Source organism: Aplidium turbinatum, chromosome 14, assembly GCF_918807975.1.
Source record: "Aplidium turbinatum chromosome 14, kaAplTurb1.1, whole genome shotgun sequence".
NCBI classification, from domain to species: domain Eukaryota; kingdom Metazoa; phylum Chordata; class Ascidiacea; order Aplousobranchia; family Polyclinidae; genus Aplidium; species Aplidium turbinatum.
Genome location: NC_137485.1, coordinates 15,334,397 through 15,588,472, shown reverse-complemented (window position 1 = coordinate 15,588,472; position 254,076 = coordinate 15,334,397). Strand labels below are relative to the sequence as shown.

Sequence of the window (254,076 nt, the reverse complement as noted above, 5' to 3'; positions counted from 1 at the left end):
GAGATTTATAACCTGTAAAAATCAAATGAAATTTAATTTTTTTCAAAATTGTAACCTGTAAAAATCCCAAGGAATTGTGATGATGTAACCTGTAGTGTCCTGAACAAATGAAATAAAATCTGTTTATAAACCTGTAAAAATTAAATGAGATTTATAGCCTGTAAAAATCAAATGAAATTTTAAAAACCTGTGAAAATCAAAAGGAATTTATTTTATTTTGAAGTACTTGAGTTTAAATTTGTTTCTATGACGACATTTGCCGACCAGTTCCGAACGCTTGTTCAAAAGGTGGCCACTATCAGCCTTCAGAATGGCCAGCTTTTCAGCCAAACATAGGCCACAATTGTTACGACCACCACCACTATAGGGTAGAAGGGGGTGAATTGGCCACGGGGTGATTTGGCCACTTTTATGTCATAAGTTCTAGTAAAGGTTTCATCCAGATTGATTTCAGCAACGGTTTGAATTTTCACATATTCAAGGACCACTATGTTGCCAACATTACTACGCAGCCACATGTTATAAATGTGTTTTGTCAGGGATTAGAACGTGTTCAGAAAGTTAAGGTAAAAAAGTTACAATTTGAGTGACTTTGTCCAAAAAGGATCGTTTAGAAGTAAGTTTTATTGAAATTTGGATTGCCTTCCTACAATTTACAGCAAGACTGGTTTCTAACAGAAAATAAAGTAAGACAGTCGTACTTTATTCACCGTTTATGAAAACTCGGTATTTGGTACCAAAGAAGTATTGGGGGTGAATTGGCCAACAAAAATAAAAAATTGAAATCTTGCTAACAATTTGGATGTACGCTCACAAATCGATATAAAAGTTTTGATATTGTTTGTAGTATTCGGTATTTATGTGGCTGTAAAAAAAATGTTGCTTTTTTGTCGTTTTTAAAAAAATGGCCAATTCACCTCCTACGCAGCCATAAGTGCTTAGGCTGCCAGTGAGCGATAACATGAAAGCAAGAAGATAATAACTAGTTCAACAAAAGTTTTATAGTTTAAGTATAAGCAATTCTATAACATATCTATGTTTAGACATGCCAAGAACGTACAGAACCAAGCATAAATATCAGCAATACGATAAGAAAAGTCTTGAGGGTGCAATATCAGCAATCAAGGCAGGCGATCAAACGCCAAGTTCAGCAGCAAGAGTATTTGGAATTCCTAGAAAAACATTAGTAAATAGAATGCGTAGGCCAAATGTTTCATGTCCAGGTGGGTCTACCGTGTTCACTTCACATCAAGAACAGCAAATTGTAAGCAGGCTGCAATATCTAGAAAACCATGGATTTCCCTTAACAGTTGATGGTCTTCTTCAACTTGCCTACGAATATGCTGTAAAATTAAATCGAAAAAACGAATTGAATGCAAAGCTCCCTCTCAACTGGATAAGCAACAAAAAGTGTTCCAGAGATTGGTGGTTTTCTTTTAAACGACGACATCCCACTCTTAGCATAAGGACACCGGAAGGTTTAAGCATTTCTCGTGCAAACGCTTTCAACAGGCAACGGGTTGCATCATTTTTTGACCAGCTTAAACACATCTACGAAGAAAATCATCTCATTGATTTTCCCCAGCTCATATATAACATATATGAGACTGGATTATCGACAGTTCCGAACAATGCCAGAAGAGTTATTGCTACTAAAAGAGCTCGCGTAGTCCAGTCCATTCAAGTTGGAGAAAGAGGGACGCTTACAACAATTATACCTGCAATCAGTGCTTCTGGAGAATGTTGCCGCCTTTTGTAATACTGAAAGGAAAGAAACCTTCTGATGAGATAGTGGAAGGGTTGTCAAAGCAAGACATCACAGTGGTGTCAACTAAAAGCGGCTACATCGATTCGCAAGTATTCTTGGAATTTTTAGACCACTTTCAAAAATACCGAACAAAAATTTATGGAAAGAAGTGCATTCTGGTTTTGGATGGTCACACTTCTCATTTGACAATTGAGGCCATAACGTACGCCATTTCTCACAATATAGAACTAGTTTGCTTGCCACCACATAGTTCACACCGCCTGCAACCTTTAGACACCCATTTCAATAAGTCTTTAAAATCTGTCTGGTCGAATTCAGTTGCTGAGTTTCTTCGCATCAGTTCTAGTTCTTCGCTGACAAGACGCGATTTCTTTGAGTTGTTCATTCCAGTTTGGGAAGAGATGAAGCAAAAACGTGGCCTCATTGTCAATCTTTTGCTCATTGCGGGCTTTATCCTCTCAACAAGCAAGTTGTGCACGACAAAAAGTTTTCTAAATCCGAATCTTTTGTGTTCATTGATCAAACCTCACCTTCAACAAGTTTTAAAAAGGATGACTCATCTTCTTCGATCAACCACCCACACCATCTTATTCGGTCAATCTTTAAAAGTCCTCAAAAGAAAGCTAACCTTACACACACAAAACCACACATTGCGTCAGGACTCAAGAAACTTCAAACAAAGGACAAAACCTTCAAATTTAAGTTAAGTTTCCATCCTACAACACAATCAACAGCAATGCCATTTCCATTGCCATCAACGTGCGTTGGTGAAAACATGAACAGTTTTGAAAATATAAAACCACAAAAGAAAAAGAGCTGTTTATGCTGCGTGTGTGGAGATGATTATTATGCAGCAAGTTCTACAAAAGAAGACTGGCTCAAGTGTCCACACTGTCAGCTTTGGGCATGTGAGATTTGTTTTGGCATCGATTGTTGTTACAATTGCGAAGACGATTAAGGTTGGAGAGGCTGGTGATGCTCAGTAGATCGTTTTGCTGTGTTATATTTTGTTTGTTACTTGTTTGGTTTCCATTGCGACATTTTATCGCTTTTAGGGTTTGTATGACATTTAAATAATTTAAGGTAACACATTGCAAATTTTTGTTAAATTAGGCAAAACAGTTTGTACTTTGTCAATTCGATAAAATACGTTGGCCAATTCACCCCCAAAAGTATTTTGGTGGCTGATTTGTTTGATTTGACTTATCCAACGAGTTTAATTCCAAATCACGTTGCTGTTGGTCATAGTACCATATAGTTTGAAAGACAAATGTATTTTTTTATTTTTTTTGAAAATTTAAGCTAAATAATTTGCAGGTGTGCATTTTTAGCCACGATATATTGAAAATATGGCCAATTCACCCCCTTCTACCCTAAGGCCGAGCACAGCTGTGGATGGACCAAGTTATTTTAGGATCAACACCCTTGTCCTTAAGGTCCCAAACTGCCTTAGATAGTTCGGTGCTGTTTCGTTTAGACCTATCCATGAAGGTACATTTATGGTTGGAAAAACGTTTTTTAAAAGTAGTTTCACAACAACCAATGTAATTAAGAACCTTCGGGCTGTTATCAATGGTAGCTTTGTAAACAATGGCCTTCTGCAAGCATTGCCCATTCAAAGGACAATCTGGCCTCACATGTAATTTGACAAACTGCTATGTATAATTTTAACTGAAAATCTCTCACTAACCTAATTTTGTTTCCAACGACACGTCAAATATTTTAAAGTATATAGATTGATACGTCATTGTGTAAGTAACTTAATTACTCAGCCTCCTAGTAACTAGGCTACTCTAACTGTTCAACAACAAAAACACTGCGATTGTCTTTCTCATGAGATTCACTGAGAAAGGGCACAAGTTGGAGACGAAACTACAAAATTCAATGCATTTGCATTAATCAAAAATATCCTGCATTTTTTCTGTCAAGTCACGTCATGATAAACCCAAAGTAATTCCCAGAATATTCAAAAAATGAAGGGGTGTAGCCTACCAGCAAACATCTATAGGATTGGCACATGATACAAGGGAAGGATCCACAGAGAATAGAAACTGATATGCATAAATCAACAAGTAAATAAAGAAATAACAGTTAACCTCTCAAGTACATGTAGCTCCACACAAAGTGAAATTTACATGACTTTTGACTCTTTTTTTATTTGTTTAAAAATACAATAATGTCTAAAAAGACATTTTAACTAACATTTATATAACATTTATAACTCTTTTATGTTTGTTTAAAAATAATGTCTAAAAAGATATTATTAAAAGATAACTAATGAAAGCGGCCAGTGTTTCGATCTTCCGATCTCTTCAGCGTAGTAAAATGAAAGTGGAAAGTTGTCTTGAGAAGATGGTTTCTGAGGGTGATGTAATAAGCCAATGACAATTGACTTAATTTTTGATTTCAGACTCCAGCGAAACGTAACTTTACTGCCAATTAGAAGATGTGACTTGTTTGAGAAAAGTTGTGCTAAGCAATGACTGGAATTTGTTAAAAATAAAAACTTGAGAAAAAGACAGCAATTTATCGTTAAGCTAGGACATAACAATCATCTGAGATGGATCTAAAATGCAAGAAATTAGATACTAGTGGCACATATAGCCTAAGCATTAAGATTCAAAAAATAAAGGGGTGTAGCCTACCAGCAAACATCTATAGGATTGGTCCATGATACAAGAGAAAGATCCACAGAGGATAGGCTACAAACTGATATGCATAAATCAACAAGTGAATAAAGAAATAACTGTTAACCTCTCAAGTACATGTAGCTCCACACAAAGTGAAATTTACATGACTTTTGACACTTTTTTTATTTGTTTAAAAATAATGTCTAAAAAGACATTATTAAAAGATAACTACGGATAACTAACTACATAAAAGAGTTAAAATGTCTTTTTAGACATTATTTTTAAACAAATAAAAAAAGAGTCAAAAGTCATGTAAATTTCATTTTGTGTGGAGCTACATGTACTTAAGAAGTTGTTATTTCTTTATTCACTTGTTAATTCCCAGCATGATTTTAATACAAAAACAACACTCAGTTGAATACTTGTCACAATCAATATGCGAAGCCTCATGACATGCTACATTATACGTATCTTGACCGAGTGTAGCCTACTGTTTTAATTGCATAACTCTTTCATGTTTCTAATTGCATAAATGTTATTATCGGTTACTGTCCTATACAATGTTTTTAATTGCATTAATATGCAACGTTTTTAATTGCATAAATGTTATTATCGATCTTCTTCTTCTCTCGTTTGACTTGTAGTAGCTTAAATTGGCAATGCCTCCTCGTGCAGCCAAGATACGGTAGTTGGGTCGATTACTGTCCTATACTGACTTTTGATTGCGAAATCCTTATCATGTAATGTATTTCTAGAAGGTTCTGCATACGTGCAAGACCAGTAGCGTAGCCAGGAATTTTGAAAGGGAGGGGGGGGGGGGGGTTTTGACAACCCAGCGGCGGGGGGGTCTGGGGGGCCTCCCCCAGAAAGTTTTGAAAAATTACTTTGAATTTGGTGCATTCTGAGAGCATTTTCAACCAAAATGTGGGTACGAATATTCCTGTAAAATGGTGCTGTCCGGTGGCATAGCAAAATAATAAGATCATGATTTCTTCGGCATTTTTCGGAAATAAAGCTAAGTCTCTATGTTTTCTTGTTGCTAATTCCTAGCTGAGATGTTTGGTATTGGCAAAACTCGCTCTTTTAATGCAGTTTTGTTTAAAATTAGGCATTTTTTTTTTAGACTGAAAGCATCATTCTCAAGCATAAAGAGACTGAAAGCATCATTCTCAATATCGTGACGTCACACGCGTGCCAAAGGGGGGTTGTAACTCCCAACCCCCCCCCCTTGGCTACGCCACTGTGCAAAACGAGAAAGTTCAACTGGATTGAACAATTTGTCAGGTAGTAGGTTGTTATGGCGGTGGGATGGCGCAACGGATAAGACGTTGGCTTTCCAATTATGTAAACTGGTTATTGAAAACACCGCTCACCTCTACCTTCACTGTCATCGACGGGGGAGAGGTCCACATTCATTACGGCCGAGAGGTGGAGGCGGTTCTCCAGTCGCTTGATGTCGGTTCCACCCCTGGTTCTGATGGATTGTCCTACGGTTTCTGGAAGACCCTGAACCCAAGAGGGGGACTCTTGGTCAGCATTTTTTCGAAGCCTGCCTGATCAACCGTCGTGTACCGGACCAGTGGAGAACCAGCAGGATCACACTCATATGCAAAGACCCTGAAGGTGACCTGCACGACGTCAGCAACTGGCGGCCTATCTCCATCTGCCGAAACATCTATAAGATTTACGCCGCCGTATTGGCCCGGCGCCTGCAGCGATGGGCGGTGGAGGAGAATGCTGTCAGCCGAGAACAAAAGGGATTTATGCCCACATAAGGCGTTTATGAACATGTTTGCATGCTCGGCACCATTCTCTCGGATGCACAGTCGCGTAAAAGGCCTGTGTCGGTTGCGTTTCTAGACATTCGAAATGCCTTTGGCGGTGTCCCGCATGAATGCATAGCCAAAATCTTGAGTCTTTTCTAGGCCCCTACAGATCTTATTGAGTGCATCTCTGATATATAGCCTATACGTCGGCAATCATTAATTGTCCCTCTTCCTCATCTAACTTGCCATGGGATGATAAGATTACAGCAGCCCATTCAACGAAGAGTTTAAGGTCAGCAATGCTACCCTCCCTCTGGCTGTTCCCTCTCTGCCATCTCCGCCAAATAAGACGTCAGACTGCAGATGCCCTTTTTATGAGACACTCAGTAGAAATATATGTAAACAAACAAAACTCTAAATTAAAAACCACTTAATCTAAAAGAATTCTTTGTTTTTTTACGCAAAAACATGCTATGGTTCTTTTAGCTTAATCCGTCACATTTCAAGTCTTTTTTAACATCAGCATGAGGAAAGTTGAGACAGGTAGTCTATAACAGCTTTTTGAGGCACCGTCAACCAGGGCTACTTTGAACAATTTTTGCACTTATTTGCTTGTATTTTCACGCGTTTTTAAGTTAGAAAGCTCAGATTTAGCCAAAATTGGGGTTGTGTGTAGACGCTCAAGGAGGTGTACGCAATTTTTAAACAAGTAAAAATTTGCGGCTTTTCCTGCCAAATTTGTGGATGTTCAAAGTTAGGGTTGAGGTATTCTAACTTTGAACACTCACTTATTATGAATATTTTAGGCCCTAATTGAGCAGTTTGTTCAATCTTATATGTCACGTAGCATTATTTTAAACAAGTTTTGCCATTTAAAAAAGTTTCATGATGAAATAACTGCTAAAAAAGTCAATAACAAGCCCCCTACCCCCCTCTCAGCAAAATTTCTAAATTTCTCCAGGACGCGTCTCGTAATATTGATGAATATTATACTGCCCTGGATCATGAAGCAACACTGCACGTTACGTTATCATGAAGCAATATAATTAGCCTACTGCTTTTCTTGCAAGGTTTAATAAATCACGGGACAAATGGTATTAAATTCAATCACGTGAAAAAGCAGTTGTATACAGCGATCAAAACACCAGCCCACTCAATGGTAATGTACAAAATGTAAAAAGGGTGAACTGAACTGACAACAAACACAACAGTTCTTATTTGCATCTGCAGATTGTCATTTATACTTTATTATTACCACAGGCCCGTAGTTGCCGGGGGGGGGGGCTTGGGGGGGCAATGCCCCTCCAAGCTCAAAGCTTTTAGATATTTCCTTGTAGAAACATAAGCATTTTAAAACGTTTGTCTGACAATCTGCTGCGTTTGGGACGCATAATGTCCTTTCCACGCGAAAACATGCGTTCCACAGCCGCGCTGGATGGTATTGGTGTGTTGTATTTCAAAAACATGCCTTGAAAACGTTTACTCTGAAAGGTATCACTATTCTAAGCGTGCTGTGATGGTTTAGCATATATAGCCTAAATCTTTTAGTGAGGTCCACTGCACCAACACCGCTCTTTTCAGGGGCACAGAGCTCTTGAAATAAAGTATCTTCAACCTCCGTGATGACATTCATTAATTTTTCGCTTTCTCTCTCTGATCCCTCGTGCTCGATATTGATCCCTTGTGCTCTTTGTTTCAAAGTTCTAAAAATCCACATTTTCAACTGCTTAAAATATTTATTTTTTGTCCTGAAAACACCAGGAATGGCATTTTAGAGCATATAAAAGTGCAAAATTTTCTGGGGGGGCATGCCCCCAGACCCCCCTAGGAGGCTTGCGCCTTCGGCGCTTGTCCGTTCCTGCCACGTTATGACGTCATATTTAACATCACCATTTACAGCACCCTTATGGTCAAACGTCACGAGCCGCCACTGGTGCATAGCCTTTTACTTCGCAACAGCTTTTGAGCCCCCCCAAGCTAAAATGTATAACTACGGGCCTGTATTACCATCTACCATCTCTGTAGGCTTTCTGATTCGTAAGTAGGTCCTACTCCTCTCTGGTAGGTGGGCACTGCTGGGCATTGAGCAAGCTATCCTCCATATAAGTATGGTGTGTCTGCTGAGTGATTGGGTGTGTCTACGGTTCCGGAAGCTGACGCACAGATGGTGAGTCAAATAAGAAGTTTCCTTTTGTATGAAAAAAACATTAAATTACAAAGTGTAACTCCGTTACCTAAGTTAATGTTTTTACTATGTGGGTAGGAACTAGGAACCTTTGTTGGAAGAACACATTCTTTCACTGCATTCACAGCAAGCAGACGTGTTTTGCTTTGAGCTTTAAGCTTACCTGGAAATTAGCTTGAAGCTTACTTTGCAATGACTGGCGGAAGGAAAGGTTCTGCACTGAAAGACTCTAACTCTGGTGGAAATTTCAGCGAAGCTGACAGAAAACAACTTTGTGAGATTAACAATGCAATGACTAGACTGGTTGAAGAAATTAAAGATTTGAAGAAGAAATTGAAAGGCAGCCAAAACAAGGTAAATAGACTAACAAAGGAAAACTTCAAACTTAAACAAGCAACAAACATGAATATGATTAAAATTGATGAGTTAGAACAATATGGGCGACGGGAAAATATTCGATTACATGACATTCACGAAGACAACAACCAATATGATGATGGTGAGGAGAAGGCCCTAAAAATCGCAAAGTTGTTGGACGTAAACCTCACAAAAACTGACATTCTACGTGCTCATCGGTTAGGTAAACCACGGAATGGTGGAAAATGCCGACCGATTATTGTTCGTTTCTCCAACTACCATAAACGCAATGAAGTGATCAGGGCTAAGTCTAAGCTAAAAGGAAATCAAATCTATAGAGATGCATTCATTACTGAAGATCTAACCAGAATGAAATCGAAACTCCTTAACTATGTCAAGAAAGAATGCGGTGATGAATTTGTGTTGGTTCATACAATGAATGGAAAAATTAGGATGAAGAAATCGGCAAAAAAAGCAGGACGTATCAAAGAAGAAGAAAAAGATGAAGGCACAGGTAATTGGATTCACATTAACTCTCACGAAGACTTATTTAAACATGGACATGATGTCGATTTTGATAAACTTAATTATGTACCACTCTTGTTTAACAGACTTGATCTTTCATCAGATGAGGATGACACTGAGAGTGATTAATTTATGTGATTTGTTATTTATTGCTTGTTGACACATTTACTTGTATTGTAGGAAAAATGGAAACCGCATCTAAACGTATAAATACCAACAACTTCTGTGTTAACTCGCCCACATCAGATTATTGGGCCAACTGCCGCAATCAACCACAAAACAGTAGTCTGATAGGCCTACAGTCGTCTGCGTCTGATGCAATTCAGCCGATGGCTTGTTCACATTTTAAGAGAACGAGTCAAGATGTCACACTTAATCCTGAATGTAGAATCGATTTAAACGCATCGCTTGCTTCCTCTGGCAATACGTCAAACGAATTCGGGCAATTCGATGCTTTTTTCAATGACAGCAAGTACTGGGACACCAACTTATTTAACAATAACCTTGTTCTAAAAAAATTCGATGCTTTATTTTTATTACACATCAATATTAGAAGTCTACAAAAAAATATTGATAAACTGGTTAACTATTTATCTGAATTCAAACAACAACCTGATATCATTGCCATCACCGAAACGAAACTAACTAAAGATCAAATTTGCACCAATATTAGAATCAGCGGTTACGCATTTATCCACTCTGATAGTTCAACCAAAGCTGGTGGAGTGGGTTTGTACATTAAGGACACTCTTGAATTTTCAATTTGCAAACAATTTGATCCAAACTTACCAAACTCTGAAAGTTTGTGGGTAAACGTAGAAACGGGAAATTACCACGTAACGATTGGTGTAACTTATCGTCACCCTGTGTACACTGTGCAAGATGTAGACAGCTTTTGCGAAGCTCTATCAGATATTTTTCAAACTTTAACTTGTAAGAAAAGCCCATTTTATGTATTAGGTGATCTTAATATTGATTTGTGTCAAATATTAACAAACGATTCGTATCGCAGGTATGCGAATATGCTTTTAAGTTTCTCTTGCAAGTGCCTTATTAATCAACCTACTAGATTAACGCCGAACTCTAAAACATTACTTGATCATATTTATACGTCGGACATAAACAATCAGATGTTAAGTGGCATCCTTGTGAGTGATCTCTCTGATCATTTTCCTGTATTTACCCTGATACAGACTCCAATAAAAACAATGAATAATGACCATGTATTTTATGTTCGTGACATGCATAACTTTAATCTTGAACTATACATCGACGAATTAGACCGAAAACTCAATTATAATAATAATCTCAACGATCTTTCAATGCATGAATGCTTTGATAAATTTGAAAGCATTTTCTCTGAAGTAGTAAACAATCATGCCCCTTACAGAAAAGCTACCCGTAAAGAAAAGCGCCTCAAGCTTAAACCGTGGATCAGTCGGGGACTGCTAAAATCAATTAAAACGAAAAATTCCATGTTTAAGCGTCTACATAAAAAATTTGAGCATGCAATGCATGAACGATATAAAACTTACCGTAATCTACTTAACCGTACTATCGAGGCTGCTAAACGTAAATATTATCACAACACCCTAACAGAAAACAAAAACGATTCCAACAAAATATGGAAAAGTATTTATGAATTATCCAGTATCAAAAAGAAAAAAACAACAATGCCCTCTAAAGTAATTACTACAAATGGCAAACCTCTGACGTCTCCAACAGACATAGCAGAGGAACTAAATAATTTTTTTGTTAACATCGGGCCAAACATGGCAAAAACAATTAAACAATCAAAAGACCAGCGTAATATAACTTCGTCTCCAGCCAGTGTCAAAAACTCTCTTTTTCTTGATCCCGCAAGTCCAGAAGAAATACATAAGTTAATCTCTAATTTGAAAGACAAAAAGTCAACAAGGAAATCTGACTGTGAAACTAAATTTATAAAATATGCCAGTCCTGTGATCTCTTTTTTCCTAAGTAAACTATTTAATTTGTGCGTCACTACTGGAGTGTTCCCTGATGCCTTAAAAATTGCTGAGGTTATTCCGGTTTATAAAAAAGGTGATCCTCATAATTCCACCAACTATCGACCAATATCACTGCTATCTCCTTTTAGTAAAATATTTGAAAAGCTTCTTCACACTAGAATTTACACATATCTAGAAAAATTCCACCTTTTGAGTGCTCAACAATTTGGATTTCGTCAAAATACATCCACTGCAATGGCAATAAGCACGCTGTATGACGATCTGTTAAACAATGTGAACCAAAATTTCTATACCTGTTGCATATTCCTTGACTTGTCAAAGGCATTTGATACAGTTGACCACAACATACTGACAAATAAACTTCAACATTGCTACGGAATACGTGGCACTGCTCTTGAGCTGATGAAAAGTTATCTTACCAATCGATACCAATATACCAAATTGTCTAATTCTGCTTCAAGCTTGCAAAAAATCCTTTGTGGAGTCCCTCAGGGTTCGAGATTGGGACCCCTTCTCTTCCTAATGTATATTAACGATCTTCCTTTAATATCTAAATTTTCTACCGTGCTTTTTGCGGATGACACATATCTAGCTTTACGTGGTGAAGACTTGGAATCTTTACAAACAGAAACCAATACTGAACTACAAAAAATTGATGCTTGGCTACGAATAAACAAACTCTCCTTAAACTACTCTAAAACAAGCTACATTTTAATAAACAAAGTACCGTACCTAAGCGTACTGTTGAAACTAATTTCAGGTTGTGTATAAACCAAACAGTGATTGAAAGAGTGAAAACAGTTAAGTACCTGGGAATCCATGTCGATGAAAATCTAACCTGGTCGTCACACATTAAACATTTGTCGCTGCAGTTGGCTCGATATTCTGGAATTTTTTATCGCCTTCGTAACTATGTGTTAGAGGAAACATTGCTTATGTTATATTATAGTCTAGTATATAGTCGTGTTCAATACGGTATTACTATATGGGGTACTGCAGGTAAAACACTAATCAAGGAAGTTGACGTAAGACACAATAATATTATTCGCGCAATCACTAGAAGTACAAAATTCAGTCAAGTCACTAGCTTATACAAATCTTTGAATATTTTACAACGTGAAGATATTTACAAACTCGAAATTGCCAAATTTATGCATAAAGTTTTCAATAATAATCTACCGCCTGTATTGCAAGATCGTTTTATAAAACTTGATAATATTCACTCGCACAACACTCGACAACTAAATAAAATGAAGTATTTTCTTCCACAAATAAACAAATCCGTGGCACACAATCTTCTGACACATCGGGGTACTAAATTGTGGAGTGAATTGGATGAATGTAATAAAATCAAACACCTTGCTTTGTTTAAAAAACTTTATAAAATTACCTTGTTAAGTTCTTATTAAATCGTTAAAATTGTTCAGTTAAATTGTTTTATCTCATGTAACCTCGTATTTGTGTTCTTAACCGATATGATTCATTATATGCTCATGTTTTCCCAGCTGGTCTTGATTCAATATTCTACAAAACCTTATATGTTCAATTCGATTTCGAAGCTACTGTTCCATCCATCATTATGTTTTATTGATACAGTTATAATGTCTGATGCTGCAATGTAAGATGACTGATGACAGGCAGCACCTTGACTTGTTAACCGCAAGGTTGTTCGGTGCTGCCAGACCTTTCTATTGCCATATTTTGATTTGTATGTAATTGTGTTTCTTTATATCGAGTCGTATTAGAAAGGCAAATAAACAATATCTCTCTCTCTCTCTCTTTGTTGACCTGATTTGATATCTTAATAACATAATTTAAACTAAAGTTTGCAAAAAATGTGCTCCAATTTGTGTTTTTAAAAAATAATAATTGCGGCTCAACTAACCCCAGTAGCCTACGTGGCACAACTGTGACGTTGGTTTAAGGCTAAGCAATTTGACTGCTAGCGTTTAAACGCCTGTGAATCTGGTTGCGGTCGTTCGATAAGGCTTATGTTTCCAACAGAAGTTGTTTGAAAAAGGCTACATCAGACACAAAGCACAGTGAATGAAAAAATAAAAACAACTCATAGGCTATCAAACGTTGGCTTAACTAACCAGACTTTCCCCTACGTCTGCAAACACCACCTAAAATTGTTTAATTTCAATAGGCTATATACTATAAAATGTAGATGCTAATATGTTTATAGCCTAATATATAATAGGCCTATATGTAGATTGTAGATGCTGATAAGGTATCCCTACTTTAAAACCATAGTCCAGGGATGGCCAAATAACTTTGGCCATGATGCACTACCGCCAAATCTGGCAACTTAGAGATCCACAATGAGCTGAAGATGTGCATTTTTCCTTTTGTATCATGCAAAAAACATGCAATTATTTGTGTACATCTAAACCAAGGCGTGTGCTATAATAAACAGGTCTGGTATTAGTGAGAAAAATGATAAGTGGGCTTTGATTTCACAATACTATCGAAACGTGGTTTCCTGCTAACTTACTTACAGCAATTCTTACAAGTTCATGAAGATGAGTATTTGTAAGTCGTGTTCCATGGTTGTTTTTCACAAAATTCATTGCTGAAAACAACTAAAAAAAAATTTAAGCAAATTTTAAAATAAATACTTTGAAATTTTTTTCAGAGCCAACTTAAAAGATCCACAAAAAAGTTGAAAAGATCCGGAACCGGATCGCGATCCGCCATTTGGCCATGCCTGCCATAGGCTATCACTGCCGTTGCTGCGACACTCAATTTTATTTAAATGCGAAAGACTGTAACTTAGGCTACATAGCTTTTTGTTTTATATGTCTTTATTTTTAAATGCTCGTGTTTCGATTTTTCTTTTTTTTTGTATTGGTTGAAAGGTTCAGTCGTCCCCGCATGGCTTCATCAATTGGCAGACCTCCAGATGCTTTAGGTATGTGAACCCAACTGGTTCTTTCAACTAATTCATCTATTTTCAACTGTTAGGTTTGGTGGCCGTGCTTAATTTGCTTTCATCTACGTAACCTACAAATCTGTATCGCATGTAGGGGAGGATGAGGTAAGTTGAGCCACTTTTTACTTAAACGCTTCTACTAAGAAAACCGCTTGGTTTACAATAAAAAGTGAAAGTGGCAGCATAATGGTTGATGCTTTGGCCTTAATTTAACAAAAATTTTTTTTTCATAACTCATAAGAATATTGAAAAAAAAACATGTTTTAAATATTACGTCATTTTGGCTCAACTTACCTACCCCACGTGGTAAGTTGAGCCGCGGTGTGAGGAAAGTTGAGCCACTCGTTTTAGTTCAATAACAAAAGCTGTAGCGATGGTAGCCTACATTATAAAATGCTATGCAATTCATGTATTCACGAAATTATTGCCCAGATATTTGTCCCGAATTGTAACATGGACTGTGACGCAATGGTGACGTCATCATTGCGATGCACTGTCATGCTTGAGCGACAATCTCTCATTATTTTTTCTCTATTCACTAACTCGTGTTTTCGCTGCTTGGCGAAAACGTGGTTCGGCCTTTTACGATGTGATAAATCTATCGGACGGACGTATTAGAGTGTGCAGTGACTATTCCACATCACAATTCAACCCGTCTCTTTTTGACAATAAACAATCTTAACTCAACACATGTGGAACTTGAGTCGAAAGTTAGAAAGAAGACAGGTTGGGTAGCAGTTAATACATAGCTGCTACCAGGAAGAAAGAACAACATGTAAAAGGATAAATTTATTTTGTTGTGACCAGGGCCGGATTTAGCTGATGGGGGGCCCGGGGCACTTTTAGATCGGGGGGCCACCCTGCAAAAATTTTTTCAAGCCTACGGCGCGAAAAACCACCTCTGTGTCTACAGTAGCATCAATCCAGCACTGCACAGCATTTTGCAGAAACTTCAAAGGCTGAAAGGAAGAAAAAATAACACAAAATCACATTTTTTCCACGTAGGGGGGCCCTTCAAAAGTCGGGGGGCCCGGGGCACCTGCCCCCTCTTTCCCCCTAAATCCGGGCCTGGTTGTGACTGTTCGACTGTGAAATTGCGCACTTCCCAGACGACAAATCTGCCACTTTTTCGTTGATTAAACGTCAACAGACGTTGAATCAATGTAGTACTAGCAGATCGTGTCAACTGAGCTGCAGAACAGAAAATAAAACGATGAATTATTACACAATCCTGATTAAATAAACCTCCAAATGTGAATTTTCTAAATCAATTTTTGTTGTCTGTCAGATCTAAACTTATTCCATATGCCACTGATCAAGAGAGCAGGAAAACCGGAATTTCTGCTGACGGCAGAAAGTTTCTCCAAGTGGTCGTGTGAGGAAGCTTTAACGACATCCTCTTTAAAAAAAGCACAATCATCGTCTGCTTTAAAGACAAACGACAACTTTTCCTCGGACTTTCCAGGCACTTTTCTTAAAAAGTTGGCCTCAATTTCTCCATCTTCATTGAAGCATTCGATTTTACCAATGTAATGCACAGGTCGGGTTTTCCCTTGCATGTTGCTAGTAGGCTGCAAGTTACACTACAAATAAATTTAAACTTCAATAGACCAATATGGACAAATTATTTCTCCAGACATTTAGACTATTAAAGAGTAAAATACACTTTGTTATCTATTTAATGACTACATATATCATCACTTAACACTGGCAGCTGAAGTGAGGTAAGTTGAGCCACCGGCTCAACTTACCTCAAGGCCGCCACTAAAGTTAAACGGGAATTTCTCCAGTCATATATGAGCTAGCAACCTCACTTTAATAGTTTCTGAATAAGCTAACATTAGTGATTACTGTTAGACATATCAATACTGGTGAATGCCATAGACATTTTGTAAAACTCAAAAAATATTTTTTTTCAAAAAGTTCAAAAAACTTCCCAAAATCACTAAAAACAGTTTTTCTGTCTTTCTACAAGACAAAGACCTATAATCTTTACAAAACAGCTCCATATAAGATAAACGGTCAGGTAGGTGGCAGTAGAAAGTTGATGCGATTTTTATTTTTTGAGTTACGGGGGGTGGCTCAACTTACCCACTGGCTCAACTTACCTCACCTTCCCCTACGTCTAAAACTTCTGTGGTTTTGCCACCTTTTCCTTTTGTTGGTTTTGTTCCCGTATAGCCTTCACTATTTTTAGCGGTGGGATATGGCGCAGAGAATAAGGTGTTCGCTCTTCGCTCTAAAATCATGCAATCCTGGTTCTACTCAGTTCAGTTTGTATTTATTTCTGACCATCACAACGAAAAAACAATGTGACAAACATAGCAGATGTCTAGAAAAGGGTAGAACTAGAAACGCCAAAACGTGGACGTTGTATGATTGGATCGTTCCTGTTACTAAAGCAGGATAATCAGTTTAAAATGTGGCACGGTCGCAACACCTTAATAACTTTTTTAAAAATTTAGAAAAAAAGAGAGAAAGAAAAAGTTGGTAGGCTAAATTTTTTTTATGAGTAAAATAATAAAAAAACAAAACAAGATATAAGACAGTTGCTATATTAATCGACCTTGGTGGGTTATCAAAAGTGCTGATGTACTATGCTCTTGCACGCTCATTAATACAATATGGCATTTTATGTTGGGGTTCAACTTCAAGGTCACAAAAACTGCTCAAGAAAATTTCTACAATGCAAAATCGAATCATTCGCACAATAACCTTTAGCAACAGAAGAGCAAAACTTTCACCACTGTACCAAAATCACGACATACTTCCTATCAGTAATTTGCATAAACTAGAAATTTCTAAATTTGTCTTTAAATTTAAAAATATGCTATTACCTGGCTACTTTGAACCTTACTTTCAAGAAATTACTGAGGTGCATTGCCATGGCACGAAAGCTTCTCAAAAAAATAACTTTCACTTACGTAGTGTCAGCTCAAGAAAAGGTCAAGGCAGTTTGAAATTCTTAGGCCCAAAAATATGGAATGATTTACCTTTAGAAATAGTTGGGGCTACGAGTATTAAAACTTTCACGAAAAAAGTAAAAATTTATTATATGAATGAACTTGGTCCGTGACTGTTTTTATTGTCACAACATTGACGATTATTTCGGATTGAACATTGTTATAGTACTATACGTAGGCTAACTACTCACGAACTTGTGCTACGTACTACTTAACGACTGCAATCTTATTAACTGTACTCAAGTCGGACTATAAACTGACTGATTTTGTTAAAGTATGAATTTATAAAGATAGGCCTACTTTTAGTGTTTTTGCTTCGTCCTATTATGCTAGCAGTTAACAGCGTTGTTGTTTTTGCATAGGTGTTTTTTTCTTCTCAATAATCAATTCCTAACTTACTTTTGTAGGGCATGATATTTTTTGATGTTACAATGAAACCACAGGAATCCACTTTTTTGTTTACATTTTTGCGGAACTTATGCTTATCTTGTTTGCAGCGTAATGCCAATGCTTTACATTTGTCACATTAAAAACATGGGAAGCAGCTGACTCGATGACTAATATAGTCTTTCGCTGCTTCCTGTCTGTTGTTGAATATATTTGTACCGGTTTATATTTGTACCGTATAACTGACTATTTTTCGCAGCAGACAAAATAAAGGTTTCTCTCTCTCTGATGGTCTTGATGCAAGGCCTATGAGAGGGGGTTACGGAGGGTACGGCGTACCCTTGAGGGCCCAAGACTGTGATTTTTGGGGGCCCAAATTGTGACTTTATTGTTTACGTGCAAAAATGTTTGGTTAAAACCATCCTAAACGACTAAATTCAAGCATGAAAGTTGTTATTCTTTAGTCCCCGGGGGCCCGTAATGTAAAAAAGAGCCCGGAAAGGTAATTGAATGCATTGGGTGCAAATTAGGGGCTCAAAGTGGTGATTTAATGCTTTACGTGCAAAATGTTTTTGTTAAATAAGTTACACTCTAAACTAAATCATAAATGTTGGTTATTCTGCTGTCCTGGGGAGGGGCATAGTGTAGCAAAAAAATGGTTGAGAAAACCCCAATTTTTTTCAAAAAGCCCAACCCGCTAGTTTTTTTTTAAAAAACCCGGGAATTTTTGGGATTTTATGTTTTTTAAAAACTATATACTTGAAAAAGGTAGTTTCACACTTATTTCAATTCAGCAGGGGCCAGAGTGAATACTTTTGGAGCAGGAGCGCAGCCGGAGTAAAAAATAGTGACTTCGTTAACCTCCGCTAGGCATATGGTGAATGCAAAAGGTGAAGGTTATTGGTCAGATGATTAATTTGATTATGCTTTAACAAGATGTTATGTTTGAGCCTTGGTGGAGAGCTTGACTTGTTGTACTGGATATATAAACACTCAGTAGCCTAACGTTAACGCAGTGTTTCTCAACCTTTTTTGGCCCAACGCCCCCTTTATAAACTGGTGAAATTTTACCACCATCCAACAAAAACGATTAATTACGAAAAGCAAATATATACGTTTGCGAGCATGAAAACTGGTACTGGTAGGCCTAGTAGTGGTTACGTCATAATGGAACTCACCAGATTTTGTGATATACCGGTACTGAGAAATTACTGAATTTAAATTTTAAATACTGTAAACAAAACTTTTGCAAACAAAACGGTTGGTCAATCAAATACGACGATGGTGTAAGAGAAGTTGTTTGGCTATCTTGCGAGCATGTAGAGTAGATTATCCAGACAATGATGTGACGAAATTGTTACGCTGGTTGGTAGATGGGTTAAACCAGAATGCCCCCTAATAATCAAAACGCCCCCTTAAGCCGAAGTAATCATACTGCCCCTCTGCAAAATGAAAACGCCCCCTGGGAGCGGTACCGCCCCCGTTGAAAACCGCTGCGTTAACGGATTTAACATTTTTTATTAAACACACAAAAAACAAGAAAAAAACTACTAAATCCAACTTTTTCGACACCGCATAGTGTCCTCAGGAATAATTATAGGCCTAGGCTACATCTAAGAGAAATAAATAAATGAGTTTGAAAACTTTACATTAAAGCTGTAGCCTATATACAAGTGACACCACTCAACAGCACCATCAACAACTGACACACGAATTCAATGCAGAACACACAAATTGGCGAGGGACAGATCACATGATATGCACAACACAAAACAGTAAATAATAGTTTTATTGCTGCCTGATAGGCTACTATTATAGGCTACTACGCACAGATGTCCAATTCTGCAGTAAAATATTGTATAGTGAGCAATACGCCTAAGCAATCATCACTCCTTTTGCCCATGAAAAAGGGGACCCGGAGTGAGAGGGGCCCGGAATGACTCTTCGTACCCAGGGCCGTAGCAACAAAGAACGGTGCTCTTGCACAAGACGCCCTGTTGGTCAACCGGAAAAATGATGACGTCACACATATTGGAGTAGACTATTATGAAAGAGGAAGAGCGGGGTGGAAATGCACTGAAACACACCGGAAAGAAATTGTCTCCCATTTATTGATTTGTTGTTCAATTTCAACAAATTTGCTATCGTAGGAAAGCACAAGCATAGATCTAACCAACTAAGTTAATACCAAGTCCCAAAATACTACTAGCTCCATCTAGTGGTCACCTAAACTTGACCATCAAAACTTCAACCAAAACTTCACCAAAACTTCATTTTAAATGATAAACAATCTAAATCAAATCCAATTAAAAGAACATGTTACTGTGTATTGAAGTACTAACTTTCATTTTTATATCTTATTTAATATGCGAGCAATCGTTGTTCGAAGACAGCCCCCCAACGAAGCTTTTGCCCAATGCATTTCAATGACGAATCGATCGTCTTTCAGTTCACGCCCTATGTGATCACGATAATTAATTGTCTCCCATTTATTCATTTCTTGCTCAATTTCAACAGATTTGCTATCGTTGAAAAGCAGAAGCATAGGTCTAACCAACTAAGTTAATACCAAGTCCCAAAATACTTCTAGCTCCATCTAGTGGCCACCTAAACTTGACCAAATGCAAACCATCACCAAAACTTCATTTTAAATGATAAACAATCTAAATCAAATCCAATTAAAAGAACATGTCACTGTTTATTGAAGGGCTAACCTTCATTTTTATATCTTATTTAATATAGGAGCAATCGTTGTTCGAAGACAGCCCCCCAACGAAGCTTTTTCCCAATGCATTTCAATGGCGAATCGATCGTCTTTCAGTTCACGCCCTGCGTGTTCACGATAATTAATTGTCTCCCATTTATTAATTTCTTGCTCAATTTCAACAGATTTGCTATCGTTGAAAAGCACAAGCATATATCTAACCAACTAAGTTAATATCAAGTCCCAAAATACTACTAGCTCCATCTAGTGGCCACCTAAACTTGACCAAATGCAAACCATTATCAAAACTTTATTTGCAATGATAAAAACATTTAACGACAACCAATTAAAAGAACATATTACTGTTTATTGAAGTGTTAACTTTCATTTTTATATCTTATTTAATATGCGAGCAATCGTTGTTCGAAGACAGCCCCCCAACGAAGCTTTTGCCCAATGCATTTCAATGGCGAATCGATCGTCTTTCAGTTCACGCCTTGCGTGTTCACGATAATTAATTGTCTCCCATTTATTCATTTCTTGCTCAATTTCAACAGATTTGCTATCGTTGAACAGCACAAGCACAGATCTAACCAACTAAGTTAATATCAAGTCCCAAAATACTTCTAGCTCCATCTAGTGGCCACCTAAACTTGACCAAATGCAAACCATCACCAAAACTTCATTCTAAATGATAAACAATCTAAATCAAATCCAATTAAAAGAACATGTCACTGTTTATTGAAGGGCTAACCTTCATTTTTATATCTTATTTAATATAGGAGCAATCGTTGTTCGAAGACAGCCCCCCAACGAAGCTTTTTCCCAATGCATTTCAATGGCGAATCGATCGTCTTTCAGTTCACGCCCTGCGTGTTCACGATAATTAATTGTCTCCCATTTATTCATTTCTTGCTCAATTTCAACAGATTTGCTATCGTTGAAAAGCACAAGCATAGATCTAACCAACCAAGTTAATATCAAGTCCCAAAAAACAACTAGCTCCATCTAGTGGCCACCTAAACTTGACCAAATTCAAACCACTATCAAAAGTTTAGTTGCAATGATAAACAATCTAAATAAAATCCAATTAAAAGAACATATTACTGTTTATTGAAGGGCTAACCTTCATTTTTATGTCTTATTTAATATAGGAGCAATCGTTGTTCGAAGACAGCCCCCCAACGAAGCTTTTTCCCAATGCATTTCAATGGCGAATCGATCGTCTTTCAGTTCACGCCCTGCGTGATCACGATAATTAATTGTCTCCCATTTATTCATTTCTTGCTCAATTTCAACAGATTTGCTATCGTTGAACACCACAAGCACAGATCTAACCAACTAAGTTAATATCAAGTCCCAAAATATTACTAGCTCTATCTAGTGGCCACCTAAACTTGACCAAATGCAAACCATCACCAAAACTTCATTTTAAATGATAAACAATCTAAATCAAATCCAATTAAAAGAACATGTCACTGTTTATTGAAGGGCTAACCTTCATTTTTATATCTTATTTAATATAGGAGCAATCGTTGTTCGAAGACAGCCCCCCAACGAAGCTTTTTCCCAATGCATTTCAATGGCGAATCGATCGTCTTTCAGTTCACGCCCTGCGTGTTTACGATAATTAATTGTCTCCCATTTATTCATTTCTTGCTCAATTTCAACAGATTTGCTATCGTTGAAAAGCACAAGCATATATCTAACCAACTAAGTTAATATCAAGTCCTAAAATACTACTAGCTCCATCTAGTGGCCACCTAAACTTGACCAAATTCAAACCAATATCAAAAGTTTATTTGCAATGATAAAAACATTTAACGACAACCAATTAAAAGAACATATTACTGTTTATTGAAGTGTTAACTTTCATTTTTATATCTTATTTAATATGCGAGCAATCGTTGTTCGAAGACAGCCCCCCAACGAAGCTTTTGCCCAATGCATTTCAATGGCGAATCGATCGTCTTTCAGTTCACGCCCTGCGTGTTCACGATAATTAATTGTCTCCCATTTATTCATTTCTTGCTCAATTTCAACAGATTTGCTATCGTTGAAAAGCACAGGCATAGATCTAACCAACTAAGTTAATATCAAACCCCAAAATACTTCTAGCTCCATCTAGTGGCCACCTAAACTTGACCAAATGCAAACCATCACCAAAACTTCATTTTAAATGATAAACAATCTAAATCAAATCAAATTAAAAGAACATGTCACTGTTTATTGAAGGGCTAACTTTCATTTTTATATCTTATTTAATTCTTATTTAATATGGGAGCAATCGTTGTTCGAAGACAGCCCCCCAACGAAGCTTTTTCCCAATGCATTTCAATGGCGAATCGATCGTCTTTCAGTTCACGCCCTGCGTGTTCACGATAATTAATTGTCTCCCATTTATTCATTTCTTGCTCAATTTCAACAGATTTGCTATCGTTGAGCAGCACAAGCACAGATCTAACCAACTAAGTTAATATCAAGTCCCAAAATACTTCTAGCTCCATCTAGTGGCCACCTAAACTTGACCAAATGCAAACCATCACCAAAACTTTATTCTAAATGATAAACAATCTAAATCAAATCCAATTAAAAGAACATGTCACTGTTTATTGAAGGGCTAACCTTCATTTTTATATCTTATTTAATATAGGAGCAATCGTTGTTCGAAGACAGCCCCCCAACGAAGCTTTTTCCCAATGCATTTCAATGGCGAATCGATCGTCTTTCAGTTCACGCCCTGCGTGTTCACGATAATTAATTGTCTCCCATTTATTCATTTCTTGCTCAATTTCAACAGATTTGCTATCGTTGAAAAGCACAAGCATATATCTAACCAACCAAGTTAATATCAAGTCCCAAAAAACAACTAGCTCCATCTAGTGGCCACCTAAACTTGACCAAATTCAAACCACTATCAAAAGTTTATTTGCAATGATAAACAATCTAAATAAAATCCAATTAAAAGAACATATTACTGTTTATTGAAGGGCTAACCTTCATTTTTATGTCTTATTTAATATGCGAGCAATCGTTGTTCGAAGACAGCCCCCCAACGAAGCTTTTTCCCAATGCATTTCAATGGCGAATCGATCGTCTTTCAGTTCACGCCCTGCGTGTTCACGATAATTAATTGTCTCCCATTTATTCATTTCTTGCTCAATTGCCACAGATTTGCTATCGTTGAAAAGCACAAGCATAGATCTAACCAACTAAGTTAATATCAAGTCCCAAAAAGCAACTAGCTCCATCTAGTGGCCACCTAAACTTGACCAAATGCAAACCATTATCAAAAGTTTATTTGCAATGATAAACAATCTAAATCAAATCCAATTAAAAGAACATGTCACTGTTTATTGAAGGGCTAACCTTCATTTTTATATCTTATTTAATATAGGAGCAATCGTTGTTCGAAGACAGCCCCCCAACGAAGCTTTTTCCCAATGCATTTCAATGGCGAATCGATCGTCTTTCAGTTCACGCCCTGCGTGTTCACGATAATTAATTGTCTCCCATTTATTCATTTCTTGCTCAATTTCAACAGATTTGCTATCGTTGAAAAGCACAAGCATATATCTAACCAACTAATTTAATATCAAGTCCCAAAATACTACTAGCTCCATCTAGTGGCCACCTAAACTTGACCAAATTCAAACCACTATCAAAAGTTTATTTGCAATGATAAAAACATTTAACGACAACCAATTAAAAGAACATATTACTGTTTATTGAAGTGTTAACTTTCATTTTTATATCTTATTTAGTATGCGAGCAATCGTTGTTCGAAGACAGCCCCCCAACGAAGCTTTTGCCCAATGCATTTCAATGGCGAATCGATCGTCTTTCAGTTCACGCCCTGCGTGTTCACGATAATTAATTGTCTCCCATTTATTCATTTCTTGCTCAATTTCAACAGATTTGCTATCGTTGAAAAGCACAGGCATAGATCTAACCAACTAAATTAATATCAAGTCCCAAAATACTACTAGCTCCATCTAGTGGCCACCTAAACTTGACCAAATGCAAACCATCACCAAAACTTCATTTTAAATGATAAACAATCTAAATCAAATCAAATTAAAAGAACATGTCACTGTTTATTGAAGGGCTAACCTTCATTTTTATATTTTATTTAATTCTTATTTAATATGGGAGCAATCGTTGTTCGAAGACAGCCCCCCAACGAAGCTTTTTCCCAATGCATTTCAATGGCGAATCGATCGTCTTTCAGTTCACGCCCTGCGTGTTCACGATAATTAATTGTCTCCCATTTATTCATTTCTTGCTCAATTTCAACAGATTTGCTATCGTTGAGCAGCACAAGCACAGATCTAACCAACTAAGTTAATATCAAGTCCCAAAATACTACTAGCTCCATCTAGTGGCCACCTAAACTTGACCAAATGCAAACCATCACCAAAACTTCATTTTAAATGATAAACAATCTAAATCAAATCCAATTAAAAGAACATGTCACTGTTTATTGAAGGGCTAACCTTCATTTTTATATCTTATTTAATATATGAGCAATCGTTGTTCGAATCAGCTCCCCAACGAAGCTTTTTCCTAATGAATTTCAATGGCGAATCGATCGTCTTTCAGTTCACGCCCTGCGTGTTCACGATAATTAATTGTCTCCCATTTATTAATTTCTTGCTCAATTTCAACAGATTTGCTATCGTTGAAAAGCACAAGCATATATCTAACCAACTAAGTTAATATCAAGTCCCAAAATACTACTAGCTCCATCTAGTGGCCACCTAAACTTGACCAAATTCAAACCATTATCAAAAGTTTATTTGCAATGATAAAAACATTTAACGACAACCAAATGCAAGAACATATTACTGTTTATTGAAGGGCTAACTTTCATTTTTATATCTGATTTAATATGCGAGCAATCGTTGTTCGAAGACAGCCCCCCCCAACGAAGCTTTTGCCCAATGCATTTCAATGGCGAATCGATCGTCTTTCAGTTCACACCCTGCGTGTTCACGATAATTAATTGTCTCCCATTTATTCATTTCTTGCTCAATTTCAACAGATTTGCTATCGTTGAAAAGCACAAGCATAGATCTAACCAACTAAGTTAATATCAAGTCCCAAAATACTACTAGCTCCATCTAGTGGCCACCTAAATTTGACCAAATGCAAACCATCACCAAAACTTCATTTTAAATGATAAACAATCTAAATCAAATCAAATTAAAAGAACATGTCACTGTTTATTGAAGGGCTAACTTTCATTTTTATATCTTATTTAATTCTTATTTAATATGCGAGCAATCGTTGTTCGAAGACAGCCCCCCAACGAAGCTTTTTCTCAATGCATTTCAATGGCGAATCGATCGTCTTTCAGTTCACGCCCTGCGTGTTCACGATAATTAATTGTCTCCCATTTATTCATTTCTTGCTCAATTGCAACAGATTTGCTATCGTTGAAAAGCACAGGCATAGATCTAACCAACTAAGTTAATACCAAGTCCCAAAATACTACTAGCTCCATCTAGTGGCCACCTAAACTTGACCAAATGCAAACCATCACCAAAACTTCATTTTAAATGATAAACAATCTAAATCAAATCCAATTAAAAGAACATGTCACTGTTTATTGAAGGGCTAACCTTCATTTTTATATCTTATTTAATATAGGAGCAATAAAAACATTTAACGACAACCAATTAAAAGAACATATTACTGTTTATTGAAGGGCTAACTTTCATTTTTATATCTTATTTAATATGCGAGCAATCGTTGTTCGAAGACAGCCCTCCAACAAAGCTTTTGCCCAATGCATTTCAATGGCGAATCGATCGTCTTTCAGTTCACGCCCTGCGTGTTCACGATAATTAATTGTCTCCCATTTATTCATTTCTTGCTCAATTTCAACAGATTTGCTATCGTTGGAAAGCAGAAGCATATATCTAACCAACTAAGTTAATATCAAGTCCCAAAATACTACTAGCTCCATCTAGTGGCCACCTAAACTTGACCAAATGCAAACCATTATCAAAAGTTTATTTGCAATGATAAACAATCTAAATCAAATCCAATTAAAAGAACATATTACTGTTTATTGAAGGGCTAACCTTCATTTTTATGTCTTATTTAATATGCGAGCAATCGTTGTTCGAAGACAGCCCCCCAACGAAGCTTTTGCCCAATGCATTTCAATGGCGAATCGATCGTCTTTCAGTTCACGCCCTGCGTGTTCACGATAATTAATTGTCTCCCATTTATTCATTTCTTGCTCAATTGCAACAGATTTGCTATCGTTGAAAAGCACAAGCATAGATCTAACCAACTAAGTTAATATCAAGTCCCAAAAAGCAACTAGCTCCATCTAGTGGCCACCTAAACTTGACCAAATTCAAACCATCACCAAAACTTTATTTTAAATGATAAACAATCTAAATCAAATCAAATTAAAAGAACATGTCACTGTTTATTGAAGGGCTAACCTTCATTTTTATATCTTATTTAATATATGAGCAATCGTTGTTCGAAGACAGCCCCCCAACGAAGCTTTTTCCCAATGCATTTCAATGGCGAATCGATCGTCTTTCAGTTCACGCCCTGCGTGTTCACGATAATTAATTGTCTCCCATTTATTCATTTCTTGCTCAATTTCAACAGATTTGCTATCGTTGAAAAGCACAAGCATAGATCTAACCAACTAAGTTAATACCAAATCCCAAAATACTACTAGCTCTATCTAGTGGCCACCTAAACTTGAACTGTTGCCAATGCAGCTGCCAACTGTTGAACTGTTGAACTGTTGAAGTTGAACTTGAACTGTTGCCAATGCTGTTGCCAACTGAACTACAAGCTATCTGTGATGACAACAGTGATGATGAACCATCAGAAGGAGATTATGTGCTGGTGCGGTTTACAGGGAAAAAATTTTTCTTCATTACGTAGGACTTGTCGAGTGTGTAGATGATAGCCTACAACTGGAGAATGTGAAGGCAAGTTTTTAAAGAAGGGAAGGAATGATCCAGTAACTGACCAACCAACATTCACATTCAAAGATGGAGATGAATGCTCCTTTCCCAAAAAGGACATTGTCATGACTCTTCCATTTCCTGAAATCATTGGAACCACAAAGAGGCAAAACAAGCTTGTTTTCCCAGCAGACTTGAATAATTGGATGAATTTGCTTGAGTAGTTGTTGCATTTTATTCTGCTTGATCTTGCAAAAACAATTTTTGTTATACCCTGTAGTAGCTTAATGTGTCTATTTACGTTAAATACTGTATATTGTAGGATAGCTGAAAATGTTGAATGTTAAGTTCCGGTAGCATTTAAATCAGCACATTAATCCATGATAATGGAGAAGTTGTGTATCATCTCGGCAGTGTTAAATCTCAATTTGCCTGAAAACATCTCAATGATGGTTTTCAGCTGCAGTATATACAATTAGGCATATATTGATAGTGGTTCAACTAACCCTATTGTCCGGTTCAACTTACCCCATGAGAAGGGTAAGTTGAACCACAAGACTGATCCTTTTAGGATTATATTTATGTACATAATAAAAGCTGCTACTGCAAATAATCTACTCGTAAACATGCATGATAGGTGTCACAAACTTGTGTCCAAGTATCAGGTTCTTAGTGCCAGTATTTTACGATCTGTGGCGATAATCGCGATAAACGGTTCAACTTACCCCGTTCTCCCCCTACTAAAATGACTCTCACATACCGTGCCTTTAAAAAAAAATTTTGTTTGCCTGTGTTATCTTTGATAGCTCAATGATGAAATCTAATTTTCAAACTTTTCTGTTGAGCCCACTGTTGATGAGCAGTGGATGTGGTTGCGTCTTGCGTGTGATTGGTGAAGTAATCTATAAATCAATCTAATTGTTCTCCAAGGTTAAAACAATGATATCATTACATATTATGCAGTGCATGCACGTAAGCCTACTGTATAATGCTGCAGATTATTTCTCCCAGGTTGGTATTATAACTGTGCGTGTAGGCTATATTGCCTTTTTATTTGTGTGTAGCCTACATCGCCATATTTTGTACAGCGCTACAATTTAACAATTGTGTAATTTGTTTGACCAAATCGGGCCTAAAAACGCAATTTTTTCGGTGTCTGGCACAAAAGGCAATCATGAAAACACAATGCATAAGCGATTTGAAGTATCAGGAATGCAGCAATGCTATGGGAGGTCTGGGAGGCGAAGCCCCCCAGAAGTTTGAATAACTTTGACTACTATACGCCTTTGGGCCCACCTACTTTTAAAATGGTTCCTCCATCCCTGTCCGCCTAGTCAACTACGTTCGAGCAGGTGAGCAATATCACTTGAGCTTGGGATTTGAAGGAATATTTGACAACACTTTTATTTAACCCACCCTCCTTCGGGCACGTTCTTTTGCTTCTCAATGCCTGTAGATATCCCTAGTAAAATTGTGCTATTAGAGAATGCTTCATCGTAATGGTACCGTGGCGGGACAGGGCTACACTGGAGGCAGAAATTCTACGCCACATCGCACCAGGAACAGAGATTCATTCCGATGAATGGGGTCAGTGCCGGTCTTAGGGTATTTCGGGCCCTGTGCGGAATATGCTTTGCGGGCCCCAATGCCAATGATCCAATTCAGTAGCGTAGCTAGGTACTTTGAAAGGGGAGGGGCGGTGTGATCGTCGATGGTGACAATCAGCGGTGGGAGGTCTGGGGGGTCTCCCCCAGAAAATTTTGAAAAATTACTTTGAATTTGGGGCATTCTTAGAGCATGTTCAACAAAAATTTAGATATGAATATTACTGTAATATAGTGCTGTCCGGTGGCATAGCAAAAGGATAAGATCATGCTTTCTTTGGCATTTTTCGGAAATAAAGCTATGTCTCTATGTTGAGTCTGGATGCAACCTATTTCGTCTCCTGAAAAATTCGTACTCCGATTTCGTACCCTGAAATCGTGTAACAAATGTTTTTTTTTTTCGTCCCCTGAAAAGATCGAGAAATTTTGAAATGTTTGCGGCAACTCCGATCAGCGAATTCGGCTATGTCGTGTTTTTTTTCTCGATCTTTTCAGGTTACGAAATGTTCAGGGGACGAAATAGGTTGAATTCGTTGAGTCTCTATGTTTTCTTGTTGTTAATTCCTTTTTGAATTTTTCCATTGAAAATGACAAAATTACTGCATTTTTTGAGTAAATTGCGGGCCCCCTAATTTGAGGGCCCTGTGCGATCGCACGGTTTGCACACCCCAAAGACCGGCACTGATGGGGTGCATACTCTAACTTGTCTAGTGAGCGTTTCTTGTAGTTCTATTTTAAAATGACATACACTAACATGTAAACACTTAACGTGGATTATGTTAAACATTAAATGGATTGGATGAAGTACATAAAATGCATGTAGATTAAACATTTGTGTAGACTAGGTGTACTGAGAGTAAAAATATGTAGGGGAGATGTGGCACCTATGGGACGAATATGACATTATTTCTAATAAAACGTTATTTTAAAACAAATCATGAACTAAAGCAATTTTATTGCAAAGTTTAGTCATTGTTTCATAACATGAAATCAAAACAGTGATGACTGTAGGCTAACATTCTTTATCGTTTTTTTTTCATCATTAAAAAGTGTCAGACAACTGTCCCATAGCCATAAGGGAGTCCTACCCATTACTGTAGCCGCCATATCGTCCATTTGCCAAAAAACAGCCCTTTTCAGGGCTACCTAATGATAAAAAAGAGTTGCTGCCCACATACTTTGTGATGTTTATTCTATTACAAACAAACTAGGCTAACAAAAGTGCAATGTCGCATGAAACAAAATTATTTTTTTAACTTAATAAAAGTTACGTTTGTAACATGATTTTTGTGTGTCAACGTTTAAGGTTTGGACCTATGAATCATTTTGTTTACACACACGGATGCCTTTGGAAAAATGACTTCATGTGGTTATGAAAGAACACGAGAATGCAAGCCCAAGTCATTTCATTACGGTTTCGTTACTTACCTTTGATCCATATTTAAGCCTAGGTTTATTCGGCTTAGCCTATGTGTTGTGAAAAAATTATTTGGCTAAGCATTGAACAAAACATAAGTATCCGCACCCACTGTATCGCTGGTTGTTGTTTCTTTTTATTATTTGCAGAAGTTTCTCCATCCAAATAGGAACAATTTTCTGGTTCCTGCACTTGGAGCTGACATCACTTGCTTCCTCAACCGAACTTTTCCAGTTGATGTCGACTGCGCGCCGAGTGACAAGAATTCTTCCACGACCTCACAAAGGATCAAAGTTCTACACCGCTCTAGAGCACACATCGCTTTCCTATTGATCAGTGTTTGTTAGGCTACATTACTTGATTCGGACAAGCCATTACACCACCAATTAGGCTATTTGTGTGCCTGATCCTAATCCTTTCTATGACTTTAGCATTTTTTCAATATCAATGGGAGGCAATTAATTATCGTGAACACGCAATGCGAGTCCAGAAAGACGATCGATTCGCCATTGAAATGCATTGGGCAAAAGCTTCGTTGGGGGGGGGCTGTCTTCGAACAACGATTGCTCTTATATTAAATAAGCTATAAAAATGAAAGTTATCACTTCAATAAACAGTGACATGTTCTTTTAATTGGATTTGATTTAAATTGTTTATCATTTAAAATGAAGTTTTGGTAATGGTTTGCATTTGGTCAAGTTTAGGTGGCCACTAGATGGAGCTAGTAGTTTTTTGGGACTTGATATTAACTTAGTTGGTTAGACCTATGCTTCTGCTTTTCAACGATAGCAAATCTGTTGAAATTGAGCAAGAAATGAATAAATGGGAGACAATTAATTATCGTGATCACACAGGGCGTGAACTGAAAGACGATCGATTCGTCATTGAAATGCATTGGGCAAAAGCTTCGTTGGTGGGCTGTCTTCGAACAACGATTGCTCACATATTAAATAAAATATAAAAATGAAAGTTAGTACTTTAATACACAGTAACATGTTCTTTTAATTGGATTTGATTTAGACTGTTTATCATTGCAATTAAACTTTTGATAGTGGTTTGAATTTGGTCAAGTTTAGGTGGCCACTAGATGGAGCTAGTAGTATTATGGGACTTGATATTAACTTAGTTGGTTAGATCTATGCTTCTGCTTTTCAACGATAGCAAATCTGTTGAAATTGAGCAAGAAATGAATAAATGGGAGACAATTAATTATCGTGAACACGCAGGGCGTGAACTGAAAGACGATCGATTTGCCATTGAAATGCATTGGGAAAAAGCTTCGTTGGGGAGCTGTCTTCGAACAACGATTGCTCCCATATTAAATAAGATATAAAAATGAAGGTTAGCCCTTCAATAAACAGTGACATGTTCTTTTAATTGGATTTGATTTAGATTGTTTATCATTGCAAATAAACTTTTGATAGTGGTTTGAATTTGGTCAAGTTTAGGTGGCCACTAGATGGAGCTAGTAATATTATGGGACTTGGTATTAACTTAGTTGGTTAGATCTATGCTTCTGCTTTTCAACGATAGCAAATCTGTTGAAATTGAGCAAGAAATGAATAAATGGGAGACAATTAATTATCGTGAACACGCAGGGCGTGAACTGAAAGACGATCGATTCGCCATTGAAATGCATTGGGCAAAAGCTTCGTTGGGGGGGGCTGTCTTCGAACAACGATTGCTCGCATATTAAATAAGATATAAAAATGAAAGTTAGCTCTTCAATAAACAGTAATATGTTCTTGCAATTGGTTGTCGTTAAATGTTTTTATCATTGCAAATAAACTTTTGATAATGGTTTGAATTTGGTCAAGTTTAGGTGGCCACTAGATGGAGCTAGTAATATTTTGGGACTTGATATTAACTTAGTTGGTTAGATCTATGCCTGTGCTTTTCAACGATAGCAAATCTGTTGAAATTGAGCAAGAAGTTAATAAATGGGAGACAACTAATTATCGTGAACACGCAGGGCGTGAACTGAAAGACGATCGATTCGCCATTGAAATGCATTGGGAAAAAGCTTCGTTGGGGGGCTGTCTTCGAACAACGATTGCTCCTATATTAAATAAGATATAAAAATGAAGGTTAGCCCTTCAATAAACAGTGACATGTTCTTTTAATTGGATTTGATTTAGATTGTTTATCATTTAAAATGAAGTTTTGGTGATGGTTTGCATTTGGTCAAGTTTAGGTGGCCACTAGATGGAGCTAGTAATATTTTGGGACTTGATATTAACTTAGTTGGTTAGATCTGTGCTTGTGCTGTTCAACGATAGCAAATCTGTTGAAATTGAGCAAGAAATGAATAAATGGGAGACAATTAATTATCGTGATCACGCAGGGCGTGAACTGAAAGACGATCGATTCGCCATTGAAATGCATTGGGAAAAAGCTTCGTTGGGGGGCTGTCTTCGAACAACGATTGCTCGCATATTAAATAAGACATAAAAATGAAGGTTAGCCCTTCAATAAACAGTAATATGTTCTTATAATTGGATTTTATTTAGATTGTTTATCATTGCAAATAAACTTTTGATAGTGGTTTGAATTTGGTCAAGTTTAGGTGGCCACTAGATGGAGCTAGTTGTATTTTGGGACTTGATATTAACTTGGTTGGTTAGATATATGCTTGTGCTTTTCAACGATAGCAAATCTGTTGAAATTGAGCAAGAAATGAATAAATGGGAGACAATTAATTATCGTGAACACGCAGGGCGTGAACTGAAAGACGATCGATTCGCCATTGAAATGCATTGGGAAAAAGCTTCGTTGGGGGGCTGTCTTCGAACAACGATTGCTCCTATATTAAATAAGATATAAAAATGAAGGTTAGCCCTTCAATAAACAGTGACATGTTCTTTTAATTGGATTTGATTTAGATTGTTTATCATTTAAAATGAAGTTTTGGTGATGGTTTGCATTTGGTCAAGTTTAGGTGGCCACTAGATGGAGCTAGAAGTATTTTGGGACTTGGTATTAACTTAGTTGGTTAGACCTATGCTTCTGCTTTTCAACGATAGCAAATCTGTTGAAATTGAGCAAGAAATGAATAAATGGGAGACAATTAATTATCGTGATCACATAGGGCGTGAACTGAAAGACGATCGATTCGTCATTGAAATGCATTGGGCAAAAGCTTCGTTGGGGGGCTGTCTTCGAACAACGATTGCTCGCATATTAAATAAGATATAAAAATGAAAGTTAGTACTTCAATACACAGTAACATGTTCTTTTAATTGGATTTGATTTAGATTGTTTATCATTTAAAATGAAGTTTTGGTGAAGTTTTGGTTGAAGTTTTGATGGTCAAGTTTAGGTGACCACTAGATGGAGCTAGTAGTATTTTGGGACTTGGTATTAACTTAGTTGGTTAGATCTATGCTTGTGCTTTCCTACGATAGCAAATTTGTTGAAATTGAACAACAAATCAATAAATGGGAGACAATTTCTTTCCGGTGTGTTTCAGTGCATTTCCACCCCGCTCTTCCTCTTTCATAATAGTCTACTCCAATATGTGTGACGTCATCATTTTTTCCGGTTGACCAACAGGGCGTTTTGTGCAAGAGCACCCAAAGAACGTGGCCCCCTCCGAACATAAGTCCGGGGCCCCTTCCAACGCAGAAACTGGAATGTGGTATTTATTTTACACAACATGCAGGGTTTATATTATGTATACTATACACAGTAGAGGGCACAGTTCCGCTAACCGCTAATTAGCGAAGCTCACGCTTTGGTTAGCGGATTAGCATTTTCGCTAATATTTAGAAGTTTTAGCGTAGCCTACTCGTTAGCGAAAGTAAATTTATTGGAAATCCGCTGATTTCTTTGTTGAAAGCTAACTTTTACATTAGCTGCGCCCACCAATGTGTATACAGAGATGGGCGTGATCTTGATCTTGAAGATCACAAGTGATCTTGAAGATCAAGATCGTGATCTTGATCTTCAAGATCACTTTTTTTTGGTGATCTTGATCTAAGATCACATTTTTTTGTGTGATCTTGATCTTGAAGAACAATAAGATCAAGATCACTTTAAAATTGAAGTTTACTTACTAGATAGAGGCATTTTTTAGAACTAATACTTGCAAAGTAATTAGTGGCAACTATTAACATTAAGCCACTGTTAATATGATATGTGTCCAACAAAAGACGATTTAAAGTCTCTATCTAATCTGGTCAGTGTTGCCATTTCAAAATTGAAAAAGTTTTTTGTGTTGGTCATAAAAAAGATGTCAACTTCCGTGTACTTTATGTTGACATATAATAAAAATGATTTAACTTTGTTCGCAATTTCCATGTGTGAATTTTAAAGAAATGTTTGCTTTTATTGACCCAATTTTAGATGTTTCAAAAGTCTAGAATGGCAGTGTTAAAAAATCTGGACTCCAGTCGACTTTGGTCTTGTAAAGTGGTTTATTGTAGCAAATCAACCAGACCAAGACTTGTTTAGGGTCTGAGTATGGAGCGGTTTGTCTGACCGCAAACCTCTGAACTTTTTTGATACCAGACAACAGTATCAAGGTTGCCAGATGGATAAATGGTGCAATAAACATTGACACAATACAGTGAAAGTTAAAACTACTTAGTAACACGTATAAAAACTCCCACATGAGCTAGACAAAAATTTGGTAAAAAATGATGTAGTTCAAAGTTTATTTTTATTTATTTATTATAAATTTTATAAATTTATTTATTATACCGGTAGTAATTATTTTTGCAACATCATTGATCAAAAACTTCATTTTTTTTTCAAGTACACAAAAAGTAATCTTGATCTTCAAAATCACGATCTTGATCTTGATCTTCAAGATCACATAGTTCGGTGATCTTGATCTTGATCTTCAAGATCACCTATTCTTGGTAATCTTGATCTTGATTTTCAAGATCACCAATACTGGTGATCTTGCCCATCTCTGTGTGTATAGGCCTACATAGGTCTACATTGACAGTGTGGACATATATTTCATAATTACGCAAAGCGCTTCTTTCGAGCCTTGTTCTGCGCAAATTGTAGGCTAATGGCTCATAGTCCAGCGATTTGGCAATCTTGTTTTCGATGGTAATTGCAAGAGCAGAAAGTCTGTGATCTGCCACGGTTAAGCGCAGGACATTCTTGATCAGTTTCATTCTGCTGATGGTCCTTTCAGCACTGGCGACAGTAGGCCTAACTGGTGTGGTCGGTCTGAAGAATTCTATTGCAAATGCAAAGATTCGGATAGGCTATATCTCCTGAAGGATATATCTCCTTCTTGTAGCCTACGTTAAAAAAATGCTTGCTGTGACAAGTCCTCTCTCTTTCTCGATGACATAAATAGAACGATTTAATTCCATTAGTATTTCGTTGGCATCAATGTCTCCCATTTTTCTTTTAACTTTTTTGCAGTGATTGTCCAGTTCCATTGTCCGCCCTGTTAGCTCAGTGGTTACGTGCCCGTTCAAGACCACGCGGCGCAAGTTCGACTCTCGAGGTGTGCGCTTGAGCAACGCATTTCAGGACTGCTCTAAATTCAGCGGCACCTAGTGAATGGAATAATTCCCTGCAACAACACTTTAATAATCGGAAAACTTCACTCTGCCAATCTCGGTAACCCGCCCTGCGTCAAGAGCCTCTACAAGTATGCGAAACTACCAGGAAGCACCAATCAAGGCTTTGTCAGTCCGAGGATAAACATTCAAAACCAACCAACCCAACTATTTTCCCTGACACACTTCTTCAGGCTGCTAGCGTTGTACAGAAATTCAAACAACTTGTAGGCCTACCACTCCACGAGTTGGTCAAAGCGCAAAGAATCACGACATGGCCTGATCAGTGAGAACAAGAGAAAATTGCGATTTGAATTTTTCTTCAGCAGAAAGACGACTCGAATCATCAGCACATTCGTAACCAAACATTCTCTTCCTACGTCGTACCTTGTTTTTTGAAAACACCTGCTCAATAGCCTACCAATAAGCTCTGCTGTTTCGCGTGCGTTTGTGACCACGTGGTTAGCCTATATCCTGCATTTCGATTTTCGATAGTCTTCCAAAAACTTCGGCGAAGTGGCCCTTTTTCTTTGCGGGGCCCCCTCCGATCGGAGGGTGATTGCTACGCTTCTGTTCGTACCCCTAGTGAAAATTTCTCTCAGAGGCCCTGTCTTGAGGAGAACACTCTTGATTCGTTAGAAATTAGACCCGATGCTTGGATCAAGTATGGGACTCATCTTTTTTTACACTATTTTGTAACCTAATCTTTGTTGTTGTTTTTCGACAAAGAAAATTAAATTGAATGGAATCAGATTGGCCAAGCGTTACAAATATTTTGTTGTTAGGTGATTAAAGCTGGGATTCCCCTACTACAACATTACTTTTTTCATCAATCCCTGAACTGAACGGCCTGACCACGTGACCAGTGATTGACCAGAACCAGGTCTGAGTTAAATGGCAGTTTAACAAAGTCAAGTCAATTTATTTACTTCGACAGTGCCATATAAGTTTATAACAAAGTGAATATAATTCTCCAAACAATGCGTTGAGTAACAGTGTGTTAAATCATGACACAATGAGGATGGTAGCCAAAGACCATAGGTAGTCATCTTGTCAAAGTTATGAGATGGTAGCCCATAGTATAGGCTAGCGTAATGTGTCACCAGGTTTTGAAAATCTGGTGAAATTTGCTATTGTTTGGGCCAAAAAATTGTCTTAGAACCATACAAAAGTCTGGTGAAACCTGATGTGGTTTAAAAAGTATTGAGCCAGGATAGATAGCTTATTTGGCTTTGTAGGTCTATAGCTACCTTATCCTGTTAATCTAACTTCTAAAGGGGCCATAGTATGACATTTGCTCAATCTAACATTTCAAATGAACAGTGAACTAACAATAGTTTTGTGTTTTTTCAAAGTCATACTCCACTTTTTTTAGTCTTTTGTCAATTTCTGATGTAGGCTATGTAATGTATGTAGCATACTTGTGTTTACTTGGCCAAAATCCTTTATAACGTTATTATGCCTAACATAATACTTAGTTACTTTTTTCAGTATCTGATTGTTAGCTAGGCTAGTTTACACTTTACAGTCACCAGAAGTTTAACAGAAATCTCAAGGTAGAATGATATAACTCTTTTTTGTGTAGATTTTGCACTCAGTCAAGGTTTGTTAACCGCTTAGAAATTGGCTTAGAAGATAATTCAAAAATGTTCCTATGCCTATCTGTGTTCAAGAATATTGGATCTAGCAACTAATAATTGGCTACTTAAATTTCTTATGGAGGAAAGTCTGTCTTCTACACCAGTACTTTCCTCAAGTGCTATGGATGTAAACATTCCTTTTATTGATGATAGTTCAACAGAATTTAAACTATACAAGCCTATGTCTTATGTTAATCCACTTTCTCTTTTATTTCCTCCAAAGCAAAAGCCCAGCAATCCTCTTCTAACAAAAGATACAATCAACAAATCAAACTTTGGAAAAGAGGTATTTGGTATATGCCCAAACACTTTGCCTTATGATGGCACTGCAGTATTGAAAGCATATCATTTTGATGATATTATTTCCTCTTCTTCGAAATGGGTAAAGGATGGAAGATTTGATGCAAAACAATGTCTTCGAAAAGTGCCTTCCCAATTCAAAAAGATGTCAAAACCCAGAGCTGCTTTTATGTGCCAACGTCCGAAATCAGTCACTGAGAGGTATGGAGAAACACCACCGCAAGAGTACAAGGTTACCAATGTCCAGAAAAAAACTGTTAAAAAGCGTGTCTGTCAATCAGCATCAATGGTTACCAATAGAAAACTAGTTGTATCTCCACTGACAATGCAATATTATATGCCAAATGAAAAGAAAGAGGAAGCAGTGATACACCAAGATGAAAATGCATTGTCTAAACTAAACAAAGATACTGCTCGATGGATTGTCTTTAATAATATAGAATCTGGACCACAAAAAGAACGCCTTTATCATTTTCTTCGAGCTAAGTTTGGATCCAAAATTAGCACCACCAATCTTCTTCGAGAAAATGTAAGTACAGTATTGTGATTCTAAAAGCACTTGAAAAAGGAAGAAAATTAAATTGATCTTTAGTTTTTTATGTAGTTTATTAATCAAGCAGTGCTGGTTCGACTCTTGGGGTGTGCACTTGAGCAATGTACGTGAAGGACTGATTTCCATTCAGTGGCACCAAGTGGATGGAATAATTCTTTGGCAACAATTCTTCAACAATCAGAAACTTTAATCTGTCAATCTCGGTGATTGGGCCTGCATCAGTGGTTCAAAGCCTCTACACAGTCTACAGGTATGCAAAACTACCAGGATTTTGCTCTCAGAAAAGATTTTCCAGTCTGAGGATAAAGATTTAATCAATCAATAAATTGTAGCCTATAGTTCAGAATGATTATAATTTTATAAATTGAGAAAACAACTGATCTTTTTCTTATTAACTTATAAAATATTAACTTTTTTATATTTTATATTAACAAGCTACAATGACAAACATGGAAGGTGTAAAATAATGAAGGAAGTTTGTGGAAGAGGTGGTCGAACACGATTAATCTGTTGCAGTAGAGAGATATTACAAGCCTTTTATTTTTGCATGTGTATTGTGTAATGACTGAAATTATTGACTGTGTTTGAATACAAGTGTTTTGGTTCAACAATTCTTACAATGTTAACGGCGTATATACTCTGATATACATATGTATAGCAAGAGCATGTAACATGTAATTGTCAACTATGGGCCAAACTCGCACATAAATAAAAGCCGTACAATTTGTGGAGAACTGGAGGTTTAAGCATCCTGCAGCCCAAGAAGTCACTTTAGTTTTTAGGTCACAATTGCCTATAGATCAGGGGTGTCCAACCTTTTTGGCCAAAGGGCCACATGTAGTTTACGAATGGTTGCGCGGGCCACTTGAGTATTTACTGCTAATTTGTAATCTTAAAATTGACAGTCTAATAATTTCTAATTAAAACCCTCACACCCAAATTCTAATCTTAGAAATGTGTTTGTACATTTTATGGGTTATATAAAAAGAGTGAAGTTGGTTTTAAAGTGGTTTAAGGTTTTTAGTTGAAAGCAAGGCAGCAGCAAAGCGTAAAAAATGTCAAATTGGCAATTGACACTTCTGATGTTGCCGGAACAACGGAGTTGCACGTCCCGTAATGTATTGTCCGGCTGTCCCTAGATTCATCCACGAAAAACTTGCTCGCACAAGTGCTACCGGATAATGATGTCATGAAAACTGCCAATCTATGAATTCTCTGATTTTTTTCTTAAGAAACAATTTTTTTGTAAAATTTTAGCAATAGAAAGTTTTGAACTTCTCTCGCTAAAAGCAAGAAATATTGCTGATTGACTGACTCTTGAAGCACCAGTACTATTGTGTGGAAAAGGGTGGACGTAACAATGTGGAAAATGTGATGCGTAACAATGTGCATTGTGATACAATAAAATTAACTTGAACAGTTGCGCACCCCATGCACTAGGGATTATAGAGTAATAGAGAAAGAAAGCAAACAATAAATGCCAATTTATCGGAATGTAAGTTCGCCATAAATTACGTTGGCGATTGAGTTGATTATATAATATATGTCATTTTGAAAAATATCACGCGGGCCACTCAGAACCTTCTCGCGGGCCACATGTGGCCCGCAGGCCACGGGTTGGACGCCCCTGCTATAGATGCTATAAACTTAAGAGTAAAAAACTTACATAAAACTTTGAAGTAGACACTTGCCTCTAATATATACAGTAGGGTGATTCATAAATTTAAATTTTTTCTAATTCAATGGGGCACCCTCTTGTATCGTGTCAATACCTGAAAAAATAATCCTGTCAAATTTTTAGGGCAATCGAAAGCATTTTTAAGGTTGCTACCGACTTTGAAAGCTGCACATAATACACAAATGGGTCATTCCATGTCAACTCAACAGGTTGTGCAAGCTTGACCCTCTTAGATTTTCTTGAAATTCACACTAAAGTTTCATGTTGATGTATAATGAACACAAAAAAATTTCAGCTCATTATCTCAAGACGTTTAGAAATTATAGCCCTTCAAAGTCACCAAGGTCCCTCAAAATGCTTTGCATGTAAATTTTCCTCCATGTTTGTGTCTTCATAACTTTTAATCTAAAGCATTTACAAAGCTGAAATTTGGTATTCTGATTAAGAAGCAGCCCTAGTTTTCATATCTACCACCACAATTGTTAATTTCAAATGTGTTTTAGATATAGAACCTTTCAAAAATTGAAATTTTTTACATTTGAAAATTTTTTATCAATTTTTGATGTCCGCTATCTCCCAAACCAATAGTCACAGAACTACCATTTTGCATATCATTAATCTATACTAGTTGGTAATTAACCCCCATGAGACTGACACCAAACAAATGTGAAATTATTGAAGTTTGAAGGGTGTAAAGATGGTTCGGGCTTCATCTTTGCACCCTCCAAACTTCAATAATTTCACATTTGTTTAGTGTCAGTCTCATGGGGGTTAATTACCAACTAGTCTTTCTAGATTAATGATATACAAAATGGTAGTTCTGTGACTATTGGTTTGGGAGATAGCGGACATCAAAAATTGATAAAATTTTTTCAAATGTAAAACATTTCAATTTTTGAAAGGTTCTATATCTAAAACACATTTGAAATTAACAATTGTGGTGGTAGATATGAAAACTAGGGCTGCTTCTTAATCAGAATACCAAATTTCAGCTTTGTAAAAGCTTTAGATTAAAAGTTATGAAGACCCAAACATGGAGGAAAATTTACATGCAAACGCATTTTGAGGGACCTTGGTGACTTTGAAGGGCTATAAATTCTAAACGTCTTGAGATAATGAGCTGAAATTTTTTTTGTGTTCATTATACATCAACATGAAACTTTAATGTGAATTTCAAGAAAATCTAAGAGGGTCAAGCTTGCACAACCTGTTGAGTTGACATGGAATGACCCATTTGTGTATTATGTGCAGCTTTCAAAGTCGGTAGCAACCTTAAAAATGCTTTTGATTGCCCTAAAAGTTTGACAGGATTATTTTTTCAGGTATTGACACGATACAAGAGGGTGCCCCATTGAATTAAAAAAAATTTAAATTTATGAATCACCCTAATATACAGTACAATTATGGCACTCTAAATTTACTCTTCTCTTGCTGAATTTTATGCCTTCACACTTCATGAATGTCGTCTTAAAAAAGTGCCTTCTCAATCTTCCATAATTATTTATGTTGTTGTTTAAACAATATAGCCTATTGCTGTTGTAGACATTAGCAGTAACAATTTTTGATTATACTTTCTTCCTACCACAAGTATATATATATTTTTTTTTTTTCTTCATATTTTGTTCACTGTAGGTTAAAGATTGTGACATAAAAGCTGTTAAACAAAGAAAAGAAGAAAACGAAAAAAGAAATTTAGACGAAAAAAAGCAGCAACAAAAACTGGAACGTAAAAATAGAATAAAAAATGATTCAACTCTTCAACAGACTTTTGCTCAGTATTACAAGCTACCAAGATATTTATCACATGAAAGGAGGAAAGTTAAATCAATTAAAAGTATAGTTCATTGGTTTCTCTGTTTCACTTATCTACACAAAAATTTTATCCTTAGATTTCATAGATTAAAATATGCTGTGATATATGATCGGTGGTATATGAGCAATTGAGCATGACAGTGATATATAATCTGCAATCTGTTCCTCACAACCACTCGAAGAAAGAGGAAGATAAACTCTCCCCATGTATCTGCATGGTTGAGCAGAAAATCCTGACACATATTGTGAAGACAATTGAAGATCATACAATCCTGTCTTGGTAGATAGGAGTGTTTAGGAACTTGGAGTCTGGTATTTAATGTTTACACAATACTCTGTTAAATGCACAAGGACTATGGAAATGGATGTTGCACACAGTGTTAGTGGTACGGTATTGTAAGTTTGTGATATCGGAAAATGATTGATCTAACTAGCTAGAGTTAATGCGTAAACATTAAATACCTGGCCCCAAGCTCTTAAACACTCCTCACTCTATCAAGACAGTATTTTATTGTCTTCAGTTGTCTTCACATATGTATGATATCAGGTTTTTCTGTTCAACCATGCAGATTGCAGATACATGGAGAGAGTTGTCTTCCTCGTTCTTCGAGTGGTGCTAAAGAACAGATTGCAGATTATATATCACTGCCCCATCACTTGGTCACCAAATGCAAGACAAGGTGTGCTCCCAGTGTAGCCGGGAGTAACATCACCAATCTGGTGCAGTAAATGGGTAGACTCCCGACCCCAGGCTCAAAACAACAACTGCGATCAGTACAGTTGTATATCTATAAAGTTTTGTATTTGTGCTTGGCTACATTTCTTTAGCTCATGAAGATTGCAGAATCCCAACAAACATAATTTTATAACGGATGACTTTTAGCTGATATTCTTTAGCTGAAGTGAACCAAACTGCACAGAATTTGACAGTGAAGCATCTTGAGCCACCTCCACCAATTAAGATGGAAGATATTTTCAATCCAGCAGCAAAAAATTATGTATATGCCACTGAGAACGCATTTGAACAACAACTCTTCACTAGTAAGTGTTCAAGTTTACCAACTTTTGTTTAATGATTTCACGTTTAGCTGAGACAATAGAAAAATGCATGCATTGAAAAACATTGAAGAACGTGCTGTGGCAAATTTGGCAATTAGGTTTTGTTTAGATTTGCTTTGAGATAGGTTTTTAAATCTTTGTCAAGAAAAATAAGATATGGCTGGACACATTATGTAGATGATATTAATACGTATTCTATTACAGAAATAAATAGAAACACTTTCACTACACTTGTGTTCATAGCCTTTATCAATAAAATATTGACATAAAAAGTTATGCACAATCATAGATTCTTGTCGAAACAATCAGTTACAACAATGCTCAAAATAGAGTTTGTGGATTTAATTTTTTTTATATATACTGTATAATATCATTATAGTTATTATTCTATTCCAATAAGTTTTTACATTGTAATGGTCTTAGCAAAAAAATTCAGGTAAAAAATGCCTAAAACACCTGGTCATAGATCAATCTGTCTAATACGTCGGCTACGTGGCTGAATGCTGAGAACATCTGCGCAACGTTCGAAAGGACGTGGGTTCGACACCGATCCAGAGCACACGGCTGTGTCTCGGCAAAGACTCTGGCATGCCAAAGCAAGGAGATTAGCTGACTCGATGACTATGTCCTTTTGCTGTTTCCTGTTGCCTATTGCGTTCTGAATGGCCCGTTTCGGTGAGTCCGATTCGGTGAGTCCGATCCCTCAACGGGGGATTTTTTCAATTTTTTTTTAAATTATTGGGTACCGTAGCCTAATTATCATTGCCGTTTTAGGGTTAGAGGTTAGGAACTCACCGAATCGGACTCACCGAATCGGACTCACCAAATAGTAGCAGACCCATTGCGTTACATCTGTGTTCGCACTGTAACTGAGTGTTGTCGCAAAATATAGCATATAATAATTATTATTATTATAATCAAAAAATGAAAAGCCCAAACGCAGAAAGTTAACTTACGTCCAGAAAAGGGAAACTAAACTGTTTTCATCTTCAATGCTATCGGTTACTAATGCTACTTCAGTAAAACTTAACACAGAAACGGTTTAGTTTTCGAAAACTTTTCTGAACATAAGTTTTTACATTTTAAGCTGTTTATTTTTTGGTAGGATAAAACCTAGAAAGTAGCCTGATAATGTTTCCTTCATTTTTTTTTTTTTTTATTACCTGCTCTGCTGTGCTCATCGGGCGCTCGTTTGTAACTGCTGCAGCTTATTTCTAAAGTAGCCTACAGTACCTTCTGAGTATTTACTATTTCAACACACAAGTGACATAAAGTTGCATTTTATTTAATTTTTTTGCATAGATCAGGCAAGACCAGTGTTCCAGCTGAGCTGCGATAGAGATCGAATTATTATGGATGATTTCTCTGAATATCGAACATTCATTCAAGACATTTATCCGCCTTCTCACACCATATGGTCTCAAGGAATAGAACAGAAGGCTCTTTGCGAAACTAGACCAGGTGGGGGAAGCGAATTTTGTAGTAGTTAACTAACGTGAAAACTAACCAAATTCACTGTCAGTGATTACAAAATTAGAAAGAGTCTTTATTTTTACCGAGAAGCAATATATTTTACTAAAGTTTAACTTTAAAACACTTTACTTATTCTCTATGTCACGGTTTCTTTCTATTTCTTACCAGGAAAAATACTTGGAAAGGTTCAATGACGTAGTTTAGTGGGTTATAACCAAAAAGCAGTCAATTAAATGTCGAATAGTTCTACTATTGAAATGATATATGAAAACGCTTGAAGGACTTCAACGAACGGCTTCTCAAATAACTCTAATTTCGAACACAATTTATATCAGCACCAATCCTCATCTACTTGTATTCAATACTTCAACTCTCGATCAACAATAATCTTTGCACCTTTTACCAATCCACAACTCATAATCACCTCATAATACAACTCTCATAATCGACTCATAATAAAAATCCATCAATTTACACCACTATTTATAGCAGGTTTAAAGAAGCTTCTAGATTGTCACGTAGGGCAGAAGGTTCCAGAAAACACGCCACATAATAAAGATTTCGCAATCACTGATCTACTGATAAACATCCTTATGACGTCATGACAAACGTCACTCGGCAATTGTGAAAAAGAACAGAACATTCCAGATTTGTTCTGAATGAATGTCCCGAATGCTCTGGAAACGCATTACATAAAAGAGATCTCGCAATCAAAGGTTACTTCAGGTCATGGCCACCTGGAGATGCGGCCTGATTTGTCACATTTTGCAGATTTTGATTACAGCTACTGCTAGTGCTTGACTGACATTTTTTGAGATGTTTTTACTTTTTGCGGTTCCTAATGACATAAAACTTTTTTGTTGCCTTAGGGAAGCAGTAGCTAATGAGAAAAAGTAAGTTGAAAAAGGCAAAATCAGACTGTTATTGAAAATTAACAGTCTGACTAAAATCTTCGAAATCAAATTTTCTTTATTTTTCTACATGTGAGGATGTTAAAACCTCTTGTGTCATCTGGGGAAAAGAATAAAGAAAGTGTAAAAATCTAGTTTTTAGAAAAATTTATTTAAACGTTCGCCCAAAATTAGAAAAACCTGGAAATTTCTGCAAAATGTGACAAATCAGGCCGTATCTTTAGGTGGCCATGTTCAGGTCAATAACCGACTATAACACATCGCTCAAAAATTCCATAATAAAAACAGCACGTTCTGTCAAGATACAAAGCAGCCCATCGCGAGACCTCGCACATTGATTGTGACACACTACATCCAGTCATTTTTACGCTGATTAACTGTTGCAAACTAATACAGTAATATTGTTATTTATTGACCTGTACCGTACTTATTGAAACGTTTCATGTTATGTAAATCAATGCACGTATAATCGTATATGAATAACGTCAATTTACATTTTTATTATATACTATTTTAGTATATTGTTATACGACAAAAACTTTCAAACTTATGCTAGCTATATGACCTTGAGTCAGTTAAATGTCTGAAAACGCTTTGTACCGTTCGACGACCCCAATAACTTAACAGCAAACCGAAGCTATAATGTGTGAAATATCTTTATATATATTGTAAATAAAGTCACACTTCATTAACAAATAAAGCTATTGCTTCAATGTAAACTATGCGTTATTTCAAATTACCATAACAATATTTTTTTGCGAATACCGTACGCATAAATAAGGTTCTTAAATTTGTTAAAGCCCTATAGAAGCATTCTAGAATTTTGATGATATAATGTTTAGCTTGCCATTAATACGAAACCTGTTTACTCAGGTTCTCCAATGATAATGATGTCATTGAATAGAATAACCTAATTTCATAATTACATCTTAGCTAAGAAAATACCGCATCCTTAAACAATAACTGTAAGTTTCATATCACTGTTGTTCTATCACTGCAATTATAGAATGCTTTGAGTAGTCAAGTTACCAATAAGTCCACATATGCCATTGAAGTCAAGTTACCAATAAGTCCACACGTGCCATCAAAATATTCCCACCGAATTAAATAGTTACGTTCATTATTTTGTAAGCCCGTTTCTACGTGTTTTATTATCACTAATCTTATCTTCCCTATCCCTTTCCACATTCTGTTACAACAGAGCAGTTTTGCAGGTTTGAGTACTTCCTCTTTTTAGTTTGATTAAAGTATGGCTAGTTGGTTACTTTAAATGTGTCATTCTCGTTATTTGTATTTACTATTTCTTAAATTTATTTTCTATTTAGACGTGGTAAGTTACCATTCACTAAAAACCTTAACAGGCTGTTTCACTCTTATATTGAGTTCATCAGAAGGTTCTTATTCAAATAAAATTTATCTGAAGATGAACCTTTTGGTGATCCCAATAAGGGTTAAACAGCCTTAGTGATTGGTAACTGTATTTGATAAAGTTCGCTCTGCTTGGCTTTTTGTTTGACATTGAACACTGTTTCGAATATAAATAGCATTTATTGTTTAAATGTTGTAAGTTGTGTTTTCTTGAACGAGTGCACAATGTTACGCCGAAAACGTTTGATTTTGTTGGCTTCTGCATTAGTGCATAATTGCAATAATCGTTATAGTGAACCGAATCATTTAATTGTCGTCACATGTTTACGATATAGCAAGACTGCTTCTCATCCAAAGCAGTAGTTTACTAACTATGTAGGAAGTTATCCCATTGTAAAGTATTTCTAAGACTTGCTCTAGTTAACACATGCACATCGGAATCCTTGCCAAATGTTATCCATCGTTTGACTGTTTTACAAACTCCATTTCAGTCAGATATGGGAAAGGCATGCGTAGATGGACCGATCTACCCCAACCCGCTGACTTTGCATCTGAACGAGGTCTAAATCCTCCTAAATACGATGCTGCAAAGTCGGAGTTGTTCGATCCATCGGGTTCCAGCAAAATGCTCAACAACGCGCCTCTGGCGCACATTGTGGAGGTGTGGAGAGCAAAGTGGAAGTTAGGTGTGACGTCTTTTATTCTACCTTTTTCTTTTCTGCACTTAGACGTACAATCTCAAAAAAAAATCTTTAACAAAATATACAGCTCTAGAAGCAATGCAGTTTGCAATTTTGGTAAAAGTTAAAATGTTACCAATGTTGATTCTACAGTAAGGTATGAACGCATTGCATTTCTTGATTTTACACCTACATTGAATTTATGTCAGAAATTCGTTGGTCTCCATTAAATCTTTGCTTGGTTATTCTATTTATATGTCAATGATAGTAGTTTGAAATACGTCTAGTTAAAATTAAATTGATGATTTTACTGCGCTCACGGCTTAAGCTGGTTGTTGATAAACACCGCTCACCTCTACCCAGGGTGTAATGAATTGGGTGGCAGGCCTTAAAACTCGTGTTTTTATCCGGCGGCCATCGTGGTCTACCGGGAGCTTCTTTTCGGCGGCCAAATCTGCGTGCTTGGAGGCCAAAATACAAATAACGATAGCACAAGTAAATATAATTAAACATTGGGGTGGGTCGAAATTTGGACTTTTTCTCCGATTTCATTGCTACAAACTTTTTTTCTTGCGAATAGTCATAAAACGACATTCCTGAAAGTTTGAGCTTGATCGGACATCGTCTTCATTTCTAAAAATCGCGATTTATAAAGGTACCTGAAGCGATTTTTTCGAGGCTTGAAAATGCATTGTTTTTAATAGGAAGTTGTTTTCACTAGATTTGAAAACGTCATGACTTACTTAATTCTTATTGTAAAAAGATGATTTATGCGTCAACAGATTCAATATAATTAGGGGAATCCAATTCATTGTGTACTGACTCCGGAAAATGATGACGTCATCAATGACGTCATTAAACAGTAATTTGCAAATGGCGCTAAAACTGATATTCCTACATGCTTCATCTCTAAGTTACTTGATAATGAATTGATGTACTTTCCAAACATAAACATCATGCTGGTACTTGATGACGTAATCGATGACGTCACCTACATTATTAAGATGAAACTGTTAAAATAGCATCAAGAACAGGTGGCAAGGTTTTTGTTCGCGTAGAACACTACAGTATTGTTCAGAAACCTGGAAATCAGTATTTAACTGCTGTCAGTCCAATGTCAGAAACAGCTGAAGATATTACAAATGCTCTCATGGACTGTATCAAAAAATATAGTATGGTGCATTGTGTCAAAGTATTTGGGTGTGATTCCGTGAATGTAAACACTGGATTTAAATCAGGTGTGATAACTGGACTGAAACAACGCCTTTGTCGTCGTGTGAGTTGGTTTATATGCATGTTGCAGCCAATGAGTTACCCCTTCGACACGTCTTTGCTACATTAGATGGATCTACCAGTGGTGACACACCATTTAAAGGGCAAATAGGGAAGCTTCTAAGTAGAGTTGAATTTGAAGAAGTCAACCCTTTATTTGTGCCTGTGAAGATGGGGCCAGGAAATCGTTTGCTACCGGAGCACATAGTAAAAGATCTATCGACTGATCAAAGGTGTCTGTACGAGATTACCAATGCCATTAGGAATGGCTATATTTCATCTAAACTGATGTACGCAAATATTGGTCCGTTAAATCATTCGTGGTGGCTAAGTTTCGCTTCACGTTGCTACAAACTATACATCAGTGATCACCAATTGCCAAGTGACATTGCAGAAAACTTGAAAATAATTGTTGCGCATATAGTCATTCAATATGCCCCATGTTGGTTCAATATACTGTAAAATGTGAACCATTGTACAAAGACGGACCAAAGGATATCCTTAAATCATTGCAGTGCTGTTCACTTTTGCCTGATAAAATTCGAGACATTGCTTTAAAATATGTTAAAAAGAATGCCTATTTTGCACACCCAGAAAGGCAGTGTGGAACAAATCTTTGAAGAGCAATATTGTTATTTAAAATCAAGCGAATCATAACTAATTGATAACGATCCATTATCTATCACAAACACGCAATATTTTCCAGAAGCCATCACACTGAAATGTAATTTAATAATGTATATGACGCCATCAATTACGTCATCAAGTACCAGCATGATGTTTATGTTTAGAAAGTACATCAATTCATTATCAAATAACTTAGAGATGAAGCATGTAGGAATATCAGTTTTATCGCTATTTGCAAATTACTGTTTAATGACGTCATTGATGACGTCATCACTTTCCGGAATCAGTACACAATGAATTGGATTCTCCTAATTGTATTGAATCTGTTGACGCATAAATCATCTTTTTACAATAAGAATTAGGTAAGTTATGACGTTTTCAAATCTAGTGAAAACAACTTCCTATTAAAAACAATGCATTTTCAAGCCTCGAAAAAATCGCTTCAGGTACCTTTATAAATCGCGATTTTTAGAAATGAAGACGATGTCCGATCAAGCTCAAACTTTCAGGAATGTCGTTTTATGACTATTCGCAAGAAAAAAAGTTTGTAGCAATGAAATCGGAGAAAAAGTCCAAATTTCGACCCACCCTATCAAACATGCAACAATGCCAAAATGATCACTTAGTGTTGTTGAAGTCTGGGCGACGTCCTGCTATAGAATCGTTGTACCACGCAGTAACTGCTTTATCGGGATTGTAATCCGTTATTGCGGGACCATCTAACGACACTAAATTGTTTCAACTGCCCGCTGCTCAGTAAATTATTTCAACTGCATACCGCCTTTCATAAAACCTGGCCATTTATATCGTTATGATGTCACCATTAGGGTGTGAAGTCACTAACCCACAGCGGAAACATTTCTCAACTCTGAAGGCACGTGTTTTCCCCTCGGATGTCAACTAACTTACCCAGACAACAAAATCCGTCATTTTTACATTGATTCTACGTTTGCAGTCGTTAAATCAAGGTAAAAGTGACGAATTTTGTTGTCTGGGTAGTTCTCCTTTTTCACAACGATTCAATGTCCGACAATATTGAATCTACATAAAAACGACAATATTGCCAGCCGATGTAAATTAGCACTTCAGATTAACACTTTGTTAAAATAAATGTCGGAATTACAAACAAGACTTATTGCTGGTGATCGCAGCTGGATATTTTCCATACAATAACAAATGTTCCTGCTCAATACAACAGTGGTGATTATGACGCGCTGACCTAATTCTGCGTCACTCTTTGATACTAGATATTTCCGACAGTTAATCCACGATCATTCTATTGCAAAATTAAATAATTAGCTAGAAGAAAGCGGCGGCCAAATTGGCCGACTGAGGAAGTAGCACTGGCGGTCATTCAAGCACTGCTTAGCGGCCATGGCCGCCGGCTGCTTTAAGGCTTGGGGTGGACATCATTGCTGAAGGAAAGGCGGCCGAGAGAAAGGAACTGGTCACCCTACTCTCGTTAGTGCCGATGGCTTAGTACAGGGGTGTACAAACTTTTTTCCAGGCGGGCCGGATTTGATAATGCGGAAGTGCCCGGGGGCCAACAGCTTCTGACAATCTTGTTTTGCGTAAAGAGAGATGCATAATATAATTTGATGTCATTTTCATGTAACCAAGCGATATGCAGGTTTAAAGATTTCATGATGTTAGCCTGTATAAGATCTGCTTTTCCATCAGAAATTAATACACCCAGAAACTTTGTAAAACATAGCTATGTTAATGTGAAGGATGACACTGGCGTCTTGATTTCTATACCCAGGTTAGTGGTAGGCCAGACAAGCGTAAAATATCGCTTAGGTGGGAGTCGATTAATTTTGATCTCAAGCGATTCTTATTCAAGTTCACAACCGAGGTCACGCAAATCATGCTAACTCACATAAATATGTTGAAACGGACAAGCTCAACATTTTCTTTGCAAACTTTCGCATTTCTGAAAATTGTTTTTGTCCAGCTGCTGGTGAAAAGGCAAGAGAAAAAGATTTTGTGGTCGTCTTCGATGAGAAGCCCAAATAGCTGCAGTTGAGCTGAAGCCTCATCAGTGTTCAAGCAGAAAGAAGCAAATAGCAATAATCCTTTACATTTGCGGCAAAATTTCGAAAGCGGTCGTTGAATTTGCTGGCAAGCAAATGAATGCTCGACCGTATCACTCATCATTCTCTCCAGGCAATGATAGTTGATTTCGCAATTATGCCGCAACAATGTTTGCATCTTTTCTCGCCGGGTTTTGTCTGCGAGAAAGTGCTGTCTTCATTAATTTTTGAAACAATGCATGTTGAATTTGTATGATTTCTGTGCCTGCGTGCCAAAAATAACACATTGTGCAACAACAGGCGCGGGCCATACAAAAACGTATCGCGGGCCGGACTTTGGACACCCCTGGCCTTTGCGTAGTAGAATGAGAGCCCTACTTTCTCATCCCCGACACTTTGAATCAAGTATGAGACCACCTTTACCTTTGTTTACCTAATTGAAACCTAATTTTTTATTTTTGTTTCTGTTACAGCTACGAATTGGCAGGAAACGACTATGGGCGATATTCTTATGGATTTAGATAATATTCATGCGCATGTGAGATTGGCCGCTATAGCCGCGTGTGCAATGGCTGCGTTGCATAAAATGCCAGTTGAAGATATTGTTGTCTTACGTAAGTTTACAAAACAGTTTTGTATATAAAAGTAGGTCTATATAAATTTACTGAGTTCGTTCGTCCAATAACAACATGAAAAGAACAGGTGAAGAATGAGACAAAGTTGAACTTTAAGATGGATGCGATAGACAGAATAAGATGGAGAACAGGAGTGAAGGTAATCGCTTCAAGGAATGAATCGGCCACCCCCGTCCCCCACTAGCAGGGACAAAACCTAATTTGGATGATAATGATACCGCCAACAACTTTATGTATTAAACGTTACTTTCACCGTATTTTAATTTTTTATTTGCCGTTGCGGATGTAAGCACGTGTTTAAAAAAATTGTATTTTAAACGCTATTCACTCTTTTCAGCTGTTTTGCCAAAGATAGGTGCTGCCACCTTACAAAATAGGAATGACGTCGGGCATTTGTTTGTTGATCTTCTGGAGAAGGTGCGCTTGCGTTTACGCGATCCACATGGGAGAGTACAATTGGCAGCAGCGATGTGCCTTTTCAGTTTGTCTGAAACCAGTGATGAAGTGACCAATATTTTGGAGTACAATCTTGAAAATGGTATTTCGACATATGCTTCAGTAATACATACTTTCAAATACTGTATTATATAATATATGTATATGTTCTATTGATCCGTGCTGCCAAACACCACGTAAATATAACAGTAGTTTAAAAGTGTGAGTTCAAATGCAGATATTCTCCGTCTCCGTCTCCGTTTACTCTCGTTTACCCCTTGCGAAAGATTTCTAAGTATATTAATCTCCATCAGACATTTTCTGATAGAATCTAAGAATTTCCATGTCTTCTATCTTTCCTGCTTAGAGAAACGTACTCTTGGAGATAAATTTATCACCAGTTGAGAGCCATTGGTATAAGCGTATATCTTTCTACGAACACAATCACACAACAGTTACATTTACTGTAGGAATACCGGCAGATCGGTCAGCGTGTGCTCAGTGCTTAGCATTAAATGGCAGCACAGATGCGAGAGTTGTTCATCTCATCATACAAATGCTTCTTGAGACGCACGAGCAGCAACAAGCAACGGCTCTTTTAGTTCACCTCAGTCGACATACAGTAGGTATTGTGCAGCCTATTCTACATACAGGATGCCTGAGTAAGCCCACAGGAGAAGTAAATACGGTATTGGCACTTGAAGTTTCAATACAACGTCAGTCATAACGTTATTAGACAGCTGCATTATTCACATATGGCTTGATTACTACGAAAACAAGCTGTTTAAATGGTCTAAAAACAAACTAATATTTCCGTTGTGTGGATAGAACCAAAGAACTCTTTCTAATTGGTTACCCTAAGGCCTATACATAAGGCTACAATTTTAATTAATTCAAGAGGAAAAATTGTTGGAAGTAGCCTCTGAACGTTTGAAAACTTTGGTTCGACATTTCTTGAACGAAAGCATGAGAAACTTCACAAATTGCAACTCCTGGAATCACTTGACTTTCTGCTTCATACGCAACAATAAATCAAAATTTTGTTATAGGCAAATTGTTCGTAAGCAATTGTTCGTAAAGCAATTCTTCGTAAAGCATTTCTTCGTATACATCAAATTTTAACTGCATGCAGGAAAAAATGCTTTAGGAAGAATTGTTTTACGAAGAATTAATTTTACGAACAATTGTTATACGAACAATTGCTTACAAACAATTGCTTTACGAACAATTGCTTACGAACAATTTGTCGAACACCTCAAAATTTACAATATTGATAACAATGGTTTAAAATAACTAACCACTTGTGATAGCATTGCTAACTATAGATGGAATGCACAAATGTACCACAGCGAAAGGGGACAGACATTCATTACTTTAGGGACTCTCATTTATTTTGGCATGCCATGTCTTGTTACCCAGGCAGCAAATCAACCGTTTTTCACATTGGTTCAACGTCTGCAGATGTTCTATCAATGTAAAAAATGATTGATTTGCTGTCTGGGTAGCCCACAGCCGTATCCTCTGAAGCGGTGTCGAATTACGTGCCATTGCTGTGATGCATAAAATTAACTATGTATTTTCAGAGTCTGGTTCATTCGTTGTTGGGTGAACAGTTAAATAATGGTTGCTGGAAAGACCGGGTGATAGCTATCACCGTATTATCAAAACTATGCGGAAATATCAATAGAGATCTGGTTCATAAACTGTCGAACCTCATGTGGGATGACTGGAACACTGAGGTTTGTAGAAGTGTTGGTTTGAATCTTTATCCTCGGACCGAGAAAGCCTCTGAGAAGCCTATTCCTGGCAGTTTCGCATACTTGTAGAGGTTTTGAACTGCTGACGCGACCCCGGTTACCGAGATAGTAACGTTTCTGATTGTCGAAGTGTTGCAAGGGGTTTAAGAAAATCTTGGTACTTCTTGGTAAGCTGTCGTCACAGATCAAATCCGCAATTGAAATGAAAGTATAATTTTAAATAAATACCAACTAAAATATAAATACAATATAAAATTTAATCATAAAACCAGTTGAAATAAAGTTAATATTTGAGCCACCTGAAAACATTTTTTTATTTTTTTTTACAACCTATAATACTTGTCCGAAATAATTTGAGCAACTAAAACCAGCGTTTAGTGAGTTTTTGCTAATGCACCAAAAGCCTGAGAGATGTGACTTCAACAACTTTAAAAGACTCTCTCAATATTGGCGCTGCTTTTTCTTTTTTCACTTTGTCCTTAAGTGCACACGCGGAGGGTTGAACCACCATTTCTGGAGCTATGGCAAACCAAAATGCACAACTGGCTGACGTCTATGACCACCGGCAGCCCCTAATTCCGCTATGCACAACTAATGCATTTTTCTGCTAATGTGTCTTCAAAATCTTGAAGTGTATTTGTTTCCTCGACTGGATGTTGAGATTGTGCAGTTGGCCTTTGTTCTACACAAAATAGTGACTTTCTGACAGTGAGGCTGCTTTTATATTTACCTTGAATGGTTATCAGCTGCTCAATTGCTTTTGTCTTCTAAATTTGAAAAGGTTAGAAAAGCAGCTTCAAAGGCGCTGGGAAGGACTGGACATGGAATTGATATTCATTTTGAACTTTGTGAGAAGCTGGCGGAAGGAAACGAACGAATCTGTGCTGACGCACTACGCAAAATCGCCTATCTTGGAATCATGACCGCCACCTTGCTACCAGAATATTTAAAATGCTTCAAGTATATTGCAATAAAACTATAATTGCTGTTAGCAAGATTTATCTTCGAATAATGTCTTTTTATAATCACTTTTCTAGAAAGGTTTGCTCATCATACGTTGTATTGGGTTATGCTGCTGAAAGCGAAACTCAATCTATTACGATTAATTATGTAACTATACGCCACTTCGCACAATTTTGAAAAAAATCGAGGTTTGCTATTTACAAAGTCGTTTTATTTTTTATCAAGTTGCTGATTGTTCAGTTTCCAAAAACGTGAAATCTGAACCGTTTCTGATTGTTTTCTAATCCGTGTTTGATTTTTCCCCCAGTGCTGAGTACACTTCTGTCAGGCTTGAATGTGTACGGACGGCTGCTCAACTGAAAATCACTGATGACAAAGTGATTAGGGAACTTCTTCGGCTTACCCAGTTTGATCCCGCATGGAAAGTAAAGGCTTATGCCATAAAAGGTGGGAAATATTGATCAGGTATATATACAGTAGATATATACAGTAGCTTTATTGTTTTACGAGTTTGTGTAACTGCATTGTAGCCTACTTGAGAAGGTACCCGGTCATTTGGTCGACAGTCATTTGGTCGACAGACGTTTGGTTGACAGACATTTCGTCGACAGGACGTTAGGTCGACAGAACGATTCATTTTAGGGTTAGGGTTAGTTAACTAACCTAACCCTAATTCTAACCCTAACCTAACCCAAATGTCCTGTCGACCAAATGTCCTGTCGACCAAATGTCTTGTCGACCAAATGTCCTGTCGACCAAATGACTGTCGACCAAACGACCGGCTACGCTTGAGAACGGGGTGTCGAACCAGGTTTGCCTGATTGGAAAGCGAGCGCCTTATCCACTGCGCCATCCCATCGTCTTCACTTATTCAACGTTTTTTGGAGCCAAGGGTTTATCTTTGTACACCTCGTTGATGCCTTGATGTGTCCTTTGTTTGTTGTCATTAGCCCAATTTTTACTCAGCTACTTGGACTCACCACAAAGAGATTGAGAGCATAAGTCCCAATCGTGAGTTTTCTTTCATGTGATCGTGGTTCGACTCCCAGCTTAAGCGTATTTTTATAAAATTACCAATTAGGCCAGAATTTGAAAGGTGGAACTTCCATTTTTTGTGTTTGTGTTGCTCATTGCCTTGATGCTTCGGTGCATGAATATGTGCTGGCTGTATGTTCGCAAGACCAGTTTTTTATTGTGAAGGTCTGTTTAAAAGTTTTTTTTGTGCTGTTGTAAATAACTAACATTTTGCACACAACATTTTTGTCTTGATAATAGAATTCTGGCCAGTTAGTATTTCGTCACGTGGAGAATGAAAGGATATGATTTTGAAGTCTGAGACGTAACTTGAAGGATGGATTTTACTGAATCTGAAACCAACTGACATAAAACTACTGTAGGTTAATGCCTATTCAGAAACATTGCTTTCCAACTGATTTTCGGCGAAGCAATCACTTTCATCAACAATAATTTTTATTAAAACAAATATTTTGTCATCAGCTCCAGTTTTCTCCAGTTTTCTTGCTCACCCTTCCAATTTTTATGCTTAATTTTATCCACATAACTTAAAACCATCGAACTTAATCATTAATTGTAAACCAGCTATTGGCGAAATCGGAATTGTATCCAAGAACATTAAAAACGTGCTGGTATGGGCCCTAAGGTTTGAAGATGAGCCCGGAGTCCGACTCGAGGCTTGCGTTGCCATCAAGAATCTGGAGTTCAAAGACCACGATGTGATTCTGATCCTCCAAGATAGATTCCTTGTGGAAAAGTTTCAAGCTGTTAAAAAGTTAGTTAAAGGGATCGGGATTTAAGTGCAACTTTTAGGTTGTTGTATGGTTACTGCTATAGCGTGAGACTTACCACAATCTAGCGTGAGATATTCCTCTCATTAGCACTATAGAGTAAAGTTAACCGCTGCCATAACGATTCCTAATGAAAAATATAAATGTTTTCATATATTTCCACGCATGTATTGTAGCGATACGAACTTCGTGCATCTTTTTAGAATGACACGAAAAAACTGTTGGGATTTTATCTCATCACCTTTTAGCAAAAAATGATCAAGTTGAGACTGAACCCAGACAGCAAATCAGTCGTTTTTTGCAATGCAAAACATGCCTGAGTTGCTGTCTGGGAAAAAACTGACGACCAGGATCATCCTTTCAGCGTTCAAACATGATTTCTAAATTGCCTGTGTTCCTGTAGCTAGATCGACATAATGTTACTATTGGTTCGTAGGATTTAGATTGGTGCGAACAGGCCACTCGTCGGAAGGAATTACCGAAGCATTTGCACATTTCCTTTCAAAAAAGGGAATTAAAGTGTTGCGGTCTCGCTGTTCTACTTGAAAGTACTAACAGCCTGGTCCCTGTTTAAGACCAAAACTTGTAAAATGGGCCCTTTCTGTTATTTTTTTTTAGCTTCTAAAGGATTATTGATGCCTGTAATGAATAGCCGGTATGTGATTTAGTGGAGTTAGAAATCAAAATCATGTTCCTACTCCAAGTAGTTATCCAGTTATGGCCAATTTTCATTATAAATTTTTAAGTTTCGCTCTTTGGGTCAAATATTTGTCCCCTGTACATAGGTCCGATTTATATAAAATAAAGCTCACATTTTTTTACATAAATACAACACTTTAATAATAGGTAGAACTTTTTTTTTATAAAAGTCGAGCGTTTCGGATTCATCCTACTACTGTCCAGGTCATTCACTAAAGAAAATTATAACGTAAATATTCTCTTCCATTATGATCTCCTTAGATCTGAAAACTGACGGTGGGTATGAAACAGTTTCATCTTTTCAGTGAAATCAAGAAAACCCTGGAAGAGTTTGGCACGAGCAGCCCAGATGACAACATGCTGATGACGCGTTACATCAAAACTCAAGTTAAAAAGCTCTGCACGAAAAGCATTGTGGCTGCCAAAGTTTTATCACTCGAACAAGAAAGCGACAGATTGGAAAACATTGTAAGATAATTTTTCATTTATCAAAAGAAACTGTGTTCTTTTGATTTACAAAATCGCACCAAAGGTCTCAAAATACCTTAGACTTGTTTATGATGAATTAAAATTATCTTGTGAGATCCATTTTTTGTATCAGAACAACAGTTGAACACTCATACAAAGCATCAGTTAATTACAATATCCGATTTGAGAGACGATTGTTTTTTGCCAAAGAATGAACATCGACTGCCATCTTTAAAAATAAGTTAACTTTAAAATCCAAATTGTTTAAAGATTTGTAGCATAAAATTTATAAACCGAGTTTGCTAGTAATGTTAACACAAAAGCAATGATATTTTGCTCTATTAGGAATAGTACCCGTACAAGAACTTTCATAACGAAGGTTGTAAGCAACACATAAATGAACAAAGGGAGGAAAAAAGTTGATGTGCATAAAAAGTAACACAACACGATCGAAATAAGATTTTTTATACCAAAGACAGGCAAGACACAACAATACCACAGGGTTGAGCATTACAACAGTATATATTTTACATATTTACAAAATAGTTTAACATTCAAACGTTTTCGGCTTAACCTAAGCCTTCATCAGGAATCTGAAAATATTGATAAAATGCAATAAATTTCAACTTCTCGAAGGTAACTAGCTAACTAATTGTAAGCATCAAGAAATACGCAGCGGTTAAAAGCAATAGTGTGGAAAACAAACAGACGGACAGAAAACAAAATTACATTAGAAAAAGGCCCACATGACTACAAACGAATTAGCACCACAGGGAACGTGATCCATCTAACTTAGTAAATGTTAAGTAGAATGGACGCGCCGCTAGCAAATAATTGTTTGTTTAAATTTGGGTTGTAGCGTTTGATTAATAGCGCTTCCTGAATTTTTGTGTCAAATTGGGATATGCCTTTGCGTAAAATTTTAAATGAATCAGCAGAGAATTTTCGATTTGTGCAAAAGGAACACTCCATAATATGGTCTTTGATGGCACTTTTCTTTAAGTCTCTAAAGTTCAAATGCTCCCGTACTCTCGTGGTCAAATGTCTGGTGGACATACCGATGTATGTCAATGCCGAATCACACGGACATGTAAAACTGTATACGACATTTTGTTTTCCACACTATTGCTTTTAACCGCTGCGTATTTCTTGATGCTTACAATTAGTTAGCTAGTTACCTTCAAGAAGTTGAAATTTATTGCATTTTATCAATATTTTCAGATTCCTGATGAGGGCTTAGGTTAAGCCGAAAACGTTTGAATGTTAAACTATTTTGTAAATATGTAAAATATATACTGTTGTAATGCTCAACCCTGTGGTATTGTTGTGTCTTGCCTGTCTTTGGTATAAAAAAGCAAACTCTCTCCCGAAACTAAATAAGATTTTATCGTCGAAATTCAAGAACTTTCAAAATCTTGCTCTGATATTGATTCTCCACGTCATTTATTTTAGACCATCTGAGCTTGGTAAAAAACAACAAAATAGTAATATTTATTTGAAAATAGCGTTGTTTTTATATGTTTACATTATGACATCCATCGCAGATATCCCTCAGCGTTCAGACAGTAGTCAACTCGGCTGTGTACACTGTACAGGCTCAGTTTGAATTCATTCTTTTTTTTTGAATGCCATGCTGAAATACAATTCAGTTTTGCTATTGCAACGTCTTTTTTGCAACCCCACTGGGTAGAGAATAATGGGCTCATGGAGAATGATTTCATACTAGACTTTTTAAATGTGTTTATAGAACTGAATGCTCATTAATCTAGCAACATTTACTTGCTCACAAACTAATGTAGCAATTTTCAACCTCTTTGTTGTCACAGCCCTATTTCAAAGAGTAATCTAGCTTACAATGCTAAAAATTTCAAAACGCTGCCGTTAGAAAAGGTTTTAAAAATTTACTTTAAATTGTATGAATTCTAGTGCTTAGATTTCCTACTTTCTCAACTTAGTGCTTTTACGGATTTCCTTAATCTTTCTATAGACCCCTTGGGTTCTGTTGACCCCCGTTGAGAAGCATCACACTGATATATTGCCTTTAACAAACAGATCCAGAGTAACAGTCTCCTTTTGGACAAAGACTCAGTGAGTGAAAACAGTGAAGATGTCGACTTGCACGCTAGAACATCACGCGCGTGGGCAAAAATAGCAGGTTTGAGATCAGATGGGACTTTTACAACTTCTTGCAGCTCAGTTTTGCCGTTCTTATCTAGCCCACTATTTATTCTAGCGCGTGTTACATTAGCCCATTTGAATACATTTAAAGTCTATGATGCTGCTTTGACGAGTCCAACTTGAAAGCAACCGTTGCCTGAAAATTGTGTAAAAATTTTAAAAAATGTATACCGGAAGTCTTAAAATATCTTTTTGTATCCTAAAATCAGGGCTGAAATTGAAATTAAAATTACCCCTCCCCCCGCGTGAGAGAGGGGACTCGAGATAGACGTATGAAATTTGAACAACTTTTTTTCCAGATTTTTTTTTTCAGAAACCGTGTAATCCGTGGCTTTCAAAAAGTGTCAAAGCGGCTTCCACAGATATTTAGGTGGATATAAGAGAGTTTGACGCAAACTTTGATCACAATTACATCATCAAAATTTTAATTACTTTACAATTGAAGCGTTTAGAACGAAAAGTGACTAAGTCACAAAATACTACTAAGGAGATATTGACATATACAGTTTTCAATTGCATTGTAAAATCAAGATTTAAAAGATTTTTTTCTTTTTACCATATGTCAGTGTCTACAACCCCAACCTAGTTCTGATTGCACTATTAATTGATTTTTTAGTTGAACTTGTCAAAAAATATTGATAATATTCTTTTTTGGACTTATGCACTTTTCTTCAAAATTGGCACTTAGGCACTTTTAGACACAAATGATGGACTTAAGCACTTTTGCAAAGAGCGACTATACAAAATTTAGCAAATAAGCAAATAGCACTGCCCTTGAACAATATCATTGTTTAACCCTATTCGGACTAACGGGTGGATGGGTTCCGTCCATACTTAAAACTTTCATCGATTACATAAAAGCTACTGGCTCAAATTAGCTGAAGTTTTATGACTTTTCCTAAAAATTATTCATCTTTGTTTTTGTAATAAAATGACATTTTTATGTGGTATATTTTTTTAGTTATCAGCAGTTTTTGACACCCTACTCCTAAAATTGCCTGGTCATCTGAAAAACTTTATCATCTTGTACAAGCAAGTTAGCAAACATTTGTATTGTTTTGTGCCTTCCAAGATTTACTGCGTGACCTACATGACCACTGACCATTTCGGATTACATGCATGACTGGACCGTGTGCCTTTAACGAAGATATTAGCGATTTCAGGAGATTATGACGGAGACATCAGAAAAACTTAAAAATAAATGACTACTTTTAGCAAAAAAGCAATAGCAAAAAACTGGTAGAATATGTGTATCCACTTAAAATTAAATTAATAAGTGAATAAGTAATACTTATTAGTAAATACTTATACCTATAAATAATAAGTGATCCAGTGCACTGTCACAGGCTCCACCCTATAGGCCTAACAGAATTTGCCACCTCTTACTCCAGATAATACTGTAAAGTAAGCTATTTAAATATATTTCTTCAAACCTCGTACTAATATGACATTGGAATAATCTGCAAAGAATTATTTTGGGTTAGAAATATCTTGAAAAAATTAGGCTGGTAGCACATAATAACGGTTACTGGTAATTAATGGGGTAAAAAACAGGTAAAGTACAGAGACTTCCCCACCTTCATTGGCAATGTTCAGTAGAATAATAATTGGGTTAGGCCTACTAGACTAGCCTACATAATAATAATTGGGTACACTCTCAAAACCTTCTTCCCTTCATTAGTAGTGTAGGCTAGTATAGAAGTAAAGAAGACTGGTAGATAGGCTAGGACCTTTACAGAATAAGTTATAAAAATAATAGTCCAATCTAATAGACTACTTAATCTTCGGTTAAGTGTACTTCATTTCGTTATCTGCTGGCACCAACACTCCATCGAATAGCCTAATCAGTAATCATGTCCCATGAATATTGAAGTCTGCACTGCTAAACTTCTTCAAACTGGACCTGTGGACTGCTGAATTTGATTCGAAAGCAGTAGGCCTATAAATACTACCGGTATTTGATCACTTATTTGCAAAATATCTACAATTAAAAGCTGATAAAAACACTACCGTTTTTAACACTACCAATGATCCCAATCCTTCACCTACCCTACCTAAACCAGAGGCAGTGTCCCAGTCTAAATAACCGGTAACAAGCTAATGACTTTATATCAGGGTTACCAGATACTCAAGCTATAGTAAGGCCAAATTCATTATAAAATAAGGCCAAAAAAGGCCAATTTTTTTATTTACTTCTATTAAGGCTAAATAAACGCTAACAACTTAATTAAAATATTTTTTTGTAAATGCCATTTAACGATCAAGCATAACAAAAATAATTTAACTGTCAGAGCATAATGACCGGTTCGTTTGGTACAATATATTTGTACCGTATACTATTTTTCTCAGCAGACAAAATAAAAGGTTTCTCTCTCACGTTTGCATAACCTGTTTAATAAAAAATTACTGTAGTAGCAGAAAAACTAGAAACCATTATCACTTTAATTCATTATCAGTATGCCTTACTTACTGTATACTTACTCATTTTCAATCCTTGGGAATAGGCTATACCTTAACCTTTCAAAAAAATGATTAAAATAAAACTGTTTCTGATAAAATTGGTTCTTTAACCGGTCAAAATTTGCAGCCATAAAAAGGGCCAAATAAGGCCAGATTTTCTGGCCTTATTTGCATCAATTTTTTTAAGCCAACTGCAATTTAAAAAGGCCAGATTTTTGGAATTTGGCCTAAAAAAGCCATCTGGCAACTCTGCTTTATGTCCTCTAAAATGGAACCCGATCAAAAAGCAATATAAAAATCATGTCACGTGGTTAAATGACTCGACGCTATTGGTCAGAACTGACTTAGTTACTTTTAGAAGAAAAAATGACCTTTCCGCTCAAAACCTGTATTCGAAAATGATGACCTAGCAAACTTCATACCAAAATATTTTTGTGTCTGGTGACAAAGGACAATGAAAACAATACGTTTTTGTACTTAACTCAATTCGAGTGAAAATGTGACTTAGTCACTTTTCGTTCTAAACGCTTCAATTGCACTTTTTGGAAATTTTTTGAGTAGGCTACAATTATAATTGAAATTACTTCCAAATGTAATTAAACGTTACAATTACAACAATTAAACGTTTTAATGTTTAATTGTTTATGTTCGTCGATGATTTTTGAGTGTTTGATTTTATCAAAGACAAGTAGAAATGTATTTGATAAAGATTAAGTTGCAACGTAGAAGTCCCTTTTGAACCCCAACTAGTGGCTCAACAAAAGTACTGATTTCATGTCTGCAACTTACCAAATGTAATTGTAATCTGGACCCGATTTTTTTTAAATTATAATTGTAATTGCAATTACATGAAAATGTGTAATTAATTACATTCAATTACCATTGCAATTGATCCACCTCTGATCAATACATTTAGAAAATATCTTCATCCCTGTAGAAATTTTGGCAACCGTTATGTTGCTTATTTGTGTTTTACATCAGACTCAAAATGGTTCATATCATCATGATCATGATCAAACGCAATATATTTATAAAGAGTAGAGTGGTGGTGCAAAACTTGAAAATTTAAAGTGAATGTTGCTCATGTCTTGAAACTACAGGTTTTCGTCAGTTCGTTTTCTTCAGCTCTTTAGATTTTACTTTGACGAAAGCTAATAAAGAAAGACGAAAACTTGCAGCTTTGAGCTATGAGCAACATTCTCTCACAAGATACAGTATAGCCTAGTATACGCAAAACATAGTCGGCCAAGTTTCTAACAGTAAAATTATGTGAGTTTTACTGCTGAAGTTTTCAACATCATACAATCCAAACATCGAACCTATACTAAGACACTGCTTTTATAATTGTATTGAAGATATATATTTGATATATATAAGATATAAAATATATAAGATATATATATATATATATAAGATATATAGATATAGATTAGATTAGATATAGATATATATATATATAAGATAACGTATATATATAAGATATATAGATATAGATATAAAAAAATTCTATTTGAATAAGACCTTCTGATGATCCGTTAGGTGAAACAATTTGTAAAGGCTTCAGATAGTAATAACTACATTTGATTTAGATATAGATATATATATAAGATATATAAATCATTATTTGTTCAACTACAAATATATAATAATATATATATACATATATATAATATATATAAAAAAATTCTATTTGAATAAGACCTTCTGATGATCCGTTAGGTGAAACAATTTGTAAAGGCTTCAGATAGTAATAACTACATTTGATTTAGATATAGATATATATATAAGATATATAAATCATTATTTGTTCAACTACAAATATATAATAATATATATATACATATATATAATATATATATAATATATAAAAACAATGAAAACTATTAATACTACAAAAAGTGCTCAATGCCAAGCAAAAAGGCAAAGCAGAGCGAATTAAATCAAATGTAGTTATTACTATCTGAAGCCTTTACAAATTGTTTCACCTAACGGATCATCAGAAGGTCTGCAAAAAACATGTAAACAGTAAAGAATCGATAATTCTGAAAAGATATTAAATATTACAACTGTAAATTAATCTGCCAAAAAAAACTCTAAACCTGTACTTCCTGAGAAGATATTAAATATTACAGCTGTAATTTAATCTGCAAAAAAAACCTCTAAACCTGCATTCCTGAAAAGATATTAAATATTATATTATTGGGTTATAATATTTAATATCTTTTCAGGAATGCAGGTTTAGAGGTTTTTTTTGCAGATTAAATTACAGCTGTAATATTTAATATCTTCTCAGGAAGTACAGGTTTAGAGTTTTTTTTGGCAGATTAATTTACAGTTGTAATATTTAATATCTTTTCAGAATTATCGATTCTTTACTGTTTACATGTTTTTTGCAGACCTTCTGATGATCCGTTAGGTGAAACAATTTGTAAAGGCTTCAGATAGTAATAACTACATTTGATTTATATAATATATATATATATGATATAGTTTATATATATATAAGATATATATATATATATATAAATCAAATGTAGTTATTACTATCTGAAGCCTTTACAAATTGTTTCACCTAACGGATCATCAGAAGGTCTGCAAAAAACATGTAAACAGTAAAGAATCGATAATTCTGAAAAGATATTAAATATTACAACTGTAAATTAATCTGCCAAAAAAAATCTCTAAACCTGTACTTCCTGAGAAGATATTAAATATTACAGCTGTAATTTAATCTGCAAAAAAAACCTCTAAACCTGCATTCCTGAAAAGATATTAAATATTATAACCGTAATCCAATCTGCAGAAAAAAACTCCAGAATTACTAAGGACAGCCTCCATCCGCCACGATAAAGTATCAATCAATTTGTCCCAATGGAAACCAAGCAACAATGATGGCAACATCTATGACATCACAAAGAAGCAAAATGCTTGCTATGATCGGCTCAACCTGTAGTAATCTGCACAGAATGAATAAAAATTGTTTTTAAACCTGTAAAAATTAAATGAGATTTATAACCTGTAAAAATCAAATGAAATTTAATTTTTTTCAAAATTATAACCTGTAAAAATCCCAAGGAATTGTGATGATGTAACCTGTAGTGTCCTGAACAAATGAAATAAAATCCGTTTATAAATCTGTAAAAATTAAATGAGATTTATAGCCTGTAAAAATCAAATGAAATTTTAAAAACCTGTGAAAATCAAAAGGAATTTATTTTATTTTGAAGTACTTGAGTTTAAATTTGTTTCTATGACGACATTTGCCGACCAGTTCCGAACGCTTGTTCAAAAGGTGGCCACTATCAGCCTTCAGAATGGCCAGCTTTTCAGCCAAACATAGGCCACAATTGTTACGACCACCACCACTATAAGGCCGAGCACAGCTGTGGATGGACCAAGTTATTTTAGGGTCAACACCCTTGTCCTTAAGGTCCCAAACTGCCTTAGATAGCTCGGTGCTGTTTCGTTTAGACCTATCCATGAAAGTACATTTATGGTTGGAAAAACGTTTTTTAAAAGTAGTTTCGCAACAACCAATGTAATTAAGAACCTTCGTGCTGTTATCAATGGTAGCTTTGTAAACAATGGCCTTCTGCAAGCATTGCCCATTCAAAGGACAATCTGGCCTCACCCTACAATTGCAACCAGGCTGCGATGGTATATTATCAGCCTGCAATATTGCTTTATTGTGGGAGGATATGACGCTTGCAACATTCGGAGTACAACTGTAGCTCAGCTTAATAGTATTACGGTTGAATATTTTGTGCAATCTATGATGGGGTGGAAAGTGTGTGGAAACAAGTTTGAAAAATTTCTTACCAATATTGCTATCAACCTGCAAGCTGAAAGGAGGGTTAAACCATAAAATTTTCCGGCTCCTTTTCCTAGATGTTCGTAAGTTATTAGCAGGGTTGTAGCAAACTCTCTCCGCAAAACCACTTTTCAAAAGGGCATCGTTATAAACAGATGCGGTCTTATCAAATTCATTTTGGCCAAATGATGTGGCGGACAATCGCTTTGAAATCATAGTCGGGATTTGTCCCTTAATGTTGGGTGGGTGATTGGACTGGGCATGAATGTAAATTGGATCATTATTGGGTTTTCTATAAGGCCAGAATTTACCAGATAGCAAATTCAAAGTGACGTCAAGAAAATCAGTTTCAATTAGACCAGTATCCACAGTAATATTTAAGCCATGTTGTTTAAATAATTGAATGACATTCTTTCTCAAACGATCAATCTTAGGGCCGGATAAATTACGCAAAATAGCCAGACCATCATCACGATATAAGCCAAGCATGTCTCTGTCAACAATAGCAGAAAGTTCGTTCAAAAGAAACAAGCCGACCAACTCACAAATCTCAGCACCATCAAATGAGCCCATTGTAACGTCAAACAAACCATCTTTCTTAGCCCAAGTATCACCACCATCAAAAAGCAACGATTTCCTAGCATGGAAAATTGTTTGTATGATACAATCATCCAAATCCATAAATGGTTTGGCAAACTCAATTGCTTTACACAAAAGTTCCTCCGTAATGGATGGATAAAAATCAACAATGTCAAATTTCATAAAGGTGCATTGACGTTTAGATGGAATAGCCTTAAACCAGGATAACACAGAGTCTGTGTTTTTCCATTGATTCAGTTGTGATGCATCACGGATGGTTACGTTAATAGAGTCCAAGTATTGTTTACTTATACGGCCAATCTGGGACTTGGAAGGGTTAATCAACCTGCATTTAGGGTTCGATGTAAAATTTGGTTTATGATCTTTTAGCGTAATAAACGCTGGGTTGCTTGATACTTTTTCAACCCGATCATCAACCTTTAACGCCTTGGCAATCATTTTAGCCTCAGTATTGATCGTGTCACTGATAGCAGGATTCACCTTTTTGTATTTTGCCGATACATTATCATTAAGCAATTTTTTATAATCCTGGGTTTTAACTTTGTATAAGTTAGTAGTTTTATCTGCTGATATCAACAGATCCGTAGAGTTAATAATATTCTTAATGTCATTAGTTAGTTTTCTCTGAAAAGAATTGTAAATGGGTTTGAACTTAATCTTACGAACCATCTCGTATAAACCATTCTCAAATGGTATCAAAGCACCATGCTGTGGAGGTGTTCTTTCAGTCGTAAAGCCGAAGTTATTAAAATGCTCAGACTGAGAAACATCTTGCTGGTTAAGATCGAAAAAATAGGCCTTCCAACGTAAACGTTTAATAAAATTTTCAAGCTTACCTAACATCGTCTTCAAATATCGATCTTTACTTGGAATAGCAATGTTTTTTAAAGAATAACTGTAGTTAATCTTTTCCAAATTCATAATAACTGGATAGTAGCATCAAAAGAAAGTGCTCAACTAGATCAGTGCTAGGAGCAATATTAAAACAATGAAAACTATTAATACTACAAAAAGTGCTCAATGCCAAGCAAAAAGGCAAAGCAGAGCGAATTAAATCAAATGTAGTTATTACTATCTGAAGCCTTTACAAATTGTTTCACCTAACGGATCATCAGAAGGTCTGCAAAAAACATGTAAACAGTAAAGAATCGATAATTCTGAAAAGATATTAAATATTACAACTGTAAATTAATCTGCCAAAAAAAATCTCTAAACCTGTACTTCCTGAGAAGATATTAAATATTACAGCTGTAATTTAATCTGCAAAAAAAACCTCTAAACCTGCATTCCTGAAAAGATATTAAATATTATAACCGTAATCCAATCTGCAGAAAAAAACTCCAGAATTACTAAGGACAGCCTCCATCCGCCACGATAAAGTATCAATCAATTTGTCCCAATGGAAACCAAGCAACAATGATGGCAACATCTATGACATCACAAAGAAGCAAAATGCTTGCTATGATCGGCTCAACCTGTAGTAATCTGCACAGAATGAATAAAAATTGTTTTTAAACCTGTAAAAATTAAATGAGATTTATAACCTGTAAAAATCAAATGAAATTTAATTTTTTTCAAAATTATAACCTGTAAAAATCCCAAGGAATTGTGATGATGTAACCTGTAGTGTCCTGAACAAATGAAATAAAATCCGTTTATAAATCTGTAAAAATTAAATGAGATTTATAGCCTGTAAAAATCAAATGAAATTTTAAAAACCTGTGAAAATCAAAAGGAATTTATTTTATTTTGAAGTACTTGAGTTTAAATTTGTTTCTATGACGACATTTGCCGACCAGTTCCGAACGCTTGTTCGAAAGGTGGCCACTATCAGCCTTCAGAATGGCCAGCTTTTCAGCCAAACATAGGCCACAATTGTTACGACCACCACCACTATAAGGCCGAGCACAGCTGTGGATGGACCAAGTAAGCAAGCCAAGCAAGCCAAGACAGACCAAGACCCGCAAGCCAAGACAGCAAGACAAGACCAAGCAAGCCCTAAAATAACTTGGTCCATCCACAGCTGTGCTCGGCCTTATAGTGGTGGTGGTCGTAACAATTGTGGCCTATGTTTGGCTGAAAAGCTGGCCATTCTGAAGGCTGATAGTGGCCACCTTTTGAACAAGCGTTCGGAACTGGTCGGCAAATGTCGTCATAGAAACAAATTTAAACTCAAGTACTTCAAAATAAAATAAATTCCTTTTGATTTTCACAGGTTTTTAAAATTTCATTTGATTTTTACAGGCTATAAATCTCATTTAATTTTTACAGATTTATAAACGGATTTTATTTCATTTGTTCAGGACACTACAGGTTACATCATCACAATTCCTTGGGATTTTTACAGGTTATAATTTTGAAAAAAATTAAATTTCATTTGATTTTTACAGGTTATAAATCTCATTTAATTTTTACAGGTTTAAAAACAATTTTTATTCATTCTGTGCAGATTACTACAGGTTGAGCCGATCATAGCAAGCATTTTGCTTCTTTGTGATGTCATAGATGTTGCCATCATTGTTGCTTGGTTTCCATTGGGACAAATTGATTGATACTTTATCGTGGCGGATGGAGGCTGTCCTTAGTAATTCTGGAGTTTTTTTCTGCAGATTGGATTACGGTTATAATATTTAATATCTTTTCAGGAATGCAGGTTTAGAGGTTTTTTTTGCAGATTAAATTACAGCTGTAATATTTAATATCTTCTCAGGAAGTACAGGTTTAGAGATTTTTTTTGGCAGATTAATTTACAGTTGTAATATTTAATATCTTTTCAGAATTATCGATTCTTTACTGTTTACATGTTTTTTGCAGACCTTCTGATGATCCGTTAGGTGAAACAATTTGTAAAGGCTTCAGATAGTAATAACTACATTTGATTTAATTCGCTCTGCTTTGCCTTTTTGCTTGGCATTGAGCACTTTTTGTAGTATTAATAGTTTTCATTGTTTTTTATATATATATATATATATATATATATGTATTGAATATAGAGAAAACTATATATGTGTTTTGTCGACTTAGAAAAGGCATTTGACAGAGTACCAAGGAAAGTGATGGAGTGGGCAATGAGGAAAAGAGGTATACCGGAGGTATTAGTGAGAGCTGTGATGTCTATGTATGAGGATGCAAGAACAAAAGTGAGAGTTGGATCAAATTATTCAAACGAGTTTTTTGTGAAGGTTGGTGTACACCAAGGATCAGTTTTGTCACCTCTGATATTTGCTATTGTGGTTGACGTTGTAACTGAAGGAGTGAGGGAGGGCTTATTGAGTGAAAATTTGTATGCAGACGACCTGGTCTTGACAAGTAGTAGTATGGAGGGACTGGAGAGAAAGTTTGAGAAATGGAAAGAAGCATTTGAAACCAAGGGTATGAAGGTGAATCTTGAAAAAACAAAAGTGATGGTGAGTGGAGCAGAAGGAACAGTTGTTGAGAACAAAGTAGATCCCTGTGGAATATGTGGCAAGAGAGTGATGAGAAGTTCAATGCAATGCAAGGAATGTGGAAAGTGGGTACATGCAAGATGTGCTAATGTCAAGAGAGCCGCAACAAGATTGGCGAAGTGTTTTGTTTGTGGGAAATGCAGTAAAGGAAGGAATGAAGTGGAAGGCCATGATGATGAGTTCTGCCATGGCATCGAAACAGTGACAGACTTCTGTTATCTGGGTGATCGGATAAATGGAAGTGGTGGATGTGAAGCAGCGGTGACAACAAGGGCAAGATTGGGCTGGGCAAAGTTCAGGGAATGTGGGGAAATGTTGCATGGCAGAAAATTTTCACTAAGGATGAAAGGAAAAGTATATCGGAGCTGTGTGCGGCCTGCAATGCTATATGGTAGCGAGACATGGGTATTGAGAGAGAGTGAACTGGCAATCCTGAGAAGAACGGAAAGGTCAATGGTGAGAGCAATGTGTGGGGTGAAAACGAGAAGGGAAAAAAGGACTGAAGAATTGTTGGATATGCTAGAGATGAGAGAGACCATAGACCAACTGGCAAGGGCAAATGGAGTAAGATGGTATGGACATGTGATAAGGAGGGAGGAAGGAAGTTTTCTTAGAAAGGCACTAGATCTAAAGGTGGATGGGAAGAGGAAACGCGATCGTCCAAGAAGAACGTGGAAACAACAAGTGAAGGATGAATTTAAAAAAGTTGGACTGAAGGAGGAAGATGCAAGGGACAGGGTGAAATGGAGAAAAGGGATTAAAACAATTGCTGCGCGGAAACAATCGGCCACCCCCACTAGTGGGGAACAAACCGACGATGGATTATGATGATGATGATTGAAAAAAAAATCACTTGTAATTGTAAATTCACAAAATTCACTATAAATGACATTTATAGCACCGAAGATGAAGACAGATAGTTTTTGAAACGTTTGCTGAACATGAGTTTAGTATCTACATTTTGGTCTCTTTATATTTTGATCAAATTGAAAGTTATTGTGAATTTGATGACTTTTATTAATTCTTGCTTTATCTTGGGCTTCTAGCTCGCAGCAGCAACACCACCATTCATCGTGATTCTCTCGATAACAATTCCCCTCCATTGTCATCTGATAGAACGATGATCATCAGTAAGTATTGGACGGTTTGCTTTGATCAGATTTTAAAAGCTCTTTTTAACTTCAAGAATAATTTTTTTGCAATGAATGTTTTGGAGATAAATCTTCAAGCGCTTTTAGATAGCATATAATGTATTTTCAATTTGATTAGGAGATAACTTGTTGTTAGCTTAGTTGATTCTCAAGACAGCAGTTCACTAAAAGCACTTTTTTGATACAGATGTGCCAAAAAGATATGAATCTTTTATGGCGGAAGAACCAGTCTTTTCGTGGAATCCGGAGATTGATGACGTATCTTCTGATGATGTAACGCAGGCATAAACAAAATTTGTCACTGTTGAAGAATACATGCTTTTTATTATTGTAAAGTAAGCTTAACTAGTATGCCAGTTTCTTAGTTCTTCTTGAAAGTGCTCTCTCTAGCACATTTTTTCGTAATAAACCTACATCTTGCTTGAGCAAGCTGTTCATCACCAGTCACCACGTTGATCAACCTTTCTTCAGAGTTGCTCTGCTCTGCACAGGATTTGGCCGAGTTCAACGATAGAGCAAGAGCCTGCGTGATGCTCTGGGCCACGGCCGTGTGACACACGATGAAGAAGAAGAGTTGCAACGACAATTTCATGATTTTCATTTTTATAATTTTTTTACTAATTAAGTTATCATAAAGTGAACTGCATTTTTTATTTCAAGTAATGTGAACTGTTAAACATTTCTAGTTGTTCCAAACAGAAATACAATCTATCTGCAAGAAACGAAAGTTTGTTTTTTTGTTGAAGCAAAACTCAATGTTTCGTCTTTGTTTTGAATTAATTCAATTTGAGTAAAGAGGTAACTTTTTTAAACCCTAACAGACATAACTCAACAACAACACTACATTCAATATCTGGCAAGAAGAGTGGACAGTGGACACACAACACCTCCAGACTCCATACCTTTGTCCCCAGACGCTGGACCCATGCCACCAGGAAAGGAGCTCAGACGGCCTGCCTGGGTACGGCTGAATCGCCTCCGCACGGGTGTTGGGCGCTTCGCATCCTTGATGTACAAATGGGGCATATCAACATCTGCGGCATGCAAGTGTGGTGCAGAGGAACAGACAGCAGATCACATCCTCTACCACTGCCCGACGTTTACTCCTCCAAGGGCAGTTGGCCTGTCAACACTAGAGGACTTTACAATCAAGTGGCTGCTCGAAGAATGCCCGGGCATTTGACCCCAATGAAATCTAGTCCAAAAAAACAATCTCTTATACAAAAGAAGAACACTACATTTAACATTATAAAAACAATAAGCGAACGTTTTCAGCTAGTCATACAGCCCTTTTCAAGCCTATAAGAGAAATATTTTAAAAGAAATACTAAAGAATCATACAGTATCACATCAAAATTATGTTCAAATCTAAACATTTGAGAAGTTCAGTTCATTTGTTTTTGTTCTGACCATCACAGCAAAAACAATAAGTTATATACAATACACGTAAACATAGCAAAGGTTGAGAAAAGGCAGAAGCGGCAAAACGCAAACGTTAAAACGAAACGTGCTTGTGACCGAAATAAGTTAAGTTTAGGTAAGTTTCGCACGGTTGCAACACCTTCAGAAAAATTTAAGATAGAAAGGGAAATAAAAAAAGAAAAAGTTACAAACAAAAATAAAAACAACAACATATATTCAGGCAAAAACTTTTGCACTGACGCTTTTACACATTTTTGCACTGAAATTTCTATGTTGTTAACAAAGAAGATTCAAGATCAAGCGGCGCTGATTCGACTTTCGCGGGGTGTGCGATTGACCAACGCATCCTAAGGACTGCTCTCTATTCAGCGGCACCCAGTGGATATAATAACTCCTCGGCAACAACTCTTCAACAATTAGAAAAATTCACTGTGTTAATCTCGGTAATCGGTCCTGCGTCAAAAGCCTCTACAAGTAGGTCTGTGCAAAACTACCAGGAATAATCTATCAAGGCTTTGTCAGTCCGAGGATAAAGATTCCAAACCAACCTCCTATCCAACTTTAGTTATTTGAACATTAAGTTGCGCATTGTTCATTTATCTTATAAATTTTGCTTTGTTAAAACTCTGGTCCTTCCACAACTTTTTTCCAGACCGCTAGCCTACTGCATTGTCGGCATAGGCTCTTAGAGTTGTTTACTCTTGACTAAAATAATGAATGTAAAACTCCCTACATTGAAAGAGTTTACGGTCATAACCTAACACTTTCTTGTCTCAATGTTAAGACCTATCACTGAATATAAGGGGGCCCACTAGTAGAATTCGAGTGAGAGGGGACCAAGATAGTGCTCACACGGCCGTGTTTATGATACACCTGTAGCCTAACCCTCATGGAAAAACAGTCAGAAAACCAGACACCCAATATTTTTTAACTTCTATGTGTGAAGCATGCAATAAAATTACCAAAGTTTTCAAACTGGCTTGATTTCTAAGAAAGTTTCAACATTTCGGACCACCACAGGTTAAGCAAAAAAACGAAAACAGGTAAACTCCAATTGCAACTATTGCACAGCTCCAAACATTTTACCTCGGAATAACGTCAGAATATAACTTAGAATACTTAAAATTTCATGGAAGGATAAAATCACAAACAAAGAGGTAGGCCTACTAGCCTATCTAAAATAGCCTACAAACCAACATGGAAATTCTACAAACAATTAAATCAAGAAAATTAAAATGTTGTGGCCACATGATCCGCAATAATTTTATTCAAAGACAACTACTAGAAGGAAAAATGAAAGGCAAACAAATTTCGTTTTTAAATAGGCTAAAATTCACTTTATTTAAAAACGAAACACTGTTGGCCTACATAGTTTTTTGTAGCCTATAGTAAGCTAAACGTACGTTTATTCTTACTGCTCGAGTTTTTTTTGATTTTTCTTTTTTTGTATTGGTTGTAAGGTTCAGTCGTCCCCGCATCGCTTCATCAACTGTCAGGCCTCCAGTTGCTTTGGTTACGTGGAGCCAACTGATTCTTTCAACTATTAATTCATCTATTTTAAACTGTTAGGTTTGGTGGCCGTACTTAAATTTACTTTCATCGACGTATCCTTTAAAATTACATCGCATGCACGTTTTAAACTTCTTTGGTTTTGCCGCCGTTTCCTTTTGTTGGTTTTGTTCCTGTAAAAAAACTATTGCTAACTTTATCATTGCTGTTGTTTTCCGACAAAGAAAAATAAATTGAATTAAATAGGGGCAGACCATGGCCACCTAAATATACGGCCTGATTTGTCACATTTTGCAGAAATTTCCTGGTGTTTCTAACTTTGGGCGAACGTTTAAATAAATTTTTCTAAAAATTAGATTTTTACGCTTTCTTTATTCTTTTCCCCAGTTGACTCAATAGGTTCTAACATCTTCACATGTTGAAAAACAAAGAAAATTTGATTTCAAAGATTTTAGTCAGACTGTTAATTTTCAATGACAGTCCGATTTTGCGTTTTTCAACTTACTTTTTCTCATTTTCTACTGCTTCCCTAAGGAAACAAAAAAGTTTTATGTCATTAGGAAACCGCAAAAAGTAACAACATCTCAAAAAATATCAGTCAAGCACAGTGGCGTACGCAGGATTTTCTCAAGGGGGGGGCCATTGAGAGTAGCGTAACCAGGAATTTTGAAAGGGGGAGTTTTACGACCGGCGGGCGAAGCCGGACGGCGTTTTCACCTAAAACGACACCTAGCGGTGGGGGGCCTCCCCCAGAAAATTTTGAAAAATTACTTCGAATTTGGTGCATTCTGAGAGCATTTTCAACAAAAATGTGGGTATGAATATTCCTGTAAAATGGTGCTGTCTGGTGGCATAGCAAAAGGATAAGATCATGTTTTCTTCGGCATTTTTCGGAAATAAAGCTAGACGTTTTCATGATATCCCAGTATGGTTTTAGTTTAGACTTTATCCATTTCTTTCTCACTATAATAGGCTTACAGAACACTATGCTACATTGGCATACCTGGGGTGGGGTAGGTGGATTGGGCTATGTATTTCGTATTGGCTTAGTCTATATTGTTAATTGCTTTGACAGAGCAATGCAAAACATATTAAATGGCTTAATCTACGTCGTTAACTACTAAAACATTTTAAAGGGGGGGGGGCATGGCCCCCCCCTGCGTACGCTAGTGGTCAAGCAGTAGCTGTAATCAAAATGTGACAAATCAGGCCACATCTTCAGGTTGCCATGGGTAGACCACCAAGAATTTGAACTAACGATATTGAAGACTGGTCAGGACTTGACTACAAAACTGCAGTAGAAAAATCTCACAACAGAGAAACTAACTGGCACCTCATTGCCTCCAACCCTCGACGGAAAGAGGGAACTTAATGATGATGATGAACGTCAGAATAGTAGGCTATCTCTAAAAAACGTGAAGTTTCAATAACAGCTACGGTTAATATAAACATCATGTCTCTGTTTTCCCCGTGTCCCTCGTTCTTGAAATGTCACTGCTGTTTCTTTCTTGCATTTAGGTTTTTAAAACAGAAAAGTTTCAAGTGCATGATATGCGTAATTTAAGAGACCTGGACCCCCTGATACTTTGATACAGTACATCATAATAATTCAGGAAATTTTCAAAACAGCCTGATAAAAACTTTTTTTGTATAGGCCTAACAATAAAAAAATTCATTGTAATTTCAAAATGATTGGGGGGCACGTATCCTCTGCGTCCTTTAGACGCTACGCTACAACACTGCTTACCGAACCCGATTGCGAGACTTAGGTTAATTATAGCAATCTGGACTAAGGTTACTTATACCCAGCTAGTGACTTGATTTCTCTGCTTGTTTCCGCTCGCGCAAGACCAAGGGAATCATTAATGCAGTAGCCTACTAACTAGGCTATGCCCGAATAAATTCATTCAAATTTTGTTTTTCCTGATTACTTTTAGGGCTAGACCTACCGAAAAATCGATCCCTCAAACCTAATTCATAGAAATAACCCAGACTCCTTATATAAAGGCCGTAAGTAGAAAAAAAGTTTTTGATCTAGCCGCCAAAATGAAAAGGTTGCGCTATATGCACCTGGGTTAGACTGACACCGCCAACACTGTAGAAGTTGGCCTGACACACAGGTAAAGATGGAAGTGAACTTACACAACAATATGTTCACAATTAGATTTAGTCAAACAGTATAATTTCTAAAAAGAACATAGAAATTTATGTGATAAAAATATTGCAATGTTTACAGAAAAGGTGCAACAATTAGATATCTCTCTGATATATAGTACTATGAAACAGTGTGCATGAATGTGCATTGTGCATGATCCATTTATTTACAAGTAGGCCTATAATATTCTTTTTAAAACTTGTTTTCCAGTAGCATATGTAATGACAAAAGCAAGAAACTAAACATCAGATTGCAAAACGAACAAAAATTTTGTATCAATGATTAAAAGTAACCTATAGAATGTCACTGTGTAAAAAACAAAATGTTAAACAACGTCAAGCGATATAGACATCTGTGCACGGTTGGCCTACCGTAGCAATCTTTGGACATTATAACAAACACCAAATAGTCTCACAAGCTTTATTCTAGTTTGCCCGAGAGCACAATACACCTGTAACGAAGCGCATCTATCTGTTCTCATGTTTCCTTTATGATTTCCGCCTAAACGCAAATGACTAATTGTTTTTTGCAGAGCTTGTTATCTATTGTTTTACCGTAAAGCCGCTAAGCGACGATGAGCAGATTAGCTAAAGAGATCATGATGTAGCCTATTCTAATTGGGTATTCAGCGTCTTTTATAACTAATGCATTGTGTGTGCAATAAATCTTTAGATGTATTCGCTCTGATCATATTGGTATTTACTCACAGAATAAAGTAGCCAGCCATACAACCGAAAAAGATTAAAATCTTTTTGATTATTTACGTAAAACCTGCAATAAGTATTAGAACAAAAAAGAATACTGGGTAGCTAGTACAGCCTACTGCATAAGAAAGCTTGCGCAAATCAAACGCCTGCAAAACAAGTACGGTAGGCTATTGTTTTTTTTAGTTTCAATTAGGCTAGAGCAGGGATATTCAACCTGGAAGTCGCGACCCATTGAAAATACACGTTTTTTTACATTAAAATTCGTTTAAAAATTATTGTATGCTACTGCAGATCTAACAGACCATAATTTTTAAGTAGGTTTTGTCTGCTTTTAACTGCTTATTTGTTTCAGGTGATTTCAGAGTCGATACCAGTTGGTTAACCGTAGCCTACCTGTTTTAGTTTTTAAAAATAGCTGACTAATTAAAAAGCAAGTTATTCTTTACAGGTATTTGAGAATTCAATAAGAAAACACATAAAGAACGGGTCACAATATATACTGAATTTACATGCTGATTGCGGCATTAAGTTGTTGGCGTTGATAAAAAAAAAACACAAAATCATTAGAATATGATTGCGATATCAATTGCAATTATGTTGGCTGTCGGAGCCAATGTAAACGGTGAGAACGGATTGTTTGTTTGGGATCCATTTTTAAAGCTTAGCTTATTATTTGTCTTTTCTCGATTAAAACTGAAAATGAAATAAAATTTCCACATTTCACTCTACTAAAAACAAGTAATTGTCACGATTCGATCACTAACTTATTTGAAGTTTAGATATCAAAGTCTTTTACTCAAATAAAGCATTCGTGAAAAAGTGTAATTGGTGACATTGAAAAATCAAGTGGAGTGTGGCTGCACAGAATTAATATGTCAACTCCAAACTTCACGTTGAAATTATAGTCCTCTTCTATTGTTTACCTGCTCCAGGCTATGATCCTAAATGAATGTTATAGTAATTGATAAAACCACAATAAACAGTCAAACACCCATGATCATAAGCAACTTAGGCTGTTCTAATTAACAGCTTCGTAAGTTTTAACACAACTTTAACTACTTGAAAAAAATCGAGTGCTATCTATTTACATGAAGATGGGCATGTTCTTGGTCTTGAAGATCACAATGCGATTCTAAAGATGGAGATCTTGATCTTGAAAATCACTTTCATTTTGTGATTTTGATCCAAGTTCATTTTTTTAGAGTGATCTTGATCTTGAAAATCAACAAGATTAAGATTAGCCTACTTTAGAATAAGAATTTATTTACTACACTAGATAAAGGAACTGAACAAAATAATTGGTGGCAATTGGGCTACTAACATTTAATTATACTGTTTATATAATATGTGTCTGACAAAAACCGGTTTAAAGTTTCAATTTAGTTTGATATTTCAAAACTGAAAACGCTTCCTGTGTTAATCATGAAGAAGTAAACTTACGTTTGTATAAAAGCTACTTTATGCTGACGTAGGCTATGATAAGAAAGGATTCAACTTTGTTAACATTTCTGTTTTGTAATTAAAAAAACAAATCGCTTCCTTTAACTCAATCATAGATTTCCCAAAAATGTAGAGTGGCGGACTGGCGGTGTTAAAAAATGGACTCTCGTCTACTTTGGTTATGTTAATAATTATAACAATATTTATATAGCGCCACATCTACCGTCAAACTATGTTCCTGGGCGCTGTGCAGGGTACATGACAATGGTGATAATTAATATGGTATTTTCAGTCATAATATTCAGTGAAATAGAACTTTTTTAAGCGAGTTTTGCATTTTCAATGTTAAGCGGTTTATTACAGCAAATCAACCAAATCAAGAAGAATTGTTTAGAGTTTGAGTAATGAGTATAAACGAATATTTTAAATGTGAAAACCTAACGTGTAAAGGGTCCAAACATCATATGGCAATAGAAACCTGCGTGGAAGCAGAGATGAGCAAGATCACCAGTTTTGATGATTTTGAAGATCAAGATCACTAAAAAATATCTGATCTTGAATATCAAATCAAATCACAAAACAATGTGATCTTCCTTGTGTTCGTGATCAAGAGCAAGGTCGGAATCTTGAAGATCAAGATCGTGATCTTAAAAGTCAAGATCGTGATCTTGAAAATCAATATCACTTCCAAGATCACTTTTTGTGTGCATGTAAACATGCAGTGTTCAATCGATGAGGTTGAAAAAACACATTTTCCTTGTAAGCAACCTGGTTGAAGGTAGGCTAATTGGTGTTGCCACACTATTTTGCCTTTGCTCTAGCTCTGGCCCAAGAATTATAGTAAGTTAGTAACCGTTTCTGTTACTGCCATCCAGGGCCGGTTTTAGGCCGATTTGACCGATTAGATCAAATTGGGCCCCGCACTTTGAAGGGGCCCCGCGCTAGCGGGGGTCTTTCTGTATTACGAGGTTTAAAATACTACTGAAACGTAAAATAAAAATTGAAATAATATTCTTTTTCATAACATAAACTAAAGGTTAATTGCCTAATTTTCCTTTTTTGCTATTAAAAGTAAAACAACACATCGTAAATAAACATCCACATTACCTTTAATTTGTTTTATAGCAAGTAATAAATGTCTATCTTTGTAGTTTGTATGTACTGGTATGTATTTTATGATATATAAACACCCATAAATTTTGCTATGAAGAGTAGGGGCCCCGTCCTCACATTTCTAATTGGGCCCCGCGGTTCCTAGCACCGGGCCTGCTGCTATCAATCCTTGTGGTTGTTTGACTAAAGTCGCAATGCCACACCCAAGGCCGAGGGTTAAAATACTGAAAGAGTCACAGAATTTTCAATTAGTTTTGTACTTTTTATTTTATTGTTTACAAGAACATCTTTAAACTACCCCATAATTTGTCTGGTTCATGCAGGAAACTTTTAATCGTGTTTCTAAATAGGTTCAGTTTTCTCTAGATTATATCAATATTTATGGCACCATTTACCAACCTGGCAATCTTCTTGGTACTGTTGTCTGCTGTCAAAAAAGTTCAAAGGTCTGCGGTCAGATAAACCGCTTCAAACAAAAATACAAACGCAATAAAAAAGCATAGACTTTTGCTCACGGTTTGATAAGTTTCTTGATTGTTTGGATTTAGCTATTCAAAAAATAAAAAATTCTCTTTTTGTTTGGCGTAGGTTACAGGTAGCCTAGTCTAATTAACTTTTACATTTGGTTAGATAAAGTCTGTGTAGCCTGCTGTTTTGCACCTTTAAAAGTTCATTTTTTTAACAGGTCAAACGGATCCCTGCCTCATAAACAATGGAGGGTGTTCAGACCAGTGCTCATGGCTGGGAGGAAATAATGTCGCTAATTGCTATTGTCCATGCGGAAAAATAGTGAACCCATTAAACAGTAATGAATGTGTGCCGGGCCCTCCTTGTAATGTCGATATCTATGTGGCCGTGGATAGGTCAAATGGTCCCTTTGACTGTGCACTCGCTGAAGATCCTAATTACGTTGTAAGTTTTTACGCGTTTATTTGTACTAAGCAGTAGGTTTCAGTATAAACGATGTCTAACCAATAACCATATTTAATCGTATCAGTTTATTTTATCAAAGACGCAAAAAAACCAACATATTTTACTGTAAAACAACAATGTTAGGCTAAAACAAATTCCAAAGAAAAGCCAACGGATTGCACGAAGAAGCACAGAAAACAAGGTAACAAACAATCGATGTCCTTTACTGATAAGAAAAAGACATTGATCACTTGCCACTCATAATTGTACTGTAGCTTTGATAGTAATTTACCAGGAACAAATCTAAAAAAACGGGAGACATCGTAGTTCAGCTAAAACCAAGTTTCCAAGTAAGCTTGCTGTAAAGTCTTTTTTTTTGTCATTTGTATAGATAATAATGAAACGTTCGAGAGCTTGTAGTAGTTAGGTTTTTGTACTAGTATTAGTTATTTGAAAATTCATGTGTTCAACTTCAAATAAAATACAGCAGCATACATAAAAACCGGCTAAAAACCAGCATACAATAAAACACTGTAACCGCAAGATTCAGATAAAAAGAATTAAATAAAAATTTAAATATGTGAAAATTTATGAAATTATAGAAAACAAATTTGCGTTTCTAGCACTAATTGCATCGTTCATCTGATGAAAGTAAAAGCTACGACAAATAGATTGATTTATTGCTTTACTGACATTTCGCGCAGCATGACAGTGCGCATACAAAATTACATACAAAATAAAATTTACTAAGTTTATACTACAGTATGGTTGAAGGCAAGAAAAACTAACGAAGAGCACGTTATTTTAAAGGCTGTTAAAGTTGCTATGAAACCGTTTCGAACCATCGGCAATGTTTTATCACTACCAAAAGACTCCTTTTCACAATAAACGCGGTGTTGTATATGAAATTCCATGCAATGATTGTGACGCAGTTTATATTGGCCAAACTGAACGCAGCATCAATTCCCAGGTCAAAGAACATCGCAGAGCAGTCAAAAATATGGAAGATGAAAAGTCAGCTTTTTGTTCACACATGCTAAAAGAAAATCACAGAATTAACTGGTCAGAAACAAACATTTTGGAAAATGAAACAAATCATTATCAATGCACCACGGCAGAAAGTTGCTCCATCAACATTACGTCAAAACAATGCAATGTACTCAACCGGAACGAAGGAAATCTATTACCGAAAGCTTGTAAATCTTTATTTTTTTGACACGCAGGCTTCATGCCTATTTGAACACAGTTGGATGCGTTATCAATTGGAAATGTTATTGTAATTTAATTTCGTCTCGAATTTCTGTTGGTCTACACTGCTTCGAATTTATGCTTAATGTTGAAAATTTTTACGTAATTTAACGTGAAAAGTATCTGCTCACACACCTTTTTGCCAACCTTTAAAACAATGTGTGTTTCTTTCATTTTTTTTTTTTTTACGTTTAACTACACTCTAGTATACAGGCTAACTTAGTAAATTTTATTTTGTATGTTATTCGCTCTGAGGATGCGCATTGTCATGGTGCGCGAAACGTCAGTGAAGCAATAAACCATCTTGTTTGTTGTTAATTTTACTTTCAATTTCACCAGATGAACGTATCAACTAGTGCTAGAAATGATAATTGTCCTAATAAACACCCAAACTTTTCAATATTCAGAAAATAAATTTATTATAGAAACATAAAAAATTTAGGATAAAATAAAATACATCTGTTTTACTTATTTTCGTTAATATTAAGTTTCATTATTGGGTTATGGATGTGGTTGCAACAACGACGTTTTAAAAGTAACCAGCTCAATGCAAATTGTTTGTGTGTACAATGTACATCATGCTTTGACACCTGCTCTTAGTCATGTCCACTAAACGTAATAATTACTTTACCGTATTTTACTATAAAGCTTAGCCCACAAAAATTGTATGTGGCTGTCTTGTAACTATAGTTGTAGAAAAATTGGCAAATTCTATGTGAACTTTGAATGTCATCAATTAAAAGTGATACTATATGAGGCGATTTTTACGTGTCGTAAATATCTATAGCAGGTTTATCTGTAATATCTATAGTTAGCATAATTATGCAAGGCTTTCTCAAGGGGAGGGGGGTGTGCACAGGCCCGGATTAAGGTCAAATGGGGCCCCTGTGCTAATGAATTTTATGGGGGCCCTTACCGGCTTACGTGGAACGTAATGGAAGTGAGCTGGTTTCGCTTGCAGAGGAAACCGAGCGTTGCTTAGGTAAGTTAGATAACTTTGAAATAGCACGTGATCGATGATTAAGTAAGCATGTGCAAATTAAGTCAACAATGTTTACGTTATAATGGATGCAAAATCACACACATTAAATCAACGAAACCGTGCAAGGGAAAACATTGTAGCAAGGGACCACTGTTAGTACTGCACACTACACTGCAAATTGCAATGAAAGGTTATTCTGAATTTCTATTCTAAACTGCTCTTTTATTCACTACTAACTACCAATAGGATTTAGAAAACTAACATGAAATTCAGTCGAACGACTTTTTTCTGGCTTTCTTTGCTGCAAATTCTTAAAGAAAAAATTTGAGAACCATATTTTTATTTCACGTGAAGAGGAAGATATATTGATAAATGTGTTACTTTTTTTAGACAGAGGGGTCCACTTTTCTTAATTTTTTTTCTTGAAAATTTTTTTCAGGAGAAATTGTGATTTTTTTTTATTTATTTCATTTTTAGGAAAAGTGGGGCCCTCTGTCTGCGGGGCCCCTGTGCTTTAGCACACCCTAGCACAATGGTTAATCCAGGCCTGGGTGTGCATTTAAATACTTTTCGAAACGATACAAAACGAAAATGAATTTAAAAAAAACGTCCGTTTTCTTATAATAACCAGTAGGTTATATTGTACAAGAACAGGCTACCACATTCAGCGTGCATTGGAAATATTTATTTTAGATTCTAGCAGTTAGGTTCAGTCCCGGATTTAGGAGGGGAGCAGAGGGTGCAGGTGCCCCGGGCCCTCCGACTTTTGAAGGGCCCCCCTACGTGGAAAAAATACGATTTTGTGTTTTTTGTTTCCCTTCAGCCTTTAAAGTTTCTGCAAAATGCTATGCAGTGCTGGATTAATGCTACTGTAGACGTAGAGGTGGCTTTTTGCGCCGTGGGCGCGAAAAAATTTTTTGCACGGGGGCCCCCGAGCTAACAGTGCCCCGAGCCCCCCACCAGCTATATCCGGCCCTGGTTAGGTTACTCATTTCGATAGATTTTGCATTGAAAACAAACAATATGATGTAGTCTAACAGTCTTGACGTCGCATACTATGTTTTACGTAGACGACATAGCTGGTTTACTTTAACCAATGAACCACTGGTATTGAAAGTACGTTCAGTGGGCTACGCAGGATTTTGTTACGTGGGAAGGAGTCATTCGATATGATTTGACATTGTTTATCAAGAGTAGCCTAATGCTACTTTATAGTCTGAGCTAGGTTCAAGGTCGTCTATCTGTTGGTGAAATACAAACTCTCACGGTCTTTGCGTATGTCAATACATTTCCAGATTAAGTTGTAGATAAGCTATGTAAATATGAAAAGCATGATAGTAGGCCCAAACGGATAAGTAAAAACTACAATAGTTCGAATGTGACAGATTTTCTAAAAATTTGGGCACAAAATTGGTCTAAAATTTCAACGGGTTAAAAATTATTTTTGAAATCTTACATGGTAAGATAAGCACAGTTTTAGTTTCGCATGTATGAAACTTGCACATATTTAATGCTCGAATTTTACTAATTTTAAGCCACAGTTGTGATCAGTTAAGAAACAAAACTGAACAAAAGTTTAATACATTCACAATGCCTTTCTGGCTGTAATCTTGATAGGTTAAAAATTATTTCTAAGATCTTACAAACTAAAGCATGCGTACTATTAGAGGAATTCACTAACTTTACATGCAGTAAATTGGATTGCAGAACATGATCTTGATTATGCAAACATGCTCAAATTTTTACTCAAATTTTTCAGATTTCAAAGTCAAATTTGTCCTAATCCCTGACACATTAAAAAGTTTTGGGGGTACGGTCGCACCCCAACTCCAACACTTATGCTTATTGACCAGTTTAGAAAACAACACAAATGTAGGCTCAGGGTTGTCAGACAGCTTTTGAAAAAAAGAGCCAAACAATGTCGAAAAAATGGCCAAACTGGGTAAAAAGAGCCAAATTGTTCAATAATGTTAATAACGTTGCTAATGAAACATAATAACGTCAATAACGTTACAACATTACAACAATACAGTCTACGTTCTACATGAACAATTCCAAATCTTCATCTTCTACAGTGTTTCCACTCGAATCTTTGGCATTGGCATAAACATTGTCAGCCTAAACACTGTCTAAAAAATCGTAATAACACTTTTCAGTTTCAATTTCCGAAAGACATTTATTTAAAATTAGCTAGTGTGATAGTATGTACCAACTGCTTCCAAAAAGAGCCAAATATTGAAAACAAAGGGCCAAGGGGCCAAACAATTTTTTTTGGGCCCAACTACTTCTAAAAAGGGCCAATCTGGCAAGCCTGTGTAGGCTAACCATAACAGACACGTACAGGTCTATGAAGTCATAGCTACACCTTTATTCGGGATGAAAGTCTAAAGCAGAACGGTAAACAGGTTGTTACTGAAAGGAAAAGTAATATCTGTGAGGTCCCTGAAATAGTGGGCCCGGGGCTAGGCTTCCCTTGCCCCCTTGACACATCACTGGTCATACGGTATGCTACATATTCTTGTCACACTACTTGTAAAATAATAACGTTGTTGCATGTTTTTAAACTTCATTTGTGAAGTTTAAATTTTTCATAAAAGTAGCCTATAGTTTCTTTCAAAGGTTGTTATTTTCAGACGTTTCGCGGCTTCAATGTAGACTTTCTTCGCTCTCTGGAAACTTTGGAAAAACCAACTTATAACGTGGGCTTACAAGAATACTTCTCAGCAGAAGGAGGATTCAGAAATTTGACAACGTTTGTAGCTAAATTAGTACAATTTAACATTTTTGCTCTAAATAATGTATTTCTGCTTTTCAACAAATCTGCAACCCTTTCATTTATGAGTTTTTTTAAAGCGAGATCTATATGTTTACTCTGTCTACAGAAAAAAAAATATGCAAGTTTTACCGATGGGGTCCAATGGACCCCAAACTTTAAAGTACTTGTTTTGGACAAAAATCAGCACCCAATATGAAATTAGCTCAATAGGAAAGGACGTAACAGATTATACAAACCATAACTTATAAACGCTGCAGAAAAACTAAAAAATCTAAAAAATTATCACACTGGTTGCAAATAATTTGCGAATGTCCTTGGCAAACGTTGAGTTTGCAAGTAGTATAGAATTGTCTGCATTTTCGGTCTTTGTATCTTTACCAAAGATAGCATCTAGCCTTCTTTGATTTTGGCGCCTGATCTTCAACAGCTGTTCTTTTTATTTTGTTGCGAAGTTAGATGTTTTGTTGATATTGAAGTCGAAGCTGGTAATCCAGAAAGCTTTTTCTCAGCTGGATCAAAATTTTTCTTCTCTTTCATGATGATTGTGCTGCTATTTTCGCCTTGAATTGATGCCATATCACAAAAGCATTCACAGCAGTGACATCGATTATATTGTAAAATAGAGCTCTCGGCCGTCTTCTCGTCATTCTCTTGGAAGTGTATTTCCTAACTATTCTGTCAATAGTGTCTACTCCACTTTTGGTGCTGTTGTAATACAAGATTATTTCGAATGCAGCAAGCTTGGGGTCCATTGGACCCCACGATACAGGATGCTATTATTTCTTTTTACGCTACCTTTGCTTGAGATCAATAATTATTATATTCTTCTAAAGATCAAGCAAAGCTGATAAAAGTCAAGGTATATCAATATCGCATCTGCTATCTGTCCTTAGAATTTGCAGAGCGAAATTTGTTTTGGGGTCCATTGGACCCCACAGTAGACAGAGGGATATAATTACTAGGGTGGGTCGAAATTTGGACTATTTCTCCGATTTCATTGCTGCAAACTTTCTTTCTTGCCAATAGTCATAAAACGACATTCCTGAAAGTTAGAGCTTGATCGGCTATCGTCTTCATTTCCAAAACTTGCGATATATAAAGGTACCAGTACTTGAAACGATTTTTTCAAGTTTGAAAATGCATTGTTTTTAATAGGGAGTTGTTTTCACGAGATTTGAAAACGTCATAACTTACTTAATTCTTATTGTAAAAAGATGATTTACGTGTCAACAGATTCAATATAATTAGAAGAATCCAATTCATTGTGCACTGACTCCGAAAAGTGATGACATCATCAATTACGTCATTAAGTAGTAATTTGCGAATGCGATAAAACTGATAATCATACATTCTTCATCTCTAAGTTATATGATAATGAATTGATGTACTTTCCAAATAACTTTAGCGGGTTTAACATGTTTCATTACAAAGATATATAACATAGCCTAATTAAAAAATCAACTCAAACGTTTTCCACACGTAGGCCTACGTGTGTCCTCATCAGGAATTACTTAAATCTGCAACATATAAAAATGAAAATTATAAGATGAGTCTGACTATGCACTATAACTGTAACGACACTTTGGACTGAAAAGCACAAACTGAACATGTGATACAAGAATGATTACGAGTAAATTATACTGTGGGAAACAGATGACATATGAGGTGTAAAGTACAGGCATGTGACAAACAATTAGAACACACACAAAAGGAACATGAGCCAAAGGCGAATAACTGCCTGTTGAGAGACGGATTATTAGGTTTTGATTCTTAAGGCTTCCATGATCTTTGTCTGAAATTTAGATCTGCCTCTAGAGATGATTTTAAATTGGTCGATCGAGACATTGTCAGTGCACGTTACACAAGAGGCGACGTGCTCTTTAATTGCACTTTTGGTTGTTAAGTTTGGGCATGTGACAAACAAGATTCAACAAGTTTTGCAAAAAATATAGCTAAATTTATAAAAAAGAATTTTTCATGTGACCTTCATTCTGTATACAAAACATTGACAGTGCACCAATATTTTCAACTGAAGTCGCCTAACCCCTTTGCACTTTTTTTGAATGCTGTGTAGAAGTTTAGTTGTTTGCGTAGCGCAAGCCAGACATACATTGGTATGTCCACCAGACATTTGTTGACAAGTGCCGGGGAGCACTTAAATCCAAACTTAACAACCAAAAGATCATGGAAGCCTTAATAATGAAACCTAATAATCAGTCTCTCAACAGTTATTCGCCTTTGGCTCATGTTCCTTTTGTGTGTGTTCTAATTGTTTGTCACATGCCTGTACTCTACACCTCATCTGATCTGTTTGCCACCGTATAATTTACTCGTAATCATGTTTGTATCACATGTTCAGTTTGTGTTTTTCAGACTGAAGTGTCGTTACAGCTATAGTACATAGTCAGATTCATCTTACAATTTTCATTTTATGTAGCCTATACTGCAGATTTAAGTAATTCCTGATGAGGATACACGTACATGTCGAAAACGTTTGAGTTGATTTTTTAATTATGTTATATCTCATTGCAATAAAACATGTTAAAAACTCTAAAAAGTGACCAAAACAAGATTAACTTATTCAAAAATTTCTCGAGGCTAGCTCCCTTCTTTTTCAAATTTTGCCTTGTTTGGAAGTGGTTGAACATTAAGAGTAGATTAAGTGGATGAGAAGGCAGGGAAGCCAATCTTGGTGTCCACCTTTAGACATAGGTACCATTAAGTGTTTTGCGAAAACACAGCCGCATGCTTTTGAGCAGTGTCGATCAGATGCCCTTTCGATCTTCATGCCAGAGCTCTTACCACTTGTCTACAAAAATGGCTATGTTAAATCACTCAACAGTTGAAGTTCCCTTCCTGAAATAATGGACTTCTTCCTGAAGAGGAATTCCTTTTCGGTTGGAAACTATTGGCATGGCTGATGACTGCATTTTTTGTCTAGTGAATCATTTCAATTGTTTTAGATATGGAGGAAATCTAACAGCTGGAATTGCATTATACGAAGCTACTACAAATACGATAAGTCCTTGTTCGTCAAGTTGTGTATTTGAACCTTTAATAAATTCCATAGAAAATAATAGGAATATCCCAAGTTTCATGTACAGAGGTCCAGGACTGTCACGGCCTAAAGATTCTACTACACGTATAGGTGAGATTGAGAAGAATTAGCCTAAAAGTTTGTATTCTTAGTATTTGGTTTAAACTTTGTGTTTTGTACAGAAAAAGCGTAATGTCTGTCGTTATGGTTTCATCTTTTGTGTTTTAGCTATCATCACAACTAGTGGATTACAATCAGTGTTAAGTGGTGGTCTTGCTGGAGTTGCTTCACTTTTGGTCGATACTTATCTACACTACGATGGAATCATTATAATTGGATGGCAAAGATTTATAAATGCTGCGGATTTGGAAAAGATCCAGTAAATCAAATTATAAATATAGTACTGTAGCCTATTCTCCTACTCGATAATCCCTTACCGCACGATATGCTTGTAAATAGAACACGTGTAGTGTTTTTACGATTTAAAGTAAAGTTTTTTAATCTCTATCTTCTAGTAATATTGTAGGCAAAAAAATGTGTCCACATTCCATTGATTTCCGACCCTCCAAGCAGGAACATCTCTAAATTATCAATTAGATAAATTATAAGTTAAATCGGATAAAGTTTAAGGAAAATATTAGTCGAGTATGCCATGTCTATAACTCGAGGAAAGCAAGTCCAAAGAACGATAGTCTACTCATAGTAGTTTCATTTGGCGTTTTCTCACTTGAAACTCGTTGGCTTTTAGCCATTTTTTGAATATACCAGACAACTACTTTATCTAGTTCAGATCTTTACCAGATCGGGTACGGTTCTGACCAGATAACATGGCTGTCTGGGATGTTTTCGCATTGGTAAACTGTGTTCAAACCACTGGGTAGTGCAGTCCATGGACAGTCTAAAATCCAATAATCAACAGTTTGCCTGCTTTTTCGCAATTTGGACAGATTGGTGTGTTTTGATTTTGATAGCCCTATCGATGAAGAGTGATAGCAGTTCGGGCATGACGGTTAAATTCTGTTAGGCTATAACTGATAGAGACCTGTGGCTGTGTACACTGCAAGAGCAGAGGTAGGCTATACAGCAGCCGTAGTTTTGAAGTAGGCTATTTAGGAGCTGAAGTTTAGGGTTATCGCTGGGTTGGAATGGAGCCGGAGTGTAAAATTGATTGCAAAAACATGAGCCGAAGTGATTTTTTTTATGCTTATACTTTTAGCGTGCCAATATTTGCGCTAACCTTGTAGTGCAGGCCCTTAGGGGCAAAAATGAGCATCTTTAGGCTAAACGTGTTACACGTTGGTTTTTTGCATTTTTTTGTAGTTCATAAATCTAACTTCAATTTTAGTGGGTGGCGCAACTTTTTGGGCCATGTGATCACCCCCAAATCCGGGATTCCCCCCAAATCAATGTTGAGCTCTTTTCACGGCGTTTCTATGCAATTAGATACGTTACTTTTTTATATTTGGATTGACTGGCACTACAAAATAGGCTACACGAGATAAAAATCACCAAAAATTATGTTATTAATGACGGCATTGTGACGTCATAACATTTTTTTTTTGGGGAACAATAAGTTACCAATGCTAAAATAATTCCCTCTTTAAAAATGACGTCAGCATTGCATCGTGAATGACGTCATAATTTTGTTTTGTGATTTTTTTCAGATGTTTTTCGTACAGGTTAGTATAGTAGGTAGGTAATAACCAGTATTTTATACAAGTTGATTAGTGATAGGCCTATCATGAATGTAACTACCAAAAAAACTACTCATCATCGGCGTATGAGGAGATCTTTCCAGGCTAGATTGGAGGGCAGGAAATCATCAGCCACTCAACAGTCTCGTCGTCCAGGACCCTCAGACCATGCGCACCGTGTAGAGGCCGGTGGGTTAGGCGGTGGTGGATGACATGGTCTGCGGTCTGTTCAGTGGCACCACACTCGCATTCTGGTGAAGGAGTCAGGCCCCACTTGTGCATGTCCGAACAAAAACGGCCGACGCCAGTTTGCAGGCGGTTATGCTTGACCCACGCAAGCCTTGCGAGGGACCTCCCCGGTGGATGGGGATCGGCGTCGGGTATAAAGTCACGGAGTGTGGAGGTGTGGTTTTGCCACTCCGTGTTCCACATGAAATGCCTCTACGAAATCGGAGTGTCTAGGGAGCTGACTTTGTTCAGCCCCCATTTCTGTGGAGATGCCTCAACGCGGTGTAGAGGTGAACCCAAGCTGAAAACTAGGCTCACTCCTAGAAACTCTTGGGGCTAATAGACACACGTAAAAGTCCCCAACGGCAATCTCTCTTTGGCGGAAGAGGGCAGCGTCTGACGGGTAGGCATCCTGTAAGGCGGGCCTCAATGAACAGAGCACCCGGCAATCGGTTTCCCTGAATCTGCACATTCCGATCTGTGTGTAGCCCTCGCGTAGTCACGACCATCTTAAAACCACACAAGCAAATGGCCTTTGTCTCAATTTGGACCACGACCGAACAAAGCCCAATGGCGACGACGTTCCACATGTGGTTCGTCCAGTGTTCCGCACTTAAACCAAGTTCTTCTGTGTTCTTAAGTAGTTGTTGTGTGGCAGGCACAAAGGGGCGTCTTGATTTCAGCCGCTGCGTTGAAGGTGGTGGTTGCTTGAATGTTGCATGGAGGGAATGGTCGGGGTCCAGAGCGCGGCGAGCAAGAGAAATCGTGGCTCCTTTACGACGTAGCTCAGCGGATTGGATGCCTGCTAGGATGGTTAGGTAGTCCGTCGGAGTTAGCATCCAGTCACAGTACGCAGTGCATCGTTGATAGCGGTATCAACGTGGTTGGTGTGAGAACTACGGCACCAGACTGGTGCACAGTACTCAGGTGGAATGGACAAGGGCTAGGGTAGCTATAAGAAGAGTTTTGGCATCAGTTCCCCAGCCGGAACCCGCCAATCGCCTCAAAAGTGCGACGCGTGTAGATAGTTTTTTTGTGCAGTGACTCCAAGTGTCGGCGGTGCGTGAGTGACCTGTCCAGAGTTATTCCTATATCAGTAGGTTCGGCACAGTAGGGCAGTCGCTCCCCATCAATGTTGATGTTTATCTCACGCTTTGCCTCCCGGTTGTTAAGGTGGAAGGCCGCCGACACTGTCTTTGCCTTGCTGAGCTGTAGCTTCCATTTCTGGAGGTATGCTGATAGTGTTTGCATGTCTTGGCTGAGGTTCCTTTCCACTGACTGCCAATTTCCCGCTGAGTGCAGGAGTGCCAGGTCGTCTGCGTAAGCATATTTCCTGGAGATGATGGGGGGCAAGTCATAGGTGTATATGTTGAACAGGAGAGGAGCCAAGACTGAGACCTGTGGGACGCCGTTTTTAAGTCGGCGTAGTCTGCTTCGACGACCGCTACTGGTTGTGAGGGTAAAACTGCAGTTTTGCACAAGTTCCATCATCATATGGACCATGTGTCTGTCAGGAAGCAGACGGAGTAACTTGCAGGTAAGGCCGCTATGCCATACGGTATCATAGGCAGCCGTGAGATCAACAAACACGGCTGCCAGCCTTCTTCTTAGCCGAAAAACTGTCCTCAATGTCTTGGATCATAAGTGTGACCTGATCTACGGTTGATCGTACGTGTCGGAAGCCAGCTTGCTCAAGGGGGAACTGCGGATCTATTATTGGTTCGACACGGGCGTAGATGAGTCTCTCGAGGATCTTGAAAGGGATGCAGAGCAGTGAGTTTGGGGGGTAGCTCTTCGGATTCCCTGGGGGCTTCGGCTTAGGAACTGCAACCACAAGGGCTCTTCTCCAGATTCTGGGAATTCTCGGGTGGCGCAAACAGAAGAAAAGGAAGTCTTTTAACCAGGATTTTAAGGAGGCAGCAGCACAGAGTATCAACTCCGGGCATAGGTGGTCAGGGTCCGGGGCTTTACCTGGTTTTATGTGCTGGAGGGCGGAAAATTCCTCAGGGGTGAACTCACCCGAGATGTTGTTCCCGTCTGGGGTTTACCCTCCAGAGGTCCTTCATTTCTTGTAAGACGGATCTGTCTGATTTACGGTCTCTCGATTTGTATTTGCCATTCTCCACGAGTTGTGAGGCGATGGAATTTTAGCTTCTGTCCAGCAGTCCCTTGCCAACAGGGCTGTGGCTGAGCGGTTGGTATTGTTGCCCTGGAGGGCATGGAGGAAGTCAGAGTAAAGGCTTTCGCACTCCTTATCCCAGCACGGCATGTCGTTCTTTTGTCAGCCGCGGGGATGGAGTGTTTTTCCGCTGATGTTATTGCATCACAAAAGTCCTGGTATAGGCTTCTTCCACGTTGTTGTTGTTGCGTGGGGATGGGATATACTGTGTGACTTCGTTGCTGAGAAGGCTGTAGTACTCCCAGTTAGCCATTCTGAAGTTCCATCGCTTAACAGGCTTGCTCGGGACGGGCATTGTGAGCGTTGGAGCCGTGATGAGCGAGGGTCAATGTTGGGACTGGGGGAACCTGTCTAGCACACGTCTGTCCGGTTAGCAATTATCGGGGTCATCACTTGCAAAATTGGAAAAAAAACACCAAATTGGAAAATGTACTGCAAGTATCTGAAAAGCATTTGCCCTAGGTTTTTTGCATTAAATCATCACCTTTATGCTCGTTGGATATCAGTTCACATTCGTGATATCGAAGCATTTGAGCAAACTGATTCCACTTTGAAGACACATTTTGCTGAAGGGAAATTTGTGGTTACAAAATCCGGTAAGAGGTTTTCTGCAATGGCACTTGACCAGAATCATGAGCAGTGCAATGCCGTTGTTAAAGGTAAAGGAGGTACTATAGATTTGTTTCAAAACGAAGAGGCTTTCAAACGATGAATGATTTCTCAACCAATGATTGTAGAAACGGTGACAAAATTTCATGATGAAATTGGCTTTAGTGACAAAAAACTCCAATGGCTACATCACGAAGAAAGTAAAGGTTATCACGAGAGGTTTCGTGAAGAATTGATTTGTTTGGTACAAACGTTTGAAGAGCTTGGCAACCCTTTCACCGACACGTCTGGAAAACTTTTGACAATGTGCTCAAGGCAAGCCTCCAATGATGAAGGTGTGCCTTCGTAACTTTGGGAAAACAAAATTTGAATCGTTTGGATCTTCCAGCTTGAAGATGAAAATTTTGGAGAACCAATAATAAAAATATCGTTAGACTTGTTCGGCAAAACGCGAACACCAAAGAAGAACACACAACCCATAGTCAAATATAAATCACCCCTTCTTCATAGAGTGTTTGTTTCAAGCTATGTTCGTGGCAAAGATGCTTGCTGTCCTGTTCTTCAAAGCTGTTCTTCAAGCACGAAGTATCATTGTACCCTATAACATTATCTGCGAACGGTTCTTTGAGATCTACAACAAAATCGGCTCTCCTCACAGTTTTAGAACGTTTTGGATGCCCACAATATCCTGTACCAAGTTGTAACGTCTATGTTATAGACGTTTCAGCACTCATGCAAATAATAAAACAGCTTTTAGCAATCAAACATAGGACATGTCTGAGATTTCCTCGTGTGATCACGAAAGAGGAAGAAAACCACTAATTTTTTCATCTTGAATTGACAGTGTTAAGATTCAGACATTGCATAATCTGGTGTCGTGTAGGCCTATTCATTTGATTTGTAGATCATAGTTACATATTATTTTAAATTTTGAAGTGACATGGCTAAAAGGGAAATTCGCCCCTGGTAATTGCTTTTCTGGTTATACCCTTGATGACGTCATTATTACGTCATACTGTATACTGGTATTATTGTTATTGCTTGCAATTTCAAAATTTTCAGCATTTGCAAAACTTATAATGATAGTAGTTGATCGCTTTTTTCGGAATAAACTTACATTTGGTTCCTGAATTTCAAGTTGTCTAGTCTTAATAATGTAATGATCACGTCATAACAGATGCAATCATGACGAAACTACTTTTGGGAATTGTGAAATGGTTTTAGTAACCGGTACTCCAACTAAAACCAACAGCAAACGATCAAAATCGGTTAAAAAAAAAAAAATCAAAAAAAATTGATGACGTCATAATGACGTCATCAGTCAAATTATATTGTGTTTGTTTTGTCTCACTTATTTGTGTGTGCTTTTTAAGTAAAAATATGCAAAAATCAAATATGTAATTGCACAAAAATGCCGTAAAAAGAGCTGAAACGTGATTTCTGGGGAAATCCCCGATTTGGGGGTGATCACATGACCCAAAAAGTTGCGGTACCCACTAAAATCAAAGTTGGGTTGACCAACTGCAAAAATATGCAAAAAACAACGTGTAACACGTTTAGCCTAAAATTCCCTTGAGGGCCTGAACTATTGACGCAGTTGTTATTTTTGTGTCTCACTAACGTTTTTTGCCAAGCAGTAATTTCTTTATTTGCAACTATTTTTTTTTTTTTTTTTTGACCCGGGATGGTAGGTTATTTGTTTTATAGTATAAAAATCTGGTATGTGGTTTTTAATTAGCGTTCGGAGCCGAAATCGAATTTGTAGTCATCATCCTCAGCATATTTGGAGCAGGAGTTGAGTTTGGAATTGCAGACTTTGTAGTCGGAGTGGAGCAAGAGTACAGAAAACTTGACTCCGTACACCTTTGATACACAGGGCTTGCCATCGCCGTACGATCCAGGGAGGGCAGCTGCCCCCCCTGTTGTTTCAAAACGTCGCCTTTTTGGGAAAAATTTTGCAATTATTAGGGCAAAAATTGCTATATAAAAAGCTACAAAATTGCATGAATTAGGAAAAACTATAATTTAATATCTTTTACCTATCAAATTAAGTATACAGCCTCTTATTTGCACAAGAAATGTGCCGCAAAATTTTCATTTGACACACCCGTATTGATGTATTGTATTTTATTGCATGGTGATCAAACTGTAGTACAAAATGCATTTAATCTACTGCATCATGCCAATTTGGGCAGCCACCAAAATATGTCTCTAATACTTTCAAAACGCAATATTTGCTATAAGTTATAGCTAATTTTATTAATTTTCACAAATGCATCGTGTTGATTTGGGCAGCTGAAAACATGAAATTATCTGATGAAATTGATTAGTCTGTTTATGCAAATGCCCAAACTAGCGTGAGGCAGTTTCCTCAAAATGCACAAATTCATTAATTTTTCCCATTTACATAACTGTATCGCTTAGATTTGGGCAACAAAAAACATGAAATTATCTGATCATAGTCTATTTATAAAACTGTCAGTTTTTCACCGTTATAATGCACCTCATACATTATATTTGGGCAATTTTTGTAAAAGCGTGCAGATTTGGGCAAATTTACGTTCTGCCCCCCCAAAATGGTTTGGTCTCGTACGGCTATGGGGCTTGCTAACATGCAAGTCTATAGCAAGCCATAGAAGCATTTTGAGGTGGGCCACAGACAAATTTAAAAAATTGAAACATTTTGTTTCATTTTTGTCACTATAGTCAATTTTACACCTATGTGTTTGTTTAGTTGCAATGAATGATGCTGCTGTTTTAGCTACAAAGTGGCAATCATCGTTCTAATTGTTGCAACATGCAGTTTTACATCAACTCAGTTTTTACAACACTTTATGATATAATTGTAATAGACTAGTTTGCGGTTACAATTAAGCCATCTTTATAGGCTAAGCGGTAGCTTTGTTGAACTTCTGTAAATCCGCTTTTTAGCACGTGCAGCATTTTGTTTTGTGGATTATTTTGGAGAGGAATTGACAATACTTGAAGCTTTAAGTTTGATGAAAATTACATTCAGTATGTACATCAATTTTTGATAACAGAGAAGAAAAAGGACAGTGTGTATTACGTTGTAAAGTTCTTAGTTATCATTCATTGGGGCTATCAAAACTGAAACTTCACCCGGAAAAAGTTCATCCTAATTACAAGGATGAAGATATGATTTTTTTTTAACGAAAAGAAGATAGTGTGAAGCGTCAGCGCCTGGATTCAACAGGGGGATTCCAGCAACATCCAAAGGCAATATTCTGCTGCTTTTTGTTTATAAACTATTTTTGTAATTTTTTTCTTACATAAAAACTGAATGGGCCACAGAACTTTCATGCAAACAAAAATAGGCCACGAAAGAAAAAAGGTTGAGAACCACTGGGTTAAGCGCTCTACTCAAGATCAAGCGGCGCTGTTTCAGCTCTCAGGATATGCGCTTGGGCAACCCCGTTCAGGACTGCTCTCCATTCAGCGGCACCTAGTGGATGGTATAACCCCCCTGCAAAAACATTTTAACAACAATCGGAAACTTTACTCTGCCAATCTCGGTAACCGGCCCTGTGTTAAAAGTCTCTTCAACTATGCGAAACTACCAGGAAAAACCTATCAAGGCTTTGTCATTTCGAGGATAAAGATTCAAAACCAACCAATACAGAAGTTACTGGGTGGCTGAGTCGGTAATTAAGTCACACACTAATGAAAAGTAACTTGCCTCAAGCCTAAATATAATTAGTTTAAATTTTTTTTTTTTATGAGTAGCCTAATTGAATATAGCTTGCTAGTTGGCACGTCGCTGCGTCATTGGGACACAACCAAAGTTAGAGAAAGTTTTTTAGGTAAACAATTGGCGATGTAACTGTTTACCAAAATTACTTGAATACCTTTCAAAACTCTAATAAAATCATCATCGGCCAATAACATTATGGAATTATGACTACGGTCCCTCCATTACAAATTATCACGAGCCACCACTGGAAATAATCATTGTGGAATAAAAGCCGTTGTGTTAACTCCGTTTCGAGTTCTTTTAAAGTTTAATAACAGACCCTTAATCAAACTATATTTCACTCATTATTTGTATGGAAAGGAATGGTGCTTGTTAAAAAATATTGATAAACACTGATGATGAATTTTTAGAAAATATCTTTTGATTTTCTTTCATTGCAATATTTACGTTGTGTCACTTTCTTTTTTAACCAACATTCGTTCTCAACCACTGATAAGCGTGCGCGATGTTTTTTTAGATTTGCTGCATGCCGGAACAGTACTACTCCGTGCAACCAAGTCTTTTATTTCGATCAAACAAACTCTGCTGGGATGGCGTTATCTTTGAGCAACGTATTAGCTGCAGTAAATACTGATGCTTGTTTAACTCGCAGGCCACTAGGTATCAGTATGCCTCACTTATATGTGTTATAGCCTACCATATAGACCTAAGAAGATAATAGTTGGTAGTAGGTTTGTTTGCACGTAGACTACTAAGTTATATGTGTTAGATATAGGTTTTATAAACTTGACGGTTGACGGCTAATAAGCCATAATACGTCTTAAGTAGTCTACTCATGTTATGCTGGAAACATAAAATTGCTTTCTATCTCAAAAATGGCTGTTGGAAATTCTTTCCAAAAGACTTTTATCTTGAAACATCAACAATTCAAACAGTAGGTTAAATTTCGTCATCTGTACAAGATTGTTTTATAATTCTATCTGTAGCGCAGGTTTCTAAAATAAAATTACTTTTAGCTCAAGTAATGACGCAGTGCACACCTCGAATGGAAGTGATAATTCCAAAGTGTCGTTTGCTTGGGTTATCCTTATCCCAACTTCAACTTTTTGATCCAAGTTGTGCTGTAACTGGAACCGATAATGGAGATAGTTATACTATTGAGCTCGACTACGTCACATGTGGCGTTGTGTTTCAGGTTAGTTGTATTTTATGAACCCTAGGTTTTTATGTGCAATGTTATGTTAGCCTAAGTAAGCGCTTAACTTCAAACAGTTAGTATTCAAAATGACAGGTGCCTTCAACTTTGCAAACGTTTTTTTTGTGGTCGAAGCCTATATTATTTTTTAAACTTGTGGACAGAAAAGAATCTTCGGTGGTCCATAAAAAAGATTACAAAATAATAAATTATTCTACTTTATTAATATGTGTTGAGCTGGCCAGTCACAGGGTGCGTTTTTGAACATTAAAGTATCAAACTGTAAAGAACTTAAAATTTAAATGTCTGAGAGTGCGGTTTTTCACCATGCATCTCCAGCTTCTACATCCCCAGCTGCATTTCCAGCTTCTACATCTATGAAAAAACTTTTTGCTTCATGCAAACGACAAAAATTCGTAAAATATGACAATAAATAGACCAGCCTGAAAACCCCTGGAATAAACGTATTGACCAAGGTACGGAATCCGTTTAATTTTTCTTTTTTTTAAGTTCATTGTTTCTCTTGACTGTTTCTTTTCCTGTGACTTAGTTACAATTACCTTATGGCCCACCATTGATCCATAGACTTCAACTTAGGAAATCGTGGTATAGCCGATATAATTTAGTTCACACCTTTAAGGATTAGCAAAAATAACTTTATTTATTGAACGATAGCTCTGTAGCTTAAGCAGGCACTACAAAGATATCGACACATATTGTGAATCATTAAAAACTTTAACAATCACCAATTTAACTTTAAAATTAAATTAAATCCATGCTAATTGAGGTGGGCTATGAGGTAAAATACACCTTGTAGACTACACAAGGGAAGATCGGTAGCACGGAATTTAGAAATTTCAGTAAAAAGACTATGCTAGTACTAGTAGGCTACTATAGCCAGTAGCGTTGACAGTTGGGTCCAGGGGTATTTTTGAACCAAGGATTATTTTAAGGGCTTACCTTTTCAAAACCCCGGGAATTTGAAAACACTGCTACTTAGTCTTTGGATGTAGTGCGTTTCCCTTAAAAGCGTCTTGATGTAGGCCTGCGAATGTAATTGGTACCGAAACCAAATTATCTTTTCAACGACCCTGACTAGCATACATACTTTGTAAACAAATTAATTATTGAAATACTTTTGTGATTGTGAAAAAACTACTGTTAACCTACTCTAAACACTGCAACCAGGGCTGTAGTGTAAGGAAAAAAAAGTTTAAACCAGTCTAAGCACACAGAAGTTGTACTAAAGTAGCAAACATGTGTTCAGTTATGGCGACTCCAGAAAAAGTTTAAGCGACCCCACATGGAGTCGCGACCCACAGGTTGGAGACCACTACGATAAAAAAACAACATTAGAAAAAAAAAGCGACAAAAACAAGTTAAATCTTTTGTATATTTCAAAAAGACAGGCTTCCAGACTCTCTATCACACTACGCTATTTACTTGTAGGCTTTTTGATATTCTCGTTATATTTTTATGCCTTTGATATTGAGATATTCTGAGTCTCTAGCTACAAAAGGATATTTTAGGGTTTCTGTCTAAGCCTCTATGGGTATGATTGCTTACAAAAATTAAACTAATTTCATTAAATGTTAAATGTATTTATTGTTAATCGAAGATACAATCTCTTATTCGGAAAATTGGGAAATACTTATCCTGTCTAACTCTAACCAATTAAGTATATTGCAACGAGTATCAGAAAAGCGACATTCTCCTGTCATAAATTTTACCTTCTTGTTCTGGAGTCGTTCGGTCTGTTCTCTTGAAAGTCTCCTCTGTCTGAATATTTTTCAAATTCCCGCTTATTTTATAATATCCTATAGTGCCTTTTTATCAGTAATATGGTGGAAGTTATGAAACATAAAAAACAGACTATTTAGATATTGGATAAAAAATAAAAATTAATCAGCAACGAGGAAATACAAAGCATATTGCAATAAGCTGAATCATTTGAAACAATCACTGAAAAATCAACATTATAAAAAAAGTTTGAAAAAACAAAAAGTGACTCCAAGAAAACATGGAAGATCATTCATGAGATGAGAGAGGGGAAAAGAAATTCTAATAATAAAAGCTTCCTTCAACTATGACTATAAATGATAAAAGCTATAAAACAGATTCTATTGAATTCATTAATTTATTAAATAATTACTTCACAAATATTGGAACTTCAATGGCAGCTAAAATTCCAAATTCAAATGTAAATTTTGAATCATTCATGTTAAACAGAAAATGTTTTTCTTTTGGCTTTCCTGATATAAATGAGATAGAAGTATCTGATGCTATAAGGAGCCTCAAAGCAAATAAAGCTTCAGGCATTTTTGAAATACCTTCTAAATTTATCAAAATGGCTAATGTAATCATATGCCCTTTTTTAACAAAAGTACTGAATAAATGTGTTTTGCAAGAAATTTTTCCTGATGTACTCAAAAAGAGTCTGATAATACCTGTACCAAAAGTTAAATCACCTTTACACTTTACACATTTGCGACCAATTTCTTTATTGCCAACTTTTGCCAAAAGCTTCGAAAATTTTTTATATAAACGGATGATGAATTTTATTGACAAATATAATATTTTAATCCTAGCTCAACATGGTTTTCGTGAAAATGATTCAACAAGCTTAGCATTGACAAAAATTTATGATTAATTACTTTCTAACTTGAATGATTACAAATACACATGCTCGGTTTTTGTTGATTTAAGTAAAGCTTTCGATACAGTTGATCATGGCATACTTTTAAAAAAAACTTTACCATTATGGCTTTCGTGGCAAGTTTTTAAACGTTTTAACATCTTATCTAACAAATAGAATGCAAAGTACAAAATTCTTATTTCAATGTTGTTAAATGTGGTGTCCCACAGGGGTCAATCCTTGGTCCCCTGCTTTTTCTTCTTTATGTGAATGATCTTCGAAATACATCTTCTTTTTCAACTACACTTTTTGCTGATGACTCAAACTTTCATATGTCAGATAAATGTCTGTCATTTCTCCAAAAAAATGTCAATAGAGAAATAGGAAAAATCGATGTGTGGATGAAATCCAATAAACTTTCATTAAATTATAGTAAAACTACTTATATGATCCCCTGCAACAAAAAAAGTGCAGCAGAAAATTTTAGTCTGTCCATCAGTGGCCGATCCATCGAAAGGAAGAAATGTATAAACTATCTAGGTGTAACTTTGGATGAGCGATTGACATGGGATAGTCATATTATTAATTTTAGAAAGCAGCTTGCAAAGGTCTGCGGCATAGCATTTAAGCTGAGATACATTGCCCCTTTAACAATATTACAAACTTTATATTATGCTTTGTTTCAATCCAAGATCCAATACTCGATTATAAAGTGGGGAAGAGCAAACTCTACATTGCTTGCTCCACTACAAGTGTTACAAAACAAGTTCATTCGATCCTGCTTATTTTTGCCGAGGTCAACAAATACAACTGTTCTTTATCACCAATTTAATGTGCTCAGAATTGACGATATTATTAAATTAGAGACTGCAAAATTTATGTACAAATATGTACACAAAATGCTGCCCCGGGCCTTTGCTGGCTGCTTTATTTTTGTAAACGAAATTCACCATCATAAAACCCGTCAGAACCAAAAGAATGATTTATATTTGCCTTTTACAACGTCAAACTCTGGTAAGAAGATGCTATGTTTTAACGGAGTGAAACTATAGAATCAAGTACCAAAAGAAATAAAAGAAAAGTCGTATAATGTTTTTAAATTTAAATATAAATGTTTATTATAGAATTTGTACAATGATCACTCCTGAAACGTATCATCCGCTTATTTCTCTACACAGTTTTTTTTTATGTTGCCCTGTGTTATTCCATTGTTAATGTATTATGTAAAGTGCTGGTATTGTGCTATATGTGTTAATGTTCTTAATTTTGGGTCTTTTGTTTAAATGTTTGGGTGGCAGCTGACTTTGGTGACCTTTTGGTCTTTCGCTGCCATCGTTGTTGTGCGAATTATTTGTGTTTATTGTGTTTTTGCTTTTTGTGTCTTTTTTTTTCGCCAACAAAAAAAAATAAACTGAACTGAACTGAACTATGAAAGCGAAACGGTTAAACCGTTATGTCGCTTCAGAAATATGGATGTGATGAGCTAAATTCCGTGAGAGTGGCATTTGTTAAACAGGAAGCGTGACCTAAATTCCGTTAGAGCAGAATTTAGGTTTTGAATTTCCAGAATTGAAGTACATTTGTAAATTGCAGTTCTGATAAGCTTCGGCTAAAAGTTATCATAATTTAAATTTGTTAAAAACATGGTAAGCCTACATGTTACATACTCATTCGGACCAACTTTTACATAGTCTATTTTCTTTTTGAATTTTTGCCCATAAGAATTCAGGTAGGCCTATCACCTCCAAATAAGAGTTGTTGTTTTTTCTAGACCCCTTACTGCCTATTTGTTATTTTTATCATCTTATTAGGCTAGACGCAAGAACGTTATTAATAAGAAATATAAAGTTACTTCACAATTTATTATACCATAATGCTGTTTTCTTGTTTTTGCAGGAAGTGGGTAGTTTTGGCATTTACTATCAAAGGGTTTCCACAAGACTTGTTTCAGGGCAAACTCTTCCCATCGTGGAATTCAACGTCACTTGTGCATATAATTTGGTTATTCCGGCACCTCCAGTAAACAAAAACATTAGTGGGAACTCTGATCTTTCCAGTGAAGCCGCTAAATTCTCTTTTGCTTTAGATGAAAACTTCACTTCTCCGCTGGCACCTGGCTCATGTGTAAGTACAAAACCCATTTAGCGCTATTCATTTTATTATTCAGATTAACAGCTAAACTCCTGAACCGTTGCAGCGAACCCTTTTTTATAAGCAAAACATTAGTTTTATTGTTTAAATCTATCACTTTCCTTGATGAACTCACTTTTCCTTTATTGAAGTTCATAACCTTTTTTTATCAGACTTTTAGAATATTGATGCAATTTAACTCAGATTTGATTACTACGTCAGGGTGTCTGTAATTCGTACACGTAGACTTCATACCCTGTCGTCCGTGCCATACCAAAACTTTTTAAAGGCGTGCAAAATTCTTATTCCTATTTGGAACTCAAGAAAGAAAGAAATTTGGGGTAATCGTGTAATCGGCTATTTTGGAAACTCGTAGCTTACTCGGTTAATCTATTTAAAACGAATAGTTACTGAAATTGCAAGATCTGTAGTGAAATATCCGGGAAATATCAAGTAACATGGAAGGTTACGAAATATTATTATATTTCAATTGTGTGTGACTTATTCTTTTGGCAAATATTTCCTCTCGGTAGGAAAGATAATAGAAATAAATAAAAAATAATATAATAAAAAAACTACATCGGCTTTTTGCACGTTGGCTAGACCAGGGCTTCTCAAACTATGGGTCGCGACCCCAAATGGGGTCGCGTAATGAAATTTTGGGGTCGTAATGAAATTCTAGTGCCGGTGGGTTGTAGTCTTGCCATGATGTCAATTGACCGCAACCGTCGGTGCGAACTGTCAAACAATAAAATATAATCAATCGCAACAATTGATGCATTGTTACGCTATCATTGCTGTAATGTGCTGACCAAAAGTAACCTTACCGCTCGCATTATGATTTCAGAGTAGCTTATCAACTAGTAAGTTATCTGAAGGAACGTAGACTAAAGTTTAAAGCAGTTACAAGATTAATTGACTATGGATCAGTAGTTAGGTTCCGTAGATTCATGCGGTAACAATTGCAAGCACAAAGAAAACAATTGATAAGTCAGAAAGAAAAAGAAAATATAATGATCAAAATGATCCGTTTTAATGTCATTAACGTGGATGTCCCCATAATGCAACAAAACTTTAATTGCAATAAAACTGTTGGTGTTTTATTTAAATCCAAGATGTTGAAACTTGACTATCCGATCATATATTTAAATGAAAAACGTATCTGCTTTGAGACCTAGTGAAATATTTAGGAGTAATAATTAACGACTTGCTATCCGATGATGAAGACACGAAACGGCAATTACGGTCGTTGTATTGTGCTGGAAACATGTTAAAAGCAAGGTTTTCCAAACGTTTGATTGCTGTTAAAAATGTGTTGTTTCGTTCCTATTGTATGCCTTTTTATGCCTGTCAACTATGGTGCAACTATCTTTCATCCAGTAATAATCGCTTACGTGTTGGATACAATAATTGTTGCAGAATGTTGTTTAATTTGCAGAGACGACGCAGCATCACCTCTGCATTCGTTGATAACAATACCACAACTTTTCAAGCTCTTATTCGTAAAAAATTATACCAGTTTGTAACACGATGTAACTTGTTTTCCAATCAATAAATTTATGAAATAATGCCAACAGACTGTTACTATCAATCTTTGTATGTGGTACAATGCAACTCAGCTCTTCGGAGTTGAGTATCTGCTGTGTTTCTACATTTTATGTTTGATTGTAAAATGGACCATGTTGAGTCTGATGTAAATAAATAAATACATAAATGGGGTCGCATAGAAATATATTTTTCAAAATGGGGTCGCAGAACAAAAAAGTTTGAGAAGCCCTGGGCTAGACCAATGGTGTGCAACTGTGCATGTCATAGGTCTCACAAAGTAGCCTACAATCTGTTGACGGGATATAGTCCGTGATATGGTTTATCCAGCTTACAAACAACCAGTTAAAATTGGAGTTAATTTATGCTATAAATTGAACTTTTTTGGTCCTTGAATCCGATAATGGGTTGCCTAACGTTTTTAAAATTGCAAAAACTGTCACTTAAAAGTCTCTCAAACACAAATTGTAATTTCTGAAATATTTACCGTAATTAGACAACTTTTGCAATGCAATTTTCATATTCTTAATTCAAATATTGATTGGCAAAAATTCAATCTTTGAAACATCTAAAGTTGCCAGTTGTTGATACAGCGACCACGTGCTGTAAGTCCGCTTTAACGGATGAACATTTACAAGCAATGCTTACAACAAAGAACAATAACTTCAAACCCCAATTTTACTAAGCATTAAAAATGCAGCTCCATAAATTATTTCTCATTAGTTCTCACCAGCAAATAACATGGGATATTTTGTGTTGTTTGCTTATCGTTCCCGTCGCTTTATTTGCCTTGGATAACCGACAAATACAAAATAACGTATTTCAATGTTTTGCTCAAATTTATCAGTGTTGTTCATGCACGTACTTATCTCTCTGTGCTGCAAGCCTTCCAAGGCTTCCATACATTCTATTTTACTTTCCATCGCAATAAATCGACAAAATGTTTAGTTGCCAGCCATTAGGCTATGACGTTGAAACCGCTTTTCTGCTGTAGATCGGCGTAGGTCAAATAAACTTTACAATAGACCAACAACTTTACAGTCAACAGCGGTTAACATCAGTTAATAACAAATGTGTTTTTTTCCAAAACAAAGAAAGGACAAACTGGTCAATTATTGACCGATGGTAACAATGAATGAGAGGCCTATGGTGCGTTGCGCTTGAAATGGTAGTAGTCGGCAGCAGTGGCCGAGTGGTTAGCGCGTTGGGCTCGCAGTCGAGAGCCTGCATGTTCGACTCCAGCCACCCGCACTTGCTGTTGTTTCTCTGGGCAAGAAACTTTACGATAATTGCCTCTACCCAGTGATCGATTTCGAGTAATGGGTGGTACCAAATTTAAGTCATAAGTAGAGTAGACAACCGGAAACAGACATTGCAGTCGGCTGCAGTGTGGGTCAGATGTACGTCTGCATAGCGCTTAAGTCCGCTTTCTCGCAATGCAGGATAAAGATAATAAAAAACAAAACAAAATGGCTTTGCCTGTGGTAGGATTTCTTTGTGGGGTTTTCTTTGCCTGCCATGCTCTTTTTTGCTATGAGCTAAACGATTCAAGACGTGTTCCCCTTACGACCATCACCACTCTTGATAACGCACCATGGCCGATCTTCATAGCAACTGTCCATACGAATCTTAAATATATCAGCTAAAGCTATGTGGGCTAATAAAGCTATAGCCTAAATATCTGATGTTCGCCCTTCGTTTCCGAAGATGGCCAATGAGACTGGGATCAAGCTTCTTTTTCTTTTTTAGTGTTGATTTTGGTCAGTGTAGGCTACATGAGTGCGGAGATGGCTAATGAGGCCTATCTGTGCGGTGAAACTTCTGCTGCAGGATGGACATTGGAAGGATGGTTGGCTAGGGCCAGGGTTGTTCGAGGATCGGGCCTTGCGATGTTCTCGTTTTCTGACAGCAGATAGCGTACGGTGTTTCTCAGCTGATTCTGCGCCTTTATAAATAAGACTGCGCCATGTTGGTCGTTCTGCGGCTAAGTCTTCCCACGAATCTACGTCGATGGCGAATTCTTTCATGGAAGCTTTTAAAGTGTCCTTAAAGCGTTTTCTTTGACCACCTACATGACGTTTGCCGTTAGTCAGTTCTCCGTAGAGCGGTTGTTTAGGAATGCGATGGTTCGGCATCCGGTGGCATGGCCAGCCCATCTTTTATTGTGCCTTTTTTACGAGGGTAAGAGTGCTGGGCATGTTTGCTTTACTGAGAACTTCGGTGTCTGGGACTTTGTCCTGCCATCGAATCTTGAAGAGCTTTCGGAGGCAGGAGAGGTGGAAGTGGTTCACCTGCCTTTCGTGTCTCCTATAAAGAGTCGAGGCCTCACATGCATACAGAAGGGTCGTCAGAATAACTGCTTTGTAAACTTTTAGCTTTGTGGGCAGCTTGATTCCCCGCCTCTCCCATACGTTAGACCTCAATCTACCGAAGACGATAGATGCTTTGGCGATTCTGTTGTTGATTTCCAAGTCAATGGTGGCTGTGTTAGAAAGAGTACTACCGAGATACTTGAACCTTTGACATGCATGTAGTTTCTGGTCGTTTACAGTGATGAGTGGTTTGCTATAGGATTTTCCAGGGGCTGGTTGATATATTGCCTCTGTTTTTTTAGTGCTGATTGTTAGTCCAAAATTGTCACAAGCAGAGGAGAACTTATTAATTTGTTGTTGGATTTCGCTTTTGGAACAGGCGTTCAGGGCACAGTCATCCTCGTACAGAAGTTCTTTAACGACAGTTTCGGTCACAGACTAAATATATGTTGTTTTTGTAACATTTTCTTTTTTTAATTTCCCTTTATATCTTAAATTTTTCTGAAGGTGTTGCGACCGTGTCAAATTTCTTTCAACTCAATAACTTACTTCGGTCTCAAGCACGTTTTAACGTTCGCGTTTTGTCGCTTCTACCCTTTTCTCGATCTTTGCTATGCTGACGTGTATTGTTTTGATATGATGGTCAGAAATAAAAACAACTGAACTGAACTGAGAGAGAGGCCTGTCCAGATAAGTCCACAGTGAAAAAATAAGCGCAACATTCAGACGCAGAAACCTTAGAGCATATAGCACATGGCCTGCAATGTGACGAAGCAATTGGTAGGCCTGCCCTATGTTATTATTAAAGTGAAATGAAGCTGTTGTACCTTAAAACTTTGGAGGGCGAGTGATAATTGTTCAATCACTTTCTTTAAAAAATAACAAAAAAACAGTTCTTACAGGAATACATTTGAAAATGAAAGTTTACTTAATTTACAAAAATGTTCTTGTTTTTGCAGGTTGAAGTAGATTGCCCTCTCTATTTTAAGGTAGAAGCAATTCTTCCTCCAGAAGTGTCACTCAGGGTAACTTCTTGCTATGCTTCTCCATATCAAAATGCACTCAACTCCAGCATTGACTATGAGCTTGCGAAAGACTCGTGCCCAGCTGATCCGACCTTTCGCTTTCTCAATTCATCAGACAACTCAGTTGCTCTGTTCACCTTTACAATGTTCGAGTTTGCCAAATCCTTCTTTGAGAAGGTAAACTTGTTGATTCATATCGGCCTACCGCTTGGCTAATGCAATATCATATCACTACAAAGTACAAATATTGACTATAGGCTACTGCAATAAAGGTCTAACTACAAAAAGTGCTAAATTTGTTGCTTTTTATTATGCCTCAGTCCAGCTTGAATACAAGCTGACCTAGCTTTGCATGCAGTTTCTTTATAAGGTTAATTACATCATATTATTTAAACACAATTTTCGTTCTCTACTCAGTTTTGCTTATAGGAGTAGGCTATACCATTAGTAGTATACTACTACACTAGTCATAGCCGTACGAGCCAGGGGGGCAGGGGGCAGCTGCCCCCCTGTTGTTTCAAAACGTCGCGCATTCGGGCAAAATCTTGCAATTATTAGGGCAAAAATTGCTATATGAAAAGCTTCAAAATTGCATAAATTAGGAAAAACTACAAATTAATATCTTTTACCTATCAAATTAAGTACGATACAGCCTCTTATTTGTACAAGAAATATGCCGCAAAATTTTTATTTGGCACACCCGTATTGATGTATTGTATGGTGATCAAACTGTAGTACGAAATGCATTTAACCAACTGCATCATGCTAATTTGGGCAGCCACCAAAATATGTCTCTATGATACTTTTATGACTCTGCCCAAATTAAAACACAAAATTTGCTATATAGCTAATTTTATTAATTTTCACAAATGCATCGTGTTGATTTGGGCAGCTGAAAACATGACATTATCTGATTAGTCTGCTTATGCAATTGCCCAAATTAGCGTGAGGCAGTTTCCCCAAAATGAACAAATTCATTAATTTTTCCCATTTACATAACTGTATCGTTTAGATTTAGGAAAAAAAAAAAGAAATTATCTGATCATAATCTATTTATAAAACTGCCCAAATTGGCATGATGCAGTTGCCTCGGCATCAAAATTTACAAAGTTTTTAATATTTTTCATGGGCCTAATATCCATAAATGCATCATCTTGATTTGGGCAACTACAAAATATGAATTTATGTAAATCTGGTGAATACTTTTATAAAACACTTCGGATGGAGAGGTTACAGTACTTTTTCTACCATAAACGGACATAGCTAAGCAACACCACACCATTTAACGAAAAAATGTTATACTGTACCTGTTAAATGTAATGTTAATGTTGTGGTGTTGCTTAGCTTTGTTTGGTTACTTTTATAAAACTACCCAAATTAAAATGATGCAGTTGCGCCCCAAAATAAAAAATAAATATTTAGTTTGTATATGCAACTGTGTCATGTTAATTTCACCAACATTTAAAATGCTACTGCTGAAGTATATAATACTCCTACATGTTACTCCTATCTACCATGCCAAAGAGCAGAAGCATCGAGCAATGCACAAGCAAGGTATATTCAAAGATGAATTCAGTTGTTTTATCTTTTAATTTACGTTCTGCCCCCCCAAAATGGTTTGGTCTCGTACGGCTATGATACTAGTAGGCTATACCCTTGGGATTGATCTAAGCAACTAGTCTATATAGAAGCAAGGCCTACGAAAGAAATCATGACTGGTCGGGAAATAATACGAAAAATGGGCTCCAAAAATATTTTTGAGCAAAAATAAAAGCAACAAATTTGTATCATGCGCTGCATCATTATGCTTCATGCTGAACTCGGCCTACTTTTCTCAGGGTAAAATTGAATTCCTTTTAAAGTTTACATTTCAACAACGTATTAATATTAAAAAAAAACTTCTTTTAATATGAGAAATAACAAAAATCACTCGGCTACACTTGCAGAAAAATTACTATTGTTGCTCACTAATTTGTGTAGAAAAAACTGTAGGCTAGTAGGCCCAGAGTAGGAAAGTTGGTTTTGCAATGTAGGCTGCTCAGGGCTGGGCTGCTGAGAGTATGCTACCCCACTTATGTAGTGTTTAGAGTTAGACAGTGCTGGCATGTTTTCTGATAATAATAACAACTAGCATAAAGGATTTACTTCCTTTAATATAGCTTGAACATCATTTCAGACATGTTGGATTCAATATGCTTGGCCAGCACCGGTTTCGAAATCAAGGTTCAGTTTGTTAAGCAAAAATAGTCGGCTATCGTAGGCTACACGCTTAGCCAAAGTAACAGTGATACCGAAATCAGTAGGCTTAACAGCATCACATTTTACATCATGAAGCAGTTTTACATCGCCTACCTCAATACAAGAATGATTTGTTCAATGGTCGAAAAATACTTGGAACTACGCTTTTCATTCAAACATTTGTTCATTTTTAAGTAGGTACACTTTTTATTTTAGTAGCAAAAATGGGGCCCCCTTCAAAAGGTAATAAAACAACGAAAAACTACTCGAGTTTCCTTTACAATGTTATGCTAGGGGAAAAGTTTCCCAACTCCCCCCCATCTCCGGAGCCCCTGCATTGAAAGAAAGATTAAATTATTTTCACTTACGAATCAAGACATTCGTTTGGTGTGTAATTGCAATGGTCGTTTTAACGTTGTTTTTTCAATGAACATTAAAAACAGGGATCAATTATAATTTATGGCAGAAGTAGTTGTGCGATACTGACGAGCCCAGCCTCATGTGCGATACACCGGTGTCTATCGCTGTCAAATTTAGCTACAATCACCTGCCGAGAAACAAAACATAAGGCAAATGTTGTAAACTTGCCAACTCAAACTTCAAATAATACAGCACTTTATAAAAACATGCTGTATTCAATGCAGAATGAAAACAAGCTTAAAGTTTACCTCTATTGCTACCTGGTGGCCTGTGCACCTGACGACACAACACAGTCGTGTGATCCTACCTGTTCTACCTCTGCTCGTCGTCGCCGATCATCAGATGACTTATACCCAACAAGCATAGGCTCTTTCTATGGTAATAATTATTTTTAAAACTTTATTATTTACACGACATATTTTTAATTTAGTTTTGAATTTGAATTGTCAATAAACACCGAAATTTGGACATCAAACTATTTTGTGATAATTAAATAGAAATCTTATACATTTCTTTGGCTTTATTTTGCCGTTTTGTGAAAAGCCTAGAAAGATATAGGACTCTGGACCTATGTATTATACGTTATGTGGGCTACCGTGTGCAAATTTGTAAATTGTACTTGGATAAACACAAAAGGAAAAAAAACTTAATACAAAAAAACATGAAGTTTTCTCAAGAGCAAATTTTTCCCCTCCCTCTTTTTCTTGTACCAGCATTGTTCAATTTACTCTCACGATTTACATTAAACGAAAAAAATTGTACTTAGAATTATTTAAATCTTACATCTTTAAAACCAGCTACACCCAAAGTTTGTAAATATTTGTTACTTTCATACCATGCTATCTCTAAATCTATAATAGTTTCACATCTTAACTGGTTTACTTAATTCTCAAACAAAAATTTAATCAATTAAAGTGAACTGGCAACTCAAATACTGACCTTTCTCTGAACGAAGTTGGCAAAAACTAATTTTGTTTAGCCATAGAAAACATGAACGTAAAAGGGGTTTTTCATACAAAAATTTACTCTTTGCTCGGATTTTTTGCTGATATTCTCTACTATGGTGTCTATCCACTTCCAATCTACAAATTTAAATACGGCTTTCTTTAATGTGTTTTAATATATTGTGTTATTAGTAGCTACTGTACTAACCATCTCATACTGCAAAAAAACTGCCTCCAACAAAGTAGGCTATATCTTTGCTTTTTTGAGAATGCCAGTAGGCCTATATATTTTTTGTTGAAATAGCACTTTGATAGCCTTTGATGACAACATTAAATAGCTTCAGGCAGGTGTATCACGCACCATCACTGTAAATTCTGTTATTTGACAACATACTTCTGTACTTTCAGTGGAAAGGAAGAAGACAAACAAAGCAAAACCTGAAAACCAAAAAGTAGAAATTCTTCTCGAAGAAAACAATCAGAACACTATCAATCCATGGTTGCTTGGGTACGCATTAGTTGGATTTACAAGCGTAGTGACAAAGCGGCTTGCTTCATTGTCTTTGACAAGCGTTGGTTCGACTTTAGGACGGGCTTCATCACAGACTTTTAAACACGAGCTAGTTGAGTGTCTTTTTTTGTAAGACAAAAAACATAAGTTAGGTAGGTCCCATCGCAAAGAACTGAAAAAAGTACATTTGCTAAAAACCAGAACAATTGTAGGGCATAGGCTACTGAAACAGACAACGTCATTACAATCACGTCAAGTCAAGAGCCTCTACATTTTACAAGTATGCGAAACTACCAGGAATAACCAATCAAGGCTTTGTCAGTTCGAGGATAATGATTCGAAACCAACCAATCACTTGCTGAGGTCATTTTCTTTCTAATGTCTTTTTGATTCTTATTTTTATAAATACCTAAGGTCGTTGAGAATATAATTTGAGCCCGGTACCAATGAGACTTCTAGCCCCAAACCAAGACACTTCTAAGAACAACGCACTGTATCCAAAAATACGCGGTGATTTTTTCAAGCTTTCGTGCCTCTTGGAATAGTTACAGGCGCCTAAAATCAGCTCCAAAAGTACCCTCTGGAATCTGGATCACTCTGTCAACATTACTGTAGGCCTACATACCGCATTTGTAGAATGTTCCTGTTGCTAGATAGTCAATTAGTTCGGTTTAACGTTTAAACTAATCCTACTTGTGTCTAATCCTTATCATAAACAAAAATTTTAATCCTGTAATCCTTCACAAAATCGCCTCATTTTCAAAGGCCAGTAGCTTGACAAACACTAATCCCGTTTTTCTAAAATCGATCATATTTTTATAAAAAAAAAAAAAATACACTCTAGCCTACAATCTATCAAAATTATAGTAAAGCTTATGACCATGGTGACATAGCTGAAATAATTTGACAAACAATGGCCCTGAATTAACTTTAGCGTTGTGTTGTAGCTTAGGCCGTGTTAACTTTCCACCACCCCCCGGATGGGAAGCCCATCGCTGAATAGAACCCAAGTCATTTTAGTCTGCCTGATGTTTATTGACTGTTTAAAACAATAAGAAATTACTACAGAAGCTCGATAATAACCAATGGCTTAAATCATGTAAGGCCGTATTTACTGCTTTACAAACCCTCGACATGGGACCTACCTTTACCTAGGGGCCCAATTTTGTAATTTTTTTTTTGCTCGCTTTGCTTTGCTCGCTCAACCACATTTTGTTCATCTCGACGATATTTGACATTCATTGTTGGAGATTAAGTGAGTGCAAGTTTTTTATGTCCCAAAAAACTAACAAAATGATGCAATATTCCAAACACTGCTCACTCAAATAGCCTAGTTGCTTAATAATTAAATTGATAAATTTCAATGTGAATCAATACGTTATGAAGTAAATGTACTATCGGTGAACGTGAGGACACCTCAGGTAAATTTTCGAAGTTCTTTCCTGCTGAAAGGTTACACCACATTAGGCTATACAAAGTTTTAAGAAACAAATTATTGAAATCCTTCTGCGGTCGTGAGTTTTAAATGGTAGACTAACTTAAATTAACAATACTTCTACTCCAATCCAATTTTAATTTGATGAATTAGGTTACTTACAGGGTGTAAACGCCAAGTGTAGACAAACAAAAATTGTCATAAATAAAAACAAAATTTGTCATAAAAAGAAGGATTCAGTAGTCCCCTGGGTTGACAGGAGTCTAGGAGACAGCGGGGTGACACTACAGCAAGATGGGGCAACCTCTCATACCGCGAAGTTGGTCGTCAAAGGAACTCTGGCCTCCATCTTCGCCAGATTTGAATCCTACCGTATGGACTTTGGTGTCTGGTCACTATTGGAGCAGAAGGCCTGTGTAATCTCCCACAAAAATACTGATGCACTTAAACGAGCTTTGCTCAAATGCTGGGATGAAATAGATGCTAAAACTTTGCGTGCAACATGTGCCCAAGTTCCAAATAGACTCAGACGTTTAATTCATGCCAAAGGTGGATATTTTGAATAAATGGCGATGGATATTAATCAGTGTGTCTTTGTTTTATTATTTAGCCCTCATTTAATGAAATCTATTCGATATTGACTTATTTATGACAATTTTTCTTTGTCTACACTTGGCGTTTACACCACAAAGTGATCCGCTACTGCATTGTCGGCATAGGCTATTAACCACTCGAAAATCTTAACCCTATCTGTAACGACACTGGGTTTTATGAGGACGCCCCACCAGTAGTGAAATATTTCACAGAAGGATTTATGCTAGAAATGCAAAAAATTTTAAATTTTAGTTTTTGTTCGTTTCCAATTTTCTACACCTACGCTGGTCATTTTTCTACCTTCTTGCCCTTCACAGTAAGCATTTCATCTCAGGTGGCTAGACATTTTCGTACAATGCTAGTTATATATACGTCAATGTTAGTGCAATTACTTTGAAATGTAAAAACTCCCAAAAATGCCTTATATTTACGAGCAAAAGTAATTTGTTGTTTTGTTTAGCTATTTTTGGGAAATTAGAATAAAAACCGACTTTCTGACGTTTTTTGATCTCAAACACTTTATTTCAATAAATTTGTTGGGGAAAAATTCAATTTCTGTACGCATAATACACATGGCTATTATCTTTTAGAATATTTGGCTTTGTGATTTTCGTAGCTCCCGTTATTAGCAATTAATTAGCACAAGGCTAAGATAGCTCGTGACGTACTTTCGAGTACAAAAACAGCTCGTACTAAAATAGGGTTAAGATTGTTTAGTTGTTTACTCTTTGCTAAAATAATGAATGTAAATTTTTTCTCGAAATTGAAAGAGTTTGCGGCTCTAAACGCTTTCTGATCTTATGTTTAAGAGCAATCACTTAAACAGAGGGACCATTAGTGGTGCTCACACTGCCCTGGCTGTAGCTGCATGTAGCAAATGTCGTAAGACTAGCTATTTTCCTTGAGCAGATGTCGGTTTTTATTGTTTCTTCTAGCCAGCTTATGTTACTATCTGAGGTTATTCAACAAAAGAGCATAAAAGGACGTTGTACGAAGCCCCGTGCTACAGCGAATACCACACCAAAACTGCCCGTTTCCTATTTCAACTGGAAGAAAATTTTAAAATGATTGTGTTGTTTTTTTAGTGACACGAAATTGAGAGAGTTGTTTTCAAGAAACTACGAGAAAAATAATACAAAATCTCGTAGAATTAACTTATGTTATTTTTATGTTTCAGACTCTTATTGCTGGTTTTGATGTTGTGGGGTGGTGCTTTGTATTGGAACAGTAGCCCTTCACATCTTGCAGGATTGATGCGTAAGAAAAAGATTAGTTAATTCCCAGCAGCCACTTTATCTGGTCCAGATCTTTATCGGATCCGGTGCGGATCTGACCAGATCTTTGCCAGATCTGGACCAGATAAAGTGGCTGTCTGGGTTGTTTGTGCAAAAGATAAATAAGAAACGAATATAAGCAGTTGTGTGTCGAGAGGGCGGGGATATCTAAAACAACAAGAGGGTTTGTTTTAAAGGAGGCAAACGTATATAAAATAAGTCAATTGGCCATACAGAAGAGACTGAGGTAAAGTGTGCAATGGGGTAAGATGAGCAATTCCTGTTTTTGAAAAAACTAGTCGGCAGAATTTTTTTTCTTAGTCTTGAATATATTACAGTAGCCTACACGTAATGCTACTCCATTCAATATGTTTGTTATGTCCAGTAAGAATCACATTTTACACTGGCATGCAATTATCTTGTTTATTTCGAAAACCCAATCGAATATTTTTATCGTTACACTACGTAAATCAAGTTTGATTTTTACGTTTTGGTAGGCATAATATGTAAGGGGATTCAATAAAAAGTTGAGATTAGTTCGTCTTGTAGGTTTTAAAATATTGTCAATTTTGTCACAAAATTCCGGATGGGGTAAAGTATGCTATTGAAGAAGGTAAGTTGGAGCAGTTGCTAAACTTACCCCAAAAGAAATAACCTGCAAGCAATTTAATTTTTGAACTGTTAAATTTTTTTTGTTTAATGTGACAATAAAAAAAAATGTAGTGTTGTTTCATAGCAATGCCTCGCAATTATGAAAAAGACTTGTAGGGAAGTGTTTCAACCTAATGGAGTTGCTCAACTTACCCCATAAACTTTTTGTCGGAGTAAGTTGAGCGATACGCATATGAATATTAATACATATCAAAAAAGTATAAGAAAATATATATCACAACGTGAACAAACTCAACCTAAAATGTAGTTAATTTACTAATGAAATCAACTCTTTTAAAGTTTTCCTAAGCTAACCGTTTGGTTTTTTTGCAAAAGTAAGTTGAGCAAAAAGGTGTTCATCTTACCCCACCCTCTAACTATAAATGTAACCCATATTTACATTAAGCCTATCAGGGTTGGCTGGTTCCATTGTCCTTTATCCTCATAAATTACTCTCTTCAATTAAAGCGTTGTTTGTCATAAAAGCACATTCCGTACGTAGCCTATCGTATTAATTGTATTGCTGGTTGGATATCGCACTGAGCTGCGCTCAAAATGATAATGGGCAAGTTTAGGTTGTGAGTGTGATCTGTAGATTCTAAAGTATCATCTTTCTATAACTACCAATAGATTTAAAACTCTTGAAGATATCTATCTCAGCAAACTCTTCCCCCGTAAAGAGCTAGCAGAAAGGTAAACTAAAATTTGGATGCAAAATACGTATCTGGCTGGCTTGCCGCAGTTGGCGGGTTACTCACTAATTGGCATTTGACTTTTTAAATATGTCTCAATGCTTGCAAAGATGACCCATTCAGAAATTTGTGCACATTTTATGTGTTTGGATTTACAGTACAATAAACCATAACCTGATAATTTAAAAAACTCTATAACTTAAAAACAGAATGAGATTATTCACCAGACATTCAAATGATGAAACAGCATTTTGCGTTCTTCTGGTGAAGCAAAGTAAAAACAACAGATTCGAAGCAAAACTAGCCTACATTTTTCAAAATAACTTATTTAATGAGCGAAATAGCGGGGTCATTTAATGAATAATAATGTAACGCAGGAGATCCGCCTCCATACTATGACGCAAGCAATCACATCGATGGCTGCATTAAAAAGGAGCAACCGGAAACAGAAGAAAACACTGAATGACACGGATGATATACTTTTTGTTTACAAAAATGAGTGTAGTGTCTTGTATAGTTTACACAAATACGTAAATCGGTTTGTTGTCTGTGTTTTGCCTACTTTTGTTGTTGTTCTATCAATCCCACCAACACATACTTCGAGTTATTCTTTCGACATAGATCTGTTTATTGCCGAATGCATTCAAAAACAGATCTATCAAAACTTAAAGCTGATTTATGTTAGTGTTTTTAGTCCATTAAATGTAACCTACGCTTTTTTAGTAAGAGGCATTCCATTATAATTCAGAAAATTTCAAAACTTATAGTCGCATAAATTAATATTAGGCTATTTTATTATTTTTTTGGGAGGAAGATTATTTAGAACGAAAAACAGTTGAAAAGTCATTTATTCTACTTTTAGTGTAATAAAAAACACTACGTTTGTGCATAGTAATTGTATTATCAGTTTTTGCTTTAGTGATTTTATTTTTTAGGAAGCAAATATTAATACAGCAAATACTTTTTAAATTCGAGTTCCATTTCTTCAAACTACAGCATAGGCTAAGTGTCACTTTAATCTAAAGCCGGATTGTTGACACAATTGTGGAAACGTAATGGAATGTCTGAAAAAACTACTTATCAAAATCATTTACAAATCATGCTGCAAGCTATTTTTCGATAAGCTTGTGACAAATTGAATAGTTCAAAAAGCATATTTCGTACTGGAGTATTTGCGTTACAAAAGCAATTTTTGGATTTGCTTACTTGCCATGGTAAAAAAAATGTTTTGCTGAGAGGTTACTTTGTTCTGGAGCTTGTGACGTTAAACGTGTGCAGAGTGTGTGGTCGTATGTTATTATATCCAGAATAAAACTTAGCAACAAGTTTACTTCTGGTTGCAATGCGTCTGGTAATCAATAGTAGTCATATTTATATTTTTTCATCAAAATAGTTATTACTATCTGAATCCTTAACAGCCTGTTTCACCTTTAACGGATCATCAGAAGGTCTGAAAAACATGCAAAAACAATAAATCTGTAATTCTTGATGAGATATTGAATATTGTAACTGTAATTTAATCTGCAAAAAAACTTTTAAACCTTTAATTCCTGAAAAGATATTAAATATTATAACCATAATCCAATCTGCAAAAAAACCTCAGAATTACAAAGGGCTACCTCCATCCGTTACCACAAAGCCTCAATTAGAATGATCAGCTTGAAACCAAGCAAATTGATGCCAACACCTGTGACATCACAATGAAGCAAAATGCCATAAGGATAAAGTAACCTGAACAAATTAAATAAAATTTAATTTTTTTTTAAAACCTGTAAAAACCAAATGAAATTTAGTTTGAAATTTATAACCTGTAAAAATCAAATGAAATTTATTTTTAAATTTAGAACCTGTAAAAATTAAAAGAAATTTATTTTATTTTGAAGTACTTGAGTTTAAATTTGTGTCTATGACGACATTTACCCACCAATTGAGAAGGTGGTTACTATCGGCCTTCAGAATGGCCAGCTTTTCAGCCAAACAGAGGCCACAATTATTACGACCACTTCCACTATAAGGCCGAGCACAGCAGTGGATAGACCATGTTATTTTACGATCAACACCCCTGTCCTTAAGGTCCCAAACCGCCTTAGATAGTTCCGTGCTGTTTCGTTTAGATCTATCCAAAAAGGAACATTTATGGTTGGAAAAACGTTTTTTAAAAGTAGACTCACAACAACCAATGTAATTAAGAACCTTAGGGCCGTTATCAATGGTGGCTTTGTAAACAACGGCCTTCTGCAAGCATTGCCCATTCAAAGGACAATCTGGCTTCACCCTACAATTGCAACCAGGCTGAGATGGTTCATTATCAGCCTGCAATATTGACTTATTGTGGGAGGATATGATGCTTGCAACATTCGGAGTACAACTGTAGCTCAGCTTAATAGTATTACGGTTGAATATTTTATACAATCTATGATGGGGCGGAAAGTGGATAGAAATGAGTTTGAAAAATTCTTTACCAATGTTGCTATCAACTTGCAAGCTGAAAGGAGGGTTAAACTATAAAATTTTCCGACTCCTTTTCCTAGATGTACGCAAGCTATTAGCAGGGTTGTAGCAAACTCTCTCCGTAAAACCACTTTTCTAAATTTTTCAAAATACATTCAAAATTGCTTTGGTATAGGATTTGACACTGTTTGGATAATGTTATTAAGCTTTTTTTGTTCCGTCCTTGAAAGGACTTTAAACCATTGATGCAAACCCGCAATTTTTAAACCTGGCAAAGTTAAGTTTGCACTTTGCGGTTGTAATGTGTTTATCAACTATTTCATCCACTATTTCTATCCATCATTCCCTTGGTGAAAGTTTATATTTCATTGAAGAATCTTCAATGACTTTTAATCGTTACAAAGGGAGCTTTACATGTTGCTTGATTACTAGTAAAACGACATATAGAAAGATATGTGCTACCGGTACATTAAAGGTGATAGAATGAATTAATGATTACTACTTTGATAACATGACTGAGATACAGTCTTGCTCAAAAGTTTTACACCACTCGCGATCTTTCGCTGTAGTTGCATTTTAATTCTTAACAATGCATTTGTTTTGCTGAATTATGCTTAATACTTTGTCTGCTTATTAATTTTTAACTAAGAAACACAGAACATAACACAAGTTTAAGAAAAATACCAACAAGTTTATTTGTATAACCTCCTCTATCTTCAACCACTGCAGCCATCCTGCGTGGCATGCCATCTTCAAGATTACAGCGTTATTCAAAGGCAATTTTTTAAGTCCACATTATTTTTATTGTTGTTTTAGTGATTCTACGCTGGCAGGATGTTGATCTGAATGATCTGTCACTTTGTTTTTCATTTACCGTCATAAGTTTGCAATAGGATCCCAATCTGAATTGTTACCTGGCCAGTCCAGGATTACAAGATAATATTAACTAGCCTAACATAATTACATAAAACTTTGGCCTAGAGGGTTATCATACATGAGAGCATTGCAATCATGCACCTTCATGTGGAATTGAGAATGCCTAACTTTTTATTAAGGACATTTAGATATTTGGCACCATCTATGGTGGTTCCATCTCATATTTTTTAGTTTTTTTCTGGGTATATTTTTTATTTTATTTATTTATTTAGTTACGAACTACGGTATTAAGTTTTTATAGCGCAAGTAATAAAAACAATTCTACATTTTCCCTTGTTTTTTTTGTTTTTTTATTATTATTAATTTTATTATTATCATTTTCTCGATTACCACGTCGGCTGCATAGCCGAGTGGTGAGAGCTCTGGGACGGCAATCGAAAGGGCGCCGGCGCCGGTTCAAGAGCATGCGGCTGTGTCTTTGGCAAGACACTTAAAGGCATGCCTGAAAGTCGACACGAAGATTGGCTTCCTTGCCTTCCTGTTCACTTAATCTAAATCTTTAACCACCGGGTGTAAGCCTGGATACGACAAACAAACTTGTTTTCATTTTGCGGTAATAAGCTTTTGAAAAACTCTATCCCAAATATAGGGCGTTGGCAGTGGAAGAACATGGTCACCTATTTTGCCCACCTGGATTTTTTCAAACATTGTCCAACTTTGATATTTATTTGAGTTGGAATTCTTTTTACCCATCTCTGCCTTTACCTCACTTTTAGAAGAAAAAATATGTGATTTTTCACAAATAGACTATTCTCTTTCAATACAAAATTTTAGCCATCTGCATTGTAAAAGTATACAATTATTGTCACTGAAATTAATATTATTATCAATGCAAAAATGTCCGAGAATGGATTTCAGAGTAGGGGAGACCGGTTTGTCGGAACACCGGGTTAGTTGAAACATCACTGATTTCTTGATTCCCCTAACATAGCCTACTTGTAAATCTTTACTGCCTCTTAGCGATTGACAATAACGGTATCTATCGACCACGTTAATTTCATTGGGTTCAGAGTAGATGTGTGAAATCAATCATTTTCAAGATTTCTGAACTATTTTTTTTTTATTTGAAGTTCATTTTTATCTGCGATCCTGGTGCTGGGAAGCTGCTATCTAGGCTGTGCTGTAAAATGTTGTCAAATGAATCCTTAAAGAAGAACAAGTGAGAGAGACATCCGACGCATGCGAAAAACAAACGTTTTTTTAAGCACCGAGAAGAGGCACTGAAGCCAAGCCGGTTTGACTCAGCAACGAATCCAGCGCTTTTACTTAGCCTCTGACCAAGTCAAGGTATTGTAGATAGCTTTACAACTGGGTTGTCTGTGTCTTGTTTATAGCAGGCAAAGATTGAAAAAAAAACATTAGAGTGCTGAAATTGTTTATAGGCTACAGGTTGTCTGAGTCTTGGGTCGCAAGATGTTCACCAAACTCAAATTTGGGTCTCGCTCAAAACGTTTGAGAACCACTGTTATAGAGGTTTGGGACCACTGACACACGGCCAGTCACCGAGATTGACAGAGTGAAGTTTCCGCTTGTTGTTGATGTTGTTGAAAACTAAACCAAGCCGGCAGTAAAGTAAATTACGTATCAAATATAAATTTATAATTTAAATTTATAATTTATAATTATAATTTTTATAATTTATATTTGATACGTAATTTACTTTACTGCCGGCTTGGTTTAGTTTTCATTCAGCATTTTTTCAATATTTACGCTTATGCTTTTTCAATTTTTTACGCTCATGTTTTGACATTATTGCGTCACTGTAATGTTGTTTAAAACATTACTTGTAGGTTTTAACTGCCCTTTATCAGAACTGACGATGCACTGAATAAGTGCGAAATATATTTTCTGTAACATCTACTGACAACTGATCCCTGTTACCATAGCAATTGAGGTTTTAGCTTTCTAGATATGGAACAGGGATCGTTTCAGAATAAGACTAGGTCAGAAAGCGAGGCAGACTCCGACGCAGCTCAGCATCAGCCAAGAGCAGTTAGCTAGCTATATAGTCTGTTAACACCAAAACGTAAACTTCTGTTTAGTTTTCAATTACCTGCGTAAAACATTGATTTGATACTATTTGTGTAAAAGTTGTAAAAATACCACAAAAACGTTCTTCTTTGAAAAATGCATAAACTTTACGAGATTGCATTTTAAAACCACTTGACTAAAGCTTCTTTTTCCAGAATTATCTTTTTATATTCTTTCTTTTCATATCATGATTCAAGTCTTTTTACATCTACTGTCTCATGGTGATACTTTTACCTCTGACTTGGGTGCCCCTTTCTATCTGGGGTTCTTTCCGATCCAAGAATAAGGAAGGCTTTTCATACGGTCTGGCTGCGAAAAGGGGAATTTCTTAACCGAAGTTTAGAAAGCCTGACATCGATGCAAAGTTGTTTTGGTGTTTTCTATTTTGCCCGAGTAGCTATCGCATTGTTTTTTATTGGTAAGCTTCTCATGGCAGCCTACCTCCATCATTTCAGCGTAAAGTGGCGGGTTTTGGAGTTAAATTTCTTTTTTTGGTGTTGATTCTACTTTCGTTTATCAAACTATGTCACTTTTATTGCGCTAATATTGTAACACTTAGGCCTACGTTAAGATATATGACATGAGCTTGGATTTACTTATTTGGCATGCTACAGTGAAGCGGTACCTACTTCTCAAAGCTTATATTGTTTTAATTAACTTCTTCATTTTAATTTGTAGTCATATTTTTTCAGCTTCAAGCACAAAGGCAACTCATGAAACCAGCTCTTATTTTATAAGTGATTGGAAATTTTCTTCGTTCGCTTTGTAGACTACAAATATTTTCAACTTCTGTCATATCGCAACGTTACTTACTTTGTCTTATGTGTTGTAGTTTTGCACAATCTTGGACACAGTTATCTCCTGGCATTTCCATGTTATTAGCTTAAAAGCTGCGATTTTAGAAAAGCGCACACCCTGCACAGCACAAACGCATAAAACAAAAATGTGCAGTTGAAATATCGAGCTAGATAAAAAATAACAATAAATAAACAGAAAATACTCCTACTTTTTCACAAGAAGAAGTCTGTTGATAGATGTTATGTGTATTGTTGCTGGTTTATAAACCAATGCTTGTATCATTTTGTAATGTACGGAATGACTAATCCAGATAGCCTACGTAAAGCGCTGCACAGTAAAACGCACACAACACAGTAGAAGGAAATCGTTCGTTGTGTGAATTGATATCCGGTGATGTTTCCGATCTTGTAAATCAGTTTAATTTGCAGTCTCGATACTATGGTCCAGAGCTAGAGATCGAGTAATTATTTCTTTAGTTTAAGCTAATTTGTGAGAATGTTTAAGATCTTGACTACCGGTGTAGCATACGTTTACATACCTACTATCCATTTAGTAAATAAATAATAGTTGCATTTAAAATTCCATATGAAACAGCAAAGCAGAACCTTAAATGTAGACTAACAATCTTTTGCCAGAGCGAAAGTAAACTAAATTTATTACTTCAGTAATTCTCAATTAAGTTATCCGTAAATTGAAAAAAATTAAAACATTTGATTGATTTTGATAATAATCTTTATCATTCGATTGTGAAAGCTTCTTTGAGAGTTTATTCCTGACTGTTTTGCATACTTGAGCTTAAGAAAAGTTATTAAAGTTTTGCACAAAATTATTGAATAATTTTATTAAAAATGTTATTTAGTTATGTTTAAATAGACTACAAGCCGAAATAATTAAAATGTTAATAATAATCAAGCCAAACATAACGAAATCTAATTTCAGGTTATTTCAGTCCAGGTTCAGTTTAATCAATGGTATCAATTGAAATTCAAAAATAGTTTGACAATCCAAAACAAAACACCCAAAGTGGGATTTGATCTCAATTCTCAATAATGCAATGGCTTTTGTCGAAATCTAGAAAGTTTACAAAAATGTAAGCAATTAGGCTACAGCAGGTTAAATTTGCATCTATCGCAGCCTAGTTTTAGCTATGCAAAATTAAAAGGTTTGCTTTTACCTTTTAGATTGAAGCATAGTTGGAATCTTACACATAATAAATTGTATTGGTGCATGCGTTGAAAGAACAAGGCAACCTGATGGAGGCAAAAGTGTTGGGAATTTTATTACTTTGCTGCCTAACAACGATTAATGGACGTAAGTAGACAGTTATAGTTTTAAGCAGTAGCGTTGAGAAGGAGGTCCATGGGGTACTTTCACATTTGGACCCGGAATAAATTTAGAGACCTGGAACCTTTTCAAGGGGCTAAGAAACATAAAATAACCACAGCGTATTGTTTGAATATGGAGTGTGTTTTTACAAAGGTCTTGATTTGGAGGCCCGAGGAACTCATTGGTATCCGGCCAAAATTACCCTCTCAACGGCTCTGACGCCAACGGCCCTGGTTTTTAGGTGAAATTCGATTGCCGATTATCTAAAATAGCGATAATTCGATTAAACAAGCAATAGCCGATTGAACAAAGAAACAACAGATCAAACAACGGCGGTTGAACACTGGAGTGTGCGCTTAAGAAACATTTTTCAATAAAATTTTCCATGTAGCAACACGGTTGGTGGAACAATTTACAGAAAACAAAATTTCAACAATCCGCCAAAACTTAACTCAGTATAATTCAGTAACTTGGTCAACGTCAATGGATTATGACCTATGTCCTACAAATAAACGATAGTCTAGGCTACTGCCAGAATTAACTTTCTTAGTCTTCCAAAAAAATGTTTCTCAGTAAGAAGATAAAGATTCTTAAAATTAATCAAACCGCTTTCAATTAACAGCAACAGACAGAAAGAATTCTATGTAACTAACCCATACTTTTGATGGTTACGTTCAAACATCTATGCTTTGTTTTCTAAATATCTTTTTGGGTTTTAGGCTATCAGCTAGCAGTCATTGCTTGAAGTTGTGAATTGTAGCAAATTAAGTTAGGCCTAGTTTTTAATTAAATTGAATTTTTTTTTTAAATTTTAAGTGCAGACAAGGATTTTTTCAAAGTCCAATTTACTCCGGTTAACCTACTAATGTGCTCGTTCTAGTATAAACTGACAACATCAAAAATGGTTCTATGTAATCTTTGTGCATTGCAGTCTGTGTGTAATTTTGTTGTTTTGGTATGGACAGCTTTGTCTTCTAAACCTTATTATAACTTCAACCTTTTGATAAACCTCTGAGAATTTTTTTTCTTTTATTTTTATGGAGTTTCTATTTTCTTTTTTCTTGTCACTGTGAATGAGAGTTTATTTTGGAACAGCGAAAAATACCAAATAATTAAAAACCTGGTCGTTTTATTTCACTTTGGTGTAACTTGCCAGCAGTTGCGCACAGCATCAAACCCCATAAAAACATACTGTTTCGGCTTTACAGAAACAGCATGCAGTACCGACAATGGAGGTTGTTCGGACCAATGTATTGATCGTGGTGATGGACAAGTGCAATGCGGGTGTCCATGTGGTGAGACTCTCGATGCAGATCAAAAGCAGTGCTCTCCTTCTTTTTTGTGCGACTTGGATATTTATATGGCTGTGGATAGATCCAGAGCGATTGATCCTGTTGTCTGCAGTTTTCGCTCAACTTCCCCTATATTTCAAGTAAGCCTAAAGAGCTATGTGGACTTATGGAGCACACGTAGGCTACAAGATCTCATGCTTGTGACCAGTAGCATTGACAGGGAGCTCCAGGGAGTGCTGTTGAATCCGGTCCTGGAATGACCTTAAGGGTCCGTAAACTTTCCAAGGGACGAGACTTATAGAAGCCACCGTGTATCCTTAGGATGGGCTATAGTGCATTTTTCTTGGAAGTATCTTAATTTTAGGCCCGTGAATCTTCTTGGTACTGGGCCCAAATTATCCTGTCAACGGCCCTGCTTGTGACAATTGTACTCATTGAACCCATGCTTACAATGAGCTTTCACAGTGTTTTACAAACAATAAAATGTAGGTTATAAACTATTACCTAAACAAGTAAGGACGGTTAGGTATTATTGGACAATTATAACAAGTAACAAGTTTAGTAAGGTACAAGTAAGGACAAGTTTACAAGTTTAGTAAGGTACAAGTAGTAAGGTACAATAAACAAGTAAGGACAATTTCACAACCGTCAATATTGCTGCAATTATACATTTACCTACATTTCTGTCGTAGAGTAGAAGTAGCGTAGGTAGTCAAAGTTAGCCTTTTTTATTCTCTATTTTCACTTGTTTATATTTTCACTTGTAGCCAAAGTCAGCTTTTATTTTTTGAGGATCATTTTCTTGCTTCATGGACCGAATTTGACAAATGCTTGTTGATGCAACCCCTTACTTACCTCGTTCCTCACTTACCTCAAATAGAAAAAAAACTTTTAGTGGGCAAACAGAACCGTTAAGGGATAAATATTTTAAAAGGTTTGATTAACATAGGCTATAGCTAGTGAATTCAGCCAAATACTTATGAAGCCTCATTCAACATGTGATACAATAGTATTAAAAACTTATCTTTTAGGGGGAGCAAGAAAAAAATTTGGGAGGGAATTTGCTCCGGAAATTCATTTATTTAATTTGTCACTGTTCCGGCGGGTCAATTGCTCTCTGTATTACAATTGTGAAATGGCTTGCCTGACTACCAAGACATTTCACCTCTGATTGTCGCTTTTTGCCGCGTGCCGGGAGCCGTTGTTTCTGGACACCAGTGGCGTAGCCAAGGGGGGGGGGGTTGGGGGTTACAACCCCCTTTGGCACGCGTGTGACGTCACGATATTGAAAATGTTGCTTTCAGTCTAAAAAAAAATGCCTAACTTTATATAAAACTGCATTAAAAGAGCGAATTTTGCCAATACCAAACATTCAAACATCTCAGCCAGGAATTAGCAACAAGAAAACATGGAGACTTAGCTTTATTTCCGAAAAATGCCGAAGAAAACATGATCTTATCCTTTTGCTATGCCACCGGACAGCACCACTTTACAGGAATATTCATACCCACATTTTTGTTGAAAATGCTCTCAGAATGCACTAAATTCAAAGTAATTTTTCAAAATTTTCTGAGGGAGGCCCCCCAGACCCCCCGCCGCTGGTTCGTCAAAACCCCCCCTTTCAAAATTCCTGGCTACGCTACAGACTGCTGGACACCATTTGCCTTTGTGTTGGCTTTCAGTATCGGTAAAGCAAGCTAGAGGAAAGTGTGCTTTCGGATTTAAGTTAAATCGTTAAGAATTATAAGTGTGTAAAAAATTCCAGCTTTTATCCCAACTCACTAAATCAAGTCATACGCAATAAATAAAAATACAAGAAATGATTGCAAGCATGGTTGAGGCAGGAAGAGGAGGGATAGTAGGAAAGGATTGAGGCCCTACTCTTGTCACCAGTTACGTTAATAATAAAAAGCCAATAAACGAAAGCCAAAAAAGAATGCAATCACATTCAAAGAATTAGACGAATTACAGTTAACTTATTTCAAATTAACGTAGCCAGAGTAAAGCTAGTTCTTACACTAGACTAAAATTGTTTTTTTAATATTCGACTCTGCCTTGGACTGAACCAAGCGAACTTCATTGCATAAGTCGAGACGATTTCTAGTTTTTCTCTTCATGGACGTTACAGCAGATCCAGCTTCGCAAAAGTAGGTATAGTTGCGAAATGCAAATTGATCAAACACCACGAAAGCTTTCTTGTTAAACAGTGGGTATGGATTATGAAGAGACAACCGAAAGCTGGAGTCGTTAGTTTTGTTATTAAATGCCAGCTTCACTGCAATTGAAACTATCTCAGAAAGCAAAATTTTTCATATTTACATGGATTTAACGTCTTAATAATAACGGATTTTGCTGGCTGGCTCTAAACACACGCTAGGTTTGCAGTTTGTTCAATAGCTGTTCATATCAAAATAAACTGATATGATATAAAGGGGTCGGGTTTCAAATAGCGACTGTCAGAACAGCGACTGTCAATAGAGCGACTACACGACAGCGATTCATTTAAAACAGCGACTGTCAATAGAGCGACTACACGACAGCGATTCATTTAAAACAGCGACTGTCAATAGAGCGACTACACGACAGCGATTCATCAAAAACAGCGACTGCCACAACAGCGACCTCACTTCTTTTATTAAATCCAAGGCTTACGCGCACACGCACTCTTTCACCCCCTCCACACATACCTTCCATCCCCCACACCTCTCTACACACGTATGCACGCACAAATAGGCAAACACTGCGTAGTGAAAGATTGAAACCAAAAGGGACTTTAAAACAACATTTTATTTGGACTATCCATAGAAGTCACATGATTTAAAAAGAAATAGGCTAGTCAAGCCAAACAACAGAAAGTCGTCAAGCCTTGCAATAAAATTCAGGGTCTAGAAAAAGATTGAAACCAAAAGGGACTTTAAAACAACCAAAAGTCTTGCAATAAAAATCAAGCCACGTTTATTTCTAAATTGTGAGCAAGGGCTCGAAGGAACTGCCGCAGATCATACTGGCCTCGATTTTGCTGTACAACAGTGATTCGTGTGTTCATTGTCACGTATCTTTTCATTCGCTGAGTCAGGTCTCTGCCTTGTAGTAGCTGGGTTCGGTTTGGTTCGGTTTAAAGTGTTAAGTCGCTATCATAACAGTCGCTGTTTTAATGCAGTCGCCATTATGACAGTCGCTGTTTTGACAGTCGCTCACTTCATTACGTCGCTATTATGAAGTCGCCATTATGACAGTCGCTGTTTTGACAGTCGCTATCCGGCCTGGATGCCGATATAAAGAGTCACTGTGCAAATCAAGCATGCGTTTAAAACTTTCCAGAAAACGTGAACACCCAAAAATTTGATCACGTACGCCACTGCTATGAAATCATAACAAAAAATACAACTTAGAGTTTTACTGGCCAGTAATTAATAGCTTTACACTCGGGTTTTAAAATATCACAGAAAAGCTACTTAGTAAACTTCTGTTTGTGACCCCCTGAAAAACGCTTTGTGGTCCCCTTGGAGTCGGTCCAGGTTGAGAAACGCTGCTACAGTCAAAGCCTTTCTGTATGAGCAATCTAAAACATTTAGCACATCTTTTCATTTACAAAGCAATTGTTTTATTTTTGATTCATGGCATGGATTTAAACAATTATTTTTTTTGTGCAGACGTGGAAAATGATTGTGGATGCAGTTTTGAAACAGTTTGAACCAATATCCGCAACGCCAGAGATAAATGTGGGAATACAGATCTACAGTCGACAGATATTGAGCACAGTTGTAACGGCTGCAAAGTAAATGAAAAGAGTTTCCCAAATTTTGTTTAGTTTTTTTATTCGTTTTTAACGTGATGTGTATGTCGTTGATAAATTTGTCAGATTATTAAAACTTTCAAAGGCATTTTTATGCTTATTGCTTAGACTTTAGAAATTATTACACGTTTACTCGATATTTATTCGTTTGATGGTACCAGTTACCGATACTCACTTCGAATAGGTGAAATTTGGAGGATTTTTATTTTTACCAAAAAACTGAAAATTAGGATTTTTATTGTATTTTGACAAGAAATAATGCCATGCAAATGTTTTAAACACATAATCAAGCTTTTATAAATACCAAAAATACACACATTGTCCTTGGTAGAAGTAAACCAAAATAATGTTTTACATGGACCCGATAAGCCTAGCCATTTTTCAAAAAAAAAAAAAAACGAATCCTCATCTCATAGTTTGCTAAAATACCATACTGCATACTTATGCGCTTTGTGAACTACATTTATGAACATATCTGAACAGTATTATCACCTAGCCTACTGTGCGTATGCAGTACAAGTCTCCGTCGTATATTATAGATTGGATATTATTATTATTATTTTTAAAACCATAATGTTTTACAGCTATATTGGTTCGCCAAATGTATCTGATGCAATTGCAACATACGCAAGTTATGCTTTGAATGATTGTGGCCCTTCAGGATCTTACTCAAGGTTTATTTTCTTCGCTGGCGAATCTTCTCCTCTTGCACAATCTTTTGGCTTCACATATGTACCCAGTGGTCCAAGCAGTTTGCGATCAAAGTCAAGCACGTCACGAGTTGGTAAGGCCAAATTGAAGCTTCTTGAAATTGATTTTTGTCCAATTGAAATTCATCGTATTCATTTTTTAGCCAAGATTGTTTTTTAAATAGCAGTGGTTATTCTTTACCTTAACCTATAGGGTCTTGTAAACATAGCCTTTGGGACATGAGGCAAAACGCGTCGAGCTTAATGCATTTGGTTTTTTAGCCTTCTCTTCAACAACGAAGAAAAACTACTTTGATTGCCTCTAAACTCGTCGTTTTCTACATCAGGTTTGGTGGCTCATATTGCAAAATCCAAATGAAAATTTATTGCAAAACTCAAATGTGACATCAAACTAACATAGCTGAATATGTCTGAAAAGAAAAAAACTCATTTTGTAGACAGAAATCTGTATAAAAAACAATCCTTTGCTACTAGATTTGACGGTAACTATTTTTACCACACTTTGTAATATAGTAGTCCAACTAATTCCGCTCTAGGCCTACTCGCTTATTCAGCCCAATTTGGTCTGGTCCAGAATTACTTTCATTCATGGGAGTGGTAGAAATTTACCTACCCGCTAATTGTCCGGTCCGAGGTGGGCTCAATAATAAGCGAGAACTGCTGTCTAGACTCTAGACCAGTGTTTCTCAACCTTTTTTGGCCCAACGCCCCCTTTATAAACTGGCAAAATTTTACCGCCCCCCAACAAAAACGATTAATTATGAAAAGCAAATATATATTTGCGAGCATGAAAACAGTATACTGGTAGTAGTGGTTACGTTATAATGGAACTCACCAGATTTTGTGATATACTGAAAAATTACTGAATTGTCAAACATAGTCAAACATAGCAGAGGTCTAAAAAAAGGTAGAAGCGACCAAACGCGCATGTCAAGACGTGCTTGAGCCCGAAACAAGATAATTAATCAATTTAAAATATGGCACAGACTCGCGACACATTGATTGATTGATTGGTTTATTTTGTTGTGCAATATCAAAACAGCTAAACATTAAATGATACAGCACGCATAACGATCATAATGAATAAAGGAAAATAATAAACGTAGCCTACATCGCATCGTTCAAGGTAGCAAATGCTTTAAGTAAACCACAATGAGAAACCGCGAAGTGGCCATGAGGTTAACATTTACATAATATAGCCTATCTACTTCAAGGGCGATTTTTTTGTCACTAAAGTTACTTTTTTTTAGTTGTATCAATTAACAAAAGAAATGTAAAACCAAATTTCATGGTTGTGGGATCAATATTTAAGAAGTTATAAAGTTTTAAGTAAACCACAATGAGAAACCGCGAAGTGGCCATGAGGTTAACATTTACATAATATAGCCTATCTACTTCAAGGGCGATTTTTTTGTCACTAAAGTTACTTTTTTTTAGTTGTATCAATTAACAAAAGAAATGTAAAACCAAATTTCATGGTTGTGGGATCAATATTTAAGAAGTTATAAAGTTACTAAAAGTCACTTTTTGGGTTTTTAGGTTACTTTTTATTTGATAGGTCACTTTATTTTGCATACTTTTTTGTCTAATTCCCCTATTTATTTATCTTTTATTGCTACTGGAGAGATGAATTTACATTCTATGTAATGCCAAAACTTTTAATATATCTTCTACTATGGTATGGATTTTAGGTTTGCACAAACCTATGCTAGCTCGTATTAGTGTATTCCCGAAAACTCTTAAAGCAATTTTTTTGATGAAACAAATTGTGTTAACTATATTTAACCAGTTGTTTTCCTTGCAACAGCTAAAGTGTTTGATTGTCAGAAACTTCCTGCCAGAGAATGTAAAATATTACATACTATATTTGATTTAAAACATTACATAAGTGTAATGATAATTTGAGCACAAATTGAAACTAATTTAGATGCTTTTTTATGTTGAATTGCTGCTATTTCTTTCGCTTTCTTGTTTTCGTTGAATAAAGTTACTTTTTGGTTACTTTTTCGCAAAATTAAAGTCACGTTTTGAGCTTTTTAAGTTACAAAAAATCGCCTTACTCATAAGTTAAAGTTACTAAAATATCTACACTAGCAACAAACGTCATACTGTTGCAATAGCGCAGTCAGAAAAAAATTAGGGGGGGGGGCTAATTCAGAAATGTCGGCCGAGTGCTTTGCGACAAGAGTGACAGTGACAATAGACCTATGCCCATTCCTTTCATTAACATTTAAAGGCACTCACGTCCCACAACCCACCGGTTGCCGATACCTGTGCCAGGGTTCCAGCGGAGCGTTCAAGTTTCTTTGGAAAAATACTTGATTTTTATCGTTAAAATCAAGTATTCCCTTCTTAAAGACTCCTAATAACGGCCAATATACATTACTTTGCTAAACTGCACGTTTTCACTTTCCTGAATTTCTAATGGAATAAATCAAAACTTTTTATCCTCCACCTCCATCATTATATTATACATTTATACACTTGTGCAGCCTAAACATTAAATTAGGTGTAAAACTGCAAAATCTAAGAAAGTTCGAAACCGACGAAAAAAACAGGTTGTACAGTAGCATAACTCCAGAACCAAAACGAAATTCACCAGCCAACGAGCTACAATGATATCAAGCCGTCTTTGATGTTTCTGAAGTTCATTTAAAATGCTACTTCGCGGATAACTTTTGATCTTTTCAGTGTTGAAAACGAGCGTTCGTTTGTACAAGTGGTAACTGGCAAGGTTACAAATATTTTTAACAATTCGTAAATATTGCAGTAGATGTTTGAATCGCATAGCAATATTGCTTCAATTGTCGATGTCGGTGTAGACACGTCGTCATTAGCATTACAGTGTTGCGAAACCGTTCGTTCCAAAGCGTCAATTCATTCTGCAACGAAAATCAAAATCCAACTCCAAATCTTCGCAGTAAAATTCACACAAATTTGAGAAAAGTTGCCCAACTAGGTTTGTCAACTGACATTCAGTCTTTCTTCGAACTCTGGGGCCGAGGGTTTATCCTTTTACCACCCCAGAGACGCCCTGATGTGTCTCTGTTTGTTGTCATTAGCCTGTTTTGTGCAGTTACCAGGACTCACCACGAGGAGGTTGACAACATGAGTCCCAAAAACAGTACATACAACTGACATTCAGTGAGAACTGAATACTGAAAAGTTTGGGTGTTCATCAGGACAATTATCGTTTCTAGCACTAGTTGCTACGTTCATCCATGGCCACCTAAAGATACGGCCTGATTTGTCACATTCTGCAGAAATTTCCAGGTTTTTCTAACTTTGGGCGAAAGTTTAAATAAATTTTTCTAAAAATTAAATTATTACGCTTTCTTTATTCTTTTCCCCAGATGACACAATAGATTTTAACATCCTCACATGTTGAAAAACAAAGAAAATTTGATTTCGAAGATTTTAGTCAGACTGTTAATTTTCAATAACAGTCTGATTTTGCGTTTTTCAACTTACTTTTTCTCATTTGCTACTGCTTCCCCAAGGCAACAAAAAAGTTTTATGTCATTAGCAAACCGCAAAAAGTAAAAACATCTCAAAAAATGTCAGTCAAGCACTAGCAGTAGCTGTAATCAAAATCTGCAAAATGTGACAAATCAGGCCGCATCTCAAGGTGGCCATGGTTCATCTGATGAAATTGAAAGTAAAATTAACAACAAACAAGATGGTTTATTGCTTCACTGACGTTTCGCGCATCATGACAATGCGCATCCTCAGGGCGAATAACATACAAAATAAAATTTCACCAAGTTATATACTACTGTAGTGCGATTGAAGGCAAGAAAAAATAACCGCTCACACATCATTGGCCAATTTTTTAAGATATTGCGTGTTTTATTTTTTTTTGCTTATGTTATTGTTATGTTTTCTTGCTTATGTTTTATGTTTTCTTGCTTATTTTTTCTTGCTTATGTTATTCGCTCTGAGGATGCGCATTGTCATGGTGCGCGAAACGTCAGTGAAGCAATAAACCATCTTGTTTGTTGTTAATTTTAGTTTCAATTTCATCAGATGAACGTAGCAACTAGTGCTAGAACGATTCAGTGAGAAGTAACAGAAAAACGGCTCAAGTATGCTGCCATGCTTTAAAAAAGGGATGTTAACTTGGGAGATGAAATCGCCGATGTATGGAACGAATATAGATTTCGATATCCGGAGAGAAAATACTAAGTCCGGTTTAGATATTCCGCAGAACATACAAAAACTTTATTTTTGGTGGCAGGTTTGAGGGGGAGTTGAGTCCCCTTAACCCCATGCTGGGTGCGCTACAGTACTGTACTGTTGCGTGCGGTAGGCTACTGGTATTGGTCATGAATAACGAGTAACTTTCATGGCTGCAAACATTATTTTCTTTATTCTAAATGTTTCTTTTGTTGTTTTGCATAGCAATTGCTTTCTCTTTAAGAGGAGATGGAACCTTAACAGATGAATCTCTTATCAGCTTTAGAAATGACATTTTAACAAATTTTGATTCAATCATTGTAATCACAAAAACAAACGGAGATGATTTTTTTGCTAATGAAGAGCTAAACACAAGACAAGCCAAGTAAGTAATATTTTATGCTTCATTTTTCATATCACAATGTAGGTTTACTGCATGTAACCTATTAACATCTTAATCATAGCAAATGGTCTTAGTAAAAATAGGCAAATTCCATGGTTTGTAGCATGCAATGTGAGCATTTAGTACATTGTCCTGAATTATATTTTTCACAAATTTTTATTTATTTATCTTTTTCTTCTTCAACAGATTGATCATGTTTGATTAACATAGTTAATTTTTAAAACAGTAGGCCTTCAAAAAAATGTGTCCAAAACCAAATGTATGACAACCGATACAATTGACAACTCAATTAATCTCACTGTCTGTATACAGAAAGCAAACGTAGAACAAGTATCAGAATTCCCACATTTTGGCCACAAACTGTCCTCGACCAACGATGAAGAAATTGAAGTATAATATCGAATCGGTCTAGGCTGGGCAGCATTTGAAAATAATAAAAAGATCTTAACCTCCAATAGACTCCCAATCAAACTAAAATCAAAAATTTTCAACAATTACGGTTTACCAATCGCCTATACAGACTAGAATACAAAAATTGGACCTCTACAATAGAGGTTCCCAACCTGGGGGCCATGAAGCTTTTTCAAGGGGGCCATGGAAAATTTTGAAAAACAGTACTTTTTAATTTATCATCTCTAAGTCCACTCCCACACTATATAACAATAGAAATAGAGATGATAAATTAAAAAAGTCCACTCCCACACTATATAACAAAAGAAATAAATTAAAATTTAATAAAAATACTAGAAAATTTTGCTCTTTCCACCACCAAACCAGCAGACATTGTCAGAGCGAAAACAAGCTCAACCATCACATTAACTGCAGATGTAATAACCAATTAATGTACTATCATGTTTATTGTGTGTTGTATTTATATCATTTTATCATTTTAACTATTGATTACTGTATAAACAAGTTTTTTGATTAAAATGACATTTCTTAATTTTTTCAAAAAGTTGAAAAAAAATAGGGGGGCCAATGATTTTTCAAAATTTTTAAAGGGGCCACGGTGTAAAAAAGGTTGAGAACTCCTGCTCTACAACAATGAAAAAACTCACCACTTTTCAAAACCTCATCATGAGAGGCATGATCAACAAAAGGCTACTTAAACATATGAAAATAGAAGGCATATTGATTATAACGAAGCTACACCCCACTGCAACAACAATAAAACTAAAAAATTTAAAACTGTTCGGCCATACTAAAAAATCAAAAAACGAAGTCAGAGACCACTAAGGCGATGGCATGACAATATCCAGGCATAGACCAAACTCAATTTGACGACACTGGAGGGTAGCTAAAAACTGTGACCGATGAAAACAAATAGGCTAATCAATGTTGAAGCGCGATCTGCTGCAAGCGCAGATGGGTCTTGAATAATATAAAACAATTTGAGCTTATTAAGCTCTAGTAGCCTACTGCTACTACACCAAACCAATAAATAATAAAAATAAGAATAGAGACAGGCATTGCTGCAACCAGCAGGGGCCAATCATTGGCTCTACTTGTCACAATTGTTGTGACTTTGGCGAGGTATAACAGAAAGTCATTATTTTTTTTCCCCCTGTGTGACATAAGTAAATTATTGCAAAAGTGGTAATTCTAGTTTTACAAAAAAATATTACAATGCATTTCTAACAGGTTACTGGCCTGTGGTTCAACTGCACCGAATTGTGGAAACGTTCTTTGGATCGACAGAGTCAATGATTTGGGAATTCCATTCAGCCTTCCTGCAGTTATGGCACGTTCAAATCGAAATGCATGCATTTTCAGAAGGCCTGGAGGTTGACCATTTGTTGATTATATCAGAAAGATGTTATTGTATTGTGTTAATTTCATCACACTTATTGTAAATTAAACCAAATTTTTTTTAGATTTCTTTGTAGCCTATATGGTTTTTTAAAACTACAACCAAATGTATTTCACAGATATAATTATCTCAGTAAACGTAGTACACAATTTAAAAAGAAAAAGCTCCTAAAGTTAAATGGGAATGGAAAAATAAATCATCAATGAATCACATTTTAATGTAGCATTGGCCCATAAACTCAAGCATAGCACTGAATTACCAACAATAAACAATTCACCAAAAATAAAGTAAAGTAGTATCACTCTTAATAACGCATTGATTTAATATGCTTGGTTAAATCTTCAAACCGAAATATCCAAACCAAATAATTGCATGATATTAATCTACAACACCTGGATAGTGTGTACTAGGGTGGCTCGTTTTTGAACTTTCTTTTTAATTCTTTGACGTAGTTTAATGGGTATAACCGAAAAGTAGTCAATCAAATTCACGGATAGTTCTACTAGTGAAATGATATTCTAACTTCTTGAAGGACTTTAACGAACGGCTTCTCTTCTAATTCTAATTTCGAACACAATTTATATCAGCACCAATTCTCATCTACTTGTATTCAACTACTTCAAGTCTCAATAACCAATAATTTCTGCACCAACTACCAATCCACAACTCATAACACAACTCTGATAATCAACTCATAATAATCTCATAATAATAATTACGCAAATTACACCACTATTTATAGAAGGTTGCTTCGGTCTAGTAACATCGAGAAGGTTACGTAATGTCACATTGTTCTGTCAAGTTGCAATAAATGTCAACAGCAGAAGCTTAAAGAAGTCTAAAGAATGTCACGTTCGCAAGAAGATTCTTACATAATAACGATTTCGCAATTAGACATCTACTGTAAACATCCTTATGACGTCATGACAAACGACGCTCAGAAATTATGAAAAACAACAGAACATTCCAGATTTGCATGCTTACAGACGATTCTGGAAATGCGTTACATAATACAGATTTCTCATTCAAAGGTTACTTCAGGTCAATACCCGATAATAACACATCGCTCAAAATTCCATAATGAAAACAGCACATTCTGTCAAGACGCAAAGCAGCCCGACGCGAGGCCTTGCGCATTGATTGTGACAGTATTTCTCTTTATAGACCTGCCTTGAGCTGTTGCGTCATTTTTTAATGAAATTGGGTTAATTTGGTAGGAAAAAGTGACGTCTTTTATTTGAATTGACGTCACTGACGAAGTTTGTAGTTATGTAACCACAAACAAAAATGGAAAATTTTCAGCAAAATGAAAATTTTCAGAAGCTGTGAGGAAGCTGGAGGAATCATTTAAATGACTTCAAGTTTTTTTTTTAGGTTATTTAGATATATCTAAACAATATTGTATCTACCCAAACTAAAAATATTTTTGAAAAAAATTGCGTTTTTGACCCCATTTTTCGATTTTTGGGCCCGATGAAAAGGCTGAAGACAATTTTTTACAAATCTTAAATTTTGTCATGATTGTTTTCTCACTCGTTGGCACCATTTCCCCACTACCCCGAAAGAATTTAAAAAAAAAGTTCATAAACGAGCCACCCTAGTAGCCTAATAGCCTATTTAGGCGTTACAAATAACAAATCGATTTTTTATTGATTTTGAACTAAAAAAAAAATTGTACTGATGTTTTATACTAGCTTTCAAACGACAGTACCCTAGTCATGTGCAAAAATGACGAGTAGTATTTGAGTTCAATACCACTGGTCACCTGCCAGTGGCGTACGCAGGATTTAAAGGGAGGAGGGGCATTCGAATTTTTTTCGAATCGAAAACCAAAAGGAATTGAAAAAACGCCCATTTGCTGCTATCAACCAGTAAGTCATATTATGTAAGATTATAGCCTGCTATAGTCAGCTTGCATTGACGATAATTTTTTAGTTTGCAGCAACTAGTTCACTCGTTTGGATAGATTTTGTAGTGAAAACAAAAAAATGTGATGTTACACTCGACGTCGCATATAATGCTTTATGGAGACGACGTATAGTTAGCTTACCCAACCCAATGAACCATGCGTATTGAGTGTACGTTCAATGGCGCATGCAAGATTTTCTTACTGGTGAGAGTGAAGCGTTCGATATAGCTTGACATTTTTTTAATCAAGAGTAGCCTAATGCCACTTTGTAGTCTGACCAAGGCTTAAGGTAGCCAAGGCTGTCTGTTGGTGAAATATAAACTCTTACGGTCTTTATATACGTCACAGTAGCCTACGTTTAAATTGAATTATTAGATACTGACTGACTCCACAATCTGTAGGGATTGCATCTTGGCTACATAACAATGCAAAGGCCTATTGAGTATAACTAAAAGACCGTAACTAAAAAATCTTCATTATCATTTTCAGCATGTGGTAGCCTACTTCTGAGCGCTTTCGCTTTTTCCCAATCTAGTCGATCGTGTGTTTCTTTATCCTACCAGTTTATTGTTCCACGTTTCACATTCCACAAAAACTAAAAACTAGGGAAAGAATGACGCAGTGTTTGTCTTGAAAAAAAAAGGTTAAATAGCCGGATTTCAACAAGGTCGTTATAAAAAGTTTGGCGACGTAAAGTTTCCTTTTGTATGCAATCCCTTTCTCCACTCCTAAAAAGTTTTTTACATTAAAAATCATCTCGAATGCAAAAGTATACGATGGACAATCCCCGTCAAAGCTTCTGGATGCCATTATTGAACATCTTTGTCGTTTTCGAGCATTTAATTTTGGAAAAGTCTTATACTGTACTATCAACCGTTGAAACGCATTTTCCAAGAAACCAAGAGCGTAGTATTATTTCTTCTGGAAACTCCAACAAAATAGCATAGATTTACTGGTTTCGCTAATTTAAAATGGTCATTCCAAATGATGATCAACAATACAAAACCGATGAATGCAGCCTAAGCTATAAAATGTCAACTTTTTGTAACAGTATTGTCACATTTTTTATTTAAAATTGCTGAAAAACGCTGCACCAACTAAATATGAATATAGGTGGGCCCATAAACAGAGATGTGGGCCCACTGATCGTGGGTTTTAGAAGCGGTAGATAGGGCCTTGCCTAATTTAAGCTACGGTATGTAATATAGAGCTTCTGCAGCAATATTTACAACATTATTTCATTTCAAACAAATAGCCAAAAAAAATTTAAGCAAACTGAAATGAATGGGCCCCTAAACATCCCTTCCCCCTCTAAGGGGTATGAGAGGCAGTTAATACGGCCCTGCTACTCAAGACCACTCTTAAACAATAGCATGTTTGCACTACACAGTCACAACAACGCTGAAAAAATGAACATTTTTTAAGGGGGCGAGGAGGCATACTCCGATGCCCCTCCCTTGCATACGCTACTGTCGCTTGCACATAAGTAGGAAACTGTGTTCTAAAAGCTCGTGTAAAACTGCTGTTACCGCAGTGAAGCCACAGCATCAGGCTAAAAAGCAACGTGCAATTTTTTGTATGGGTTTTGCTTCATTTCTTTTTGAAACAAACAAATTTTGATTTGTTATATTTAGACTTTTAACGACATTAACTAGCATTTAAGAATACAAATTGAGCTGTGAAAATAAACGTGTGGTCTTGTCCTCCCATGTTCCTTAAAAATTTATTAATTTTTTAAGCTTAGCCTACATTATGTGTCAGATACAAATATTTTGCATTCAAGCAACATTCATAACTTAGTCAATATTTGTTTTGGTTCTGTTTCGACCCAACAACGTTTGCTTAAACACATGTGCTAAATGAAAAATATCACTTGTGTTTTTAGTTTGTCCTATTGGGTAGGCTATAGTCTGTTGTAACATCAATAAGTTTCCAGCGATTTATTTTTATCTTAGTACCTAAATTGCTACTTCTGTGGTGCTAAACGTGGATTTGACGCCGCATTGAGCCATTCCCAAAATGAATAAAGACAGTAGCAAATGTCATTTATGCTTAGTAATAAAGAAATTCAATGTAGTACTGACGCACTCGACTATGCTTTTATAAGCCTACAGCTGTGCCTGCGTGAGTGTAAAATGTAGCCTTTGAAATATTGATGTGACGCAATGCAAAATACTCATCGCATTAATACTCAGTTATATCAATTTAGCACCGGCTACCGAAGCAAATGTCACCTCCTGCGACAACCGTATGGTATTTGAAATACCTTTATGTGTTTTGCGTGGCTTAAACGCAAGCGATTTAATGTTTTTCAACTCTACTTGCTCTCTGGAGCCTTATTCAACAGTAGTTGGTGAAAATATTGTCGTGACTCTTGCATTTGGTTCTTGTGGCATGATGCAACAGGTAGGTTGTGCATTACAGTTAAATATGCATTTCTACACTTAGTGATACCATATTATGTCTATATGTGCTTTAAAATTGCTCTGTGAACTAGTGCATGATGAAGGATGGTATCGTTAAAATATCGTTAAATATCGTTAATACCGTTAATATATTAGTATCAATATAGTTAAAAGCAAACTGTTCAACTTTATCTAACTTGCTACATTATTGAAGTAGCCTGTTTTCATTTATCCTTTGTAAACAGTCTATGCTGCATATTATAGTTGTCTTTAAATTTCTTCTGCTTAAGATTGATATGTTTCTTATAATGTGGTGCAAAGATTCCAGACGCTATTTTTTGCCCATCACATCAGATTTCAAACTTTAATCGAAAAGAGTATATCCGCTTTATTCCAATATATCTATTAATTTATTCAAATAGATTCTATTTGAATAAATACTTTCTGATGATTACCCAGTAAGGGTGAAATAGGCTGCAGAGATTTTAGAAAGTAGTAACTGTATTTGATGTACTGTAATTTGCTCTGTTTGGCATTGAGCATTAATAGCATTTATTGTTAAGCTTGTTGGCAATTTTTGATCTCAGAATCTTTTACTTGCCACCTGCTGACCAGTTTGGTTGGTAAAGTCCAGCTGACAAAATGTTTTACTTTGACTTATTGACTGCAGTCACTGGACCGTTTCAAAAATCGTAGATTTTCTTATCTGGAATAAAGCAAAATAAACGTAAAACTGTCAAACCAAACTTCATTGCAAAACTCGTCCAAAAAGGCCAAACTTTGCCAATTTTAGAACAATGCAGAAAGTACAATGACTGCACAGACATGTAGAGTAGGCTTAGTAGTGTTAACCACGATAGAAAATTACATTGTTTTATTCTAGCTTCAAACAAAGAAACACTGTTTCAGATAATGATAAAAAGCTCAAAAATATTGGCCTCTGCAATTAGAAGTAGAAAGTTTAAGAGTATTTAAAGTTATGTTAACCTTCACCTTTCTTGTGAAATTTGTTGTTCACACAATATTGCAATGTTATGTAATTTTCCATCGTAAACGCAACAATAGATCTTTAAAACCTGGTCTAGAGAAAAACGAATTTCAGGTTGGAAATCAGTTGCTCAATTGACTATAATTGAATGTTACATGGCCACCTGGAGATGCGGCCTGATTTGTCACATTTTGCAGATTTTGATTACAGCTACTGCTAGTGCTTGACTGACATTTTTTGAGATGTTTTTTCTTTTTGCGGTTTTCTAATGACAAAAAATTTTTTTGTTGCCTTGGGGAAGCAATACCAAATGAGAAAAAGGAAGTTGATAAACGCAAAATCAGACTGTTATTTAAAATTAACAGTCTGACTAAAATCTACAAATTCAAATTTTCTTTGTTTTTCAACATGTAAGGATGTTAAAACCTATTGTGTCATCTGGGGAAAACAGTAAAGAAAGCGTAAGAATATAATTTTTAGAAAAATTTATTTAAACATGGGTCAAAAGTTAGAAAAATCTGGAAATTTATGCAAAATGTGACAAATCAGGCCGTATCTTTAGGTGGCCATGAGTGTTATAATATAAAACTAGTTGAAAAATGTAGGCTAGTGTTATAAAAAACGTTTCACACTAACATGACTGTTGTGGAAACGGTAAATCGGTAATGCTTGGTATATTTACATGTTGAGAAAAGTTAAATCAAGTAAGATAAAACAGATATAAATATATATTCTATTCTTGTTATCCTCACCGTCTTCACTCAATAACATTGAACCAAACCTCTTTCTTGGCAGTTGATTTTCGTAGACGGAGTGGTGCGAAATCGTGTCACTGCACGAGTGGTCAACAAAATGTCAAACGTTCCAGTCAATGTTTTCGAAGTAAACTTGAACGTTTCATGCGTTCTGGCGACATTTGCTGATCCTGTTCGGCTTTCTATAAAACCTGCAGAGCAGACAGCTTCTCAAAACCTTACAAGGTCTGGCTCTTACTCTGTGGACATGAAGTTGTTTCCTGAAGTCAACTTTATCACTCCTTTTGTCCCTCCAATTACAGTAAGAAAATTTTCTAGTTTACAAATTGGCCATTTAGATGCCGAAAATTAACCTACATCAGAATAATCAAAATCATAGCATGATTTAGTTAATTAGCTATTGTCTGTCGTTAAAGCTACAGGTCTTTCAGCGACTGTGCCTTTTTCAATCTGAACTAAATTTTAGTACGAAAACCTTATTATACTGACTTATCCGAGTTATAACTAGTCTCTACTGCCTTAAGCAAGGCGAACACAGTCTGTACCGTTTTTAAAGTCTTGGTATGACCCATAGTCGTAAGAGTCGGGTGGGTAGGGCGGACAGCCGCCCCTCCTCCGCTTGTTATCAAAACGCCGCATATTCGGACAAAAATGTACAAATAATTGGGCAAACTATGTTACATAAAAAGTCATAAACTGTCACCTTGATCCTTTTATGAAACAGTTCAAATCAATATGTTCTGGGCATCAACAAAATATTTAAATTGCCTAAATCTGATTAATCCTTCTATGAAATTGTCCTAATCAACATGTTAATTTGGGCATCAACAAAATGTGAAATTACCTGAATCTGATTATCTTTCTATGAAACTGTTGAAATTATTAATTTGAGCACCAACAAAATATGAAATTACCTGAATCCGATTAATCCGTTCATGAAACGGGTGAAATCATTAATTTGGTCACCAATTAATATAAAATTACCTAAAATTACCTAAATATGATTAATTCATCTATAAAACTGTCCTAAGGCAAATTTTTGTTCTGCCCTCTCCAAAAAAAATCTTAATCCCGTACGGCTACGGTAGGCTATGACCTCACCTGAGATTTTGATTTCGCATTTGTTTTCCAAGTAGCCTTGGCTACTAGTTTCATTACAACCAATGTCTGTATCCCTGCTAACTAACTCAACCGGACACAAACTTACAAAAGAGTTCAGACAAGTTGTTTTCATGCGCAAGTGTTGCTCGAAATAACGTAGGATTGACGTTGCTCTGCCATGTTGGTTATAACCCTGGTGTTACCGTTCAAAATCATTCCGTTACGACATTAGAACTCGAATGATGTAATAATGACGTTCTTACGACGTTGTTAACATTTGTGCGATATTCCACACACAGTTTAGTTCGTTCCACAAGCATTGCCAGCTGTGTTTTAACTATCGGTTTATGGTAATGGTTGTGTAAATAACGTTGTAGCAACGCAATAACTTCATCAACTCAAAATTACCAAGTCACAATTATAGCATACTCCTACCACATTCATAGCAGAGCTGTTTGTACCAAAAATTTTACACCTTTTTTTTACAAGTATCCTATGTGCGTCACATTGTCAAATGAAATTTGAAATTTTTAAAATTTCAGTTGTCATAATTTCGTCTCTACCAAGAAAATTCTATTTCATAGTCCTGTGATATAAAAGTATTGTTTTTATGGGGCGGCTACTGTAAAGTACACGCTGTGCAGACTTGCTTCTTTTCAAAAAAAGTTGTCTGTTAGCAATCGCAGACTACTTGTAAATTTTGTTTTTTTTAGATCAAAGTTGGATGCAATGTTTTCATAGAGGCAAGAAGTGTTCTACTGCCAAACTTGTGTTTGCGCTTTTGGTCTTGTTGGGCGACTCCATCTCAAGATCCCCATGATAATCCTCATCACACTCTTGCTGACTACGGATGTCCAAAAGATCCTACCTTCAAGATACTGCCACCTCCGTTCAATAACGTGGCCAGGGCTAGTTTTGACATGTTTCAGTTTACGTCAGGATACAAAAAACCGGTAACTTTGCTGCAATAGGGAGTCTTCAAATTTTTTTTTTAGGATGTTGCAAAATCATGAAATAAATTATACACTAATTGGGTGATTGGTAGTGGGTTATTTTTTAAGGCGGTTCGAAGCAGGTATTCGTGACCTTTTTCCAGTTGTGTAACCTTAAAGTTGTAAACAAACTACTCGAACCCCCAGTAAGCTGACACCAAACTAAGTAATAATGTATTTACTAACTTGTTAAGTATGATGGTGCAAAGCAAATGGTATTGAGATATCATTTAAAACTTCAGTGACTTTATATAGTGAGATCATGAATACAACCAGCAGTCCCAGCACTTTATAACAGTTTTTATTTCAGCTGTATATAGCCTACTCAACTTTAATGTGAACGCTGTGCCTGTTTGCTGCAAATAGGGTTGGGATTTCGGGATCAAATTTGAAATCCCGGAATTAGGATTTCCCGGGATTTTTACTCCTTAATCCCGGGATTTATCGGGATTAGCAAAGTAGGAAAATACACATGCAAGCTACACAAACCACATTTATTTATTGTAATACTAAAGCAAAAACATGAGAGCATCGAGAGTATCATCGTTAACTGGTGTTGGACGCTATTTGCTCACTGGTGTTGGACGCTATGACGCAGATATGTTGCGCTGGGGCTTGGCAGAGAGTGCTGCTTGTGAGTGTTGTGAAATGCAGACGGCAGCCCACATTATCAAGAATTGCCGGCTATACAGACCACCCCATGACATGTAAGGCCTAGTTTATATCCATGACGACACCAGGCAGTGGCTAACCAACGGATGCCCTGACATATAGCGACAACACGAGAGAAGAAGAAGATCATCGTTAAGACAATTTCTAATTTTGCTGGCAAAATATCGAAGAGCTGAAAATGCACGTTTAGCCTTAACAGATGTTGGCTTAATACTTTTCAATGTTGCAAAAAAATTGTTCAGGTTTTCTGGCCTTTTTTGCTTGCTTCATATAGCAGCATTTCTTTTTGCATTACTCGAGCGCCGACATCACTGTTTTGTGCTTCTTCACTTTCATCTTCTGCTACGACAGCATGCAGCTCTTGAGTTGAAGTCATTTCAGTTTCATGGCTATTATCTTTTGTAATGGCATCTTCATCCTGTTCAGTAGAGCCTCGATCTAATTCAACAGTTGGGCTTGAGAACAATCTTTGAAGAACGTTCGTGGCCTGGGCAGGGATTTTCTGACGTTTTATTTTATGACCAAGCTGATTCTGCGGTTGATCAATGTAGGAAGATTTCTTGAGGCACCCAAAAAGGTGAACTAGTTCAACATTTCGAGTTGCGACGCTCGTCGATTCGAGACCTAAAGCTTTTTTCAAGTCCTTGCTAATTTCCGAATTTATCTATTAGTCCCTTTGTACTGGACCCTGAAGCTTTCAAAAAGGCTTGACGCAAGTTACATTTTGCTTTTTGCATAGATTTACAATACAAAAAGTTTTGCCACACTTCGGATGTTCTCTTTGAACTTACATCTTCAAAATTCGCCATTCTGAGCTAAATTTTAATTTCTCTTTTGCAAGAAGTTAGTGCAGAATTAGCAGAAAGTGTAGGCTACTGACAGCACAATGGCACAGCCGTCTTTTTAACGCTACGATATTCCAGTAGTACTAATGCTACGACTAAAGCAATTGCGTATAGTTCATCGTTTTGCCATAGTTGGTATTATTATCACATTAATGTGGAGTGTTCAAGACAACCAGCTGATATTGTAAAGCGGCTATAAAACCAAAATTATATAAGCGTCAAGCGATATGGCGCTACATCAGCAATCACGAGATTTTAATAAATATACTCCCGGGATCGGGATCAGAAAAATGGGTTAAAATTCCGGGATCGGGATTTCCCGGGGTCCCAAACTTAGTTGCAAATAAGTTTCTCAGTTCAGGAGTGGTATTGGACAGACACGCGCAAAAGTCGTGCTCCACACCAAGCAATCCTGGAAATCTTCTCGTAAACCCCAGTTTGAGAAGCTTTGGTCTAAAGTTTCGTAGTATAACAATCGACCTTGTTACATACTGTAGCCTATAATAATTTAAAATCAGTAGGCCTAGGTTAAATGAAGCGACACAAATTAGTAAACTTTTCTGAAAAAAATATGGTACGCTTATTAGGCTACAACTTAGGTTGCATTTTTTTATTTTAAACCTCGAATGAATTAAAATAATCAAATTGTAATACGTTTGGTGAAAAAAAGGCAAACTATTTGCAATTGTGTTTTTATGAACAATCTTGTTTATTGTATTGCAGAAAGATCAAAAGCCTCAGGTTTATATCCACTGCAAGTTTACCATCTGTCAAAAAGGATATAATTCTTCAAGCTGCAATCCCAACTGCGCCGCACATAGAGGTCGCAGAGCGATTGTTGATGAGAGCGATGAGCCATCTGTAATGGAGACCATCGGACCGTTTATGAGTAAGCAGTCAACTACACTCTTCGCATGTCAAAGAATATTTTATCGTTCATTTCAAGGTGTTTTCAAAAATGTTTGTAGGCTGTATCAGATGCACCTTAATCAATGCACCAGTCAATCATACAACATTTGGCATCCGCATTTACGCATCTTTTGACGATAGAAACTTATAACTGTGTCTCATCCTCGAAAATGAGCATTGAAAAAGTCCGCCCCGTTAGCTCAGTGGTTAAGCGTCCGACTCAAGATCACGCAGCACTGGTTCGGCTTTCGGGGTGTGCGTTTGAGCCACGCATTTTAGGACAGCTCTCCATTTAGCGGCACCTAGTGAGTGCAATAATTCCCCAGCAACAACACTTCAACAACAATCGGAAAACTTCACTTTGCCAACCTCGGTAACCGGCCAGGCGTTAAAAGTTTCTAAAAGTATGCGAAACAACCAGGAATAACTTATTAAGGCTTTGTCAGTCCGAGAATGAAGAATCAATACCAACAAACCAAAAGCAGTCTATATTGTAGGGCAGGGCTACTCAACTGGCAGACCGCGGTCCGAATCCGGAACTTCTGGGTGCTGATGGTGGATCTTGAGCTTTTGGAAGAATAACCTCATTGCCACGTTTCAGGGCTTCTTTAAACAAATTTCTACTGGGAGGAAGCAATTTTTATTGTAATTATCCTAGATGCTGGGGGGGCTTCGACTCCCAGACTCCCCAACACTTTCTCAGAAATCCAATTCGAGTTACATTTTACCTAAAAAAGTGGTTTAGTACAGATAGTTTAACTTCGTGGTTGTGTGTGAAATAACGTATTCACCGGACCCCTAAAAATATTTAACTTATCAAACTGGACCTTTGTTAAGATTAGTTGAGCAACCCTGTAGGTCTAGTAGGGGGAAGGAAAGCTTGATACACTTTTCACACTTGCTCACTTTGCGCAAAAAGTAAATATGATAAAATCTTGAGATTATCAGGTCTAGTGAGATATTTTCTCGTCTATTCAATGGAGAGCAGTCCTGAAATGCGTTGCTCAAGCGCACATCCCGAGAGCCGAACCAGCGCTGCGTGATCTTGAGCCGGGCAAGTAACCATTGAGCTAACGGGGCGGACGAATGAAGGAATAATTATACATTGGCTTACAGGACAGATGCATTGAGGATTCATTGATCATGAAATTTTTATCAATAATGAATAAAAATGTGTGCAAGACTGGTTGACTACAGCATAAAAGTAGAAAAACTTGGCATAAAATAATGTACCTTATTGAAGAAGCACCATAAGAAAACATATCAGTTAAAATTTGTATGTGATTACCTTTATCAATATATAGCGCAAGTCAGTTGATACACGCGTATCAACTGACCCCTATCTATAAATAATAGGCTAAGTCAGGGGTCACCAAACTACGGCTCGCGGGCCGGAACTGGCCCACGAACTGATTTCATCTGGCCCGCCACGTGGTGCAGAAATAACAGCTGCACTACAACTGTTCAGGAAAAAAGTTACCAAACTTTTTGTAAAGGACTGACGTTGCTGTTGAGCTACACGCAACTTGCTAATGATTTTTCCATATTGTTTCTTCTTATGACATCACAAACTTTTCTGTTCAAAACACCCTAGCCTAGGCCTAATTTGGAAAAATGTAATGTTTTTGCAAGAGCACGATGCCCTGTACCGTATGTATCGTATCACAGTAGGGGATAACTTTTCCAGCAACCTTTCGATTTTCATCACAACTTCGCTATTCCACCACTGACTTTGTTATTTATTGTGCTCAATTCAAGTCAATGCAGATTGTAAATAGTTTTATATCTTTTCGCAATTTGCATCCGGCCCGCAGCTGTTAATCTCGCAGCAATCCGGCCCTCAGAGAAAAAAGTTTGGTGACCCCTGGGCTAAGTTAATAAAATTTCCATTTTTGAAGTTTACCTATGCAAGTGAGCAAATTAAGAATATGTTACCTTAAAACCTCTATTCTGATTAAGTTAAAGCATTATCCCATTTTATCGGAAATGTTTTCTAGTTTTTGTAAGACGACGATACAAAATATTTAAAAAAATTACTCACAGACTAGGCTAGGCTTTTTTTTTTCAAATTAGTGAAATTACATATATTTTTCGTCTATAGTCTTTCGGGCAAATTCATTTAATTAAGTTTTCGCTGTGTTTTTTTTACCTGAATTATCGCTAGTAAGCGATACGTTTTTCTAAAAAGTTTTATTTTTTCCTGAAGGGGTGTGTAGCCTATCAACTGACCTTCCATATCAACTCACACGCCCTTCCATTAGTGTAACTTTAAAAATGTGACACCCTTACACAATTTCTTGTTTTAATCTTTGCAGTTGATAATAGCGACAAAGAAAAAGTTATAGCCGATAATGGCTTGACTCTGAAGGGAGTGCAAGAGAAGGGAAACGGTGCTGATGTCAAGTTAGAATCCTCACATCGATTAAAAATTGTGACCCCAGTCTCAGGGTGGTCTATTAATCTCATTCTTTACTGGGCAATCTGGTAAGCGTGTTCCTAAGCTGTTAGTGTTTTAACATAGAAAATTTATGCCATAACCACAGCTACCGACAGTAAATCAACCTTGATTATGCCTTGATTCAACTACTCTAAATCGCTTGATCATGTTCATCAGACCGCTCCTTGTTGATGTGAAGCCTCGAATTAAGACCATTTTGAGAAAAAGCAGGCACATCTTTTACATTGCAGCAAGCTAAAAGTAATTTTTTTTACTGGTTTGTATATTCATTAAAATAAAACTAATTTAAAGTAACTTTTATCATGTATAGTTTATTCAACGTAGCAGTTTCCATCAAACAGTAAGTAGGCTAGCCTAGAAAGTAATATTGAAAAAAAAAACGTTGACTGAATAAGAATAAATAATAACTGAATAAGAATCATTGTGCCGCGGTAGTTTCCGAAATTCTTTGGTGTACGGTGGTCCAAAAAAATTGAAAACCAATGTTTTAGGCCATCTTCAATCATACCAAAGATACAGCTGAATACTTTCGGTAAGCGTTGAACTGATATCTTTCGTTCAGGAGCTCTCACAACTAAGCCTATAGTGATCCGTATTAAGGACAAGTAAAATAATCAATTCAAACTGTGCTTGTGCGAACGTTGAATCTATTGATATCTAAAGAGATATTCAATCATTTTTAGATGTCTCTAGTTGAATCAATGTAAAAAAGACTGACTGGGGTTAGCTTGCATTAAACTTCGTCAACAAATAGCCTTCGAACGTTTGTTTTCTACGGCGAATGTCGGAAGACAAATAGCTTTGACTTGTTTAATGCTCACGTGCTATTGCAATAAACGGATGTGTTATATTGCCAGTAACTGGGTTGGTGATATTCTGACATAAGTAATACTTTACAGGACGCTGCTTTCATCATTGATCATCTATGTCATCTGGTCCGTGGGAAGCCGACGTCAGCAGCTTCATGGACAAATAAGTGAGACATCTTTTGCTGGTAAGTGTACACTAAGAAAGTTAAAAATAAGTTGCTGCATAGCCTTTCACTAGACAGATGTGTAGGCTAAATATAAGTTCCGGTTCTGGCCTACATGACACGACATTCACTTCAATTACAATTTAATGTTTGCAATTAATTGAGAGAATTCCAATGGCTCTTAGATTGACCAATCATTGTCAAACAAATTTCCAAAAAGTGTAGACCACACAGTGTGAAAATGAAAAAAATGGTCAAGTTTCCGAGTGGCCTAAGTTTTTATGTAATTTTCTGCGGATACGGCAGCCCCACATTTAAAAAAGGAAATTAGACCAGGCCTACTCTTCATATAAGATTGCAACTTAGTTTTGCTTCAAATCTGCAGTGTACCCCGACGTCTAGGCTATTGTTAAGACTGTTTTACTTTGCTGCTACTATTATTCTAATTATTTTTAAATTCACGACTTTAAATAGAGCTAATGTACCCGTTGCCGTTTTAGGAGAGTTTCAATTCCAAGCTGAACAGGAAAAATCTGGTATGAACCAGTCGAAGCAGTCCAACAACATAGAACCTCTTCCTCCATACACCGCATAATCACCACCTATGAAATTATACAAGAACCTCGATTTTCACATTTTACTGGGATTGATTCGTTTATATAGTATGCGGGCATCTTATCATATGTTAGGACCATTCGACTTTTAACTGAATGTGAATTGCATCGATCAGTTTCTGTTTTTTTAAATAATTTTGTATTCAGTTAATTGCAAATTTAACTGAGCCACAATAAAAACAAAATGTTTTGTGCTCAGCTTGAGACACCACCATAGGCTATAACCTGAAAACATTTAATTGTGTTTTAAGCTGTTCTAATTAGCTACTTGCCTATTGTTTACAATCGGATGTTATGCGACAACATTTACAAATTCAGCTGTATGTTTCTGCAAACGAAGGGTATGATTTGATTAAGGTTTACAGATTTTCTGTACTTTTTTCGGTAAGAAATTTATTTTTGTGTGTACTGTGTAACCAGAGTATCAATAAAAGTAACGTCGAAGCCTGAGCAGCTTATTTCTTCGAGTCGTTACCAGGAATAATCGAGATGTTGAAACGGCTTGAGTTGGAAATTAAACATAACAAATTTTTCTGCTAGGTCAACCTACAATAAGCCATCAAAAACATTCAGTCAAGGAGCAAATAGTAAACAAGCAGACAACAGGTTGACTTGAATCAAAGCCCTGACGAATACGTGTTGTAACAGCACCAGAGCTTGCTTAAGCTATCTAGGTCAGGGACATCTGAACAATATCTAGGTAGGATAGTAGATGCGTTATCAGAAAGGAACATTGATTGGGTTATGAATGACTGAATAAACAGGTAAACTTGTATTTGCACGGCAACAGACCCGAGTAGGCTACTGGTAGCCAGTGTTGTAGGCTACGTTGACGTTGAGGCTAGCGCCGTCAGTTTATTTTTTAGTTAATGGACGTGATAGCGCCGTCAACTATTTTGCCGATTTTAAGAGTGACGCGCTATGCGTCATTTTTTTGTTTTCACGGAAAATGTCGTTTCACAATGTATTCTGGACAGCGCGACTCATCCGAATTACCGGCTTTCGCGTTGATTGGAATGGCTACCTGCATGGGCTCTATCCAAAGGGGGATGAGGAATGTGATCAGTCTAGGGTGGATCAAAAAATGAACTTTTGAGTTCAGCTTAGTGCATCTGCTAAAAGTTGCAGTTTGGGCTATCTTTTGCATTGGTACTTGAAAAAACGTTTTTTGACCCCGTTTGACTCCTATCCAAGAGCTCTCTAGTGGCCGCCGAACCAAAACTCCTTAAATTGGCTATAATTTTTTTTCTAGTGGTCGCAGGCTAGTGGTTTTGGTATCTATCCCCACTAAATCAAGTCTTGGGAAGTCATTTCTGCAATCTAAAATCATCTATGGGCTAGCAAAATGACATCAGAGCCCTTTTTCAGCAAAAATGCTTAAAAAAGTTGGAAATTTATTGGGTTTTTTTAGAAAAAGGGGAAAGAAAAACAAATTCATAATGCTGCTAAAGGCATTTCTGTTAATACACTGAAGCAAACATATAAGGCAAGCAATTACCATATGAAGTTTTGCAAAAATGCTGCCTTTGAGTTGTGCATCCAATTATCCATAGCACAAAATGCATGACAACCTTTTCAGGCAAGATCAATCTGTGAGTGTTTTGTTGCTCAGTTCACCAACTTATGGCATGCATAACTTTTTTTGTACATAATTTATCTTGTGCAGAACTTCCAGCCAGCATGGTTTGTTGCTTGTGTAGATCTTGTAGCCTACAACTCTGAACATATAATATGGCCTTTTTTTTCTTCAGACTTGGTTACTTTACCGGAGTGATAATTTGTTACCATTCCCAACGCTCGCTTATCTTCATCGTTTGTGACACAGAAGAAGCTGAGTTTCTGCTTGATAAAAGTAAAATTTTTATTTTGTTCCAATAGCCTTGGAGGAAAGTGCAAAAAGTCGGGGATTGCCTCCAACAGGGAAAATAAAGTAAATGAATCTGGACCAAACAAGTCTTTTAAACTTTGCATCTGCGGCTGTATAATAGGCTTAAGTAACTCTTTGGATTGGGAGGTTGTTCGAGTTCATTGATGCTGACTCCGTTGATACTTAACCATAATTTGCGCAACACATTTTTTTTTCAGTTATGGAAACTTCTTGGCTAAACAAGCTAGGTACCAAAGTCTCTCTGCCAGGTACCAAAGATGGTTGTCAAGCTTAGCCTGGAACAACTATGCCAATAGTTTAAACAATTTAGGATACTTGCCTGTGTTATGATCCATCATCAATATGAAATCATTACTGGGAGACTAACGTCAAAGGAACAGTGAACCATGGCTTAAAGTAGAAAATGCAAAGAAATACTGCTAACTCTGTTATTCTTTGCAGCTGCTCATCACTACAGATTGCAGAAGCTTGGATTAGCACAGTTATCTGCTTTTTTCTTTTTCTGCTTGACTTTAGTGCTGATTTCGACTTCGAACCAGTACTAGTTAATACATTTCCAGTTTCTTTTTAGTACAGTTATCACTTGTCAGTTGTTAAATAACCTTCATTTAAATAGCCTCTCCTGTTAAGTTCGATACAGCAGTCAGATGCTTCAGATAAAGGGGTTACATGAGAAATCTGAGACTTGTTTTTAATTGCAGAGGGGAGTTTTGCCAGATGGAAAATACTTCAAAATGAAAGCTCCAGGTACCTACCATCATGCTCGATAAATGACAAAAATAATATACAAACTATACAAACCTTGTTGAGAAACCAAAAGTCGAAATCGGTACTAAAGTTAAGCAGAAAAAGAAAAAAGCAGAGAAAAAAGCAGAGAATTGTGCCGATCCAAGCTTCTGTAATTTGTAGTGATGAGCAGCTGCAAAGAATAACAGAGTTAACAGTCTGGTACACCCCTTCATTTTCTTTGAATTTGAACAGTCTTTCTTTGCATTTTCTACTTTAAGCCATGGCTCACTGTTCCTTTGACCGTTGAGTCACCCAGCAATGATTTAGTGTTGATGATGGATCGAAACACAGGCAAGTATCCTAAATTGTTTAAACCATTGGCATAGTTGTTCCAGGCTAAGCTTGACAACCATCTTTGGTACCTGGCAGAGAGACTTGTAGTCTTTAGCTTGTTTAGCCAAGAAGTTTCCATAACTGAAAAAAAAATGTGCTGCGCAAATCATGGTTAAGTATCAATGGAGTCAGCATCAACGAACTCAAACAACCTCCCAATCCAAAGAGTTACTTAAGCCTATTATACAGCCGCAGACGCAACTAAAAGATTTGTTTGGTCCAGATTCATTTACTTTATTTTCCCTGTTGGAGGCATTCCCCGACTTTTTGCACTTTTCTCCAAGGCTATTGGAACAAAATAAAAATTTTACTTTTATCAAGCAGAAACTCAGCTTCTTCTGTGTCACAAACGATAAAGATAAGCGAGCGTTGGGAATGGTAACAAATTATCACTCCGGTAAAGTAACCAAGTCTGAAGAAAAAAAAGGCCATATTATATGTTCAGAGTTGTAGGCTACAAGATCTACACAAGCAACAAACCATGCTGGCTGGAAGTTCTGCACAAGATAAATTATGTACAAAAAAAGTTATGCATGCCATAAGTTGGTGAACTGAGCAACAAAACACTCACAGATTGATCTTGCCTGAAAAGGTTGTCATGCATTTCGTGCTATGGATAATTGGATGCACAACTCAAAGGCAGCATTTTTGCAAAACTTCATATGGTAATTGTTTGCCTTATATGTTTGCTTCAGTGTATTAACAGAAATGCCTTTAGCAGCATTATGAATTTGTTTTTCTTTCCCCTTTTTCTAAAAAAAAAACAATAAATTTCCAACTTTTTTAAGCATTTTTGCTGAAAAAGAGCTCTGATGTCATTTTGCTAGCCCATAGATGATTTTAGATTGCAGAAATGACTTCCCAAGACTTGATTTAGTGGGGATAGACATCAAAGCCACTAGCCTGCGCCCACTAGAAAAAAAATTACAGCCAACTTAAGGAGTTTTGGTTCGGCGGCCACTAGAGAGCTCTTGGATAGGGGTCAAACGGGGTCAAAAATGTTTTTTTAAGTACTAATGCAAAAGATAGCCCAAACTGCAACTTTTAGCAGATGCACTAAGCTGACCCAAAAATTCATGTTTTTTGATCCACCCTTCTAGTGATCACCTCCCCCCCCCCCACTCCTTAAAGTGGAGGGTGAGCACTGCAAAATCACCCCCCACTCGTTTGGCTTTTAAAAGGTTTTGCGATATTTTATTGATCAAATTTTGAAAAAAATATTTCCGCTGATATCACTTTTTTGATGATAGCGGAATTTTGGATCCAGATTAAGTCACTTTCATCAAAAATTTGGCCCTTTCACACACGTATGTGATGCAAGAATTAAATCAATGGGGCCGAAACCCGTTGTAAAAGACTTGTGCATCAGTGTGGAAAATCTTGTAAGGCTGCTATTAGTTAATGGCCCCTCTTCTGCGGAAGCAGAAAGAAGCTTCAGCAAATTACGGCGGTTGAAGACATGGATACAAAGCACGATGACTGCTACACGACTAAATTTTATTGCTATGTCATAGTCACCAAGACGTTTTGGATAGACTAAATGTGGATCGAATCTGGTCAAGAATTTGTTTTTAATAGTTCTCAAAGATATAAAATCTTCAGGCGTTTTTGACTGTTGAGAACTTGTGGCAATCTTCACTTATTGTATTTCTTGTTATACCACGACATCTACAATACTGTGTATGATGCTATTTTACTCGGTGTGTTATTGCGTTGTGCATTATTTCTTGTGCAATTGTTAATGTTCTTTCGTTAGGGTATAGGCCTACTGTGCAAGCGTAGCCTACTGTATTTGTTAACCCCTGCTCATGCATTCCATGACTATATTTATTGCGTCGAAATAGCTCATGTCTTCACTGCACAAAACTGTTGTGCTGAATGAGCGATCAAAATGAAGCTGTTACCATAATGGGGGGTCTGGGGGGCGTAGCCCCCCAGAAGTTTAAATGACTATGAATTTTAGCCCACCGTCCAAAAATTACCCCTCCGAATTCTAAAAGTGGATAGAGCCCCTGGCTACCTGGACAGGGCCTCTGAGAGAAATTTTCACTAGGGGTACGAAGAGTCATTTGGAGCCCCCCTCTCACTTCGGGCCCCCTTTGTCTAGGGTAAAACGCGTGATGTTTGCTTAGGCGTATTGCACACCATACAGCACTTTATTGCAGAATTGGACATATTTCTTTTAAATGTAGCCTATAATTATTCCTGATGACACTATGTCGTGTCGAAAACGTTAGATTTAGTAATTTTTCTTGTTTTTTCTATGTTTATTGTGTTTCTATGTGTTTAATAAAAAATGTTAAATCTGTTAAAGTTACTGAGTGTTATATGTATCTGCTACAACAAGTCAAGCTCTGTACCAAGGCTCAAACATAACATCTTGTTAAAACATAATCAAATTAATCATCTGACCAATAACCTTTCTTCATTAACTTTTGTATTCACCACATGCCTAGCAAAGGTGAACGAAGTCACTTTTTTTGACTCCGGATCCGCTCCTTTTCCGAAATTCATTTTGAAGTGGAATAAGCTTGAAACTACTTTTTTCAAATAGTTTTTAAAAAACAAAATAACCCGGGTTTTTCTCAACCCTACTTTTGCTACACTATACCCCCCCGGACAGGAAAATAACCAACATTTATGATTTAATTTAGGGTGCTTTTAACGGAACATTTTTGCAAGCGGAAGAAGTTCGCCAAATAGTGATCACTCATATCGTGAGCAGTATCGAGAGCGAGGGATCAAAGAGAAAGCGAAAAATTAATGAATGTCATCGCGGAGGTTGAAGATATTTTATACTAAGAGCTCTATGCTCCTGAAGAGCGATGTTGGTACAGTGAACCTCGTTAAAAGATTTATATATGCTAAGCCATCACAGCACGCTTGGAACAGTGATACCTTTCCGAGTAAACGTTTTCAAGACTTGTTTTTGAAATACAACACACCAATACAATCCAGCGCTGCTGTGGAACACATGTTTTCATTTGGAAAGGACATCATGCGTCCCAAACGCAGCAGATTGTCAGACAAACGTTTTGAAATGTTTGTGCTTCTACCCCGAGTTTCTACAAGGAAATAACTAAAAGCTAAGCAGCCAATTACAATACAGTCTCAAAACATACATTAATACCTCCCCTTTATTTATAGCTATTGTTAGCTAAAACTTGGTTGAAATACTTCCGTTTGGTGAGACCAGGGATATCTAGAACAACTAGAAACAAACTAGAACAACTTGTTCTAGATATCCCTGGGTGAGACCCTGGCTAAAATAGCGCTGACGTCGTCAATTTTTTTAAGAGCTAACGCAGCACCGTAGGCTACTTTACGCCGTAAAGCTTTTGGACAATTTGCGCTGACGCCGTCAATTTATTTCATTGACGCCTACAACACTGCCGGTAGCCTACTTCGGAACAACAAATCGCTCAACTGCCAAAATTAGTGCGCGTGGCAGGTTGAAAAAGAGCTAATGCACCACATACATCAGCCCTGGTTTATTTTTGAGCAAAGTAGGCTACTGAGCACCTGTTCGCTGCTGCAGTGCTTTGTCGCACCATCGCCTCGCGAGATGTGTGTGACCGGATGTCCGCGCCCCACACCAATGAACGACACTTTAAGTTTCCAACCCGTTAGCCTATTTCGTCCCAAAAAAGCTATTCCAAAAACTTGGCAAATTCCGTTTAACTTCGACACCCGCTTGCCTGTCTACTGAGGCAGGCCGTGGAAGCACTATAACTATTTTCGCACACGAGCGTCAGTGTTTTCCATTCGACCGCACATCAATTGAGAATGGCATTAATTTGCAAGCATAGCACTGAGAAACAGACCGCAGACTATATCTTCCATACTTGTGTTATTCTGCAATTAGATAATGTGCAGTGTACATTTGTACAAGGCCTGTATGTGTTGGACGATAAGACCGAAAACTACTTGCTCTCAAGTATCCTCATGCCCTCATGGCATAGTCAAGGAAAACATTATCGACGAGAGATAAAAGGATTAGAATTGGATGATCATCGATTCATCGGCCATGCCTGAATAAGAATTGGATAGATGTCATAATAATACAGATGTAGCCTGCAGATACATGAAGTTCAGAGTGATTTAACGTTCATACCATGGTTTCATGCATCACCCCGAAACTGGGTGAGCCGGTTTTGACTTGACTCGATTGCCACAAACAGAGGGCGGCCGTCCACGAATATAATTCATAGCCTACAGAATCAGACAAGGCACTAAGCTGAATGCATGATATGGCAATAGTAAACGAAGCCACCCTCAACATAGCTTTATCTTCATCTCAGTGGCGTCCTTTTTATCACTTAGGAAACAGGCTTTGCCATATCATCCCCTGTGTGAAGATAGGCCTACTCGATATTCCTTCCGGTGCTAAGAGTTGCCATGGGCCAGCACTTTCATGCATGGTGTGATTGGAATTTTTCTTTGCGTTAATTTCGGCTGCGTGATGAGAGCACCTACGCGACGCTTGAAGAGACATAGATTCAACACCGCTCGATAGCACGCGGCTGTGTTCTGGAAAGATATTTTAATGAATGTCAAAATAATAGGGAGTAGCTAACACGATAACTTGTGCCTCTTGCATGGCTGCTTCAAGTTCTCTGTTGTACAGGTGATTTGCAGTAAACAAAATGTTGTCGCAATGGGTGCCAGAATAAAAAGGGATTGTTATCGATTTTAGCAAGTTTGTCTGCTATCATTACTATCTTCGGGTGATAAAGAGTACATGCGAGGACGTCGTCCAATGATTTCGACATCTTGTGCGAATGGATGAGAACCATTTGATAAAGCAAGTTTGAAATAGGGTAATGACGGGGAAAATGAGAAAAGGAAGACCAAACAAAACGTGTGAAGACACTGTGAAGGATGACCTGACAAAATAAAACTTAAAACTGGAGGATGCCAATACTAAAAATGGAGGAATCACTACAGACGACTGATGTTTGAACCTCGCAACATTCAACTACTACGTCGATTACCACGATGTTCGTCTGCAAACTAAATAGAATGACAATAACCTGTCTCAATTTAATCAAATGCACTTACACAATTTCGAAGACATTTATAGCACACGTTTACATTATATTTCATCATATCAAAAGTCGTATCACAGTGCAAAACTACGTCGCGCCATACAAAACAAGGTCACTAGGGTTTCAAAATAAAAAACCCACTTGAAGAGGTTAAATCGTTGAAGAATGATTCATGGAAGTGCCATAAAAAATCTTAGTGTACTGTACACTGTTGCACAGCATTACCTTTATGAAAGGAGTTTTCAACAAAATACTGTACGTATGCTACTTACAGGGCTTGTAATGTATATGTGAAAGAAGCTAAAATGAACTACACTTTTAAGGATAGGCCATCTGATGACTTTATATGAACCACCTTCTACTTCGCAAAGCAAACAAGTACAGATACCCAGACAACAAATTCAGTCATTTTTACATATAAAAACGACAGATTTTGCTGTCTGGGAAGTTTCTAGTTAACAGTCTCACGACTAGAGCATTGATTCTGACCCGAGAAGCTCTTCTTCGTCCCGCTGCTTAGTTGAGTGCCTCCACTCTCCAGGAAGTTCGACCCCATTCTCTGTGGTGATCCTCCGGAGGCTTTGTCCGGGCGAGACTGCTGCAGTCCCATGGAAGATGCTCTTGTCAAAGAGTAGGGATCGAAATTAACAGAGATGGCGTGACCGTTCGCGTCGGTGCCATGCAAACCGGTCGATCGCTTGATGCTAGACGCTTCCAAATCGGACAAAGTGCTGGTGGCTGACTCCTTCCACACTTCCAAGTAGTCGTCAAAATTAAGAGCAGTTGTCCATTGCAGTAACTCATCAACCTGCGTGAAAAGGTAACTACAAACCGTGCAACTGTAGTTTGCAACTATATAGCAAAAAAGGGTTTTAAATTCTGATTTCATTTTACCACATCAATCAGCAAAAATACGGATGCTGAGTGCGCGACTCTCAAAATAATAACTAGCACAAAAGTGTTAATGTGCAGTACTTTTTTGTAAAATTGGTACACTCTCTGCGACCCCCAGTTTGGGAAGCCCTGTCGTAGAATGTGCCATTGAAATCACAACACTGACTGAGCAATCACAAGAAGGGTCAAGCTTTAAAGATTCCACACAAACCTCCCAATCCATCACAGCGTCGACACCTTGAACATTGACAGTATTGACAAGACCTCGAGCCGCCTTTTCTACCAACTCCTTCGTATCCTCATCAGACTCTTTTGATTTCAACATTCCGTCTCTAATAATTAATAGATCGTAAGACACTCGAGTTATAATCAATCTTTCACTTAGAAATATGGTTATCTTAGCACTTAGCAGATTAATGTATTCTTGTAATGATAAACTCCTTCATCGTGTGCGACACGGCTGAGGCCCAGAACATCAGTGCAGTGTCTCATCATTGAACTCAACCAAGTCTCGTGCGGAACAAATCGATTCCAGCCGAGGTAGTCCTTCCTATTTGCAACTTGTGTTGCTAAAGCCTCAAGGAGTGCCGCCTTTTGCTGCATCAAAAACGAAACGACAAAAAGAGTTACGTAGAAACCTGTTTTTGCTGTTATTTAAACGCAAGATAATGAGCAATGAGTCATTTTTACCTTTCATAGAAAAAGACATGTAGTCCACACGATGCCTCCTGCTATCGAAATCTGAATTAACTCATTTAAAATTTTTACAACACAACGCTTATTAGAGATTTTGCTCCAACCGCGCCAATATTTATAAACACACTGACAAACCACACAAACCCATTAGCGGAAATGCAATTATGCGAAATACAAAATCTGAATCTCCAGACGAAACTTTCTCAATCCGAGGACAAAAGCACCATCAATTAAACTAACCGGTACATTTTCTTCATCCAGTCAATTTTTCTCCGACGCCGTTTCTGTTCAACGTCAGCCTTCCGCTGCAGCTTGACATGATGAAACTCTATTTGCTTTCGAGAAGTTTCCCAAGTCACCGAGTCCTTAATATCATTCAAAAAACGTTACAATGACACATCGTAATGTGCGCAGAATCAAATTAAAACATGCAAATGACATTGTGTTGTGTAACCATGATTTGGCTTTATTGAACTTAAAATGCGACCCTGCAAAATAAATAATCGCAGTACTATTATACTATATAACTTAACGATAATAATAAAACAGGCAACCAACACTTTACTCTCCAACTTACACAGACTCAAACTGCAAGAACACAATCGGTAACATTGCACCCCCAGGACAACCTTGTCCACGCTGGTGCCCACGGGAATTAGTAGCGAAGACACTACTCCGTGGCTCGCAACATGGGGTGGACCGTGAAAGCTTTCAAGGTAATTCAACTGAACTCAAACGCATAAGAGTCGTGTTTGCAAACTTTCACTCAGGTGTTTTAAAATTTTAGAGGTCGGCAATTTTAATAAATCTTTGAAAAAGATCGTGACTTGGGTTAAAAACCGTGAAAAAGGTTAAAAACCACTAGAATGGTTAAGTAGTACCAAAGAATAACCAAGCTTTATTCTCGTAGTTGGCGTTCATTACAAGCTCGTATGACAAACATGTTTATATAATTTTAAGTTGATATTTGCTTAACCTTAAATACAAGAGCAGCCATCTCACCATGGAGGCATAAATCAGCCGATCTGACACGAGTCTCCACCCATTGTTCTCCTGTCTTCGGTACCATCCCTCTCGCTTGTCATTGTCGGTGTGTAGTGTAAAGTTCCTACAAAAAGTGCAGTAGACTCATCATTATCCAAACTTAATTCAAGTAAAATTCTCTTACAAATAGTCAAAAGAAGAAAATTAAAGTATTTCGGATACACAATAAAGCAAAACTCGATACAAAAATCATTAATACAAGAGAAGACAAACGGTAAAAGAAACAAAGGCAGACCAAGAATGATTTGGACAACAAACATCACTATATGGACAAAATTAAATTATAAAAGTGCAATACGAACAGCTCATGATCGAGAACAATGGCAAATTGTATCCAACCCTCAATACGAGGAAGGAACATAATAATGATGATGAGACTCATCATGACACAGCTAACATCATGTTTCTTTGCATTTACATCAGATACACTTTGTTGTCGGGTCCACACTCCACACAAGGCTGGAAATCAAAACTTATTTCATAAACGTGGAGTGGTAAGCTGAAACTTTACTCAGCGACATACGTGACTGTAAGGTCTGCGAAATGATCCAACAGAACAGGTTTCAACCCCTTGTTGATTGTCTTAAAATAAATTCAACCCCATCACGTTTTTTCTCATTGACTTTAGAAAGCTAGCATGTAACCTCTTTCGTAAAAATATTTCCTTGGAAAAAACTTAACTTTGGGGTAAATTTACCTGCAGTTGAGAGCCCTTGCAATGGAATACCACAATCAAATCTATCGGCTTAGAGACGGCTGTCCATTTATTGACTACAAGTACAGTACGGTATCACATAGCTTACTAAAACTAAATGATTAGTTTCAATCTGTGTTTTAGTCTGTAAACTCATTTTTTTTCTCAAAACAATTGAAAGAAAACTTCACACTGTCAGGCATAGACTGTGCTGAATAAAAACTAAACACTAATAGTTTCGAGGTGACCATTGTTCGAGTTTAACATCCTTCCCTGTGCAAACGTAACCGTCACTTAGTTGTTAGTTCCGTTTAAACATACTTAGTGTGCACTTGCTTCGCTGTGGCCCGTTTCGCTCCTGCTTTTGTATAATCCTTTGGGCTGTTCGCTCCCATGTCGATAATAGGGCGGTGTGTGTATATCTTGTAGTAAATATTTGGGGGAAATTTTTCCTGCAGATAACAACAGTTAAACAATTAGTATAAGCCTCAGACAACACATGACTGTAAAGTGTTAACTATCCAATGCATTAAAGCTTCTGAAGTTTATGTATACCGTAGTTACCGAATGTCGCAACGCGGTAGAAGCCATGACATTAAGTCAGGTGAAATCAAGTGAGATAAACGTTCATAAATGTCTTTCCTTGCTGAAAAGAAACTTTTCAACAGCGCTATGCTATACAAACAAAGTCTTTAACATTTTAAACCCTACCAGAAATTTCATCGTGGTTGAAAAAAAATGACAAACTAAACAAAACATCGCAGGTCGCAGCGCTACCCATTCTTACGTATAAACCAGAAACCATTTACTCTGCGGTCAAAACTGACCACGTTTACACTCAACAAACAGAGCCACCTTTAGACTCAATGCATTAAACATAGCCTTGGTCAACAGGCTATATTGTGAGATGCCACTCACCCCCGCTAAGCGGAACCTAACATGGATGCCAGATGCAGCATCCAGAAGTTTAGCTTCATTTGGATTAATACATCGCAGCATCATTGCAGGGTCTCCTTGTCCACGAAAGTTGATTAAGTCGCGATAATATCGGAAGACTTGCATATCCTGTGCAATACGGTTATTGGTTAGTGTGAATATGAAAGTCAAAATAGCAAAGACATAATATGTCAACATATTATGTTGAACATCACTGGATTGAAACAGGTTGTGTGAGATCAAGATATGTAGATTATAGAGGAATTTTTAAGAAGGCGAGGATTAGACACGATTAAATGGATAATGGGAGGTTCAATTTCTTAAACGGGAAGACAATCCAATGCTGATTGTAACTAGAAATTTAATGTTTTTCGGTAGCCGATTGTAGCAAAAATCAACAGATAGACATATGCTGCCGAAAAACATAGTTGATTGGAAGTCTTAATGGCTAGCGTGAAAGCTACACCGCGATGGTGAGTGTATCGCAAATTGCTCGCTGTTCTAGCTAACTATTCAGTCAGTACAACCTTGTACTGACTACCAAGAAATACACCTTTTTCTACATAGAAATATAATGTTCAATTCATACGGCACATTTGTTTCTCGTCAAAAACGGTTGAATATATGAGAAATGATACTTTAAAGAAAGATTGAACTTTAAAAGCATTCAGTGAAAGAAACTTTTTCCTATCTTCTATGGTCAATACAAAAAATAACTAGAAATATTGCATTCACAACTGCAGTGATTACTTACTTAGGCTATTCATTTAAATTTACACGAGTGTATTTTGTCAACAAATCAGCATTTTAACACGTATATCCAAAACTATATGTAAAGCTGAAGCCAAATTACAATATGCCTTCTCCATGCTCTCTGTACGACGACTGCAGCATCGGATTTCATTGACACTTTTTTGGTCCGTTGAGGATGAGCGTCCCGAGCATCTGTATTTTTTCAATAAATTTGTTTTTGAATGAAGAGATTTTGTCACAGTCGGTTTGGCATTTTCACTTTGTCATAGAACCAGTTTGGCATTGGTTAACTAGATATTGAATGATCAATAACTTTGTGATGTACAAAATGTGCTGAACATCGATGTTGCAATTTCAGTAATTTAGCATTGCTGAAACGAATTTTTATTCGATAAAAATCATCATGGTATTATGATATCAGCTTAATTTCAATTGTAGCTTTTTTTGCAGCATATATGTTTTGTTTCAAATGTTAGATAATGTTTGCGTCATAAATGTCTACTGTCTAGTGAAAAAATTGTAATGAGAATTCAATGCTGATAAACAAAAACCAATATACTTGATGGGCAGGGCTGCGATTTTTTCTTTCTTGTCGAACGACCAAAAATTCTGCGTTTGTTTGTCGAATAGTAATATGACGTCACAAGAGTCAGATAAGCGTTTGGCCGCGAATGACCGCACAAGTTGTGTGGATGTACGTCAGAGTCACTTACTTAAGTTTTTAATCGCAAGCTGGATAAGTGATTACAAAGGAGTATCAAGCGCTAAGTTGTGTACCTACCGCACGTGTATATTATTTGTTTTGCTCCAGGAAGAGAACTGTTGTAAACGAGAAACTGAGGATCGCAAAATAAAAAATCCGTTAGGCTATACCGCTAGCGTAACCTACTACGAGATTTTTTTCCTTTGGCATCTCTTAAGTCTGGCTTAGTACGTAAATGGTTATGCACGTACCGTACCCGCACGCAAACACAGTTAGTCAGTTAGGAGCGAAATATGCAAGTTACCAAGTGTTTGATGCCAGGCGTTAGAACTTCAATCAAAACATTTTTCCGCCATGTTCAAAATGTTCTTCTGGAAGAAAACTTCTTTCCATAACAATAGCGGCTTTTTTATCTGTATTTCTTTTATATCTGGTCGGAAACTAGGCTCTTTTCTAGATGTGAATAACTTTCGTAACAAGCATCCAACAGAGTCATTTATAGTGCAATATTGTTAATTGGCTCATATGGCGAAATACCAACTAGTATAAACGTTGACAACTAAAAGTAGCCTAGGTTATTTTATCTATAAAAGAAACCCGTTGTGTGGAATAGCACGAAACGTTTGATGCCATGCGTTAGAACTTCGATCAAAGTATTTTTCAGTCGTGTTCAAAATGGCGGCGCAGACGCCTTGGGAATTTCTAGCGTGATGCGTCGCTTTTAGGCCTTGCCTTAAAGTAGTAGCCTACCTAGCGCAAGAAAATGTACGTAAGTCGGCACTCTTATAATTGCATCACCTGATGCTCCTGCCATGTTTTTAACTAACAAATTTATATTTTAACATTTAACCGAAATTTATCATTATTGCAAAATGCATTTCATTGCTGCAAATTCAAAACCTATCGTTCTCACAGAACATAAGTCAAGCTTCCTGCAACAAACGCCACTCACACAGAATCTAGCTCAACACATCTGTATTTCTAATGCGACATAACTATGAAACCGGTATTTACTTTTATAAACAAAAAAATATAACAATTAGAACGTGAAAAACCCTACACTCCCCCCCCCCCCCCCCCCGATTGTTTCTCGACCTGACTTGACGTCCTCTCTCAGTTTTTTTTTACTTTTTTTTTCCGGTAAGACACGGCGTTTGTCGAATAGTGACGGCGCGTGTTGAACGGCATTGCCAGCAAAAAAAGAAAATCGCAGCCCTGTAGATATGATGGGTGTAACAGAATTTGTGCCGAATAGTCTCGTGGTGAGGTGTATTCTGCAACAGGTCAGCTGTGCCAGGATGCCATGTACGCTGATGCCATAGAAAAATCAAATGTGGACTCAATGAAATACGCAATAGTTATGACCTGATACTAAAATGGTCCTGTAACAAACTGAGAATATCAAAGAGTCATGGTCATTTAGTTTTCGACTTGGTACAACACCAAATGAAATATACTCATGCACATCATAACTATGCAGTTATCATACCAGGAATACACAATAGTTACACATTTTATATCAACTTTATTGCTGTATATTGATAAATGGTAAAGTGGGAAATATGTTGCTATAAAACTTTTCTTGAAATATTATATAATAGCATGATTACAAAAATTAAAACCGCCAACATACCACCTGAATGCAACTGCATCAGAGATGCCAACATTAAACTATGTGGAAGCACTCGGTTAGTGACACTTAAGTTTTACAAGGGTTTTACCTGACAATTCGAGAGTGACATCTTTCTCATCTTTCTAAAATTAAAATAAAGAAGGTAAACCTTACCAGTCATTTTTATTGATAAGTAACATGTACTTTGACCGTACTAAATGACCGGGTACCAGTGCTCCGCACTTATTTGACCAGCACCTAATTGTCTGCACCTAAAAGACGTGACCCCAAATTGTAGGATGGTAAATTGTGGATGTTCTTTATTTCTTATGCATTTTGTTCCAAATTTGCTTTGTACAATACAAATTGTATTCAAATGAATTATACATATAAAAACTGCCTTAGTTGAGAAAGCATACTACCTGTTAAAATATTACCAATCAAGCAGAAATACTGCATTATTGAAAAAAGGACACCATAGACATTTTATGTCAAAAAATTTTCCTTCATGCTTAAGTGTTGAAAGATTGTTTCTTAGTTAATTCAAATTACCACTATAAAGAACCACGGCATAAATTGACACTTGAAGATATCTTTATGTATTTTTAGCTGACTAGACTACACTCCACACAAACAGTTTGCATGAAAACGCACCGATTCTTGTATTGGGAAAGTTTCTTGAGTGAGAGGTACTGTGCTTTGTTGCGCTGCCGGGGAAGCTTCAGCTTCATTGATCTTTTTTGATTTGATCTTTAACAAGTTCTTCCTGGATAATTATTCAGAAAGTTGATTCCATCCATCCCACACAATATAAGAAAAGCTTAAGTCAGGGATATCTAGAGAAGGGGATATGAAGGCTCACAGCGATTGCCTTTTTCTTATGACACTACCAGGGCGGTAGTTTGTAGCGCGTGAAACATGCCGTTCTTTTTAAAATTGCAGAAAGTTTTACAGTGCAGCTGGTACAGTCAACTACCAAAGGCAGTTAGTAAACGTTACATAGAGCATATTTAAAGAATACTTGTTTGGAAAAACAGTTGAAAAGTTACCAGTAAGGAAACGTTCAAATATTACGTAACTCTTTTGAGGGGGAGGGGGGGTTTATGCAAAGCGTTACGTTAGCGTCACATCGGGGGAGAGGGGGTTCAAGCAAAACGTTACGTAACGCTTTCGAGTACGGAATGGTAGTTTTTTGTGCTGAATTCGTAGTGAAAAAGCGTTACATGAGGGAGGGGGGGTTGAAAAAAACGTTACGTTGGCATTACATGGGGGAGAGAGGGTCAAAAATTCGGAAAAAAAGCGTTACATAATATTTGAACGTTCCCTTAGCTGTTTTTCTTAACAAAGCCTTTGCAGTAGGCTAGATGTGAAGCAACTGTACGGGTAGTTGAATTAACAAGTAATCATGAGCATGCAGTGAGCATCCAGGCTTGATGCTAATAGCTTTTAGAATTAACAAGTAATCATGAGCATGCAGTGAGCATCCAGGCTTGATGCTAATAGCGCAATGCAGGTTATTATAACAAGATTTATTAAACTACTATCGGTGCCAATTGTTATTTTACGGTAAACAGAAATTATTTACGATAAACAAAAGCCCTTCTATTGTCAGACGTATTAAAAGCCTTTGTATCCCCTTCTTCAGATATCCCTGGCTTAAATAAACATTAACGCTAATATGGCTATGTGAAGCGTTTAAGTATTTAATTTTCTCTTTCCCGTCCTTATATTTTACACTTTTTTTGAAAATAGTTGTTTCTGAAATCTTAAGTACCGGTATGCGTAACTTTTGAAGTTTGCGATCAAACAATCAACTTTTTCTTCACAACACATTTGCCTACAATAACTGAAGATGTCAATGTTGCCTACAGTTAGTGTAAGAACAACCTCTGATTACGGCCAAACTTCAGTCATTTTTTCAACTCCGACTCTGGGTTGGAAGTGGTAGTGGCTCCAGTTCAGAGCTGGAAGTGGGTGGACACTGGACAAGTTTACTTTTGTCTTATACAACAACTCTCGAAACTAAAAGATCTGATTCCATTGGGTTATAAATTTCCTGTAAGGGTATTCACTAATCTTTTTAGCTTGATAATCACGTATGGCTGCTGGTATATACCTTCAGCTTATGGCAACACAGACATTACACCAGGTTGTTCTATTGGTAATTCTGAAGCAGCACACAGTTGAAAATAAAGCCTTATTTCACAATCATGATGTTATTTTGCGGAATAGATTAAGTTGCCTGTAACATTGGTTTCAACTGTATAGATTGGAAATAGGATCAAGGAAGTATTTCAGAAATATTCAAAATTTTAAAAACAAAACTGAGTGAATAAAAAACCTTTCCAAATTTGAAATCTACCAAAAAATCTACTCCTAAACAAACCCAAAGCAATAGTGAGAGTCCGTTTCACTACTTGGTGAGAGTGATGCACCAACAACCCCTAGGTTGGTACAATGATTACACTATATGAAGTAAATATTACAATGGGTTGGAAGCTCTGGCCATACAATTTCTAGCCGGAAGAATTTTAACATGACTCCGTGTGCAAAGATACTTTTCACAAATTACGTTTCAAAGTCAGGGTTTCGAGTATATGAAAAACAAACACCTGGGGAAACCCGGGTCTTTGTCGGGTTTTTATCAAAGCGCAATTTAGCCGATATTAAACTTATTATTACTTAAAATATACAAAGACTACAGAAAAAAAAACTTTAATTAAATGATTATTATTAAAATACGTTGTCTTCAAGTGATTTTAATAATATTACTGCACAAAGTTCAAAGCGTTGAGACTTTTGTGATTCATAACACCTTCATACGTACAAACGTTCTCGCAGAGACATTGAGAGCCACTGTCGTACACTCGTACAGCTAAAAAAATTATCTACTTCAATTAACATAAAACTTTATACTTGTAGCACTGATTTAAAAGTCAATCACTATTGTGTTCACTAAGCCTAAGAATTTTTCAACGGAAATTAAGCTCTTAAGTTACCTGCAAATATAACCCCTCCAGATACGAGAAATTTCAATTGCAGCACTAATGATTTGAAATGGAACATTTGTAGTGCTTCTTATGTGTTGCCATCGTTCTTGCTTTGAGCAGTGAACTAACAAATCCTCATCTTTGTGGTTTTTGGAGGCATCAACCTTTGAACTAAATGATGTAAGAATGGAAATGACTTCTTGTTTATCCAGCATATTTAATATCAATGCAAGAATATGTTTGATGTGCAATCTGACCTTTAAACTTCACAGGCAATTCGAACACTTTCTATCCATATGCTCATGGCCTCACTTCAGGAAGCAGTTTATTGAAAGCACACGTTAAATTTAAATGTTTGTTGCACCAACACTAAAAAGTAACGACATTTTATGAGTTTGCATTTAATGTACACAAAAAGTGACCAAAGTATGGTTAATTTTCATTGCATGTGAATATCAAAGGACCTCAATATTTTTATACTCCAAACAATTGTAGTCAACACAGTTATCAAGCTGCTGAAGCATTAGTTGAAACAATATGATTGTTAAACATTACGATGTTAACATAGAGAAATTGCAGATACATATTTAAAATGATTTTTTGATTGCCTATAGTACTAGAGGGGTCTACGTCTTTTAGGTGCCAAATAGGTACACGCACAGTGGCATCTGGATATTTCGGTGTGGCACCCGGTCGTTTAGGTGCTATTCAGTGTGTCAAATTACAGAATAATCATTTATCAGAAATGCTTGATTATGAAACACTCGATTAAATATTAGATATGTTTTTTACTGATATTGCAGTTATTATTTGACTTAATTAGAAGTGAACTCTTGAAATCATATTCAGAAACTTGCATAATTTATTGATAAAACTTTTGCAGGCACAAACCTGGCCTAGCAACAAATAACTGCCGGACACACGGATTAACAAAACTATATACTTTTCTGTTCAATATAACATTTTCTGTGAAAAGCATTGATCTTTCGGCCAAGCTGATAAAATCTGCAGTATTTGAAATACACTTTACTGGGAATAGCACCTGTGCACCACACATAAATATCCTAACACCACAGTGTGCACTGTGCACACCTATTTGGCAGGCACCTAACTGTCTGCACCTAAAAGACATGGTCCGTACTAGAGCTTGTAGCGACATTGACATCATGGACCTGATGATAATTTGCAATAAATCAAAGCAATTCATTCAAATATCGCAACTGAGAGGAAGTTACTAATTATCAAAATACAACATTGCTTCGTGATCATTACAAATAAAAATCGAGCTGTTACCATAAATAAGACTGACAAAATCCACTGCTTTAATGATAACATTACAGTCTGGTTTTGAAAAACTTCCACACGCTTATTAATCTGTGCACCACGTCTATCTCTACACTGGAAAACAGTCTATTAAAGTCCAATTTCAATTGTCAATGCTCTTGTTAAAAATGGAGAAACGTGAAAATTGTTCAATCACCACCAACATTAGACATGTAAGCATCCAATTCTGCATCCATACTTCCTCGTGTTTTAGACATGTATGAATCAAGATCTTGATCCAACACACCCTTGTTAGCAGGTGTTTTTCCTCTGGATGCTCCACCTCTACCTCGTCCGCCACGCCCACGACCTCGTCCACGATACCCACGTTTGTATACCCCTCCTCTAAATGACTTTCCAATAGTAGTGGAAAATCCTTTAGATCCTCTACCAGCGCCTCTTCTTCCTCTCTGTGAGGATCGTGAGGACTGAAAACCTCTTCCTCGTGAGGAAATTCCTCTTTTTTGGTTGCCACCACGTCGTAATGCCCCACGTAATAAGCCTCTAGCTTGAGTAGAAAGACCTCTGAATGAAGCATTGTTCTGAAGCCTTGCTTGAGCGCTAGATGGCAAACTTCTGCCTCTGCCTCGAGCACTATTGGTTCCAAGGCGATCATGAACTGATAACCTTGGTGCAGCTGAAGTAGATGGTTTTGAAGTTCCTAAAGCGGCTCCCACAGCTGTACGATTTTCCATCTGTTGTGCAAGTCTGCGATTTTTTTCACTAGCAAGATTTTTGCTAGAAACTTGTGGGGTGACTGTCTGTGTAGTGGTTGGAGGTCGAGACTTCATAATGCTGGTAAAACGAGCATTTAATGTCATCTTTGTGGAGTGCTTGAAAGTGATTTTAGTTGGTGCTTTCAACATTTTTGCAGGGCACGCTTAAATCCTTGATGAAGAACAGGTACTTGACTGATGATGTAAAACCAATTGATTGTAATAAGGAAATAAGCTATTGATAACTTTAAAACAACAGAACTTCCAAATTTTGTCGATAAACTGAGCAGTGACCTGCAATAGGAAGACAAAAACTCACAGGTTTTAGAATACATACACAAGGTGACACAAAAGTTGTACCAAATTTGCTTCAAACTTTAAAAAATGACATTTCTTATATTTTTAAACTTCAGCTGCATTCATCGTAAATGCCAACTAAGCTAGTACTTTTCTAAGTATGATAATGGAAAAACAATTAACACAATCTTGGAACTTCATATCATAGAAAAAAAAAATTTGAAAAGCTCTGAGGCAAGTAAAATGCAGTATCACCCACAGAAGAGCAGTGACCATAAATGAATTAAACAAGTCAGCAAAGAAGATGGGAGCAAACTTTAACAAAAGATTTGACTTTTCCATTGCACAATGATACTTTAACTGCTCCCCAAACAAATTCGAGATACATTCATAGCACTTTTAATAATTAGGAAAATTTCTTAAGAAATATAGCCTTGTTAACCTATCTAAACTCTGTCTGAATTAACCTTGAGATTGACGGATGTTGTGGTTTTTTAGTTTTGAGATTTTGTTTTCAATTTTAAATAAATTGTTGTACAACTTTTGTGTCACCCTGAAAACTTACACAGCACAACTCAATTGCTCGGTGGTGCATGTCAAATAGCAAAGAACTAAAATCGAACTGTATGTTCATGCAAACAATCAAAAAAAGAAAACTCTGCAATGTATGCCTTTTTTGTATTGCTGACAACTTCATTTATTCAAACTAAGCTAAATCAATTTAAGGTACGCAAAAAGAACAGCTGGAGCAAGTATAATTGAACAAAAAGACTAATTTATGTATTTAAAAGAAACCATCGATGGCTCTGCAGTGTATATGTAGAAAAAGTTGCAAAATGGAATTTCTTAAAATTTATAGTAGACTTAATGAATCTGCTTCAACATATCTGGAATAAAAGCGAACATTTATAAAATTATGCATAAGTCATGGTTATTATATTATATAATTCATTATCAAAACAAAACATGAATATTATTAGGTAAACAGTAGGCCTATAAAACATAATTTATATTATAAGTATAAGATATATATATATTCTAACATAATTAGTTCTTTGAGTGTTAGCTTGCAAAAAGTCAGAACCAGTTTCTTCCATCTCGAACACTTGAATATTATGTTTTTCCAGTAATCTTGAGCTAGATCCTCATGTCAAAAAGCACCAATAAGAGGTTGATATTATCTTCAGCAAAAGCCAGCTAAAATGGTGAATTCACTGCCGTAATAAAATATGCCAGTATCGTTGCTCACAAACTTGGGTAAATAAGCTTGTCCATGTCAGCTTCTTTTTTTACATGTAGAAAGTGAAAACTTGTGGGTGGGCAAACATTTTTTTATAAAAGCCTTTGGATACAAGAAATTTATGACTTCACCATCAAAGTTCCTGTAGTCATGTAGTCAGACATTGCAGAACTTGCAGAACATTGCAGAACTTGCAGAACATTGCAGACATTGCCTTTCACACACCTTGTCCAAAATCCCACTGGTTTATATACCTGAAAGGACTTAAAAATGGTTTGCCTGAATCATTTCCTGGTAACATGCTACTCGAGCATGCTAAATGTGAAAGTTGCATTGTATCAATCATCCTTGCATGACGAGTTCTAAAGTGCAATGTGCATACAGCATTCCAAAAAGATAGAAAAGAATAATATAAGATTCAGCTTCACAAAGCAGAGGAGGGGTTTTATGATGATTCATAGATAATACTGAAATGTTATAAAATTTTCATGTAAGAAAAAAGTCTGGGAAAACATATGCATTTGGTAGCAACTCAAAGAGCCCAGGCAGCTAACCAAGAAAGCCCTATTCACATACAATATTCTTTTCCAGACAAACAATTTTCGACAAGACTTTGTGCAGACCAATGCTTGCAGAACAAAACAACTGTACCAGGCTATCATCTATCTACCAAATGAAGCAAAAGGTCTATATGTGTGTCTTGAATATGGAGACCAAAAACTGGCAGCTCTCTACTTCTTCTTTCGTTTGAGACTAGATCAAATCAAATTTCAGGGCAGGTGATGGAGAGCCAGGTGAGTGTAGCTTCGTCCAGAGTTGCTATACCATGCGTTCCATTTGGTGCCTTATAAATCGGACATTCGAGAACGACATGGTCAGCAGTTTGTTCCTCCGCGCCGCATTCGCAGGCCGGTGAGGGAGCCAAACCCCACTTGTGCATGTTCGAATGGAAGCGACCGACTCCGGTTCGGATTCTGTTGAGCTTGACCCAAGTCGGCCGAGGCAGGTCCATACCAGGGGGGCGCGCCACCGGGAGCTCTCTACTGGCTTCTCATTGCAATCAAAAAGTATCACCAACCCAATGTGGTGAAAGAATATAACCTTGATCCCAAAGGGTGAACCGATGTATGTTTGAATCCTAATCTCATACATCAACCTAAGCTGAGTTGGCAAGCGTTTTTTCAGAGCAATGAACCTTGGACTGAAAATAAAATTACACTTCTTCCAAACAAGATCTCTTGTGAATTTGCAGGCACAGTTGTAATGAAATAGACTTCAGCTCTCACTTCTCATTCTTTTCAAAGCAAGGTTTTGTGATAACTCTTATTGAAAGAAAAGACAAACACTGAATCATGAAAGTAAAAAATCATTTGTAATCTTCATTTGAATCTTCAAGATTAAACTTGCCACTTATTTTGAGCAGGAAGATGATTTTGAATGGACAGAACACAAGACGCTATCCATGCTATTGCTAGGCATTGTAATTGCTTATTATCTCAAAGCATATTTTCTAAAATTCAAAACTTTTGCTCTTGTATCCATCAGATCCTCATATTGGCAATTAAGATGATACAGTTTGCTGTCTCTTGACAACCTTGATCAAAACATACTTGTGCATGGAGAAATTCATTGTCAAACATGCATGACTACAGCAGAGAATATCGCATGAAAAATATGAGAATGAAACAATATATACTAAAATGAACAACAGTGCTGCTTTTTAAACTCCATAGAAATGCTTTGTAACAATATTTTAATAGTCATTCATTTTAAACACTACAAAACAGATGCTTTTCAAAATAAGTTGTTCACACCTAAAAACAGAAAAAATAGAAATCAAAGTTAACAAGTTTTGTTACTTTTTCTGGCAACCACGGCCTACTAAAACACGGCCAAATATGTTGCTATTTGAAAAAATTTCTAAGGGTCTGAATTGTTACAATCATAGCCATGATAAACCTGTGATTTTTCCACTTACAGAAGTATGTAAAACAAGCAACATTTGCATCTAGACATATTTTTGGCTTGTTTTGCCATAGATTAGATATGTATTAGGGTGGCTCTTATTTGGCAAAAAATGAAAAAAATATGAATTTTGTGTGGGACACCCTTTTAAAAGGTGAGGTTGTCAGAAAAAATAACTCCTGCAAAAAATTTTTGAATTTGAAATTGATTTAGAGGTGGCCCTCTCCCCCTAAAGTTTTGCGCCCTCCTCCAAAATACCAAATCTGCATATCTCAAAAACTGCTTGAGCTAGAGATACGTTTTTGTGTCAAAAGATGCAGAAAGCATGATTTCCTATCTGCTTTCTGAACAGTGATTGCGTCTATCTTGAGTAGAAAAGCAGTTATTTAGAAAAAACCTGTTTTCGGTATTCTAGCACAAAAGAGTGCTAAACAAGTATTGTGGCCCAAGCTATTCAATAAACAAAGTTCATAAACTAACCTGTAAAACTGGTAAAGCAATAAACGAAATAAGTATTCCTAAACTTTTATGCATTCATGCATAGCTAAAATGCCCGTTTTTTATCATATTCCTTGGAGAAATTCCTGAGCGTGGAATCCGCTTTCAAGCTTCAGGTGCTATGCATCGCACTTGTTGGATGGCGAAGGCGATTTATGCAAAAAGCTTGGTCTGCATTTATGGTATCTGTCCGAAGAAATGGTTGGTCTAGCCTTGTTTGACTCTCGATTGTCTGTGGAAAGTAAAAAGCTAATGGTGGCAACCATGTTAGATGAAACAGGAGAACGTCCACCAAGGAGACCAAGCATCAAAGTAGATGCGTTTCTTAGCAATAAGGGTCTAGATCAGTATTGCACCTCTAATTCAAAATGGCTTCTTCAGCTGTTGGTGTTGGGTGAAAATGAAGCAATAATTATACTTTCAAAGGATCCTGCTCATTGGACTGAAGATGGTGCATTTATTCAAGCTTTACACATGGCGAAGGGACTTTCAGTAGTCAATGACAGAGCAGAGAGAGGAGTTGCTCAAAGTCTAATCCAGGATTTTAACAAAATCTTAACTGAAGATGAGTACCAACTTCAGTTTCTTTTGCAAGTTGTTACTGAACACAGGAAACTGTTTCCAAATTCCAACAAGAACAATATTGTCTATTCTTCTTCGTTTAAACTTTAAACCTTCTTTGTTACTCCAGGGGTCAAGGGCTCTGTCTTTTACCACTCTTGGGCAGTGGCGATGCTGTTTAGATGCTTGAGCAGGTGTTGAGCAGCAATCCTTTGATTCGTCCATTGATTCGTCATCCAGTTCAAGCAGACCACGCACACCATTTGGTGCAGTTACAGATGGTGTGGTCTGTGGTTTGTTCCTCTTTGCCACACTCACAGATTGCGGATGGAGCCATCCCCCATTTGTGCATGTTGAAGCGGAATAGTCTGACTCCAGTAGGCTAGCCCAGTACGCAGGCGGTTGAGCCGCACCCAGGCCTTCCTTGGCAAATTATCCATTCCGGTTGGATGGGGGCTGGTGTCGGAGATACAACTTTAGAGTCTTGAGGAGTTCTTCTTTCACTCTGAGCTCCATTTGCTGTCCTCCCAGGTAGCCGCGCTGATGGATTGGTCTTCAGCGGTTTTCATCAGGAGTTGTGCGTCACATACAAATGGGTGTCTCGATTTCAGTTGCCGAGGATGCTCGATTGCTCGCTCACAGATTCGTAGAGATTTGAGTGGAGCAAGTGGTTGGGGTTCGTAGTGCGGCGAGAAAGAGACAGGATGGCTTCTTCGCGACGAAACTCAGCTGGTTGGTTGCCTGCAAGGACAGGGAAATTGTCCGATGGTGTAGGTCGCAGACATCCTGTCACGATACGCAAGGCAATATGTAAAATATTGTCAATAATATCGCTTCTTCCAGTATGATACTGACCAGAATTACATTTGGAAATGAATATCGTTACCAGTGTTCCCTCTAAGGTGCAAAAATTAAGACAAAAAAAAAGAAATTTTGTAGACGGTTGCGTGGTCACAAAAAAGGTTGTAAAATCAAGATTTGGTCAAATGCGTTTTTTCTAAATAACTGCTTTTCTACTCAAGATAGATGCATTCAATGTTCAGAAAGCAGATAGAAAACCATGTTTTCTGCATCTTTTAACACAATAACTGTATCTCTAGCTCAAGTGGTTTTCGAGTTATGCAGATTTGGTATTTCGAGGGAGGGCACAGAACTTTAGGGGGGGAGGGCCACCTCTAAATCAACTTCAAATTAAAAAAAAATTTGCAAGAGTTATTTTTTCTGACAACCTCACCATTTGAAAGGGTGTCCCAAGCAAAATTCAAAAACTCAATTTTAAGAGCCACCCTAATATGTATGTTAAGCACAATGTATGTAATAATAATGTAAATCAAATGTAGTTATTACTATCTGAAGCCTTTACAAATTGTTTCACCTAACGGATCATCAGAAGGTCTGAAAAAACATGTAAACAGCAAAGAATGCTTTGCCTTTTTGCTTGGCATTGAGCACTTTTTGTAGTATTAATAGTGTTCATTGTTTTAATAATAATGTAAATATGTAAGACTTTCCAACTGCATCCTGGATGTAGTCTCATCATACAGTCGTTAGGTTTTTTTGTAAAGCAGGAACTTTCGCCAATAGCGATATTTTTTACTTGCAAAACTAAACTTGGCAAAAAACAAACGAATTAAAATTTAAATTGACACATCAAATGAACAGTTTACAACATAGAATCCACAAAAAATCCTTGATATTTTAAATGGAACATGCAATTACACCAAACGATACTACCTCCAGGGTGCAGTTGAAAAGTCTTACATATATATTAAATTATTATTGTGTAAACTGTGCTTAACTGCTCAACGTCCATACTTAATCTCCGGTTAAAAAAGCCAAACATATTATGTGTTGGTGCAAATATTGCTTATTTTACTTACTTCTGGTAATGGGAAGATGACAGGTTTATCATAGCTATGATTGTAACAATTCAGACTCTTAGAAATTTTCTCAAATAGCAACATATTTGGCCGTGTTCTAGTAGGTCGTGTGGCAACTATTGTGATTTCTATGTGAAATCATATGCTCAATTGCTCAATGAACTAAACTGTAATTTACAATTTCTTTGAGATCTTTAGACTAAAACTAAAATAACAAAATGGTGATACACAAGACCGTTTTCAATTTCATATCTTAAATTTCCAACCATCAAAATGAAAAGTAATACATGCCAGGTTGAAATGACAAAACTCGAATGTTAAAGCATGTTCAAGATTGAAATGATTACTAAATACAAGATTAGTCAAGGTCATAATGCCACAGATATGCAAAAAACACCTAGAGCAGGGGTCACCATTCCCAACTGGCGGCCCGCCCTGCTGTTATGTGCGGCCCGCGGAAGGTATCAGCGCACAAGTATAATCAAAAATACTTTTCTTGAGGAGTTAAACAACATGAAAGCAAAAAATACTTTCCAGAAAGCATATTTTCACTTCACATACGATTCCACAATCAGATTGTAGCTCTGTAGGGGTCGTTTAAAGTTATTCTAATGCGATGTCCAGCCACACTGCCCCAGTGGTTGATTAAAACGTCTGTTTTCAAATTTTGAAAATGTCTGTGAGCATAGGGTTTAAGTTTTTAGAATTAGATGTCCTGTACACACTAGTGTGCGTTTCACCATTATTGGGTTTCATGAGCAGTATTCCTTTATGCAAGTTTTTGATGGCAAAATAGGTCGGTGTGCCAACTCAATTTATAATAAATTGGAAAAATATTATATATAAAGAATTATATATTATATATAAATTTAAAGACTTTTTCTGGTATTATGAAAATATTTAGCTTAAGCTAGTACTGCAAAATGTTGTTAATCAACAATTTTTTACATAAATTGCTGATAAGCACCGCAAGTGACAGTTGTCTAATAATCAAGGAGAGGCGGTTTTATAGACTCTCACAAAATGGATGAAAAACTAATTCATTGCTTTTTTAGAGGGAACACTGTTCATGAGTTACGATAGAAACGTTTTTTTGGTGATTTCCACAATCCACAAGCGTTTGTTTCATGGCGCCTGGTTTCTTTCTCTCTGTTATTGGAGCCTATTTTTAGCTGATATGTTTGCAGGTCACTATTGTTGCCTGTATTGCGACGTGTCAAACATTTCCATGTTTACTGAAACTGTTAAAGGCAAGATATCTTTTGTGAAGCGAAGTGACAACACCACTCTGCTTGGCGATGAATATTCTCATGAAACCGCTCGCCTCACTATAAGTGCACAAAGTAAGTGACCTCGTTTATTAGGCATTGTTAAAGAAGCCAAAAGTGTTGTTAAAGGAGCTTGGCCTGGCAGTAGCGTTATTCGATTAATTGTGTTGCTGCGGTATTGTAAAATAAATATTAACAACATGTCACGCTGGATACTGGGTACAAAATGCATTCTTTTTTAGCATAAGAGTCAACCTACCTAAAATTTTACTAGTGCGGCCGCCACAGCTCTCCTAAGTGCCCAAGTGGCCCTCATGCAAAAAAGGTTGGTGACCCCTGACCTAGAGCATATCATATTGTGTCAGCGTTAACTTATATATATAATTAATCACTGCCTGTGGGATGACATGAACATTACCAATTGTTACGAAAGCAAACAGCCTGCCGCATATGAAGCCTTTTTGAAAGATGTACATAACTGAGCATCTCTAGGTAGGCCTATAAGAGGATGACGTGGGTGGAACAACATCGATGCCACCCTTGTCAATGCTGCAAGATGTTTATAACCCTTAACTAATAACTACTCTTGCACAGTATTTTAGGCACCATGTTATAAAAAAAAAGCATTTGAAGTACTGTAAAAACGCACTTTATTTGTGTTGAGAAATGAATTGAAAACAAACACAAATCTAAAAACAAACCAAGTAGGGATGGGCAAAATAGAATACCGAATATAGAATAACCGGTTGAGATAGCCTATAAGTTTTTGACTTGTAGAAACCAGTCTTCGAAATTAGCATATTTTTACTTCGGCAAAAACGTTACCAAGGCAAAATAGCAAAAGTTGAAATTGCCTCGGCAATTGCTGTGAACGTTTATTACAAAAAAATTGTACTAAAACATGTAAGGCGAGAAGCGAAAAATATACTAGAGTAGTCTATCACGACCGCACAGTTTGATTTGTTGTGATGTAATAATACCAAAAGTAGCGATAAAGCGAGCAACGCGATTACGCATGCTGTTACAGCAATTCACGTTAAATATCTCACGGAAGGAGGGGGGAAGAAAGTTCATTTTATGTTGATTCAATGTTTGAGTCAGCACAAATCGATTTAATTTTCCTGGCGGGTTATAGTGTGTAACCATAGGCGCCGGGTTTTGAAAATTGCCGGGGGGGCAAACTTTCTAGCCGACTGATTGCTTACATTCAAAATGCTGATGTTTGTATGTCAGCATGGATGTTTGTTTGCGTCTATCTGCCATTGTATATCGCCAAGCTTTATAATGTAGGCTCAGTCCTCAAAATTCACGACAGACATCGGACATGTCCGCCGTCACAGCATGTGATGTCCGCGGGAAGTGCCATCTAGATCGGTCATATTTGTCCACCGAGAAATAACATAGGAACTAGCGCTACAAATCGTCATTGCATAGCACGAACAATTGTTGCAATAATATATTTTCCAGCGCATTCTAGCGCGCATCTTAAAATGTGAATACTGTATCCCTTACCAGAGCTTCCATTCAAAGAGGAAAACTTTCGATTTTGACATTGCTTCAACGATTGATGACATTGAATCAGCGTAACAAAGGTGAATTCTTCGCTAAGAATCGATAGGAGTACAGGTACTTCTACACTAATCACGCGCAAGTTAGTTCAAGTTTTACGTCACAATGTCTGGCTTTGATCTCCGAGTAATAATGATACGGCAAGGTTGGTTACTAAATTAGATTATACGAGTAGGCTATTACAGCAAGATGCAACAAAATTTGTTAAGTTTTGGTATTACAGTGTCACATGAAAGAAAAGACCCAAGGAAAATTCACTTTTGCTCACATGACACGCAAAAATAAACTTAAAGAATAAAGCCTGTGAAACTTTGCACAGCAGAAAATAGTAGCGTTAGTGTAGAAATTTTCCGACTCCTGCCCAGAGCATTGTGACGCAATAAGCCACACGACCTCATTCGGTGGAAGTTAATCAGTTATGTGACGTATTGATCAGCTACACGGCGCTTTGACTCTTCAAGCGCAAGTCGTTGGTCTGATGAAAGCCTTTCAGAGTGACTTTACTGAATTTTTAAAAAGCCTTCTAAAACCGTAGTTATAGTTCTGAAATGGCGAAAAATTATTATCAAGATAAAGTAATTAAGCATGACGATCGATGGCTAAAACTGGTGTGTCCGCCGTCAACAAAAACGAATTTCGAGGCCTGTAGGGCGTAGGCTACTTCGAATTATACGCTGGTCACTTTGAACTTTAGCCCTTAATACGCGTAAATACTAAACTGAGCAAACCGCACCTCGTTATTGACACTCCCAAGAAAAAACAAAGCAAAAGAAATCAAGAAAAGCGTTTTTCAATCATTGTTACTGTGCTTCAACGGCACCATGATGGCGTTTATCAGCTACAGTACTTCTGTTTCTTTTGTTATCTTAGGAGCAGCGCTCTTGTTGCAACAAGTAGATCTTTTAATTGAGATCGATCCGCAATGAAAGTCAAACTAATGCAAATCTGAACTTAGAAACATTTGATTTAGGATTTTTTTTAAATAATTTGCAGGGGGGCAGTAGGGTGGATCAAAAAAAACTAATTTTTGAGTTCAGCTTAGTGCATCTGCCAAAAGATGCAGTTTGGGCTATCTTTTACATTGGTACTTAAAAAAACATTTTTTGACCCCGTTTGACCCCTATCCAAGAGCGCTCTAGTGACCGCCGAGCCAAAATTCCTTAAATTAGCCATAATACTTTTTCTAGTGGGTGTAGACTAATGATTTTGGTGTCTAACCCCACTAAACCAAGTCTTAGGAAGTTACTTCTGCAGTCTAAAATGATGCATGGGCAGCAAAAATTGCATAATGACATTTTTGCTCTAAAAAAGGCATTTTATGGGAAAGAAATGGCATTTTTTGATATTTTGGGCAGTTTTATGGATGAAATACTAAAAAAAGTGTAACCTAGGTAAAACACACTAGGGTGTGACCATTTGTGTGCAAACTGGCCTCTAGTCCAATGAGGTGGTGAGGTGATATGAGGTCTGATAGACTACAGAAGCATACGATAGTGCAGCTGCATGCCGCATATATATTTATTTGATAGTGTAAACTTAACTTATATTGCATTTATTACAGCTTTAGATATTGTTTATTTCAATGTTTGTAAATATCTGATCACACTTAACTTAATTGAGTTTATATGATGTTTAATAAAGGCAAAACTTGCATTTGGCTTCTGAATAAGCATCCCATTGAACACATCCTGGGTAGTGTGCACACAACCCCCTTGTTTTTTACTTTTTTTTGTACTATTGACTTGTAGATTTGTGAGATTGTTCCACTAGCCAAGAATCTTTGCTGGTCCAAAAATCAGTAGAATTGGGGCACGTTTATGTGGGCCACCATCCCATTTAAATTTTCAGGTTTGCCATTAAGTAAATATTGAATTACCGGTATTTTCACGCTTCTCAACAGAATTTGTATGTTTCAACAAAATAATATGCATAAAACTTTTGCCTGTTCGACTATTTATCGTACAGGGAATTAAAAGAATATGCTTGTCTATACAAGTTGTCTGTGAATGTTTCCTCTTCCTGAACTTCAGAGCTGAACAGTGCCAGTCCAGTGGTACCATCTCAGCAGAGAGATACCAAAATTGACGTTTGAAGCTACGTTCAGCAGCATTTAATATCAACTTATGCACTGCTCCATATCTGAGAATGTTCTTGTACATAGTCAAACAGTTCCAAGGAGCATCTGCAGCAACACTGCACCGAAACCAATATATACAGTAGACGAGTGAAATAAAATTCATGAGATCTTTCAATTTAGCCACTTGTGAAACTGATGTGATAGTTCCCTTAGGTAACTTAGCTATTTGATTTTCCAGTAGCACCAATTAATAGGAATGAATCAATTTGGCCATCCATCTGGCCTTGTGTGTGGCCCCAGAACGGTAGAATTTCACATTTTGTAGACCAGGACTGATATAAGCAATGCACAAGTTCATAAGTTATTTATAATCGCCTCAAATGAACTTGTATTTGCTTTGTGCAAGTTGAACAACGTCATCTTTGAGGTTCTGAATGAGATCGTGTGTTGTTCCTGAAAAGCTGTTGATATCCAGTGTACTTAGCAGTTGGCCACTGTGGAATAGAATCCCAGTTATTGCGGAGTCTCATGAAGATGCTCATTTCTGGTTATTTTGAAGCCTCTAGCTTCAAATCTTCAAAGATACATGACACAACGATTTCACCGATGTGATGTAAACAACCTGACCAGAGAAGTTCCTTATTTTAAGAGCTACAGCAGAAGCAGTTTTTGCGTTTCTTTTTTAGAGTGTTTTTGTCGTTTTTCTGCACTAAGAATCCTACTTTCTTTCCTTCTGACTCTTGCGAATAAAATAGAGTCAAATCCGGCTATTGTGGCTGTCCTGTTTGTCATCATTCCTTTTAAGAAAGACATGTCTGCAGGATTTGATATAAGCTCCTCAACAAAACACTAACATACTGATTTCGCCTGAACCCGTTGTCATGCATTTTGTGTCCATTACTGTAATGCTATGGATAATTGGATGCACAAATTAAAGGCAGCATTTTTGCTATTAACTTCATACGGTAATTGTTTGCTTTTATATGTTTGCTTCAGTGTATTAACAGCAATACCTTTAGAAGCATTATGAATTTGTTTTTCTTTGCCCTTTTTAAAAAAAAACAATAAATTTCCAACTTTTTCAAGCATTTTTGCTGAATAAAGGCTCTGATGTCATTTTGCTAGCCCATAGATGATTTTGAACTGCAGAAATGACTTCCCAAGACTTGATTTAGTGGGGATAGACACCAAAACCACTAGCCTGCACCCACTAGAAAAAAAATTATAGTCAATTTGAGGAATTTTGCCTCGGCGGTCACTAGAGAGCTCTTGGATAGGGGTCAAACGGGGTCAAAAAATATTTTTTCAAGTACCAATGCAAAAGACAGCCCAAACTGCATCTTTTGGCAGATGCACTAAGCTGAACCTAAAAATTCGTTTTTTTGATCCACCCTAGGGGGCAGCCCCCCTGAGCTAAATTCACGGGGGGTGCCGCCTCCCCGCAGTCGGCGCCTATGTGTGTAACAACAATGCCCAATAAGAAATTTACGTTTGTTTTACATTAATTTGACATCTAGCGACGTTGAATTATCATAAAATAGCGTTAATTGCTCAACCAGGTACCGGTAACAAATTAATAGCTCCCTGCGAGAAGATTACCTCGATTTACGTATACAGTATACACTAACATAATTTCGGCACAACTGCGAGCAACACAAAGTCTGTTTGATGAAGAACTAGCTGTGAGAATCGGAATCATCAGATGATGCTGTATCGGAGGATGAGGTTGTCGCGTCATCAGACACATCAAGAGGCTCATCGCTTGGCTGTGAATCTATACTGTTTTCGCCGTTCACAATGGAGCGTCTACGTTTTGCGGCTTTCGTGCTTTAATACCCATCCACACGCCTCTTTCTCTTTTGCAGAGCTCCATCAGGGTGTTGACTAAGGAACAAATCTATAGACTATAGCTATAGCTGTGGCATAATGACTGGGAGGAATGTCTAACCCTAACCTTACAACCGCTCGTGTGGCCTTGGCATTTTTATTGCCGACGCTAATGCGCCATTCATGTATCTGCGTCGGCAATCACTTCGGCAATTGCCGATTGCTGAGGCTAATTTCGAAGACTGAGAAACACAAGCATAATTTCAAAATGTTTGTCTGACAATCTGCTGCGTTTGGGACGCATAATGTCCTTTCCAAGTGAAAACACTTCAAAAACAAGCCTTGAAAACGTATACTCGGAAAGGTATCACTGTTCCAAGCGTGCTGTAATGGTGTAGCCTAAAGGCCTATAAATCTTTCAACGGGGTCCACTGCACCAACATTGCTCTTTTCAGGGGCATAAAGCTCTTGAAATAAAGTATCTTCAATCTCCGCGATGACATTCATTGATTTTTTGCTTTCTCTCCCTGATCCCTCGTTCTCGATACTGCTCACGATATGAGTGATCACCATTTAGTGAACTTCTTCCACTTGTATTCCAGGGAGCCATTTCAACCAACGCGAAAGGCAGTAATTCGAATGAGTTGCGCTGGCCAGAATACATTTGAAACTCTCATTGTGAAACGAGATTTTCCATGAAAACAAAAAATGACGCATAGCGCTTGACGCTTAAAATCGGAAAAATAGTTGACGGCGCTATCACTTCCGTCAACTAAAAAATAAATTGACGGTGCTAGCCGCAGCGTCAACAAAAAGTTGACGCTGTCAAATCGTACGTACAACACTGGCTTTGTCTTAGCTTTTACTATGCCAGTACAGTGACATGGACGACTTGTTGAGCTGTGGGATTGAAGATGCTACATGCAGTAGTGATAATGAATCAGCAAATGTGACTTCCTCACCTTCAGAAATAGAGATACCTAGGTCCTAGGGATACTTCTCACGTTGTTGAAAGCATCCACTACATGTATTGAAAACGCCCTTGTTTGGTGGAAAGCAAACAAAAACCAATTGTCTGATTATATCAGTTAGTTTCAAAATATTTCTGTGTACCTGCCATATCTGTTTCTTTATAAAGGTGTTTTTCAAGTGCAGGTTTAATTGCCACCAAGTTGAGATCCCGTTTGACTGGTGAACATTTAGAAAGTCTAAATTTGTTGCACTGCAACTTTTGTGATGTTCCTTGTTTTTGTAAGGCAGTGGCTATTTGACCGGCGCCGGTCTTTGAATCTGAAACACTATTTGACCAGTCATGACGTCACTATATAGGCACTTCTTTCTTTTTCTCTTTCAAAGCAAATAACAAGAAGAATGCATATATAAGTTCTAAATTCGACAATTATGTTCAACTGATTCGGTGGCGCGTAGGATACGTCTCGGGTTGGTGTTCCAGAGGGGATGAGTTCGATACTACACGGAAGCGTTTCTTTTTTCAATTTTTAACTAAATTTTGACCCGAGTGACTCAATCGTTACGCTGCTGCATTTTTGTGGTCAAGTTTTAATTTGAGTAGCCTACAGCCCAATTTTTTATGTCTTTTCAACTATGAGTAATAAAGTTAGAGTTTTTAATTTTCTGGAATTTGAGAATTTCTCTGGGTAATTTTCCGTTTGTCATAAGAGGATGTTTTGATGAACGTTTTAAACCTTTCAAGGTTTTGCCACCTTTTCCCGTTCGTTAACGTGCTGGTAGGATTATATCGATTTTTGTAGTTACTATCTTTTTCGTCCCGGACGCGTTAATGACAAAAAATAAAATGATTGATTGATTGATGTGATGTGACCGTGTTTGCCGAACAACTCATTACATTTTTGCGTCGTTCGACAAACACGGTCACATCCTTTTATGACGAACGAAAAATTATCCAGAGAAATTCTCATATCTGTATTCTGTATATCTGTATTCTATATTCGGTTTCAGTATTCTAGAATATTCTAGAATAGCTAATTATTCTATTTTGCCCATCCTTAGTCAGAGGATTGTATACGGTACAGTACAAATATCACACAATAGCTTTTTTAATGTTCTTTAAACACAAAGGTGTCACATGATGATTGATTGAATCTTTATGCTAGGACTGGGAAAGCTTCTTGCAGAGCTTAATTCTGGCAGTTTCGCATACTTGTAGAGGCTTTGAATCACTGACGCAGGCCCGGTCACCGAGATTGACAATGACATAATGAAGTTTCTGATTGTTGAAGTCTTGTTGCCAGGGAATTATTCCATCTATTAAGTGCCGATGAATAGAGAGCAGTCCTTAACGTGCGTTGCTCAAGCGCACACCCCGAGACTCCGAGAGTCGAACCAGCGCAGCTTGATCTTGAAGCTTCACATGATTAACATGTTATTGCCGTTACTCCGTTTTTAACTCATCTGCAGAGACTACACCTATTTCAAGATTTTGAAGGTGGCAGTCCCTTAGGGTCATACCGTACTCTTGCCGCTGTGCGGCTGTGGTGCATGTTTCGTCAAGAAGTGTTGAATAAATACCAATAGGAAGATTTTTCATCTGTGATGTACTGATCTGTTTTCCAGATGAGACTTCATTGTGATATTCAGTGGAAAGCAAAGCCAGATCTGTTTTTTGTTTTTTTTTGTTTGAGTAAAAAAGATCAAAGTAGCTTGCTTTTGAAAGTCAAACATTGACGAAAAAACCTGTTCTCAAAGTTTACGTACATATCATATTTATCTACTTACAATCTCTATGCTTAAACGGATTTTAAGCATGTTCCAACAGAGGTGGAAAGCCCTAGAGAGAAAAATGTAGCATCTTCCAAAATCCAAAGTGGTTCATATTTCCCGTAAGTGAGGGTCCTGCGAGGAGGTCGCGCCAACATGGAGGTTCACAGGCCATGAACCACATACGATACGTAACCTTCTATTAACCTAGAGTTCTCAGTTTTAGACTCACCAAACAAAGCTAAAAAAAAAAGTGATAACTTATCACTTATTACTGAAAATCAAGACATGAAGCTAAGCAGCTAGAAAACATTTTGTACGACTTCAAAAACTTATAAAATTGTTTCGAAATAAGTTGTGAGCTCTGCTGCCGCCCACATTCACAAATCACTTCTAAATGTTCTAAAAATGACGTCTTTTTCAGGAGAAATCTGATGGAGCGTGTTAAAACCAAAAACAGTATATCCACAGTTGGCACTAAAGCACTGAATAATTAATTTTAATGTGGGTGATTTACAGGTCACTCACTCAATCAATCATTTTATTTTTCGTCATTAACACGTCCGGGCAGGGCCGTAGCCAGACCGCAGAGCAAGGGGGGGCCAACTTTTCGTTAGGGGGGGCCGAAAAAATTTGAATGATTTTGGCATTTTATCCTCTTAAACACCGGTATCCACAAAAATTGCAATTATTATTATTATTTATTTGCGTCAAACAAAGTTGTCCATATCCAAAACAAAAACAACGAAATAATACACACACTGAAAATGCACAAAGATCACAGAGAGCCACCTTGGATGTGTCAGTATGTCAGTTTAGTGTTAAGACCAGTAGCGTAGCCAGGAATTTTGAAAGGAGAGGTTTTGACGACCGGCGGGCGAATCCCGACGGCGTGTTCGCCTAAGACGACACCCAGCGACGGGGGGTCTGGGGGACCTCCCCCAGAAAATTTTGAAAAATTTTTTTGAATTTGGTACATTCTGAGTGCATTTTCAACAAAAATGTGGGTATGAATATTCCTGTAAAATGGTGCTGTCAGGTGGCATAGCAAAAGGATAAGATCATGTTTTCTTCAGCATTTTTCGGAAATAAAGCTAAGTCTCTATGTTTTCTTGTTGCTAATTCCTGGCTGAGATGTTTGAATGTTAAGTATTGGCACAACTCGCTCTTTTAATGCAGTTTTGTTTAAAATTAGGCAAATTTTTTTAGACTGAAAGCATCATGCTCAAGCATAAAGAGACTGAAAGCATCATTCTCAATATCGTGACGTCACACGCGTGCCAAAGGGGGGTTGTAACCCCCCCCCCTTTGGCTACGCCACTGGTTAAGACCAACACTGGTCTCTTATCACGGCAACCATATTACAATGACCAACATAACAAAGCAATTGTTGACTTGTTGTATAAATAGCGGTACTTGTTACGAGCAAAAACTTTAACTGGCTCGAAGAAGCTAGTGCCGAGGATTTTGATATATATGATTACATTCCGCCTATACAACCGTGAGCTAGTCTATTGCAATTGCAGTCGCGGATGTTTGGATGCAAGCCGTCTCACAAACAAGTCTAAATCGATAGATTTCGATACAGAATGTTCAAAGGCCATAAGCACTAAGTTTGCCTGTCTTGGTTGTAACATGCTCCGTCTAGTGGGAGCGTCAGCCCTTATTAACACTGAGAATCCACACTCACAAACGGCAGTGCTAGATTCAAATGTAGCAATATCTGCTGCAAGGTTGAACACTTCACAGATCAGAAAACTAGAAACAAAATTTATTTACACTGATTGGATTGAAGAAAAAAAATAAACACTGCTTAAATGCACAAATTTGGTTTATCACTGCACAGATTGGTTATCACTGACCCTTAGAATTAAGTATGGTAAGTAATGGGTATGAATTAAGTATGAATTAAGTATGGTAAGTATTTAAGAATGGTAAGAATTAAGTATAGCCTAATTTGTACCGGTTTGTAGGCCTGCTGGAAATCCATTCCCTCTTTGTTAGGTTATCATTCTTTCCCAAAACATTTTTATTTTACACAGTTTCTGACAATTTTTTTACCAACCTAACACGTGTTGGCCTTGGTTGAATTGAACCTGTTGAGGTTGCCAAAGGAGGAGTTAGGGGGGGGGGGCGAAATTGTTTAATCATCATAGCTGTTAACTAAACAAAACAATTGTAGTTAATTGGGCCAGTTGGAGCTGTGCAACGGGAAAATGGGAAAAAATCATTATATTTGCAGCTGTTGCTCAAGAATGTTGGGATTTTGCCAAAGGGGGCGAAATTTTTTTCAGGGGGGGCGAGGCCCCCCCTGGCCCCCGGCTGGCTACGGGCCTGCGTCCGGGATGAAAAAGATACTAACTACAAAAATCGATATAGACCTACCAGCACGTTAATGAACGGGAATAGGTGGCAAAACCTTGGGTTTTGTGGCCGTGCTATCTATTGATATATCTATTGATTATAGCCTACTACATAATTTTTCATTCAGACACGTTTTAAACCTTTCAAGGTTTTGCCACCTTTTCCCGTTCGTTAACGTGCTGGTAGGTTTATATCGATTTTTGTAGTTAGTATCTTTTCCGTCCCGGACGCGTTAATAGCCTACTACATAATTTTTCATTCAGACACGTTTTAAACCTTTCAAGGTTTTGCCACCTTTTCCCGTTCGTTAACGTGCTGGTAGGTTTATATCGATTTTTGTAGTTAGTATCTTTTTCGTCCCGGACGCGTTAATGACGAAAAATAAAATGATTGAAATGATTGATGTTTGAAAGGTTTAAAACGTGCCTGAATGGAAAATCATGTAGTAGCAGGGCCGGAATTAGCTGATGGGGGGCCTGGGGCACTTTTAAATCAGGGGGCCCCCGTACAAAAAAAATTTCCGAAGAGTGCAGTTAATCTTTGATTAATAGTCTTAGACAGCACACTGACCAAGCTTTGATGTTGGTTAATATTGCTTGGCAGTTAGTGTAGGCAGTTGCATAGTTTCATATCTGACACTATCACAAATAGAACGTTTTTAAGTCAAATGTAAAAATGGCTGGTTGTGGGACCTATTCAACACTCGACTCAGGGACCAATTCAACAGTAAACAGACTGTTGAATTTTCAAGTTCTCATCTGAAGGGACCGATTGTGTAGTTGGTCACAGCGGTAAACCATAATCTCTTCTTGGGAAAATTTTAACATAAAGTTCCCTAATCCGTTCGTCTGTATATAATGACCGAAGAAACACACACTTGAACTTCTTTTCAAACAGTGTATTCCTGTAAAATTAGCCCGAGGCTACCGAAAACGAGGGGGTGCAACGCCTACACCACTTAAACTGTCACTACACAACAGATTACTTGGATAAAAGACGGAACCTTTGTCCAGCTAGCAAGCACTAAGCCAACAGTTAAATGTGCGGCCAACTTTCAAACAATCATTTTACGAATGACCAGAATAGATATCAATATCTCAAATTCACGTAGAAAGTAACTGTGACGCAATAAATGAAAGACAATTATGAAGTCATTCCAACAGGTGTTCAAGCTGATGTAATATTTCCTGTTTAAACAGGCCCAAACAAGTCCAAACAAGTTTGACACAAGTCTATGAACGATGGTGCAATTTTGGCACATTTTCTAGCAACTTCCATGACGTAATATTCAGTAGACTTGAACGGTTTTATATGACGTTTGATTTGTACAGAGATTGGCCGTAACATAGCGGCCCCTAGTCATGACAGTCTAACATGGCATAACTAAAAAAGAATTGAAGGACAATCGTGAGCCAATGAATAAAACACACGATACACAAATTTTTTGAATCACTCACGTTTAAGTTAATACGCAAATACAAAGGGCATGCAAAGAATGAACAGCAATAAGAATAAACACGACGATACATGAAATTGGTACCATAGGTACACGCTAAATGACGCTATATACAATAGTTGCGATAATAACCGACTGTTCCGGGCTCAGACAAGTATCGGCCACCGCAGACAAAACCAGGCTCAAACCCTAACACTTAGGTGTTCTTTACGGGGGCGAGGCACGAAATATCCCTCAACACGTAGTCTACTTTCACTTTCCCCGTACTCTCATCATAGTTGCAGACGGCAACTTTGGCTCTACGAACCACAGGCTTCCCTTTCCTAATTTGTGGAACTACCTCATGCACCCTCCCAAGTTGATACTTCCCACGTTTACCAATGTCTTGGAGAGAACCTACCACTACAAGTTGACCAGGCTCCAAATTCTCGGCCATTTTTAGCCATTTTTTCCGGCCCTGAAGACCTGGCAAGTAAAAATCGATCCATTTACTCCAAAACTGCTGAGAAAGTGACAAATTGAACCGATAATCCCTTCTTAATTGGTCACGATCATGTGGTTGCCCAACAGCACAGTATGGGTCTAAGTATGGGGTCAAAAGTGAGGCAGGGGTGATGACAGTAAAATCCCTAGGGTCGTCACTCAAAGGTACCAAAGGGCGTTCGTTCACGATCCGAACGGCACTGCCTGTGTACGTAAGCAGTTCAATAAATTGGGCTTACGAATTGAAGAGTCCAAAATGTGAAAAAATGCAATTTTAAATTGTTTAACCATTGCCTCCCAGGCGCCACCTTGCGCCGGAGCATACGGAGGTATAAATTCCCAGTTCATCTCTCTCTGTCTCAGGGCGTTGTGAAATTCAGCTGATTCTATCAACTCGGGTAACTTCTTAGATGCTGCCTGAAAGGTACTTCCATTATCGGAATAGATAGCATTAACCTGCCCACGTAAATCTGTAAACCTTGTAAAGGCAAGTAAAAAATCACTCAGCGACAATGACGTGACCAGCTCAACATGAATAGCGCGAGATGCCATACATGTGAATAAGAGTCCCCAAGCTTTTTTTGTGACTCCTACCTTCAACAAAGGTCAATGGTCCAAGATAGTCCAAGCCGCAATCAAAAAAGGGTTTCCTATGGGCAGTTGTGCGAGACAAAGGTAAATCAGACATGAGCTGCCTTATAGGCCGAGCTTTCTCAATCGCACATACACCACAATCATTAAGATACCTCTTCACGGAAGCATTACCATTAGCGATCCAAAACTTCTGTCGCGTAGACAACAAAGTGTGCTGTACTCCACAGTGCGCATTTCGATTATGATGCGACAGTACAACAAGCCTAGTGAAGGGGTGTTTCGAAGGCAAAACAATCGGATGCTTTGCTTCTAGAGAAATCTCGGGAGAATTACTTAAGCGCCCTTCAATGCGGATTACACCAGCATCATCTACACAAGGTCTGTACTTTTTAAGTGAACGCAATTCCTTCAAGCGTTCCTTCTCACGTTGCGAATAGTCATGCTTTTATTTGCGCCCATTGCGATAACATACTGCGATCACAGATGCGATACAACAGACGACAGGAAGCAGCGAAGTGACATATAGTCTTCGAGTCAGCCTTCGAGTCAGCTGCTTCCAAAGCGCCAACACTACCCCGCTTTATCACTTCCTCAAGTGCATCCGGCGATCGTTTGGTCATTAAATGTAACACATCGCCATACACGCTCTTCTGAACAAACTTCACAGTTAAGTCTAAGGCTCTATTAAGATAAGAGGCGTCCAGTTTTGGCTTCATAAAGCTACGCTTTCTCGTTTTACAGCACAAAAATTCAACAAAAGCAACCAAATAAGCAATTCTCTTTTTCATAACATACAAAGAAGGTGCGGCCTCGATCAATCTGTGAAGGCCACCCTGTGCAACGTCAAGCGACCCCTCTTCGTCACGAAGATATAGGCTATGGACAGGTACTGGAGTGGGGTTTTCTACAGATGGAATTTCTTCACACTGATAGAGAAGACTAGAACCATTTAACCACAACTCTCGAAACTCTTTCTTTGTAATAAGATTTGGCCTTGTGCCAACATCAGCTGGGTTCATATCGGTAGGGCAAAAACGCCAATCCTGGGCTCCAGACAACAATAAAATATGCTCAACTCGACGCGTAATAAACTTATTCAAACGTAAATCAGGGTTCTTAACCCACTGCAACACAGTCCGACAATCACACCAAAAATACTTACTGCAGTCGGGCATCTTCAATGCCTCGTAGGCCTGCTTCACGAGTCTTGCTGTATTCAAAGCGGCAACAAGCTCCTTCCTAGCTATCGGCCAAGAAAACTGATTTTTTACAACAATGGTAGATTTACCCAGAACGAAAGACACACTCGGAACTCCGTTAACCAGTCTACGTAAGTAAACAACAGAAGAGAAAGCTTGATTCGAAGCATCACTAAACCCATGCAATTGATATGAAACAATATCATCCGGACTGCACACACCAGAGTTTGCAAAATACCATCTCGGTAACGAAAAATCCTTAAGCAGGTCCAAAGAGCGAAGCCACGACTCCCACTCTTTAACAAAGCTATCAGGGACCTCGGTGTCCCAATCAAACTTGTCTATCGCCAATTGCTGAAGTATAAGGCGTGCTTTTAGAAAAAATGGCGCTCCAAAGCCTAGCGGATCAAATTTTTGTCCAAGCTGACTGAGCATACTTCGGCGCGTGTGTTTAGCTAAGGGCTTTAAGGAACATGCGATACGCATCTCGTCAGACTCGGTTTGCCACACACAACCCAATGTCTTCGCTGATGGCAAGGTCATATTTTCAGTCTGAAAGTCAATGTCACGAATCAAAGGTGAAAGCATCTCATTATCCAAATTTGACAAGACAATCATAGCCTCCTTGTTAGCACTCCACTTAACAAGTTTAAACCCACGGCTATCAAACAAAGCAATTGATTCATGAGTGATTTGCTGAGCTTCCTCTAAGCTATCAGCCGAAAATATAAAATCATCCATGTACATATTATTTGCAATATTGCAGAGAGTCAATTCACCAGCACTGCTGGGATTCTGCTCGATCATTTTCTTTATAGCCAAGCAAGCGATATACGGGCTACTCTTTATTCCCCAAGGGTGTACACAAAAACGAAATGGTACCATCCTACCATTTTCAAAGTCATCATCTTCAAACCACAATATACGAAACAAATCCCTTTGCGACTCAGGTAACATTATTTGAAAGAAGCATTTAGTCACATCAGCCATGAGACCAAATCTACCAAGCCGAAATCTAGCCAAGACATCTACCAGAGGGTTTAACAAGTCAGGACCCGAAAACATTACATCATTAACACAAGTTCCTCGAAATTCAGACTTGCCATCGTAAACAATGCGCTTTTTTAATTGTGACGTCACAAAGTATGGTAAATACCATTCAAATCCCTTGACATTTCCTGCTTCACCCGCACGCTCAATATAGCCATTAGATTTAAGATCTTTCACGGTGTCAGTAAGGAAATCACGAAGTTCAGGTTGTTTTAAAGCTTTCTTTCTTAAAGCAGCAGCTCTATCTGACGCCAACACAAAATTGTTAGGTAGATCAATATCTTCCTTCAACGGAACAGGTATCTCAAATCGACCATCTTTCAACTCAATATTCGGTTCGACAAGTTCTCTAGCCAAAATATCATTGCGAGACAATTCACAGGTTTCATTTTGCAAAGTCAAATCCTGAATGACTTTATTCAGGTCTGCTATTTCCATATCGCGAGACTCAATTTTACGCTGAAAGCCAGAGATGACATCCGACTCTGAAGACGTCTGCACTCTGCACACTTTAGCAACGCTTTCAACTAAGGGTGACTTACCACCACAAGCCAACCAACCGAGAGGAGTGAGCAAAGCATGTGGTTCACTACGATTGTCACCAACACGCTCTTCTTTTGCACACATCAAATAAGCGTTGTCGTTGCCAATCAGTACATCTACAGTACTACAATCATTCAAATGAAACATATTCACGTCATGAAAATGACGGAAACCACTTAAATCTTGTTTATGGGGTAAAGTTTTAACATCGTCAGCCCAAGCTGGGTTAACCACCGAGGTTATATCACAAAACAGTTCATCAGTCTCTAACGACTGGATGTTGAGTTTAACAAGGTCAGCACAAGTAGGTTTCTGACCAGCCAGAGTATCCATTTTAAACGACGCTTTATCATACGGTTTAAGACCAAGTTCGCACACCAAGTCACTCGAAACAAAGGTCAACTGCGAACCAGGATCATGCTGACAATACACCAACTTCGATTTGCCAGTCATTGGATTCAAAACACGAGCAGCAGTAACGCGGTTAAAGGTTGCTTTAACATTTCCAATCTTAACATTACGCACAGGAACTCTGGCACCAGCCTCATCTTTACCGACCAAATCCAGAGAATCACGTGACGTCACATAAAAATCATGCAGAAGAAAATAGTGTTTCCTATCGTTGGTAGGTCCACACTTACGACAGTTATTTGCATGATTACAGTCTCTAACCATATGCTGGCGCAAACAATTCAAGCATTTGCCAGCTTTCACAATGACATCTCTCCGATCTTTAGGTGTCAAGCGCAAAAATTCTTTACAATTAGACAAAAAATGATATTCAACTTGACCACGTGACGAACAACAAAAACACGCCGGTATGTCACTATGTCTGGCTTCACCGCCGCGCGGTGCGCCAACAGCAGTCGAGTACTGCGAACTCCCTGAAATCACATTATCATGGGGTTTTACCGACGTCTGCCTAACCGGACATGAAGGCAATTTTCCTTTGCCAAACTTTTTAAAATGCTGCGACTCACCAGAATCGCCCATTAGCATAATGCTAAAATCAGTCGACTTGCGCGTTTCCTCCCGTACTACAAAATCAAACAAACTCTGAAAAGTAGGTTCCTCAGTGCTACCATACTGATCACCTAAAAAGTCAAGATAACGCTGCTTAGCGTCAAACGGGAGTCGTTTAGCCAAATCCAAAACAAAACGTCCTTCTAATTTATCACGCTGACCATAAGCTTTCGCGTAAAGCAAACACTGCGACAATTCATCTTTAAACTCTTTCAAATCACTGGAAGAGATAGAAGTCAATTTGCTACCATAGCGATACTTTCTAATTTCTGGTTCTGCGAAAAGACCTCCACGAACTCCAAAACGTTGGGACAAGCTAGATAACGACATTTCTATCCTGTCTTCCTCTGACAAGCCAGGAGTGTCGGAAACCAAATTAGCAATCGTTTGTGCAGCTGTTCTAACACAAGCTGCTTGCAACAAAGTCAAACGAGTTCCCTTAAAGGGCGAAGCTGCCATCAAGGCCATAACACGATTTTTAAAGAAGACAAATGGCATATTATTACCATCGTAACCAATCAAGGCCGCCTTATCGAAGAACGTCCTACTATTTTGGTATTCAAAAAAGCAATCCTGCTGTTGAGAACTCGATTTAGCGGGAGAAGACAAGCTATATCCCTTAAGGGGCTGAGTGGGCTCAGTCACATGCACAGCCTGATCACGATCCTCAAACACGTTAAAATCAGGAGACACGATACGCCTCTCACAACCACCTAAATTACGTGTAGCTGGGCGATCAGCAACTAGCGGCGCAGAAAACTTTGAAGAGGGCAAAGCATTACTGCTAATGGCGGCCCCGTGACCTGTACGCTCTGGGGGAGGAGTTCGGTTGTAATTTGCAGACCTTGGCTCTACAGCCTTCGGAAGACCCTTAGCCGCGGCCCCGAGACCTCCTGAAACAGCTGGAAAACATGTGGATTGTACAGGTCCACTTACAGATTGAACAGGCGTCTGGAAAAGGTTAGGTAAATTAAACTGCGATTGATGTTCACTTCTGGAATGCCTAGAAGAGCCCTTCCCTAGAGCTACGCCGGGAGCCCAACTCAGAACGATATTTAGCTAAAGCTACCTCCTTACGTTGTTCAGCCCTCAACTGTGCGTCTTTGAGTGCGAACTCAGCAGCTCTCGCTTCGGCTTTCGCGGCAGCCTCAGCTCGTACGGCCTCAGCTTTCGCGGCGGCCTCAGCAGCTCTCGCTTCGGCCTCAACTCGTATGGTCTCAGCTCTCGCGGCGGCCTCAGCAGCTCTCGCTTCGGCCTCAGCAGCTCTCGCTTCGGCCTCAGCAGCTCTTGCTTCGGCCTCGGCTTGGATCTGGAGCTCCTCTCGTCTTAGCTGTAGGTTAATTTGTGCAACTATCCGTGACGAGCTCTCAGACATCCTAGTGCTTACATTTGAGGCGCTATCCTCAGGATGTATGTCAGCATCTAACCTATCTGAGAAATCACTTTCTTTTTGTTCGAAGTTATTTTTTAACGAGTTAAATTCGGGATCTACCCTATCACGAAGTTCTGCCAAGATTGCAGAGTTAACAATTTTACTCAAAAGAGCATGGAAATGCCTTAATTCCTCTTCAAAAGTAGATAAGTTAGATCTAAAAATTAACAGTTCCTGCTTATCACTCAAAGAACCTAGGGCCACAGAAAGTTTCCCAATTTGAGTCAAAATATCCCGTCTAAGATGCCGGGCCTCTCGAACTGACTTAGCCTCATCGTTAATGGGTCCCTCCCCAGAATGGCCTGCCCGACCGCAAAGAACATCATCAGGCTTAAACTCAGTCGAGTCGACGGCGGTCGAGTCCCTGTCACCACCGAGTGTAGACATATTAATGTTAGGGCTAAATTTAACAATTAAAAAATTAAGTTACACAAACACACAAAATTACAGTAGTTATAAAAAACTTAACTGCAAAGACCGTAAAAATACAAAAAAGAATTTAAATGCACGATACCGTAGCTGTACGAGTATGTGAAGTCCAAACGTCCACAAAACTTGCTTGGATTCTTCCACTTGAATCTTCAAGCACAGATGGATTGCCTTTAATCTTCTTTCTTGCCAATAAATGTCAAAGTTATTTTTCTTCTGTACCAAACTGAGAAGAAATGTCTTTACTTTTTAGCTTAAAGTTCTTCAGTTGCCTACCGAGAAGAAATGTCTTTAATTTTCTTTGCTTCTTTAGACTACCAACCAATAAGATCTTCTTTTATTATTTCTTTGCTTCTAAGTGCTTCTGTGCCAAACACTAGACAGAGAATCGTCTTTTATTTTTTTTGCTTCTAAGTGCTTCTTGGCCTACCAACTAACTAACTTCGTCTTTTATTTTTTATGGTCACAGCGGTAAACCATAATCTCTTCTTGGGAAAATTTTAACATAAAGTTCCCTAATCCGTTCGTCTGTATATAATGACCGAAGAAACACACACTTGAACTTCTTTTCAAACAGTGTATTCCTGTAAAATTAGCCCGAGGCTACCGAAAACGAGGGGGTGCAACGCCTACACCACTTAAACTGTCACTACACAACAGATTACTTGGATAAAAGACGGAACCTTTGTCCAGCTAGCAAGCACTAAGCCAACAGTTAAATGTGCGGCCAACTTTCAAACAATCATTTTACGAATGACCAGAATAGATATCAATATCTCAAATTCACGTAGAAAGTAACTGTGACGCAATAAATGAAAGACAATTATGAAGTCATTCCAACAGGTGTTCAAGCTGATGTAATATTTCCTGTTTAAACAGGCCCAAACAAGTCCAAACAAGTTTGACACAAGTCTATGAACGATGGTGCAATTTTGGCACATTTTCTAGCAAGTTCCATGACGTAATATTCAGTAGACTTGAACGGTTTTATATGACGTTTGATTTGTACAGAGATTGGCCGTAACAGTAGTTTAACCTGCAAAAACCGTAAGTGCCATAGACATTAACTTGTTACATGGCTTCCCAGTGGCGTCGCCAGCTTATCAGGATCGGAGGGGCCAAACTTCAATTAAATGGAGCGGACCTTTTTCTTTATTGAAAACTTTTCGGCATGGGGGCGCCAACCACGCTGGCAACGCCCCTGAGGTTATAACATATTCATGTGCGTGTAAAAATACTTTTCTTTTTGCATTTTCTTTATTAAAAAAAGAAAAATAATAATCAGATGTTTTGGTCGGATTGGTGTTGAATTGGTACCCTGGGGGTGGGACCTATTCAACAATTTAGAAAAAAATTTAATTAAGTTAGAGAAAAAATGTGTTAGAAGTTATTAAAAAATTTTAATCTTTTCACAGAGTGTAAACGTTAATGTTATTTGTGCTCGGAACAAGTTTCGGGAAATTCGGATGAAAAATAGAGCTTCCAGGCAAATAAATCAAAATTTGTTGAATAGGTCCCACATCTCCCCTATTAATGGGATGAAGAAAGAAAACCAGACATAGGCCTAAAAGAAACCCATCCTCAGGCAAAAGCCCGTTTCGATGTGGCCCAGGAAAGCATGGCGTTGAGCTCTTTCTATGGTCAGACTGCACATCACACAGTAGTCTACTACGATTGAGGTTTGAGATCCAGTTTAAGTTATTGTTTCTTGTCCTGGTGGGTGATGGAATGGATGAGCTGGTAGATGATGATGTCCTGATGGTGTTGACGAAGCTTTCATCCCCTTTTGCGACACTCCAGTTTACAAGTCCCGCTCTTCCCCTATGCCTTTTGTTTTTTATATAGGCCTATTTCCTTTTTTATTATTTGAATATAGCTTTTTTGCATGATTCAAATAATTAATAACAATTTCAAGCCAAGGATGCTAAAACTATTACTTCGCTGTTAAATGGTGGGAGTGATTTGATGGTCAGGCGTTTTATGTGGTTAACTTAATTATTGCAGCCTACTGCAACACGAAAGCAAATACGCTCTCTTGTCTCTTCTAAAACAATTTGACGGAAGGCAGGTTTGCGCTTACGTTAGCAATATTCAAATCACCAGGTAGCCTATTGATCTCTTCGTTTTTTTTTCTCTTTGATAAATCTACTAAGGTGTTGCAAATCGTGCCATATTTTAAACTGATTTTTATGCTTTGGTGTCATGCACGTTAAAACGTCCGAGTTTTGTCGCTTCTACCTTTTTTAGACCTCTGTTTGGCATATAGGCTATTTTTTTTCATTGTAATTATCTGAAATAAAAACAACCTAAACTGATTGAAAAATGAAACAAATCACTGTTCTATCAACGCACCAGGCAGAAAGTTGCTTCATCAACATCACGCCACAACAATAGCCTACAACGTAGCCTACTCAACCAGATCATTGCCCAATCTTTAAAATATTTTGTGTTTTATTTTTTTCTTGCCTTCAATCGCACCGCACTATATAACTTTGTAAATTTTATTTTGTAGGCCTATGTTATTCGCTCTGAGGATGCGCATTGTCATGATGCGCGAAGCGTCAGTGAAGCAATAAACCAACCTGTTTATTGTTGCTTTTACTTTCACTTTCATCAGATATACGTTGTAGATTAAGTAGTGCTAGAAACGAAAATTGTCCTGATAAATACCCAAACTTTTCAGTAGGCCTATTCAAAATCGTCATCTGCACAGTAGGCCTATTAGTGGTCGTCGTCTCGTTGTCTCCCTGTTATTAAGGGAACCTGTGCAACTTTTCCATCATCATCTAAATTAATTCGGTTTTGTCCTCACTATACTAGTGGGGGGGGGGGGGGGGGCGACTCTTTCCTTAATTGCAGCGTTTGCCTTCACTCCTATTGTAGCTACATTTCGTTTTGTTCATCGCCTCTTCTTCTTTCATTTAGACTTTGTCTGCCGAAATCTTCACCTATTTTTCCATATTCGTTTGAACGTCCCCATTTTCTCTTCCCATCTACCTTCAAAGTCAAAGTCTCTAACCAATTTAGTTTTATCGACCGGTGTCAGAAAAGCGACATTCTCCAGTCGTGAATTTTACCTTTTCGTTTTCGAGTACGGTAGTTCAGTCTGTACTCTTTTAAAGTCTGTCTCTGAGTGTGCGCATTTTTCAATTCCCCGCTTATTTCATAATATACCGGTAGTGCCTTTTTATCAGTAATAGCCTATCGTGAAAGTGGCACTTGTGGGGAAGCGTGACCTAGATTCCGTGAGAGCGGAATTTAGGTTTTGAATTTTCACAGTTGAAGTGCATTTTCAAATTTTAGTTCTCATAGGTTTCTGCAAAATGTGCTCATAAATTTAAATTTGTTAGTTAAAAACAAGATAGGCCTACTGTAGGCTACATGTTACAAATTACAGGGGTCCCACTCAAGATGTTCCTATTTTTTTATGATTTTATGCCAAAAAAGTCAAAATTTTTATGATTTTTTTTTGGCTATTTTATGATCTTTCATCAATATTTTATGCTTTTTTTTATGATTTTCCATCAGAGCTCAATGTTTTGTAATAATTAATTTTTTAAAGTTTTTCTTTTTACATTTTAAGCATAAGAAGCGATTATGGAAAAACAGTCAATGCAAGTCATCACGTCAAAGCCTACAGCTTTTGAGTAGAAGTAGAAAACATAAAATAACACATTGCTTGCAAATGGCCTATATCAGTGATTCCCAACCGCGGCTCTTAGAGCCGCATGCGGCTCCAAGCTAGCCTTCTTGCGGCTCTCGTTGACCCCTGAAAATCCCACAAAAAAAAAAAAAAATCTATTTATAATAACTAGGGCGATTATTTTATGACTTGTCAAAATTGTTTGCGAAGTCAAAATTGTTTACAAAGGGAACGTTCAAATATTACGTAGCCTAACGCTTTTTTTCCGAATTTTTGACTCCCCCTCCCCCATGTAACGCCAACGTAACGCTTTTTTTCAATCCCCCCCTCCCCCATGTAGCGCTTTTTCACTACGAATTCACCACAAAAAACTACCATTCCGTACTCGAAAGCGTTACGTAACGTTTTGCTTGAACCCCCTCCCCCCCGATGTGACGCTAACGTAACGCTTTGCATAAACCCCCCCCCCCCTCCCCCTCGAAGGCGTTACGTAATATTTGAACGTTCCCAAACTGTATTGTCGTTGTGTCGTAGAGGTTGCATTGTCAGTGAAATTTTCATTTTACATCTTACACAGTGATGTCAGGTTGTTTTTTTGAAAACAAGAAAGTGAATCTAAGAAACAAGCCCAAAACAGGCAAATCAACACAAAGACAAGCCCAATAATTTGCAACCAATACCAATTAGCACAAAGCACGCTTAAAGCACACATAGGCTATCCGCTAAAGCACACGTTAATTACTTGAGTGTTTTCATGCGGCTCCATACGTAGGCTACTCTGAAGTTTGAAATTCGGCCCCGACACCAAAAAAGGTTGGGAACCACTGGCCTATATAGTTTCCTTGCCTAGCCCTGCGCTTTTTCCTAATAGGCCTACATTGCTGTCAAATCATCCTTTCACCATTCTCCCACAAGAACTGCAATGTCTTGAAATCTTGTCTATGCCTAATGATGTTTAAAACATGCAATGAAAGTATCTAGCTAAGCTCCTCTTCTAATTCCAGCTCCACACAGGCAACGCTGGACTTGGTTACGCAACCACATGTTATCCTAAATCAACGCATCCCGCAGACGGCGTCACAATCGTTACACAAATAATTATGCTCTGTCATCATGGTTGAAACTTCACAACTATTACACATTAGGATATTACAAAATTTTTGATTTTTACATGCTCAGTTTTCCATCACAACTAAATTTTATGATTTTTTATATGTTAAAATTCTAAACACCTTGCAAAACAATGCACTGAGATGTATAGCCAACTGCGACTACAATACAAAACTTTCCCCCAAATATAAAGAGTTTGATATATAGCCTACTCAAGATAGAGGATATTCATCGACTAGAACTAGGAAAATTTATGTTTAAAATTCATCATAATATATTACCAAATCATTTTGAAAACATGTTTACAAAATCTAAAGACATTCACAAGTATTCAACCAGAAGTGCGAAGAAAGAGTCTATATATATTCAGCAAATAAATTCCAATTCTGGAAAAAAATGCATCAAATATGCTGGAGCAACCTTGTGGAATAATATCCCAAAGCAAATCACAATGTTGTCGTTTTCTTCTTTCAAAAAGGAATATAAAAAACAACTCATTTCAAATTACTAAAGCTGATTTTTGGCATTGCTTGCATCCTAAACTGATTTTGGCTACTACTTACTGACCCATTTAAGTGCCTTTCTGTGATTATATTGTTGCTTTAGGCTACTGTTGTTGATAAATAATTTGTCTCCTTTTGGTGTTGTTGTTGTTGTTTTTCTTTGTGTTAGTGTTTTGTTTTTTTCCGTACTATTAATCCAATTATAGCCTATATTGTATCCAGTAAAACATCCCATGTGGGGGCACCTTGACTTTGATAACCGCATAGTTTTTTCGGTGCCTCCATGGTGTAGTTTCCATATCAAAAAAGCGATTTGTTATATCTTCTGATGTGTACATTGAAAATGAATGTGGAGCTATGCCGAAATAAACTTGATTGATTGATTTATGATGGTGTCTAAATTTTATGCTATTTTATGATTTTTTCCAAATCAAGCAAAATTTTATGATTTTAGGTCGAGTGGGACCCTTGAATTTAACTTGTTCATTCAGTAGAATCGCAGTTGTGTTGCCAGTCAAAAAAATTACAAATTCTATAGCCTGCCCGTGCCTATCCATCCAGTTTGGTGCTTCACAAACGTGGCACTTAAAGATGAAGGGATTATTTCACCCAGGGAGCACTTATTGAAACAGCGTAGTTGAGGGAGCCAACTGCGTTTGCCACTGCGTTGGAGCCATAGGCTGCCGCCGTGGAAAGGCCAACAGTCATTCCAGCTTGACTCAAGACAGATTCAATCCTATACCGCTAGTGGGCGCACTCCAACTTACTATATATGTTATATACAGAGGTGGGCAGTAGCGCGCTACTTTTTAGTTGAGTAGCGGCTACAGTAGCGGCGTCATTTTTTTCCAAAGTAGCGGTAGCGGGAGTGGCGCTACTTTTTTTCAGTTGCACTCCCGCTACTTTTTAATTTAAAGTGAAAAAATACTCGTTTTTTTGGCAACATTAGCGTGGTCAAGCAGCTATATAATCTGCTTGACTTGAAATACAACACCCCCATTCCTTCCAGTGCTACGGTGGAGAGACTTTTCTCTGTTGGAAAAGATGTGCTTAAGCCAAAGCGGGCAGGACTTAGTGACTCTCTCTTTGAAATGCTCGTGTTTTTGAAAGATGTGTAACAATAATTTTCCCTTAGAATGTGTTTTCTATAACGACGTTAAAATGACAGTGTAAACCAGCGGCTCCCAAACTTTTCTAAAAATTTTGCCTGGTGGACCCTTTGCAATTATTTTGATATTTCGCGGCCCTATAAAAATCAAAGAATGCTATAGAAAAAACGCAAAAACCACACTAATGAAAGAAAAAGCAAAAACTATCAAATACGATAAGTGTTTAGTGGGATGGGTGCACTTGTTTTGCTGCAGTCGTCAATGCTTGGTTTGGTTTTGCATATAGCGCAACTCTCATGTCGTGAACTACATCCAGTCGGTTTCGGTAGGCTATTTGTTTTTCATATTGAGTAGAGTGGAAAAAGCTGTCTCACACTCGTAGGTGCGGTTACAAAAGGAACGAGGACTTTTAATGCCATCTTGGAAAGATTTGGATAGGACTGTCCCATTTATATCCAAAAGTCACTGCAGCACATTTCTCGGTGACGAAGTTTTGCGCCACCATCGTTAATTATGTCAATAAACTCTTCTCGAATTTCATTCGATTCTGAAGGTAAATCGTCCAACTTGAGTGTAAATGGGGTGTTAATGAAAAGGTGCAATTTGCCAAATTCCAGTAAATTTGGAAAATAATGTCAGATTTCTTCACTGAGAATGCCCTGACCTAAAAGCAAGGTGCTCTGCACAGGATTTGGCCGAGTTCAACGATAGAGCAAGAGCCTGCGTGATGCTCTGGGCTACGGTCGTGTGACACACGATGAAGAAGAATAATCTCATCATTTGTCTCAAGTTCGTTATCATCCAAAAATTGATTTAGCAATGGAAACGAGGAAAAGTTTTTCTTTTCCAATTTGGAACTTTTGATGGGAGTGAAGAGCGTTTATTTTTTCTTGCAGAGCCATGTTGACGACGTTGACAGATTCAAAAATGCAAGAAGCATCTAAAAACTATTGTCAGAAAAGTTATTGCGTAGTTCTGGTTTCCGCTCTCAGAAACTCCTGTATTTCTTTCCTTAAAAGGAAGTCTCTTTTCAGAACCTTTTCCCTTAGATAGTCATCTGACATGTGCATAAAACTATAAAGCAAAATATTTTGAAATGCAGAATGTCTTTCTTTGCACAATTCTTGAAAAAGACGAGAATTAAGTTCATTCGCTATAATAAATTTCACTGCTTTAATTACAGTGGTAGGCTAGGAACGCATGACAACTTATCGGACATGGGAGGGACATCGTCTTTATCATGTACTTGACGATGGAGAATCCAATGTGTGCCAATTGCATTTGGGAACTTTTCTTTGACCAAAGTCTGGAAACCAGAGCGACATCCCAGCATTGCTGGAGCACCATCAGTGCTAAAGCTACCGCGAGATGACGTATTAGTAGGCTACAGCTATAATGTTTAAAAGATTCGCTAACTGAAGACTAATTAATAAAGCAAGCATTACACCTGAAAAAGCTGTATCATCGAATCACAATCAATCAATCATTTTATTTTTCGTCATTAACGCGTCCGGGACGAAAAAGATACTCACTACAAAAATCGATACAGACCTACCAGCACGTTAACGAACGGGAAAAGGTGACAAAACCTTGCAAGGTTTAAAACGTGCCTGAATGAAAAATTATGTAGTAGGCTATTATATCAGTAGTTAGCACGGCCACAAAACCCAATCATTAAAAGAATTCTCATTGCGGACCCTCTGAAACTACTGTACGGACCCCAGTTTGGGAACCGCTGGTGTAAACGAATGATAACATTCGTTTTCAAGGTCATTTTTGCGTCACTAGGGACTTGAGTGTTTCCTAGTGTCACTTTAGACAAAAACAGCGGAAGAAGTAGCGCGCGCTACTTTGGTCCGAGTAGCCGGCCAAGCGCTTTAAAAGTAGCGGGTGCCCACCTCTGACTATATAATTGCATACGATTACGCAAGCTAGTTTAATATTAAAATATTAAATTGTGTTTGGCTTTAAATATTACGGTGCGGTAGCCTACTTGCAATTTGATTGCACAGTATATTGTACTACTACACGCTGCTTCTATTGTGTATAATTGTATTTAATACTACTTGTATAATTATAGATTACTGCTACTGATACATATTAGCCTACTTGTAGTTAAATAGTTTCAATTTTCAAGTAACGCCAATCAATGAATACGTAATTAATTTCCATTCCTGCAATGCTCATCTATGATAGGCTATCACAGAGACTTTTCGACAGCAGCCAAAACCAAAGACTTTTTTGGAAAGATCATTTACTGCGCACAAAAAATTGGTAACCAACTTGCAATTGATTTTTCAAACAGCAATATAAAAGCAGTGGCCAAAAATTACAAAAGCATGATTTCACACTATGATTGAAAATAAACGAACATTCTGTACAATACAATAAATGTTGTGCACAATAAAAAAGAAAAAAATACCAACGTAGGCTACCGTACAAACTGTTGACAACTCAACCCTCTTTTATGGTAGAGGGTGCAGTTTGTATGTTCTGGTAAAGGACATGTCATGGAAGGAATCTTTCATACTTGCTTCTATACGTTTTGTATTATATAAGTTTTAGCTCAATGTTAGAATGTAAAATTTGGGAGTTTGCCTAGTATGATGTAATAAATCTATTATTGTTGTTGATTCAATGCAGTGGAATTAACGTTTAAACAACTTGCATTTTTTTGGCAATTGGTTTGGTATTAAGGTCCGTGGATCACTAACTTCTAAATACTAACAAAATAAACGTTGGCATAAGAAATATTTCGTAAACGCTGAAGGCAAGAAAGAAATAGTAACCAAAGCTGTCGAACATACCAAATAGTGTCTGACTAACCAAACACAGCATTGAAATTGACAGGGAACAAGAGCTGCAAAACTAACACAGTAAGTCACTACACGAGTAACAGAAATCTTTACTTACTCCAGTTTGCATTTTCAGTACAAGGATATACCTCGAATTCAGAAGCTCAAATAAAAAATGAACATCAGTAAGTCAAATCAAGCATAAAACTGAAACAAATACTAACCGATAATATGCTAACATCATTATATGCTAAATGTCTTCCGTCGCAGTATAGTATGCTTTTCGGATTTTGTAAAAGCTAAAAAAAATACAGCAAAATAAACATATTATGAGTTTTCTTCACTAAAATATTGCCTTCTCTTTTCAGGTGGAACTAATTCTTCAAGATCAAGAGCTTGCTTGATTGCCAAAAGCTTCTCATATTTTTTGCGACCTTGAATTGCCATCACAAAGGTTTCATCATCACCAGAGTTAGAATCATCTTTTATATATTTGGATAAGGTAGTGTCATTGGAAGTTGATGTACAAGGACGTTTCAGTTTCCTATTGGGTTTGGATCGAGTTTGTCGGTCTTCTTCACGAGCACGATCTCTACCAGGACATGCACAAATACAAAGGTTGACACTTCGACGTCCAAGAATTTCGCCATTGACACCTTCAAGAGTAAAGACAAGCACAACCGGTCGTCTGTTAATGCCACTTTGACAACTTGATAGACAAGTAAACTTGTAGCACAAAATAAAGCTTTTCATATTTGAAGGGTCACTGCCGCATGAACAGCTCACAGATTCATGTCCTTCAGCATTAAAACCATAATTTACGTTAAATGCTGAAGGCATTTCAGAATGAACCAAGTGAAAACCAGAATTCAGAAAAACCTCACTTCCCTTTCTGTGATGTAAACATGGCATCACTGACTTTGATGCATGTTCAGAGTTTTTGAATAGAGGAGCAGCACGAATAGTACATCCTGGAGGTGGATTTACTGCACAATGAAATTCAAAAGGACAAACTTGATTCATTCGTACAAACAATTTATTCAGCACTGCAGAATGTACAAAGTTGGTGCTTTTTGTTACTGATAATGACTGCTCTCCAAATGTAAGCTCAAAGCCATAATGTCCAGGGAGATCAGGCAAGCAAACTTTGACAATGGTTTTTTGAGCAATATCACTTGCTGTTACAGAAAAATCAACTTCTTTGGGGCTATCTAACAAATTTCCAGGATCAACAAATGATTCACATGGCACATTAACTAAATCCTTACTTTGTGGAATTTCAGCAATATCTGGAAATAATTTATCTAAATCTGTTTGTAGACTTTTAAGTGTTGATTCCTCTGCAATGTCATTTATGTCACTCAAGTCAGAAAACAATGGCTCCCCATTGGATGGAAAAGAAGAAGTCCAGACTTCTTCAAAAGATTGCTGAGAATCAGGTAAATTCTCCATCACAACGTATGGTGAATTTATCATTATCACAAAAACCTAAACACAGAATGTTTGAATGAGATACTAAAGAAAGTGCATTTACGGTGGTAAAAGTTTTATTAATCAATTATAAAGTTTCTGAATTCGACTGATTTTGTTAACTTGTACGGTATATTTCAGAAAAAGTAATTTGAAATACACAGCATCAACACGCAAGCACAAAACTTAAATTGCAAACTTGCTTCATTAGACTTATGGATGGCTTTTTTTATTAGGTTATAATTTAATGGATGCAACCTAATTCGTACCAACAACAATTTGTACCATCAGTTCGTACCTTGAAAAGATCGAGAGAAAAAAATAAAACAAAGCCCAGGCCTCGAAATTCGTTTTTGTTGATGGCGGACAAACGTGTCCGGTCTGAGCAGCTATCTCGGCGGACAAATTAAGTCTCACGGCGGACACACCAGTTTTAGCGTCGATCGTCATGCTTAATCACTTTATCTTGATAATTCTTCGCCATTTGAGAACTATAGCTATGGTTTTGAAGGCTTTTAAAAATTTCAGCAAAGTCACTCTGAAAGGCTTTCATCAGACGAACTGCGTGCGCTTGAAGAGTCAAAGCGCCGTGTAACTACTCAATACGTTGCATAACTGATTAACTTCTACCGAACGAGGTCGTGTGGCTTCTTGCGTCACAATGCTCTGGGCACGAGTCGGAAAGCTTTTATACTAACGCTACTATTTTCTGCTGTGCAAAGTTTCACAGGCTCTTTTCTTTAAGTTTATTTTTGCGTGTCATGTGAGCGAAAGTGAATTTTCCCTGGGCCTTTTCTTTCTTACTGTAATACCAAAACTTAACAAGTTTTGCTGCATCTTGCTGTAATAGCCTACTCGTATAATCGAATTTTGTAACCAACCTTGCCTTATCAATATTACTCGGAGATCAAAGTCAGACATTGTGACGTAAAACTTGAACTAAGTTGCGCTGATTCGTGTAGAAGCGCCCTTACTCCCATCGATTCTTAGCGAAGAATTCACATTTGTTACGCTGATTCAATGTCATCAATCGTTGAAGCAACGTAAATATCGAAAGTTTTCCTCCTTGAATGAAAGCTAAGGGATACAGTATTCACATTTTCTAGATGCGCGCTAAAATGCGCAGGAAATTATATTCTCGGAACAATTGTTCGTGCTATGCAATGACGATTTGTATCGCTAGATCTTGTGTTATTTCTCGGCGGACAAATATGACCGATCTAGATGTTACTTGCCGCGGACATTACATGCTGTGACGGCGGACATGTCCGCGGTGTCCGCCGTGAATTTCGAGGCCTGAAAGCCGAAGTCGCTGATTGCAGTTTCCACAAACATTTTAAAATTTTCTGCAAACAAGCAAAAACTCTTAGGATCATTACCAGAAATTTTAAAATGTTTGCGAAAACTCCGATCAACCCTAACCCTTTTAAAATGTTTGCGGAAACTCCGATTAACCCTCCCCTTCACCTAAACCCTAACCCTTTTAAAATGTTTGTGGAAACTGCAATCAGCGATTTCGGCATACTCTTAGGATCATGACCGTAAATTTTAAAATGTTTGCGAAAAACTCCGATCAGCGACTTCGGCAAACTCTTAGGATCATCAATGGAAATTTTAAAATGTTTGCATTACCGGAAATTTTCAAATGTTTGCGGGAACTGAAAAAACACGGAAACTGCGATCAGCGATGTTCTATTTTTTCTCTCGATCTTTTCAGTTTGTTTGTTTGCGGATACCGATACTCCGATACCCTAACCCTTTTAAAATGTTTGTGGAAACTGCGATCAGCGACTTTGGCTTTTTTTTTATTTTTCTCTCGATCTTTTCAAGGTACAAACTGACGATACGAATTGTTCATGGTACGAATTAGGTTGCACCCTAATTTAATACGATAACAAAAGTAACAAATGATTTTTTAAGAAAGCATGAATACAGTACTACTGTCAGTAGTAGGCTACAATTTAGAGTGTAAAATAACGGAATAAAGCTACTCACCAAACACAACAAAAACCAAATCTACTTTTACCATAAAACCAGCATATAAAACAGTCATGGGGAACGTTCAAATATTACGTAACGCCTTCGAGGGGGAGGGGGGGTTTATGCAAAGCGTTACGTTAGCGTCACATCGGGGGGGGGGAGGGGGTTCAAGCAAAACGTTACGTAATGCTTTCGAGTACGGAACGGTAGTTTTTTGTGTTGAATTTGTAGTGAAAAAGCGTTACATGGGGGAGGGGGGGATTGAAAAAGCGTTACGTTGGCGTTACATGGGGGAGGGGGGGGGTCAAAAATTTGGAAAAAAAGCGTTACGTAATATTTGAACGTTCCCATGGTTTCATTTTACTGGAGAATCAGGAGCACTTGGATAACCTTGTCTGTAAGTTGGACCATTACATTACAGACAGAGAAACATCTCTTCAGTGCTGAATGCATGAAGACTAAGTTGAACATGATGATATTTGGGACGAAATAGGTTGCATCCATTATAATCCTTATTACTCTGCATTTTGTTCGTTGTTTGAGGAATGAGAAACTCACAAAGGTGAAGAAAAGAACAATTCAGATACTTCATATATACTTAAGTGATGGTTTGATACTAATATACTGATACTGATATAAAATAAAAATACTCGTAACTACAATAGCCAAAATAGCCTACCAAACAGTCAAAATAAAAGGTGGAAAAACCTTAAAAGGTTTAAGACATGTCTGAATAGTAGTTTTATTGTACCGTGCCCATCTCTGCGTAAAAGAAACCCATTCTCAGGAAAAGCCCGTTTCGATGTGGCCCAGGAGAGCAGGTGTTGAGCTCTTTCCATGGTCAGACCGCACATCACACAGTAGCTTACGACTAAATATTCTTCTCTTTGGCTTGCTTCAATAAAGGAATAGTGAACGTTTACAACATTTGTCTAAAGTTACAAAACCACAAAACCTCTGGTTAAATCCTTCATTCGGTACATCTAACCAACGCTTATTTTTTGTAAAACTGTTTTGGGAAAGGCTTTCAAAAGGAAACTAAACTAACCAAAACATTGTATTAACCATGTTGCCAGATTCCACCAGGTCAATTGCCACATCCAACATCAAGATGTATCTCTAAATAGAAAAAATAATATTTGTTTGGTGCTGTTCTTCTTGCAGAAAACAATTGGCTGTATGATTGGTTACTGCCATTGGGCGTTCCAATATAAGATGGTTCACTTCAAACCTCAAAATCTGGCTTTTGGTGATAGTGTAAATTGATGGGATATTGTTTTGCTGAGTTGAGGGGAATTCGCTGGAGTCGGTATAAAATTTCTCCCTCACTACGAATATGTGGTGTGAAAATATTGCACATTGTTGGTGACTATAGGATAGATATTAGTGCGTCGGCAATTAAGCACATTGTAGTTCCCATTTGTACTTAAACTGTCTCCCTAAAGGAAGGGCTCCCTAACTAAGCTGTTGCATGATACTTTGTAACAAAATAAAGTGAACTCAGAGGGAAATTGCATAGCACATGTTGATTGGCATAGGCTATCATTGCAGCTAAGCTTAACTCATCAAGATTCACTTAACTCATTCAACACTCTTGATATAACGCACCTCGATGGACCAACATGGCAATCGTCTATCTAGTTTTTTTGTTGTTTTTTTTCTAGACCTCTGCTATGCTTTGTATAATATTGTTTTTCCTTGTGATGGTAAAGTATAAAAGCAAACTGAACAGAATTTTCCAACTACAAAATTAAGTTAAAAGGCAGCGAACGCTTAAATTAAGTGTAAAATGAATATAGAAATAAAGACAAATTATAAAACCTTATTTTGGTACAAGTAGGCCTACAACCGGATGCAGTTTAAATAACAAAGAGTTAAATTCACACAAAAGTTTAATCCTAGACAGCAAAATCTGTCATTTTTACATTAATTCAACGTCTGCAGACGTGGCCGTGCTAATTACTGATATTTAGCCCACTACATAATTTTTCATTCAGGCACGTTTTAATATTATGTCTTCTGATGACTATTTTAATTCTACATTTTATATCCACTACAACAGTATTTTGTACTGTATGTTGTTTGATGTAGCCTGCTTGATGTTGTGTAAATCTGATATTTTGTGTGATGACTGATTGATAAAAAAAAATGTAAAAATGACAGATTTTGCTGTTTGGGATGTGATAAGAGACAGAATTTAAAAAGATTTTATAAAACTGGCAACACTTGCTGACAGCTGACTTTTGCCCACGAGCTCAGCGCGCGAAAATCGGAAGTACGTCATTTTTCGCGGGAAAATAATGCCTTCAGCATTTCAGTTCAGTGTGTGAATTCAGTCTTGAAACAGAACCAAAAAAAAAATCATTTAGTTTGCTTTCCTTTCAGTTTGCACGTTATTCTACTATAACATGACATAGGTTTACATTAACACTACCGTGAGTTTCATAGGGTGCCCATTTAGTTAGCGTGCAGATTCAGTACCCTAAACCGGGGCTACTTTAAACGCCAGGGTAGCTTTGAACATTTTTTTTTGTTTGTTCATTGTATGTTTACCTAAAAACGTATCTTTGCTTATTTTATTTGTCTGTTCAGCACTCAATTTGTAAATAATGTCTGGTAAACTATTTCTGAAAACCCTTTCTGTTCGAAAAAAAGAAGATTGCTGCTTTGAGACTATTCTGCTTTCAACCTCGATTTTGAGGGAAATAATCACTATTGTTGAACCATAGGCATACGAAGCCGAGCAACGTTATCAAGTTTAACATATTAAAGATTAATATATTTACAAAAAACACAAAACTACGCAACAATTAAATATCGAACGTTTTCGACATCACAAGATGTCCTCTTCAGGAATAATATACATACAACTTAACTAGGCTACATCTGAATAAAATACAATGGTTAACTAAATCTATAAACAGGAAAATACAAAAACTGCACAGTACTTCTGACTAGCTCAAACTCAACGATAGGCTCCACGAGAATCAAAGGTAACTGCATCAAAAGGTGTTAAACAGATCACATGATATGATAGAAAGGCAAGGTGCAAAAAAACTAATTTTAAAATACAGAGAGCAAGAAAGACGAGCCGCAAGCCTACAATTGTCTGTTCAAAAGTGGATTGTGACGTTTTATGTACAAGGCTTCCAAGATCTTAGTTTGATACCCAGACCTGCCTCTGGACATGATCTCAAATTGCTTGATAGAAACGTTGTTTTGACATTCTGTACATGAGAAAATGTGATCTTTAATTGCGCTTTTCTGTACAGAATTCAAATTGAGGTGTTCCCCAGCTCTAGTCGATAAATGTCTTGTTGACATACCGATGTATGTCAGGCTTGCATCACGCAAACAACTACATTTATAAACGACATTAGAACATAGAGCAAAGGGCGTAGGCGACTTCAGCAGGAAATATCTGCCTACTTTGAACGTTCTATATACAGGGTAAATGTCACAATCAAATTTCTTTTTGACAATTTTAGCTAGATTTTTTGAAAATCTTACCGAATCTTTTCCCAAAAATGGTACATCAAAAAAGTTGCTAAAATCGTCTTCTTCGGGTTTACAGTATCTTTCGGTTTCGTATCCAAAAAAGCTTTTGATATTTTAACAAAAAAGTATGACGGGTATCCATTTAAATGTAGCATATTTTTCAACTTGTTAGTTTCATTGTGGAACAATAAGTCCGTCGAGCAAACCAACTGTTAATAGTCATTCAAAAAATTATCTGCTAACTTTTAACGAACTGTTATTTTTGCACACCTCTAACTAAATGCCTGGTGAACCGCCTTATTCAATCTTCAGCATTAAATCACAAACTTAGGTTATCTTCAAATGGTAAATTTCAACACTTGCGTGCATTTCTCCAGAACCAATAATTCACTACCGGTACGGCATCAGTGTCAGTGGTTGTTTGAAATGGGCTACTCGTCTCTAGCCTATGACTGTTGGGTAGAGGTTAGACTGCAGGGTTTCCCAAACTTTTTTGGACCAAGGACCACTATTTGTGAATCTGTTTATTCGCGGACCCCTAATACAAAGATAAAAATGAATAAAACCAAATTTTTGTTGATTTAAAAAATTGACAACATCAATGGGACGGATGGGATTGCTTCTTATTGCATAAGTCATCAATTCTCGGAGTTATTTGTAAAAGGCAAACTCGTAAGTCAGGGTCCACAGAAAGTCTGGACCTGTATTTTGTCTTCATGTTGGTAAGAGCTGAAAATGCTGTCTTACACATGTAGGTCGTGGCAAAAGGCAATAAAATTTTAGTTGCCTTTTGTGATAGCAATGGTATTCCTCCACAACACTCAACCAGAAAGATGCAATAGCTGTTTGATTGAAACTAAGCATTAAAGTTCAATCGGATGATAATTCGGCTAATTCTTCTTCTTCTCGTCCTGACAGATCAGTCTTTGTAACAACAAAAGGGTTTAAAATCCAGTCAAAATTCTCATACGTCTCTTTTAAAAAGTAGGCTACTTCTTGAAATGTGCAGAAAGCAATTCCAACTGTTGTGTAACGTCAGAGAAAATCAACTCTGTATTAATTAAGGGTTTATTGGTAATGTATAGTCACACAGAACAGGAAACCTATCCACAACATTATCATTTATCCTTGTTTTCAATATGTTGAGTTTCTTTATGAATGCTGTTATTTTGTTTTGAGTAAGTAAAATGTTCGAGAATTTTTCGTAAATAACTTTTTAACTGCAACGAAGGTGCAACAAGTAAGATTTACTATACTGGATAACAAAAGCTTTCGAAATCATTTAAGTTGTACAGAACCGCGGCAATTATATCTTTGACAGGGTACATACTGTACAACGTAAAACAATGAAAACTATGAATAAGACCTTCTGATGATCCGTTAGGTCAGGGGTCACCAACCTTTTTTGCATGCGGGCCACTTTGGCACTAAGGAGAGCTGTGGTGGGCCGCACTAATAAAATTTTAGGTAGGTTGACTCTTATGCTAGAAAAGAACGCATTTCGTACCCAGTATCCAGCGTTACATGTTGTTCATATTTATGTTAGAATACCGCAGCAACAAAATTAATGGAACAACGCTACTGCATGGCCCACTGTAGATAAGGCCAGATTTGTCACATTTTGAGGAATTTTATTAACAGGCTGACTCAAATTGTCTAAATAATGCCGTTTCGACACTAACTAGTGCCTGATTGGGTAATGTTTTGCCTTACCTCTGTGAAGAACTGCACAATACCTCAGTTTGGAGTGTTGTAACATTTCTGTTACAGATTAGAATGTGAATAATAAAGCTTCTTGCAGCTTACAAGGTTTTCCAACCGCGCCAAGAGGCAACCTTATGCGGTCACTAGGTTTTTTGTTACGGCAGGACCTTCGCCAGTAGCCATATTCTACCTGCCTGCAGCACAATATTCTGGAGAGTGCAAATGACATCGAATCTGTAAAAAATCAAATCAACACTTAAACTAAATCCTCATGTTTCAGCTACCGCATAACTTTTTACTATGGCACATGAGTAGGCTAAGCTACTACCTTCAAACCACAAGTTAAGTTAAAAAAACTCGTACTTACAACAACAATGTTTAAGTCTGCTTTTCTCGTTGCCTTCTCTTGAACGCAGTGACAGTATCTTTCACAACCGAGTCGTTAACAAGCTTTTGTTTGTTGTTGTAGAAGATGTTGACCAGCATTTTCAAGGTGATTTCTATACCTTGCTGATGGTGAGAGTCGCAGAGAACTTGAATATCATTCAAGTGGTACCGTAGCATACACAAAGCAGCCTCACGAGTAGAAATAAAAGATTGGCGATGAATGAAATTGTCATGGAGGTCCAACAAAGCAAAACCTTTGCACACAAATTCAGAGAAAGAAGAAGAGGGAGATGTTAACCCACCACGTGATAAATGGAGAAAATATGGACAATCAGTTGATTCGCTTGTTGCATTTTCATTACACTCCTCACAGGAAAGTCGTTTCTTTAACTTCTTTGCAATGTATCCAGCAATGGTAAATCCTACATCCTCGCTCTCTGGTGAAAGTGCCACAGTGTCCACATCGCAATCTTCACAAATCAAGAGTTCCATAAACTTCTCTGGATTAGGCGGATCTTTCATTAAACCTTCTTTCCAAAAATTTATGCTTCGCTTCAACAATGATCGACATAACAAAGTGTCTTCACTCTGCAAAATTTCTCGTAAGCTAACAAGAAAATGTCCTCCACTCATCTGGCGATACTGTGAAAAACGTCGTTCTAGTCGGTCGGATTGAAATTTTGCTGTAAGAATGAACTGATAACCTTCTTCGAAAAGATCCCTACACAAGCTTCCTTGTGCACGCAATGTGCGAATTAAAGCATCACTGGTCTGCTTGGAGAGGCACAAAGAATGGGATGATGATCTCCAAGACTCCAGCCAATCAGATAAGGAAAACCAAAAGTCAATCTTTCCGTCGTCAGGAATCATTCCATTTCCCAGCTTATTCGGGCAAAAACGTGTTTTAGAATTAACTGTGGTCCACCACATATTAATGAGTTTCAGAAAGCTAGCTGCATCATCTCTGTCAGGCAAATAACACTTCGTTGCAGCGACTGTTGTTTCTGAAAATACAGCAAGAGCTAGAGAAACATTTTGCTTGTTATTGTAGGGATTCAAAACTTTGTAGGACACCCTGTGGGCTTTTTTCAAGTTGGATGATAGTTTTTCGTCTTCTTTATAAATGTGATGCAAGTCAGACCATGCAACGTATCCTCCATCTGAAGTAGTTTTTGCCAAATCACCAACACCAAACGAAAATGGAGGAAATACAAATTTTCTACCATTTAGTAGGTTGTTCCTTATATTTTTTACTAAATGCACATTATCAAAAAACAAATATGTCTTGGTACTGCTTTGTGGATGTTCAATGAAATGGACATCGTTTGAATGATACATAGTTTGCAAAATTCGAAATGCACTAACATTACTAGTATGGTTGTCAGTGACAACCGCACGAACATTGAAACCTTGCAAAGAAAGTTGTTCTATGCAATCTGCCATTTCTCTAGCAAGCCATTCACCCTTAACAGTGGTCTCTGGACACGCTTTCACTACAACCGGGACAGATTGTTTTAATCCTTGGATCATAAAAGCCATTATCCCTTTGTACAAAACGCCATCATCATTACTTCCAACATAATTTTCACCAGAAAACTGCACACATTTTTGAAGGTACATTTCATCAACCATCATTACTACATCTTTCGAAATCTGCTCAGTTTCCAACAGAAGTTTGACTGCTTTTAAGGAATCTACATTGCCTTTTCTGAGCTTGCGTAGCAAAGACATCGATGGTAATGGAAGAATTTCTGATAGCAATCTGTATGCTTGTCCGGAAGTGTATCGAATTAAAAGAGCAAATCGAATCATCTCAGCTGAGTATGGTGCACGTCCTTTCGCAGAATAGTGTTGCAATTTGTTCATTTCCGAAATAATTTTATTTTCATTTTCACAACAGCCAGCCAGATACGCAGGAAAATTTGCCAACATGCTATATCTGGTAAGTTGAGCATTTCTTCCATTAACAAACCATGATGGCAGAGGCACTGGCATACTACATACTTGAAGTTTCACATTTAAGTTATTGTCAACTCTGATGGCTTCTCTAATTGATGGAAAACCACTTTCTGTTTGAAATACCAAATTGTAATAAAGAATGTAATCATCGGCTTTATGACAATGATAACCAGTCGGGCCATTTTTTGGGCCCAAATCAGCAAAACCTTTAATTATATCCACATTCTGAAATTTTTCTAATTCATCATTTCGATAAACTCTTACTTTGGGGGCCTTTCGTGGCAAAGTGATACTTGGTATGGTTGAAGGTCTCTTCAGGATACTTTGAGTATGTATTGTTGGAACTGGTTGCATTTTCCACTTCAATGTATTCCGCTGTCCTTGAGTGAAAAGTTCTTCTTTGAAATGTTGTACACAAATAATGGAAGACTTAGATGGTTTCCAGTCAGCACGGTTAACAAATTTCACCCACTTTTCCAACAAATCAGGCTTATTAAATGGAAATGAGAAGCCAGATATTTTTTCGTTCTGATTATCATACCCTGATTTGCATCCAAAAACAACACACTTGTTAACCATTCTTATGCTTTGCTGTGTTATTTCAAACTACTGGTCATGTTAAATTACAAATGTATTAAGCATGGAACTTAAGCTAAAAGCAATTTGTAAACAAAATGTGATGATTAGTGATGTGAAATAATGAAAATAAGATATGTTGATCATGATATTGAAATATAAAAGATACTAGCCAACTAAACTAACATTGTGTTTTAACATAATGTTTCACTTTTTCATAAACGTTAGCTGATGTTGAAACAAAAACTGATGCCTTCATCTTAAAAGCTCACGAGACTTTCAGTTTACAGAATAGCTCATTTCTTTTATTGGTGTAACATTTTATGACATGATTGTAAGTAACTAATGCAAAACATAGTGCTTTGCTTATATAGTTTGATAACTTTTTATTTTTTATACTTTGGTTTTGATAGACTTTGACTTTTGATTAGTTGCCTGATGAACTGAACCAAAATCTTTTCAAGTTTGGAGTGTTTTGCCTTTCCAGGTGAAAGACTTATTGACCAGGTTCTATAAATTGTATTGATATTAATTCTTTCAATTCTTATCAGCCATGCAAAAGCATGGCCAATGTTAAGGAGAAACAAAGGTCAATTTGAACAAACAATGTCATATTAGTAAAAACAAAAATAACAAGAATCAATTTAATCCTGTTTGTTAATCCTAGCCAAAGGTGAAATTCATGTAGAGTAGACTTAACTTATTGTAGCATATGGCTGTTGAACGGGTGCAACCTAATTCATACCTTGAACAGTTCGTACCCTCAGTTCATACCCTGAAAAGACCGAGAGAAAATATAAAAAAGCTGAAGTCGCTGATCGCAGTTTAATAGCACAAAGCCGAAGTCGCTGATCGGAGTTTCCGCAAACAAACTCGAGGGTTAGGGTTAGCGGAAACTGCGGAATTATGTTTGCGGAAACTGCAATGAGCGAGGGTTAGCGTTAGGATAAGGATTACGGTTAGGGTTAGCAGGAAACTGCGATCAGCGACTTCGGCTTTGTGCTATCTTTCTCTTGATCTTTTCAGGGTAAAAATTTTAAAATGTTTGCGGAAACTGCGATCAGCGACTTCCGCTTTTTTTAATTGTTTTTCTCGATATTTTCAGGGTACGAACTGTTCAGAGTACGAACTAGGTTGCATCCCTGTTAAACTACCTAGCTCCTTTTTAGTTTGAACCATTAAGTTAGAAACTGATATCGAGAAAGTGCACCCACTAGCCTACCATTCAACTGCTAGACTTGGCTGGGTAACACTAAACTAAGCTTTCTTCAAATAGTCAGTTGAGTAAATAAATTGTGCTTGTTTTGTGTCCAGTTAACTCAAAGTTACAACAACACATCAGTTGTCTATAACTTTTTTTTCACAAGCCATCTTTTCAATAATGCTGCCATATTTTTTTGATGAATAAAGCTTTACAAGAAAGGACACAAATAATTAAATACAAAACTACAACTTTCAAAAATGTTTTTAAAAGCCAAATTATAACAGCAAAATTCTTCATCTAAAGTGTGATTGCTAACAGCTGTAGGCCTCATGTGCTGTTAAACATAGCCAAGGATCAAGTTGTTGTTTGGTTGTAGATTGAAATAATAAAAAAAAAAAAACTGAACTGGTATGGACCTAACCTATTCTGACACATGCCTGTTCAACTGCCTAGGTCCTATTAAGTTTTAACTATCAACTAAGCAGCTGCAAAAAGATAACAGACCCATTTTCAGTGGTTTAAACTGTGGACTTGGCTGGGCTACATTAAAGAAAAATCTTACTAAATAGCCAGTTGAGTATTGGCAAACAGGCAGTGACAAATAAATCATGTTTGTAGCATCTTTAGTTAACTCAAAGTTACAATAACACATGAACTTTTAATCAATCAACTGCTTTTAACTTTACCTCAGCAATGGCTATCTTTTCAAGAAAACTGCCACGTTTTGCCAGCAACTCAGACTGTTAATGTTTTCAAAGAAAATGTGACAAATCAGGCCAGACACTAGAGGGGGCCATGGCTACTGCCAGGCCAAGCTCCTTTTACAACACTTTTGACTTTTTTAACAATGCCTAATAAACGAGGCCACTTGTTTTGCGCACTTATAGCGAGGCGAGCGGTTTCATAAGAATATTCATCGCCAAGCAAAAGTGGTGTTGTCACTTCGCTTCACTAAAGATATCTTGCAATTAACAATTTCAGTAAACAAGGAAATGTTTGACACATCGAAATACAGGCAACAATAATGACTTGCAAACATATCAGCGAAAAATAGGCTCCAATAACAGGGTAAAAGAAACCAGGCACCATGAAACAAACGCTTGTGGAAATCACCGAAAAATCGTAATTCGTGAACAGTCTTCCCTCTAAAAAAGCAATGAGTTGGTTTTTCATCCTTTTTGTGAGAGTCTATAAAACCTTCTTTTTTTTTATTATGGACAACTGTCACTTGCGGTGCTTATCAGCATGGCAAGAATTTGTTGGTTAACAACATTTTGCTGTACTTGCTTCGGCAGTACATATACTAAAATTGTAACGATACAGAGAAGATTAGCATGGTCCCTGCGCAAGGATGACACGCAAAATGGTGAAGCGTTCCATATTTCTTAAAACAAAAACATTTTGCAGTACTAAGCTAAATATTTTCATAATACAATCAGAAAAAGTCTTTAACTTTACATATAATATTTTGACAATTTATTATAAATTGAGTTGGCACACCGACCTATTTTGCCAACAAAAACTTGCATAATAAGAACACTGCTCGTGAAACACAATAACGGTGAAACGCACACTAGTGTGTACATGACATTTGCAAACTTAAAATAAGCAACCCTATGCTCACAGACAATTTCGAAATTCGAAAACAGACGTTTTAATCAACCACTGGGACAGTGTGGCTGGACATCGCATTGGAATAACTTTAAGCAACCCCCACCAGGGTTGCATTTCTGGGGGGGCTCGGGAGGGCTCAGCCCCCGAAATACGAAAAGGCTTGATGTAGGGGGGGCTCAGGGGGGCTCGATCAAGCTTCCATTTTTCATCTTTTCTGGCTGAACAACAACTTCTCGACTGAACAAGTAACACTTTAACTAGGCCTACCATATTTTCATCGCCTAAAAAGAGGACACGTTTCGCTAGCGAGTAAAATACGTAGAATAGATTGTTACGTACGAAGAATTTTAAATCCTTTTGGATAATTATAGACGTTTATGCAGCAAAAATTACAGCAAAAAAACAGACACAAAAAAACAGACAAATTTGTTTTTTGCAAGCCGATTTGTTAGATTTGTGTGACAAAATAAAAATGTGATGTGATAATAAAAATGTGACAAATCAGGCAGTATCTTTAGGTAGTCAACTAGCCATGCCTTAACTTTTTTTGGAAAAAAAAGGATCAGCTTTAATGAAATTATAAAACTACTTGCACGAATTATAATTGAAGTTGTATGCAGCTGTTAATGAGATAGCCTACTAAGGACAGACTCAACTATAAGGCTGATCCCTTCCTTGTAGCCTACCATTGGGGCTAGATCACAGATAAAGTTCATTCTACATTTACACCCACGTAACCTAAGTTGTAAGTAGGCTATGCCACGATATATTTTGAAGTAGGTTATATATTATGCATTGCATAGTACACTTTGGATTATTTTTTCGATTTGCTTCACTTGACAAAATGGCCAAACTATTATTGTAAGTTGGTAATCAGCAACGTCTACAAGCGTTGAATGAATATAAAATAGATCTGGGTAAAACAATAACTATTGTAAAAGTGTGAGAACCTTAAAATGTAAACATGTCAAACTCTTTGCAAGTTTTTGCGTTTTTTAATGTTTTATTTCTTTGTGATTTGGACATTTTTTTGATTGTCACAATTTGTTTTTTAATTTGTCCCAATTTTTCTTTTTTATAAATTTGTTGATCAGATCTCCTCAAATGAGGAAATTCCCTCACAAGTGGATTTGCAGTTCCGCTCGCACTCATCGCTGAGCACAATTTGGCTATACCTACGACAATTACAAAGCAATGTAATGTTACAATGAACGTCTAGGATTGTTGAGAAAAACAGATCAAATAGTACGCCAATGTTTTTTTGAAAATGTATAAATCAGCATGTTGCATTGGTACAGAAATGGTTGAAAATTGCGAAAAAGTCACATAACAATGAAATCCTGTTGAAAATATGAGCAAGAAAACTGAAAATATAAAAAAAAGACGACATTTGAGCATTTTTGGGTGTCCTCGGAGGACAACTTATTTTTCTTCAAAAAAGAGGACAAATCCTCTTAAAAGAGGACATATGGTAGCCCTACTTTAACAGCTTTCTCACAACAGAACTGCAAAAAAACACGAACATAAGTTGATAGCAATCGCCAATTATCACTTTTGTCAGAAACTCTCCAGACTGGGAATAGGCCTATCAACTTCGTAGTAGCTAATCGTCGTGTCAAATGGACTGTTAATTCTCTACTTCAAATAAAAAAGGCTATTCAAGAAGGAAAGTATTTGTTTGATGAAGTTGTTAACTTGAGTCCCGGAAGTATAAAAAACTACTCCTTTAAAGGCACAATATTGGACCAGTTCAAAGCTCGACGTAGAGACTACCCTTCCTTTGATCGTGATCGGTTTATTCAAGCTTTGGTTGACAACATTGGAAGCAGGATGGTGGACACCAACAATGAAAATTCTGTGAAGAGCTTAGAAATTATTGTACCAGAGTTATGGCCTGCTGCAGTCGAAGTTCCAAGGCAAGAAGGGGAGCAGAGATTACGAAAAATAGAGGAGAGATTTCATGTCATCACTCCTATTTCCGATTTTCGATTGTATTTTGACAATCCTTGTCATATACCAGATACGATAAAGTTGCTCAAGAACGTAGTACTAAACATGGTTGCTATAAGTTCTGCTGAAGCCGAACGTGGATTTTCACAAATGTACTTGGTCATCACACCGCTACGATCACGGCTGACCATATCACTTGTTTCAGCATTGTTGTTCATCAGCATCAATGGACCACCTCCTCATCTATGGAATGGCACTGCGGCAACTCAGAAGTGGTTGCAGACTCATCGGTCGGCTATGGATATTCAAGTTAAGCACTCTAAGCTGCCCACATTGAATGAACTCAGATCTCTGCAAAAACTGTTTGCTGGCTAAAATCAAGGACTGTCGTGGTGCTTATAATTTAGCCTATAAAACCAAAGACCTGGCAGACAGGCTATTTGTTTTGTGTAATCTCGTTTGCACCAACTTGGAATATGCTTTTGCTGTAATTGGAGTTTTTTAAACTGTTCGTTAATAACTAAATGAGATTTTAGTGTAACAGTCACATTGGCAGCTTATTGGTTCTTATATAGCAAATCTGCAACCACAAGCGCTCATTTCAAGAATGCATTTCCTTAGCCTACTTTCCTATTGCAGTCAATGTTTTTGCAAGTGTGCTTAGGATTGGCTCATACAAATAAGTTTACAATTGAGTTAAGAGATTGGAATTAGCTCATGCAAATCGAGTTTCAAGAGCAGGCCTACGCAGTAAAAAAAAAAGCAAAGGAGATTGCAGTGTAGCACTGTAGCAACCAAGCCAAATTTCAAACTTATAATTTTATATCGGATTCAACCACGTTTTGTTGCTTCTACCTTTTTCTATACTTCAAGCTATGTTTTAGCATGGGTTGTTTTTCGACATGATGTTCAGAAGTAAAAACATACTGAACAGTGTTTCCTTTTAAAAAAGGTAAACATTGTTGGCTAACCTACACCGATTACTTATACATACTTTGTCTATAACAACACAGCTAAGTGTTAGAACCCCCCCCAAAAAAATTTAGGAATGCACCCCTGACCCCCACCTAGAACTATAATCTGATTGGTCGGTCGGTGGAATCGCATGCAAAGCGAAAATATGCTTCTCGGAATGTATTTTTTGCCTTCATGCTGTTAACTCCTCAAGAAAAGTATTTTTGGTTATACTTGTACGCTGATACCTTCCGCGGGCCGCAACGATACAGCGTGGCGGGCCGCCAGTTGGTGACCCCTGCGTTAGGTGAAACAATTTGTAAAGGCTTCAGACAGTAATAACTATATTTGATTTACTGCACAACGTATATAGGCTATATGTGTAACTTTTTTATTTCTTGTCGTATCGCCACGGACCACCTGTGCAGTCGTTGCGGACCACCAATGGTCCGCGGACCACAGTTTGGGAAACCCTGGGTTAGAGGTCTCAAAAGAGGAATGACCTTAGCCCTAGAGCCCCTCTTTATCTAACTCCGGCCCGGCACAACAGGCAGGAAGCAGCGAAAGACTACAGTAGCCTATATCAGTTATTGAGTTGTTGCTTCCGTTGTCATAGCCTAAAGGTGACAAAAGTTAAGCCCTGACAAATTACGTTAAAGCTTACGTTAAATAATTGCGTTAATAGCCTGATGTTCAAAAAATTAAAACAAGGAAAAAGACTGATTGCTGTTGCGAAGCCGATATAGGTTACTCGAAAATCCTACTGTTCATAGATATTTGATCAGATTTTGTTTTGTTTGAAAGTTGACATCCCTGTAGCCCAGGGGTTCTTAAACTGGGGTCCATGGACCTCCAAGGGGTACGCGGACTAGTTTTAGGGGGTCTATGAAGGCCCAATGGAAATCTTAGTGTATAATGTCAAAAATGGAATACATTTTTCAACAGAAAAATGATTAAGTTCAAACAACGCTGATGATTTCTAGTTTGTCGTTTCCTGATAATTGTTATCGTATTGTAGCCTACTGTTTTTTGTTGCGTACGTTTATTACGGTATTCATTAAAATTGTCTTTCAATTCGAAAAGTATTGGCGATTTTTGGAGTTCATTGATGCAAGCATATCCTCTTTTGGTAAAGAGAGCCATGGCTGCTATAATCCTTTTTGCGACTACATATTTATGTGAGTCAGGATTTTCATCCTTGGTAACTATCAAAACAAAGAGTCGGATCCGGTTGGATGCAAAGGATGACATGCGTGTTGCTGTTGTCCTATCAAAGACAAAGCCACAATTTCATGTTCTTGTTGAAGATAAACAGCAGCTTCCTTCACATTAATGAAATTAAATCAAAGATATTGAAAAAGTCTATTGAATTCAACAATCCCGTTCATATCACCTTCATTGACTTCAAAAAAGCGTTTGACAGTGTTAAATTACCCTACCTTTGGCAACTTCTGGATAAAACTTCCATCAACAAAAAATACATCAACCTCTTGAAAGCAACGTACGACGACTCTAAAGCACTAATCAAAACAGACATTGGAACAACCAGACGAATTGATATTATAAAAGGTGTTAAGCAAGGAGATGTCTTGTCTGCTATCCTGTTTTGCATCGTAGCGGCTGCAATAATCTCAGAAACAGAAAATAAGTATACAACTGGATTCACCATCGGCGGTCATGTAATATCCAACTTAAGCTACGCAGACGATATGGCCATTTTGAATAATTCTAAACTGAAAATGCAGGAATACCTAGATGCTCTGTCAAAAAATGCTGCTAAATTCGGCCTCCAAATAAATGTGTCCAAAACCAAATGTATGACAACCGACAAAACTAACAACACACTCAATCTCACTCTCTATGGAAAACAAATAGAACAAGTACCAGAATTCATATATCTTGGCCACCGACTATCCGCAACCAACGATGGAAAGACTGCAGTGCAACACCGAATTGGCTTAGGCTGGGCAGCATTTGAAAAGAACAAAAAGATTCTAACATCCAATAGACTCCCAATCAAACTGAAAGCAAAAATTTTCAACACCTACGTTTTACCAGTCGTGCTGTACGGTCTAGAATGCGTAAATTGGACATCATCAACGATGAAAAAACTCACTACCTTCCAAAATCACATCATGAGAAGCATGACCAACAAAAGGCTACTTGATCACACAAAAATAGAAGATTTTCTAACTATGACAAAACTACATCCAATTGCAGCAATAATAAAATCAAAAGTTTTAAAACTGTTCGGCCACACTAAAAGATCACAATTCGGAATCAGCAAAGTTTGCACAGAAGGCAAAGTAGAAGGAAAAAGAAAACGTGGCAGACAACCAAAACGATGGCAAGACAACATTCAATCATGGACCGGACTCCACTTGACGACACTGGGCGAGTTGGCTCAAAATCGCCACTCTTGGAAACAAATAAGCCATGTTGATGCGCAATCTGCCGCAGGCGGAGATAGCGACTGATGATGATGATGATTGAAAAACAATCTGCATTCGCTATTTCTTAAATTTAATAAAACATAAATTTTGTTACCAATTCAATTTAATTTTATTGCTACAAAGGGGGTCCAAGCCAATTAAATTTTTGTTTTAAGGGGTCCGCGTTAAAAAAAGTTTAAGAACCCCTGCAGTGTAGCCTAAATGTTGTTTATTCCAACCAAAACATTACTATTCAGAGAAATTCTCTTAAGCGATCGAGTAGCCAAGTTAGGGACCCAGCTTATTTTCGTCCAAACAAATATGAATTGCTTACGGTAACAAATTCAATCATTTATTTTCGGTACAGCCTGTAGGCCTACCGAGTAGGCTACAGGTATTGGATGTGTATGATATCCGCTTTTTTCATTAGACTGTCGTCATTTTTGCCTGTTTGATCTTGAGTTTTAAACCAACCTTTTTTCTTTCCTTTTTAATTTTGATAATTGTTGTTCTCGAAATCTTCGAGATTTTGTGCGTTCTTTGCCAAAAAGGTGGCAGATGGCAGCCTAGCCTACCGTTGGCATAGTGTAAACACAATCACTTACCCCAATGCTTTAATTCTCTATTTCAACTTAATAACAATTTGCACTCAATATCAACCAGAAGCAACAATCACTTTTTCCTCCCCTACTTCTCCAAAAGCTTGACCCAACAATCCATTCAGTTTAGTGGAGTTAAAGTGTGGAACCATCTCCCGAAAACCATCACTGAAATTGAAACCTTTTCAATATTTTGCAGTAACCTGAAAAAGCACTTGCGTTTTGAAAATTAACCTCTAACAACCTATGCTGTAACTCTTTAATTATCTGACTGTATTATTGATTGTTGCACCATATCCTGGTATAGCATGCCTTTCCAAATGCCACTTTTGTAAATTTATCCTACATATCATATATTACTATATTATACATTAACATATCTTACTATACGTATATCTTATATATTACACCCGACCGGATAAGGATGATGATTACTATCTTTACTCTTCCATGAATAAGCTACTATACCGTATTGCATAATTTAATATTTGCCAGATAAGAATATATCACTAAGTTACTACCAGCTTGCATCTAACTACTCCCCTGATTATTATAAGCTATTATGTTCGTTCAGAGGATCGCTTGACTTTTCGTAAGATTATTATTTAGGTTGGTTTGGAAAAGATGCATGAAACAACTCAGACACTACATCCTTCATCGGCGCTACCAAAGAGTCTCCACCTCTCATTAGCGATACCAAAAACACTCCATCCCTCACTGACGCTATCAAAGATGATTCAACTCTTATTAGAAATACCAAAAACACGCTGCTATATCATCATGCTTGTTATGCTCTTACATGCGCAGGAAATTAACTTAAAAAACAAAGCTTTTTTAACTATTTTATCTTGATAATGAGCTGCCATATTATGTATTTGTTCTACAATATATAGGCTACTTAATATCGTTGCTGCGAACACTTTATTTCTGTATGAAATCTGTAAATAGTCCTTGTTTTGATAGTCCGTTATGTAATATCAATATGTGTGTGTAACTGTGTATATTAGTTTGTTTTTGTGATGTTGGGTTCAGTCGTGTTCTCATTGCTTTAAGAATTGGCGCTCCAGTTGTTTCAGGAACGAGGAGGCGACTGATTCTTAACTAATTCATCAACTTATTTTAAAGTATCAGGTTTGGTGGCCGTGCTTGACTATATTTATTGATGCATATACCGCAATATTAGATCCTTTCACGCACGTCTTAAACCATTAAGGTTTTGCCACCTTTTCCTTTTGTTAGTTTTGTTACTGTATTTCTTTTTCTCAATATCATTTCTTTTGCATTCTGACAAAGAAAAATAAATTGAATTGAATTGAATTAAATTGGGGTTAAACCTCATGATTAGGTTTATTTAATCAATCAAGTCTACTTCAGTATAAACACCATATAAAAATATTAGGATAATATTAACCACAAAAACATTGCTCAAAATATCACATATTGATTAAGCCTACTATATAACTTATAGTTGCTTGCAGCTAGTTCATTGCGGTTGAAATTGCAAGAAAAGGTTCGCACGAACTGATGGTTGAGTGTTGTCGATGCGTTCACCAAATGTAGAAGGTCTGGATGTTTCAGCTGCCCAGACTAAAAACCGACTGCTTTCTATTACCCTCTCGTTGCAGTTGGGAGAAACGCCGATACTTCCAAGGCTCTGTCACAAATCAATATGCGAAGCCTCGCGACAGGCTATATTATGTGTATTGACTGACCAAGCGTGGGCTACTGTTTTATAATTGTATAATTCTTACGAAATGTTATTATCGGTTACTGTCCTAAAAACTATTTTATTTATGTTCTAGGGCTATTGATGTTCTAGGGCTAACTACTAGGGCTAATCGCATTGCTAGGATCTCATTGCAGCGTGTTTACATAGCCGCAACCACTTGACATCGGTTTCATTTCTGTCAAAACTACCAAAATGAAATCCAGACCGACATGAATCTCGCTTCGGTCGCCGCGTGTAAACAGATTACGCGTCCGCCAAACGAACCGAAACGGAAATCTTTCGTTTCGGGCGCAATGAAACGTATTCGACCATTTATTTGACTGCTTTTCATTGATATCCCGTTAAACTAAGTCATTAATCTTTCCCAAGTCTCTTTTCTGGTAAGATAGAAAGAATTGTGACAGGCTCAAACGACGATAACCATTTGTTGTTATCATTTTTATATTTTGATGTTATTTGCGCCATCAACAATCAACATAGCCTACTCTTTTATAGTTGCGGCATAGACAGAAATGAAATCTCGACTGCCGAGAAGCATAGACAGGGCCGTTAAAAAGGCAATTTTGACCCGATACCAATAGAATCTTTATCGCCCTAAAGCCAGACTATTCCCAGAAAAACGCATTATAGCCTATCTACAGAAGCGGTAGTTTCTTTTTTCTTGAGCCCCTTAAAAACGTTACAGGCTCCTAAAATCATTCCGAGTTCAAAAATACCTCCTGGGAGTCTGGGACACCTTGTCAACGTTACTGGTCATAGAGCGCGAAACGCGGTTTCTTTTGTTCTACTGAAACGCAATAGGCAATAAGTCTTTGATGAGAAGACTAGGTGAGCTAAACATACTGCTTCCTGATCGCGTAGCCAGAAGGGAGTTTGCAAACTCTAAAAGCTCCAATGAAAAGATGATATATAATATTATCATCAGGCCAGAGTCGTAATCAGGGGGTAAAAAGAGCAATTGCCGTCCCCCCAAAGTAACATTTCAACCTTAGTTACAGCATCTTTTAACAGAGTTTTGTGATTGATTTAGGCTGAAAATACTCTCAGAATGCGCAATTTTAAGGTATTTTTTTCAAGTTTGGAGGAGACCCCACAGACCCACTCTGAGTGCTTTTCCTTTGCCGGCTCGGTACCGGGCGAGTTGATATGTGCAATAATCTTTATTTGCCCCTCCCCAAAAGTTTCTGCTGGCTATGCCCAATCAGGCCTCTATTTTTGATTCAATTTTTGTGACGTCACACGCATTTCCTAGGGGATGAGGATTGGGATGGGCAGAGCATGATTTTTTTAACATTATAGTTGCCTATACATCAAGGCATATGCAATGCAAGCGAATACAACGAAGCAACATAGGCTATTAAAGTAACTGTATTGGAGCAAAAGATATAACAAAAGTAGCCTAATCTTTTAAAAAATAAAAAAAAGTTTAATAGCCTATGCACCGAACATATGTTGTACACTTTCTAAAAAATTTCATGTCAATAATAATAATTTTCAATGACACGGAAAGCCACGTAGGTAGGTCAATAATCAATATACAGCAAGTCTACATCCAATACCAGGAAGTTTATCAATTTCAAAAATAAAACAAGTTCAGTTAAAAAAAAGTGTTTTTGTTGAAAAACGTGAAATGCTCAGCCAAATTATTTGCAAAGTACATGGCTTTAAAGAATTCATAATAACAAGACACAAAAACAGCATATTAAGTTTTACCAATTAGGCCTATTGTGATATCAGGTCATAACACAAGTTATCGTTAAGTTACTAGCCTGAAAGTACAAAGCAACTACCATAGTTGATTTCCTTGCTGTAAGGCATGTCGCTGCATGAGAGATGACAATCACTTTGTGTCTTTTAACTGTTCATCCTGATCACTCAGTTAGATAAACGCACTAAGTGCACGAAGAAACTGCAAGACCGTGCAGCGCTGGTTCGGCTCTGGAGATGTGCGCTCGAGCAACACATTTTAAAGACTGCTTTCCATCCAGTAGCTCCTAATCGGTGAAATAATTCGCAGACAAGCGCACTTTTAAAAAGCGCAAACTTTACTCTGTCAATCTCGCTATCCGGGTTTGCATCAATGATTCAAAACCTCACAAACTGGAAAACTGCCAGCTCTCAACAAACCTTTCTCAGTCAGAAAACAAAGATTTCCTCATTCAAGCACATGTGAATTAAAAATGGCATTCATACAACTTTGAGATTGAGTGCTAATTCAAGATAGTTTTTTTTAATCTTAGTTTAGCCGCACGGTTCATTTGCACATTCTTTTGTGTTGCTGCGTTTGGACTAGAAGGGTCCACGCCGCTTTGTGACGTAAGATCGCTTAAATTGGTTTCTTTAATTTTTTTCGAGTCCTGTGTTGTTACGTTGTTTTCTTTTGCTGTTGGAGGAAGAAGTGTTGTTGAATGGGTTTCTTTTTCAGAAATTTTAATTAGCTTTGTATTATTACTGTTTTTAGGAAAAATGGTTGGCTTGGAAATACGTGAATTAGGCTTTTCATTTCCCTTGGCTATTTTCTTTGCTGGAGTCTTACTCTTGAGATTACTGTTAGTCGTAGAAGTATCTTTTTTAGGCATGCGAGTTGTCGCGGCAGTTTTGGAGACAGCTTGAGGTAATTGCTTTACTGTAGACTTTCTTACTTGCTGTTGCAATTCACTTTGTCTAGAACGAGCAAGTTTATTGTCAGCCAGTTTCGTATCAGAGCAGGCTGCCAGAACAAAGCCTGTCGTACGAGATACAGAACGAGAAGTCGACATGTTGTTTTTCCGATTAGATTGAACATTGTCTAGAAAACGTGACGTGTTTGCACCTTTAGATCTGCTGAGTGGTTGACGATTTGACGCGGAGGGAAGTTTTCTAGGCAATGTCGCGTACTTTTTCATCATTTTTGTATTATTTGTAACATCGGTTTTCTTACAATCTGCAAGTTCAGCTTTTGGAGCAGAAACATGTTTTGTAATTGAAGATGTTTTCGTGCTGCCGTCGTTTCTTGTCAGGTCTTCAACTGATTTTTTCTTTGACTGCTTCAGTTTCGAAAATAGGGATTTCATTTTTGACGTACTTGGAGTGGAAGATTTAGGTATATCTTGCAAGGAGGAAGATAATTTGGATAAGTTTTCAGCTGATGATGATTTTGATAATTCTTCAATGGAAGCATCATCGGCCGGAGTTAAAGGTGGCTGATTTTTCATTGAAAAATCGAAAAAGTCAGAAGTGCTTTCCGGAATAGGGCATTGAATTGTCTGACGCACCACTTTACTTCGTCGATTAGGAGTACGGCATCGGTACAAGCTGCTGTTTTTTCGAGACAGTGTGGAGTGGACTATCTTCTGTGTTTCCTCTGCGTATATTACATTTTCTTCAGTTTGATGAGCAATTTCGGTAACATCGTTGGTTTTAGTGTGATCGATTTCTGTTTTGAGTGGTGGAGCTAATTGTTCTGACTCAGAATCTTTGATGTCTGCTTTGTCGAAAACACCTGTGCTTGAAAAGGATTCCACCATCATATCGTCGCTTGCATTGTCACACTGCTCTTTCATTTCAGATAGTTGTGACAAAGAATTGCTGCTGAAACGCCCTGATCTATATAACTTTGATGAAGCTTTTGTTCCGAGCAATGGTTTGGATGGAGTTTCCGTTGTATCTGCAGAACCACTCAAGTTGGCACAGACAAGGCTTAATGAATCAGATGAACCTAAAAACAGTAACAGTCACCGTGTTAAGTAAGTTGTAACAAAGCAGTTGTTCGAAAATACAATGTACCAATAATATAAATCCTCTCAGGTTTATTTTTCTCAAAACATAATTTAATAATAATTTCTTTTTGCAAACAGTCTATTCAGAAAACAAGCTAATTTGTCGCAAAAATAAAAAATAAAATAAATGAGTTGAGCAGTCGCACTAACCTCTTTGTCTTGGATGAATATCAGCCACCGAGATATTGCTGCTACTACTTTTGCGTCGATCCAATGATGAATAGTCATTACTAGAAGATGTCGACTCCTTGTAACGTCGAATGCGTTCTCTGATGTCATCATGTCGAGTTTCAGCATTCTTTTGTTCAATCTCCTCCAAGGCACAAGATGCGGCAGTTGAAAACATGTCCGTGCCATCAGTGCTATCGGTAGATAATGGGGAAAAAGCATTATCCGATAAGGAAGCAAGAGACGAATATTTTCTTTGCAATGGTTTGCCATTTACAGAAGTTTCTCGGTTATTTCGTTCTGATCGTGAGGAATCTGAGTCGCAACTGTCGCTGTCACGTGGTACATATTCATCCTCGTCTTTGGGTAAACGAATGTAAGATCTTCTCAGTTGGGTACGCTGAAACATCCGATCGCGCTCTCTTCGTACAAAAATGGTCATTGACGTCTCTAGGTCATCTGGATCTACAATCTCTGAAGTGGCAGTGTTTGAATTAGTCACAATCAAGCTTTGAGGTCTTCTCCTCTTTTCATTTTTTGTGTTGTCAGGTCTTAATCGTACGGAAGATCTATCAAACTCTATTCCCGAAGACTCGAGGCTCACACGATTCGGTCGTTTTTGATAATCGTCTTTGCAATCAAGGTTCAAATCGTTGTTGTTTTGTTCGTTTTCTAATAGCTTTGTCTTAACTGTGGTCCCAACGTTGGATCCGTATGCGTCTAACCTTTGGTTAAGATCATTATTCTGTTCATCTTTGCTTATTACTTGTACATCAGTAATAGCATCGCATTTGTCTACTGGAAGTGTTTTCTTTTTCAGCTCAGTTAGGCTGTTGTCGTCATCTGCGCCGTCGCGGTTGTTGTGGTCATTGTTTTTGTTGTTGTTGTTGTTGTTGTCAACAGGTTCTTCTACCATTGTATCGTATTCTTTATAATAGAGGTGTTTAATTTCTGACGGTGGCGGTTTCACTATTGAGGTTCTACGGAGATGCTTTAAATCATGGCTACGCATTCGAGACCGTCCATAAGACCGAGTGTTGTTATCAGAGTGCTCAATGCTTCCGGAAGAAGGTTTTTGAAGAGTGTAGAATTTTTTGTGTGGTGTCGCCAAAGAATAACTTCTTCTGAAGGATTCTGTTGTCTCCAAAGCTCGTGAAGGCTTGCTCTCGGCGTCCGGAGATGCGTCAAAGGAAATCATGCTATTCCTGTTGTTGCAGCGATTCTCCTCTTTTATTCTGTTTTCTCTGCATCACAAAAATCAGCAAATTCACTTTAACGCGTATTGCACGATTGAACCCATTTTATGTTTCGGCTTCGTTTCATACGCACAAAAAGTGTTGGTATTTGACGTAAATCTTTACTTACCAACGTGTTTCGAAACAAAATCTATCAAAGGAGTTTTGTGTCGAAATAGAACAATATGTACAATTGTACAATATATAATGAATTCAATACATTTTCAAAGTAAAGCAATTTATTTTGAGCTGCCCTGCTCTTAATCCGAAGGGTAGGCTACTTAATCCGAACCTATTTTAGTATGTTTGTCTCAATAATATGACAAAATTTTGTTGCCGTAGATGATTATATTAGCCTACCGTTTCTTCTGTGCTTCTTCACGTTTCAAGTTCTCTGATGCTGCTTTCACAAATTTCGTACGAAACTCTCCCACAATTTGACAGCATCCACTCAACGTAAATCGATCTGGATTTTCGCAAAGGTACGTAGCAAGCTGGCGGCTTGCTACCGTGAGATTATCTTCTTGACAGCAAATAAAGTCCAATCGAAGCTCAGCTTTCTGCAATGCAATAGACAATTAGGCTACAATTTGTTCATAAGACAGCTGACTACCAACTAATTACAGCAGTTTTGTGATAAATGAGTAAACCCATCCTTGTCTAAACAATCCAATTTTAATAATTAAGCCGTAAATAAATCACAACAAGGATTAGCGATTGTTTCAAACAATCCGATAATAATTACCGGTCATAAAAATCTTGCCTACTTTTAAAAATTCCTCAGTGTTTCGACAAAGTTCTTCATCAACTTCATCATTCAATTTTTTCTTCAGCGTTGCCACTCTTTTCTTGTAGATTCTAATTTCTTCTCTGATTTCTTCTTCAGAAATTCTTGCCCCACTGTTCACTGATGGAATTTCGTTGGTCCAATTCATCGAGTTTGAGTCGTTTTTCTTCAGTTCCTGATGACAAGGAAATATGTCAGAATACTAAAAGGAATGAAATAGACCCTTTTGTTATGCTTTTTAGATTAATTTTGTTTATTTTTAAGCATTAAATTAAAGTTAGATGAAAAAATTTATATCAAGTTTATTTCAAAAACTTCATAACAGCTAATTTATGAAGCGTCATAAATTGCGAAACAACCTTTCTGATCATCCAGTCATAGATTATTATGGGTGTAGGTCTAGACTACTTAATTTTATTAAATCATAACTCCTTCAAAACAGTTGATTAATTTACGATACTACGATCACTATGATCAGAGTAGGAATTCGTTTTCGGTAAATACATTTAAGTCTGCCCTGAAACAAAATATCAGGTCCTTTTCAAAACCTGACCACATAGTCAAGTTCAAAAATGCGCATAGCCTACTATGTAGTCAACAAACTAATGAAGAACCGTTTGCCAACTGTCAATGTAGGCTACGCTACTTAGACTAAAAATTAGCTAGCTAACATACAGTATTTTACATTACATCACATACAGTTTCCATTCACTCTAAGCCTCAACAGCAGGCCCGGATTTAGGGGGAGGCAGAGGGGGCAGTTTGCCCCGGGCCCCCCAACTTTTGAAGGGCCCCCTATGTTAAAAAAAAAGTGATTTTGTGTTATTTTTTTCCTTTTGGCCTTTTAAAGTTGCTTGCAAAATGCTGTACAGTACTGGACTGATGTTACTGTAGACGTAGAGATGGGTTTTCGGGCCTACGGCGCGAAAAATTTTTTTGCACGGGGGCCCCCCGATCTAAAAATGCCCCAGCCCCCCCATCAGCTAAATCCGGCCCTGCTCAACAGTCTGTTTCACTTTTATTGGGATTATCGGAAAGTTCTCATTCAAATAGAGCCGGTGATTGAAACGGCCTGTTAAGATTTTTTGTACATGATAACTGTATTTGATGAACAGTAATTTGCTCTGCTGTCTCGAAACTGCATTCAAATTATATAAAAATGGGTCACGACAAAAATTTCTAAAAACCTCTGGCATAAATGTTAAAATTATAACAGCATGGGGATGACAAAAACAGTTTTTGTTGTTGTAGATCTCTGCTTGTTGCGCTGTTTTGCAAGCTCACAATAAACCAAAGCCATTCATAGCAATTTTTGCATGAGTTAAAAGACATAAAGCAAGTTCATTTCAAAGACAATAATATTTTTTTGGAGCAATAATTAAAGGCAAACACAAATGCTTACACATAAGTTGCAGATCAAAAGATAAACAGGTGGGTGAATGTTAACAAAGACTGATATTTCCTTTTAAGAAGATTTCATCAAACGATACAATTAACCTGGCCAACTTCAAGCTGTTGCTTTGTTTATTTCTTTTAGTGATTTGTATGCTCGTGAACTTTCCAACAAAGTAAATTTTTAGTGTATTTTGCCCTGAAGCACAACTGCCAACGTTATGGCTTAAAGACGTGACTTGAACCAGACAGCCGTAATAACTTTTTCCCCAACATGATTTAGAATGTTAACACTAAATAGAAAAGCCACAGCTAGAATGTTTGGCCACTGTTAGTATGCAATACAAAAATATTTACCATCGCAACGTAATGCATCAGTGTAATTCCTGGTTTGTTTGTTTTTGTATCTGCTAAAGCTTTTAATGAAGCTAGTCTGAAGCCAGAGGCATTCCCGAATGAAGCTCCTCTGTTGAGGTAATTCCCCGCTTGCAGCACCAAGTGTAAGATTGACGGCAAAGCATAGCATTGTCTGATTTCTGGAAAACAATCACATAAATTTATTTGTTTCGATATGACAAAGTGAATAAAGTTCTCAAAACAATACGTTGTGTGATAGTAGATTAAGTCATGACACAAACAGAATGGATGAGAAAAATTTTGTTTATCCTGCAGTGAGCTATCTTACGGTAAAAGTTTGTCTGATTTTTCATGTGTTTTTCTTCTTGCAGTTACAGTCTTCTTTTGTTTTCCATGATAAAATTAAAACAACAAAAAATGATACAAATTCCAGATTTCACAAGAAAGCTGTCATCAAGAAATAGCCTACATAAAAACCATTTACAAGACTAAAAATATCTTGATGAGTCTCTCTTCATAAATATACAACCTGTGATTCTATTAGGCTTACAACTAATAATATAGCAAAGTTTAGAATTACTAAAGAAAATAGGCCAAGTTAGAAATAGCCTAAAGAAAACATTTTTACCTTTCATTGCTTTATCTAATACAGATATAGATTGTTCGATTTGTTGCACGGAATGTTCAAAATCCCCTCGCAAAAGCATGAAGTCAATTCGAATTTTGTAATGCGGTATCTCAATGACATTTACAAGAAAAGATTCTGCGCTGTCAAGTTGGGATTTGGAACCTTTAAATTCTGAAAAAAAGCTAGCTGTTTATTCAATGTTATTGAGCCGAATTTAAGCGCATATACAACTAAGAAAATATATAATAAAATATTTTGTTCTTCAAGCAATTTTTAAAGGGACATAATTCAAAAGCAGGCTACCCATTTGAATGGTAGCAAGAGATGTGTCTTGTCATGTGAGTCATGAGTCCGACCATAGTCCGACTCATGACTCATGAGTGACTCAAGTTAAAATAAAAGCGAGTTGATCCAAAAAAAAAAAAAGCAAAAAATCGACTTGCCCAAAATTTTATTCCCTGATTAAGGCGGTGCTTTATGCTTTTCACAACAAACAAACCTTGTAAAGTCTTTATCTCTTCTTGGTCAGGAAGAAGTTTTCGAAGTGATCGAAGTTTGTCGCAGTTCATGAACGACACGTCACAGGCTTGAATAGATTCAGCTAAGACTGCAGTTGATCTGCAACAACCATAAGAACTTGTTATAGCTATATTGTACAATATAAACCCAACTTTGTATTTTAGATGGTTAGCAAGATTAAACGGAAAATTGCAAATTTAAAAGTTTTTTACCTTTTTTTAGCAAATTATTTACAAGAGGAACTTCAAAGCTCAAAACAATAAAGCCTCAAAAAAGATTTCATTTGCATGAAAGGCAATAAGATACCATAACTCATTATTTTCAATAAAGCAATGTGTTTCTCAAGACAACGTTAAAATACCTTAATTTATATGTAGAAATAACAAGTAACTGAAATCATATATATGTTTAACCACAAAAAACGTAACTTCCCACTTGCTGATAACCTATAATGTTTACTTAACCTTGCTTATTTTCGGCTCGATCATACTTCAAAGATATAACTAGCACTGAAGTGGTTTGATAAATAACAGTTTAATTTACACTCGTGCAATTTGATAAAATTGACGCACGATTTTGTGCAGCTTTCTCAGAATAGAATAGCGAATTTAATAATCATGTGACCTCACTAAATAGTCTTTTCAAACTCTATTTCAGGGTGAACTAATAGTTTCTCTGATGTTGTGTAGGTAAACTTATAACTTTCGTCCTTCTTATTCAGATCTCAATAGTCATAAAATTCTAGTTTATCTTGTGTTTCGGCTTTTATTTGTACTTTTAATAAATCTTTTGCTATTTTTTGTCCACAACAACAAAACATAAAATTTTTAAAAATTGTGGAGGTGGCAAGGTTGCCGATATGACAAGTTTAACCGACTGAACCAAGAGTGTACTGTACATCTTAGTATGATTATCGAAAAGAGCAGAGTCTTTACTTGGTTTGACAGGAAGCGGTTTGGACCCTATCAGGAATGTTCTATTTAGGTCCCTATCTGGATTAAAAGGGGTGTGAGTAACAGCATAGTTCATGACGCACGATACGTCAGCACAAAGAGCAAAGGTCTAAATCTGGGTGTGGTGGGCAAGGTAGGTAAATTAATTGTTTGTGTGCGCACTTAAACTTCAGTTATGATATAGGCCTTCAAGAGAATTTTGCACGATATTTAGTTGTATGATTGTATCCACGTGATGTTAAACTTCTTATTAATGATTGTTTTGTCATACATATTTGAAGATGTCAAGTAAAGATTAAACAAATAGGTAGGCTAGTGATTAATCAGTCCCAGTTCGAAATTGGCATGCAATCGATAGACGCCTATAAAATTGCTGTTATGTGTGTCTACGCCTCTACAACAAATTAAATCATTTTTCAAAACATCTAAAGGGTTTATAAAAAAAACAAGACGTGGTTGCACAAAACTACTCATTGGCCGACAGTAGCATTTGACGAGGGGGTAAAGGAAGTACTTTTGGCCTTGAGCCTGCAAAAATCACCGTTTTTCTATGAAATATGTTTTGACTTGGGACCCAAAGATCTCATTGGTACTGGGCCCGAATTATCCTCTCAACGGCCCTGACTCCAACGGCCCTGTTGGCCAACGTTACAAAACACATTGTTTTAGCATAGTGTTCAAGTAAGTTTGGTAATTTTTTTATATACTGTAGAGACTACTGCATACCGAAACATATGTTTATTTCAGTGCAAATACCCCAACAATTTTGTCGCAATGTTGAATCTACATAAATTTGTGTCAAAATATTGCCAAACTTATAAATGTTTAAATATGATTCGAAAATAAATTCTTAGCGTTGTAAGCTTAGCGATTTGTTCGAAAAAGAATGAAAGCGATTCGAAACGCAAAAGAACAAAAGGAAGCAGCTGTCTTTGAATTTATTAAGCAAACCAGCCTCGACATGTCCCGTTCACTTTCAAATTTATCAAGGCTACGCAGACGCGGCATATTGAAGGCACTCTTGCTCAACCCATTGAAGCAATTATTTCTTCCCGATTTGCAATGTCAAACATATGTCAGTTTGGTGGGTAAATAAAATAGACGCTTTAAATAATTGAAAATCGTTTTCAGACAACAAAGATATTGGCAAAATGCGACTGGTTTCAATTCATGCATGAAAGCAGAAGCGTTTTGAAAATTTCTGTCAAACCTACGGTTCCATTTAGCTTACGTCTTATTTGGTTTTGTTTTTATGTTTATTGTGTTTGGTATGTCAAGATTTGCAAATATACAAAAATGTTCTAAAAACTATTTAATAATTTATTTTTTTCATCATAACAAACCTGACAATTTACAAACACTTAAAGAAGTTTCTATTAGCCTTTTTTTTTTGTGGCTATGTAGCTCTGTTTGCTTTGCTAATTAGCATAGAAAATCTAGATTAGTTGTTTTGCGTATTCTTAATTATAACTTAGTAAGCTGTATCATAAATAAACTTGTTGACCTTGTCTATGTAGATTACAGTATTTGTTCATGATTTAGCCTATCCACAAGCTTAGAAACCTGTTTTACACTCAAATAAAAGTTTAAAGTCTATACCACTGGTCAACAGCTGTTTCAACTCTCACAGAGATGTTTGGCGGCAATCAAATTATAAATAATATAGGGCTTAGGTGTAGTTGAGTAAGAAAGCAGGGTGAGTGTTGAGTTAAGACAGTGGTTCTTAACCAGGGTTCGATCGAACCCCTGGAGTTCGACGAAGCTGTTTCAGGGGTTCGGCTCGAACGTCCTTTGAAACATTAGCACACGGCCTACGAATGGTATATCAGCGAATATTTTTGGAAAATATTGTCCAGCTAAAACTTGATTGCGGCTTACATGATGGTAAATAAACATCTGTGTGTTTGACGCGTGATGTAATGATGCCATCTGCATGTAACACAGAATGCAAAAAACTATATTTTTACCTAACATTGTAAAAACAATCGGTAAGAAAAACTTCATTTTCTTAAAACATGAATTTCCTCACGTTTGCTTTTTGCATGGAAGGGCAGAAGCAGGGTCTCACTTTTGAGGAAATTTCCTTAGTTTAAGGAAATTTAGTTTTATTTTCAATTGTTTTCAACAACAGCAGATATAAACAGTCCATAGGCTACTTGGATTACACTATCGAGCTTCAAGAAAGCAAGATGCAAAAAAAAATACTTCAACACAACAAATCTTCAAACTTTTTGGTGCCAACAAATGGAAAGTTATCCTCTTATTACAAAAGTTGCCCTTGAAGTTCTCATGCCATTCGCAACTACTTATTTATGCGAGCATGCGTTTTCTATTCGGGTGGATGTTAAAGCACAAAAAAATGAAACCGGCTTGCTTGCAAAAATGACATGAGAATTGCTGTTTTCGAGACAAAGCCTCAAATCTCACTATTGGTGTCAGAAAAACAACAGCAGAAGTCTCATTGATACAGTGTTTGTATTACTATTAAATGTGGTAGATTTTCGTTTTTGTGACTCAGCAAAAATTTGGAGTTTAACGAAAGCTTGCAGATTAGCGTAAGAGTTCGGAGGGTTAGTAAAGGTTAAGAACCACTGAGTTAAGACATAGGCCTAAGGTTTTTATTGCAAGTTGCATAGTCCCTGTCATTATGAAAGTAAGGTGGCCAGTTTTATCTCTTCACCGCCTTTTCTATACTGTATAACTACGTTAAACATGTTGCACCTTGATTCGGGTACAAACTAACGTTAACTTTCAACACTCAGTTCAGCCAGACTGTAAACCAAATTGGCATGATTAGAATCTAAGCGTCATAGCTCAATTATCCCACCATTTTTTTCCTCGTATCAATGAGTAGGTAAAAAAGGTGAGTCCCATACTTGAATCCAAGCATCGGGGAACGAGAAGATAAGGTTCTCATTAGACCAAGCCTTCGGCACTAACGAGAGTAGGGTGGCCAGTTCCTTTCTTTCGGCCGCCTTTACTTCAGCAACTACGCCCACCCAATTTATTGCAACCTGGGTAGAGGTGAGCGGTGTTTTTCAACAACCAGCTTAAGCCGGGAGTCGAACCAGGATTGCATGATTGGAAAGCGAGCGCCTTATCCGCTGCGCCATCCCACCGCTGCGCCATCAATGAGTAACTGTAGTAAAATGAAACACCGGGGTTTGAAATAAAGCCTGGAATTTTTCCAACGACTCAAACTAGGCCTACTACTTGCTATGTGTCATTTGATGTTGCTGCCAATTTGAAGCCAGCTTTGACTTTGATTCCCACTTGCAATTATAGAATTCCTTCCAACTGGAAGAATGCCATCATCATACTTTTTCATAAGAAGGGAGACCAAAAAGACTTGGGAAACTATCGTCCGATTAGTCTTCTTCCAACAATTTACAAACTTTTTACCCGAGTAATTACCAACAGAATTGCTAAAGATTTGGACTACCACCAACCGAGAGAACAAGCAGGTTTTAGGGAAGGGTTTTCAACCATGGACCACTTGCATACTATCAACCAATTAATTGAAAAAACAAACGAATATAACATCCCACTCTGCCTTGGACTAATAGATTATAAAAAAAGCGTTTGACTCTGTTGAAACATCAGCTGTCATTTCAGCACTGGAAAAACAGGGAATTGATCAATCATACACTCAACTTCTTAAAAACATTTACGCGGAAAATACATCTATAATTCGACTACACAAAGACTCTGAACCATTTCAGATTCAAAAAGGGGTACGTCAAGGTGACACAATATCTCCAAAACTTTTTACAGCAGCCTTAGAAGAAATTTTTAAACAACTTAACTGGGAAGAAAAAGGAATCAAAATTGATGGTGAATACATAAACCATTTACGTTTTGCTGATGACATCATCCTTATATCTGAGCAACCTAAACAACTACAAACAATGCTAAGTGAACTCAATACAGAAAGCAAAAAGATTGGCCTTCATATGAACTTTAACAAAACGAAAGTTATGTTTAACAAACTGGCAGACATCGGCAACAATATTCTTTTGGACGGAGCGACTATCGAAAAAGTCGATCACTATATATACCTTGGCCAAAAAATTACAACCCACTCCAATAAAGAAGATGAAATCAAAAGAAGAATATCACTTGGATGGCAAGCCTTCGGAAGAGCAAGTACGATATTTAAGTCAAAACTGCCTCTTTCCCTCAAGAAACAAGTCTACGATCAATGCATCCTTCCAACCGCTACATATGGTGCAGAAACTTGGAACCTTACAAAGAAATTAACATTTAAACTAAGAACTATGCAGTTCACAATAAACTTTCTGAATTTCATATTTGATGATCTTAAAATTTGACTACTGTCTGCTGTACTACAGTATTTACACATCATCTCAATAACAATTGATCAAAAACACAATTTGCTTAATTACCATCACTCCATCAGTAAAACCATACAGCCAATAGAACTTTTTTACATTGATTCAACGTCTGATGATGTAGAAAAAGTGTAAAATGACAATCTTTGCTTGCTGGTTAGTTCAACGTTTAATAATATTGAAAATGCAGTAGGCTATAGCTTTGAAATAGCAATTTATTGAATGTATTTGGAATTTGTATTATTTTTAGCAAGTAGAATTAGATATACTTCCCTGCCATGCAAAAAAAACAAAGAAACATGTTCACCTGAACACACAAAACGTGAATCTGTGAATTAATCACGTTTCTAATCCTTGAAAAGAGTAATAACTCATGTTTGGTTTTGGCCTTCTCGTGAGCGGTATCGTTTGAAATAAGGATTACAATGCTTGATAAAGGGGTGGGATAGCTACATCAGCATTTCGCTGTTCCCTATTGTTCCGTCAAACTGCTCCGGAAACGAGAATAAGTCAGTTTGGAAGCCATTTGTTCACACGTTTCTCAGGAGCAGATGACTCACTTTGATGATTAAAATTATACAGGTACCCAAGCAGCAAATCAATCGTTTTTAACATTGATTTAACGTCTGCAGACAGTCAAAACAGTTTGAGCTTTTAAGTTTAAATCTAGCCTGAAGTTTGCAACATTTCAATAAATTTATCAAGTTGATATCAACTTGATATACTGCATCATAAAATGATGATCAATTGACCATAATCAACGCTGCTCGAGCAATGCAGCTGCTTTGATGTTTTGGTCAACTTGTGCAATTGCTGCGACTTTGTCTGCTAAAGTGTCAGCTGTATTTATTTAATAAAAACGAAATATACTTGATATTAATCTTTTTAAAATATAGTCAAAACAAAACTCAATGAATTCAAACCACAGGCCATTGCAAGGTGCAGCCTAAAAGTTGACCGAAGGCCGACCTGTTAGTAGCCAAAATCGCTAGTATAAGTTGATAGTTTGAGTAGTAGTTAATAAATATAGTTCTTGTGTATATTTTGTGTCATTTTGAGTGTTTTTGTGCTATTGTTCCCATTCAAATAACAGGCTAGATTTTGTCACTTGTGCCTAAAATCCGAAAACATCTGGCAACACTGGTAATTGAGAAAAATTTGTTATTTTTTTAACGTAGAATTAGGAGTTTTGCAGTGATTTTAAATTCAGTGATCAAACTTTGGCAATTTAGATTCCCAAAACTATCATTTCAAAGGATATAAAGTAAATTTAGCTCAGCATTCAAAATCAAAATTACATCGGCCTTCAGACAGGGCTCCAGTTCTCAAGTTGTCAAGACCTGTGTATATAGATCGCTATGGTTCAAACTTGTCATTTCTAAAATGCTCTTTCATTACAAGCTGAGTGGATGGTGTATCGAATTCCAGACAATAGCTTATAAGAGTGAACACATTGACATGACGACAACAAGACAAGCAGGTCTACCATTGACACATTTGTTACGAAAGCTAAGCTTGAAAAACTACACTGCTGAGAAATAAGTGTTTTAAACTTCTTGTACCCTGTTGACCCTGCGTATGTGCTTAGTGTGTTTTTGTTTAAACGATCATACAGTTAGACGTTAGTCTATATTTAAATCGTATTTCACAAAATGCATCTCATTGCAACTGTATCAAATAGTGATTCGAACTTTTTCGTATAATTTTATTTTTACACACTTTAAGAAAACGTCGCTGAAAAATTAAACTTTAAATCGAGTCAAGCTTGTAAGTAAGCTAAGAAAGTTTTAAAAGACAATCTTCAAATGGTTAACTAAATATCAAATTTAATTTGTACAGGCTGTAAAGTTGTTTTTCTTTGGCCACTCTACGACAGACCTTTCTAGTTCCCCCCCTCCCTGATTCTTATTTTTAAAGATATTAAGTTGACCAGTTGGGGATCCTTCGTGTAACACACAAATGGGGGCCATGATGAAAAAGCAAACATAATCCCAATGGGTAACTTCGCCAACGTTTGATAATGTAATGTATTTTGTCAATATAAAATCTTTTGTATGCTGCCTTGTGTGAGTTAATTGTTAACAAATAAATTTACAGTAGCTGTCTTGCAGAAGAAACAGCAACTTCGTTTGTTTAACGCTTTCCTTTTTTCAACGGTTACTTTTTTGTTGACGTGGAATGAAAGCATTTTTGGAGCGTTTGAAAAGCAAATTCATTTTTGACTTGAAAATTTTTAGTTTAGACTCGTAAGCAGAAAAAGAAATCTTAACTGAACTCAGGATAAGAAACAGTGTGTCCCTTTAGTTGTAGTTCCGTTAGTACTTTAGCTAATACTTTCCAGTAATCCTTTCATAAAAGGCCACCTACATGGAACAGTAGGTAGTAAGCTGACAATTAAAAGTATTTGACGGTTCATTGCATTTTGTTCATTGTACTGTACTGTAGTACTTGTGACGTCAGTAGTTTTAAACAAACCAATCCTTGAAGATGAAATTTGAAAATTTCAAGTTTCAAATACAGCTGCTTCTCGTTGCCATTTGTAACCAATGGTCGACCTCAAACCGCTTTCTAAGTCACTTTGTAACAGTTTTTAATAATTGTAAAACACCGTAACACAAATGAGAGCCATAGAATTTTAATTTTACAACTACTGGGTGCAAAACAGCAATTATATCTCTAACAAGCAATCTTTTGAATAATTTGCTGCTCTCTTTGAATCTTCGAAAGAGAATTAGAATGTTTACAACTACAAAGCAAAAAGCAGTAATAGAAATCGAGTTAAGTTGCATTTTACTTTTCGCAAGAAAATGAAATTTTAAGAAATGAAATGGAAAAAAGCTGACTGCTCTTTTACAGAAATTAATCCTGTTTTTTTACATTGATTCAACGTGCCGACCTGCACACTGCATTTTGAACTTTTGCATTTAAATCTTGAGCAAAAACACATTGCATAGAATGGTTTCTAGAAGTGTTAACAGATTCAAATTGGATACCTTTTGGTTTGGTTTAGCCAGTCACACCAAACTTTTGATTGAAGCCATCTTATCAGAATAGAAAATTAAGGCGAAGATCTCTTTTGATTTTGAATTGAAAGATAAACGGCTAAGATTAGGCCTTTCGAAATTCAATAGACTTTAAGACTTTCAAAACACATTGGTTATTTCGGTATTTTGGTTTATGGTATAAAATAAGTTTCTTTCTCATTATTTTAATCATAAACGCTAAAGAAATTAAGCGACCACAGTGATTTTAAATAGAGACTTCATCGTTCTACTCATGCTCAGGCAATTTTTTTAATTTTTAAAGGCACTGGCTAAAAATAAAGAGCTGTAAATTAACTTTGGAAGATCTGAAATTTTAAATTAGGCTGTGTTTTAATTAGCCTGGAAACAAGGGAGAGCGGCGTCCGCTCGTATAAACTTTACCAAACAAATATTACAGGCATCAAATGATAGAATAGATTTCTGATGGGTTTATGATAAGAAAATAGCACAGAAAACTAAACAAAGGATTACTTGGATTTATGAGTTTTACTCATTTCAATTAACTTGTAGTTGTGATGACCTTTTGACCTTGCACTTAGAAGCCGGTCAGAATACATAATGTAAACAACGGGGTTTCTATACTGGTTCATAAAAATCGTTCTCATCGAAACACCCACAGAATAAGAAGATTCTTATGGGATCTATGGTTAAACGAAAAAATGTTTACCTAACATCATTTGTGCAATACAATATTGCTTCTATTGAGCATATAGCAACATGCTATCTTTTCACACTGCGCTCATACGCTTTTTGGCTTAAAAAGTAAGCTATATTTTAAGTTTTAATGAGTTCAATCATACGTCTATGTGTTGCGTAGTGACTTGATGTAGAAAAAGGAGAAAAATGTTTCAAAACAATTTTCCAGCATTCGTATAAATACAGCATTCATTTGTTGCTGTTTGCTTGCTTAGACAAAGCGTAAATTGAATAAGTAAAGTTTTGTCGCAAATTTTAATCCCACGGAGACATCATATCACGCAAAAGTGACTTTAAAAGATGAACGATAGCCTTCTTGACAATTTCACAAATCATTACTATCGAGGATATGTTAATAGATGTAAGATCTTAAAAAGTGATTCGGATTAACTGATGTCGATGTCTTTTTCATTCTATGATAATACTACAAGTTAAAAGTCGATTGATTAGCTAACTGTTCAAAAAATAGTAAAATGACATCACTTTGACAATGCAAAAAAAATTTGTCATTTGTTTGGCGTTGGTGGGTTCAATAACACAAAATGGATTAATATATTATTGTAGTGCAATCGTTCCATGAGAAATTAGAGCTCATTTAGAAGTTAAACGGTCCAACCCACTATGCACTTGAGTCATGGCAATTGAAAATCTTGCTTCAGGCACATGGAACGGGATGTGCCAATTATATCAAGGATTATTGCAAACAACTGTGAAGTAGCTAATCTTGAAAATAAAGCAAAGTACTTCAAATCAATGATAAAATTAAAAAATGGTAGCCTAAATTTAATCATTAAACACAAAATCTTTAGTACAACCAGAAGCTTAAAGCCTCATAACGTTAAGAGCCTTCGATATGTTAAAAATTAATTCATTTAAAAGTAGTTTGTTTTTGACAGGATGAATGAAAAACCTTCAGATTGCAAATCGGGTTAAAGTGTGGAAAAATATTAAATGTAAGCTAAACGTACAATAAAGAAAGCTCAACAAATAAACATGTGAGATAATTTATTTTTTGACATCTGAACACATTTTTGTCAGTTAAAAATTATTATTAAGCCAAAACTGTGGAAAAGAGAAGGGCCAGCGGGTTTACACGTGGTACGTTGTTATTTCCATATCAAGCTGTGTTAGTTGTTCTACTAACACCAAAGTACGTAGTAATAACATTTCAAATACAAACAATGTATCAATGAGCCAGTACAAAACTTGTTTTTCAATAAATATGCAACGAAACGCCTAATTAAACACTTGTCTTAAAGCCAAACTTTTATCACTGAGTTTTTAAGCCCAAAAATAGCGACAAACCACTAAAAACAAGAAACTGCGAACCACTCCTTAACTTATTCCATTTGATGAAATTCTAGAAACTTTTACTTACGTATTAAAAAAAAATAATAATTAGAAAATAGTTAAAGTTATCATATGGTGACATCATGGTAGATAATGGTAAACAATGGTTATCACATGATAGACAATTTTCTATTATTGATAGGCTACATACATGGGTATAAACTTTGACCCACCCTGACATGAAAGGGTCATGGCTGACAGGAAGTGAAAACATTGCGTGTACAAAATTAAGCCTTGTACGGAAGCATGTTTGTTAAACGTAAATACAATAGTGCTGAAATATTGGTCTCACCTTTTGAATTGACGAAGAAAAATGTTTAAATTCAAGCTGCGTTTTGGATCCAACAAACTGATCTGCAATGTATACCAACAATTAGAATTGTTGAGCAATAACAATCTTGTTTTATAACGGTAAAGGACAATTTTGAGGAATGTTAGAAATTGCTATATAACAAAATGAAAAATAGGTTTGCATTTTTATGGATATCACAAAGTTTACTTGCACAACCAGCAATAAGGATCTGTTGCATTTTTGCAATGGACTGCGGAGACAATTCAGGCGTGGACACATGTTTTGGTCCTCCGGGCCTTTTGGTATAACTTAATAGTCGTTTTTTTACACTACAATTCATATTCTGCAAACGTTAAATCAATGCAAAAAGCGATTGAGTTAGCTGTGTTGTCAGTTTCGTACTGAATCTTGCGGTTTTCGAACGTCTCCGTCTTATAATGGAGAAGCGCTTGGCTTTTTTGGTGGGAAATTGAATCGCTTTTTTAAACAACATGAAAGAACTTTGAAAGTATTTACAATTATGAAGTGCTCTCGAGAAATCGAAAAACAAGTTCAGCTGTGATCTATGGATCGTAAATGGCACTTCAAACTGTGTAAATTAGTTTTCACAGGAAAACACAAATTCTTTAAGACCGACTAACCACACTTGTTCTTTTCACATCACTTTAACGTTGTCCGGCGCAAAAGCAATGTGGCAAAAACAATTTGCAGAAAGATAAATGGACAGAGTTTGACCACTCTGTCCATTTATCTTTCCATCAATTTCAACCCGTTAAATATAGTGACAGTGACTACGTTATTTCCTCATTTAACGACATTGCATCGACGTGTTACAATTGATGTAATAAACTAATACGTATATTAACTTTTGATAAAAAAAGAATCAAAGAACACGTAAAAAAATAGCCCTACTGAAACATCCGGAAAACATTGATCATCGTAAAAATGAACGCAGTACTTCAATATAAAATTGTATAGGCCTATACAACTTGGAGAATAACTGTTATCACTGCAAACAATTGTTTTTTTTTTCAATGTTTTTCAAAAACTTAAACTTTTTATAATGTTCATTTCAACAAATCAATTATCACGTTTCAAAACAGAAAAAAGTGTTGTATTTAAAAATTATCAAATTATTCTCTATTTTACTAACAGACCCCCCTGACCACCTTAATCAAACTATTTGATTTTTCAGGCCCCAACTCTTACATTGCTTCTTTTCTTTAAAAAAAAATTGTTTCGTTAAAACTATTGTGACTTCTCTTCTTTTTTTTTTAAGATCCGCTGCTGTCAGTGCGAGTTCTTGCACCATCAATACAATTTGCTAATAAAAAGATGTTTTATTGCCATGTTTATTGTTAATAGAAATGTTTGATTTACATAAACAGTTATCATATCTAATTTAAATCATTAACATTATTGCTCGCCGTTTTTGCAGTTGTTTAACATCAATCACATCCACCCATAATCAGATGACATATAGGCTACAGAACAGTTCTAAGTCACAACTGATAGCCTATTGACATTGTTTCACTGACTTTTGAACGTCACAGTATGCATAGACTGGGAAAAGGAAACTTATTGAATTACAAAGCAAATCCCGGACTTTGTCTGAGAGCACCATTTGTGGCATACAAAGTAATGTTGGTTTCTTTAGGATCTATTGATCACTCAAGTCTACATTACTTAATCAGACTCACAAGGCGGTTAAATGGGTCAATGGCGTTCATATCGAAAATCAAGAGCTTAAAATAGACTTTTCGGAAAATTGGATTAAATTCAAGGCCTCTAATTAGACTGTTTTATTGTGCAACGTAGTAAAAGAAAGGTGAAGATTTGATACAATGATCCCATAATGGGCCATTCCGTTCAAAGGAGCCAACATACTGTCGTTCTTGCAAGATCATGCTGCATTGGCCCAATGCCTATTAGTGTTGAAACCATGTAAACAAAAAGTTTTGTATTCGCCGGTAAATGTTTGAAACGCCGTGTATAATTCCGGTTTACAATTACGGCAGAAGCTCAAAAAGAAAACAAGCCACAGTCGGTCAGTGATAAACACCTCCGATCAGTGAATACAAAACGTAACAGGACACGTAAACAAATATATGACTCCTGCGAAAGGGCGATAATTTACAAGATAGGTCGACTTTTTATACAAGCTACATGTATTTACTATTCAACATTTGAATGTAGAGATCTCGGAAAGTGTGGGATAACAACACGTGCTCGGCGTAGGGGAACGTTCTGCTCTCACGATTTAAAAGTTGTCTTTGATCTGGTTTGAATATCGGTTGACTGGGCTAAATGTTCATATACATAAACAAATAAATCTTTTTTTATGTTTTTTTGCTTAAAGTTTAGAGTTTATACTTAAACGAACGACAATATTAGAAGCATTTGCTTTGCATGAAGTTTCGAAGCCTCTAATTTTTTATAGCAAACTCTAAGCACCAACTTTAAAGCCTATCACTGTCTATTCTATTGTCTATAATAGTGCCTAGAATAGCACTATGCTTTTTTTAATTTAATATAGTAGAGCTAGGCAGTTCTTTTGCAGCTAGACAGCAGTTTCATATTCTTTTGATAAAAAAAGTCGTTTTGACAACTCATCGATCCAGTTTTTCTGTTTTCTGAAACAAATTGCTGGGCAAACATATTAATTGAACCTTTCACTGGATATCACGTACGATCGCAAAAAAGGGCGGTAACGAACTATTTATAAAAGTTGATTCGTATTTACGATATATCAATCTCAAGTTTGGTAACGTTGGATAAATGTGAAAGGGTGAGATCTTTTGAATATAGGTGACGGTGAAAGTTCCATTAGCGGCTACACTCATGGCGTAACTTATAGATAAAATCTAATTTTGACTTCATACAAAAAAAAAACATTTAAATAGCCAGTCAAGAGCTATGACATTTTGAAATTTTTCTAATTTTGAAGTTTATTAACCTTTTCAATTTGTAAAGCAAGAGAAAGCAAAGAACTTGAATTACAAAACAGCTCGAAATAGCTTCCTTCGCCCAATGCATATTGGCCAAGCGTAATCAAACCAGAAAACATTTTCACTGTAGGCTATTGCTGTACCTTTCCTTTGCAAGTGTCATCTGATACAGGCGAATCAGAATCACCCAATGCTGTTGAGGCAGTCGTTGATATTGCACTTTTAGAAGATTTTCTTTTTGTTATACGGTCTTCTACTTTAAATAGATTCTCGATGGTAGCAAAATCCACTTTTATTTGGCTTTGACTTTCGGCCCATATGCTATCGTCAGTCGTTGTGATTTGAACATCTGGGATTTTTTCCCAAATCAACCTGTGAAACAAAATCTGGATTGAACTTAAACCCCTCATCAAAGATGAGTTCTGTCTTAAAGCCAGCTTGTAGCCTACCATCTACTGTAGTTAGAATTCTTATCGACATTTCACAAACATTTTATAAATTTAGAACATTTAAATTTTGTAAATTTATTCCAAAAACAATCAGGGCCATTAAGATGATGTAGGTCTGGTACCAATCAGAGGCTGTCCCACTAAAGATTCCGAGCCCTGAAAATTATGTCGGGACAAGGTCCAAAAGCACGCCATGGACACCCATGTTAACGTTACTGAGCATAACTTTTGCGTCGATACCGCACTTTTCAATCATAGCACTTGGACTTTGTTTCGTGCGGTCAGAAAACAAAAGCTTTTGGTTGTTTTTCGGATTTGCTTGCTGAAAAAATATTACTCTGTAATGGTTCACCAATTTACATAACATTAAAAAATGTAAAAGCGTTTGCAAGAAATGGCAATGTGTGTTTTATGAAGCACTGTAACCTACCAACAGCACATCAAAATTGGTTTCGGTTTTGTGAAACACAGACCGTTTCGGCGCATCTCAGTATATTTTAACATAAAACAATTCTTTAACCAAATAAACAAAAACGACAAAATATTTTGTTACGTTTTCTTGACTCAAAAGATGGCACTTTATTCATAATTAATAAAAAAATGTTTGCATAGGCAAAGCAGATCAACAGGAGGCTACAATACATTCTTATTAAAATAATTCATATTCTTTATGGTCAATTTTTAATTAATTGACAATCAAACTACACGAATTCAGGGATATCTAGAACAACTAGTTGTTCTAGATATCCCTGCACGAATTACAAAGACATAATATACAAATTAAAAAAAAGGGGGGTTTGTGACACTTTTTAACCTTGAATGGGCGTAAAGTCCACAAGGGATCCACGTAAAGCAGATACTTAAAGCATCTAAATATAGTGAAAAAATTTTTGAAACAATTTTAGGATATTAACGTCTACTCTTTAAAGTACGTGTTAATTTGAAGAGAAGGAGACATTATTTATGGTCTCTGTTAAAGAAGGACCTAAATATACATAATATACAACCTAGCAACCACACGACACCATAATACAAAAATCACCTCTTTACCAAAATTGCAAAATTTACAAAAGTGCGTAATTATCTGATCATCTCACAACTATTGCACAATAGTTTATATACTGTACCTTCTGAGTTTTATATTAGACTTTTCGTCCTGATAAGAATGACTAAAGAATCCTTGAAGCCCTGGCTTAGGTATTGGAGGCGGAGGAGGAATGCTTGGCGGCGGCGGCGGAGGTGGTGGTGGTGGGGGAGGACAATGCGAATTACCAGCTGCAAGCTCCTTTGATGGAGGCTTTTGTGCTTTCGATAAATTTTCGTTTGAGTTTTCTGTGGTCTCACTAAGTTTCATAAAAGCTTGACCAGGAAAAGAATCCAGCTTTTCGTCAGGAGACTTAAAACGTTCAGATTTCGAATCTGATTCAAAGTCAGAATCGGCATTTGTGTCTGAGGTAGATAGTGAGTTAACGGAGGCAAGATAATCGACGCTAGCGCTTAATAAGGACGGACTCTCCATGTTTATTGTTCATATAATACTGTACTTTAATTTAATTTGTCATAGTGCATCCTGCAAAAAATAAACAATAAAATAAGCATTTTCATTCGAGTGTGAGTAATTTTTCAATCTAGGTGCTTAATAAAAAGAAAAAAATTCTTCTGCTGCCAATGAAGCTTGCAACTACAAATAAAGAGGTAGGACTACCAATATTCGTTACTAAGCCTAGCGAAATAAAACGTTTTTGTTGTAACACATCGTGAACTGCCCTTCAGCTAAGTGAGGCTTCACTGCAGAATACCTTTGATTTAATTAATAATCTAGTACTATTC

General features: G+C 37.0%; 7 protein-coding genes and 1 non-coding gene across 11 annotated transcripts; 4 read left to right on the top strand and 4 right to left on the bottom strand.

The window, feature by feature from the left end:
• The first annotated feature begins 37,319 nt into the window (after positions 1-37,319).
• LOC145783271 (HEAT repeat-containing protein 4-like) lies at positions 37,320-72,397 on the top strand. 4 transcript variants are annotated; one of them, XM_082595101.1, is made up of 17 exons: positions 37,320-38,170; positions 41,505-41,706; positions 42,582-42,725; positions 44,046-44,204; positions 46,987-47,181; positions 51,581-51,721; positions 52,080-52,280; positions 52,648-52,799; positions 53,761-53,916; positions 54,716-54,894; positions 55,205-55,344; positions 56,497-56,686; positions 57,707-57,869; positions 59,922-60,024; positions 71,411-71,494; positions 71,703-71,850; positions 72,337-72,397. In XM_082595101.1, exons 1-16 carry the CDS (start codon positions 37,418-37,420, stop codon positions 71,801-71,803), a joined length of 3,063 nt encoding a protein of 1,020 aa, XP_082451227.1. In that variant the 5' UTR covers positions 37,320-37,417; the 3' UTR covers positions 71,804-71,850; positions 72,337-72,397. The 4 variants fall into 4 exon arrangements, with proteins under 4 accessions (XP_082451227.1, XP_082451223.1, XP_082451226.1 ...); XM_082595097.1 differs by lacking the exon at positions 72,337-72,397 and adding an exon at positions 71,987-72,228 and having other exon boundaries at positions 71,703-71,788; XM_082595100.1 differs by lacking the exon at positions 72,337-72,397 and adding an exon at positions 72,007-72,228.
• A 5,370-nt stretch (positions 72,398-77,767) lies between these two features.
• On the top strand, positions 77,768-118,169 carry LOC145783360 (uncharacterized). Its single transcript, XM_082595211.1, has 13 exons — positions 77,768-77,930; positions 80,547-80,773; positions 85,637-85,755; positions 88,743-88,927; positions 89,045-89,195; positions 97,756-97,898; positions 98,255-98,433; positions 102,965-103,192; positions 108,015-108,257; positions 110,963-111,116; positions 112,091-112,190; positions 115,400-115,479; positions 117,217-118,169. Exons 1-13 carry the CDS (start codon positions 77,879-77,881, stop codon positions 117,303-117,305), a joined length of 1,950 nt encoding a protein of 649 aa, XP_082451337.1. The 5' UTR covers positions 77,768-77,878; the 3' UTR covers positions 117,306-118,169.
• Positions 118,170-124,235: 6,066 nt separating this feature from the next.
• LOC145783482 (uncharacterized) lies at positions 124,236-151,639 on the top strand. Its single transcript, XM_082595367.1, has 13 exons — positions 124,236-124,366; positions 125,590-125,813; positions 129,327-129,451; positions 130,054-130,253; positions 134,581-134,740; positions 136,400-136,542; positions 140,687-140,883; positions 142,666-142,926; positions 144,440-144,679; positions 146,959-147,124; positions 149,460-149,628; positions 150,502-150,596; positions 151,076-151,639. Exons 1-13 carry the CDS (start codon positions 124,309-124,311, stop codon positions 151,168-151,170), a joined length of 2,133 nt encoding a protein of 710 aa, XP_082451493.1. The 5' UTR covers positions 124,236-124,308; the 3' UTR covers positions 151,171-151,639.
• A 7,640-nt stretch (positions 151,640-159,279) lies between these two features.
• Positions 159,280-169,875, bottom strand: LOC145783026 (protein MFI-like). Its single transcript, XM_082594791.1, has 10 exons — positions 169,579-169,875; positions 167,234-167,345; positions 166,689-166,722; positions 164,365-164,456; positions 163,494-163,640; positions 162,897-163,027; positions 161,840-161,945; positions 161,078-161,202; positions 160,353-160,473; positions 159,280-160,055 (listed from the first exon to the last, which is right to left on the bottom strand). The coding sequence occupies exons 1-10, from the start codon at positions 169,782-169,784 to the stop codon at positions 159,699-159,701; spliced, it is 1,431 nt and encodes a 476-aa protein (XP_082450917.1). The 5' UTR covers positions 169,785-169,875; the 3' UTR covers positions 159,280-159,698.
• A 63-nt stretch (positions 169,876-169,938) lies between these two features.
• LOC145783027 (uncharacterized) lies at positions 169,939-180,643 on the bottom strand. Its single transcript, XM_082594792.1, has 2 exons — positions 180,628-180,643; positions 169,939-171,748 (listed from the first exon to the last, which is right to left on the bottom strand). The coding sequence occupies exons 1-2, from the start codon at positions 180,641-180,643 to the stop codon at positions 171,042-171,044; spliced, it is 723 nt and encodes a 240-aa protein (XP_082450918.1). The 3' UTR covers positions 169,939-171,041.
• Positions 180,644-206,714: 26,071 nt separating this feature from the next.
• LOC145783043 (cellular tumor antigen p53-like) lies at positions 206,715-208,746 on the bottom strand. The gene has a single exon (XM_082594809.1). The coding sequence runs from the start codon at positions 208,736-208,738 to the stop codon at positions 207,590-207,592; it is 1,149 nt and encodes a 382-aa protein (XP_082450935.1). The 5' UTR covers positions 208,739-208,746; the 3' UTR covers positions 206,715-207,589.
• Positions 208,747-221,319: 12,573 nt separating this feature from the next.
• On the top strand, positions 221,320-221,426 carry LOC145783716 (U6 spliceosomal RNA). The gene has a single exon (XR_014290937.1). It is a non-coding gene; the product is annotated as a U6 spliceosomal RNA (small nuclear RNA).
• Positions 221,427-230,694: 9,268 nt separating this feature from the next.
• On the bottom strand, positions 230,695-253,647 carry LOC145783297 (uncharacterized). Its single transcript, XM_082595134.1, has 10 exons — positions 253,374-253,647; positions 251,941-252,169; positions 248,850-248,911; positions 238,143-238,261; positions 237,644-237,814; positions 237,016-237,194; positions 235,247-235,441; positions 234,840-235,039; positions 233,227-234,488; positions 230,695-233,015 (listed from the first exon to the last, which is right to left on the bottom strand). Exons 1-10 carry the CDS (start codon positions 253,598-253,600, stop codon positions 231,529-231,531), a joined length of 4,131 nt encoding a protein of 1,376 aa, XP_082451260.1. The 5' UTR covers positions 253,601-253,647; the 3' UTR covers positions 230,695-231,528.
• Positions 253,648-254,076: the final 429 nt, after the last annotated feature.

What these genes read in the sequence shown, in the direction of transcription:
- LOC145783482 (XM_082595367.1), top strand. Translation starts at nt 124,309, where the DNA reads ATGGAGGCAAAAGTGTTGGGAATTTTATTACTTTGCTGCCTAACAACG. An exon ending in ACAGTTGTAACGGCTGCAAA is followed by an intron (nt 129,452 to 130,053) that starts GTAAATGAAAAG and finishes AATGTTTTACAG; the next exon opens with CTATATTGGTTCGCCAAATG. An exon ending in CTAAACACAAGACAAGCCAA is followed by an intron (nt 134,741 to 136,399) that starts GTAAGTAATATT and finishes CATTTCTAACAG; the next exon opens with GTTACTGGCCTGTGGTTCAA.
- LOC145783271 (XM_082595097.1), top strand. Translation starts at nt 37,418, where the DNA reads ATGGAGGAAAGTCTGTCTTCTACACCAGTACTTTCCTCAAGTGCTATG. An exon ending in TCTTTGCGAAACTAGACCAG is followed by an intron (nt 44,205 to 46,986) that starts GTGGGGGAAGCG and finishes ACTCCATTTCAG; the next exon opens with TCAGATATGGGAAAGGCATG. An exon ending in GCGACAGATTGGAAAACATT is followed by an intron (nt 57,870 to 59,921) that starts GTAAGATAATTT and finishes TTTAACAAACAG; the next exon opens with ATCCAGAGTAACAGTCTCCT.
- LOC145783043 (XM_082594809.1), bottom strand. Translation starts at nt 208,738, where the DNA reads ATGATAAATTCACCATACGTTGTGATGGAGAATTTACCTGATTCTCAG.
- LOC145783026 (XM_082594791.1), bottom strand. Translation starts at nt 169,784, where the DNA reads ATGCTGGATAAACAAGAAGTCATTTCCATTCTTACATCATTTAGTTCA. An exon ending in CTTTCCCAATACAAGAATCG is followed by an intron (nt 166,723 to 167,233) that starts GTGCGTTTTCAT and finishes TTTTAATTTTAG; the next exon opens with AAAGATGAGAAAGATGTCAC. An exon ending in GGCTGATTTATGCCTCCATG is followed by an intron (nt 161,203 to 161,839) that starts GTGAGATGGCTG and finishes AATGATATTAAG; the next exon opens with GACTCGGTGACTTGGGAAAC.
- LOC145783360 (XM_082595211.1), top strand. Translation starts at nt 77,879, where the DNA reads ATGATTGCGATATCAATTGCAATTATGTTGGCTGTCGGAGCCAATGTA. An exon ending in TGTCGGAGCCAATGTAAACG is followed by an intron (nt 77,931 to 80,546) that starts GTGAGAACGGAT and finishes TTTTTTTAACAG; the next exon opens with GTCAAACGGATCCCTGCCTC. An exon ending in CTGAAGATCCTAATTACGTT is followed by an intron (nt 80,774 to 85,636) that starts GTAAGTTTTTAC and finishes TGTTATTTTCAG; the next exon opens with ACGTTTCGCGGCTTCAATGT.
- LOC145783297 (XM_082595134.1), bottom strand. Translation starts at nt 253,600, where the DNA reads ATGAAACTTAGTGAGACCACAGAAAACTCAAACGAAAATTTATCGAAA. An exon ending in ATGACACTTGCAAAGGAAAG is followed by an intron (nt 248,912 to 251,940) that starts GTACAGCAATAG and finishes TATACATTGCAG; the next exon opens with ATCAGTTTGTTGGATCCAAA. An exon ending in AGAGATAAAGACTTTACAAG is followed by an intron (nt 237,815 to 238,142) that starts GTTTGTTTGTTG and finishes GCTTTTTTTCAG; the next exon opens with AATTTAAAGGTTCCAAATCC.